Raw genomic sequence first — 288358 nt, forward strand, 5'->3', positions numbered from 1 at the left:
CCTTGCCTGTCTGGACAGGCTTGCCCCTCACTCTTCCCTGCCCTTTGAATGTTCTTCCTCAGATACTGCACAGCTCCCACCACGCCAGAGATATTTCCCAAACTCTTTTTTAAAAAAGGAAGAAAAATGAGAGAATCTTCAAATCTTACTTCATCAGGGAAAGTGCTCTCTCTCTTAGACAAAAAAGCAACCTCCCCCCACCCCTTTACTCTTTTCTATTATTCTGCTTTATGCGTATTTTTTCCTTCCGAGCATTTACCATCACCTGCATCCTATGTTTACTCATTGAGTTGTTTTTTAAATCTCTTTCCACTAGATCATAAGCTGCATGAATAGAAAGTTTCATTTGCCCCCCCCACCCACCTCCACACACACACCACTGTATTCCCAGTGCTTAGGTGGGCATGGTGCCTCATTCCTTTTTAAGCAAGAAAAATATACCTGAATATCCCCCACCCCCGAGAAAAGCCCTTCCAGGAATGCTCTCACCCTAGTTTTTCCTCAGGCATGTTGGTTCCTTTCCACCATGCAGGATTTACTTAGTTTCTTCTCAGAACACTGAAGTGGTTTGAACCTGCTAGCCCGAGTCTCTGTCACAGTACAGGTAGCCCCCTCTTTTAGAAAGTTCATTGTACATCACTTTGCTTTTACACATGACCTACATTAGTAGCTGTTTTTGCTAACAGAAAGAAATCCAAAGCGGTTACATTCACAAAAAAGAGATGACGTGAAAATAACATTCAGTGTTTGTCTTGCAACGAGCAGTGAGCACCCTGAGTAGGGAATGGGACCCCACCCAGCTCCTTCTCTGGGAACTACACTCAGCATCAAGCCGCTCTTTCTTCCAACTGTGTGAGCACCGGTGCTTTATCTAGATTTATTTTGTGGATCTGTTAGCAAGATTTGTCCTAAGGTATCGCAAAGGCCCAAGAGAGCTCAAAAGTGTGTTAACGCTTAGCCGAAAACTGGACATAATTACGTGGATTTGGTATGATTTGGTAGGTTATCTGGGGGTCTGGGAATGCTCAATATTTTTTTCATTTAAATTAATGGTAATTGTCTTTTCACTTTTCAACATTTCTTCTTGCAAACTTTTCATAGGAATATTCTACTTTTGGATAGTGGGGGAAACCTGTATCTGTTTCTTTCATTACAGTCCTTTATGATTGGCAATTTCTGTTTCATTGATCTGCTTACTCTTTCGTGTCTGTCTTCCCACTGGAATGTGAGTCCCACGAAGGATGGAGCTGTCTCAGGCCGCGCGGCTCTGACATAGTGGCATGCACACTGGAGACTCTCAAACGGCTGTTGGACCAATGGGTGAATGAAAGCATGAGAATGACGTGGGGAGGGGAAACTGCTGTTGCAAGCAGACAAAAGAAAATCTGGCTGTAGATGCTTCCAGCTTTTTAGGGGGTGGCATATTCCTTATTAAGGAAGAATAGACTTTAATACTGCTCCCTTCCAACTTAGAGACTGGTGTGCCGAAGAGTTTGGTCTCATTCAAGGAAAGATTAAATTTCCAGCTTCTACGGATTCTCTGTGCTACTAACGGGCGGATATCCTGGGAGAATGGCGTTTTCTTTAGAAGAGAGCAGTAATGAGGTGAAGGACTTACCAAGGGAGGCTTTCATGAGTTCAGAGCAGTGAACTGGAGAATAACACTGTTCTACATTAAAATGAGCAGTGTATTAGTTTGCTAGGGCTGTCATAACATAGTAAAACAGACCGGGGTGGCTTAAACAACAGAAATTCATCTTCTCACAGTTCTGGAGGTTAGGAGTCCAAGATCAAGTGTCGATTTCTTCTGCGGCCTCTCTCCCTGGCTTGTAGATGGCTGCCTTCTCCCTCTCTCGTCCCATGGTCTTTCCTTAATGGGTGTCTGTATCGTAATCACCTCTTCTTATAAGGACCATTCATATCGAATTAAGGCCCACGTTAATGAACTCATTTTCACTTAATTACCCCGTTAAGACTATCTTCTGTGTGACAGACTTATTTCACTTAGCATCATGTCCTCCAGGTTCATCCACATGAATCTGGATTTGGTTTTGCACATTGTAGGATTCCCTTCTTTTTCAAGGCTGAATAATTCCACTGTATGTATACACCACATTTGCTCTATTTATTTATCTGTCAGGGGACAGTTAGATTGTGTCTATATCTTGGCTGTTGTGAATAGTGCTGCAATGAACACGGGAGTGCAGGTATCTCTTTGAGATTCTGATACCAATTCTTTTGGATACATACCCAGAAGTGGGACTGCTGGGTCCTATGGTAGGTTTATGTCTAATTTTTTTGAGGAACCTCCATACTATTTTCCAAAACAACTACACCATTTTACATTCGCACCAACAACATACAAGGGTTTCCATTTCTTCATATCCTCACCAACACTTGTCTTTTGTCTTTATTTTTGACAATAGTCACCCTAACAGGTATGAGATGATATCTCATTATGATTCTACTTATATGAAGTATCTAAAATACACTCATACAAGCAGAAAGTAGAATGGTTGTTACCAGGGCCTGGGGGAGGCAGGAAATGGGATGTTCCCTGCCTTAAAGGGTATAAAGTTTCAGTTACACAAGATGAGTAAGCTGTGAAGATCTGCTGTACAACACGGTGCCTATAGTTAACAATACTGTGATGTACACTGAAAACTTTGTTAAGAGGGTAGATCTCAAGTTGCATATTCTTAGCCCTCCTGCCACCCTCCCCCCCCACACACACACAAACGGAGGGAGCAGGAGGAAACTTTTGGAGGAGATGGATAGTTTATTACCTTAATTGATGGTTTCATGTCTGTTTGTATATGTTCAAACCAATCAAATTTTTTATGTACATACAGTTTTATTTTTTGTATGTCAATAATACCTCAATAAAACTGTTAAAAAACCAAATACCCTATCTTCAAATACAGGCACATTGTAAGCTACTTGGATGCTATAACTTCAGCATATGAATTTTGGGGAGGGACACAATTCAGCCCACAACACTGAGGGATCACAAAGAGGTTGGGAAGTTGAGAATAAGAGATGGACGAGTGAACATGGAGGCCCCATCACATGGTTGGAGGCTAGGAATCCTGCGGAGGGAGACACACAGTGTGGTGGAGGCTGCCAGGTGTCTTCCTTTCTTCCAGAGTAATCACGTTTAGCTGGGCAGATGCTCACCTCACTAGAGGGTGCATTTCCTAGTCCCCCTTGTGGCTAGGTGTGGTCATGGACTGTGCACTGTGCAGAAAAGGGATGCATGGGATGTCGGTTCACTTGCTTAGAAAACATGTGCTCGCCTTGCTTTCCCACTCTGTGTTATCTGTGAATGCGAGCATGAGCTTGTCTGCAGCCCAGCTGGGACTGTGCAGTCCAGGACCAGGTCCTAGGGGGAGGCAGGGAAATGAATGGAAAGAATTTGGGTCCCTGAATGACCATGTGGAGTCATCCCATCCACCCGACTACACCCCTCAAGACCGGTATGTGAGAGTGAAACCAATTTCTGCATTGTTAGTCTCTGTATTTGGGAGACTCTTTTTTATGTTAGTTACCCTAACTAATATAGATAGCAAAATATCTCCTATGGTCTCATGATTAATGTATTTTTTAAGAGGTTTTAAGAAGAGGCATATTTTATTTTAAATTATTTACTATGCCGCTTGGCAGTATAAAACTATTGATTGTTTCAAACTTCAGTTAATGTCTACTACATGTGAACTTCTTGCATTGGTGAAAAAACATGTGCTGTTTTTTCCTTGTAAGATGACAATGGATGAAGGGAAGTGGAATTTGAGGTGGGTTGAGCATTTAATGGGACCAGGAAATCTGAGCAAGTAGTGAGCACAGCAATGGAAGCAGCTTGGGCTTGCAGAAATCTTGGGAAAGTCACTGAACACTCCACAGGATGTATGAGAGGGACCCAGCCATTTTTATTTAAACATGAAATATATAAACAATTACATAGAGGACTTAGGAACACCAAGATGAGAGCCAACACATGTTGAGGATGTACATGAATGAAGAGATGGATGAAAGAATGAACCTAGTATTGTACTACTGGGTACAATGCCAACTTTGGTATTTAAACCCAAGAGGGAGGGCTCTCTTTCCTCTTAGACCAAGAGGAAAGCAAAATAAATGGAGCACACCTGTATGACTCCTCTCAGTCTTCCGACCCTCAGTCTAGAATTTTAATGGGTGCTCCTTCACCTGGGCCTGTACTGAACCTTCATTGGGCTTTGCCTTTGCAATTATTGATGCTCAGCTTCTGTCTCCACCTCTCTCACAACTATGAGGAGGGATACTGTCTAAGAGGCTGATCTTCCACCTGCTTGTTCCATTTGTGAGGTGTTCAGTGTGCTTTATTTGACCTTTTTTTGTTTTTTCTCCCAGTAAGGAGTAATCCATCCACTGTGAGCTCTGAGGAGCAACCCCACCAGGCCATGTGTTTCTTGATCCTCTACAGAACCCAAAGTGTGCATCACGCTTCCTGATACAAAAAGTCAGCACGAAACATCCAAATGTAAATACTGTGTGTCCAGGAGGCAGGTTGGGGCCAGATAACAGGGGTGCTAGTTTAAAGTATTTTCTTCATGATTTTCAGGCTTTCCTAATTTGGGCTACAAGTCCATACTCAGATATTCTGTTTTGTCTGATTTTGAAATCTTGAACTTATTTCCCTCTGGCTTATTTATAGCCAAATTTCGATGGCTATTGTGTTGTCACAATGCCCATGAAGTGGATTTGGGGACTGTATGAAAATACTTTTAGTTTGGCAGCAATCCATAGTGTCATATTTGGCAGGAAATTTCTCAAATTCAGTTATTCAAATCTCACTTCTATTTTAGCTGGTCCGTAGAACCTGTGTAGAGGATCAGATTGTGCTGATGAAATTCTTGGCAGAATCCCTGGAGAAAGGACCTGTTCAAGACTATCTGATTCTACAGGGGTCTGTGTCTTTCATTGTCCTTGACTATTTTGCAAGTCTGGGGAAACTGAAGTTAACTGTGGGAGGCTGATGGTGATGCAACTAATTCCCATTCTTAGAAATGCAAATAAATTTTGTCCACTGAAAATGCATCAGTTTCCATTCTGTGGAAGAGGCCAGTTTTGCCAGGGTCAGCAAATTTAGTTCAGTGTTCCTGATTGCCTATAAATGTGTTTCTTCTTTGGATTCTCTTTTGAATCAGTTTTTACTTCTTCCTGGTTCTGTCATTAAATAGTGAGTGAAATAAAAAATCTTTTACACATTCATTTTATATTTGTATGAAATTACCTTTTGACACCCTGATCTCTAGCAACTTGGTTCATCCTCAAAGGTAGGGTTGGCAAGGGGCAAGGGGAGAACCCTGAGATTCTGACTGAGCATGTACCCCGAAGAGATTATTGAATGACTTACTTAAAAGGGCAAGAAATGTTTACCCTCATTCCTGGACATAGAGCCTCTAAATTTGGGTGCATTTCACTATAGAGTTATAAAAAACATTATATGTTTGCGCAGCTAAATTTGAGGACTGCTGTGATTCTCTATTTTTCATCCTACATTTTAACTAGTTCACTTATATAACAACAACAACAAACAAAAATGGTAATAACAGATGTGCTGGCCTTAGAGAAACGAAATGGAAAAATAAACCCTGTTGGATCTCTCTCTCTCCCTCCCTTCAGCACTTATCTCCTCACCTGTTCCCATGTTAATTTCATTCTCCCATGCTGCCTCCTCCACAAGGTTTGACCTACTGGCTGCTAGCATTTCAGCATCTCTTACTCATATCCTCTGTGGAAAAAAACAAGAGAACCATTAGCATAACTCTTTTTTCAAAACTGTCAGCATGAGGAGCATTCTAACTTGGGAAGGAGGGTGGAATTTTTTATAGGGCTTTAGCAGGCAGGGTCAGCTGAAGTTCAGATAGTTTCAAGAAAATTTGTTCAAAGATGGTTCTCAGGAAAGGGAGGACTAATTCTGACTAATTAGCAGCCATTGTGTGGACAATTTGGATTTACCAAGAGGAGAGGGAGAATGTGAGGGGCTGAGGTTATGTGCAAAGGGGGGTACAAGGACACGAAGGGCCACAGTGGCAACTTTTCAGTCCTCAGACCCTAGAGACCCTCTCCCCCCCATTCAGCTGGCTAAATCCTAGAAAAGGATTTTCGTTGATCTGAGTGGGAACATGTGCTTATCCCTGGACCACTCACTGTGGTCCAGGAATAGGATCAAGGACAAAGAGGCCTCTCTCTAGCCGTCCCAAAGGCTAGAGCAGGGGGAGGGGCAGCTCGTGAAAGGAGTGAGTAGCCTAGACCTGATCGCTGAGGGAATCACCGTGAGCAGGGTGATACCCTCAGCCCTTTTCTCCTTCGGTGTCCTTGAAACTCTTCTTTTCCTCCTTCCAGGTGAAGGTCTCCACTTTGCCTTTAGGGGACAAGCCTTAGTGGAGGGCCAGTCAGAGAACTTTTTGTCTAATGAATGTGAAGAGGTGAAAGCTTCTTCTGGAAGCAGCCCCCAACTAGAACTGCCGAAAGGCTGTACACAGCCCTCATGCCCAGAGTTCTTCTTCTGAAATCCTGAGTACTTTCTAAATTATCACCATGGTCATTTAGGGAAGAAAAACAAGTTTGATTTTCACAAACAACTCAACATTGGCTGTGCTCTGTGCCTCTTCATTCTTTTCTCTCTTGTTTTTGACAACAAAACCCCTTGCAAACATCCAGTGCCCATTAGCCCTTCTTTCCTATAAAAATGAGACAGACCTATCCTATGAACATAGTTACTGGTGAAAAAAAAAAATTAAGATTCAGGGGAAGAAAATAATTGTCCTTAACATTTGTATTTTGCTAGAAGAGTAAATTGCCTACATATTATGTACTCTACAGTCAAAATCCCCGGAATTGGAATCCTGACTTCCCACTTACTTGCTCCGTAACCTTTGGCAAATACTTAGCCTCAATAAGTCCCAGTTTTCTTATTTGAAAAATACAGATAACACCTACCTCAAAATTTACTTTCCCAAGTTAGAACGCTCCTCATGCTCAAAAAGATTATCGGTGTAAAGAACACACCATTGTATTGGAAATACATTAAAACCCAATAATTATCAATTTTTGTGATGAAAATGACAATGATAATTATGAAGGTACTAAACCCTGCTCTTCAACCCACAGACACACCCTGAAATTCTAGTAGAATTTCAGGATTAGAAGGGAACTCACAGAGGACATTAGCCAGTGGTCAAGCCTCCCTGAAGAGATCTCAATTGCTCCAGGGCCAAGAAGGAGGAGGACCAGGTGGGAATTTGTGGGGGAGCAGAGTAAACCTCTGCCCTGCAGAAGAAAGTCAGTTAGCTAGGGACAAAGGAATCCTCATTTTAGAGAGTTGGGTCCAGACTCACTCTTTGTTATTTAGTGTGTGTGTGTGTGTGTGTGTGTGTGTGTGTGTGTGTCCGGATCTGTGTATGTTCATGGGATGTGATGATTAAACAGAATGTGACATCAAGAAATTATTAACATTGACACTAATTACAGATCGGCATCTGTAATTAGCAATGTAGAAAGGGGAAATGAAATTTGGCTTAGCTGTGAAAAAGTAACACTAATTACAGTCGTTTATATGAGCCCCTTACCATTATGCTTAATTACCACGCAGCACAATCATAATCCTGTGTATCATTAAATATGTGCCCAGTTAACTTCCATGCACGTTGTCTTGATTAGAGTCATCATCGCTGCTTCACTCAGACACCTGCTCAGAGACACATTGCTTAAAGTCCGTCCTACTTCAGCAGCTATCAAGAGCAACCAGAGTCCCTGAAATTCCAGAGCTGACTGCCAGGTTGTACTGATTAATCTAATTTGCGAAATAGTCGTCTCAATCATATCCCAATGCAGGGGAACGCACAAAGGTTCTGAGGTCTTCCCCTTCTTCTTTTCCACCAGAAGGTCTTCAGAGAGCCCAGGGAACTCACCTGCCATAGCTGAGGGGACACACACAGCTAAGGGGGGGGGGGAGAGAGAGAGAGAGAGAGAGAGAGAGAACAAGAGATAGTGATAGAGACATACAGAGAGAATGGAGAAAGACATGCTGACCAAGAGACAAGGAGAGAATCAGAAAGAGACAGATTCAGAGAGGCACACAGAGGTGGAGACAGAGTCAAGTAGAGAGACGATATAAAAAGTTGGGTGGAGGCGCAGACACGGACGGTCGGTTCAGTAAGGAGAGTGTATTCAGAGGCCTTCATGGTGCTGGTTGTTTGTCTATGATATTTCATGAGACAAAAATATTTCCCACAAGCAGAACCAGACAATTGTAAGATCCCACATTGTCTTGGATGGTGAAGAAACAGGAAGGGGGGGTAGAAAGAAAAGGGGAGGTAGGGAGAAGAGAGGGAGATAGAGCAACAGAAAGAGAGACTGGGAAAGACAGACATGGAGGTGTCAGCGAAAGGTAAGAGGGGCTGGAGGGGGTTAATAAGTCTGCTGGACGCTGGGTCAGTACCCATCTGCTTAAAGGCTGTGGAGACAGAGAAACGGGAGACACATTCAGGTCTTCCTTTTGCTGTGATAAAAGTTCCAAGTCCCTAATGATCATTTATTGGGCACCTAAGGTGTACCCAGAATCAGGCTAAGTGCTTTTACCCATATTGACTCATCAGTCCTCAAAATGACACCACCTGGCAGATATTATCATGATGCCCATATTATGGAAAAGGCATGTAACTTGACCAAAGTCAGCCAGGTAGTAAGATTCAAACCTGCCATCTGGCTCCAGATCCTGTGTTCTCAACCACAGCATATCACCAGCAAAGCCACTTATATCATAAAGAATGGTTAAGGGATCCGCAGTTTAAAAGCATTCTTTGTGTGTGTGTGTGTTTTAATTTTCTTTATGGAAAAATGATGAAAATATATATAGGGAGAGGTATTTACCTGTGATAAACTGGCCCCATAGGGCCCTGCCTTGAAAGAAAAGAGCATTCTTGCTTAATTATAATTTATTTCTAATTAATTTAATATGTAAGTCAATCGACATTCCCAGAATAAAACATTTTCATTTCCATGAAGACTTCAATACTTTATCAGCTTAACAAGAGAAGCAGGGGTAGAGTTATAGAGTTGTGGTCGACAGAGAACTAGAAGCCTTGAGGAGTTTGGTTACTTCATGAATTCGCACAGTGAGTTGGACAGATTCCAGTGTCCCCCCTCTGTGGGCCCCACTCGCTACAGTGAGTCTGATTCTGTTGCTTTTCTGTGCAGAGACCTTAAAGGGATTGGAATTTGGCTCCTCAGTGACTCCAATTTCCCTTGTGGAAACTCGTGCAAAATATCTTCATCCGCTTTCTAATCTGTTAATAAATAATGATAATTTTTAAAATAAATCATTTGGTTATCATCCTTGGAGATTAATTGGGTAATTAATTTTAGCTAAGTGCTTCTGAAGTATAAAGTGCTTCATATGTCTTAAGGATTTATGCTCCTGTGTTCTCCGTAGGCCTGTAGGGCAGACATTCTCTGTGAAATGAGAAGCTGGTTTGAATAACCCTGATCAGCGCTGACTCTCACTAGATTACACCAACCCTCTTCAGAGAACTCACTGGGAAGGCGGATGATTGTCAGGATCATATCTACTCCCCAGACTGAAACTCTGAGCACTGAACTGAAAAGCTAAAGGGACTGGCTAGAAAGAATTCAGTCTCCTAGTTGCTCAGTGGCAGGTCATCCATGTACTGTATTAATTTTTCAGTAGGGGGAGTCGTTTTGGGGGGTGGTGGTGCTGCAAAGGGCTTCGTATGTCCATGGTACCCTCGCCAACCCAAGGACCTAGGGGATATTGGTGCCACTGAAGCCTGTGCTTCCTTTTTTATAGTTGCTGACTTTTGAACATATTGACAACTATTGACAACTATTAAAAAGGCAAGAAGGTGACAGTATTGACTAGTGATTAAAAATATAAACTTTGGAGTCACACAGCCTGGGTTTGAATCTGGCATAACTGTTCACTAGCTACACGTTCACCACTTTAACCACTACTTCTATGCAGATAATTTATATTTATAAGTTGAATTTGTTGTATAAAAATGACTATGCTAGAACCTTTAGAGAACTTGGTGACTAGAGTGGACTGAGCCAAAAAGATATGCCTACATTCTAATGCCAAGAACCTGTAAATATTACCTCATATAGCAAACACACATACACACACACACACACACACACACACTCACACACACTACCACCACCACCACCACCACCACCACGAATAACAACAAAAATACCCAACAACAAAACCCCAAAAAATTATATGGCAAATGAAATGGTTGCATTAAGGGCTTCTCGAGTGTTTATCCAGAAGTATCCATATGGGCTTTAAATCCAAAGACAAGTGTCCTTATAAGAATAAGTCAGAGGGAGGTTGGACAGATAGAAGAGGAGGACGTGATGTGACCACGGAGGCAAAGAGTGAAGTAACATGGCCACGAATGAGGGAACTCCCGGAGCCTACAGAAGCTGGAAGAGGCAAGAGACAGATTCTCCCCTACAGTCTTTGGAGGGATCACAGCTCTACGGACACCTTAATTTCAGACATCTGGCTTCCAGAACTGTGAGGGAATAAATTCCTGTTGTTTTAAGCCACCCAGTTTGTGGTAATTTGTTACAGCAGCCACAGGAGACTAATACAGTGGCTGCTTAGATTCGGGGAGTAAGTAACAGGGTGGGCCTGAGACAGTTGCTGGTTTCTGGTTTAGGTGATTGGGGTTGAAGGTGGTACCCTTCACCAAGACTGACAACAGACGTGCAGGTCTAAGGAATATGTTGGTGAGTTCCGGTTGGACATGCTGACTGTTGGAATAGACATTCTTCCCTGGGGCGCCTCCACGTCTTACTGAGTATGCCAAGGATGCAAGGCCCTGACTGTTCTCTACCTGGGCCATTTCTCAGGCTCAGGATTGCAGTGAGCAATCCTGAGGGACTCCTCGCAAGACAAGGAGCAGACTTGCTCACCGCTTGTAATAAAGCAGCAGGTTCCTAAAGCTCAGTGTCCTTTTCCTGTCATACAATCCAGTGTGTGTACAGGCATGTCATCTGGCCCTCCATTGCACTCTTGCAGGACTTGGGGTGCAAGGGACTGGCAGCAACATGCTGAGGCTCATGCTGTCTGCTGTGCTGCTTAAGGACCTTTGTCTCTGAACCAAGTCTCTTTTCTTTTGCCTGCATCCATAAAACAGTGATAGGCCAAGTCACTGGCTCAGAAGTAGAGTGAAATCAACCTCACCTGGACCCCGAGTTGAGGGTCTATATATGGGTCCTTCTGGAAACACTAAATAGGGAGTTGAACAAATTAGTCTGCAGGTCACCAGAGACATTTGGGCTAGAGATAACAGATTTGGAAATTGTCAGTTGAGAACTTATAGTCAAAGGTATGAATTTGAATCATGTCAGCCAGGAAAATTTTATGAAACAGGAAGGAAGGGAAAGGGAGGGGAAGGGAGGGAAGGGGAGTGGAAGGGAGGGGAGGAAACCCGAGAAACACTGATATTTGTGGGGGAAGGAGAAGAATGCAGAGTAGACAAAAATGGTGCAAATATTTTCCTACTTAGTCTTTATATCTCAGTAATCTTTCACTTACTATCTTCGACTCCTTCCTCTGCCATCTTCTCCTGCATCTAATTGGTTTTTCATTTCAGTTCATCTTTGAATCACACTTTGTCCCACATCCATCCTTTCTTTGCATTCCTAGCTGACATGCTAGCTCCACAACTACTGCATAAATTCTTTGCAATAGCCTCCTAATTGGTCTCCTTTCTTTCTGTTATTCCAAAACAATCCATCCTACACAGTGCTGCCAGATTAATTTTCTTAAAATGTCACTTGGATTGACTCATTCTCCCTGGTTAGAAAGAGTCCATAGTTCCCTAGTATGTCTAAGATTTCTATTCTTTCTGTGACCCTGATTTTTATCACAGAACAGGAATTGGCATCAGAAGGAATAATTTTTTTTTTTTTTAAGCTAGAAGGAATAAAATTTAATTGTGAAGAGAGAACCAGCAAAAGGATGGATGGGGGAGAAAAATGAAAAGGACACACTTAGGTTGTGAGGAAGAGTCATCTTTGTGGGGTATTGGACGGGTCTCATTTCAGGCTAAGCAAGCTATAACATACAGACCAAATTCAGCCTCCCCCCGTGATTGTAAATAAAGTTTTATTGGAACACAGCCACAGCCATCGTTTGCATATTGTCTAGGGCTGCTTTTGTGCTGCAACTTCAGAGTTCAGTAGTTGCGGCAGAGACTATGTGGCCTGCGAATGCCTAAGATATTTACTCTCTGGCCCGTTACAGAAAAAGTTTGCCAATCCCTGGTCTAATTACAGCTGCAATATGTGAGGTATTTGACCTCTTCAGAGTGTAGAAAAGGATATTTTAAGAAGTGATACTAAGGATTACCAATTGGGTGAGTCCCTGCAGACAGCCTCTGAAAGGTTCCAGTAAAGATATGAATTACTTTTAATGCTAGACAGTTTCTCTGAATATGTCTTCTCAGAGACTCAGCCACAAGGCCATCCCAATTAAGACCCCTTTGGGTATTGATCCTTCTGCGTCTTTGTTTACACTGGTAATCTCTCTTCTGAAATTTCTCTTCACATTTCCATGTCTACTTTATTCCTTTAAATTCCTTCCTTCAAATTCCAACTCAAGTTCCGCCGTCTTTGAGAAGCTTTCCCTGTCCTATCCTGAACAGAGTAGTTAACCTCGCATGCGAATAGCTGCATTTAATCAGAACTCCTCCCATTCAAATCTTATTTACTGCTCTGTATTTTGGGTCAATCTTTTTGTGGTGTGGAGCTCTCTTCCTATAGATCACAACCTTATTGAAGCCAAGGGCTGTGCCTTCTGTATCTTTTTATCCCCCCAAGTCCCTTGCAAAGGGACTTGAAGAAAACTGTTTGATACATCTGCTCGTAAATAGTGAAATCATGAGAAATACTAGAAAACAGATTTTTCAACTTCCAAGCCATACAGAAATGCTGTGCACAAAGATTGTCACACATTAACGTCTGGGTCAGTTTTTAAGCAACTGGATTTATTGCGTAAAGTTCCAAACCTGATAATGAGACAGTGAGGGTGGCTGGGCTCTGATATGTGTCACCTCGTTGATTGCTAGGCCGGATTTGCTGTCCCTTAGCTCTTTAACGCCTCCTGAGTGTTGCCTCCTACAGCCTCCTGCTCAAAAAGGGGTCTTAGACAGGAGGACAGTTCTGTGGTCACATGGGCAGTAGCCTTCCATCAGAGCGATCTGTGATCATGGTGAACGTGTGGGCTAATGTCCTAAGTTTCTGTTTTAGGACACATGTCTCCTGTAGGTGTTCCATATATATTTTTTTTATTTTTTAAACACTTTTTACTGAAAAATAACATACATATATAACAGTATACTTATCATAAATGTACAGCACAGTGAAAATCACACATGGAACACACGTGTGTAACCAGCTCTCAGATCAAGAAACATTATCCATACCAAGAAACCTGTATCACGCTCTTTCAGTGACTGGCTTCCCCAACCCTTCTGCAAGGGGACTGCTCTGCTGACTTGTAACAGCATTGACTAGTTTTGCCAGGTATTTTATATAAATGGAATCGTATGAGATACACATGTGTACGCGGCTTCTTTTGTTGTGTGTAGGTGTAGGCTATTCCTTCCTGTTGCTTTGTAATGAGTAAACAAGTAGTAGTGCATTTGTACAATGGGATACTATCCATTTTGTTTTCATTAACAGCATCTTATATTGGAAATCTCAAGAGCTCAGCTGTTGAAAGTGAAGCCCAATGCTGCAATGAACACAGTGTTATTCTCAAATTTTTAATTCACGAAAGCTTAACAGCATCAGTGTCTTGCCTAAGGATAATGTTACAGGCACTATATCAGCTTCTGAGCCAAGAAAACCTGTTTTGCTTCATATCTGTTATTGGTTTGTAACAAAATAATAGTCTCTTAAATTCCATTGTTAAGTATCATTGTTGATCTTAGAACTGTATTCATACGGCAACATTTTTTTCAGAATAAAAATAGAGCAACCAAAAAAGCCATCATGTACATTAAGTAACTTGATTCATTATCTCCGAAAAATTTCCCCATTCATGCTTCACATACTTATGAAAACATCTTACTTTTAATGACAAAACTACTGTATTTAGTTTACTTCGATGTGCGTTTATTCCTTTTACACACACGCACCCCTTCACTCTCACTGATCGCAGAGTTTTAACTACAGCCCCACTAGTGGCATTAAACTTCATTTTGACCGTCTTCTGTTGATACTGCAGGAATTAATACTGTTTGGAAGAAACCCAAAACCCATATTATAGGAAAAGTCACCATGTTATGGTAACTCTCCATAAGCGTGCCTGCAGAAAAGGTTTACTGAGGTATAATTTACATATAGTAAAATTTACCCTCTTTACAGTTCTTTGTGTTCCAACAGGCTTGTAACCTCTACTACAATCAATATACAGAATAGTCCATCATCTCCAAAAAGTTCTTTCTCGGCCCTTTGTAGTCAACTCCAACCCCCAGCTCTACTCCCTGGCAAACAGCAATCTCCTAAAACAACGTAAAATGGAGTTTCCCCTTCTTTGTCAGACAGAAGAGCAGAGCAGAGGCCGGCTCCTTGCTGCCTCTCCCACTGTGTCCCGCAGCGCTTCTCACAGTGGCCTCGTCCAGTGCTGCGTCCTCTCCATGTTTCCAACCCCTCAACCCCGAGTCTTACCCATCATCCCTCTTCCCTAGAATGCTCTTCTCTTCCCTCTGCACCTAGTCCACTCCAACTGATCTTTGAGATCTCAGGCCAACATTATTTTCTCAGAGAAACCTTTCCCGACTAGTTCTAATCCTTCTACGTTGCATTGTGCATGTGCAAAGCAGCGGTTTTACATTGGTTTATTTATTATCTGATTAATGTCTATCTTCCCATTACACTGGGAGCTTCATGAGGGCAGAACTCTGCTGGGTTTTCTCATGGTCGTATGCTGAGCATGCAGCACAGTAGTAGGTACTCAATAAAGACTAAGTAGATGAATATATACTTTGAAGCCAGCACTGTTCTATATGTTAACCTTCGGTTCTTTCGAGGGTGCAGTAAAATCAATATTATTATTTCTGTTTTACAAATGTGATGACCTTAAACCGTATATTTTTTTTGCCATTCCTCCCTCCACCAAAGGGTGGAGCCTAATTCCCCTTGCATTGAATATAAGCTGACTCAGTGACTCACTTCTTATGAATAAAAGAATACGGCAGAACAGAATCATAAAGGCGTTGGGCTTTCTTCTCGCTCTCTCCAGGGGAAGCCACCTGCCTTGCCCTGCAGACGCCTCAGCAGCCCTATGGAGAAGCCCACGTGGAGAGCAACTGAGTCCTCTTGCCAACAGCCATGTGAGTGAGGGAAGTGGGTTAACCCGTCAAGTCTTCAGATGATTGTGGCCCTGACCAACATCCTGACTGTAACCTTATGAAAGTCTCTGAGCCAGAACCACCCTGCTAAACCGCTCCAATTTCTGACTCACAAAAACCCTATGACAGAACAAACGTCTGCTGTTTGGAGCTACTAAGTCTGAGGATACTTTGTGCAATAGACAACGAAAAGAACTGATAAGGAAAGTAAAGCGGTTTAAGTAAGTTGTTCAATGTCACACAGCTAGTAAATGGCAGATCCAGGATCCAAACACAGGTCTGTGTAGCTCTAAAACCCATGTCTCTGTACCGTGCCATGCTACCTCCTAAATTTGATTAGTATGGGATAGAGGTCCAAGACGGCGGATTAGGTAAATGCTAAGCCTACTACATGCCAGGATCACACCAAAATTACAAATAAATTACAGCACACTCAACCTCAATAATCATCTGAAGACTAGCTGAACAGAAGCCCTATAACTAAGGATGAGGCCACATTGAGACTGGTAGAAGGGAGTGAGACATGAAGCAGGCTGACCCCAAGCCCGTGGATGGTGTTTGAATGCTGGGAGGGACACCTCAGTGGCAGAGGTACCCCGTGAAGAGGGAGGGTTCCCAGCCCCACTCTGGGCTCCCCAGCCCAGGGGTCCTGTGCCAGGAAGAGGAGGTCCCACGGCATCTGGCAGTGAAAATCAGCGAGGACTCTGTCAGCCAGTCTCGGTGGGGTGGCTGGAAACGCAGACACCTTTTTATAGAGCCGGCACACGGACTTGCTGGCTTGCAAACACTCACCTGGTCTCTGGTGGAGGGGCAGCAACTCAGGAGGCCCATTGATACGCGGGGAAGGACTGAGTTGTGTGGCTTCAGAGTAGGAGCTGGAGGGACAGGAGCCATTGCTGCCCCTGTGTGGAGCCTGACACACCTGCAGCCTATAGTAGGGCGCCATCTTTTCAGGTTTAAGCCCGCCCCCAAAGGGTCAAGTCTGGGACCACATTGGTCTGGTGGAATCCGCATGTGCGCACCGCCTTGGTGATGCCCTGGGTCTCCGCCCCCCACACAGCTGGTGCTATATCACCCAGGACACTCTTGGCGGCTGGGCTGCTGGCCCCACCCCACAGGCTGCTGAAGCCTTTTAGCCACAGCTGTGGGCCCTCGGCAGCCCAGGAAACGTTTGCTAGTGGGCAGTAACCCAAGAACTGCAACACAGCATTTGCTGGGCAGGTCTCGGGAACATGTGGGCCTGAGACAGTCTGTGGCTGGCAGCAGTGCTCTTGCGGGGTGGTCGTGGGCCCAGCATAGTTGCAGGAACTGACACTGCATTGACTTTGTAGAAACCACTGACCCTGACCACACCCCTTAGCTCCCTGGAACCCCTACCCATCCACCTAGGGCTGCACTGCCAGGGGCACTCTGGGCGCCTGGGTGACTGGCCCCACTTCACAAGCCGTGGAGGCCTTTTACAGCAGTGGACAGCACGTGACAGCCTGGGGAGATTTTGGTGGTGGACAGTGACCCAAAACCTTTGCCGTAGCCACTCTCAGGTAGCAAATCTCAGGGATTTGCAAACCTGAGGCAAGCTGTGGCTGATTGCGGTATTCCAAGGGCGTTTCACGAAGTGATCACAGGCCAGGCACTGCCCCCAGGCGAGCTATGGCTGGCTCTGGTTTCCTCAGGGCGCTGTGTGAAGTGGTCACAGTGGGGCACAGGCATAAGAACTGAATCTGCATTAACTTTGTGAAGACCACCTGCCACATTATGTGACTCCCTGGGACTCTGCCCTGCCCAGCTAGTGCTGTATCGCCAGGGACACTCAACACTGGGTCAACCAGCCCAGACTGCACACCAAAAGAGGCTCTTTCAACGGCTGGGCCTTATGGACAGTCGGTGGGTGGCAATAGGCCTAGGGGCCCCTGGGCTTTTTGCTAAGCTGCCTCAGGCCGACGACTGGTGGCAGCCAGCCTCGGTTCACAGGAAGGCCATCCCTACATGCCTCCAGGTCTAGCACAGGCAACAGCCAACAATATATACCTTTATGGCTCCTACCAGGTAGCTGCAGGCCGGTCACAGGCAAGGCTGAAAGTGGCCTGCACGGGAGCCCCCTCCCAAGAGACACCAGAAACAACACACCCAGAGGCTTGCTTCATATCACACCAGAGTACTGCCTGGTTAGCCCCACAAGTGGCACATCAAAAGGGAGTAGTCTCAACAGGCACCAGAGCCCAAGGAGGCGAATCCTCCTCTGAGGGGTCAGCCCCCACACAGCAGCTCATACACTGTGGGTATAGCCAATCCTCAGTCAGTCAGCCTGGGAGTCAATTCCACCCAGACGTGTCAAAAGCAATTAAGGCTCAACTACAATAGAACACACACAATACACTCAAGGGACACTCCTGGAACACATGCACAGATTAGGGAGGCTGCACCTGATATTAAAGCAGGTATACCTGAATGAAGTGAGGAAGTGAGCCATAAAATAGGAGGGGAACAGTGTTCTAAGCAGAGAGAACAGCAAGTGGAAAGCTCAGAGGCTAGGATGAACTTGTGTGTGTTCAAGGAGCAGAAAGACTATTTTTGTACTCATTAGTGCTGTTTGTCAAATGTTCTGGTTGTCTCTCCTTCTAGGCATAAAGTAAGATTTATTTTTATTTACTTCCTAGTTCTTCTTTGGATGGGTAGGCCATGTGATTAGCTCTGGACAATGAGTCCTGAGCAGAAATGACATAGACCATTTATGGAGTGAGCCAAAGAAAAGCCCTGTAGAGCTCCTTTGTTCTCTATGGCACGGTGATTAAAATGCTCTAGAGTGGCTTGCTCCATCAGCCTGAATCTGAGTGAGGAAGATTCACTCAGATTGGGGAAACAGAGTCACCAGCTGATCCCTAATCGACATGAATGTGGCAAGAAATAAATTTGTGTCCCAAGCCTCTGAGATTTGGAGGTGTTACCTCAGTATGGTGTAATTTATCCTGACTGATACAGTCCCTGTAACTGGTGGGGAGAAGGCTAGAGGAAAGGTGAAAGAAGATCTAAGGGACGAGCAGGGGACAGATTATGCAGAGCCTTGTATACAATAATAAATTTGGATTTCATTCTGTGTGAAGGAACAACCTTTGGGGGACTTTAAACAAGGGGAATGGCATGATTTGCATATTAAAAAAAACCATTCAGTCATGTCCAGGAAAGTCCTTTTTCATGGGAAATACATATTGATGTATTTAGAGATAAAGTATAACGTCTACAACTTCCTTTCAAGTGGTTCATAAAATGTGTGTGTGTGTACAAGCACAACGGGGTAAAATTGTAATTGTGGGTGAAAGGTGTATAGGTGTTCATTGTGCTCTTTTTCAACTTTTTTTGTGGGTTTAAAATTTTTTTAAATAAAAAATTGGGAAATCACTTTAGAGAATTACAAAGTAAGTCAGAAGCAAAGAAACCATTAGGAGGCTGCTGTGAAGTATGGTTTAGGCTGGAGTGGTCATGGTGAGAAATGGGTGCATTTGAAATCTATTTTGTATGTGGAGCCAGCAAGATTTGCTGAGACAGTAGCTGCGGGATGTGAAACAAAGGGAGGAGTCAAGGTGTCTCATATGTTTCTGTCCTGAGCAAGTGGAGCTAGGTGATGCTATTAACTGACATGGATGGCAGGGGACGCACTAGGTTTACGGGATGGCAAACAATTCCATTTTGGACACGCTGACAGTGAGCATCCAAGAGGAGCCTGCGCTGGCAGTTGGATAAATGAGTTGGGAGTTCAGAGCAGAGGTTGGCTAGAAATACAAAATGTGGAATTATCAGCACATAACAGCACATGGAACTGGACAGGCTCCCCTCGGAAGCAAATGTAGGTGGGGAAGAAGGCCAGGACTGAGCGCTGGGGAACTGGAGCATGGACACCCTGGGAGGACGACCATGAAGTTAATTTGATTTCTCCTGTTCTGATGCCACGATTACTGGGCAATCACCTGATTATTATTTGACTTCCCACCCACACAGTAAGTATTGGTCAGATGAACTTGGAACATTCTAATTCCTGGGACTGTTCTCATTGTAAATTGGTCATACCAGTTTGCAGTCAGCCCCTGAGACAGGTCTGTTCTCAATGTGCTGACAAAATCTGATGGCAAGTCTGCCTAAGAGGGAGGCAAATTCAGGACCGTGGAAATTTCCTAAGAAAATGAATGCCACACCGCTTGCTGGCACTCTTCCTTAGCTCACAGTGGCCTGCTAAGCAAAAATGTTTCCAGAACTGGTGAGAAAACCCCAAACTAGGTATAGCTAAGAGAATATTCCCTTTTTTGGTTATATCCCATTCTTTTGTCAAAGTTTTACTGATTTGTCACTGTGTCTCTCAAAGTTTTTCTTCTAAGTTGATCTTGCATTTTTTTTATTACTTATTATTATTACTTTATTCTTATTACTTTATTACTATTTGGGGAGTAATCTCTGTGTTTGCTGTATTTTTAAATTTTTATTTCATTTTTGGAAAGCATTCAAACAGTTCAAAACTCAAAATGATATAAAGTATACACTGAGAATTCACTTTCCCACCTCTTCCCTATGCGTGTTTCCCCCCAAATCACTGTCCTTACCCATTTTAGTTTGTGTATCCATCTAGAGTTTAGGTTATCAATCTCTTGCTATTACAAACTTGCAATGAATAACAATATATATGATTTATGAGCTGTAGCTTTTTGTGCTCTCTGCTGTGCTGTGATGGAAAAGATATATTCTATTCCTCTGAGAGGGGATGAGTAATTTCTGATAAAAGTTCAGCTCAAATTGCATTCCTCTTCCCCTTCTCTTTTAGTCTGAAACATGGATATCATGGCATTTCCAGTATAACATGACTAAATAGCTCCCCCTAGCTAAAGCTGTTCAGGGATGTTCAACTATTGCCTATTGTTTGGGGATAAAAATGGCTTGTACTGACCCAATAAGAAAAAAAAGAGGTTTATAAAGGTTATTGGAGAATATGTGTTTATGGGAGGCGAACTGACACGTAACTTCAGAGACCAATAATAAAACACTCAGCTAACTAGTTCATGCATATTTGTCCTCTTTTCCCTCCCATGGGTGTAGCAGGTTGTATTTTTCAAAGAGAGCTACCTCAATATATCTCATCCCATATGCTCTTCTTATAACATGACAGTGACACCCTTCCCATTGAGTGGTGGGGCCTGTGTTCCTCCCCTTGAACTTCAGCTGACCTTAGTGATTGCCTCAACCAATGGAATACAGTGGACGTCCCAGCTAAGTCCAGGCAACTCTCAGAACCATGAGAAGTATTAACAGTGATTCCAATCTAGTAAGTCTTAAGGTTATTCACTGTGCATCAACAGAAAACAGGAACATGGTCTTGACTTTTAATCAATCGTCTTTACATTTTCTTTGGTCTTGATTCTTTAATTTTTATTCAGATTTTACTATAATTTTGTCTTTTCTTATTGCATGTCACCTCAAATCCTTTGTTGAGGATGGTTTAAGTACAATGTAATTACACATTAAAAAGTGCTGTTCTAGCTAACCCAGTGGTGTAAACCCCCTGGAGTTCTGTAAATGGTAAGGTTAACCCATGAAGGCAAGACTGACCACCATTTTTGAGGGATTTTTCTAATTAAAAGAAAGATTGCTTTGTGTACACCTGTCTACATTTTCTGCTTCTCGCCCCAAAACAGATCCTTTGTCCATGAAAGTTTGATAGAAATAATTATGACCTCATCAATGAGGACCAAATGACTCATTCAACAAGCAGTTCCTCAACAAACATTTATTGGCTACTATTGTGTGCCAGATATTAGACCAGGTGCCAAACATACAGACTCAGTCCCAGCTTACAAAGGGACTCTTGACCCAGTGATAATTTATAGCCACAAAACACCTACAAGTCACTGGGCATGTCTGCAAAAGTCTTCAAATGCCTTCAGTGATGGAGGGGTATTTAAAAAAACAACAACAAAAATAAAGCAAAACTATCAAATGACCTGACAGGCAATTAAAAAAAAGTAAATGGAAAAAATTATACAGCAATTTTCCAGTAGGTTCACGTATCTATGAATTCATATTAGAATTCAATTCAGGTAATTATTTTCTCCATAGTCACAGAAATTAATGTTATCATATGACATAAACCTTACAAAAATAAAATTATCTGTGGGTAGATGCAAAGTACTATTTGCATTTATAAACCTTTAAAATAAAATACAAACATTTTGAAGTTCACATTCAAATTATTTGTTACTATTGAATTCTGGCTATGCACCAAATACAAGAATAAACCAGCAAATACATGAATTACTTTTACAAGCTCTTAGGGGCCAAGAGAAAATTGAAGTATGAATTTCATATCCTTTTTGGAATTAACTTTTAACTACAGAAATGAAAATAAGTTCACAATGCACCAAATCATATTTTTGGTAACATATCTTCAATAGAGTATGGATGCTGAGAATCCCTTCAGGTTTTTCCACATGAAATGGAAATAAGGGTCAGATAAAGTAAAAACCAATTTTATTTATATGCTTTTTGAGGGAAAAAAATTGACTTTTTACTCATTGCTTTAGAAATGATGAGTAGGGGAAATAAATTATTTTAAATGAAGCAAATAATATGTTTTGTATTATAGACAATTAATAGGATGGGATTTCCAGACCCCACCCAAATCTGAGATTAAATGATTCTATGAACTAAATACAGAAAGGTAAGGGAGTAAAGATGAAGAGAGTGAAAGGATACAGAAAAGTAAAAAAAAAGGATCTTTAAAGAAACACCCTACCACAAACACACACAGAGGTGAGACACAGGGACATTGAGGGGCACGAACACACTTAGTCAGATCTTGGCTTCCCTCATCGGGAAGGCTTCCTCCTCAGAACTGTTCCATAACACAGTCTAATACTTGTGTCGGAATGTCTGCGGCCTCTTAGTGTACTTCTTCTGATGACTTTTTAAATTAGGCTGTTTTCCTAACTACATTGAATGGACTTGAGAAGCAGCGGTCACATAACTGCTTTCCTTTATGTCTTGAGTTGGAGTGTAACTTAGATTAATAAAAATATTCCAATTTTATAGTTCCTCTTCTGAATCTAGATCATAAGTTTCCTGAGGTTGTCTCTTAATATTGATTACCAAATCAATGGTTAAAATTTTTGTCAAACACTGAAGAACTGAAGTCAGTAACTGGTACTTACCAGATACTGATTCCAAACCTGTCTGACTACTTACCATGGGTTGATTGGTTTGCAGTGAATGAAGAGCTCTTATATATATTTGTGGAAAGCTGTGAATTCCTTTCTTTGACTTATACAGGATTTTAGGAATGCCTAAAAGTGCATTAGCTATTATCATACCAACCATGGCTGCTTCTGACTGCTGGCATTTTTTGGCATAGATGAGAAGATAGTAATGTAACAAAATCTCAAAATTACCACCCACTGGCAAAACACAACCTGCTGGTATAGATGAGAAACAGTAATTCTGGGAAGGACCCATCTCCAGTGACTTATATCTCACTGGTAACATATCCCCGTTTCCAGCAATTTTTGTGGCCTGTAAATTTTCATAAGAAATTTCTATTCTAGAGTTTTCTCTTGTTGAATTAGTAGAATTACTCTCAATAAATGGATCATGGTCATCAATTACCCTGGTTTTCTTTGGAGATAAACATCTCAGTGTTTCATCTGTCTGGTGTGTATCTGTTGGTGTCACTTTTGGTGTTGAACACGGACCATGTGTTTCTAATTCTACACTTGGAACTACCAAATTGGAATATACTTTTACATATATTTGAATTTTTTCCAGTTCATCTTTGTTCTTTACAATAGTGCCCTGATATGGCCTTTGTATTGAGCCATTAACAATTTCTGGTAACTGACTACTTTCTGTTGTATTCTTGTAAATAGGACTAGATATAAAATTTTGGTCACTAACTTGTGTCATATAATTTAGATCAAGGTCTTTAAATAACTGCCGGAGCATTTTAAATGCTCCATGTAAAGCATCCTCATGTTGTTTAACAAGACCCTGCACTGGTCCACAAAGAACTAAACAGTGTGGTATAAACGGACATGTGCTAATCAAGCCAAGATGAACATACCTTTTAGATCTAAGGATAAGGGGCTCACAAAATTTCACCAAAGCAGTGTTCGAGATTTCACACTGTGAAGAGGCCTGTGGTAGCATAAAGGGAGAAAGACCAGTGATCCTCTGAATAAGAGAAATTTCATCGGATGATAAACACTCTACCACTGATATGCTATTCAGTCCTGCATAATAAACAACTAAGTCTGGTTGTTTCACACTAGATAGCAGCAATTTTATATTCTGACTCTGTAAATGTTTCATTATTGCTTTTGTCCTTTCCATAATCCAAAACTGAGATGTCTGAAACTGTGCCTCTGAATTTAGAATAAACTCTGTCCCAGAAGTTGAAAAGAGAGGCTGAATAGTTTCTGTTACTAGCACTATTCTTATGTCACCATCTGCTGGACAGTATACAGAAAAGTCTCTGTGAAGCACAAGCCCGGCAATGATCCTGGAATCTGAAACAGGAAGGCCAGTTACACCAACATTCAACTCTACAAAACAGTCATCCACTAATTCAAATACTTCTTCAAACTCACTTTCACAAGGCATACACTTGAAAAAGAAGTCACACATCAATTGTGAAATAAAGTTGTGATTATTTCTTCCCACTCTTCCACAAAAGTATGCCTCTAACAGCAACTCTAAAGAGCTCCTGCACAATGTTCTCTCTTTAGTGGATGAAGAAAAGATGGACAAAAAGTGTCTACTTAAGTGTTGGTCCATAACATAGTCTAATATTTGTGTCTGAAATGTTAGAAGAGCTTGGGAAATAAATTTCCACTGACAACAATTTTTCCAATGTCTTCCATGGGTTTGAATATTTTTGGAAACGAAAGAATCTTTTTCTTTGTGGGTGACAGCATTAAGTCCTCTGAGCAAATGGCAAAGAAAGATAATAAATGTCTTAGCACCATCTCCTGTTTTTCTTAGATGACTGGAAACACAGGCCACCATCATCCTAGACAAAAAAGAAATAAAGCAACTCAGATTTTCAGTGGACTGCCTTCCTAAATGCCCACAAAGTTGAAACCATGTTTTCACAGCTATAAGCATAAAATGAGAACACTGTCCCTTTGAAATGTCCTTAGTTTTAGTTTTTCCTTTTCCAAGTTACTTTGTTCTATCCCAAGGTTCTAGGGTTGGGTGGGTAGGGGAGGAGAGTTCTTGGGAGTTGGTAAGATTTGACGTACGGGATGTTCCCTTGGGCAGCGCTCTAACCCTGAGCGTACACTGGTCTCATCCAAGGGCAGTTTTCCCAGGAGCATAGCCTCAGGGACAATAAATTCAGAGAGATGACCTGGGGTGCCCGCCTATAGTATGCCCTAACGGCTGGAGTGCGGGACGGAGTACCTGGCTAAGGGATGCTCTAAGTGTAGCGCCTCCAGGAGGCGGCCTCCATCCCGGCTGAGCAGCACCTCACCGGTGGGCTTCGTACACAGAACTTGACGACCCTCGGGCCCCACACAGCAGCTCACGATGGTTTCCAGCACCTCCGCGACCTGTAACGCCGCCTTCACAGACCCGGCAGCAGCCATAGCCCTCCGGGTTCGGGCCGTTCTCAGAACATCAGGACAGCCAGGAGGGGCGGGGCGGGGCGCGGCATGGCCGGAAGCGGAAAACGCGGGGAGGCCGGAAATCCGGGCAGCTCAGCTTCTTGGTTGGGCGAGGGGGCTGTCCTTCTGCCCCCTCAGCTGAAAGCCCCGCTATTTTGACAGTTGGGGCTAGCGCGGTCCACTAGCTCGTGAAGATAGAAAACAGGTCAGGACTTTCCGGGAATTGTCGATGGAGCGCAAACCGCGAGCCCTTCCCCACGTCCCTCGGTAAATTCATTCCCCTCCAGTAGCTGCCGCTGAATCCCTCCGTCTCCTAGAAACTGCTTTCCGAAGTCGGCACGATTGTGGGGCCTATGTGAAGGAGGGAGTCGGCTTGATGCTTTCCTCAAGGGGGCTTTGCCACATTTCCTGGGCTCAGTTAGCACTGTGACGCCTCAGCCACCATAGTTCATTCTTTAGCAGAGGTGACAGATGTGAAGGCTTAGCCACATTGGTGGTAAATAGCATGCTTTAAAACCAGTGGCCTAACAGTGGATACAACAGCAGAAAAAAGAACACATACTGTTAGGCAGAAGGAACATACTGTTTTATATATTAAAATACACTCTTGTAAGGATGAAATGGTTAAGAGTGTGGGCTTACGATTCAGACTTGGATTTGCTCTGCCATTTATCTGTGACATTCAGCAAGTAGCTTCTTTTGTTTTATCTTTTAAAAAAATGGAGATAATAGATATGTAAATGAAAAATCTAATAAGGCTTTGGGAAGGGTGGGGATGTTTATAAAGCGCTTTATCTGCATGGTGCCAAGCATATACTAAGCACTCGACAGTCAAATATTGACAGCTCACCTACCAAATTACTGTGACATTTCACCACTGTATGGGCCCACTGTCTCTACAAGAAAGGGCAATTTTGTAAGGCGCGGAAGAGTCGAATAGCATAACATAACATAGCATAATAGCATAATTTCTTAAGAGTGTGATCAATATTAGTAAGAAAACTATCTTGTAGATGTTTCATTGAGCTTGAACAGTGAGGGGCTTATTCCTTATTCCTATGCACCGGGCAGGAGAAACGTGTAAGCCCTCCCTCTCCTCCCCCCAATTATTAATAAGACAGAACAAACTATTAGCCAGAAGCATTGGACCCTGAGGAGAGAGCAAGAAAGGGAGGGGAGGAGAATGGAGGAAAACCAGAGGAATAATTTGTTGGAACTCAACTGATGTTGACTCAGTATAAACTAATAGGTGATTTGAGGGGGAAAAAACTTTCATATGGGTTTTGTGTATATGCTTAAGAGTAAGGTTTTTATTTTTTTTCTGCTTCTACGCACCACAAAGGGATTACATTACTCAATATAGATTCGAGCAGCGGATTATTACAAACATTTAAAAGTGAAGTGCTGGGATCAGAGTTCTATTTAAGTGTACAGTAGTAAGAGAATGGACATTGAAGTCAGACATAGATTCAAATTTGGGCTCACTATCACTCTTACTATGAAGCTTTTGAAATCATTTAACTTCTCTGAGACTCAGATTCTTTATCTATAAAATCGGGCTAACTTCCACTTATTTTAAGGTTATTATGAGTACTCAAGAAGAATGAATAAAAAGCACCAAGTAAAGCATACATTAAGGGATTCTGTTAATCCCTTCCAAGTCCTGTACCACCCATCACAACTTCCCCCACACAAAATTTAATTTAAAAATTAGGACTAAGTAATTTAGTCACATGTTATATTCAAAGTCATTTGGTCACAATTTGTTCTTTTTTTAAATTTTTATTTAGAATGCCTACTTGTCGAAGTTAGCATAATTTTACAGATTTTTAGAAAAACTCTATTCTTTTGTCTGCAAACATTTATAATAGGTTAGGAATAATAGATTAGAAATGTAATACATTATAAAACAGTAGCCTATGACTATCTGTACATTTACAATGCACCTTAAGGAAAAGAATCTGACAGTGTGCTGTACTTAACACTGCAGATAACATACTTTTATTCTACTACACAAAACTGACCAGTGGTAGTATTTGAACTTAAAAATGGCCATCAATCAGGTTATTTATCTTAGATGTATATTTAGGCATGCTAAAAAAGTGGAAAATTTTTCAATTGAAGTTCTGTGGCTCATCAGTTCAAATATTTCGTGGCATTTTTCTTTAAATAAATTTCAATTTTGTAATACTAAAGTAATTTTACATGATAAATGCAGAAAAGAATTTTTCTAAATATTTTAGAAGGTATATTCACATTCATTTTGTCATGGGTTTCTTGTGGCTCTTCTAAATATGTTAATCATATTAAGGAGACACTGGTCCTATATAATTTTAACAGTCCATCTTCAATTAAAAACTAACAAAACAAACAGTATGTTAACAGTAACATAAAGTAAATATACTAAATTCACACTATAGGTAAACAAAATGAAACTACATTACATAATAGTGGCAGGTTATACATTTTTAAGCATCTCTTTTTCCATATAGTCAAATAAGATAGAAGTTGAAATGCAAAGTTAGTGATTTTTGTTGGGTGCCCCCCATTGGTTCAAATTAGAAAGTTTGGTATAAATGCTAATTTTAATATTTTATTTCTGTGTATTTAACATAATTCAAAATAATCTGCAGCATCACATATGGCTCATCAATAATGCCATCATCACCTTATGTCAAACAAACCCCCCCAAATATAGTCATTGCTCACTAGAAATGCTAAACATGGGAAAAAATGGAATTTTATACATTTGTTTTACTTAAATATGTGACTAAGATATTCTTTAAAAAGTTAAAACTGCCTTTAACAGAATTTTGTATGTATATGGCACAAGTTGACACCCAAAACAGTGTGAATTCCATCAAAAAGGCACTGTTTACAATACTCAGAGTAATCTGACAAATCTACTTCAATGATGTGATAAAGAATATATTTGAAATAAGTAAACAGACAAACCCTTGTAAAAGTACAGCATCACCAAGTTATATATACTTAACTATATAAAAGGAAATAAGGTGACACAGAGAAATGACCCTTTTATGACAAGTCTATAAACACTTTGAATCATATAATAGTTCTGTAACACAAAATGACAAAAAGTATTCTCTTAAAGGCACAAAAGCGTGAATACTAAATGAGGGCTGTATTTAACAAGGCCAACTTTTTCAATGGAATGGTGACAAAGATTACACTGTACCTTTACAAGTGGTACAAAAAAGTGCTGATATGGAATACAAGTAAAGTATCTATTGCTGAAACTAATTTCACATGCCCTATTTATCGTCTTTTCCTGGGTCAGCTACATCTGACTCAATAGTGAACAACTGAAGGCATAGCACATTTAACAACTAAAATAGAAATGCACATTTCAATAACTCTTACCTAAATTTTCCTGAGAAAAAAATAAATTTTTGATCAAATGAAAAAACAGGTCATATGGTTCTAGGTTAAATCCTAGAAACCATTATGAGGTTCTCAGACAACTAGAAACTGTTAATCACAATTTTTATGAATCCATGTGTGAAGGGAAGATTAATCTCAGGTAGAGATCATTCAAAGTCAATTACATATATGGCTAAATACAAAGTTAACTGTGAGTTTTAAAGGATTCACATAGTAAGCCTGGTATAAGCAGTGATCTAAAACTAAGCCACCAGTTCCTGAGTGTTTTCAGTTTGCAGAAAGGAACTCACACAACTAAAAGCATAATAAAACTACTAGATTAATGCTTTTAGAGTACAAGAAACAGTGATGAGTAACCCTGCTCTTTCTCATGAAATAGTTTTTGACTCCTTGGGTAGTAAGAACCTATAACATCTGCCCTAAAAAGAAAATTTAAAAAATAAAGAAAATAACTACCTTTCTAGTCTCAGAAGGTACTCATACAAATAAAACACTGTTTAGAGCAAATGAAAATAACCCACAAGTGGATTAGACTAAAAACCCCAAAGGGGGGATACCAACAAGAAATTTTAAGTTTTCAGGGTTTAATGATGAAATGACTTTTGTGATCAGCCAATCAAGTTATATATAATATAAATACTAATTTCAACCATAAAAAGATCAAATTGTACAATATTTACAAAATATATATCAGTGAATAGGCAGTTGAGCATAACATTGGAAACGAAAAGTGAGTACAAAAATTGTATTGACAAGTATGAAATACAAATGAAAAACCCCCACTTGTTCCAGTGTAGTCATATTATACCTATACTTATACTGGGTATAAGTATATCTTATTTATATTTTAATCAATTAAAAAAATGTTTTCACATGTACATATGGAATATAGCATAATTTTGCCAAAAAAAATATGAGAAATGGCTCTTCATAAAACCTAAGGATACTTAAAACAGCTACATTGGTTAGGCAGGAAAAAAGCTGGCTCTTTTTTATCAGTTTCAATTTTCATAATTTAGCAACCATTCTTTAGTTTTATATTTATCATGGCATTAAACAACTGATTATTATTTTACTAGTGTCTAACAGTCTCTTCTCAGTCAAAGGCAAATGTAGCCAGAGCAATTATTTTGACCTACATTTTCATTAATAACCATTTTAAAACTATACTTTCAAGGATTCTAAGATATATCTTAGAATAACATGTTCCTGACCTTAACTTACATTTGCAAAAATTGCTTTGAGGACTATAAATATTTATGTAAAAACATGAAGTAAAAATATTAAAATAAAATAAAAATTAGGAAAAAGTTTGCCTGAGCCTGAACAAAAGGAAATCTTGAATTGTGGTTTCTGCCACAGAATGAAGTTACTAAGAACCAAGGAGGATAATAAAAAATTAAACTTCAAAACCTGATGCTCTTCTTAGATGCTCAACTTATTGCACATTTTAAAGAAACCAATTTTAATGTACACGTAAATGCCACCACACAAAGCGTCTTATCGCCTCTCATATTTGGCTTTTGAAGTAAAATATTAGTTATAATTTCTTCTAGTCTACTTACTCACTGAACAACTACGGTCTAAATGAAAGTTAAAATAAGTTTTTCATAATGAAAAAAACAAGAGTTACCAGCATTTCATATGCCCTATAAACATCTCTAGAACTTGGCCTGTTTTATTGGACCAACTGAATTAAAAAACAAAAATAAGAAAAAAGGACAGCAACTAATTTTGATCACATTTTTTTAAGCAAGTGCTTAAGGTGGTATTATATAGGTATGATAAGATATAATCAATAGATTCAAGTAGCTGCATACCATTTTTTATGTTGATATACACATACGTGCATTTGTACCTGTATCTATAAATATTAAATTCTAGGCATTAAAAAAATCTGGTGTAAACTTTTAAAAAAGCAATTTGCCACTTTGTATCTCTCAACATATCAATTTTAACCACACTTTGTCTTGCTGTTTCTAAGAAAACAATTGAGCTGGGTGCTTTGGAAATGATCATCTTTTTTCTTAACAGTACAGTGTATTGAACTATTTATGATATGTCTATTATTCCATCATTTCCCATTTTGTAATTCCTTATTAATAAGTTTTGTGCCTGTTTTATGAAGAAAACAGATTATTATACATGTATTTATAATATTGATAGCTTTTTTGTTATGAATGTTAGTGCTGTACCTCAGAACATACTATAGAATACAAAGACTACTGTCAGGTATACATAAGACACAACTGTGTATACATGTGGATTTATTATACTCACATGTAGACACATTCTCACAAAAGCTAGAAATGTTCTGGCACTTAACACATAGTTCACTTTAATAACCAAACAGAATAGCTCTTGTTTCAGGTTAAAGATAAAAGGTATGAAAGGTCAACACTTCTACATTTAAATCTAAGATTTTGTTTCTGAAATATTGTGATGTATTAATAAAGACCAAACCAATTTGAACTTTGGTCCCAGGCCAAATCTGATCATTCCAGTTCATTGATTCAACTGTGAAGAACTTCTATTTAAAAATGAAGTTTATTATGACTTGTAGCAAGATCAGGAGGAAAATGATGAAGTAGTCTTTTTGTTGCAGAAAATCCGTGGCAGGTGTGCTTGAAACTAAATGATTTCGAAGAGCCATAATATTTCTATAAAAATAAGCAACAATAAATTTTATAATTATTTGTCAAAAATGTTAGCACAGAACCCATATTTGATATATGGTCACAGAGCACTTAATTATGTTAACAAGTACTTACCAGGATTATGCTATTATTAGGTCCTGTCAAAATCTATATTCCACATTGTACCAAATATATAAATTAATGATGCATCAAACATACTTATTAAGTTTGATAATGTAGAAATATATCACCTGCTCTGTTATCACAGTGGTTTTAAAACAAAATTTTTGCTTCTTACTGTGTTTCCCTAAAAATAAGACTTAACCAGAAAATAAGCCCTAGCATGATTTTTCAGGATGACATTCCTTGAACATAAGCCCTACTGTGTCTTTTGGAGCAAAAATTAATATAAGACCTGGTTTTCTTTTTGGGGAAACACGGCAGTTGGCCCACTAAGATTCCTTTATCTTTACGTTAGGGAGATAAAGGTGGAATTGGAGAAAAATCCTAACCTACCCAGGAAAAAAATAATACAACAGATTTTATGACATTCCTAACTTGAAGAATGCTCTATAGGCATTTCATATGCTAATAGAAATGTTAATTTAGTCTTGAAATGAGCTTAAATTATCCTCAAGCCACCCTAAATTGTTTTTGGCTAAGAAGAGCTCATCACTTAAGACCGTTTTTTTTCTGACTTCTTCTATTAAAGTGTCTTACTAGTACAGAGAAAGAAAAGGAGGAAAAACTAACAAGTAGGCCCATTAATTCATAAATATAATTAAATTAGGAAACGAGCACTTTATGTAAGAGCTAATGATACTGAGATGCAGAGGACACACTCCCTGCTCTAAAGGAGCTCGTAGGCCAATGGATGGTAAACACACACAACAACAACTCTGTAGTGTAGTCAGCACTCAAAAGGCGTATGTATAGGGAGCTGAACCAGTGACATGGGGCGATTATTAACGCTCCCAGGCAGGGTGAGTGATGAGAAATGTTACTAAAAGGGTGGCATTTGAGTTATGTTCCGAGGGATAAACAGATTTTCTTGACGGGCAGGGTAGGAGGAAGGGCAATCTAAGAAGTGGACTGAGTATGCGCAAAGATCCAAAGATAAGCGAGTGCAGTATATTCCTGAGATGTGAGGAGTTTCATATCTCAGGACTTGAGCATGGGATAGGTGTAGGGGAATGGCAGGTGAGGCTGTAGATGAAAATAGCAACTCACCATGAATCATAAGATCACCATGAACAGAGAAAACATCTTTAAAAAAAATGTTCCAGATCACCTAGCACTAGATGAATACACAAAAGCAGGCTGGCTAATATTTAAAAATGTAACATCTGATATAGCAATGAGAGGCAATCAATCTGAACTCATGATAGCCTTCGCAATGAAGCAGGATAAGGACCCTTTTCCCTCTAAGGAACCTTCCTAAGTGTTAATGACCTTTTATTTTAGTTGCTGGATCATGGGGAGGTGTGTGTGGGGAAGGTCTGGGACTGCAAGTGGAGCACTCGAAGGTCTCAGGGTAGTGGCTATTTACCCACTGTTTGGAAGTATTTCAATAACTGGTGCACAGCAGTTGAATATTAACCACATACAAAGGGGACTACAGAGGCCTTTGCTGACTCAGAAACCTCCCCACGTCCACAGCCAACCCAGCTACATTCCTAGTATGCTACTGCAATGACGTGATGAGATTCCAATTCTACCCTCACAAATGAGGAAAAACCTCCCCCTCTTCCCCAATATTTTAGTGCTGAAAGAATTTCATATGTTTCAGTCATCAGGTGACAAAAGTCAAGGTTCTATTTTAGCTTAGAAATGATATAAAAATGTAAAGTTTGCATATGATTTCCTACAGAACTACTCCTCTCGATTCAAATGAATAGTCACTTTCAGTATATATTACCTTTTAATTTCTTCTTGTGTTTGTTTTATAGATTCGATGGAATTCTGAATGTCTCCCAGCTCTATACCTTTCTTTCTTCTTGTGCTTGGTTTTACTGATTGAGCTAAAAGGACAATTTAGAATAAACTTGGTGAAAATAGTGAACATATTTAATTGTAAACAATCCTCAGTTTAATAATTCTCATGTAATAAAAATTTTCCTAGGCATTATTTTATAGCTTAGAGATTAACATAATAATACTAATACTCTGCATTTCTGAAGTTTTAATCATTATTTCAAAACTAGAACACTACAGGTATATTTAAAGTAACCACGAATTAATTTTGGATGGCATCAGTTTTATTTTTTAAAAAATATAAATAGACAAAAATAGTCATTAAAAAAACATATATTAATTTGGAGAAGGTATTGCTCTCTTCTGTCTCTTGTCCATTTGTCTCCATCTGAAGAAGTCAGCTTTTCTAGCCCCCTTTTCAGTTTTTTATTAATTGTTAATGTTATCTTTATTCCCCTAGTCTCCCAAACTTTAAACCTTTTCAATTGGTTTTAATATCTCTTCTAGAAATTTTTATTGTAATTCCCCTCTCACATATGTTCCTTCCTTTCCATTTTTCTTCTGATCTTAACCTCTTTCTCCCAATCTCAGTTTTGTCATTTGTAAAATAGGGATAATAACACTCAAACTTCATATGGTTGTAATAAGGTGTATTTAACATCCAGTTTGGCACACGTTAAGTACTCACTAAATGTCAGCTGATACATTATAGGTAGTATAGTAGTGGAGGGATAAGAGAGTAGCCAAAATATCTGCATATGCAACATATGTATGTATGTGGCCTTGGGCAGATTAATCTCAGTTTCCTTTTCTGTAAAATGTAAACAACAGTGTAATTCCCCATTGTAGCACACTGGTATCATGCCATTCCTGCTTTTAAACCTTTATTAATTTTATTCCTCTCCTATGCCAGTAGCCTGTACTCTACCGTGCATTCTCAAGCCTAGATTGCTGTAGTCCACTACAACTCACTAGGGTTGCTCTAAGAACATTCCCTCAGACTGAATTCAGCTACTTTTGCTTTCAACTCTTTACCATTTTCATCTACTAATTTCCTGATATTTATAATTTATTCACTTCTAGTGTTATCTCTGCAAAAATGAGCTCCTCAGCTCAGTGTAAGCTTAATGATTATGGCATTAAAAAAATTTATTTTTTCAGTGTCTCAGACAGTACCTTAACTTTTTCTTGATTATATCGCAATGTAGTTCAACACAGTTGACACATTATTTGACTTAAGAATGGCACACTAGTTAATTTAGTCCCTGATGTTGATACAGTTCTTTTTACTTGTCCGTGACGTCTAAACAATACAATAATTTTGAGAATGAAAAACTGTTTTGAAGTTTGGAACTGAGCTCAAAGCTCAAGAAATGCTTCCTGCATTGAATCTAGGAAGCTATTAACAATTTTTTCAGAAGCTAACAAGGCATAAGAGCCACACTACAATGTGGTTCTTGATTTTCCCTTTTTTTTCATTCCTCGTGCCCTTATCTGTGGCCTGGTCTTGAAATTTATCTATAATGTAAAATAGGGGTTTTTTTGTTTTGTTTTGGTTTTTTTTGCCTATCATCCCTGCCCCCTTCAAAACTCTTATATATCTTCTTAAGTTAATATGAAAACTATTTTGGTATATCAAACATAGCATAGTACTATCCTTTAAAAAATTTAGACCTATAGTGAATTAATCTGCAATAAATATTTTTACCTTCACTTCCTGATGAGTCCTGGATATCAGGTTCCGGGGAGGAATAGCCTTTTGCCACTTTCTTCTGTTGCCTGGTTGGCTTATGTTTCATTTTTGGGACGCTAACCTGAAAAATAAATCATGCTATGATGTGAATTTGCACTGAATTTTGTAATTAAAGGCCAATGTTGTAGAACTGTCAAAACTATTTGTTCATGGGCACAATACTTAGAGATACAAACAAAGATGAAATAGTCTAACTAAAACTTAACAAATAAGATGTGATACACTTATATAATCATATTGTTTAATTTTAACAGGAAATATTAATTTGGCACAAATATCAAAAAGCATAAAAAATATACAATGAAGAGTTTCCCTCTCACTCCTGATCCCTATCTACCCCATCTCCTCTCCACTAAATAGATACTTACTGCTATTTGTTTGTATATCTTTCAAGAGATATTTTTAAGCACACACAAATATGAATACAGACCCCCCCCACTGTTCTAACTCCATCAGTTAGTACCTCTAGTTCAATGTTAAACAATAGTGTTGTTTTTACTCATCTTATCTTGTTCCCAACATTAGAAACATTTCCACTGAATGATGTTGGGTTTCCAATGAAACTATTTAGATTATTTACTTTTTCTAGTATCTGCATAAGGTAGAAAGCATCTTATAATAAATGAAAATGATAGTATTTTGCAGAGCATGATTTAAACTTACTGAAAGCATCTGAGTGCATCCACAAGATTCAAAAGCATATTAAACCATCAACTAGGACTAAATTTTCCTTAGAGTAATAAACTTTAGACTTTATCCTATTAATAGGCTTGCAATTTTAGAAGTAAAATCTTAAATTTAAAAACTCCAATGCAAGAGAAGAAACTAGAATCAGAAGGGCAAGGTAAATTACTTAGAAAAACAGGGAACCAGTGGTCATATACCTTTAACCCTGTTTTTCCCTGTTTACTGTTTTAAATAGAAATGATCCCCAAATAATTTTGTAAATATTATTCATGTGCCTAAAATTGAAATAAAATTTCTATAATTTCATTATAGAAAATAATAAGGGAAGTTCTGTATTCAGATGACACTGTCCCTTCCTCTTCAAGTCATGGAGATTTAAAATTTTATAACATTTAGAATCCAAATCCACATTCTTAGAGTAGTCTCAAATTGGAGATTGATGAACAGTGATGAGAAGGAATTTAAAATGACAAAGGGAGTCAGCAATCCAATTTTTGGTACACAAAGACTTATTGTGATCAGTAAACTGTACCTTAGGAGGAAATACAGATGCCCTGTGTGTTTCTATCATGCTAGTGTTACAGAAGGAGACAAAATTTAATTTTTGAATTTCTATATTATGATAACATATTTGTGTGTGTGTATAAAATAAGTTTTGCTATTTTAATGTTTGTTTAATTTTTATTGGGGAATATTGGGGAACAGTGTGTTTCTCCAGGCCCATCAGCTACAAGTTGTTGTCCTTCAAAATAGTTGTGGAGGGCGCAGCTCAGCTCCAAGTCCAGTCGCTGTTTTCAATCTTTAGTTGCAGGGGGCACAGCCCACCATCCCATGTGGAAATTGAACCAGCAACCTATTATTGAGAGCTTATGTTCTAACCAACTGAGCCATCCGGCTGCCCTTCTGGAAGCTCAGGGGGAAGCTCATTGTCTTCAATCTAGTTGTGGAGGGCACAGCTCACTGACCCAGGTGGGAATCGAACTGGCAACCCTGTTGTTCAGAGCTCGCGCTCTAACCAACTGCGTCATCGGCCAAGCCGCTGTTTTAATTTTTAAGTGTACAATTCAGTAGTATTAAATACCTTCACAATATTCTTCTACTTCCAAAACATTTTGATCATCGCAAAGAGACTGTAACAATTAAACAACTTCACATTCTCTCCTTCCCTCAGTCCCTAGTAACCTCTAATCTTTCTATGAATTTTCCTATATTTTATATTATGAGTGGAATCATACAACATTTGTTCATTTGTGTTTCACTTATTTCACTTAGCATAATATTTTCAGAGTTTATCCATGTTGTAGCATGTAGCATAATTTCATTCTTTTTATGGCTGAATAATATTCCATTGTAAGTATATACCACATTTTGTTTATCCATCTATTGATGGACACCTGAATTGTTTTCACCTTTTGGCTAATGTGAATAATGATCTTCTATCCATTGATAGTGGTATACTTAAGTATCCATCTATTGTTATAGAATGGTCTTTTTCTCTCTTTATTCTGTCAATGTTTGAATCATATATTGGGGCTTCACTGATTTGTACATATGTTAATTGTTATATATTCTTGACAAATTGACTCTTTTAACAAAATACGATGTCCTTCTTTGTCTCTTAAAAGTTTTTGAATTAAAGTCTATTTTGTCTGATATTAGAATAGCCATCCTAGCTCTTCTTTGGTTATTATTTGTATGGAATAACTTGTTCCATCCTTTCATTTTACTCTGTTTGTGCCTTTGATCTAAAGTGAGTCTCTTGTAGATAGCACATAGTTGGATCTTGTTTGTCTTCATCTATTCTGCCAATCTGCCTTTTGATTAGAGAGCTTAAGCCATTTAAATGTAATGTAATTACTGACTACAAAGGACTTACTTCTGCCATTTCACTGTTTTCTGTATGTCTTACACATTTTTTGTTCCTCATTTCATCCATTACTCCTTTTGTGTTTAGCTGATTTTTTTGGGTAGTAAAATCGTCAATTCCCTTCTCATTTCCTTTTGTATACATGTTTTAGATATTTTCTTTATGGTTATATAGGGATGACATTTACATCTAAATTTATAACAATCTAGCTTGAAATGATACCAACTTAATTTCAGTAACACACAAAATCTTTGCTCCTATACAGCTCCATCCTCCCTCTTTAGGTTGTTGTCACAAATTACACCTTTATACACTGTGTGCCCAATAATAGATTTGTAATTATTGTTCATTCTGCTTTTAAATGCTGTAGAAAACAAAAACTGGAGTTATACTTGTAAATTAAAACTATAATAACATTGGGCTTTTATGTTTGCCCACCTATTTATTTTTACTGAAAATCTTTATTTTTCATATGGCTTTGAGTTTCATTTCAATCTGAACAACTCCCTTTAGCATTTCTTGGAGGGCAAGTCTAGGGGCAGTGAACTCCCTCATCTTTTATTTATCTGGAAATGTATCAATTTTCCCGCCATTTTTGAAGTACAGTTTTGAAAGACAGAATTCTTGGTTAACAAGTTTTTTCTTCCAACACTTCATGCCTTCTGGCCTCCATGGTTTTTGATGTGAAATTGACTGTTATGCTTATTGAGGATTCCCTCATACGTGACAAGTTGCTTCTCTCTTACTGCTTTCAAGGTTCTCTTTGGCTTTCGATAGTTTGTGTATAATGTCTCGGTATGGGTCTCTGCATTTATCCTACTTGGAATTTGTTGAAATTCTTGGATTTGTAGATACATGTCTTTCACTAAATTTGGGGATTTGGAGGACTTCTTTCTTCAAATATTCCTTTGCCTCTTTTTCTTTCTCTTCTATTTCTGTGACTCCCTTAATGCATATGATCCACTTGATGGTGCCTCAGAGGCCCCTTAGGCTCTGTTCACTTTCCTTCATTCTTTTCTTTGTTTCTCAGACTGAATAATTTCAACTGTCCTGTATCTAAATTTGCTGATTGTCTTCTGTCGGCCCAAATCTTAGTTTTAGTCATTGCATATTTAAGCTCCAGAATTTATTTGATTCCTTTGTATAATTTCTCTTTATTGATATTCTGATTTGATTTATATATCTTTTTCTTGATTTCCTTTGGTTCTCTGTCCCTGTTTCCTTTAACTCTTTGAGCATGTATTGAAGGCTTCATTTGTTAAGTCTGATATCTGCACTTCATCAGGGATAGTTTCTGTCAATTTATTTTATTCCTTTTAATGGGTCATACTTGTCTGTTCCTCTGTATGCTTATAATTCTTTGTTGAAAACTAAACATCTGAATATTATAATGTGGTGACTCTGGAAATAAGATTCTCCACCTTCCCCAGGGTTTGCTGTTTTCTGGATTGCTGAATTTGTTCAGTGAATTTCCCAAACTATTTTTGCAAAAACTGTATTCCCTGTTGTGCATGGTCACTGATGTCTCTGTTCCTTAGCTGTTCAGTTAGCATTTTGACAGAGATTTCCTTAAACACCAGTAGGTAAACAAATAAAAACAAAACAAAAACAAAACAAAAAAAATACTCTCCCAGTCTTAGCAGACTGGCTCTATGCAGGGGCACTCCTTCAATACTTAGCCAGGCTTGCAAAGAACCTTGGTATTAGCCTTAGGCAAAAGCTTAGGGTTTTCTTTTCTGAGCAAAAGCATCTTGCCTTGGACATTTTCATGGCTTTCTAAATTTCCCTGTACATACGGGGCTTTCCAATGCCCTAGTTTGCCAAAAAATCTCTCCCCAGCTTTTGTTTCTGTCTATTGTATGTTTCAATGGTAATCTTTTTTCCTGGGTGTCTGCAGTGTGTTAGTTTGGCTTATAGTACTTCCAAGCATTGCCTGCAGCCTTTCTAGCTGAGCTCTGAGTTAGATGAAACAGAGATGTGGGCCCTGCATATATCCTCAAGTAGCCCCCAGACAGGTTACAACAGATGTACAAAACAATTTGTGAGCTCTGCTCTGCTCCCTGTGGAACCATGTCTCAGCCTGTGAATCTGGGAACCCTTCGATGTCACTGCATCAGGGAGGGGTTGGGGCAAGGGCAGTAAAAATGCCATAATGCTTTCCTACTGCTTTGAAGTTATCTCTTTCTTGAGTCAATGTTCACTTATTGCTACAAACCTCGAACTGTTTTTCAGATTTCTGGGTAATTTGGTTCTGGCAGTCTGCTTGTTTTTTATGTTTCTTTTGGGGGGACAAGAGCTTGGAGCTGCCCACTCTGCTGACCTAAAATTTTAAACTTTGAAACCAAATTTTAAATGTTGGTGGCCAAATATACTAGTAAGGATGTAAAACTTTTATATGCTTAGCAGATCTAGTTAGTTTTTTTATCACATACCATTGGAGTGCGATGTTTCACTTTGGTCTGGATAACACCATCTTTCTCGAACTGTATCATATCATTAAGTGGGTCCCATGGTCTAGTACTATATAAGTAAAAAAAACACCACTTGTTTAATGACTAAATAAAACACTCAAAAATTTTCTCAAAGTTTAGATTAGATGAGATTTTCATTAGTAATTATAAACCCAGCTGTTAGATTAAGATTTTTTATATCTCATCTTCTGATTCTCAGCTTATTTTATAGGCTAACTATTATCATGGAGTCAAATTAATAATGAATGGAACATCAAATTTAAAATCTCACATTAATTTATATATCTATGACTTAATAAAAAACTACTCCAACTAACAATAAAAATTCTAGAAATGAAGGCAACAAGCTATGCTCATACAGTGTTTGTAACGTACTCTCTTTAAGTACTTACTCTGCAAACTTGTAATGCCATTCTCCTGTGAGTGGATCAAGTTCAAATAATTTGCAAGTCCACTCTTCATTTTTTGTTTTCCGATTTCTGGCAGCTTGTCTTTGAGCTTCTTCTAAAACACATTTCTCTTGTGTAGCTTCTGTTTGGTCTTTGGCATTTATGGCTCGAGTTACCCGCTGCCAGAGTCTAATACATGTGCAAAACAGTATTTAAAAAGCAACAGAAAATCAAATCTACATTGAGTAGGTTTGAATCCCCGTAAGAGAAAATGATGCCCATGTGGGTTTCTGGCTTTGACAAAGCTTATGCGTAGCTACTTGGAAATGAGTCAAGATATAGTAAGTGGTACCTGGAGTAGAGTAACACAGTGAAGACTAATTTTTTTTCTTGGCAAGAGAAATTTGTTACATGGATTCTTAAACATACGGCAATGAGTGGGCTGACCCAAGATGATAGGAATGTAATGAAGTCTAATAAGGTCCACTGGCCTCAAAGACCCAACAGTGTAATGCCATGCTTCCCAACCTCGAATGCAGGAATTATCAGGGAACTGTTAAAATCAGACTCTCTGGTAGGCCCAAGTATTGGGTTTTTAAAATGTTTCCCAGGTGATTTTAATGTTCAGTCAGTGTTGAGAACCACCAATTAAACAGAAAAGACTACTGAGCTGAAATTTTTTCCCCTACTAAAGTTTTAGCTTTTTTATCAGATAAATAAAAATATAATACCTATATTCCACCCATCTGGGAAGACAGTATGTTGGGACTGAAAGAACCAAAGGCTTTGGAATTAGACAGACCTGGGTTGAATCCTAGATCTGCAACTTCTTGCAGAGAATTTAGAGTTACTTATCCTGTCTATGACTCATTTTAAAAATATGTTAAATTATACCCACACCTCAAAAACTGTATGCCTTCGCAAAGCTTCACTCTGGATGAAGAGCATCATGTGATTATAGCTGAAACAGAATTTTTAGAACTGGTGCATACATATTCTTCCATCTTTGACAACCTCAATTTTGAGTGTAGAAGGAAAGTACACATAGACTTGAGTCCCATTAGACAGAACGATAAAGCATGTGGGAACATGTAGTGAGGACTAAACTGCATAATGTATATCCAGTACCCAGTATAGTGTCTTTTACACAGACGTGCCCCGCAAACCCCCGTTTCTCTAAACATAAAGAAATTATATAGTAAGAATAAAACTGGGCAATGTATATACAATATTTTTGGTTCAAAAGTATTACAGATCTAATAAGATCTAACAAAGAACAGAAACTATGGCCTTAATTATTACCCAGCCTATGTAAGTCCTCTAGAAGCCTGCATGTCCTGGGGCTTTTTTTTTTTTTTTTTTTTTTTTTTTTTGCATTATTCTTATATTTTAGAAAACGAAACAAAAATAGATTTTGTGCTACATCCTTCACCAAGAGTTTTATGTGACTCACCCAGGTTAGAAAACAGCTACTAGATAAAAAAAAACCAAGAATTATTAATTACTCCCATAATTTTATGAAAACAAACTACAAACGTAATTTAGTGGTTATCAGAGGGTAAGGGGGTTGGGGGGTGGGAGATGAGGGTAAGGGGGATCAAATATGTGGTGATGGAAGGAGAACTGACTCTGGATGGTGAACACATAATGTAATTTATAGATGATGTGATACAGAATTGCACACCTGAAATCTATGTAATTTTACTAACAATTGTCACCCCAATAAATTTAAAAAAACAAACTAGAAGTTCTTTTTTATTTTAATAGGCTCTGGAACACACGTGAAGAGAAAGGAAAAAAATGAGAAGTTTTAGTTTTGAACTGCAGGAAAGCAGTATGATTTGTATTATAGGTATTTATTTGACATTCACATAAACTAAAACAGAATCCCACAAATGTTAAACTATTTTGCTGAATTAAAATGACTGAAGACAGAGAAAAGTGCCCATGCTATTGAGGGATTAAAGAAAAAATACTCATTATCATCATGAAATTAGCTGAAAAATGCATACTTACTTCTCCGATTCAAAGTCTCCCTGTTCTTCAAATTTTACGGTGTGCCTTATTAATCTCCATTGCTTAATGTCTGGTGTCGGATTCCAGAAAACCTCTGAATTATCAGTCTTTTTGTCATTAATAAAAACTTCACTATCCTGTATTTTAAAAAATTAAAAATTAATGTAGAGAATTATCTTTATTTAAAAATTATTGAAAAGAGGATTATATAGCATAGTAGTGATACTTTCTTCCTGATACTTAATCCCACAGTTAAACACATTTTTAAAACAAATATAACTAGCACTTTTCCAAAAGCCCCAAATCTCTTATCATTTTAATAAAAACATTAAAATTAAATAGTTAATACTAGTCATTTTAAAATTTGATTGAATACACAGGAAATCATGAGATTTCACAAGTTTTACTTTAAAAAGCAAATTTCAAACAATTACATGCAAAGTCTCAACAACCATCTCTGAGCTGCCAGTGGGACCAGTATTTGCTGCAGCCATAAAGAGATACACACAATCTATGTAGAAAAACCTGACAGAGCCTTTCTCAGCGTTAAAAATTTGAGCACAATCTTAGAAATTCTATTAAAAAAACCCCACAAACTTTTATATTTTTTCCAAACGATATTCAGATAGAATTTTAAAAATTACAAAGCATATGTGGCCTCTTAGTTGAGTTTCTAGGGCGTTTCGTTTCATTCTCTTCTATTTCTTATCATTTTCTGCTTATTATAATGCAGAAAACAGTATACAGTGTTCACAGTGAGAGTGCATCCAGGCAGTAACATGATGGAATCCTTTTTATTCATTTAAGGTTGTCTTAACAAAATTACATAGTGTGAATTTAGGTTAGCAGAGAATAAAAGCCATTGCTCTCATTTACCACTGTACAATTTCCATGTTCCTCAGAAGGAAATATAACTCTAGTTGGAAATGGCCCTTCGTTCTAGGTGAGAGGCAGTATGCTGCTGTTCATAAAAGCACAGCCCTGGAGGCAAAGTACCTGGGCTACAATTCTCACTCCATCACTTACTTTGAGCAAATTATTTAAACTCTCCATGCCTTAGTAGTGTCCTCTGTAAAATGGGAACAATAACAGACCCACCTTATAGGATTATTATATTAAATATTAAATGAGTTAATATAAGGAACATTTTTAAATAGTGCAGTACATAGTAACTGATATCAGTGCTAGCTGGTTTTGTTGATTTAAAATTTTGGAAAGGTAAAATATCACATAAAACTAAGTATTATTGATAACAGATCAACACCAAAATATTTGTTAAGCTGAAGCTTATGTTAAATAGTGATGCTTTTATCAATGGAATAAGTGAGTTTATAAAATGTGATTATTTTTTCACAGAATAAAATTCTTTTGTTAAGTGAAAATAAAAAATACTTACCCAATGGCCTTCCAAAGTAGCTAGGACTTCTTTTCCCAGTTTAAGTCTCCCTGATATTTGATTAACATAGTCACTGCTACCTAGAAATGGCTTTTAAAAGAGAAAATGTGAAAGAAACATTTTGCTTTTAATTTGTATTTATATACAGTGTAAACAACAAAACAACAGAAAAAGTAACTATAGGTACAGTGATGTTGAAGGCACAAATGGTGAAACACAGACTCAAATTTTAGTCAGAAATGTTCAATAAAAAGAAATGTGAATTTGTTGCTGTGGAAAAGGAGGTTAAAAAGCACAAAATGTGAAGTCTAGATAAACATATTGAGAAAGATCACACTGACATAACTGACTCAAATCCTGCGCTCTGACTTAAGACTGTACTCTGTCATTGTTGCAATATATGAAGCAATAACAACTCGGTAAACTTAAGGGATTTAACTCATCTATTGAAAGAAATAACACCCCTTCCTTCAAAATAAAACAGTAAAACAATACTCAACCATACAAACAAAAATTTGCTAAAACGAAAAAAAAGCAAACAAAGGGTACTGTATCTAATAATATTTAAAAGAGAAAATACTTATTAGAGAAAACTTGCTGATAAGCTGGTTATCAACATAGGAGCTATTAATGAATATTAAACAGTTCATAATAGAAGTATTTTTATCTGAACACAATGTACAGTCTTACACCAACCACTGTGAAAAGGTCTTAAATTTCCCTTTCACTCTAAGCCAGACATTATTTTCCAAAGACGGTCTTAAGCATACTTACTCTGCCCCCTCTAGCCCACACGCTTTTCCCCAGTGAGACCTTGCCATCCTCCCACTCACTAAGAAGTGAGGTCTACATGCTTTCCCCCTTGAATGTGGATGGGTTTATAACTACTAGACGATGGTGGACGTGATATAATTTGATTTTTGAGGTTAGGTCCTGGACGGTGACGCAGCGTTCGCCTTGCTCACGAGGACACTCGCACTAGGAACCCTGCGCTGCCCAGTAAGACACCACACTGCGAGGAAGCCACGCTCCATGGACAGGCCGCGTGCATGGGCATTCACATCAGCAGTCCTCGTCTTTCAGTCATCCCAGCCAGGCGTGAGACATGTAACGGATGAGCCTTCTGTCCTCGTAGCCTGCAAGTCTTCCTGAGGCCCCAGACATTACACAGCAGAGACAAGTCACCTTCATGTGCCCTGCCCAAATTCCTGACCCACAGAACCCTTAAGGATCGGAACATGGTTGTGTTTAAGCTTGTGAGTTTGGGAGTAAATTCTTAGGCAGAAACAGTAACTAACACAACTCTGTCAGAGTGCTCACAGATATAGCTCAAGCTGATACACACTTTCTGGAATTTTGTAAAGCAATGCTTTGATTTACTGAAAAATTTCTATCCAGTATCTTTTAAAATCTCATCTCATATATAACACTAATCATTTTATTAATTAAAAATTAAAAAAATGATGGCTTTGTGTTGATTTGGAGCTTCCAAGGCTGCCCTTTCGTGAATTCTGTGTTCTTATCTTTAGTCTTTAATTAGGAACTAAACTGTACTCTTTGTTAGGTGAAAATTCCTATTAGGTGATACCTCCTATGATTCTCTACTAACCTTTAGTTTGAATTCAAGTATTGCACTGTATCCAGTTTTTTGACATGTAATATTGACTGTTCCACCAAGCTCCAGTGTCATTGTGCCATAAAGAATTCCTAAAGGAAAACACAACTTTGATAAAAGGCTGAAGAGATAGACAATGGTTAATAACAAGCATCTTTAATCTAAATTTGTTCTAGGAGAAACTAACAAGGAAAAGGTATTCTGTCCCACTCAATAATAATCTGTAATTAAACACATAAAGTTGGTTCCGTAGGATTTAAGTAGATAAGAGTTGATCCACATTATCTGCAGATTCCATATTTGTAAATTCACCTACTCACTATATTAGTAATCCCTAAACCAATACCTACAGCACTTCAGCAGTCAATCACGGACATGGGCAGAGTGGCGAAAATTTTGAGTTGTTCAATGTGCACATTCCCAGCTGCGGTGGAACAGGGTGACACTCTGCTTTCTTGTTTCAGCTCTCAGGTGGTAGGGAAATAGGTGTCTTTTTTTGCCGTATAGTTAGTGCCACAGTTTTGTGCTTTTTGTTCATGACTTTACTGTTTAAAATGGCCCCAAATGTAATACTGACATGCTGTCTAGTTTCCTAAGCACAGAAGGTTGTGATGTACCTTACGGAGAAAATATGTGTGCGAAAGCTTGGTTCTGACATGCATATATAGTACTGTGGGCTGTTAGTTCAATTTTAATGAGTCAACAGCATATATTAAAGTGTCTTTAAACAGAAACAAGGTTATGTATTGATTGGTTGATAAAAATGAGACAAGAGGCTCACAGAAGTGTTTCCCCTAGGAGCAGTGGTTCAATATTATTTCATTCAGTGTTCGTGGTTAATTTATAGAACAGAACTACTGCAAATAAGGAGAATCAACTGTATAAGACAAACAAAAATACCCCCAAATAGGTTCTGTAACTAAAAGCTGGGGAAATTCTGAGTTTAACAAAGTTTAACAAAAATTGTGCATATCTGTTGTTGGAATAAGCTGTTAAGACAGCCTTAATATACAAATACACAATGTTAATTTGTTGGGGAACAACTATGCAATGTTTCTCATATTTATTTGGCCATGGAACTCTTATTTTGTAAAACAATTTGTGAGACTAGTGATTTGGGGAACACATCCTAGAAAATACACAGGGTAGAAAATAATCATTTCCTATGCTCATTTATAAGGGGTTATAATCACTTCTTTTTTTCCATGCAATAAAAACAACGCTATGAAAAAATTTTCCCCTGTTGATAGTTGGGTATGGTACTGGGTATCTACATGAAATATTTTATTTACTTCAAGTGATATAAAATTTTAAAATATATTTCTTATCAATTCCTAATTTCAGGTATTTAACGTCATGCTTATTTCTAGAACCACATGTGAAACTCTAAGATTATCGAGCCTCAAGCCACAAGTTGGCCACGCTTGTACTCCATACTAGGTAGGTTCATGGTACAGTAAATAGGAGTCAACGAGCCCGGAGATTAGTCTAAGCATCCTTACCGACTAGCTGGTTTAGCCTTGGATAAGATTCTTAACCCCAGTTTTCTCATCTGTGAAATGAGGTCATACTATATTTCTGTTCCTAAAATAAAGGATGATTACCAAAAAAAGTTATTTTTAAGAAATGGGTTGGAAAGGAAGGTACAGACAATGAGCAACCTGAGTGTTTCAGCTGATGCTCTGTAGCACAGCAGTGCAGATGGCAGAGATCTTGGCGCTGCCACATCCTAGCGGTGCAATGTGGGGCATATTAACCTCATCGTACCTCCTTTTCCTTTTCCATAAAAGAGGGCTACTATATTGCCTACTGTACAGGGCTGCTGGAATGACTGGGTTTATAAATTGTAAAGCATACAGAATAGTTGGGAGGTCTGGACTGTTGTAAACGATAGTTATTATTTAATATCTTTACCTATATCCTAAATAATAGGGATAAAAAAGCATAATACATTAAATTTTAAGAAGTTGCCAAATGAGGATGAAAAAGTTTTTTAAAGAACTTGGTACAATGAAAAGCAGTAAATTAGAAATTTAAAAAGGGTGGTGGTGCAAGAAGATAAAAATCACTTTTAAGGATTCTGAAATAATAGGCAGTTTCATCAAATTTTAAAACTTGCCCTTAAGGCAAATGAAATTCCATTATTATAATCTGCCTCTTTCAACTAAAGTATGCGTCACAAAAAGTCCATTGTTGCTCAATTAATTCACCACAGAAATATTCAGAAGATGGTAGCAATGATCTGAGTATCTGTAAACCAAGGACACTGTCAATCAAAAGGCTGACTCCTATCATTCTCAAAACATAACAATTTACAGCCACATACGAGTATTCATTTATTTAAAAGGTTTAAGAAATATCTAACTCAAGTATGAAAAACATTTACCTTTACAATGAGCATATGGCATTGTCATTACATAATCTTCACCTCTATTCAAGAAAGTCAATCGTGCTTCTCCTTCTAATATTGCAGATAATGAGTTTCCTAAAATAAATAGTTCACTAAATTTTACAAAATGAATTCAACCAATTCAAAACGAGCAAGGTACACGTATATTTAGGACACCTACCACATATCTACAGTGGAATGTCTTAAAAATGTCTCAGTCTTAATGTGCCCAAACATGTGTTTGTTATTTTATATCCAAAACACATTTGATCCATATTCCCATTCTTATGAGTACTTTTAAAAGTATAGTTACATTATTATGTTATTTTACATGAGGCTCTCAAGAAAAATCTTAAACATGTAGTGCATGCAATAAAACACTGACAGTTTCACTGTATAGCTTAATTTGCCCATTTTTGAATAAAAACATTATTTCTTATCCACCATCAGTCACATTATTTAGTTAAGGCCCAAGCTTTAGGTACTTATACCTAGTATAATACTATAGATACTTTAGACAAATAAAAATATGCATAACCTATTACCCTGGCAATCAATGATAAAATTTCATGGTATTTTCTTCTAGCTTTTCTCCCATGAGTACTTTTCATTCCCCCATCACGAGTTTTACTGAAGTATAATTTACATATAAGTGACCTATTCTAAGTGTGTATTTTGATAGTCTTGGCAATTGTATATAGTCACGTAACTACCACCATCACAATCAAGATGCAAAATTTCCCATCATCCCAAAAAGTTTCTCTTCACTCCTTGGAAGTCAATGCTGTCCCCCAGCCCCAGGAAACCACTGATCTGGTTTCAATCACTGTAGTTTTATCTATTCTAGAGCTTTGTATAGATGGCATCATAAAATATGTAGTTTGTGTTTGACTTCTTTCACTTCGCAAAATGTGTTTTAGATTCATCCATCCCGTTGTGTTCACATTTCAGACTATTTTAACAATATTAAGAAATCTAATATATGAACATAGTGTAGTTTTCCATTGGTCTTCTTTAATTTTCCTCAACGTTTTGTAGTTTTCAGTGTACTCATATATCGTTCATTAAATTTATTGCTAAATATTTTATTTTCCAGACACTATTAGAATCAAAGTTATTTTTTAAAATTTCACTCTGCAAGTGTTCATTTCTAGCATATAGAAATAAAATTGATTTTTGTATTTTGACCTTGAATCTGGCAACCTTACTAAATTTACTTACTAGTTCTAAGTAGTTTTTTGGCATATTTTAAAAAATTTTCTATATAAATTCAGTATGTATATGGTTTAACTTCTTGCTAATCTGCTTTTTAACTTGCTTACTGCACTGGCTAGGACCTCTAATACAATTTAATACAGAAGTAGTGGGAATGAACATTCTTGCCTTGCTCCTGATTTTAGGAAAAATTATTCAATTTCCACCTTAGGAGTATGAAGTTGGCTATATATTTTTCATAAATACCTTTAATCTAGTCCTAATTTGTCAAGAGCTTTTATTGTGAATGGGTGTTGAATTTTGTAAAATCCTTCTCCCACATCTCTTAAAATGATACAGTTTTCCTTCATTCTATTAATATAAATTACACATTGGTTGATTTTCAGATGATATACCAACCCTATATTCCTGAGATAAACCCCACTTGATCATGATATATTGTCCTTTTAATATAACGATCATGATACTTACACTTTTATTATATCCTTTTACGTGTATTACCCTTTATATATATTGATTTGTTACTAAATTTTTTAAAGATTTTTCTTCAAGAGAGATTGATTTGCTGTTTTCTTGTAATGTCTAGTTTTTGGGCTTAGGGTAATGCTGGCCTTATAAAATAAGTTGAGAAGTGTATCCTCCTTTTCTATTTTCTGTAAGAAGTTGTATAAAATTGGTATTACTTCTTCCTTAAATGTTTAGAAGATCTCAAGACATCTGGGCCTGGAGTGTATCTTTGAAGGAAAATTTTTAATTAGTAATTCAATTTCTTTCACTGATTTAAGCCTATTAAATTTTTGTATTTCTTCTTGGGTCAGTTTTGGCAATTTGTGTTTTTCATTACAATTTAAGCTGTCAAATTTATTGGCATAAAATAGTCTATAATATTTCCTTATCATCCTTTCAGGGTCTGTAGGATCAGTAATGATACCTATTCCAGATGTGTATTCTCTTCATCAGTCTACAATCAACTCCTGGATTCTCTGATTTTCTGTATTGTTTGTCCACTTTCTACACTGATATCTGCTCTTATTATTTACTTTATTTTCTTTGACTTTATTTAGCCTTTTCTAATTTCATAGGGTATAAAGTCAGATCACTGATTTAGATCTTTCTCCTTTTCTAATTTAAAATCATAAATTTCTTCTAAGCACTGCTTTTGCTGCATGCCACACCTTTTGATATGTTACATTTTCATTATCATTTAGTTTAAAATATTTTCTAATTTCTCTTGTGATTTCTACTTTGGCCTATGAATTACTTAGAAGTGTGAAGTTTAATTTCCAAATATTTGGAATTTATCTTGGTATCTTATGTTTATTTTTAATTCTATTTCATTGAGGTTGCAGAACAATATACTTGATGATTTTCAGTCTTGAAATTTATGGAGAGTTGTTTTATGGTCAAACACATGCTCTATACCAGTGAAAACACCATACATATATCTGAAAAATAATGTATATTCTGCAATTGTCCATTGTAAAGTTCTAGAAATATCAATTAGGGTAAGGTGGCTGTTAGTGTTCTCCATGGTCTTAAGCCATTTACACTATAGTTAGAGTGTGGAGGGATGGAAGGTGTAGTAGGGAGGGAATAACCTAAATATATGTAACCTTCAGAAGAAAACAATCACACTCGGAAACAAACAAAACATGAAACTAGGCCAAAAAAATACAAAAACAAAAATAAAACCCAAACAAAATTAACATTAAGGGAAATAAAAGACATCTTGAAAAACAATAAAGGCATATATCATGTTCCTGGATCAAAAACTATCAGATTTTCCTGTCACAGACTTATCTATGGTTCTCTGCCCTCTCAGGTAACCAAACTTTAGATTTCTGTTGACACATTTTATTTTTCCTATTTTACCGTAATTATTTTTCTCCCAAGATTAAAATTCTTCAGTTGAAATTTAATTTGATTTTTTCTCCATTTAAAATTTAATTTTAAAATCCAAATAAAAGCATTTAATTCTCCCACCCCAGTGGTGTATAACTTTGGCCATTTGTTTCGACTGTCATAGTTTTTAGATTAAGTTTCCTACTGTACCCGTATTTCTCTATATCCCCTTATACTTAACAAAACCTTTTAATGGTGTGTTATTTATAAATGGGTAAAGACACTATAAAAGGCTATTATCCAAGTAAAAATGATACTTAAAATGACATACAAATTCCTTACTGAAAACAGCCAAAGACACTGTCTAAATAAAAACTCACTAGAAAATACTTCCTCCCAGAAAAGGGAGCCAACTGAGACAAGGGGAAACTCACCATAGAACTTGGACTTAGCCAGGATACTACCACTAAGGCAAAATCCATCCTTTCGGTTACTAACATAAAAGGCAGATATTGGTGGGTGATGAGACACCTATTAAACAGAAGAAAAAACATAGAATACAATTAGCATATCATTGTGCTAGTATCAAAAGTTCACTTCTTAAAAACATACTCTATTAATGAATAAGAAGAAACATTTGGTAAGTAGTAAAATCAAATACTGATGATTGTAGTAATCAGCCTCCAAGATGTCTCCTCAGGAAACTCACCTTCTGGTATTCACACCATGAGGTGGGCTCCTCTTACACTGTATCAAATCTGGTTTATGTGGAAGTGATAGTATGTCACTTCTGAAATTAGGTTATAATGCAGTCTCAGTCCCTCCCTCCCTCCCTCCTTTTTTCCCTCCCTCTCTCTCTCAGATTATTAGCTCTAAGAAGCCAGCTTCCACATTGTGAACAATCCTATGCAGAGGCCCAAGTGGTGAGGAACTAAGTCCCATTGTCAAATAGCTTGGAAGTAGAATCTTCCAGCCCAGTTAAGCCTTCAGAGGATTGCAAAACTGTCTGACATCTTGACCACAACCTCCTGAGAGATCCTGTGCCAGAACCACCCAGCTAAGGAGCTTCCAGATTCCCGAACCTCATATCAGATAATAAAGGTTGTTTTAAGTAATTCAGTTTTGGCAGTACTTTGTTATAAATATAACTAACACAGTGGCTATTCTTCATATAGATTACTGAATAGGCTGTAGGAAACTAATAAAAGCTTTGACAAACATGTTATTTTAATAATCGAACATTATAAATACATCTTGTGTTTTCTGAAATGACACAAAGCTAAAATTACACTCTTCCTCAAGCATCTCAATTTAGTGAAGCATTGTAACAAAGTAAAATGCAAGGTGTTACAATCACTAATTGAAAAAAATTAATACAAATAAGTGGTTTGAATCTGAGAATGATATTCAAATCTCTAAAGAAAAGGAAGATTTTTCAAATGCCTCATGGTCTACTCATCCTCCTTACACTCCCAGCGAGAATTATTATAATAAGGATCCATTGTTATGGAGAGAAAATGTCATATTCTTCAGGTTTGTTAGGATGAGGTGGGGGAAGATTAATATGAATACAGATGTATAAAAGTTTAAATTAATAAAATATTAAAACTAAGAAATATTTTATGACTGCCTACTATGTGTACAATAAAAAGAGATGTATTATGGGGAAGGTATACCTTCAAAGGGCTAACAATTCAATTGCGGAAATAAATGTTTTGTAAAAAGTTAATACAAGTGTTAAAATAACAGCTTAATACGTAATCACAAAAAATAATACAGAAGTTTGAGAAGTAAAACATCACTAGTCATCTGGATCATGAAAGATAAGCAGGTCAGGGTTTGTTTAAATGAAGAATTGCTGAGAAGAAACACTGGGGTGGGAGAATTAAATTTAAACATACTGAGGCAAAGCAGCACAGTGTCAGGTCACCTAACTGTGAATGCAGAGGTTTAACTGCAGTGGAAGGCTCAGAAAGACATGTAATTTGAGGTAAATTTAAAAGATATGGAGGACCTTGGATACCAGACAAATGGATGTGAATCTGATTTAGTAACTGGGGAGAAACACTGAAGAACTTGGCAAAAAAGGTGGGGCGGGGGCACGGGCACAGGATTCCATGACTTTCATAGGAATCCTTATGAGGACGGCATTCAGTATTACTCAATACTAAAAGGCAAAATGCTTACCAAATATTCCAAAGTAAAGGTTAATCAACAGTGAGTTTACTGAGTTAATATTTTCTATGAAAATATCCCAATAACTTCTGATTCAGTTTTGTTTCAGTAACACGCATTTCTAATACCTGTTCAGCAATATAAAAAGTTTTGCTGTTTGTTCTGGGATGAATCCACAAACAACGGAAAGTCTCACCAAGTATAGGATTATAAGGTTTCTTCAATCCCTAGTGAAAAACACAAGTTTCAAATTACAAATGTGGAAGATTCAAAACAGTTCAAACCAGTCAAGATGGGTTTAGCTGTATCACCTGGGAGCTTATCCTAATAAAATTTCACAGTAGTGACATGAAAAAAAGTTAAATGACTTTAATCATAATACAGGTCTAAATTATCAAGTATTTTGCCATTTTGCTAATTCAAAAATACCGTGCAAATGCAATTATTAATAAATAAATATAACATAAAAATACAGAACTCATATAAGGCTAAAGAAAGTAAAATACAAAAATTACCTTTGGCTTTTTATAGAATCCTGACAAATACCATTTCACTACTTTCTTCAAACGAAAATAAGGATTTTCTTCAAGAGCAGCCCTAAAAAACAAAATGGTAAACACAAAAACTTTATAGAATCTATCACAAATTCTCCCTCATATTTATCAAGTCAACAACTGAATATGAGATATGATTGGGAAACATCTTTAAAATAGATGGCAAAAACAAACACGTACATCAGTTCGTAAGAATCATTTTTCAAAATCTGGTTACTTTTCTCCCTGTTTTTACTATTCTTTGATGTGCTGCCCAGGTCTTTGCTCAAGCAGTTTTTGAAAACTCTCTGAACTAAGATTTAATGCATGACTGGGGCTCTGGAGAAACCTAGATGTTGCTAGGGGTTCTCTGAGAAATTGTGATTGAAAAAAATAAACAGACTTTGAGATTCATGCACTGTTTGATGCCTAGCATTTGCAATAAGGGGCAGTGGCCGAGAGGCTCATTAACAACTTTGTTAGAGGTCTTCAGCCCGTATGTCAGAGAGAGAAGGACCATGTGCACTTGATTTAGTCTCGTTTTGGTTGTTAATTACAGGAGATGAATGGTAACTGGTGAGTGCTGTAGCACACGGAGGGAGGACACCAGGATCACGTTAGCCTCTACTGCACAGATGGCCTCCCTAAGTGTATAGGACTAGATGCCTTTTCTGCCCCTTGTACACAACACAGATGTTTCAAACCACAAATACTGAAGTTTTAAAAAAATTTAAACCAATCAAAAGGTTTTAACCCATTTTTAGCCTTTAACCTCCCCTATGTGCTTTAAAATGATTTTCCAGAGTGAACAAACTACCAACATAATGGGTAATCAAAAAATAATTTTCATTTTAAAGAAGAAATTTTTAGAAGCCATGACTCAGCTGCCTCTTTGCCCTTTTGCTGTTGACATAAACATGGTAAAACACTGATTGTGTACATCAGAAGTGAATTTTACTGCAAAGTTAGTTGATCTGTTTATTGATTATTTATCTATTTTATTATACAATTTAACTATTACACTCCTGAAGCATGTCTGATGGTCCAGTGCGGTGAATTCTGAAGATGACGTGTAAGATGGAGGAGGCTAGGCCTAGGCTTACTGACAACTATGCCAAGTTGGAAGGCTGCACTTTTCGGCAATAACACCCTCTGACTGTTCTCTTCCTCTCCGGTTTAAATTCTCTTACTATGATATTTTATTTTAAATTTTACAAATATATAGACTATATAGTTAAAAACTCAGAGCAATATAAAAAAGTATAAAGCAATAAAACAGTACACATGTCCTGTATTGCCCCATCTCTCCATACTGTTAGGTTCTATAGGCAATATTTTTTAACTTCCTTTTTTTAATAAACAATTTTCTTTATGCATAAAGAATACAAATATGTAGTCTTTCTTTAAAAAGAAGGTAGCAAACTATACACATTCTTCTGTGCCTGGCTTGGTTCACACACACACATACTCCTGAGCGTCCCTGCATATCAACTTACAGAGTTCTCCCTATGTTAAATATACATGATTTAACCAGTCAACTGGGGCTGGATACTTGAGTTATCTAATTTTATACTATAACAAACCCTGCTGCAACAACCTTGTATATATGTCATTTTGTATATGTGGAACCATGTCTGTAGGGATTATTCCCAGAAGCAGGATTACTGGATCAAAGGATTGAATGCATCTGTAATTCTGGAAATACTGACAGATTCCTTCCAAAAGTGCTGTGGTAGTTTGTATCGCCCAGCAGCAGAGTATGAGTGCCTGTTGCACACAGCCTTGGCAATAAAATAGTGTGTGTTCCCAGAAAAGCGCATCTTTTCAATTTGGGAAAGTGGGCATATCTTAAGAAGGTCTTACTGTGATTCATACACTCTGAAAGAAATGAATTTCTAGACAGATAAAAGAAAGAGCTATAATAAGACATAGGCCGAACTGGGGTATGAAAGTTTTTGGACTTTTGGTTAACGTGATGGATGAAAAACAGTATCTTACTATAGTTTGAACCTGCATTTTTCTTATTTTGTGTGATGTTTACATGTTTAAGGACTGTTTCTATTTTTTCAATGTTAAACTGGTCTTATCCTCCTTTTTCTATTAGGTTTTTGATCATTTTCATTCACTTTCTAAGAGTTCTTTTTATTTCAGGGAGATTAACACTTTGTATATGATTTAATTTGCAAAAATCTCCCACAGTTTATCAATAGTCTTTTGATTCAGGTTATGATTTTTTTTTGCAATGTTCATTAATGTAACTGATAGACTAATAATGCAACTAATAAACTGAATACAGATATTGATGCAGCATCTGAAAATCATGTCGTAGGGTCAGAACGTGGTGTCTTAGAAAACAGTGCCTTAAAACACCACAGCTGCTAAAATGGGGATGGCTTGAAACTTGGAAAGGTATGCACAAAGTTGCTGCCTTTTATTGGTTCTCCAAGCAACTGTTGGGACAGAAGTGGACAGTTAGTTCCTCCTCTACCTCCTTTGTGCCTGCCTTTTTCCAAACTGTACCCAGGATCAGCTGGCAGGAAGAAAGATGAAAGTGGGGATTTATGCCGAGAGCCAGCACGTGACAGGGCATTCTGGTTCTGGTAAGCTGCATGTGCCTCACAAGCATGCAGAGAGGATAAGTATAAACAAAAGCACAAGTCCCAGGATGGGACCTGAACAAGGGCTGAGGTGGGAGAACAAACAATGCCTACCACCTGTCCCTGTGTTAGGTCAGGAAACAGTCAGGGAGCCTGTGACAGCAGTACTGTCGGGTGAGGGGTAAAATTCCCGTCCTCCTCAAGCTTGTGATCTCAGTTCAACTTCATAAGTGAAAACATTATACCAATGTATTAAATATGCTTCTTATTAAGGTCAACTGCATGAGTGGTGGAGAAGAGAGAGGGATAGCTCAGTAGGGCCCGATTTTGGTAAGCCATAACCATTAAATAGTACTCTAGGAAAAAAATCTAGAAAACCATGAGGTACCTTCTATTTTAAGAAATGAGAATCTACTTACTCAGATAGGAAATCTGCATGATAGTAATAATCTGAAAGTTTATCCAGGAAAGAACGAGGTTCCAAGATAAATGTAGGCAGAACCACCCTGGACAGGTCCATGCCAGGACGAACTTGTTTCAGCAGTGTCCAGATAAGGCTTTTGTTTTCTTCAGACACAGTTTCTGTTTGAGAAGCCTCACCTGCCTTCAGCAATTAACAAAAAATACTGAAATATTATATTTATTTTGGACACACAGATGCATAGAAAAGATAGCTAAGGTTGAAAACCAGAATTCTCTATTTGACTATTCCAAGCATCCTGAAAATGTGGAAATAACCCATTAGGTAATAAATAAAGTCTATAGCTATAAAAGTTATGTAAAAAGGGTAGTTGCAAGAGATATCAAAGTGAATGATATGTGCAAAGAATCCATTACAAAAAATATTGTACTCCATTATATTATTATCTTTACTTCTATGCACAAGCAATAACAAAGTTACAAACTCATGTTTCCTTGCAGTTTACTTTGTACCTGGCAATGACATTGAGTAGTATCATAGTTTAAAAGCAAACCTGAAGAAAATGTGAACTTTAAATTTAACAGAATAGAGTCCTATTTGTATGAGCACTATGTATGTTTAGCTGTTTATAAATCGTATTTCATATGTATGCAACTTTTAAAACACAATAGGTATCATAGAAATATTCTCTTTTAGGAAAAAATAAGCAACAGGTCAAACAAGTAATATATTCAATTACATTTAAAAATTTCCAAGAATTAGAAAACCCAAATCTTTGAAAATCACAGACTTTTACCTCTCCAAGTTCCTCATGACTCTGTTCAGTGTAGGTCGTCTCCTTTAAAGGCTCAACAGGCTCAGGTTCGATATACGAATCATCTTGCCTTTCGGATGTATCAGTGTCACTTTCTTCACTTTTCCCCATCACTTCATTGTCAGACTCATCGTGCTCTTGATCATTTTCTTTATCAGATTTATCAGAATACGTATCTTGGTCCTTAAAATGCTGTCGTTCAATTTCACTATCATTTAACCTTAGGGAAAGAATTATTAGAAGGAAGAATAAAAAGAGATTAAGAATATTTATTTTACAAATAAAGATGCTATCTAACATTCATTGAGAATTTACTATGTGCTGGGCACTGTTCTTAGTGCTTTATATAGTTTTACTCATTTAATTCTCAAAATAACCCTATGAAAGAAGTAGCTATTCTCACTTTACACATTAGTAAATGGCACAGATAAGTAAAAAAAATGGAGAAATGCTAAAAGATGACACACTGAACTCTTTGTCTCTACCACCTGGGGCTAAAATCTTCCAAAAGCAAAATTTTACACTATCTCTTGCTTATTTTCTTAGTTTTGTGATCATCATCTCTGGAACCAACCTCACTGTCACTTCTGGTCTGAAATTTCAACTCACGATCATCAGATTCTGAAGTGAATGCACATGAATTATGACTTTCCATCTGTAACGGTATCCAAAGTCACTCAAAATAAGTTCAAGAATGAGACAATAAAATATAAAAGATAACTAATGACATTATTTAATACTTGACCAATAGGCTTAATCTTGAGGGGAAAAAAATCCAGGGAGAACTGGAAATGGAAATTTCAGCTTAAGAAAATGAACCTATAGCCTAAAATTGACAAACTGCTATACTCAACTCTGTTTTTACTAATCCTAAAGTCATTAGGGTTGATAATAAGTACAAAAAGGAAGATTAAAAAGAACAAACTCATTGTCAGAATCAATTTTTTAAAAAGAAATTTCTTATTTAGGAAAGTATCTGTGGGTTTCATTTGCTACAATAAAACTTACAGGGATGAACACGAAAGTACTTTAAAAATGAATACACAGTGCCATTATATTTAGCTGATATTTTAACAATGCTGAGATAGTAACAGAGCAAAGACGTCCTATTTGAGTCCTATGTTAGTCTCTATTTTTCCAAAATCTTCATTTGATGGATTTTTTAAACAGAGAATTTCTAATAGAAATACATTTTTTATATATGTATTATTTTCTTTCTTTCCCTTTACAACCACATATTTTTATTTTGTTTTTTTTCTATGATAGCTGCATTACAACAGATTTTTACAAAGAATACTGTAAATTAAACTCCCTATGCAATTTTATAAGGTCATATTTCTTTTTTTTAAAAGATTTTTAAAATATAAAATATATTTTTTATTAAAATATAAAAAAGATATTTTATTAAAATATTACATTAAGTTCAGGTGTACATCATAGTTATTCAACAGTACCCTCCTGGCACGATACATAATTATTACATTATTGATTATATTCCGTATGCTAAAGAAGTGATCACCATGATAAACCCAGGAACCATCTGACACTGTACCATGCTAACACAGTATTATCAACCTTTCCCTCCCTTTTAAAATTTTCAATAATAGTTGACATTCAATATTATTTTGGATTAGTTTCAGGTGTATAGCACAGTGGTTAGACATTTATATAATTTAGGAAGTGATCCCCCTCACTAGTGCCACCTGGCACTACACATAGTTGTTACCATATTATTGATTGTATTCCCTATACTTTACATCCCCATGACTAGCATATATTTTTAAAAGGTAGTCTAAAATTGCTGTCTCTGCTTTCTTACCATCTGTTCTCTCCTTGACTACTCACGATCTGTCTTTCACTCCCCTAAATCCAGTGAATCTGTTCCCTAAAGGTCACTAAATGATGGCTTAGCTGACAAACCCAACGGCCTTGTCTAATCTTCGCCTCCTGTGACTTCTCTGCATCCCTGGATTTTGATGATGATTATTTTTCTTGAAATGGCCTTAGTGCTTGGGTTCCATGTAACCGTGGTTCTACTTTTTAAGCTCTCTGATCTCTCTTACTTCCTTCCGTCCTTAGATATTTTCATCTTCCTTGGCCCTTTTTTATTTTCTATATCCTCTCTCTCCTTTGCCAAGCTCCCCAATTTCAAGGCTTCATTATCATTTGTATGTGATTTCCAAACCCAGGCATGCAGGAAGAAGCTTTACACCCAGGTTTTTATTTTAAATGCTTGGCTGACATCATCTATTTGTCCTGGGACCACTGCAGCCTCGACATGTACAATATTTAATAAATTATTATTTCCCAAACATGGTCCTTTGTTTTATTTTACCATTATCTTCCCAGTTACTCAGGCTTAAAGCTTGGTGACCTTCTTTAACTTCCCACACTTCCTGTCCTTTATATCCCAGCAGACTACAAGTCTCGGAGACAGGCTCCCACCCCCTCACCTCTGCATCATCAGCTCCCTGCTCATTTTCTGTCATATAGCCAAATAAACATGTTGATATGTTGATTCTATTTTTGAAAAAAATCTGTTATATTGACCTCTCCGATTGCCTAGCTGGATGCTATGTTTTCAACTTGTAAATTTTCCTGATCTTATGTATATTACCCTGAAGCATCTCTCCTTTGGTTATTTACGTCCTTTTCTTCCTACTACTATTTATAGTTACCAGGTATTTATAGGTTTCAAACATAACAAAACAAAATAAAACATCTCTCCAGGATCACACAGCTAGTAAACTATGATGTATTCAAATTTAGGATCATCTCTGATTCATCTCCCTATTCACACTGTGATGAGTTATACAGAAAAATGTATGATATCTTCTACTAAAAAGAGGTTCAAAAATTTTAATGAATAAATATGTGAAGCAGATAAAGTTTTAAGATCCCCAAATTTACAAATTACCTGGTATTCAATAAAAACAATGAACAGTTTACAGCTGAAGAGTTTCAAGGGAAAAAATATCAGCAGAGGCCCCAACAAACATCTATTCCCACATAAACTGTGCCCCACCCCCCCAATCCAATCCCATTCAGGCTTTCGTATTGGGGATTAAGATAAAACTCCAGATTATAGGTCTGCAAGGAAATGATGTAAAAGCTCATGTAATAGAGGTTTTTAAAGAGAGTAGAGAGTCAAGCAAAAGGATAAGAAAAAACCCCAAAATGTTCAGCTCAGGTTACATGGGGAAGAGGAGAGTGGCAGTCTTACTTTGAGGAGAGTAACCCCAATGCTGATAGGCGTAAGTGGCTGTAGAGCAGAAGCTGAGCACGGGGGTAAGGGTGGAAAAAAGGAAGTCTACTGTTTTTCCTACAAAGCACCAAAAGAGACATGAACCTCAACAAACGACTGAATCTCAAACAAAGTACTTCTTAGTTTCTGTGGAGAAAATTTTTTTTTAATTATTATTAACTATAATAAATGCTGCAGGGACTAAAACCACAAATAAGATACAATTCCAACTCGAAACACTTACAATATACTAGAAGAATTCCACAAATACCAGGTAGAATAAGTCAGGCGCCATTATTAAAAAAAAAAAAATGCTATAGAACAGCAATAGAAGGGCATTTCATGGTTCCATTTCATGGTTATGAGGCAGTAAAGTCTTCACATATGATGTAATATTTGAGATTGGTCTTGAAGAATACATAGGTTTATAACGGGAGAAAAGAGCAAGGACTAGAAATCATTCTTAATGAAGGGAACACCATGCACAAAGACCAGGTACACAGCATGATTGTATTTGGGAAGTAAGTTATTCACATAGGCTGGAATCAAGGAAATAATTTTCTATACCTTACCATAGTCACTAAACAAATCTTAAACCAGGCCTTGGACATATAATGAGAAGAAGACAGCCAAGTTTCAATCCTAGAAACACTAAAAATTCTAGGCCTGTCTACTAACCTAGTGAACAACATGGTCTCTAAAATAATCAGCAAATTAGTGGCAATATCTACTTACTGGAAGTTGTCACCACTGTGGAGGTTGTTAGCACGTAATAAGCCATACAAAGTCACATGCGTGCTCTCTGACGAAATGCTCAGGTCATGTTCCTTTCCTTCCCTGATCATTGTACGTTTAAGAAGACTAGAACATTTCAAAGCCAACTCCAAAGCATCCATCCAGCACCTTCCTAGGAGAACATAGATTCATAAGGAGTATAATTCAAGAAACTAGAAAAACTAGCATCCATCTTAATTTAACACTGTTAGCCTTTAAGCATACTATTATTTCTTTGAGAAAGATGTACTGGAAAAGTTAATTTGAACATAAAATCTTGTAAAGGTTTTTCTTAAATGCAATTTTTTAGTTTAACAAGTGCTTTTTACATACTAAGCACATACAAACCACTGGTAAATGAATACAATGTAGCACGAATTAGAAAGTCGCCTAAATAAGTGTACTTAAAAAAAATAAAAATCTTAGAACATTAACATGTAGTATAATTTGAAGGTACCAAACAAGGTACATAAAATATACTACAGGGGTGATGTTTCTACTATAAACAAACGATTGTCTAAAATAATGTTTTGTTATTGATAGTAGTAGGTCTACCCCCAGGTTTAGCATCCATTCCACTTACATGTTTAAAAAATTTTAAGTCAAGGAAATGCTTGTATAATACTGTCATTAACTGCCACATTAGTTAGTAGAAACACTAGTAACTTTGATTTTTTAATTAAAATTTAGAACTGTAATTAGCAGAAAAAAAATGCTGGCTGCTCTTAAAATTCATATACATTTGCTTCAAGACCTGTTGGAAATATCAGCCAAGTTAAACACTTTTATAATGACAGCTTGTACCTATTTTAATTTTAAAAATAATCATCTGGCAAAAGTAAACTTGGAAGGTTACAAGATTCGTTAGGCTAAGCGAGTCTATAAAATATAAAAGTGAGGAACAAATCCACTGTCAATTATTAAGGTTGTAAAGTTACCATGCTTTCATATAAATAAGTTTTACTCTTCCTGTATTTGCTTCAGGAATTAAGTATTAACTGACTGAGCTTAGTCTGTACTTAAATGTCTTATGCAAAAAACGCAAAACAGTTTATATGTCTTATAAATGTCAATATTTAATGATAAAATATAAATAGTATTAAACATACCTCTACAGTGATAAAACAGTGAGTTACCATAGAGAACACCAACCAAGTCAAAAGGTAACATGTCAATGGAGCCTGAAGAAGAAAAGTCCAGGCTGCTAACTCATCACTCAATTACCCAATGCTTCTTTCCTATCAGATTTCCGTTTGTCTACCAAGTTAATGATAGAACTGTGTTCTAAGCAATTTATGATTACGATACCTCTGCTGTTAATACCATACTAAAGACAGATTTGCCCAAAGGAAAAATATACAGTGGTATATAAAATAAATCCTTAACAGTGAGGACCCAAATCCAATCCATCAAAACCTGTATTTACCATCTGACTCTGAAGTAGCTCGGATGATCAAATAACTGCTAGGTAAGGGCTGAGTTATGGATCCAACTGCTTCACCTTTTGGACCCTTAATGTAAACAAATAAAATAAAAATGAGCAAAATAAATGGTTTACAGTAAGTATTATGAGATCTCAACTTATATTATCCATTATTATTGGTAACAACCTAAATTAGGCATGGATTATAACTTAAAAGCAAACAAGCTTTAATTTCATGCTTGCTGACAAAGCAAATGTTAAGTATTAAGGAACATTTTCCTCTTCCAACAAATATACCTCCTTACTAAACAATTGAACTTATAGTTAATATTAGTTAAAAATTATCTCTGCGTATTAGTCACATATTAAAGAGAAATCTAAAATTTACTGTAAAAGACCAAATTTTAATTTAACAGAGAATTTCCATTTCATATATACTAGATGAAAAATACTTAGTTGCTAGAAACCTATAAAGACACAGCTGGAAATACAGTTCTAATTTATAAGAAAAAGAGAAAAAAATTCTGAGTAGGTCTAGGGAAAAATAAATCTCCACTTTATAACCAATGATATACTTGTTTCTAAATACCAACTATAAAACCTCATTTTATTTTTCCAGAAACAAGAAAGAAAAAGGAATTTTTTTGTTATTGGTTGGGGTTGTTTTAGAAGTATACAACACCAAGAGCTCTCTATATGATCAGCTTCACCAAGGATAATCTTACATGAACACAGGTCTTATCTGGAAAGAAAATCTGTTGACTGAATTTAGAGTATAATTGTAATAGAAAAATCATTAATTTTTAAGTTGTCAGATCAAAGAATAAAACGGACTTTTGAGAAACAAACATTAGAAAGATGCAGGTTCAAATGAAAAAAATTACAAAAGCAATATGATTTTAACAAATCCTATAATATCCTTTGGGTATTTTCAGATAGTTTTATAATTTCTGGGCGGTTCCTAGAACCAGTATAGAGTAGGATCTAGAGTCAGACTGCCTGGGTTTCAAATTTGGTTACATGCTAGAAAAATTATCTAAGTAATTCTCTAGGCTTCAATCTGTTTGTCTGGTCAATAGGGGAAAACTGTATCTTCCTTAAAAGTATGAGAATTAAAAAAAGATTCTATGTAAAATGCTCAAAAGAGTCCCTGACACAAAGTAAGAACTCATAAACATTACTTTTTCTTAAACATAGACACTGACTTTGAAGCTGTTTTTTTTTCTTTCTTTTTTTATTAAAGTTTATTGGGGTGACAATTGTTAGTAAAGTTACATAAATCTCAGGTATACAATTCTGTATTACACCCTTTATAAATCACATTGTGTGTTCATCACCCAGAGTCAGTTCTCCTTCCATCATCATATATTTGATCCCCTTTACCCACATCTACCACCTCCCAACCCCTTACCCTCTGGTAACCACTAAACTATTGTCCGTGTCTAGGAGTTTTTATTTCTCTTTTGCTTGTCGTGTTCTTTTGTTGTTTTTGGTTTATATACCACATATCAGTGAAATCATATGGTTCCCTACTTTTTCTGTCTGACTTATTTTGCTTAGCATTATAATCTCAAGATCCATCCATGTTGTCACAAATGGTCCTATTTCATCTTTTCTTACCGCTGAACAGTATTCCATTGTGTATATATATATACCACAACTTCTTTATCCATTCATCTATTGAAGGACATTTTGGTTGTTTCCATGTCTTGGCCACTGTAAACAAAGCTGCAGTGAACATTGGAGCACACGTGTCTTTATGGATAAATGTTTTCAGATTTTTTTGGTAGATACCCAGGAGAGGGATTGCTGGGTCATATGGTAATTCTATTTGTAATTTTTTGAGGAACCTCCACACTGCCTTCCATAGCGACTGCACCAATCTGCATTCCCACCTACAGTGTATGAGGATTCCCTTTTCTCCACAGCCTCTCCCACACCTTGTTACTATTTGTCTTGTTGATGATAGCCATTCTAACTGGGGTCAGGCTTTTATTTGCATTTCTCTGATGATTAGTGATGTTGAGTGAGCATTTTTTCATATGTCTATTTGCCATTTGTATGTCCTCTTTGGAGAAATGTCTCTTCAGATACTCTGCCCATTTTTCAACTGGGTTGTTTTTTTCGTTATTGAGTTGTATGAGTTCCTTGTATATTTTGGATATTAGCCCCTTATCGGAGGCACTGTTTGTAAAAATCTTCTCCCATTCAGCTGGTTGCCTCTTTATTTTGTCGATGGTTTCTTTTGCTGTGCAGAAGCTTTTAAGTTTGATATAGTCTCATTCATTTATTTTAGCTTTTACTTCCCTTGCCTTTGGAGTCAAATTCATGAAATGCTCTTTGAACCCAAGGTCCGTAGGTTTAGTACCTATGTTTTCTTCCATGCAGTTTATTGTTTCAGGTCTTATGCTTAAGTTTTTGATCCATTTTGAGTTAATTTTGGTACATGGTGACAGATAGCAGTCCAGTTTCATTCTTTTGCATGTGGCTTTCCAATTCTGCCAGCACCATTTCTTGAAGAGGCTGTCTTTTCTCCATTGTATGTTTTTTGCTTCTTTGTCAAAAATTATCTGTCCATATTTATGTGGGTTTATTTCTGGGTTCTCAATTCTATTCCATTGGTCTATTCCATTGGTTTTTCTGCCAATAACATGCTGTTTTGATTATTGTTGCCCTGGAGTACAAGCTAAAGTCAAGGAGTGTGATACCTCCAGTATTGTTCTTTTTTCTTAGGATTGCTTTGGCTATTCGGGGTCTTTTGTGGTTCCAAACAAATCTGATGATTTTTTGTTCTGTTTATTTAAAAAATGTCATTTGGATTTTGATGAGGATTGCATTAAATCTGTATATTGCTTTGGGTAATATGGCCATTTTGTCTATGTTGATTCTTCCAATCCAGGAGCACGGAATATCTTTCCATTTCTTTGTGTCTTCTTCAATTTCTTTTAAAAATGTCTTATAGTTTTCAGGATATAGGTCTTTCACATCCTTGGTTAAGTTTATCCCTAGGCATTTTATTCTTTTTGTTGCAATTGCAAAAGGAATTTTTTTTTTAAATTTCTTTTTCTGAGATTTCATTGTTAGTATATAGGAATGCAAAGGACTTTTGTACGTTGTAGCTGGCAACTTTACTTATTTGTTTTCTGTTTCTAATAGCTTTTTGGTGGAGTCTTTAGGGTTTTCTATATATAGCATCATGTCATCTGCAAAGAGTGACAATTTAACTTCTTCATTCCCAATTTGCATGCCTTATTATTTCTTTCTCTTGCCTGATTGCTCTGGCGAGGACTTCCAAAACTGTTGAAAAGCAGAGGTGACGGGACAGCCCTGTCGTGTTCCTGAACGTAGAGCAAAGGGCTTCAGTTTTTCATTGTTAATTATGAGATTAGCTGAGGGTTTGTCATATATGGCCTTTATTATGTTTGAAGCTGTTTAAACAATGTCCTAAGCAGGTTTTGCTTGTGTAGAATATTCTTATGTTCATATAATTGTACAAATTTCTTCCCCCAAAATATGGAATTAAAAAAATTTGACATTAAATATTTTCAGTTATTTAAAAATTCATTATGTGTTACAATTCCTAAGAGTAGTAGTAAAGAATAAATACTATACATAAAAGGCTTTGAAAGTAATTTTTTTTTTCACTTGAGAATCTCATGATATATAAATACCACAGGTTCTATGGGTTAAGGTTCTGTGGGTTAAATTCTTTCCCCTGTGGCAAGTATCTAATTCCAGCATGGAACTAACTTTGTAATCCTGAATTTATTCCTGCTATATCTCCAGACTACTGAAATAAAGAGGTCCAGGTTTTTTCCTAGGTGCATATGTATTGCCTAATTAAGCAATACTGAAAAAAGCTGGAGTTACTATTAATTAGCCCTAATCTCAAGTAGGTGGTTTTCCTTAAAGGAGGAATTCTAAACCCTTTATTCAAGTATAATTAACCTTCTTACAAACTAAAATCAAGAAACACTGTAAAAACTTTAAATAGACTCATTTATTTAGTTAGCGTGTATACTGCATGTCCATTTTTTTTATAGAATTCCTTGATGACTAATTAAATAAGGCACTGCTATTTTCCTGATTAAGTTTCCACTGTTATAATACAGAGGTGATCACAGTAATGCTTTTCAGTTACAAAGCACTAGAGCGCCATCTTCAAAGAAAGCTGCCTCTCAAGAGTGAATAGGACTGCATCTGCTTACAGTCTTCTTGCCACAGATTTACATCACTGCATGAAAACCACAAAAATAAATGGCAGCTTCTGTTCTAGGGGATCTCACAATTTCGATAAAGAAAAAAACACAGTAAACATGACACAATACTACAAAGCAAAATTAGTAATTGTAAATTAAAAAAAATGGTACAAACTGAATTCCCATCACAAAGAGATAATACGGTACAATATAAATCAGGCAAACATTTTCTGGAGAAATTTTAAAATTAGATCTTAAAGGTAAACATGGAGTTTTGGCGTGCATTTCACTGTGGGAAGAGACAGAAAGAGGAATAACGTGCTTGAAAACAAATTTGTAAGTCTTGCCAGAGAACAGCAATCATTAGATTAATGGATTTATCTCAGTACTGCTCACAGATTGTCATCTTTACCTTTTACCTATATAACAAGTGCTTACTTACCTTCACTGCCCAAATAGACTGTTCCAAAGGATGAAAAAGTTTGAAGCAAAATCCATCCTTTTTTGATGGACGCTCAATGATTTCACAGGCATTCAGAAGGACTGTTCCTACCCATTGACCATTTTTTTGGGTTTTATAGATCAGTAACACCCCGGGTTTCAGCACACACCACAACTTGGTCCAGCTCTTCAGAGTACCACGAATCTACAGAAAGATAATTTTTTTTTTTTAAGAAAGCTGTTTTTCTCCTTCTGCTCCACAAGATACAAACCGAATAATGGCAAATAGGATGCTTTAACCTAAAATTTCCAGAAAATGTGCATGTTAGACTCCATAGTTTTTTTTAAGCTACTAAATGGCAAGCACTGCTAATAAACATAAAAATAGCATGGCTCCCTGCTTCTGAGACACTTAATTTCTAGTGGGAGTCTGGGTCAACAGTTTCAAAATACTATATAAGTAGAATGGTTTTCCTAACCTTCCGGGCCAGGTCAGGGGCTATTAAAATATACTTTCTAGTACCAAGATTCTCATCCTCTTAGCATCCGTCACAGCTATAATTTTATTTGTGTGTGAGATTATTCTACTTTTTAATATTTTTCCCCTCTTTACCGCTGCATCAAGAGTGATGAAAACACTGCTAGCATACACCAGGCATTCCCTAAATGTTTGGTGAGTGTAGAAAGAACCTCCATCTAGCCCCTAAAATTACCTTCTCTAAATTACCTTGTTCTTAGCAATTACATAAAGTGTACCATGTAAATTTTGTAGGGAATTTAAAACACAAGTTACACAAATCTCTCTCTAGTCTCAAAAATCTTCCTCATCCTAGAGTTTAATGCTATGTCAAAAATAAGTCTATAACTAGCTTTTCCTATTCCATTTTTATAATCCATGAAAAGTGTTTATATGCAAAGTCACTGAATTCACAATACTGAAAAGGATGCTGATATAATATAGAGATTAAAAACTACAAATCATCCTCACTTTTATTACTGTTCTCGCAATGCACTTACAAGAATTATGAAATACTGGGATCCCTAACCCCTCAAATAGGCATACTACAGCAACTCTAAACAAGAAAAATTTAAAAAGGGGGAACTTCGAGCCAGGAATGAAGAGAAAATCTTTAGGAAAAAGTATTTGTGTATGTAAAAGAGATGAAAAGAGTTATCCTGAGATAACATTCTGAATCTTGGAGATGTGACAGTAGAAAATGGGTGGCAAATTATCAGAATGAAGGTAGGATTTAGAAAGCAAGTCAGGGGATGTGTTGGGGACTTTTGGGGAGTTAGAGAAAAACCCATGTCAAAAGACGAGAGTAGATTTAACTGTGAAAAACCCAAGTGAGATCTGGACCCAAATTAGTTAGAAAGTGTCTTCTGCACTACACTGACAAAGACCTAGCATTATTTGAACTACTAGGGAAACCATCACTAGAGTCGCGTATTAGTGAGAGAATTTCCATGACAGATCTCATAAATATGTTAGGCGGAGGCTGTACCAACTCTTTGGCAAAGTGGAGAGCTTTCAGGGTTGGAGTGAATTTCAGGTCACTGCCAAAAGCTTCCTAGAGGAAAGTGTCTCACAAAATCATTCTTAGTGTTAGCATTAGTTTGAAAGGTTACCACAAATGTCCTTCAGACAGGAAGGAGAAAGAGGACAGAGTGACTAGGGTGCTAGAAAAGGAAATGAAAATAAGTGGAAATAACCAGAGGCCAAAAGAAGAAGGTATGGAAATAGCAATGTATACATTTCTCTGAAAATTAATCCTTTTCAAATGATAACTTGTATTAACTTTGTCTCCGATCTTCTCAATAACGCATATACCAACTCTACAATATTAAATAATTTGAATAGCAAGCAAAATACTCCTTTACAGCATATTGATTACATAATGTCACACAAATCAAAAGCGTTTTTAAAAGAACTGTTATAAATATTTGATGTTGTTGTCAAGAGAGACAACATTAAGTCTCCTTCTCCCCATTAAGACTGGAACACAGACCTCTGGGATACAATTAACCATTTGTCAGTGAAAAACAATCATCTCAATACTTGTTTTTATCTTGTAAGCTTCAGTACAGTCTGGGTTTTCCTATTCCATTCCTAATCCTAATCCAGCAACATGAATTCAAACTTCAGTACAAACTGACCTTCAACCAATCAGCCATAACAATAACAGCAGGATCTGTGATTGTACTGAGTAACTCTTTTGTGGCTCTTTTCTTTTCTTCTCGGTAATTTTTCTTTTGTACCTATTTTACAGAAATAGAAAAATTAAAAATTTATCAGTAGTGGGGCAATTTCTTTTCAAATTTTGTAGAATTACAGAATGTAAAGTATAAAATTTTAAATCTCTTTTAGAATTCTAGCATCTTAAGATAAAAGAACTATTTTTTAAAATTTTGTTTTTGTTTTTAGAGCTGGTAGAAATTTTTAGAGAAGGTTAGAATCTATAATATTTTTTCTGATCACTAGTCCAGTTCTCTGTATCTTTTTAAAGAATTTTACCTTTTTTAAATTATAGAATAATACATGAATACAATCGGATGGTAAAAATTTAAATAAAGCTAAAAAGCCATCTTTATTTATACCCTATCCTATTTCAATCCCCAGAACCGACCACTGTTAACCTTTCAGAAAACCACAGGCCTTTTCTATATATAAAACCTATAGAAATATATAGCTTTTGTGTTTGTTTTGATTTTTCAAACACATAAAAAATGTTCTCCCATTCAATATTTTTTGGAGTGTTTCCATGTCTATCTCATTCTTTTAACTGCTCCACAGAACTCCTAGTATGAATAATAACAACTAACATTTATTGGGTACATTCTGTGTACCGATCACAGTTCTAAGCACTTCACATGTATTACCTCATTTAATCCTCACGATAACCTTAGGAAGTAGGGCTATTAGTATCCTTATTTTACACTTGAGAAAAATGAGACACAGAGAGTAACTTTCCCAGAACGACACAGCTAGTCAGTCATGGAGGCAGGATTCAAACAGAGGAAGACTGGCTCCAAAAGACATGCTCTTAACACCATGCTCTACTGTTTCTCTCATTTTTCTTAATATATTGCCTGATTGATGGAAATCTCTGTTACTGTTTTTTCATATTACAAACATGCTGCAATTGCTTGCAACTGACAATTTTGCTCTTTCCTGATAGTACTATGAAAAATATAATTAAGAAACCAAGACAATGAAATTAATTCATTCAAAATATTAAAGTTTTACCTTCATAAGTCACTTCTGAGATAATCTGGGAAAACAGCACTCAATTAATGCAGTCTTATTACTGCTGGGCTGTTATTATGTGGATAAGAGAGAATGGTAACAACTTATCGGCGATATATTTTTTAAACTGTAACACAAAATCTTCCTAGTTCCACTTAACGGTAAAGAGACTACATACAAATAACAAAATTTTAATACTTCTACAGCCAAAAAACTTTAGCTTTTGTCTGTATTATCATGCATATCTGAATTAACAGTAGATTTAATATACTACAAATGCATACAAGATCAAATGTGGGTAAAAGAGGTAAGGCAGATTACTCAGGGATCAGAATCCACTGGAAGGCACGTGTTACTTAGGCTCCACGATCCGTGGCCAATCTGGAAGTCAGGCCCAATATTGCATGTTTCTTAAGAGAATTTGGAAATCTGCACTTGTAATAGTTGGCTCAAATTTTACAAACATTGTGTAGGTCAAACAAAATACAGTAGGTCATCAAATAAGGTTGTTTCACTCTGGTTTATATCAATTAACCTATTGTCCTTACACGTATTGACAATGTTAAGTGAGGACTTACTGCATATCTACCCAGCGGCCAAATTCAGCCTATGACCTAGCAGTTAGTAAACTCGAATTTCCAAGGGCACCAGCGCTTCCCATCAGGTGTTCCACAACGCAGTGATGTGCCTGACTGGGGTACAACTCTGCAGAGATGTATCTAGTCCTCAGCCAGGAGTCACCAATGAGTCCTGAAAGAGCTGTGGGATAGCTATTAAGTAGCCGTTTCAGATGACTCCAGAATGCCATTCAAATATTAACATTTTTATGTGTGCCTGTCTGGATATTTTTTTCCTTCTTTTAAGAAAACATATTTATTATTTCTTTATCTAATTAGCTTACCTTCAAAACCACATGCAAAGCAGAATATTAGTTATGAAATGACTGTGGAACTAACCTTGAGAGATTCTTTTTTTGTGAGCTTGCTTGAAGTTGAACTATCCCTCTCCGAGCCATTATAAAGTTTAGATTCAGACTGAAATCACATAGGAATGAATAAAAAAGAAACAATAATTAAAATCTTCACTTATTCTACACACCTGGCATATAAAAATTAATGTTAAAACTATGCTTCCCATTTACTGCTGTGATTTAGGCAAATGTTGATTTTCAAATAACGATTTTCTATGTAGTACAGAAATATATTTGGGTTTAAATATATTTGGGTTTGAAAACTAATCCATGTTGAACCCACAAAACCATAAACACTAATCAATAAATTAACCTACAATGTGAGGTTAAATAAGATCATTTGTAAATTTCTGCATTCAATTTTCCAGAGAATTTCTAAGAAACATATGCAATTATTTATTCTTAGGACAAAAGTATCTAAAACAATATAATTTTTTAACAGATGACATATTCTAAATAAAAAACCAAACAATGTGCATTCTAGCCAGTTGCTGCGTACACTGATTGTCCTGTTGCTACTCCTCCTCTAATGGAAAAAAATACAAACATCTTCAGAAACTAGTATTAAAACACTCTAACTTGCACACTGTTTGAAAACCAAAATTCCTAGCATCTACTTCTTACTTATCCAGTCAGTGCCCTTAAATTATTATTAATGTCTTAAACTTGTTTCCAGACTTTGTTTATACTTCACATTTTCATTTGATGTACATAAGAATCTTGAGAAACAGGCATAAAAGTGGTTTTATCTCCATTTTACAAATCATGTCAGAGAGGCTTAGGGAGGTCGATTTTCTAAACTAACAATCAATAACATAGCAGGGATCAGAACTTGCATCTCTTAATCTAGTATTCTTTTAAGGAGACTACACTCTTTCATCAGATTAGAAGAGAATAAAACTAAAAGCTGCTTCTACAAATCCTGAAACAATAGAATTAAACATACTCTTTCAGTGTTCTATGATTTTCATTGTTACCTACTGTTCGACACAGAAGATATTTGAAGTTCTTAGCATTACTCCTAGTGCCAAGAAAGTATATGGGGCTTGATCCATATGGTGGCTTTCAAATGGTAAATGGCCAGATGTGCATAATATTACTACATGTGATCAAGGATGAAAAACTCTGGGTATACTCCATCACTCATTTTTAAGATCCACGCAGGCAGTGACTATATTTATTTACCAGTGATACCCTGGGGAAAAGGGCTCAAAATATATCCAATGAATTAATAAAATGGAAATGAAACTAGAATTTGCAGCTCATTTATCTCTTCTAATAACGTTTCTGTTAGTTGGTACAAAATATGGGTTATTACGGTGATGGTAATAAGTGGCTGAACTAGAAGGAAACTGCAAACTATGCTCCATGCAGAACGTGGGGATTAACCTAATTCAATTTTTGTTAAAGTTATTCCTTTAAGAAGCAGACTGGAAACATCACATTGCTTACTCCTATGATAAGGGTATAGATTGTGATACCCAAACAATTTCACAGAATTTCTCAGGCCAAAAAGGTCTCTTCAATGAGGAAAAACTGAGGGTTGCTAGATGGGCGGGAAGGGTGGGGGGTGGGGGGGGGAGGGTGAGGGGATTGGAGGGCAATCGGTGACCATAGGATGGCCACGGGCTTGAAAATTAATCTGGGGAACGTAATTTGGTGGTTACCAGAAGGTAAAGGGGTTGGGGGGTGGGGGATGAGGGTGAGGGGGATCAAATGTATGGTGATGGAAGGGGAGCTGACTCTGGGTGGTGAACACACAGTGTGATTTATGGATGATGTGATACAGAGTTGCGCACCTGAAATCTATGTAGTTTTGCTGACAATTGTCACCCCAATAAATTAAAAAAAAAAAAAAAAGGTCTCTCTTCTTCTCCTTGCCCTGTGAATTCAAAGAGGGCACAACCACTGTCAGAAGAACGCGACAGTTTCTAATTCTCCCAGCTTAATAGGAAAATTTGTATAATAATATACTTCTTAGATACTATTAAATGAAAAATACTAATAGTATTAGCTTAAAGGCTAATGAAAATTATTGTCTGTGTGCTCTTTACCAAGTGCTATGCTGAACACTATTGTATACCACCTCATTTAATCCTCAAAGCAACCGGATGAGACAGAAGTAGAACCCCACTTTTGCTAATGAGAAAAGGAAGACCAACTGATTAAATAACTTCCCGAAGTCTCCAAACTAGTAAGTAGACAAGATGGTATTTGTACTCAGGTCTAGCTAATTCCCAGTCTCATGTTCTTATTGATTTCTCACTATACTGATTTCTCACCTTTAAAACCATTCCTATGTAGTAAGACTCAAAATTAAGACTTATCTTCACAAATAATAGGAAATCTGTTGCCTGACGTGACAAGATCTGGCGTGGTGATTCCTAAAAGATTCCAGTACATAAGGGACCAGCAGGCCAGAAGGGTGTCACATGAGCTTAATTAGAGCACACATACTTTAAGAAATCCCTGCCATATTGTGTAGCTAACTCTGAAAACAATGATGATGCAGTGACCAAGTTCTACAGTCTTTTTTAATACATTACTCCCTAAGTTTTCTGAATCAACAGAAATACCAAAAATCATAAACTATTTTTGTTAGAAGTATTTTACTAAATTTTCTATTGTTTGTAAGCTGACTGACTACTGTCTTAAGAATGGCCTTAGGGTTTGATGCATAGTACTTATTGCTTGTCTCTTCGTTAAATGGACTCAGAATGGTCTCAGCATGTTACATACTGTTGTCCCTGTGGGTTGCACAACTCTGGGAAGATATTCAATCTCTTCCAGTCTTAGTCTCCTCATTAAATGAGGAGACTCCTACTAACTGACAGGGTTGCTCTGGGGATTAAACGAGGTAGTGTGCATGATGTGTTTAACATAGTATTGGTATATATTGTGTTTCAGGTTTGGGACTATCCTCTAGATTGCAAGTGCTGTCAAAAATCTGACCTTTAGATAAATGGGAACATAAACATATGAGAATACTTCTGACTTGCTTTGAAAACTGTGAAGTACTGAAGATATGAGGAATAATAACAAGTTACTACAACTATAACAATATTTTGATTTGGAAAGGTTTTTTAAATATCCAGGTAAATATATTTTTTACAGCAAGTAATAGATGACTTAGCAAACCTACAAGGAAGCAGACTGATGGCTGGAGAATCACAATCAAGAGATCAGGGCTCACAAACCCTTTAACCTTGTAATAGGACTCCTTTCCGCCCACCAGACACATTACTCATGCTAGCAATTCCTTTCGTTGAGATGGACAAATAAAAATTTATTTAAAAATGCTATGAGGAAGATGGGCTGATTTGATTAACTGACTTTTCCAATTCACACACACATAGGATGTGTGAGAAACAGGAACTGCAGTAAGGAGGGTATATTCCATTGTGTTTACTGATCTCAATTATGTATTTTAAGAAGTAACACTTAATCCCAAATCCTATGACCAAAATGACAGTATTGATACTTTTTGCACCAAGTTCATAAAGGATAAGTTTAAAATTATTTGATGGTCTGTAATTATGCAGATTGATCACAGAAGGAATAACAAAATTTTGTTTCCCAAGTTACTTAGGTCAGAATAAAATCTTCTGAATTCCACGAGAATGATGTTTAATGATAAATGTGTAAATTTTAGGACTGCTCTGAAAAACAACAGAGTGGGTTATTTGTTAAAATATTTAAGAATAAACTAGTGACTGCATCTCTTAAACTCACAGAATAAAACAAAATTAACTCTAAGATCGAATCAGTAAGTTTCAGCTCTTGGAAAATAATAATAGGATGAGTACAATTTTACATATACCAAATAATTACCATGTTAAGAATTCCACTCTTTCACTGTAATGGTTTATTCAAAGGAAGAAAATGAATTCTTATATACCTGTAATTAACCAGGTACTCTGTCAGGCGCTTGAAGCATCATTTTCTGGGAGGCAGATCTTAACGCCTTTGCACAGATAATAAAAAAACTGAAGCCACTTACCATTCTAGTTCTACCACTTTGACCTGTGGAGAGTTATTTAATTTCTCCAAGCTTCACTTTGTTTACTTATAAAATGGGGCCAATAATACCTGTCTTCTAGTATTGTTTTGAGAGTTAAAATGACACATAGCAAGCTTTTCATACAAAGTAGCTATAAATATTGTAATTAGCTTCTAAGAAGTCACAGGTAATGTATGAGACTCAAGATTCAAACACACTTTTTTGACTCTAAAGCAGTGCTGTCCAGTAGAACTTTCTGAATGGCGGAAATGTTCTATGTCTGACTTGTCCAATATGGTAGCCCCCACACATATGAGCACTTGAGTTGTGGATGGTGTAACTGAGGAACTGAATTTCTAATTCTATTTAATTATAATTAATTTAAACTTAAAGAGTCATGTACAACTAGGTGCTACTGTAATCAAAATACAGTTCTACAGCCTATGCTTATTGTTTTCATTAAGGCACACTACTTCATTAAGGTATGTAAACCCTTTTTTTAGGCTCATAGTGGCCATCTTCCCAATTTAAAGACTACAATTGGGGAGGTGGCTGTGATATGTAGGATTGGGGTTTAAGTGTTTAGACTTTTGAGTAGGAATACCATTAACCATACATCCACTAGTTCTGGTATTAACCGCTTGAAAATAAGTTTTTTAAATTCTATAAATTTCATTGTATTTGTAGCACAGCAAACCCAAGCTAATAATTTCCTTTTTCATTTTCTTTAATGACATATCTCATATAAAAGGATCAGGGCATTACTCATGTATATGTTATATACGTACAAAATACTATTAAACTTCCATCCTAAGAACTTTTACACATATAAGGTGGACCTTTATGTAATGAGTACTTAAAAAGTTAAGTGGAAATAAATTTTTTGTAAAATTAAACACTAAAGCATATCATGGAATCCTCTCAACCTGTCCCAAGAACAGGCACAAAAATGTAGTTTTAAATGCAAAACTCACTGCTGAGAATAGCAGAGAATTTACTAACTTAATAGGTTTTCTTACTTCAAGTCATTAAAGTTTAATTTCACAAACATAAAAGTTTCTCCTGCTACAGTACTAACTAAGCCTGATCAGAAATAACAAAGTTAAATCCCTTCACAAATTATGGAAATCTAGTGAATTACAAACCCATAGGAAAACCAATGCATCATATAGTGTTCCTCAGTTTCTCAAATATGTACCTTAAAAGAAAAAAATTCTCAAAATTATGTACAAGTATCCCAGTTTGAGAATTACTAATTAAGGCAACTATATTTTATTCCAAGAAAACGTCTTTGAATTGTGGGCTATTGCTGTAAGAGGTCTTTGGCCTACAACTGATAAAATGTACATATTTTGGTTGTCATTCAAATAAACCGAAAACACTTAAAATTTTTTGTTTTTTAAAACCACAAACCTGAGAATTTCTCTAAATGAAACTCTCAAACTTCAGTTTGAGAAGTGCTCTGTAGCAGCCATACCAAAAACAATGTAACTCTAGAGAGGACAGTGGTTACCAATAGGCTATATTTCCAAGTAAACAACAGCACTAAATCAGCCCCAGTGGAACTTCCCTTTTTTCATACACACTACATGGTTTAGATATACCAACATAAAAACATCTCATGAAAATCTGATTGGATTTTGGTGTTAGTTCCCTCATCCTCAATACTAGAAAAAGGTGATAATCATATATTTGGGGACAACAATATGCTTACCTTGCTCTTTGACATAGAAAGTGAAGATTCATCTTTATTTTGAGAAATATCTTCTTTTCCTCTTTCAAAACCTTTAAAAATATTGTATTATGTCAGTATTTCTACTCTTGAGCATATGTAGGCATTAAAAAGCATATATAGGCATTAAAAAGCAAACGCAAGGAAGTCATTCAATTTCAAATACACATTGTATGTGATGTACATCAGTATAAGAAGTCTAGACTGAACATACAGTTTTAAATTACTGTAAGTTTAAATCCTTCTAAGGGATCATCTCTAGTACAGTAATTATTTAGAATAAGTTAAGGCTTTCAGAGGCAACAGTCTTTCCTTGAATCCATCAACGTCCAGTTAAATACCTCTTTACTGTGCTCCTAGAGCACTTTGCAGGAATTCAGGCCTCATGGAGATTTTACTCTAGTGAGCTGTTTTCTAACAAAGAATCTGAACTGACAGAACCAATACCTCTTGCAAAACTGTAAAACAATTCCAGAATTGGTGATAAGAGAAGATTAGGGAAATAAATCTAGATTGAGGGACTTAAAAAAAAAATCCCATAATGTGCTTGCTTGCTTATTGTAAGCATTAAATGAAAATGCATAGAAAGCACTTAGCATAGTATTGTGTGCCATAGCATACATTCAATTAATGTTAATTCTTAATATTATCATTATCACTGACTACGGCTATGTAAATTCTAAAAGGATAAATCTACAATACATAAGTGCACAAGGCTAAACATGCACACATCCCTGCAATTGGTAACATATTAATATACAATACATGAAAAGCAAATTAATGTTATAATGTTATAATGTTATAATGTTATAATTAGAGAAATGTTAATACTGAGATTTATGTGGCGGGCATAAAAGAAACAGTACTCATTTTAATGTAGTTCTTACTACTTTTGAGGGCAAGCATTATTAACTCATCACTAAAATTATTTGTTCTGAGTCCCATAAAAGCCTACAATAAAAAAATACATACAATTATTCATAAAACATCACTTAAAAAATCATGAGTAGCAGCAGTGCTTGAAGCACTTAAAAATAATTTCTAGCACATCAATGATACTGTTTACTCTGTCTTTGGTTTATATTAGCTAAAAACAAATTCATTCCATTTTCCTAATCCAGAGATTTTTTTTTCTGTGATATAAAGACAGAATCTTTTTGCCCCCTCTCTGGAAAAAAAGGAAGATCACTCAATACCAGTATTAGGGGAAAGAACTGTTGCATAAATTCAACATGGAATGAAATGAAAATGAAAACTTACCAGAACTTGAAACTTTAGTATAAAGCAAACCAAAGTTACATAATTCAGTTTAAAAATTCTAAATATTTATTCAGAGTAATAAACACACTGTAATAAGTCATTCTCAATATTAATAAACTAATATAAATTACTTCAAAGAGTTTCTACATGTATGTACAAGAGAACAAAGATTTTCTAAAAGTATATATTATACATGAAAAAAAACCACGATGTCTTCTTTTATGCTCACAAAAACAGACCTCAGTTTCTCTAGTGAGTTTCAGCTGAATCTAGACCAATCAAACCATTTATTAGATTAAGAAAACCACCATTTCACTGTATCTACATTCATATATTATTTTAAAAACTGAACAGTAAATTAAAACAAAAGTAGAAATTCTAAGTATGAATAGACTTTAACATGAAAGTTACAAATGCTGTAAAATGACCCCCATAATCCTAGGTTGTATGTTACCTGTTAAACCCAGTACACGAATAGCATTATAAAAGATTCTCCATACTTTCAACTTGCAAATCAAATCATTATTTTAAACGTTGGCCCTGATGACAACCAAGTTACTTAAAATTATAGAGCGATAAAGCAAAATGCGTTCTAAGTTTGGTCAAATATTCTGAGTTTCAACTAAAGGAAAATAAGTAGATTATAGCATAAACTATAAAGAACATATAAAAATGTTCAAAAGCCTTAAAAAGAAAATATTGCCATATTGTACACTAAATTTTCAAAGGTAATTCCAAGGTAAGAAAAGCAAGAAATGTCATAATAGGGCCTCTTTCTTTAGATTGGATAAAGCTGGTTTCCTAAAAATGTGCAAAATAATCTTTATTTTAAAAAGTCAGTCACAAAAATATATTTATTAGAAGACAAAATGACTCCACCAAAATACTTCTTAGGCTTTTATTTATTTTCCACCATGTGTGGGAATTCAAAATTACTTTAAAATCACTCCTTTATTTAAAAAGTGGTTTTGTAGACATAATCCTGAATCCTACAACACATTATTGACATTATCAATAGTGCAGAATAGTTTCAGATCGTGACTTTTCACCAAGTTTGCTTGTTAATGATTTTAGGTAGTCAATTATTTTCCTACTATCCTCCACATTGCCACAATGAGATGGAAACCTACATCTCCATCAAAATGGATAAACTAAAAGGGTTAACACCATCCAATTACAGGTGAGAATGTGGATTAACTGAAACTATTCACTACTGGTGGGAGTATAAAGGGCACAACCACTTTGTACAACTACAGAGGGTGCCAAAAACATGTATGCACATTTGAAGCAAGGAAAAAAGTGTATTAAAATTGTAATAATATATACTGATCACAGAAGATGAATACAAGTCACATTTGACTTCTGCAATTACAAGAGGTGCTCCAAGTGGTTACCATCAGTGTCCAGACATTTCTGATTACGGGGAACTACTGCTTGAGCAACACTGAGCAAAGTATACACTTGTATATATTTCTTTGGTACCCTGGTATTTGATAGTATTTACTAAAGCTGAATGTGTGCATACTCTAACACTCAGCAATTCTGATTGTAGATATACCGAACAGAAATGAGTGTATATGTTCATCAAAAGACCGGTACAAAAATGTTCATAGCAGCTTTATTCATAATGGCCCAAATCTGGAGCCAATTTAAATGGTTATTAATGGTAGAATAAATTAATATATTGTAGCATATTTACACAATGGAATGTTACACAGAAATGGAACAGAACCAACTACTACACAAAGGACATAGCACTGAGTGAAAGAACCCACCTCGCCCCAACAAAAAAGGCACATACTGAATAATTCCATTCATATAAAATTCAGGAACTGGCCAACCTAATTTACGGTGTTAAAGGCTGCAACAGTGGTTTACCTTTGTTGAAAGAGGAACTGACTGGGAGAGGTATGAGAGAATGTTCTGGGGACCTGGGAAGTAGTTACATGTCTAAAAATTTGAACTAAAAATTTGAAAAGTGGTGCACTTAACTATATGTAGGTTATGCCTCAATAAAAAAGAAATAAAAACTCAGATATCCTTCTCTATTCTTCCAGTTTAATAGACCTGTCCTGTTTTGACATTCTTCCTCACTTAGTCTATATCCCTTTAATCGATTCTGCATATTCTGATTCATTCATGAACAATGATGATAATTAACATAACATTAATGAAAAGAACAATAAAGCAACCAACATCCATTTGTAGGAACACTTGTGATTATAAGATACTATGGTAGATACTTTACTTATTTTCTAATTTTTAAAACAATGCCACAAAAAACCCCAAATATTAACTAAATTTTATATAATTGAAAAAACTCAGGCTCACAGAAATTAAATAACTTGACTAATGTCAATAAGTGACCGTATCAGAGCTGATTCAAATAGGTCTAACTTTAAAATTCATGCTGTTTCTAGAATGCCAGGGAGCCTCTAAAGATGAAAGGCCGTATCTTCTGGGAGGTCTTGCTTTGTGTAGGCATAGTTAGCTGTCCTTTTCTCTGACACATGGAGCACTTCACATCTATTTGCACAACTGTAGTTATCACAATTACTTCAATTATTTGTTTTCAGGTAAATGTTCCATACTCGACTTGTGAGTTCCTGAAAAGAGGGGTCTAATCCTTATCCTCTCAAACACAAAAATTTAATAAATTGATCTAAAAGTTAATAGAAATATAAATGGACTCCTTTTACTTGTAATGATTTTTTAAATATGTGAAATATAGTATACCTTCAGAAAATGCATAAATATATATGTATAATTTAATGTATACAGTTAATATTTGCATAACCACCACTGAAATCAAGAAAGAGACGACTGTCAGCATTCCATAAGATCCCCATAGCAGATACAGCTAAGTAGATATAAACTAAAAAAATTTTTTTAAAAAATTGTACTATGGTGCCACTATGAGAACATGGGCAGGGGTACCATTTTTATATTATATAGTGTCTTATAAATAAAAAGGTCATACCAATATACTTAAGATAGAAGTGACAAAAAAAAAAAGATTTTCCTAAGGACAACAAATGGAAAAAGTTTTGTGCTCAAAGACAAAGTTATCTTTAAATATCAGTAATGTAGAGCCTCTCCTTTCTTAATGTGAGATAAAAACAAATGCATGTAAAAATTTTTTTCAGTACAATGAAATGACCAAGAAGAAATTTATTTTTTCACTTTTAACTTAAAAAAAAACCACCTATAAAAAGCCACTTCTTTGAAGTACCTAATTCCATTCTATTTCTTACCTGATAAAATAAAACATATTTTAAAGCGCTTTTATCATGGCTGGTTGTAATACAACTGCTGGCTATATTAAGTGGAATATGGAAGCATCCCTAAGAAAATGATTTTCTCTACTTCAAGAGTTAGAAAACAAAGCCAACCATTTACTTTTCCATTCAGATACACTGATCCAGGATTATCTTCAATATATTCTTTGGTAGGATAAATGGTCAATTCTGCCTTCAATAACCTAATTAAGTAAATACCAAACTTTTGAAAAGAGAAGCTTCCTATTTTTTATTAGGGTCACATGATTATTCTTTTTGTTCAGTAGATTCAAGGCATGAAGGTCAGCAAGCACGTGCTAGCGAGCTTGCTGGCTTAAAAAAAAGAACAAGGAGACAGAGACAAATACAGAAATGCAAGTCACACTGTAAAAGCAAATGGAGTATTTAACAGTATTAAAAATCATTTTCAGGATATTGTCTTTTTCAAAGCCACTTCTGAAAAGTGACAAATACTAAAATTTATACCATTTTGAGAACATAAGAAGAAGCATAATAGTAACCATGCTACACCAAGACGATTAAATATGGATTATGAATGCTGTTTGAAGCTTAAACTACTTAGGTGACAGTTCAGGACTATGGTTTCCAACTCTTTTCAGAAACACTGTTAGAAAAGAAAATGAAGTCAATGAATTTAAAATAATTTATTTAATTGCCCAGGTAACACCTTCTCTTTTTAAAACTATTTTACTAAATTTACTGGGGTGACAATGGTTAGCAAAATTACATAGATTTCAAGTGTACATTTCTATAATCCATCATCTATATATCACATTGTGTGTTCACCACCCAGAGTCAGTTCTCCTTCCATCACCTTATATTTGATCCCTTTTACCCTCATCTCCCACCCCACTCCACCTTCTGTAAGGTATTTCTCTATCACAAAAGAATGTATATACCACCTATCAGTATAAATATTCACAAAAAGCCAAGAATAAAGGTTAGTGTGAAAATAGAAAATATAATTCAAATTTAACAAAATACAAGTGTTAGAAAAATATATAAATGGTTAAAGCAAACACCAGTTTCAGGCAATATTTCTTTGTCATGAGTATTAAAAGATTTTTATTATAAAAGAAAAATATAACCTAGAGTAGATATAATTGTGTAGCAGTTTAAAATTTTGAAAAGAATACAAAAAAGATTGTTTATATTTTAAAATATATATCCATATATTTGCTAAAATCTTTTTTCAAACAAAAGATCAGTTTATATCTATCTCTCATTGACCAATTATTTAATGTCTAAATTACAATTGTCAAACACCTAATTTTATTTAATATTACCCTAAAAGTAACATTTTTAAGCAAAAACTAATCATATATAAACGTCTAAGAACAAGGAGTAAGGCATTTCAAAAATTATACTTAGGCAGAAAACTTCACTTTAGTCAGGACCTGAGTTATTAAAGCTTAAACTAAACATCAATTTTAATATAGTTACTATTCTATAGAAAATAGTCAAACAGATATCAATATTAAATATCTGGGTTTCATTTGCAAAAACCTCAGAGTAATTTTTTTATTTATAGAATTTTACATTTATCTCCAGTGCAGAAAAGGCTTTAATTTTATCAATGGGTCACACTATTTATATAATTAAAACAAAAATTCATGCTATAAGCACTGAAGATCCATACTTTACTGAATCATTAGTTCTCAAGTTTGAGCTTGAGAGACCCTAAGAAAAAATATGGAAAAGCCAAGCCACATAGCAGCAGTTACTAAAACCTAACCTTCCATATAGAATTGTTTTGTTTAAACCAAAGCAGTTTTAAGATGTTAAAACGTCTACTTTATTATAATGAAAACTGCAAGAAATTAAGAAAAGAATGTGAGACTGAACAGACAAACCTGGCAACGGAGAAAGTTCATTGTATCCTCCAAATGAAGCATTCCGGACAAGCTTTCGGCCATCAATTCGTGGAGGAAATAAAACAGGCGAAACCACAGTACAGGAAGAAAATCTACGTTGTTGTGAGTTCTCTTCTTTCATGGCTTAGAAGGTCTATTTAATGTATATGCTCACCCAGAAGCTAATTAGACCAGTACGGCAATGACAGGCTTTTCTCTCACATCCAAATGTAGCAAAACCCACCAGCACAAACAAAGGACACACACATTTAACAGCAAAGGAAAAGGACCAGAGACTGTCAAATCAGCAATAAACAGATAGAGAAAGAGACTGACAGAAAAGGCATTAAGCCATGCTGCTGAATTCTTTTCAATGAACTGATAAACAAGAAAGGCTATTCTACTAATGTTTTACCTTCCAATAATGCCCTGCACTGAACTGCTACTTCAGGAAAACAAAGCAAGATCAATAGAGTCAGGATGAAGTAATAGAATCAGTTTCTCTTCTTTACTCACAAATGCAACCCTTCTCTCATATCCATTATGTTTTTGTAGTACCCGCCCCACTACCCACCTCTTCCGATTCTTTCCTTTCCAGTTTTTGCTTACTTCAAAAATGGATATAAACATAACACTGTTTATCTTTCCTGAAGCCTCTAGATTTATATCTAACCCACTGCTTGCCTCAGCCATGATTAAAATTCATAAGGAAAGATACTCTTTCAAGTACAATTTTAATGGATTCCAACAGCTAAAGCAGAAAGCAAACATTTAAGTTTTATCTCTAGCAGGGATATGTGAGTCATTAAGACAAGATTAATTCAAACCAATCAACAGAAGATTAAAACCATACACCATAATAAAGCTGTATGCTCCAATACACATTCCCTTAAAACCGATACGAGCTGCTACAGTTCTTCATTACATTTAAATTTTCAAAATATATAATCTACCAATGAGTATTTTGCATTTAAAACTCCTATTTTAAAAAATGCACTTTTATCATCACAGTAACTAATGGAAGTCTCCTTCTTTACTAGATTGAAACTAGGTGACTGGTGTAAATCCCACATTATTTAAATCTAACAAGAAAGTACTTATAACCAAAATGATAACTACGTCATCTCTTTATACTTAATTTTAAAATTCCAAAAAATCTTTCTAGGTTATCTAAAACTTCTTTTACCCTTATGCCACTTTAATTGAAGTGAAAAAAGCTCTAGTCAATTGTTTTCTTTTCATGTTCTAGATTGATTTTTGCCATCACAGTTCTTGCCTTCAACCTGGAAGTACATCGACTTAGCCTGATAACAACTAATTCAGTTACAAGTGACTTAGTGGTTCATTTTCATAGGTACCTTCCTATAAGATCTCAGTTTCCTGTCTCATTATGCATATACTTCAAGGCTGGTTCTCCACTCATATAAATAAGCATTACATATAGTCTAAGGTTTTCTTTTTACCAGACAGGACACTTAAAAATAAACAAACTCTATTTCCTGTAAAGAACATTCTTTCTTGGGCAAGGGCATTTCAAAATCAATTAGTGATAAAAATAAGTTTATGGTTGATACCCAGAGCCACAACAGGTTTTTTTTTTTTTTTTTTTTTTTTGCTTATCTCCATGTCATGAAATATAAATTAGCATTAATTATAGATAACAGAGAAATAATTATAATTAATTCATGCAATGGTGTTTGCCTCTCAAGGCATAAAAGACACAATACCACAAAAGGCATAATAGTATAATGGTTAAGCAGGATTTGAAACTCAAACTGCCTGGGTTCAAATCCTACTTCTATCCTAGCTGGATGCATTTGAACAATTAACTTAATTTCTCTGGGTCTGGGTTTCCTCCTGTATAAAATGCTAATAATATTAACTCTATTATAGGGTTATTATTGTAAGGATCAAATTGGATAATAGGTAATATCTAGAAAGGTTCGGGTTAATATAGCAGAATGAAGACAAATGACCTACTGTGTTCCCTCCTAAAACTCGACTAAAATTATAAAAAGGAGTGTTTTTAAAAAAAATCATAAGCAAGTATGGGTATATATTTCACAAGTATGTGTCCAGGGGAGGTTACATCAACAACATAAATTTGACACTGGAAAGCATGAGATAAACAAGTAGTCACTGGCTTGCAGATCCAAGAAAGTGAAATTACAAATCAGCAGTGCTAAATATTGAGAACCAACCCTATTTATTCCAAACAACAATTTTGCATATAATTCACAGCACCAAGTTCTTCTAGACCAGGAATCAGATAAGTTACTGATATCAACAATAATAGTGGAATCAGGACAAAAATATTAATATAAGCAATGTCTTCAAAATTAGAAGTAAAATGACTTCCAATTTAGGATTCAATACCCAGCCAAACTATCAATTACATATTAGTGTAAAACAAAGGTATTTTTAGACATGCAAGATCTCAAAAATTTACTTGCCATGCACATTTTTAAAGAATTTGCTAGAGTAGCCCTTCTCACCTGTGTGGTTCTACAATGGAATTAGGCCTAATGCACTAAAACATCCACTCTTCAAAATAAATTAACTTTTTCTCCCATGCATCCATAATGGCGCTAACCATGTACCATATCCTTTGGAGAATTGAGAAAATATTCACTTAAATTATTTTCTATAGGCTTTACTTCCTGGGGTCCAACAGACCCCAGTTGACAAAGGCTGTACTAGAATATATACTCTATCAAAAATGATGGCAAATTAAGAATGCTTGGGATATAGAAAACTGGGCATTCAATACAAAATAGCTGTTATCACCAAACAGTCCCCTACTCCTGTACCATCGCTTTTTAACCCAAGGACATATTGCTTGGGTGAGCTTTGCCCAAATTACTTTCTGACCTTGGCTTGTCTTGACCGTTTCTTCTCTTTCTCCCATGCCCTGATGTTTGGATAAGCTGAGAATACTTCTAATACATTGAAGTGTTCTCTCTCTCTCTCTCTCTTTTTAAAAAGACTTTATTTTTAAGAGCAGTTTTAGGTTCATAGCAAAAGTGAGAGGAAGGTACAAAGAATTCCCATATGCCCCCTGCCTCCATACATGTATGCCTCCCCCATTATCAATTTCTCTCACCAGAGTGATACATTTGTTACAACTCATGAACCTACGACATATCATAATCACCCAAAATCCATAGCTAACCTTAGGGTTCATTTTTAGCATTGTACATTCTATGGGTTTAGACAAATGTATAATGACATGTATCCATCATTACAGTATCATACAGAGTATTTTCACTGTCCTAAAAATCTGTGTTCCCCCTATTCTTTCCTCCCTTCCTTCTAACTCCTGGAAACCGCTGATTTTTTACTGTCTCTATAGTTTTGCCTCTACCATAATGGCCATGTAGGTGGAATCATACAATATGAAGCTTTTTTTAGGTTGGCTTCCTTCACTTATTAGTATGCGTTTAAGGTTCCTCCGTGACTTTTCATGGCTTGATATCTCAATTCTTTTTAGCCCTGAATAACATTCCGTTGTCTGGATGTATCACAGTTTAATTATCCATTCAGATACTGAAGGATATCCTGGTTGATTCTAAGTTTTAGCAAAGACAAAATACTATACACATCCTTGTGCAGGTTTTCGTGTAGACTTAAGTTTTCAACTCCTTTGGGTAAATATCAAGGAGAGTGACTGCTGGATCGTATGGTAAGAATACTGGGTACTTTTGTAAGAAACCACCAAACTGTCTTCCAAAGTGGCTGTACCATGTGCGTTCCCATCAGCAATGAATGAGAGTTCCTGCCGCTCCACAGTGATGATGTCAGAGTTCTGGATTTTGGCCATTCTGGTATAATAGGTATGTAGTAGTACATTACGTCACTGTTACGTTATCTGCGTTTCTTTTCATATGCTTATTTTCCACCCAAATCTCTTTCTTAGAACTCTATCTTGCCTACCTCATCTGAATGGTGGTGAAATAAATATGAAATAAATAATATGGTACTCATATTTACACAAACTTCACAAAGCTTCCATTAACATTCTTTATATGAAAGATTTAAAAATACTTGGTAAACTCAAAATACTTGACGAAAATACCTGGCAAACTAAAAAAAGCATTACTTCAATTAGAACCACTGGAACCAACACTAGGAGCTAATATTTCTGGGTCCTAGATCTGGCTGAATTATTATTTATGACCTGCCTTGCCTCCACATCATATAATTACAAGGATAAATATAAATATACATGTGTATATATAATGTTTTGATCAATATAAAGTGTTTTGTAAATGTAAAATAGTAATAATAACTTACACTTTTCAAATTCAAAGAAAAGCAACATATTACAATGATCTTAGGAAAAGATATAACAAACTGATAGACATTAACTGCACAAAGGAAACACAAATACTCTCTTCTTCAATAACGGGGGAAAAAAACACTTTTAGAAAACAAATTTTGAAAGGCAGCTACTAATTTAACTCCAAAATCTAGGTTTATTAATCTAAGAACTAAAGATCTATTTTTAAAACATTTTATGTATCTCTTATAATTTCAAATTAATTTCAGAATTTCTTATAGTCACCAGAGATTTCATATCAATTATATGTCAGACTAAGGATCAAACTATATTCAAAGCCTGATTTACCTCTCTTAAAAACCTATAGTGTAATCACATTTACTGTGTTATGCTGGCTACATTCAACTACTGTAAAGTTTACGCAAGGCTGAACACTCAAAACATATCTGGGTTAACATCTGAATCTACCATTTCTTCCATTTTATATTCCATTATCTATATATGAATACCAGTAAAAATTACAGAGAAAGAATGTTCCCTGATCATTAAAATAGTTTTGAAAGTCATATGAGACATTTATATTAGAAACAGATTTTGATCTATGGATAAGCTTACTTATTTAAAAATACTTTTGAAAATTCAAATCATCACTTATTGGTAAATTGAAAAATCAATTTAGTAGGTCACATATAGCATTTCTAAAAATAAAATAGACTAGGCCAGGAGAGGAAACATTAGAGTGCATCATACTCTGATATTAAAAGGCAAGTTCTTTCAAGTCATTTATTTTAGGCTTTATATAAATATATGGATCATGGTCAAAATTGGAAAATATGATGTAAACAATAGTATTTCTTTTGAAATTCCCTAATATTAAAAATAACTAATTATAAAATTTTATTACCATCTTGCCACTGAAAAGACCAACTAAATATATTATCTCTGGTCTAGTGGCTCTTTCCATATTAAAGTGGCAGACATTTGAACAGAGGCAAAAACCACAAAAGACCATAATAAAAAGATTCTCTATGTTCCTGCTATATGTCCAAAGAAAATGCCCAGCCTTAATTTCTCTTTCTATAGAGCTAAAAGATTAAGACTGAAGGAGGCATCTCACTGTAATATTTCGAATTCTAATGAGTTCTCTGGACAAATTCCAGACCATCTCTATTTTAAAAACAGATGAATGGCAAACATAGCTAATATTTTGAAATAATCTAATTTGGCAGCCGGAAAATCCATTTAAATTCTACAAAGTTCCATATGCACACTCATAATTGGTTTAAATTGGGATGAAAGTATTATAAGACCTACATACTTTGTCTCCAATCCCAAGATAATAAAATTAGGCTTTAGGAGATTTTAAAATCCTTAAAGCAGCAAAAAGAGTTGGAAAAAGTCCAAAACACTGAGAACAAAATCAACCAGCAAGAGTTTTAAAAAGTACATCGAAACGTGAAGAGAACAACTATCCTATAAAATGAACTTAAATATCTGAAGATGGTACTATACAAATTCAACAGTAAGTTGCCATATAGAGCACGCAATTCAAATAAGAATATAGTTCACAAATTGGAGCAGCTCAGGCTTAGCAAACAAATCTATTAACCTTTCAAAGGATATATAAATTCAGATAGGTAGTAATAACCTTTGCTTTAAAGTAGAAAACACAACAATAAAGCTCTATGTCAATGTCCATCCTCCAATGCGGCAAAGTAGTTTCTTAGATGTAATTAGTAAAATCTCGTTGATGATTATATGGCTTGAAAATTATCCAAAGAAATCTTATTATCCTGCATTTCCTCATAAAATAACTGTAGATGCTCAACATCAAATGTGTTCTCAATACAAAAGCACATGCAAATGCACATATAAAATTTAAAGCATGACTTAAGATAATTTTAGACTGAATAGCACTCGTCTATATATTCATATTAATGGCAATCAGTATAAGATAGTACTTTTCTTTGGATGACAAGTTCTTTATATATGTATATTATATAATCATTCATTCAATAAAAATTTAGTGAGCACCTACTATGTGTTCAGAATTATGTTAAGTACAAGATAGCTATGAACATAATAGTCCCTAGTTTTTGCTCTTATTATAATGTTCAATATGTGTGTGAATACATGTTCATTAAAAGTTGATTAAAACTCAGAGTCTAATCCCATAAAGTAAATGTTAAATGAAGTGCTTAGGTTTATAAGACTGTTCATAAAAATCTATTTAACTGAAAATGTACTAAACTAACAATAATAATAATAATAATAATATAATAATACATATAATAATAATAATACCTATGAATGTAACTACCATAATACTACTACCTCATAATTACACAGTAATTACTATCTTTTCAAAAGTGTTTTCATATATGTTCTTCACAGATTCAAATAACAACAATATGACATATAAAAGGAGTATCCTGGTTTTATAGGTAAGATAATTAGGCTCTGAGAGACATATACCGAAAGTCACATAGTAAATGAGAATAGAGCCAAGATCAGAATCCAGCCACGGGAATGTTTACTTTCCCTGCTCCTCCTTCCCTAAGCCTGTCAACACAGATGCCAGCATCGAGTGGTTCTGGGTAAGGTGAGACTCCAAGAGCAGGGATAAAAAAAGATGGTCGCAGGCAACAATAGGATCTGTGGTAGGAAGGGAGAAAATGAGGGACATCTTGAGGTAAAGGAGAAAGAAGAGACCATAGGACATAGGCCACTCAACTAAATCATCCTTTACATAGAAGAACATCCTTTACAAAGAAGGACTCAACTCAAAACTTAAAAAAAAAAAAATCTGTTTCAATGATTCTTCCATTAGAAATCTGTGCAAGTATCATGTTAGAAAAAAAGCTATTACTCTTTCCTTCTATATAACTAAGTTCTGAAAACATAACAGATAAAGAAAATCCCATTCCCCACCTTACCCATATGAATCTCTTAGTGTTCCAAAAGTAAGTAGTCTTCCAGCCCTTCTCCACAAGCATGGGAACCAAGTTACAAGACAATATTGCTTGTTCCAGGATGAAGAAGCACGGATACTGATCTCTCCACTCCCTCTCCCAGCTGATATTCAAATATTGGTGCCAATGCTCCCATATTTTCACTTATCCACCAGAGACTCTATCCGACATTAGGAGCTTTGGACATAAATTAAATTACAGGCTGCCACACTCCAAAAACTTTCTAATGATGAGCCTAACAAGATCCTGAAGAAGGTATTTTGGTTCCATAGGTGTAACCACATATCTAACTTCATGTCCTATGACTTCACATCCAACACACAAAAATTTCCATCTTTATCCTATATCCACAATCTTGTCCCATAGGTAAGTGACATAAACCTATGGTTCCTAGATTTCACTTCCGTGGACCAGTAAAATATCCTCCCCAAATTGTGACACTGCTATTATGGTTTTCATCTTATAGAGACATTTTTAAGAAACATATAATGCACAACCTCCATCAATTCACAATGGAACACTAAATATCATATAGAAGGAAGACTATAATCTCATAATAAAAAAGTCAGTCCTTTACATTGAAGGAGTTTCATCTAATGACAAACTCATAATAGTGTACTTGTTTTCATTTACTTACAGAACTAAGAAAGAACCACAGGGACCAGCATCAGTCCACAGACTGTACTTTTAAAAAAATGATACATTTATTCTATATATCTATACACAAGAATATATACACGTATAACATGTATATTATTGCTAAAAATGGAAATCTAATGACCACCACCTTAAAAAAACCAAAAGATTACAAGTACTTTTGAAGGTTCCCATAGGTGCCTGATTGCACCTCCTTTCTAACCAGTTAACCATTATCCCAAATTCTGTTTTACTCATCCCATTGTTTTATCATGTATGTGTCTCTAAACAATGCATTCACTCATTTTACTTATTTTTAAACTTTATATAAATGTCATCATACTGAACAGATTTTAATTTGTTTCGTATATTCTTCCATTTTGTAGAATATGGATGCCTGTAGCTTTAAGTCAATCACTCCATTGTATGCTATTCTATTTACTGTATGAATATATTTTAATATTCATTCCACCGATGATGGACATTTGGGTTTTCTGAGATTCTTTCCTGGGAAAAGTTCTGCTGGTACACATCCTGTGAGAGTTTCACTAAGTCTAGGACATACTAAGGAGTATAAAAGCTAAGGATTAGGGTGTGCTCATCTTCAACTTGACTATGTTATGCCAAACTGTTTTCCAAAATGCTTCCAACGTATGCTTCCACCCGTAGCATACAAGAGTTTCTGTTGTTTCACATCCTCACTGACACTTGTAATGGTCAGTCTCTAAAATTATTTCAATCTGGTGGATGTGAAATGGCAATTCATTATAGTATTAATTTACCTTGGTCAGTTTCCTAACAATGTTAAACATCTTTTCACACTTACTAGCCATACGTGTTACCTCTTTTGTAAATAGCTATTCATGATTTTTGGACAGCTTTCTAGTGGGTTTTGGTCTTTTTGGTTGATTCATAGGAGTACTTCACTTTTCCTGGATATTAATTCTTTGTCAGTTATATGCACTGCAATCTGTTTCTTTACCATTTTTATGGTGTCTTTTCTTCTTCTTTTTTTTTATTTTAAGGAGGGCGCAGCTTACAGTGGCCCATGCGGGGATTGAACCGGCAACCTTGGTGCTACCAGCACCACGCTCTAATCAACTGAGCTAACCGGCCACCAGATATGGTATCTTTGATGAACAGATGTTCTTAATTCAACAAGGAAGAATGTAAGTCTTTTCAGTTTGTGTGTGTGTTTCTCATGCAACCCCTTCTTACCCCAAGGATATAAAAATATTTTTCTATATTTTGTAAAGTTTAAAAGCTTTATCTTTCACATTTAATCTGGAATTGATTTTGTAAATAGTGAGAGGGATCTATTTTTATTTTTTTCTCATATAGTTTAACTAATTTTCCCCAAACTATTTATTGAGTAATATGTCATAAATTGGATTTCAACTTATGCTTGGGTCTATTTCTAAATTTCTGTTGTGTTTCATTCATCTCTTTGTCTATTTCAGCACCAATACCTCCCATCTTATGTATTAGAGCATTATAGTAAAGCTAAGTAATCCCTGACCTTGCCTGACTCTGCTTCTTCAGGAGTGTCTTGACTCTTTTTTTTTTGCCCTCTGCTCTCCGTACAGAGTTAAGGATGACCCTATAGGGTACCATGAAAAAGTCCTGTTAAGCTATGGATTCAAAACACATCGAACAGATAAATTAATTTGAGAAATGACATGCTAATAATATTGAATTTCCCAATCAGAAACATAGTATGCCTCTCCATTTATTGAGAATATATACTGTTATACGTTTCTATGTAAAGAGATTTCACATCTCGTTAGATTTGTTGCTATTTATTTCCTGTTATTTGAAGTGGTATTTTTTGAATTGCATTATTCTAACCATTTGTTACTGGTACATAGAACTGCAGCTAACATATATCCAGTAACTTCTTAATAATTTAAATAATTTATCTGTGAATCTGTATAAACAATTTATACTAGCAGCAAGTAAACAAAATTTTTCTTCCTTTACTTTCATTTCTTTTTGCCTTATTCACTGGCTAAATTTCAAGTGCAATGCTGAAATGAAATGTAAATGGTACACACCTTTTTATTATTCTTAGTTCTAACTTTACAATGTTAAACTTCCCTTCTATTCTTATATTGCTAAGAGGTTTTTGTTGTTGTTTTGTTTTGTTTTTTAAATCATGAATGGACGTTAAAATTTTCATATAGGTTTTCTTTATTAGTAGGATGACAACATAGTTTTTCTTCTTTAATCTGTTAAAGTATTAAATGACAATCATAGCTTTTCCAATATTAAACCCATCCTGGAACAACCCCGATGTGATTATAATGTATTATTTTTTTTATGTTTTGCTTGATGCAGTTTGCTAACAATTTGTTTAGAATTACTGCATCTAGCTTCATGAGCAAGAATGTCTTGTAACTTTTCTCTCTTACAATGTCCTTGTCTGCTTTTCATGTATAAGCCTCATATAGGGACTATTTCTTTCTCCATTTTATCAATTCTAAGATGCCATCAACTATTAATTACATTCCTGACTTTCAGAGATGTCATAAAATACGAGGGAAGAGGAGGAGACTGATAGCAATTTTAACATGTGTAACACATATCCCAGATTCAGAGATGTTACAGTGTTTAACAATGGCCAACAGAGATTGTAAAACACTATCAATTAAAGATCCAAACCAATTTCAGGATGTTAATATGGGGGTGGGGGGAGAGAGGTGCCTTTTAGAAGTAATGAAATGCAGTATAAATGTAAAGTTGGAATTCTTTTTTCCCTAAATGTTTGGCAAAACTTGTTTGTAAACCTATCTGGGATTCATGCTGTCTTTGTAAAGGTAATCTATATTACTAATTAGATTACAAAATTCACTAAAATTTTCTATTACTGAGTCAATTTTGGGAAATAATATCTTTCTAGAAACTTGCTCATTTCATCTAATTTTTCAAATGTACTGGCTTTAAGTTTTTTATATTGTCTTTTAAACATCTGCTTACATTTTCAATTGTTAACCCTTTTTTCATTCTTGATGTCTATTTCTTTTTTCCCCTTAATCTTGGCAAAGGTTTGGTAATTCTTATTTGCCTTTTTGGACAACCAATTCTCTTTCCTGATACTCTCAAGTGGTTTGTTACCCCATGTGTATAACTGGTATTTCCACATCCTTGCCAGCATTTGGTATAGTCAGTGTTTTGAATTTTAGCCTTTTTAATAGGTGCATAACGGTATCTCATATTTTTGTTGTTTTGATTTTTAATTATGAGCTCATATTTAATTCTTTGAGGACTGTGTTTAAATATTCTCTAAAGAGGATCTGTGTCAACTCTCCTGAGCACCTGAGAATACTAATATAACACAAGATTATTTTAAACTAAACTGGGGGGTATTTTTGTTTTTGTCACAGAAATAGTATGAATTCTGGCCCCAAGTCTACATAAGTATGTATTTGTGCTTCTCAAGGAAGTGTCCCTCTCTCTACCCATTCTACCTTGAGACGAGACCAAGACAGGCAAATACATCACGACTTCCTCTGTGGGCGCGTTTTCCAGTTTGTTCCTTTGTTTTTAATTAAGAATACTGCCCTTTAGGACTCCTAATTTCATATGGAGAGATCTCCAAGCCAAATTTCTATTGTGAATGAGCCATAGGCTTTTACTCATTTCTCTTGTAAAAACCCAAGCTTTTGACCTTCACATTAGCAAGTGCCAGTCAGGACAAATGCTGGCTCCAGAGCTCATCAGCTCTCTGAATTTCTGCCTCCTCCTCACGCCATTACTTTATTGAGAGTTCAGCCACACTTCAAAAATAAATTTTTAAACATTGTAGTCAGCATTTTGATGTTCTTACTAGGAAGGCTTTCTCTGAACATCCAGTTTGCCATGTTATTGGAACTGAAAGTTCACTTAACATGTTTTCATGTTTCCTTATGTTTCGCTGTCTTGTCCCTAAATTTCCCAATTACAAATTAAGCTCTTGAAGGCAGCAGCTGAGAATACCATTTTTAGTTTGTTTTTGCTTTCTAGTACCGAACTATGTAGGCTAAATAAAGAGCAGCATGATAAAGGAGACCCTTAGAAAATCCTGTACTTCCCAGGGGGTATTTGCCCATCTGTCACAAACATCTTTCCTTCACCTAGAAAGAGATGAGTGTGCTAAACTTTCACTGTTTTTCATCCTGAAGTAAAAGCTACAACAACCAAAGGAAATGGAAACAACCAAAATACTCCCCAGTGTGCTTACTGTTTGTCTTCTGACAGAAAATGTGCAAATGTTACTTGGTCAATTAAATTGATATTATCTTGCAAGATACTTATCAAAAATACAGAAAGCTTGCCACTACACGCCTCAAATAAGAAAAGGAAAATTGTAGCAGTCAAATCTAAGGCTGAAACTCTTATCTTACCACTCTTGCTAAAGAGGTAACCTCTCAGACTTTGGAAACAAATTGGGGGAAATCACAATAGTAAAGAGATGAGAAACTAATGCATGTAATATTTGATAATCCTTTAATGTTATCTTAAGTAAAAAGAATACATCTATGACGTTTATAGGGCAAAAGTATCCTTTAGTGTTCTTAATGTTCATCTTACTGCTTTGTTAAAGAAGCAATTAATGAGGTTTGGCAAGGATAAGACAGATTTCTCTCATCTTTGTAAAGATGCTTAAAACAAAGCTGAATTATTCATTCTAACTTTTCAATAAATGCTTTCAAAGTATTTCAGTTTCCCCTGTAGAAGCATAGGAACAGTTGAAGAACACAGATGTAGAAGCATAGGAACAGTTGAAGAACACAGACATTGTAACATTTCAGAAGAGAAATTTAGAAAAATATTTTATTCTTATTTTCTTAATTTTCCAAATATTATATTCTCTTTTATTATTTAGTATGTACTTTCATAGCTCTGTGAAGCAACTACCCAAACACAAGGAAATTCAAAAGAGAAAACAACTGTGTCTTAAGAAACAACTTCAGAAATCTAACATATTGAGGATTAAAAAACTCAGAATAAAATTAATATGAACTCTGATTTATACTAATTCTAAAGAAAACAACCTATGGCTATAAACCAAAGCACAGCATTCAGGGGAAAAAAATAAAAATTAAAGACAGTGGGGTTGGGATGGGGGAGATAAATTCAAGTTCTCTTTCTGATAAAACAATTTTCATGAAATATAACACGTATATTCAAGAATACATGTTATGTGTTCCATACACATATGGTCTCACATCTGTTCAGAGTTGATCCTAGAGGTGTCGTATCAAGGCAGAAGGAACTGCCTTGGTTCATGAAGGAAACCGACTCCCAGGACTCCTTTTTTCTGTGAGCCACTTTAATAAAGCTACTCCCAGTTAGTCACCTGAGATTATACCAGCGATGTCTACCACTGTCACCCTGGGGAAGCTGGTACATCTGCATACCAGGTAAATCTCTATCAAAGAAAACCCTCCTTTACTTTGAAGTTTTCTATGAACTTGTAGATATAGATCTATCATGTCATGTTTAATGCTGGCAGAGCACTCAAGGTGAAGGGACTTTTCAGGTTCAAGAGAATTTACTAAAAGAGAAACAGAGTACTAAGTATATATATTTTAATTCAAGGCCAGATAAACCAAGCATGGTCTAAGTTAATTTTAATAAAACTGACTAAGCAGGTAAAACTTTTAGTTTCAAGTTTTTAATTTAAAAAAAAATTTTATTAAATATATTGAGGTGACATCGGTTAGTGAATTACATAGGTTTTAGGTGTACAATTCTATAATACATCATCTATATCTCACATTGTGTGCTCACCACCCAGAGTCAGTTCTCTTTCCATCACCATATATTTGACCCCTCTTCACTCTTCTGTCACCCACAAACGTGTAAAAATTAGTTTGAAATGGACTTGCTACGTTTTCTCAAAGCAACATTTCATATCCTTTCACAAATCACTATAATTTAAAAATGTTTTTTTTAATAAATAAAAGCACGTAAATTAGTTTTTTATGACCAAAGAATGAAAGGGTAGCTACAAAACTCATCAAGCTTTGATAACAATCTCAAACATGATCCAGAGGGAACAGACTACCTGTCCATGAGCTGAGCTATAATTTAATCCCCAGGCTCCCTTGTCCTTATTCACAAGTGGAGGGGAAAGGGAGACGACAACCTAACCAATCCACATGTCTTTCTTTCCTGAAAACACCTGGAATACATTAAGCTCAAACACGTCACCGCAACGCAAATACCATTCTATGTAAGCGACTGGAATCACACTTAAGTTAAAATTATTTTGAAGTAAACTGGTACTTAACCTTTGAATAAGGGGTAAAGTCTGGCAAACACACAATTTTTGGAATAATCTGATTTGTTGCCGTAATCTAGACACATAACAAATAAAAGATTATCTTGATGTGTGTGTGTGTTTTGGTGAGAAGAGTCAGAGTATCCCCAGTTCCTCCAAAAAAAAAAGAAAATTCTAAATTGATGGAAGGAAACCACACTGCAAAAAACAAACTTAAGAATTGCTTTTAAGGGATATAATGACCTCCATTAAACCGCTATGAATCAATGAGCATGAAGGAGACGCAGCCAGAAAATAGGAACCACGAGAATCCTTGACATTCCAAGGCACAAGCAAAACAGAAAATTCTAACACCTTGGCATTTGTATAAAAAAACAACAAAAAAGCTGACACTGTAATTCACTCCAGTGTAGTACAGTAGCTAAGACTATGGGCTTTGACAGTCCTGAGTTTGAAACCTGCCTCTGACATTTACTAGTTTTGTGAATTTGAACAATTTTTTTAACATGCCTAATCCTCATAGCTTTCTGTTATAAAGCAGATACAGTAACAGTGCCTATATCTTGTGGGGTTGTTTCAAGAGTTAAATATAATTTTGCACATACAACTTTCAGCAGGATAGCCAAACTCAGTAGATAGCTCAATAAATGGCAGCTAGTAGTACGAATCCAACAAATATCACCAAAACAAATACCAGTATTTTCCTGCTGCACCGTCATCCACTCGCTAGTAGGACTCTTTCTGTAGCCAACACAGGGACAATATTTCATGTGAGGCTCATGTTAGATAACAGGCTCCCAGCACATGAAGATCACCCCCAAACTGCATTTATTCATTAAAAAGTGAGACTGTAAGCTTCCCAAGAGCAGGGTCCAGGACATAACATGTGCTCAATAAAGACACTTATTCACCTACTAAATACAAAAGTATCTATTATGTTCCAGGTAAGCAGGGGATGTTTTTTTAAAAGAGAGAGACGTCTAACCACTATGCTGTACACCTGAAACTGACATAAATACTGAATGTCAATTGTAATTGAAAAGAAAAAAAATTTTTATAGAAAGAGAAATCTGCCCTGAAGAGCTTACGATCATATTTACTCCCTGCAACTTTCCTCCTTGTACACTAATCCCAAATTACTTCCAGCAGTTCAGTATTCATCTGTTGGGGTGCCCTTGCCGCAGCCCCCACAGCCACTTGCACAACGTTTGTAAACTGCCCACGGCCTCTGACATTTCCTTGTACAGATCCCACCTCCTCCACCACAGCAACTCACCAAACTCGCCCATGAAACCTCCGCTCTCTGGCCAGCATCCCACACTCACTCTGTCACTATTCTCTGCTTGTACTCACCTAGTAACGCCTAAGCTGACAGAAAAAAACCCCCACTATGGGAGACTGATGCCAACCTCCACGGAGGCCTGCTCGCTACCTGACAACCCCACCATGACGGTGCCTGCACTTTCCAGCCGATACCTAGGCCAGTCCATGCCTTCGCCCCCACACTGGATCCCATCGATGCTGCCTTCTCTGAGAACCTGACCTATCAACCCGCCCACCTTTTCCCTATATTTTGTATTTCTCTTTCTGACTCTATACTGTCATTTTTTATTTTTTGAAAATGTTCAAAAATCTCCTATCTTAAAATCTGCTTTTTGCCCTGTCTTTCTCGAGTTACCATACACTTTCTTCCCCTTCAAGGGCATAATTCCTAAGAGTTCGCTTTCTAATTGTCACCAGTTCCTCATCTTTCTCACTTCTTATTGCCATCTAGCTTCTGCCTTCATCACTATCTGCAAAACTTATTTCACAAATGTTAGCAATGATATCTTGTCAATGGGCAATTTTTCAGTTGTCTTAACTGGCTTGACTTTTGAGCTGTATATAAAACTATAGGTCACCACCCCTCCATCAAAAAACCCTCCGTTTCATTCTCTGGGATTCAACACTCCTTTAGAAATCTCCTTTGGCAATCCCTTCTCCATCAGGTCCTTAAAACTGGCATTTTTTAGGACTGTATTCCAGCTCTCTTCTTTTCTCAAGCTACAATTCTTCCCAAACTTTTCACAACTCACAATGAGAAATACATTCTACTTAAGATAGTGTGTGTGTGTGTGTGTGTGTGTGTATACACATATGAGTATCAGATAAAAATTCCACCGATCAGATAAGCTCTGATCTTTTGATCCCATTCTATTTCATTAAAAAACAAAAAGCAGTAACGTCTGGGAATTACTAAAGTGAGCTACATGATTCTTTTAACTCTGTCTTCAATTACTCTATTCATGCTGACGCTTCCAAATCTACATTTCCAGTGCAGATAGATGTGTCTGTTAAATCCTAAACCAATAAAACCAATTTCTCCTTAATAACTCCATGTGGATAACTCCAAAGTACTTCAAACTCACCATGTCCAAAATTGGAGTTCTCAGCATCTTTTTCCCAAACATGGTCTTCCTCCATACTTCCCTGTGTAAACTGCTGAACTAGTTTCCCAAGCAAAATATCTAGGAGTCACTGTTGATTGTTCCTTCTCTCTTTCCACTGTCACCCCCTACTCAGTCACTCATTAATCCTTAACACATTTTCCTCTAAATAGCTCTCCACGTTTTTTTTTTCCCACTGCTGTCACTCTCAGCCAGGCTGTATTCTCCTCAACTGGATAGTACAGACTAGTAATGAGTCTTCTCACATATACTGTCATTCTTCCAAATTTGTAAATGCAATTCTAATCATTTTTGTGTTACCTACTATTACAGTTATATAGTACTATACAATAAACCACGCAAAACTTAGTGGTTTAAAACACTAGAATTATTTGCTCACAATGCTGCAATTTAGTAACGTAAGGTGTGAGTGGGGAGTGGGGAGGCTTGCCCCTGATCCATACAGCATCTGCTGGGACACCCAACATGGCTTCCTCACTCCACATGGTCCTTCAGCTGAGAAGAACACAACAGCTAGAGGCTGGTCAATTTGAGCTTCAACACAGCACAGTAGTGTCTGGGCAGTGAGACTTTTTACGTGGAAGCTGGCTTCCTCCAATATGTAAAAGCAGAAGTTACCAGGTCTTTTTAATGCTTGGTCTCAAAAGTCCTAGGATGTCACTTCTGCCACATTCTATTTGTCATAGCAGTCACATGGGCAGTCTAGATTCAATAGGGGTAGAAGTGAAGGAAGAACAGACTCCATTTCTTGGTGGGCAAGTTGCAAGAACACAGAGAAAAAGAGCACACAAAATAAAAGGTAATGCTGCAGTGGTCTTTGAAAGTGAAATAGATCACAGTCCACCTAATTCACATTCCTTCCACATGTAAAATATACTCAGTGCCCTACTCTCGCCCTACCCACCCCCCCAAAAAAATATCCTATTACAGCCCTGCCTGTAAGGCCAGGACCATGTTAGCTTGAAATCAGCTGCGAGCGCAGATCATACTCCTGGGGTTTAGTTCCTCACATACAGCTCCTTAGATACAGCTTCTCTGAAGCCAAAATCCCATCACTTCAAAAGATAACATATGTGCCCTGCTGCAGTCAGCCAGGGATCGGATTGTAAGAGACACCTGAATTCAAAAGAGGGAGGGGACGGGGAGTTACACAGAGGGCACCCAGCAGTGCCACAGAAGTTGTGAAATCTGCTTGGTACACGTCATCAGCAACTTGATTAGAAAAGAGTTCTGCTCCCTGAAAATAGTCCTCAGTGGCTCTTGACTCTGCCCCTGGGCTCCTGGCTGCATCCTCTGAGTCATTCTTCCTATTTCAGAAGAAAGAGTCCATGTTTCCAACAGTGTAGCTCTCTCAGCCTGCTTCCTGCCCATCCAAGATTGGGACACCCCATTCACACAAAGGCTCTTTTTAGTCGAACTACGTCCATCCTTTTCTGTCTATACCAGTGGTGCCTTCATTAGAACCACACTTGTACAAAGTTGTGGGTTTCCTATGAATTTTACTGAAATTAACTCCTCTGGACAGATGCCACATCCACAAATCTCTGTGACAGGCCACTCTCTACTTCTATCGTGCTGTGGGACAGAGGACTTAAGAGACTTAGAAGCTTTTGTGTAGCTGAGACATTCTAAAAAGGTCTACATTTAAGACTCTTTGAAGCCCCTTTGTCTAGCTGAAAACCTCTGAGAGGCATTGTCTTAAATCTTTCTGGGGTCTCAACAAAAAATTTTACAGAAGCGTTCCTGATCTGATGCTTCCTCTGAGGTCATTTTTAACTGACAGCACCCTGGAATTTGAGAAGTATCAGATAAGCAAGGGGAAGAGAGAAGATATTCCATAGTGGAAGACCAGAATACATTGAAGCATAGTCTTACTGAGGCATAGTGAAGAAAACCATCTAGCTGGGTTCATGATTAGGGAACACAAAACGAAATGGGAACGGTAGAGTAAAATAAAACATATTAAGAGCTCTGACTACCAGATCATGCAATTTTCAATGTATACTCTCGACTATGGTACCAAATATTGCTAAATCAGATACACTTGGGGAGCTTTATAAATACACAGCCTCCCCCCAGAGATTTTAGAAGGATGGAGTAGAATCTGTATCTAAGCAAAGCTCCCAAGTGATTTTTCAGACACAGCCAGGCTTAGGAGCCACTGCTCCAGGCGACAGCCATTGCTGACTTTTTGAGAATGGGAATGACACAAATGCAGGCATCTAATGGAAGTTTTCACTTACAAACCTGAATAACAAAAAGTGGCATTTTCATTCACAATTTTCCATTTCTCTTTATTTGCATTATTTCTCTCAGAGACCCACTCACAGGACCCATGTATTCTCTGGCCATATAAGCGTTTACCGTGTTTCCCTGAACATAGGACCTAACCGGAAAATAAGCCCCAGCATGATTTTTCAGGAGGACCTACCCTGAACATAAGCCCTCATGCATTTTTTTGGAGCAAAATTTAATGTAAGACCTGGTCTTGTTTTCGGGGAAACGTGGTATGAGGCCAGATTTTATTCATATATAGTACTTTAATCAAATCATCACATCACAACATGACTACAGAAGCAGGTATGAAAATTTAGGTGTCTTTTTTTTAAGCTAGATATTAAAGAGATTTGCAAAAACTGTGAAACAGTTCTCAACCAAAGCCGATTTTGTCCCTCAGTGGACATTTGGCAATGTCTAGAGATAGTCCTGGTTGCCACAACTGGGGAAAGTGCTACTGGCATCTCGCGGGTAGAAGCCAGGGATGCTGCGAGACATCCTACAAGGAATACACCGGGCAGCCGCACACAACAGAAGATTATCCAGCCCAAGATGTTAATGGTGCCAAGGTTCAGAGACCCCGAGGGGAAAAATATACCACTCTTCTCACTCATTTTGGGGGTAGGGAGAGGGAATACAGTTGTTTTTCATAAAAAATATGTTATCCATAGTCTCATGTAATGGGTTTATTACTGTAACATTAAATGAATTAATAATAAACAACTTAAAAATTTCTAGTTTTAATTTATAATACAGTAAATATCAATAGGTTAACCTCCACACATAAACAAAAGCTCTTTGGGGTTGTCAATAATTTTTACCAGTGTAAAGGAGTTCTGAGTTCAAAAACTTTGAGAATCACTGAATTAGAAGAATGATATAACTAACTAAGTATGTAGGAGAATATGAGAGGAATTAAAGGACTCTAAAAAAAAATTTACTTATTTGAAGAGTATTTTGAGTGACCAAAACACACAAAAAACCCTGTACCATTAAATAGTTCAAAAGAAAAAATGTCATTCTCCCCTCAAAAAAACCAAAACAAAACAAAAACAAAAGAAGGAAACATTTAAACCACAACTTCTTACCCTGGTTATGAGGACTTGCTGGACTAAAAGATGCCTGACACAACTCTTTGGTAGGAGTTGGATAAGCTTCTTTCCCTTGGCGCTGACTCATCTTTCCTGGTGTCAGAAGTTGAGATTCGTCACTGTTTGCTACCACAGCTCAAGGAAAGAAGGGAAAAAGAATTAATACCTCAGCCCTACATTTACATAATGGCATAATTAATAACATGGACTAGAACTATGATTGAAATCACCTCAATGGTTATATTAATTTTACTCGTTCAATGCCTTAATATAATTGTTTTGTTTTCTTTTAACTTTAGTTGGCTATCAATACAAAAGAAATTGACAGGTATGCATGAGTAAAATAATACAAATTACAGACATTGTAAAAATGAAACTACATATTCAACTGATGATAAAAAGTACTCCATGGTTTATTGTGTTAACTCTATATTTGCTAATAGAACAATAAGCAAAGGACAAAGTCATTTCAATAAGAAATACAAATGGCCAATAAATATACGAAAAGATACTCAACCTCATTAGTGGTCAGAAAAATTACAAATTAGTAGCAGTATAAAATAATACCTTACATTCATTAGAATTTGTATTCTAATTTCTAATTTTTATAGATAATAGGCATAATTCTTGTTTTAGAAATGGGGAAACTTGAGGTTCAGAGATTGCCTTGCCTAAGATTAAGTAATAGAGTAAGATTCTAACTCAGGACCATTTGGTTCCAAAGTCTGGCTCTTAAAAACCTGCTGCCCCAATAATCAATTTAAACCATGTTTAAGGCTGCAGTTCACCCACTTGACCAAGCTATGAACAGAGGAAGGCGATGCCCAGTTCCAGAGAGGACAGAAGAGAGAAAAATACTCAATGAAGGAGTAAGGCAATTGTGAGCAAGCCCACACTGCCCTAGGATCGCCACATTCCTTCACTTTGTATACTTTGTACTTTCAGCTTACAAAAACCTTAGTTTTAGCTTGAGTAAGAATCATTGTGTCTTTACTCTAGACTTAATTTTTCACTTAACCAGAACTTCACGTTCACATTTTTATCACCATCTTTTAAATCAAAGTGCTTTAACATGTTTTCTATTGTGCTAAAGTTTTAAAATTATATTTTAGCTCCTTAAGTTTCAAAGTAAAAATTAAAAAACTCTTTATCTTCCAAGTAAAGACATAAAAAATGTATTTTCCCATCAAGGCCATTAAAAAAAAGAACCTATACACTGATGACTCCTAAATGTGTGTCTCCTAAACTCAAACCCATGTATCCAATAGCCTGCTTTATAATCACCTCTGGTATTTAACAGGTATCTCAAACGTATCCAGAACATAATTCTTGATTCTGCTTATCCTCCAAACCTTCCTCTCTCCCATCTCAGTGAGTGAAATCACTATACCCCTCCCCCACTTTCTCAGGCCAAAAACTTAGATGTATTCTTTGATTTTTCACATACAGTTTATCTGAGATCTTTATACTCTCCCTTCAAAATTTATCCAGAATCCTTCTACTTCTCCCCACTTCCACAACTACCACCCTGTTCTAAGCCACCACTCCCTTTTCATTGGATCACAGCAACAGATTTCTACCTAGTCTCCTTACTTATGTAGAGTCTTTTCTCACGTGGAGGCCCGAGCCATCTTTATAAATCATAAAGCAGATTTGCATCATGCAGAAATATCCTCAATGGCTCACCATTATACTTGCAATAAATTCCACGGCCTAAAGATTCAACAATGTCTGGCCCCTGCTCATCTCTCCAACCTCATCCTCTACCACTTTTGCTCACTTGGCTCCAGCCTTCTTGGCCTTGGTATTCCTCAAAACACACCATCTTGCCCCAGTCTCTGGGCCTTTGTATCTCTTGTTCGCTCCACCTGAAATACTCCTCCCCCAGATCTTATCAACCCCTCTCATCATTTGTTGTTTGTGTTCCTTGTCATCTCTTCAGAAAAGACCCTCATGGTGCCTTCTGATAAACAAGTTATTTTACTATAGTACAATTTAGCAGTTCTTTTGGATGTTTTCGGTTAGTGCCCACTCCACCACAGTTATACTCTATCACTTTACATGATTTTTTATGATAGCTCCTATCACTATCTGAAGTTATATCATTTATCTGTCTGTTATCTGCCTTCTCTATATATTCCATATATTATCTACCTTCTCTATAAATTCCATAAGAAAAGGGACTTCTGTCTGCCTTATTTTCTCATAAATCCTTGAGTCCTGATATGGCCCTACGGTTCTGGCATACTGAACGTGTTCAATAGAATTTTGTTGAATGAATCAATCAACAACTTTTATATTTTATGAAACTTCATTTCATAAAGTACATGGTGGTTCGTTCAGTTATTAAATCCAAGATCCATTTAACTCCTAAAAATTATTATTGAAATTAAAAATGTACTGATATAAAGAAGACAGGCTGACCTAAGGAACAGAGAGCTCTTAAAAACAAACCCATAATTATGTGGAGTCGAGATATATGATAGAGGTAGGGAAAGAAAAGGCCATTCAATTATTGATACTAAGAAAATTGGTTATGAAAAATAGGTCCCTACCCTCATACCACACACAAAGACTAGTTCTATGAAAGTCAAAGACAAAAAGAGCAAAATTTGAAAACTTTTAGAAGAAAGCATAAACTTGGGGTAAGGAATGATTCCTTTAAAAGACAAACAGGAGACAAGCGTTGGGCAGAATTGGTTCATGCCTCGTGTAGGGAAGACAGCGGGGCTCAGGCCTCCCAGAGAAGCGGTGTCTTACAAAATGGTAGAGGACGAACTGGCATTGTTAGATGAAAGCATAAATAAAATTCTGGGATACATTCAAAAGCAATGTCAGAGACACCTGTCAGATGGTGGGACTAAGAGATATCTACAAGGACATTAAAAGCATTTGCAGGAAAGCTGCCTGTGAAATTAAAGGAAGAAGAATGAATGGTTCAGATGTTTCTAGAATATCAAAATCACATCTGCAGGCAGAATAAATTCATTCAAGAAAAAAAGGAAAACTTGTTCAAGTTAATTGTTGAAGTACAAGGCCAAAAGTAGGAACTGAAGTACGTATTGCAAATGCCCAGAATCCTCAGGAAAATATGCCAGGAAGAAGGAAACTATTTCTGCTGCTGAAAAAACTAGTGAAGAGAGGTTGAAAAGGCTACAAAATCTGTATACTTGTATAAAGAATAATGTGGACTAGAAATTTGAAACATTTATGGTGATAAATTGCAGTTTATATTCACTAATATTGACCCTAAGCATCCTATTTATGTTTGGCCTACACTGAAATGTAGCAAGGGACTAGGAAGTGTCAGACAGTTTTCATTTGCGTGCCTTGAAGAATTTCAAGAGAATGGAAGGAAGACAAAAAATTTTTCAGCTTTTCTTGCCAATGCTCGGAAAGCTTTAAGTACAATGGTTTATGATTAACGTATATGTACTATAATTAAAATAGTAATAAAACTGTTTTTCTTCCTTACTGTGTATCTCTTTTAAAAAGAATTCTCATTATCCATTGTATGTCTATAATCCCTACGTATTTTTAAAATATTTCTGTATGGTGTATATCTTTAAAGTATTTTGATTAGGAAATAAAAAAATTAGGAAATAAAAAATTTTTTATTAGGAAATAAAAAAAAGACAAAAGAAAGCAATAAGCATAAAAGAATTGATAAATTCTACGAAAAAAAAAAAGGTAAACATTAATTTAATCAAAAGATACCATAAAGCAATTGGAAAGAAAAATACACACAGGAGAAGACACTAGCAACACATGTAATTAACGAAAGGTCAGTATCCAGAATATGTTTTTCATAAAAAAAAAAAACACCTCATAAATCAATTAGAAAAAGACTAACAATGCAATATAAAAATGGGGGCATGCATCAAAAAGAATAGAATACCAAGGAATAAATTTAACCAAGGAGGTAAAGGATCTGTAGAGTAGTCCCCCTTATCCACGGTTTTGCTTTCCATGGTTTCAGTTACCTGGTTTACCATGATGTGAAAATATTAAATGGAAAATTACAGAAATAAACATCTGTTTTAAATTGCATGTCATTTTGAGTAGCATGAGGAAATGTCACGCTGTCCCACTCTGTGTCACCTAGGATGTGAATCATCCCTTTGTCCAGTATATCCATGCTGTATATACAATAAAATATTTTGAGAGACCACATCCACATAAATTTTATTACAGTATATTGTTATAACTGTTCTATTTTATTATTAGTTATTTGTTGTTAATCTCTTATATGCCTAATTTATAAATTAAACTTTCTCATAGGTACTCGTATGTATGTACAGGAAAAAACATAGCACATACAGGGTTTAGTATTATCTGCGGTTTCAGGCACCCACCGGAGGTCTTGGAATGTATCCCCTGTGGGTAAGGGGGGACTACTGTCCACTAAAAACTATAAGACAATGACGAAAGAAATTGAAGACACAAATAAATGGAAAGATATTGCATACTGATGGATTAGAAAAATTAATATTGTTACAATGTCCACACTACCCAGAGCAATCTAGGGATTCAATGCAAATCCTATCAAAATTCCAACAGCATTTTTTACAAAAATAGAAAAAACAATCCGAAAATTTGTATAGAACCACATGAGACCCTGAATAGCAAAGCGATCTTGAGAAAGAACAAAGCTGGAATCATCATGCTCCAATTTCAAACTATATTACAAAGCTAAAGTTAAAAAACAAAAAATAAACAACAACAACAAAAAACCCAGTGTGGTATTGGTATAAAAATAAGACATACAAAACAATGAAATAAACCCAGAAATAGGCCCACACATATATGGTTAATTAATTTATGACAAAACAGCCAAGAATATACAATGGGGAAAAGGACAGCCTCTACAATAAATGGTGTTGGAAAAACTGGACAGCCACATGCAAAAGAATGAAACTGGACCACTAACTTACACCATACACAAAAGTTAATTCAAAATAGATTGAAGACTTGAATGTATGACCTGAAACTATATGACTGCTAGAAGAAAACATAAGCAGTAAGCTCCTTGAGATCAGATTTGGAGATATTTTTGGATCTGACACCAAAAAAACAAAGGCAATAAAAGCAAAATAAACAAGTGGGACTACATCAAACTAAAAAGCTTCTACACAGTGAAGGAAATCAAGAAAATGAAAAGGCAATCTACTGAATGAGAGAAAATATTTTCAAACCATATATCTGATAAGAGGTCAATAGCCAAAATATATAAAAAACTCACACAACTGAATAGCAAAAACCCCCCCAAACAATTCTATTTAAAAATGGACAGAGTATCTAAACAGACTTTTTTTCCCAAAAAAGACGTATAAATGGTCAACAGGTACATGAAAAGATGGTCAACATCACTAATCATCAGAGAAATGCAAATCAAAATCACAATGAGTTATCACCTCATATCTCCTAGAATGGCTATTATCAAAACAACAAGAAATAAAAAGCATTGGAGAGGATGTGGAGGAAAGGGACCCCTTGTACACTGATGGTGGGATTGTCTGGTGCAGCCACTATGGAAAACAGTATGGAAGCTACTCAAAAAATAAAAATAGAACGACCACATGATCCAGAAATTCCATTCCTGGATGTTTATCAAAAGAAAATGAAAACACTAAGTCAAAAAATATATGCACCCTCATGTTCACTGTAGCATTATTTACAACAGCCAAAATGGAAACAACCTAAGTGCCCATCATAGGGTGAATGGATAAAGAAAATGTGGTACATATGTACAGTGGAATATTATTCAGCCATAAAAAGACAAAAGCTTAACATCTGCAACAACACAAATGGACCCCAAGGGCATTATGCTAAGTGAAGTAAGTCAGACAAAGACAAAGAGGTATGATCAGACTTATATGTGGAATCTAAAAAACAAACAACAAAACGAGCTCACAGTCACAGAGAACAAATTGGTGACTGCCAAAGGTGGAGAGGTTGGGGGGTACAAAATGGGTGAAGGAGTCAAAAGGTACAAACTTCCAGTTATAAATGTCATGTGGATGCAATATACAGCATGGCGACTATAGTAATACTGCAAAGCATACTTGAAAGATGCTAAGAGAGTAAATCTTAAAAATTCTCATCACAATAAAAAAATATCTGTAACTAGGTATGGTGATGGATGTTAAGTAGACCTGCTATGGTGATCATTGGGCAATATATGCAAATGTCAAATCATTATGTTGTATTACCTGAAACTAATATAATGTTGTATGTCAATTATAATTCAATAAAAAATTTTAATACAAAAAAAATGGGGGAAATGTGAACGGTGATTTCTTGTAAGAAGAAATGCAAATGGTTAATAAATATACAAAAAGATGTTCACCCTCTTTAGTAATCAGAAAAATACAAGTCAACATCACAATGAAATAAATATTTCACACTCAGTAAAATTAACCGAAACTAATGTCTGATAATAGCAAATAGATAAACGGATCATTGGGACTTTTTAAGCACTGCCGGTGGAGTGCAACTTGATATAAGCACTTTGAAAAGCAATTTAGATCTGTCTTCTAAAATTGAATTTCAGCATACCCTATGGGTACGATTCCACTCTTAGCTTGAAAACTTATACGTGTGTACAAAGAGACAAGAATAAGAATGTTCATAGCAATACTGTTCATAGTAGCAGAAATCAAAGCAATTTAAATATTCATCAATTCAAAAAAATGGATTAATATATTGTGGTATATGCATATCACGGAATAGTATGGAGTATTGAGAAGGAATGATATACAGCTATAACCAATGAGGCTAAACCTTGGAAATAAGATGTTAACTACAAAGAACAAACCCTAGAAGAAGACATACAAGTATATCTTGATACCATTTTTATAAAATTAAAAAGCAAGCAAAACTTAGTGATACGTATGTAATTTAAAAACAAAAAAAAAAACCCCTCTTTTTTAAAAAAGCAAAGGATTATAAGCAAAAAATACAAAATACTCATCACCTCTGGGAGACAGACACAGGAAGAGAAGACAGAAGAAGCACACGGATGTGAGGTATTTTTAAGATTGAAGTTCTTAAGTGGTAAGTTCAACACGTACATACTGAATCATTATATTTTATAATTTACATATGCTATATTTTTGTAGTATCAGACAGTACATTTAACGCTAATTTAAAATACATTATGAGAAGGACTAATAGAATTAAAGTATGCTGTAGTATTCCATCAGTAAGACACAGGTATCTATGTCTTGAATAACTTTACTATATAAAAACGGAAATAGTGCAAAAAGTACAAATTTAGTTCTATTCACTCCTTTCTGTTTATGATTTTGATATCCTTAAAGTGAGAGGGTATGTAGAAATAGTAACATACAGAATATACTTGTTGGTTTTGTTTTCTCTTACCCCATTCACAAACATTAACAACTAAACTACACAGACAAGAAAGGATTTGCATTACATAAAAATCATTGTGACATCCTACATCATAGTCAGATGTAAGCTCAAGAAGGGCAGTGACTTTGTTTTCATTTGTATCACTTGGCATAAAACTGACAATAAATACTTGCTAAATGACTGATTAAATATTGGATGGAAGAATCCCTGCATGATTTAAGTGTAGTTTCTGACTTTACAATTAATTGCCTCACCCACTAATGATAGCACTACAGTGCCCTCTCCTGGTTGTACTTTGTACTGGAAGTAAAGTAACCAACTTTGTTATTCAGCGCTTTACTATCTCTTAGTAGAAACCAATCAACCTGGAATAATTAACAGCAATTATAATTAACATACCAGCTGCAACTTCCAAGGAGTATATGATTCTATATTACCACTCTTTACTTTCTGAATTCAGCTCAATATAAAATCTAAAGAATTTTATAAGCTTCAAAGTCTGTTGTTTGCCCTTGAAGTGAAAGCTAAGATAAATTATTTTAAAGTCATAAATAATCTCTACACAAATCCACAGTCTCCCTTTATAGGTGGTATTCCTTTTCTCAAATACTTAAAGAATTTAAATATGTTGGTATATATATTATAGCTTTCTCATTCAACAGTAGAGAGCCTAATAAAGTATTATACTATATGAAATTCATTTTCACTCTAAAAGGTACGTGGTCTCTAGGAAATTATTATGCAGTCTCCTTTTAACAGTAGCAGAGTGCAATATAAGCTCATATCTAATATGTGTTGTATATATTTATTTATATATGCTTAAAATATATAACCACAATAAATTTCTTTTATTCCAAGTAAAAATTAAAGACCTCCATTTATAAAACCTAGTTCCTAAAACAGAACCATTTCCATTGATATTAAAAATTAAATTCCATTTGTGACATTCATCAGTGCCAATCAGTCAATCAGTTCACCTCCGACATCTAAATATATGAAGTAAGTAAAATAACAGAAAAATCCATTGAAAACATCTACCAGGTATAAGTAAGGCTGAACACGAAAACATAAAAATGTTTTGGGATTTGCATGCTTTTTTTCTACTTTAAAAATTTCTACTCTATTCTGATAATGCTGGATGTATAATAAACAATATATTTAAAATACTATGAATTGTTGCAGTTAAAAAGGAATTTTAGCATATTACCTTAAACCATCTCTTTTTAGGAAAAAATTACACACATATTATCAACAGTATTAGAAACAAATAGTAACTGTTCTAAAGAAGTTTTCAACTAGAAGAAACATTGCCTTTGTCTTGCTCAGTTCCTTCCTTTAGCCAATGGGTAGTGGTGGGTGGGTGTGTTTGTGTGTGGAGCCCCAAATCAGTAAAATGACTTGCAACAGTCAGATAACTATTTAGGAATAAATACTAAAACTTTCTAAATCATTATAATTCCCATATTGCTCTTCAATACAATTAAAATCTTTGTCTGATTCACAATGCAATAATATTTTAATTATTCGGTTAAACTTGAATTCAGCAAACTTAGAGTTTCATTCTGATTTCTGAAAACCAGTAGAAGATACTCTGGGCTAATAACCAATTCTAACTCCTTGGATATTTCAGCTCTTAGCTTCAGGCTTTTCATCTATAAAATTGATGCTTTTTAAGATGACTTCCGAAATTCCTTTCACTTCAGTAATTCTATGATTTTTAATATAAAAGTTGCTCCTTTAACAATACTTTAAAATTACCTATTCTTGGCTCTAACTCCTTTGCTAGACTATAATGACCCTTATGTTTTATTCATTGTGTATCTCCCAGAGCTAGCACAGTGTCTGGTTAAAAAAAAAAAAAAAAAAAAAAAAGTTTTTGCAGGGGACATAAATTTAAAGGGTACATCTTCTAAATGACTAAGAGAAAACATGTTTCACTCATGAAATCCCCAAAGTATAAATAATTTTTTTCATAACCAAATTATCTGTTATGTAAAAATTCTGACAAAATAAAATAGTATTTCTTATTGTCATAGGGCAGTGAGTTTCTTACACAATGTCCAGCCTCAAAGTAGTTTGATCTATGCTTTAGGATGCATATAGGAAGGAATACTTTGAGAAAGAGGTCCTAAATTATGAATTAGATAATTGGCTAACAGAAATAATCTATCTTTAGATAATCAAGATGTAAATGTACAAATATTACCAATCCCAGATGGACACTGACAATAGATGGGCACTGAATGACTATTTATATTCTTTGCTTAGTATTTCAATGCCTGAAAAGAAAAGCAGAAGGCTTAATAATCAACACAGAAATACCATATGCCTTTTACAAGTACACATCAAAATATTATCATGTCTCTCAATGTGTCATTCAAACTTTAGCTACTTACTTGATGGCCCAAGGACATCTTTGCTATCACCAAGAAGCTTTTAATGCAGGTAATTGAGCAGCAAAGAAACACAATCCAAACCAGGAAGAAGCAAAATGCATCAGGATTGAAGCAGCAGTGAAACAAAAGGACAAGGAAAACAGTATTAGTTTATAAGTAGAAAGCACATGCACGTAAATCCTAATAATCACAATTCACAAGGAATTTCCTTTTCCACACATAAAAAGATCCTGGCTTAGGCATTATCAAATATTTGTTTTATTTTGGAACATGAAGGCAGAAAAAGGAAAATGAAGTCACCCACGTATTTTGTTTTTAAAATTACTCAAGTCAAAATTTACTTCCAATTAAAATTCAAGATATGGGTTAGGAGTGGTAAAAATTGTTTAGAAGTGTAAGGGACAGCCAAAAGTTATTCATTCTTTAAATTTAAGTGGTTTAAAAATATAGAATACCCATGCACTACTAAATATTAGTTCTGCATGCCATGAAAGCACTTAACACTACCATAGAAATTCAGTCTGCTTCTTCTACAAAAGGAAAGAAACATTTACTGGTTATTATGTGCCAAGCATTGAGCAAAAAGCTTTTACAAAGACATCAACAAAATAGGACAATTATATTTTCAAATGGCAAAAACAAAGAGAAATACGGATTAGAACAATATATTTTATTAAGTCAGACAATTTCCTTAGGACCTACTAAATATTAAGCATATCATCTGGAGCTACTGGTCTTTAGGAAGTTAGAAGACCCCATTCTTAAATGTAACTGTAATCAACTAAAAGAAACAGAAAACAGACTGCTGACCTTTTGTCTAGTACGTATTTAATGAACAGCACTATACTAAATGTTGCCTGTGGACAAGTGTTTTGGTTGCCCTTGGCAGGAGCAAGGTCTTCAGCTCTCCTTCATTTCCAATACCATCTATAGTAACATAATGTATCAAAACTAAAGTAACAGTGGGCCCCCAGTGGCTCAGGCGGTTGGAGATCTGTGCTCCTAACTCCCAAGGCTGCCGGTTCGATTCCCACATGGGCCAGTGGGCTCTCAACCACAAGGTTGCCAGTTCAGTTCCTCGAGTCCCGCAAGGGATGGTGGGCTCTGCCCCCTGCAACTAAGATTGAACACGGCACCTTGGCTGAGCTGCTTCCCGGATGGTTCAGTTGGTTGGAGCACAGGCTCTCAACCACAAGGTTGCCAGTTCAATTCCTTGACTCCCACAAGGGATGGTGGGCAGCGCAAACTGGACCTGGAGCTGAGCTGCGCCCTCCACAACTAAGACTGAAAGGACAACAACTTGAAGCTGAATGGCACCCTCCACAAGTAAGACTGAAAGGACAATAACTTGACTTGGAAAAAAGTCCTGGAAGTACACACTGTTCCCCAATAAAGTCCTGTTCCCCTTCCCCAATAAAAATCTTAAAAAAAAAACAAAAAACCGAGAAAAAAACTAAAGTAACAAAACATTCCCACTGAGCACATTATTGTTTGGTCTTACTTAAAGGGAATGAGAGAATCTCAATTGGCCATGACCAAAAAAAAAAAAAAAAGTTGCAGCTGTTTGCTTTGGGCTTCTGTTGTCTCCTAGAAAAATACGGTGGCCCTGTTACTTCCCTGAAGTGATGGTTATTTCACCGTGCTTTAAATTATGTTCTAATTATGTTCTAATGCCTTTTAAAGGCATTTGCTCAAAAAAAAGGAAAGGTATTTGCTCTATTCATTTTTCTGTTGTTGCCCATTTAAGCTCATTCTCCTATAAACTGATTTCAGTTTCACAGGATAAGCTTAAACAAAAATACAGGTTTAGTGACAATGAACTAATTGTGCTTATTACCATGTTAGAACAACTAGCAAGCATGCAGGGAGAGATTAAAGTATTGTGGCAGGCAACCTCTAAAATCGCCCAGTGATCCCCACTTCTTGGTATATAATCCCCTTTCTGAGCGTATGGTGGACTTGCTGAAATCATTTCTAATAAACTGAAGATGGCAGCAGGGAAGGGATGTCACTTCCAAGGTTAGATTGTAAAAAGACTATGATTTCCATCTCGTTTGCAGTCTCTCATTGTTACATCAAGGTGTGGGGGGGCAGGGGGGAGCAGCTGCCCCTGAGGCTGCTTTGTAGAGAGGCCCATGAGGTGAAGGGCCTGAGGTCTGTCAACAGCCAGGACTGAGCTCTGCTGTGCATCACCCACCTTGATTCACCCCAGCTCCTGCCCCATCCCCCTGGCCAAGCTTGCCGATAAGTTTGCAGCAGCTACCTCCCCAGTAGCCGCACTGCAACCACACAGAGATTCTGAGCCAGAGACAACTAGCAAAGCTGCTCTTGGATTCCTGACCCACAAAAATTGTAAAAGAATAAATGCTTGTTATTTTACATTTAATTTTAGGATGATCTGTTATCACCAATAAATAACTAATATAATAGTGGAAAACTGAAAAAAGTTAAGACACTGATAATTGTGACAAACTACAAATGATTCATAGGCATCTTCTTTAAAAATCTTCCTGCACTGATATGAATAATGACTAGTTTCCCCAGATTTACCAGGAACATCCTAAAGGAAAGCAATGGTTCTAACCATTTATACATGGTTGGCAGTATTTACTTTCACAGGGCCAGTCATTTTAAAGGGTTTTGAGTTGGTCTTCTATTTAGGATAAAAGATTAAGTTTGCTTTCATTGTACAGTTCTGTTACATTCTCAAGTTTTGCTGATTAACACAGCACTATGTCAACTTCTGTGCAGCTGTACTCCTTACCTGTTCTTATCTGTTTACTCGCAGGAAATAAGCCCTAGCATATGCAGCAACTTCTGAATACTTGTTTCAAATTATACTGGCTTTCAACGTTATATCCTTAAGCATGTTTGTGTCATATAAATCTGATTCTACTTAATTAATCCAATATTTTTTCGATTGAGGCACTGAATTATAATAAAAAAAAACAACACTGTCTATTCCTATCATTGATCCATCCACCCAAATATTTCCTGAGTACCTACTATATAGACAGATATCGTTTTGGGCCCGAAGCGATAAAGTAGTGACCAAAACAGACAAAAATCCTTCCTTTGTGGTAGTTATGTTCTAATGGGGGAGATGAACAATAACACAATAAACAAAAGTAAAATTCTGTTATATATTATACAGTATAAGTACTAAGGAAAAAATGAGGACATATAAAATGTTAGGGAAGAGGGAGTTAAAATTTTAGATAGGGTGGCTTAAGAAGGTTTCACTACAAAGCTGACTGAATAAAATGAGGTAACTTCATAAGGACATAAAGGGGAAGAGTATTCCAGGCAGAGGGAAAACAAGTGTAGAGCAGAGGAGTGATATGGGAGCAAGTTTGGAGTGTTCGGGAAATAGTTAAAAGGCCAAAGAGGCTGAAATACAACGCAAGTAGGAAAGCAGTAGGACACGAAGTCAAAGACGTAAATGGGTGTCAGACTGTGTAGGACTTCACACGACCTCGTCAGGACTTTGGTTTGATCCTGAATGAGCTGGGGGCCGCTGGATGGTTCTGAGAACAGGAGTGACATAATCCGATTCTGTGTTAAAGGATCGTTCTGGCTGCTGTGTTGAGAATAGACTAGAGGGACAAGGGTATACGCAGGAGGTCACTGCAATGACCTAGGGGAGAGATGAAGGAGACCTGAACCAAGGTGGTAACAGTGAGGGTGAGGAGAAACAGTCGAGTTCGGAATATATTTTTTAAGGTGGAACAGGATTTTTAGATAGACCAAGAAAAAGAAAAAGAAAAAGAAAAGGTAAAAGGTACCTCTTTTCAGATAAAAGAAAAGAGGAATCAAAATGACGTCAAGTGTTGAGGTCTGCGCACCTGGAAGGATGGAACTGCCATTATCTGAGGTGCAAGACAGTGAGGAGGAGCCAGTTTGCAGGGAGAGATATAAGCAGCTCAGTTTGAGACAAGTGAAGTTTGAAATGCCTGTCAGACATCCAAGTCAAATGTCAAGCAGGCAGCTGGACAGACAGACCTGTACAGGGAAAGGTTCAGGCTGGTAAGAAAGTAGTATAAACTATGACATGTGTGAGAGTTAGGATAGATGACCTGAATGACTTAATCACAGTAGGTTGAAAAATGCTGTAAGATAAAAGAACAGGCACCAGAAAACATGTATTACAATCAAAGAACAACTAAGAATCAAGCTGAAACACTCCAAATAAAAGCAGAAACACTATGGAAAAAATAAGCACAGCTTCAGAAACCTTTCCCAGAAGGATGTGGATACAAAGGCATTAAATTGGGATGCAAGTAAAATCATCCTCCCAGAGTTGCTTGCAAGTGACGTTACTGGGAAATGAGATATAAATAACTGAAGATTACACATTAATTTTACCGAGTACCTTACATCACTGAAGTCCTCTGCACATGGCTAAACTGCACACTACTGATTTCTTACTCTTACCACTTTTAGGACCTCGGTGTAATTTGTGCAGTTCCACGTTGTATAACACATAAATAAAGACAATGTGAAAGCACTCTACACAAGTAGCTTGTAAAATATTTTAAATAAACAAAAAGCTAGCCACTCTTCTTGGCTTTTGTTAGCGAACCAAAATACTACTAGAATTTCAAACAATCCAGGAATTTCTCATCTTGTTCAGAAAAAGACCATGAAGATATAACAGACACATTTTCCCTATTTGAGTAATTTATCATGTTTACCATTACCCCTTAGACAATGTCCACACAATCACCCCAATAATTTCTTTATCACATAAATAAATCCTCTATTTTGGCAGAAGGTATGGGCTGAAAATTGTAAAACAATAGTAACACGCCAGTATACTACCAATGTACTTTAATTAATAAAGCATGAAATATAGCCATTATCTAAATCTTTACTGATTTTAGTCTACAAATCTCAGGAAAAGAACATTATACAAAAAAATGTGATCTTATTTTAATGTACTTCTAAATATTTGCCATGACATGTACAATTAGCATAAAACTTGCAATCTTTAAGAAGTGTAAAGGAATAGGTGAAGATCCTAATCACACCCCTTGTCCTGGGAAACCCCTCAGTTGTGAGCAATCCAGGACAGATGGCCACCCTGTTCGTACAGAAACGATCCCACGAGATCTCTACAGAAGCTTGATCCCAGTGCCTTTACCACAGCACCTCCCCTCTGAACATACATATTGATTTGATTTAAGTCATCTTTTGAGCTTAGGCAAAGCACAAAGTGCTTATCAAGCACTAGTATGAGTATAATCTGAAAATCAAATTTCAGGCAGGTGTCTCCTCTTCCCCCAATAAAGTTGATCAAGTTGTACTTGCAGAAGCAATTCTACTGCAGCTGGCTCTTTGAAACCACAACTCAGAAGCAGGTTACATAAAACATCTCGGGTGCTAAGTATTATCTTTGGCCCTTCGATTTGTAATGCAGCTGAAATCTGTTCGTTCTTTCAACAGGAGTCATCACTCTACACTTAACTTTTTCATATTCCTGCAACTGTCTGCAAAACACGTATGTGTACATTTTAGTCTTGTGTTTTACAGGTCAGATTCTAAGGCAATACTTTCCTGGGAACTAGAGCTTATCAATGTTAGAGAGAGTATGATCTGGCCAGCCAGACAGTTATTTAAAAATAACCTAATCACATGTTTGCTCCCACTTTTGATTCCACTTCTAGGAATAATCATTCAAAATGTTCAAAAAGATGTGTCCATAGATATGTATCACATCATTTATAATAATCTAAATCGGTAATACATTTTTTTTTTTTGGTTCTTAAGGAATATTTAATCTTTTTCTGAATTTAATGCTTAATTCTTTTAAAGGGAACCCATTTTGATCTATACTATTATGTGATACTTAATGTAAATATGTAAAGACAATGTTCATCGGAAAAACATTTAAAAAGATTTTAAAAATAAACAATCAGAATGAACAACTCTAGTAACAGAGATAACAGGTGAGAGAAAATGAGTATTACTCCATGTAAAATTGAACTTTTGCCTACTATTTTCCAAGTTAAGGAAATCAACATAATGTGAAAGAGTATATTATATTCATGAGGCAAATTATTATTGACAAGTCTTAAATCCACGTACTTTAAGATAAAAATAATATCTAATGTGTAAATATAACATTAAAAAACCTTTTCTGTATGTTAGAAAAGTACCTTCACAAAAGTCATTTACCTACTGTGTGGTTTAGATTTAACGTAATTTTAGCATGGGAGGCTGTAAACTGCAGCTGTAAATCAGTAATACATTTAAAATCAGGTATTAAATAGATAATAATACATTTACACAATGAAATATTATGTAATCATTAAAGTTTTTTTTTCATTGACTGAAAACATCCATTATATATTGGCTTTTAAAAGCAGGTTATAAAAAATTTGTATGATATGACTTCACTTTTATAAAATTTCATGTGTAAGATGCACACATATGAACACACTTAAGAAAGATCCTACTAAAATATTAACAATGATAAGTTTTATAAGGTAGAATTTTATGTTTTGTGTGGTTTAAATATGCCACACTGGGATTCATTATTTGTAGGCAAAGATGAAACCTATTTACATTTTAGAAAAAAATATAAACAGTTTCTGAAACTGATCTTTTCAATCTACATTAGCTACTTCTTATAATGACAAACTCATCTATGATGAAATACAGTCAAAAATATATTTTAAGAATCCAACTTGAAATCCTGAAGAAAATATTAAATGTGAACATTTCAAACATAGCACCATATATTACTCACTGTCTCTTGAACTTCAGCAACTTCTGAATGTGGCAAGATCTAAAAAAAAAACAAATGTTCTCAGGCGAAATTTAAATCTTATATACCTGAACCTGAATCTAGAGAGCACGCACTGTTAATCCAGTGAAGCAAGTGGTGCAGTCATCTTTTAAGAAGTAGCAAGGAAAAAAAAGTTCAACAGTACATTTACACTGGAAACTAAATCCTTTTTCAAAAAAAAAAAAATCCTGCGGGTTCAGGAAATTACAGTCAATTCGCCAATCTGTGAAGTCCTCTGGAAAGTTCTGGGGCCTCTTCATGGTCCATATCCTCCCTGCATGACGTAATTCTATCAGCCTTTTCACCAAACAAGCCCTCTTCTCCCTTGGTTTCTAAAATGTTCCACTGCTCTGGCTTCCCTTCTCCTATTTCCCCGTCTCCACTTTGTTCTCCTATTCAAGTGAGTGAGTGGCCATCACCAACGCTCAGCCCTCAGATATTTGTTCTTCTTTCTGTAGCTGTTCTTTTCTTGAAGATTTCATTCCTACTCAATTTATTACCTTTATTCAAACAACTTCCAAGTTTTTGGATTTTTTTCCCTCCAGACATATCTTCATTTCAAAACTTCATTCCAAAACACTGCTACCTGAATGTTTGGATATTACTGCAGATTAACTTCTGGTTCTCAAATTCTATTAACAAAGGAAGGGCTTTAAGCTTGTTTTAGAAAAGATCTTTATGTGAAAAACAGCACGCAGTAGCTCCCCTCAGAAACCAGAGTCCATGCCAGTTTGCCTAATTCTTTCAGTGGTACCATCTTCCTTTCAATCACTCAGACCTAAGCCCTCGAGTCATCTGCAACTCTCTTTTTCCCCAACATCTGATCAAGTCATTAAGTACTGATGATTTTTAACTAGACCATGCCTATCTAACATCTAGTCCTTTCTTTCAGTTCCCAGTAATATCACCTAGGCCAGCTTCACATCACCTCATTTCTGAACTTTTGCATCTCCCTTTCAATAGATGTCCCTGCATTCAGTGCCACCTCACTCGTTCATTTACTATGCTAGGTACGAGAATTCACACACACCATGAACACATGGTCCCTACTGCCAAGAAGATCACCATATACTGAAGACTATATATATATGTATTGTATGGTAATTTATTTGACATTGAGGTAAGTTATCTCTAGTCTTCCCAATGTTACTCATTCTTCAAGCTAACCCGCTCATTAACAAGTCATGTAGCAGCTCTGAGGTTTATTTACTGTCTGTGACTACATAATAATAAAACCTTAAAACATTTCAGAATTGTATACTTTATAGGTTTTTTTAAAAAACAGTATATAGACATAAGGCAGAATTACTTAGTAGTATGACAAATGACAAAGGACCAAGAAGGGAATAATTATTTACCAAGTTGACTCCCTAAACTATCAGTTTGGCCATGCTGCTCCTCCACTTAAAAACATTTGCTATTGTTCATTCTTTAGAAAATAAGCTCCAAACCCCGATAATTAAATCTTCTACAATTTGGTCCAATTACTCATTCCACAGAAACGTTGTGATCTCCTATGATGCAACTTTGCACCTCCAAAACTCCATTTATCTAAATTCTGTCTAGTAAAATTGATTGCTCAGAGTGATCTGCAATTTAATTCCCACTTTCTTTTTGCTTCCTTGTTCAATAGCTCGAAAGATCCCTGACCCCGAAGGCTCAACTCAAATTGCCAATTCTGCTACCAAACTTCAAGGTGAAATGATCTTTCCCCAACTCTGACTTCCTAATATCAGTTCTTTAACAATGCAAAGTTATAGTACTTTCTCTATTGCTATCATAAATAAATTAAAAAATTAAACTGTTGTTTAACTTTTCCCTAATATCATAATGGTATAGTACAGTGCTGTCAAGTAGAACTTTCTGCAATGATGGGAAAAATCTATATCTCTACTGATCAATAAGGTAGCTACTAGCTACATATGGCCATTAAATTCTTGAAATGTGCTAGTGAGACTGAGGAACTCAAAATTTAATTTAATTTAATTACTTTAAATGTAAATTAGTCAAATGGCTACCCAGTTGGACATCTCAAGTCTAGCCAACCTTACCTTCCCTCAGCTCAACCTAACTGACCATTCTCTAGCATTTGCCACTGCTGGCCATTCCTTTTCTCAAAACTCTCTCCCATTCCTTAGTTTTCCAGCTATTTTTCTCTCCTTTCTCTTCTTCCTTCTCTCTGCTTGGCTCACACAATTTGGTCCAATTACTCATTCCACAGAAATGTTGTGATCGCCTATGATGCAACCTTGCACCTCTAAAACTCCATTTATGCCCTTTTGCCCCCTCAAGATAGTTATTTCCCAAGGATGCCTCCTAGAATCTCTTTTGTACCCATTCCACATGCTTTCCCTAGATGATTTCATTGACTTGATTTTTTAATGGGCTCTATTCACTGACAGCTCTCCCCAAATTAGTTTCCCACCTGACCTCTCCTGAGCTCCAGCCCCTTAAAACCACGTCAATCACCCTCCAGGTACAGTCATTCTTCTTAACCCAGAAAAAATATCACATCCTTGGTTAAGGGCTTTCCTGACCTCCCACTCCAGGCATAACAAAGGGATACTCCATCTGCATTGTCACTGTATCCTTCTATCAGGCAGAACCGCAGGGAAGAGCCTACAGAGCTCTACTGTTTCTAAGAACACTACCCGTGCACCTCCATCTTTCTGACTAAGGAGGTGAAAAGACCCCTCACTGACCTTCCCCCTAAACCTCACCACCTACAGCCTAACCACAGGTCTGCCTAACAGACCCGTGAGTTCCACATTTGGCCCTTATCTCTGCCTAGAAAAATACCTCGAGGACTGTTCAAAAGTCATTTCATCAGAGTACTTCCATGATATTCCCAGAAAATAGCAACACCCACCCTCTATTCTGGTACTCTCTGTCCTTCTTACCCTGCCTTATCTTTCATTATAACAATCATCACATAACAGTCTATATTTATGCACTGTTTTGTCTTCCCCCACTAGAATGTTAGCTCCACCGGAGTAGGAACTTTGCCTATTTTGCTCACTGTTGTAGTATTCCTTAAGATTAGAACAGAGCCGGACACATCGTAGACACCCAACAATATTGAATGAATAAATAAATACGTGAATGAAAAAAAAAAGGCTTAATCATCATAAGTCTAATACCTATCAAAGGATTTCTTATATGTAGTTCTCTGTTCATTAAACGAAGTAGTTTAAATTCTCTTATGGCAAAAGAACAAGTCGTGCTCATCTTTGTACTTTCCAAAACTTAACATTCTGCATACTTAATATAGATACATAAAGAACTAATATAGACTAGAATCATGAAATCTGGGTTCTTAGCTTAACTACAATATTCCCTGAGTAAACCTGAAAAATATCTTGAATTTAGTTTTCTTATTGGTTCAAGAGATCTGTTTGCTCTGTTATACAAACAGAGAAAATTACCTCAATACTAAGAACATCCTTAGTTGTGCTTAAAGCATATGCATATTTTCTTCCACTATTAGTCTTTGGCCATCATATGCCCAAATTCCATTGTTGGAAATTCCCCCATACTTTCTCTTAAATAATTTTGTCCTTCATAAATAACATTGGTACAGATTCACAACCAGTTTTTGGTAATGAAGCATTAGTTATATTTCTCCCAGTATTGGTGGTCTACTGCCATGATACACCAACTTCCTTCATTAAGGTCTTCACATACAAAGAAAGGTCGAAATCAATCAATATGATAATTGTAACTAATGTTATGCATCTGGTGAGACTGCTGGTGAAGTCTGTGATTATGAAATATGAAAAAAAGTTCACTGAATTACATCCATGACCTTGGCCTTTGACCTTGTTAACATTCTCCTTTACACCTGACCAAACCATCCAAAGCTACCTGAAAAGGTTACGCATAATAGCACAATAGAAACCATGTTATCACATGTAGTCATGCCAGGTTAGGTATACAGACAGCTTATGTGCACAAATAATTCAGTGTTTCATGCTTAATCGTATGACATGTTTAAATAATTTTGATTTTCAGTCTTAAATAACAGCTTATGTTACTTGGAATTTTATCTTGGCCAATTCTTCACACACATACATGAGCCTACATCCTATATTTAATCATGATCAGGATCTGAATTAAGACATAAGGACTATATAACAAATACTTTCTTTCCTTCTAGAGTTCTATTCTAACATATGACTGCTTAGTATATCATGTTGTTCAGCATCAAGCCACAGACTAGCCTGCCAATAATATTATGGAAACATCACCTCCATGACTCATAATATCTACCACACATAAAATGCAGTTAGCAATTGCTGGTAATGTCTCAGCAACTATGTGTTGCTTAAATGCCAAAATATTCTCCCCAGATAGAAAAGTCAAAATTAGTTACAGGAGAACAAAGCTTTGGGTTAAAGGAGATCAAGTATCACATACTTTTCAAAGTAGACATTAGGTAATGCATATAAAAGGAGGCTTAAAAAGGCTAGGTGTAATAGAGATTGGTTTATAATATAAACACATTAGCCTTTACATTCAATGAAAATAATAACAGAATTAGAGCACCTGTATTTAAATCCTAACATGGCCCACTGACTAGCTACGTGATCTTAGGAAAATTAATAACACTGAAACTGAATAACAGTTTCTTCATCTCTAAAAACAGAATAACATATACTTCATAGTATTATGGAGAGGACAAATGAGAAAGCATGGGAGACATTACGCCGAGATCAGAGCACATAGTAAATGTGCAAAAAATATATCTTTTCTCTCCACACAAATACAGTAACCCATACATGGAAAGTGAAGATTTTAGACACTTAAGGAGGAAAAGCAAAATCCAGAAGGGATATATTTTCTGCTCTACTACTACTACCCTACAGGTTTTAAATGCCTTTTACATAGATGACACAATCGCATGCTAACTTGTTCCCTGGGCTAATCGCCTCTTTTTTCTGTGGTTCTCGACCTTAGTTGCATAATGAAATCACCTAGGAGACTTTAAAAGTATTGATTCTGCGTCTCACCCTGTGGATTCTAATTCAGTTGAACAGGGATGCAGCCTGAGCATTGGGATTTTTCAAAACACCCCAAATAACTCTACTATTCAGTTAGTTGCCCCTCCAATACTCCATAATTCTACCAAGATAATTTTTCTAAGCCACAACTCTGAGCAGTTTGTTTCTCTGGGGGGATAAAAAAAAATCAATGGTTTGACATTAGGTTAAAAACAAAAATCCCAAACTATAAAATCTGTATAATCTGATTCTAACATAAATGAGGGCAGTCATTAGAAAAATGATTATATCTTGGCCTCTGGAGAAAAAAATGTATATTTTACATTACATATTTACTTATATACATATTATATATACCGTGTTTCCCCAAAAGTAAGACCTAGCCGGACAATCAGCTCTAATGTGTCTTTTGGAGCAAAAATTAATACAAGACCCAGTCTTATATTATATGTTATATTATATTATATATTATATAAGACCCGGTCTTATATTATAGTAAAATAAGACTGGGTCTTACATTAACTTTTGCTCCAAAAGACACATTAGAGCTGATTGTCGGGCTAGGTCTTATTTTAGGAGAAACACGGTAAGTGATCTGAGGTCTGGATGAAAATCCTCCATTGCTCTACTTCTCACTAGACAGTTGGGACAGATGAAGGAAGATTTTCTTGAACTTTTAATCGAATTTTACCTTCATGTATCTTCAATATGCTAAAATCCTAATCCTTCACATAAAACCTCTTTCTGAGGTTTTATGGGACTCCCATTTTGTTTTTTTAAACAGTAGGAAGAAATTTATTTTAAGATTCTTAATGCACCTAATTGTAATTCAGAGTTAAATGTAGAGCTGTGGGTGTCGGCTTTAATTATATCCTGCTTACAAGATGCACCTGCATGTCTTAAAACTAAGGCAAAAACAGCAAGCGATAATACTTATGAAAAATCTTTAATCTGTACTTTAAAAAACTGAATGATTGCATTACTTATGGACATGGAAAGATATAATAAATATTTAAAGCTGGTTTTCCTCCTCAAGTCTAGTTTAGCAAAACAAATACCTTTCTACCAGGCAAATGACCATCTATTTACTTGTGAATTCTCCTTCTGCTGTTTAAATTGTGGGCATGTCACAGCTGGCAAAGATCTTAATATGAATGAACTATCCAACAGTGCTTCTGTTCTTTTGAATCTCTGGTCCATTTTCAGCCACACCTCAGCCATTCCACACGCAGGGAACACAGAGCCCAAAAGAAAGTAACCAATTTCTTTTGCAAATGGGAACTGTTACTTATAGTGAAACAACTAGCACTTTCCCTTAAACCCATTCCTAGGAATGGAGGGATGGGGAGCAACTTGACAAGGGACAGTACAGTACCACAGATGGAGAAAACGTCAGGGGGCTGGGAGTGGGAGGGAGGGCTGCGAAGCATCTTCCTGTGACCTCTTCTCTTTCTAATACTGGACAGATCATTGCCCATCCTGTCTACTACCAGAGCAGAATCTGATTTAATACCAACCAGAGGCATTAAACACAGTTTGAAACACTTTTCTTTTTAACCTGTGCAAGGGTCCAGCTGCAGCATGCACATAACAAGCAAAGAGGCTCACTCCTACCCTCCACTGCCCTTTCCCCCAAATGAGCTAAGTGATTACAACTAAGAAAGCAGTTTGTGGAAAAGAACTATGGCTCAGAGCACAAATACAAAAAAGACCCCTTATAAACAGAACACATGAATTGAAGGGGCAAATGAGGAATGAAGAAGATATGGTCTTAACAAGAGATTCTCTCCCTGAGACATGTATTCCCTGGATTGACCAAGAGTCCCTGGTCTCTTATCTTTACATCTAGGACAATATGGGACAAGGCAGTTAATATTCCCAGCGGAATATTATTTCCAAGAAAGTGTAAGCTCACAAACAAAAACAATTAATATCTAAGGAGCCCAAGTACTAAGAAAGAAAACAAACTCAACAATCTTGGTAGAAGGGGTAAAAACTAGTGAACCAAATTTATAAAAAGCCTAAAATAACCATAATATGTGCAAAAAGATATGGGAGAATATTGTGAAAATGAAGCATGACCAAGCAATCATAAAGAAAACAGCTAGCAATAGTGGATATAAAAATATTATAGTGAAATAAAGTATACAGCAGGTTTGAACAGCATAGAAAAGTTAGGATACAATAATAAGTTAGTGAGCTGGAAGAATAACGAAGGAATTCAACAAGAACGTAAAAAAGGAAAAGATGGAAAATATAGAAGAAAAGTTAAGAGATGGAAAATAGAAGCAAAAGTGCCATATTCACAAAATAGAAACCCCAAAACAAGACAGGCTAGACTTAAAAAAAAAATTAAATCTTAAGTAAATTTGAAACCTACACAAAATTGATAAATTTCTGGAAAAATACGAAAAGCTGTAAAGACTCCCCCAACTCTCACCCCTAGACATACATATACAAAGCTGCAGGCTCAGCTGTATAAGGATTGAAAAGAAAGAAAGAAAACGATTATTGCAGATGATTGACTGAGATAAAATATTAAAACTAATAAAAACAAAGTAAGTTGGCATTCAACAGATATCTGTTAAATGTCAACATGTAAAAAGAAACAAAACAAAAACAAAAAAACTGCTTTAAGGTATAGATTATGTCTTAATTCTAGGTACAATTATAAAATAGGCAAATTTTATCTTGGTCATCATCAATCCCTCATTCCACCCCTATCGCCTTCTGGGTTCCTCTTTTCCCATCAGGTAGCTGTCAATTATGCTTCCTTAAAGTGTTAGTTACTGAAGGTTTAAAAGATCAATTCTCACACTTTTGCATCCCCAGATTCCTTTACATTCCTAGAAATTAATGAAGACTCCAAAAAGCTGTTGTTGATGTGGATTATATGTATCGGTATCTGCTGTATTAGAAATTAAAAGTGAGAAATTCACTATCTCAACCAGGTGATCAAGGTCAACATCAAAGGTGATAAGTCATGTTGATACTATACTAATATACCCTTGATAATGAGGTATGTGAAATGGCATTTTACCTTTGTGGTCTTCTCCAAGAAAACCCATAAGCCCAGGCTAATCATGAGACAAATCCCAACTGCGGGACACTGTGCAAAATGTCTGGTCAGTACTTCTCAGCACAATCAAGGTCATCAAAAACAAGGAGAGCCTGAAAAACTATCACAGCCGAGAGGACCCTAAGGAGACACGAAGACTAAATGTGATGTGCTATCCTAGATGGGATCCTACAACAGAAAAAGAACATTAGGTCACAACAACCAAGGCAAGCTGAATCAAGTATGGACTTCAGTTAATCATGTATTAACATGGATTCATTAATTTCATCAAATATACGATACTAATGTGCTAATGACAGGGAAAACTAGGGACAGGTACATGGTAATTCTGTATTATGTTCACAATTTTTCTGTACAGCAAGTTCTGGAATAATGTCGTTTGTTCAACACTGCTGTCTTATAACATTGAGGAGCTGGCTGAGGAACTTAATTCTTGTTTATGTCAATTAGCCTCTCGTAAAACGGGTTTTCTTACATGTCATTTCACTTAACCTCACAGAATCTATCTACAATATTAAGTGGGAACTTACTGTAAGCCTAAAACTATTCTTTAAAATAAAGTTTATTAAAAAAAAACACTGCTTAGGACAAAAAAATTAAACTAAGAAAATTTGAAAACAAGAATATATAAGCACACACTCCATTAGCCAGCAGAGCAATGATATCATATCATCACATCTCATGTAGTCTCTGGAAAGGTACACAGTACACTCATAAAAGAGAAAAAAGGCTAATAATATCAAATACCTTCATATTACTACAAAAATAATTTTGACCTCACGGATCCTCTACAAGGGTCTTTATGTGTCCCATAGTTCTGAGAACACAATTCGAGAAGATTGTCAAGCATAATGGAAACACAAAAGACTTTAAAGATTTCTGGCTTGCAATTCTGCTGATATACTGCGTAGACGACTGGCCATTTCTTTTACTTTTTCAAAATTAACTCTCTTCAACCTGGCTCCCTAAATTTATTAAACTGTCCATCATATACCAGCAAACTTTTTACACTATGTTATTCAAGGCTCTAATAAGAACAAACACCTCTAACAAATCCAAAAGAAAAAAAAAAAGGAGATATAGTAAGATAGAATCTAAGTACCCATACAATAGGAAATATTGAGTTTTATTTTCCCACTATGGTAGTTCAAACATTACAAATATCTAAGTACTACTAATTTGTAACAGTCAGAAATTTGTATAGCATGAAGTATACTATCAAATTGTTTTATGCTTTTTAAAAAAAGTCTCCCTTTAGAATAAGGTTCAATAAAGTTCTAGAATGGCAGAACGATTAATAGTCTAGAAGACAAACACCTAACAAACCGTAGGTTGGTTGGTTGACTTGTTTTAAGGTCATAGTCATTCTCCCCTGCCCCCATTTTTCTAAGCCAGTTAGGATATTTATTTATACCCCTCTTGAATTAATAGATCTAGGCAGTAGTCACAAAAAGAGAGAAAATCAGACTAATTACATGCCTTCTGATAGTATTACACAACATCATCAATGAAGCATTAATGTCAAAAAAAGAAAAACTGAACCTGAATCCGAGCAAGCCTCTAATTCTAATGACCAATTTGCAAGAAATGTAAGTGACTGAAGAATACATTAAGCAATTGCCATGGAGAAAAATCCACATTGTGGGAAACTCTACAGGACAAATTACATTATTTCTACAATACACTGAAAAGAAAATTTAAAAACTGAAAATTACGAACAGATGGTGGGAGACTGAAAAGATTAAAAAAGATTTAAGTGGAGTGGCTGGATGGCTTAGTTGGTTAGAGTGCGAGCTCTCAACAACAGGGTTGCCGGTTCGATTCCCGCATGGGATGGTGGGCTGCACCTCCTGCAACTAAGATTGCAAAAAGAGACAGGACTTAGAGCTGAGCTGCGTCCTCCACAACTAGATTGAAGGACAACTACTTGGAGCTGATGGGTCCTCGAGAAACTCACTGTTCCCCAATACCATCCCCCACCAAAAAAAGACTTAAGTGACTTATCAACCAAGTCCAACACAAGGACTATAAAAAGAATATTTATGAGGCAATCAGGGACGTTTAAACATTGGCTAGCTATTTAATTATATTAAAGAATTACTGATTTTTAGGATAAAAATGGTATTTATGGTTAAAGTTTTTTTTAAAGAAAAGTTTACATTTTAGAGATATATACTGAAATACTAGTGAAAAAAATGACAGAGCTGGGATTTGCTCCAAAATATATGGGGTCGGAGGGTGGGAGTACAAATGAAACAAGACTAACCTAAGTTGTTAATCGGTGAAGATGGGTACATGAGGATTCATTATACTAATCCATCTTTTCTTTGAATATATTTAAAATTTTTCATAATAAAAAGTTTAAGAAAGGTAACTTCTATTAACATTCTTGAATGTGTGGTTAATATAAACTGCTACAGTTAGTAGCTATTGGGAAGATGAAGCTATTTTAATATAAAGAGAATGAGTATGTAGGTAATAAATTGGTGACTGAAATTTCTAGTTATTTTATTATTTTATATCAGAAGATCTCTGCAACCTAAGACTTACATAATTGAGGACCTCACTTCTAACTGGTAACTCCCCTGGTGAGATGCCCCCCGCAACCACAGACGGGGTAATCCGGCAGTAGGACCCACTCCACTAGACTGGGATGCACCAGGGGTTAGCACTATGACTGCCACAGGCAGAATAACAGCCTCCCACAGATGCCCACATCTCAATCTCTGGAACCTGTGAGTGTTACTTTACATGATACAAGGGATTCTGAAGGTGTGATTCAGTTAAGGATCTTGAGATAGGGAGTTATCCTGGATTATGTGAGTGGACCCAACATAATCACAAGGGTCCTTATAAGAGGTAGGCAAGAAGGTCAAAGCGAGTAGTAGTATGAGACGTGACAACAAAAGCCAGAGGTTGAAGTGATGGGAGGAAGGGGCCATGAGACAATGAATGAACGCAAGGTCTAGACACTGATAAAAGAAAGGAAATGGATTCTCCCCTCAGAGCCTGCAGAAGGAGCACACACGTTGCTTTTAGATTTCTGGTATCTAGAACTGAAAGATAATAAAATTTGTGTTCTTTTAAGGACAAAACATGTGGTAACTTGTTACAGAAGCAATAGGAAACTAGCATAATGACTAATGGTGAAATTTAACAGAGAAACCTATTTCAGTACAAGTACAATGATTTCAGCTGCCTTTAGAGACAAGAGAGTTAGCTACAACTACTTATGTTCACGCCAAGGGTAGACGACCAGTTGTCGGGGAATACTGTAGACAGAATTCTTACCTCAGGCAGACCATCAGACTAAATAATCTTTAACTTCCCCACAAAGACTAAAGGGAAAGGCAGCCACAGGACTGAGAAGTTTGTAGAAGGCTCTGCTGATAGCATCATCATTGTTAAACGAGAAGAAAAGCAAACGGGCCTCTGCCGAGGTAATCCTGAAGTACTTAAGCATTAGCCAAACACTTAATAGGCAGGTCTCAAAGTATACTCAAATAATAAAAGAGCATATGCACCAAATTTGGTGGCCCTCCAACTTTGACTAAGGCCCTTTTATTATAGATGAGAAAAGAAACTTCACAGCCCTTCCTTTCCCTCATTCTCACTTTCTGGAGGGCAGAGGAAGAATAATTCTAATAAAGAAACCAAATGCCACTGTACAACAATACTTGAGGAAGACTGGTAATTAGCATATAGATAGTTTATAACTGACTTGAATGCATAAATGTCTTACAGTTCAGTTATTGAGAAATTGTACAGCAAAAATACTGTCATTACAAATATGCTATGACTAACAACATACAATATACTAAATCAATAATGATGATGAAGCTAAACTAACAGCATTTGTAACAAAAGTAGCAATATCTTAAAACTGTAACTCAAAATAACACTTGATGTTACCCAAAATTGGGGCAATTCCATTAGTTTGCATGCCCATATATAGCTGTACAATGTTGCCAAATGGTAAATATAGTAGCCACACTTCTTAAAATACATTTAAAGCTCTCAATAAATTCTAATAACATACTAATGTTTTATGAGCACCAAATCACAGTAATCATGGAAAACTTACCTTAGTAAGTATGTAAAAATCAAAGTTTCAAGAAGTTGGATCATCTCTAGGCCCTTCAGGAAGACATTTCTTAGTGGTTAATTTCTAAACTGATATAAACTTTGGACTTTCACAAAATATTTTAAGATATGTATTCAATGTACCCTTGTGTCCTGAAGTATATTAGTACCACATATAGAGGATTCAATCCACATTTTTCGGTATTTATACCTAAGACAATATTACCACAAAAATAGAATTATAGGCAGCTGGAATAATGAATGAGCAAATGAATTTTTTAAAAATGGAAAAAGTAATCTCATGTGGAAGAAGAAAATTAAATGGACGCTAAAGTCAGACTGAGTCCAAGCTTTCACAATGTCATGCCAAGACTACTATAATAGTATCTCGATTAATATCTTTATCTCTTACTCTTCCAAACCATTTTATAGCCCACTTCCTGATTCATCTTATCCAACTCCATAAAAGTATTCAATGATACACCATTGCCTAGAGAGCCATTCAAGAGTTTCCCATAAATTTGGTCTCTAGCTACCATGTTAATCAATATTCCTGTAAACACTACTCCCTTCCAATTTACCTTAATCAATTTTTCTACTCATTTTTCCCTGAATAAACTTTGAGGAATTCCCCATTTAGCCTTGCTTCTTGCTATCCTCTCTTCCTAGGATGTTCTTCCTGTTCATTTTCAATCCTAGTACCCGTGTTATTCAAAGTTTATGTTCTCTTAAGAAAGCTTCTCTGACTACCCCAGTGTACGACCGCCCAATTTTCACAACTTGTGAACTATGCTTTGTTTATGTCCCTCATTTAACACTTACTAAATGCTGTTATTACCTTAACTATCCGTCCCTCTATTTAATCTTCCCCAAAATACCGTAATTCAGACAGACTGCACTGTGTATCTCTCAGCATCTCCCTCACCTGTTCACAGTAACAGTACTCTGTACGAAGGCTGCATTCAAAAAAAGTTTACTAGTAATATTTTTAAAACTAGTGCCTGCAATCAGATTTTTAAAAACTTTACCACCTCATACTGACATACTGCTTTATATAGTCAAAAACTTTCTGGTTTCACTAGATCATTCTGTCCCCATCAAGTAGGCAGGATGAATATTCTTGCCTATATATTTTTTATTGAAATAGAATATTTGTTTCAATATTTTAGGTAGAAAAACTGAGAATCAGAGAAAGTGTAAAGCCAACACCAACACACAATAACACACAACACACATAAAAAAACACAAGACAACCACAACACACAATAGACATACCACACACAAAACAACACAACACACAAACAATACAAACGACATACAACACACACTGAATACACAACACGAACACAACAGTACACATGACACACAACACACAACATATCAACACACAAAAGACACAACACATAAGAACACAACACCACACAAAATGTAACATACAACACATCACACATAGAAATAAACATACAACACAAAACAAAAAATACAACATAACACACAATACAACTCATAACAACACAACACACAACACAACACGACAGTACAAAACAAAAACACAACACACAACAGAACACAGCACACAAAACCATGCAACACACAACACAATGGAACACAAAACACAACAAACACACAACACAACATACAACAAAAACACAAAACACAAAGACTGAACAGCTTCGGGCTTTTTTCAATGTTTTATTGCCTCTCCTGCCTTCTAATTATTTATCTTTTTAAAGAGAAGGTTCAATATTAATACTTGTATTAATAACAACAATAGTAGCTTTTATTTATTGGCTATTTACAATGTGCATAGCTTTGTAATAGGCACTTTATTATTACCGTATTTTCCAGAAAATAAGACCGGGTCTTACATTAATTTTTACTCCAAAAAACACATTAGGGCATATTTTCAGGGGATGTCTTATTTTTTCATGTACAACAATCTACATTTACTCAAATACAGTCATGTCATTTTCTTCTAGAACATCGTCATGACATACTAAATGCGTGTGTCTGGCTGACAATCTTAACTGGGGATAATTTTCAGGGTAGGTCTTATTTTCGGGGAAACACAGTACATTATCTCAATTAAAACTCAAAACAACCCTGGGAGGTAGATATTACTATTATCTTTATTCAATTGATGAGGAAACTGGAAACCTGGAGAATTTAATTAATTACCCAGGTCATACAACTAAGCGACAGGGCTCAGATTTTAACACATAATTAAATGTTCACAGAGCTCATGTTCGTATCCCACTTCCCCTAAATCTAAATGATAACTAGCTTAGGCTATACAGTTCAAAGGTGATAGTTTATAAACAAGTAACTCAAAAGTGGACCTCCAGATTAGTTTCAAATACAGAATATTTCAGTTTGCATTGAAATCATTGGTATTCTCTCTGAAATGAGGTATGTCATAGAAGAAACTTAATGATCAAGAAAAATAATTGCTCTGTTTTTAAAATAATTTGCTCCAACTCTCCATATTAACAGAATTTGGATAAAAAATGATTAAGACTTTATTAATACAGTACAGGTATTCTGGTATGAAATTTATCAAAATAAATAAAAGTAGATAAAATAAATATCTACTTAGATATTTATTTTAAAAGGTAACAAATTTTAAGCAATTCTATTCAGAAAGACAGGTACGGAGTCAACACCTTAGTGGCAAAGTAAAGTATTCAGAGACAGACAGACCTCAGTTCTACCACTTAAGCTGTGAGCTCTTAGAGAAGATAGTAAACCTTCCTGAGCCTATTTCCCTACCTATAAAAGTGAGGATAAACAAACATCTACCTTTAGTGGCTCTTATGAGGATAGTCTGACAAAGCATAAACTTAGAAAATAGCAATTATTGTTATTATTGGCATTTTATTATCAAATATTTCAGCTAAAAGAATTTAAGACTGTCCATTAGCATTAAATAAGAAGGTATTTATGGAAAAGTAAATATCATGTTCTAAGACAAGGTTTTAACATTTTCCCTGAAATTATAGTGAAAATAAAATAACCTAGCATCAGTTTTCCATTTATAATCACCATGAGAATAACCTTCACAAATCAAGTTATTTCCATGTCCATTTTATTCTGTATTAACAAGTTATCATTTTAAAGTTTAACTTTTTTTTTTTTTAACCATTTAAGAAACTAAAAGAAATTTGATCCAGAAATTCAAGAAAGGTTGGGACCAAGTTATGCAGGTAAGCAAAATGATATTTTGCTATCAATCATTGGACTGTTCCTACATCTGAGCCTGAACAGGACATTCAAGTTAAAATTTACAACCACCTCAATATAACAGTGACTCTCAACTTCATAGCAATATGAAAGATAGAAAGTTGGCGTCCACATTATCCCAACAACATAAATTTGTCAAAGAATCTTCTACATAACAAATCATAGAACTACCAGCTGACTACATTTTACACAGTAATACCCTTACTTAAGGTAACAGAAATATTCCTAATAAAGAGTGTATAACTCAAATAGTTAATGGAATCTCTCAAAATGCAAAAAGTGAAATTACCATGGAACAAAATTTTTTTGGTTAACAAATCATCATTTAATCTACCCAGTCAAAAGGTAGGAATGTTTATTACATCTTTATACTTTTAGAGACAGACTATATGTGGTAACTGCTCTCAATTCCTAACTATTTTAACTGTTTCATTCTCCCCCCACCTGCTCATAACTGCACATGATTTGAGATTTGGAGGCATTTAATTTCCTCAACTGTTAACATCCTCTTGATTTTACTAAGACAAAAAGTTTTTTGGGAAAAATAAACACAAACTATCGCATCAGTATGTCTCACACTATGTCTGGGAAGGTGTGGGAAGAGGAGGAGATGGAGTAAAAATATCAGAAAACTAGGTTATGCTCCAATGGACTTTAAACTATCTGTAATTTTCATATTATCTGAGGAGTTAAGGTATTATTTAAAATACTTTTTTTTCTCCCTTCTTCTGCGCACCCCCCCCCACTCTGGTTCAAGCCGTGTTTCTCAGTCCAGTTGTGTAGGACACAGGTCCCTGGTCCATGCTGGTATTAGGAGCCTTGCGCTCCCCGGGGCTGAGGCAGTCGCTCGGCGGTTGTCGGTCGCTCGGCGGTTGTCGGTCGGCCGCTCACAGCAGCTCACGGCAGCTCTCGCCGGCTGCTGGCCGCTCATGGCAGCACATGGTAACTAGCCCACAGCAGCTTAAAATGCGTTTTTAAAGTTTGTTTTAAATACATTTTTAAAATATAATCATGGCTTACATCATACACTTTATAGCTGTAGATGACAGTACCTTACTTACTATGCTGTATTTGAACCACTCACCAAAGTTCGGTCAGGTTCTCCATCTGCCAAACCGGCCTCCATAGTGAAAGAAGATAGGTTTATGCTTCTCTTTCCGTTAATGTTTAGTCATTCTGTAAATCTGGAAATCCTAGAAGAAGAAAATCATATGTATTAGGACTGGTATAAAATTGTGACAAGTGGAAAATAAAGCATTAAGTACATTAGGAGGGAGAAATCATTTTAGGCTAAGGTTACTGGGAAACCAATAAGGGAGAACAGGGTTTGACATGGCCTGAGGAATGATAAAAGTTCAGAGAAAAATGAAAGACGAAAATATTCCAAGTGAAGAGAAATAGAAAGAACAAGATTAAAGGCATGACATTGTGCAAAATGTAGGTATGTATGCATTCCTATACCTACATGTTCCAAAACACTACCTCTCTCCAAAAAACTCTTGTAAAAAAGCACCTTATTTCATAAATATTAAATAAATACACACTACTATGCCTATATGTATCTATTTCACAAAGTCATTCTACTCTAGTTAGCATTTATTTAATAATTACTTGACAACACATTAAATCTCAATAAATTACTTAAATTCTGTACTAGAAGGGCATCCAAATACCTTTTACATCTTCAGATTAGGCAAATTCATTAAATATTTAAGATAGACGCATTGTTAGATACATGTACGTATGTATCAATCATCCATCCAAGTGGCAAGGTTACTAATAGAAAACACAAAGAAAAATGTACTAAAGATTTTCTTGATTTGTTGCTTTATAAACAACACACTACTTATGTCGAGTCCATCCAAACAATATCATCAGCACTTTGCTCAGGGGAAAAACATCAGGTAACATAGTGTTAGCCTAAGTTCAGTGAAAAACAGGAAATCACTTCTACCAAACCTCTGGCAAGGCACAAAACAAATTCCATTTCCCATTATCTCTGGACCAAGGCACTAACACACATTATTCATAAAATTTATGGTTTATAAACCTTAATACATACTGTTGCTCCCCCATCAATTATATGTCCTTCATAGGGCTCAAAACACATTCATCAAATATTTATTTACACCTTGTCATGTAAAAGACACTGTTCTAGGTTCTGAATATAGAGAACAATAAACCTCATTCCTGTCCTAGCTGAGAGACAGTAAAGTATACTGGCCAGTATACTGCAACGCAACGAGCTTTATGACAGAGGTACAAACTACATGATGTTACCTACAGCAGCACTTAAGGATATTAAACCCAGACTTCTGGAGGTGGTAGATTGAGAAAACCAGACCTACCACACACACACACACACACACACACACACACACACAACTACACAAACCACAAAAACCCTTGCAAAGCCCCTTTTATATTAAATACAAACAAATTAACTATCAGAAGTAGATTATATAAATAAACCTAACTAGGATTAATTAATGCAGAACCTTTTATAAACATTTACAATCGAAGGGCTTTCTTATCTTATGCAGTCTATTTTGAACTCAGGTTTACATTTTTTTGAGATTCATCTATTTGGTTTTAGACTCAGTAACAAACGAAACTATCTTCCAATAGATACATAATGCTACAAAAGAATAAAGTAAGAAAGAACAACTAACACAATCTCAAATTATTACACAGCAGTTTATAATTTTTTAAAAAAAGAATGTGTGGAAAAGGAATAGATTAGAAAGATCATTTCCTAATTTGAAAATAAACTTTGGTTACAGAAAGATTCTATCATATATATAAATTACTGAACATTTTACAGAGTTGGATACAGAGAAAAAGTATTTATGATAGAGACTATAACTCACTTAAAGTAATATAAGTTTCCCTAAAGGTATCAAGCCAACCTACAGAAAGGTACATAAGACCCCTCTTACTGTACATTCATAATTCCCCATTGAAACCTCAAGGGAAGAAAAAAAATCATTGCAAAGTGAAATATAGACCTCTATGTGTTTTAAAAGAAATAGCAAAATAGCACAGGGAAATAACAATCAATCCAGTAGCAACCAGACCCCAGCACTAGTCTGTGGTCTCTAAATATCACTTCTCATTAAAAGACAGCAGGGCTTCTTGGAGAAATGGTACATTCCAGGTCTCAGACAACAAACGTACAAGGTGAGCCTAGAGTATCTTGCATTCCAGGAATTTTCATATCTAAGCAAAAAGTCTATCAAACACCACTGGAGTCATATAAAGAAGGCTCAGGAGTCAACCTGAAGGGGCTCCTAGTAGCCAAAGGTGGGACAACTTTGCAAAGAAAATTTATATCTATAAAAGGCATGTTTAAAATCAAAGAGCTCATCATTTATTTCAAAAAATTAGAAAGAAAAGCAAACTAAACCTAAAAAAAAGTAAAAGGAAGGAAATAAAGAGCAGAAATAAACGACAAAACAAAAATGCAAGAGAAAATCAACAAAGTCAAAGGTTTGTTCTTTGAAAACAATAAAATAGACAAATGCCAGGTAAGACTAAGCAAAGAAAACAAGGCAGCAGAAATAAACAATGACTAATAAAGGAGACATAACAACAAAGCCTCCAAATATTAAAAGTATCCTAAAAGGAAATTATAAATAACTCTATAGCAATAAATTTGAAAATTTACTATATACTAATTCCTAGAAAAATCCAGCTTACTGAAACTTCCACAAGAAACAGAAAATCAGAATAATCCTATTGTATCCATTATAAGAAACTTTCCAATAAAGACAAGTCTCACTGTGCATTACTTCACTAGTGAATTTTATCCAACACTGGGGGTTGGGGAGGGACAGAAATCTTATACGAATTTTCCCAGGAAAGCAAAGATGAAGCAGTATTACCCAATTAGTTTCATAAGGTCAACATAACCCTGATATAAAACTAGACAAGGACATTTGAAGACAGGAAAATTATGACTCAAGACATGGATCTCAAAATCCTAAACAGAATATATGAAAACCAAATCAATTATACGTAAAAAGGATCACCATTAAAATCAAGTTAATTTTACCTGATCAAAAAAAAATCAATCTATATAACCCGCTACATTATATGAAAGGAAAAAAGTCACATGTTCATTGTAATAGATGCTGAAAAAGAATGATGCAGTTTATACCTACTCACGATAAAATCTCTTACCAGACTATAAAGAGGAAAAAAAACCTGCCTGATCAAATAAAACTGACATAAAACATCACACTTAATGTGAAATGTTGAATGTTTTTAAAGGTAGAAAAGGATTTCTTAAATACAAAGCACTAACCATAAGTACAAAAACTGATCAACTACATAAAAAGGAACTTCTGTTCATCAAAAGACATCAAAAGCCAGTGAAAAGGCAAGCGGCACTGTACAAGAGAGTTGCCACACATGTGACAGACAAATGGTTCATAGTCCGACTAGTATGAAGAATTCCTATAAATCAATAAGACAAACATGTAACCCAATAGAAAAAATGAGGAAGAGACTTGAACAGGCATTCACAAAAGCAGACACTCAAGTGGCCAATAAACATATGATATGGAGCTCTAAAGCCATAGAGATGCAACTACAAACCCATAAGAATAACTGGAATTAAGAAGATTGACAAGACCAAGTATTGGTAAGACATGAAAGAATAAAAACTCACACACTGATGTTTGGGAGTAGTAAGTTAGTATAACCACTATGGAAAAACAGTTAGGCCTTACCTTCCCTCTAAAGTTGGAGATACGTAGCCCCAAAGATAACAGCAATTTACACTCTCAAGTACATATATACCAATATTTGAAAAAATGCATTCACCATTACACCAAGAAATATATTCAAAAATATTCATAGCAAAATAACAAACAAAGAAAACAAACAAACAAACAAACAAAACATTCACAGGAATATTATTTCTAATAGCCAAAATCTAGAGGGGGGCACATTCACCAACAGTAGAAGATACAAACAACTGATAAATTCAAACAATGGAATACAACAAAAGAAAACTACCATTATATGGATTGTTTTTCATAAAACGTTTTACATAACAGTATATATAATATATAATCCAATTTACACAGGGTTAAAAAATAAGACAAATTAATCAATGGCACAGAAATCCAAATCATGGTTTATCTTTGAGGAGGATGGAAGGGGTAACGATGAGGATGGGACCGGGTTTCTGAATGCTGTCAATGTTCCATTTCTTGACCTGGTCAGTGCCTACACAATTTTAACAATACACTGAACTCTACATTTATTGTATAAATGTATAAATGTGTTATCTTTACAATAAAAAAATTAATCATTCTAAGGCAAAAATAATTTAAATAAGAGGTAGGTGGGGAGTAGGGGATAAAAGCCCTTTTAGAGGTTTCGAACTCTAAATTTTTGATAAAATCAGTGGCCCACCAAATCTAATACACCATCATATATTATTAGGTTGGTTGGTGCAGAAGTAATTGTGGTTTTTGAAATTATTTTTAACCCTTTTAAACCACAATTATTTTTGCATCAACCTAACAGGCGACAGTTTAGCACTCTTACATCACAGTGAGGTGATACCCTAATTCTATCCATTGGATACAAGCAGAACTACTTTTTAAACACAATCACCTTATACCTCAGCTAAATAGCTTGAGTAAAAGATAACTTGGATCTTCCTCATACTCAATTGTACCACAGAATTGAAAGAATAAGGTGACAACATAAAAGCAGGCAACAGAAAAAAAAATTAAAGCTTAAAGGCTAATAAAATAACCATTTTCATGCTCTCTAGAATATGTTTCTGGAGAAAATTATAATTTTAAAATTTCAGGCGAGGTCTTGAAAATATTTTACGCTAATTACCTAATATAGATGAAATTTTAATTATAAAAATAGTTTTATCAAATATCAATGGCAAATATTAAGTATAAATAGTATCTATTAATGCATTCATTTATATTACTCCATCACCTGGTACTTAAATTGTTTTAAGAATGGTAATTAACAGCTCTATAACTGTATACACAATACAAACAAGTTATATTTGCTGAGCTAGATGACAATGGTAAATTTCAAACATTTGGCTTCAAGAACCTAAGAAATCAAAATGACATACAAAGAGCTTATTAGTTTAATAAAAACGACCAGAAACAAGAATCACAGTTTTCCCTTTCACTTGCCTCCCACACATGGTCTTATAAAACATCTCAGAGAAAACAACTAGAAACAAAAGGCTACAAGACAAAAAAATTGGGTCATTTAATTGTTTTGGAAAGTTTTGTTATGAACTTCTTGTCATAAACAGATATTCCAAATGTTTTTAAAAGAATGAATGAACTTGAAAAATGTATACTAATATCCTATTAGTCCTAAAAAAGGACCAGACAAGAGAAAATGGACTCCATTTCTCCTCTGCACAGTGCTGTTTCCTCCTCTGTGCACTCAAAGTGCTTCTAGCAGAACCCATCGCACTGTATTTCTAAATATTTGTTTATACATCTGCCTCTTCCATTTAGATCCAAAGATCCATGATGACAGTTTACACAAATTAATGAGTGCCTGATACGTGTGCCAAGCATTATGCTACCCTCCGGAGAACCAAAGTGCGCAAAATACACATGATCCATGACCTTTGCGTGAGGTCATGGGAAGCTTCTCATAGGAAGTGATGTTTTAATGTTTTAAGCTGAGACCAAAAGGACGAGCAGCAGTTAGCTAAAGAAAGGCAAGAAACACATCCCAAGCAAGAGAATGCATGAGCCCTCAGGCAGCAAGCCGCTCCTATATTCTTCTGTATTTCCAGTAGCACTACACATGGCACGACTATTACATTAGTGATAATGAGATGATGGGGCAGGAGGTGTGAGTGAATGGAAGGATGGAAGAGGAAAAAATTCAGTCAATGTAAGATCAGCCCTATTTCACCCAACCCTGGGTACTTGGAATTTGACAATTCACATTTCAACATACTATTTAATTAGACCATTTTAAGAAATAAAAACAAAGAACTGGCGAGGGCCCATTCAGTAGCTGCTTCTCTTAGTCACAATAAGCTAATGTGGAAAAGAAGCAATTACAGTGTGTAAAATTTTGATGTTCCTCTACTCTAGAACAAGAAAGTTCTCAAAAGAATAATGTGCTAAATAGAAAGAGCAAATTATTTTTTTCCATCACTTTACTTACCTGCTATTTTCTTCCTAAAAGCATTTCTTGTACTTTAAGAATCCAACAACAGGGTTCAAATCTGTCTCACACCCACTAAATCAGCACTTAACATAGTGTGAATATAATATCCTTAACTGTTCACAACACACACCTTGGGTTTTCACAGTAGCCAAAACTGAATTTCTAATTATGCAAACCTGTTGTGACTGTAAAGGAGTGTGAATAATAAGACAATGTTGCTGCCTACCAAAACGAGTTATTAAAAAGTGGTGCGTGACAAATGTGGAGAAATTGGAACCACTGTGTACTGTTGATATGAATGTAAAAGAGTGTGAGCACTGTGAAAAATAGCATGGTGGTTTTTCAAAATATTAAAAACAAATGACCACGTGATCCAGCAAACACACTCTGGGTACATACCCAAAAGAACTGAAAGCAGAGTCTTGAACAGATCCTTGTACACCCACGCTCACGGCAGCATTATTTATAATAGCTAAAATGTAGACATGTCCATTGATAGATGAAGGAATAAGCAAAATGTGGTATACAAGTACAGTGGAAATTACTTACCCTTTAAAAAAAAGGAAATTCTGACACATGCTACAACACGGATGGACCCTGAGGACATTATGCTAAGTGAAACAAGCAAGTCACAAAAAAAACATATACTATATAATTTCATTTATATGAGGTACCTAGAGTAGTCAAAATCAAAGAGACAAAGTAGAACGGTGGTTGCCAGGAGCTGAAAGAAGGGGAAATAGGGAGTTATTGTTTAATGGTATACAATTTCAGTTTTATAGAATAAAAAGAGTTCAGGAGATGAATGGGGGTGATGGTTACACAACAAGATGAATGTACTTAACTGCACTGAATTGTAGACTTAAAAGTGGATAAGATGGTAAGTTTTATGGCATGTGTGTTTTACCACAATTTCTTTTTATTTTGGGGAGGAAAAAGCGGTGTGGATTTTTCTTATTGAGAGATCAGATTCAAGACATACAAACTTTTCCTCAACAATGACAAATTTGTCTAGTTCTGTCTACAAATAAAGCAATTATGGTGGCACTGTGACCCCTTTCCCTGATGTACTAGTTATTCGCACTGAATTATTTAAACCTGATGATTTCTTGTTTCATTTGTGAGCAAATGACCCTGCCCTTCCTATAACAGGTTAAATCTTAAATCTCTCAAGTAAGCTAGACTATAACTTTGCCGCTTCTTAAGGACTGCCCATAAACTAAGTAGTTCTAGAACTCTTAAACTTTTTAAACAGAAAAAAATTACCTACATAAATCAACTATAACACCTGAAAAATAAAAGTTATACAGTTAAGGTACACACACATGGTCCTAAGCCAATACTTGATTTACTTGAACTTTAAATTGTCTACTTTAAAATTGGAGAAAAAAAAATAATTCAGGACCACAACGAAATTGCAGATCCAATAAGACAACTATTTTAGGTCAAATTATGAGGAGGGTATTAAAAATGAAGTATTTACTAATTCTTGAAGAAATACCTTTGAGGATGCATAACAAATATAGAAAAATGGCCAAATGTAATAACATTTTAAACATTTGAAGAAATAAAAATTATAAAGAAAAAAAGGCAAAATTGTAAAAGGAAAACTGCAAGATTAATAATTATAATGTACAAAGAACCCCTTAAAGCACATACGATCTTAAGACCTCATTCATTTACTAAACTAATATTTTTCGGCACATTCTATGTGCCAACCACTATTCTAGCTTAATAAGAATTAGAAATAAGTGATTATCCTTATTATCATAAGGGGAGTTACTGACCAGAAGAGGGCATGAGAGAGCTGGAAATGTACTAAATCTCGAGGAGTAGTGGTGACTTGGATACAGCATGTGAACCATTCATTAAGCTGCACATTGATGACTTTAGTCTATGTAAGCTGTACATCAATTTTTTTGTGAAAGCTCATTCACATTGCCTTCCATTGTTGCTAACTAGTCTTATATATATTACTTCAATTTTAATTCAAAGAACCTTAAAACAAATTTCTGGCATAGCCAAAGAGTATTACACGTCTCACTGTGATCACAGATGTTTTAAATAACCCAAAAGGAGAAAAGAGATGTATATATTTAAAAATATTACCATTAACAGTCAAATACAAAATTAAATCATTGGGTTCTATTCATCAACATATAGCTCGAAAGTATTAACTGAATTTTCCCCAAATGCTCTGTAAGCCACATAATGATGCTGCCAGATATGAACTTAACAAGTTTTCTCTGTATCAGTGTTTTTCAGTAGTGACTGGTGTACCAGCTTCACAAGTTTTGGCATGTACTACCAAGATATATGTATTTACTTAATTTTTTAAACCGCCTTTATCTTTAATTAGCCTTATCTAATAAATTTCAAGAATTTACTGGTTTGAGTCATAGGTTCCATTTTTTTCTAATACACATAATATACAACACTCATCAATAACACTCATCAATATATAACACTCAACAACAAAAATGTTCATCAATATACCAGTAAAAGTCATCTCACATCACCATACCAAATATTGGGAGACCTAGCCACAAATTGTTTCACCCCTTTGATCGTCCTCAAGGCATTCACTTTCTATGTCCTGACACAGCAACATGAGATATAAAGAGTATTAATGAACCTCATTTCAAGTCCACACCTGTACTGAAAACTAACAGTGGACCTTTAGGCAAACTATTTTATGTCTCTGGACCTCAGTTTCCTTATAAGTAAGATTATGAAACTAAAATGGTCATTACTGAGATTCCTTACAATTCTAATATTCTACAACGTAACAGCTAGCAACGTAACAGCTAACTATTAGACACTTGTCTAAATATTGCTGACATAATCACTGCAATGCAAATGAATATAAGTTGTATAAAGTACCATCTCAACTTCAGGTCCATGCTAGAACATGTCTTCAGAATAATACATTAAGGAAAAAAAACAATGTGAGGCAACTTACAATATTCACAGCAAATCAATAAAGCACATTATAGTTTTCTAAGTTTATTCAAATTCAGAGTAAAAGCTTTTTGCCTTACATGATGAGTATAGCTAGCTCCTCAAAAAACATCAATTCGAGTAGATAATCAAAGCAATATGTACATTTTAAATATTTTATTACAACTGAAATATACATACGCACACCCCTCCAATCTTTTGATGAAAGGCATTTTCACTGACTATCAATCTGCAAATTAAGAGTTGAGCATCATCTTTCTTGCTTAAACCACTGTTATGATCAATCATCTGAGATCTCTAGTCTTTAACATGAAGCAAAACTTAAAACCATCAACTTAGAAAATCCTCCTAAATGTTTACAATCAGTTTTCCTATCTTTCCTAGTTATCTACCATGTTTCCCCAAAAATAAGACCTAGCCGGGCCATCAGCTCTAATGCGTCTTTTGGAGGAAAAATTAATATAAGACCCGGAATTATATTTTTATTATATTATATTATTATTATATTATATAAAACCAGGTCTTATATTACATTAAAATAAGACCGGGTCTTATATTAATTTTTGCTCCAAATGACACATTAGAGCTGGTGGTCCAGCTAGGTCTTATTTTCGGGGAAACACGGTAGTTACTGTAGCCACACCAGGTCCCAAGGGAGCCATATGCACAGGCCCAGATGGATGCCTACAGAAGCAACAGGATGCCAAACCGAAGAGCTCCGAGCTTAAGAACCCCATTCGTTTTTGTAATGGGCAGTAAGCAAACCTGTCCTTTCCTCAGGAGGAAGACATTCCGTAGTTCTGCCTTCCAAAGCCAGTCCCTATACAAACATCCTTGAAAAGATAGTCCAGAACAAAGGGCAGTTAGTGTTTTACTTGAAAGATATGCAGAAACACAAGATACCAATAGAGAATTGTCTTACAACAGCCTGCTTATCCAACACCCTGTAACATTTCACCTTATACTATGTAAGTGTCATTGTTAATAATAGATCGAATCATCAGTGATTCATAAACCATTCCTAAGAGCATTTTTGCAAATGTCTACTGAGTTGTGTAATTAGCAAATTCTTTTTTATCAGCTTTTAAACAATTTGAAAACTCTTTTTATATAAATCACACTTTGTCAAGTCCAGTCTTAATTATCGAATGACTTCTGCATCAGTTAACCATCACCCAAAAGGATTCAGGAACCAACACAGTGCCATAGGAGCCCCCAGACTCCATTCTCCCACAAAGATAACAATTAGACAGTTATCCATGGAAAAAAAATAGTTTTGGGAGAGATGTGCGATCCACTTAAGAAACTTCAGCAACACAACTGAACGAAAACAAGGAGAACTGCTGCACAAAAAGAGAAAGAAAACAGCTCTACTTTGCCTGAGAGAGAGAGAGAGAGAGAGAGAGAGAGAGAGACAGAGAAGTGCTCAGCACCAAGAAGGAACTCCCTAGCAAAGTTCGCCATGCCGGGAAAGGGAGAGCAGAGTGAGCAACCAGCTTCCCCAGCTCTTACAGGAACTGCATGAAGGAACTACTTCCATTTCACCGCATGAAGAGAATGGCAAAGCTGAGACATATAGACAAAGCTAGGAACAAGGCAGAAAAGCAAGGGCTACTAAGAGCAGCCACGCAGTGGAAGCAACCAGTTCAGGGACCTGCTCTGCAGAGGACCCTAGCAACTCTCTACACTGGAAAACACAGCTACCACAAACTACCGGTAGATTTCTCCAGCTTTTGCCCCACAGGGATTTGCATTCACTGTCACCAGCTTCCTGAACCCCGCACCATTCCTTCCCCTCACCTGCCCCCACTGGAGCCTGGGGACCCACACAGGCAGCCAGTCCAGGCCTCTGCGATTGCACAAGTGCCAGCCTAGACCTCCACTGCTGTGTGTGCGCTCTGGAGTAGCCTCTCCAGTTGTGTACTTATATGGCAGTGGCCGGATGCCTGGCACCATCCTCCATGCTGTGTGCATGTTCAGGGGGAGAATGTGCAGCCACGGAAGAGCAAACCAACAGCCAGGGTACCCGGAGCTGCTTGGAGGCCCAGATCAGGCCCTGTCTTCTGTTACTGGCCTGTACCACTGAGCCACCTGCAGCTAGCCCCTCCAGCTGTGCACCTCCATGCCCCTGGTCTGACCCCCATCACTAGCCTCCACTGCCATGCACCCATGGTGAGATGCGGCAGTCATAGCAGCACACGCCGACAGCCAAGGCCCCCACAGCTATCTGTCTGCCTGATCCCCATCACATGTATGTTTGCAACCACACCTGCCACTACACAGGCACCTGCAACTGGCGCCCACAGCTGAGTGTATGCATACACCACCAGTTTCGGCCACCACTACTACGTACCCTGAACCCTACCTAGCTCCTGGACCTGGAGGTGCTACTGAGGACTCCGACAGCTCTGGAAGCCTCTGTGGATCCCCCACAGTGGTAACCAAACACTATATAGTTGTTGATGCTGTGGATTCCAATGGCGTGAGCCAGTGAGCCACCAGGTCCCCTAAAAAGCCAGTGCTGTCACACACCCCACACTTGGTACCCTACACACTAGCTAGATTCAGGGTCATAGCATGTTTCAGCATGCTCTCACTTGCAGGTGAAAGTCTCCCCTTACTGAAGCCAGTCCATAAAATCTGGAAGGGGTTTACTGTTTCTTCAAATGCACAGATACCTACCCAAGGTTATAAGGATCACAAAATATCAGGGAAATATAACTCAACCAAAGGAATACAGTAAATCTCCAGTTTCAGGCCCCAAAGAAATGGAGATCCCAGAATTGACCAACAAAGAATTTAATAATTCTAAAGATGTTCAGAGAACCATAAGTGAACAGATAAATGGTTTAACAATATCAGGAACACAATACAAGAAGAAGATGAGAAGTTCACCAAAAAGATGGAAAACAAAAAAGAGTCAAAATTTTGTGGCTGAAGAATACAGTAACTAAAACAAACAATTCAATAATGAGCATCAACAGCAGACCAGACCAAGCAGAATAAATAAATCAGTAAGCTCAAAGACGGATCTTTTGAAATAATCCAGTTAAAGGAGCAAAAAAGAGAAAAGAGTGAAAAGGAATGAAAATAATCGGTGGGTCTTATGAGACACCATTAAGAGAAATAAAGCAAATATCATTGGAGTCCCAGAAGGGGAAGTCAGGGAGAAAGTGATAGAAAGCTATTTAAAGAAATAATAGCTGAGAACTTCTCAAACCTGGAGAGAGATTTGGGTATTCAAGTACAAGAAGCTAATAGGTCACCCCAAATTTCAATCCAAAACAATCTTCTCCAAGACACATTATAATAAAGTGGTATAAAGTCAAAGAGATAATTTTAAATGCAGCAAGAGAAAAAACATTCTTGCATACAAGGGAACCCCCAAAAGTCTATCAGTGGATTTCTCAGCAGGGACCTTGCAGGTCAGGAGAGAATAGAATGATGATATATTCAAAGCACTGAAAGAAACTGCCAACCAAGAATATTTTACCCAGCAAAGCTGCCCATAAATGAAGGCAAGATAAAGACTTTCCCAAATAAAAGCCAGGGGTGTTCTTCACTACTAGACCTTGACAAGAAATGCTGAAAGGACTTCTTCAAACTGAAACTAAAGGATACTAACTAGTAACATCAAAACTTATGAGGCAAGTATATAGTCAGATTCAGAATATTCTTATACTGTAATGTGGTGTTGTGTTAACCACTTACTGCTAGCATAAAGGTTAAAGGACATATATTAAAAATAGCTATAGCTACAATAATTTGTAAATAGATACACAATATAAAAAGATGTAAAGTGTCATATCAAAAACATAAAATGTGGGAATGTGGGGGCAGACAGGTGGCTCAGTTGGTTAGAGCATGAGCTCTGGGTTACAGGGCTGCCAGTTCAATTCCCACATAGGCCAGCTCCCGGGTGGCCAGATGGCTCAGTTGATTGGAGTGAGGGCTCTCAACCACCAGGTTGCCAGTTTGACTCTCGCAAGGGATGGTGGGCTGTGCCCCCTGCAACTAACAACAGCAAGTGGACTTGGAGCTGAGCTGCGCCCTCCACAACTAAGATTGAAAGGAAAACAGCTTGACTTGGAAAAGTCCCAGAAGTACGCACGGTTCCCCACTAAAGTCCTGTTCCCTTTCCCCAATAAAATCTTAAAAACAAAACAAACAAAAAAACCCATAAAATGTGATGGAAGGGAATAAATAAGCAGAGTTTTTTATGAAACCAAAGTTAAGTTGCTGTCAGCATAAAGTAGACTGTTGCATCTATAAGATGTTTCAAGTAAGCCTAAAGGCAACCAGAAAACAAAAACCTACAGAAGGTACATACAAAATAAAGAGAATCAAAATATAGCATTATGGAAAATAATCAATTCACAAAGGATGAGAGCAAGAGAGGAAGAAAAGAACAAAGGAACTACAAAACTGGCAGAAAACAATGAACAAGATGGCAATACTAAGTCCTTACCTATCAATAATTACTTTAAATGTGAATGTATTAAATGCTCAATCAAAAGGCATAGAGTGGCTGAATGGATAAAACAAAAACAAAAACAAAGCCCAACTATATGTTGCCTACAAGAGACTCATTTCAGCTTCAAAAACACATGTAGGCTCCAAGTGAAGGGATGGAAAAAGATATTTCATGCAAATGGAAACCAAAAGAGTGCAAGGGTAGTAGCTATAGTTTTATCAGTCAAAATAGACTTGAAGTAAAAACTGTACCAACAGACAAAGAAGATCATTATATAACGATAAAGAGATATTTTATAATATTTTATAATTTAAGAGGATATAACAATTGTAAATATATATGCATCCAACATCAGAGCAACTAAATATACTAAGCAAATACTAACAAATCTGAAAGGAGAATTAGACAGCAATATAAAAGAGTAGGAGACTTCAATACGCCACTTATGATAAAGGATAGATCATCCAGACAGAAAATCAATAAGGAAGCAGTGGACTGAACTATACTTTTGAGAAAATGAACCTAACAGACATATACAAAACATTCAATCCAACAACATCAGAATACACATTCTCAAGAGCACATGGAACATTTTCCATGATAAATCATATGTTAGGTTACAAAACAAGTCTTAGCAACATTTAAAAGACTTAAATCATACCAAATATTTCTTCTAACCACAATGGCATAAAACTAGAAATTAATAACAGGAGGAAAACTGGAAAATGACAAATATGTAGAAATTAAACAATACTCCTGAATAACAAATGAGTCAAAGAAGAAATAAAAAAAATCTTGAAATAAATTAAAATGAAAATACAGCATACCAAAACTTCTGGGATGCAATAAAACCAGTGCTAGGAAGAAAGTTTATTTTGATGAATGCCTAAATTAAGACTAAGAAATAAATGTCTCAAATAAATAACCTAATTCTGAAGCTCAAGCAACTAGAAAAACCAGAACAAACTAAACCAAAACTTAACAGAAGAAAGAAGCTAAAGATCAGAATAGAAAGACATAAAACAGAGAAGAGAAAAACAATGCAAAAGAACAACAAAACTAATTGGTTTTCTGAAGATAAACAAAATTTACAAACCTTTAGCTAGACTTAGCAAGAAAAAGACAGAAGACTCAAATAAAATTCAAAATAAATAAGACATTGCACTGATACCACAGAAATACAAAGGCTCATAAGAAACTACAATGAAAAATTATACACAACTTAGACAACCCATAAGAAACAGATAAATTCCTTAAAAAAACATACAACCTACCAAGGCTGAATCATGAAGTAATACAAAATCTGGACAAATAAGAAGCTTGAATCAAATATCAAAAACCTCTAGCAAAGAAAAGCTTAGGACCAGACACTTTCATGAGTGAATTCTACCAAATATGTGAAGAATACCAATTCTTTTCAAGGTTTTTCAAAAAATTAAAGAGAGGGGAATACTCCCAAACTCATTTCCTGGGGCTAGCATTACCCTGATACTAAAAGCACATAAGGATACGTATGCACATAAGAAAACTACAGGCCAATATCGTTGATTAATTTAGGTGCAAAAATCCGTAACAAAAATATTAGGTTGGTGCAAAAGTAATTGCGGTTTAAAAGATTAAAAATAACTGCAAAACCTGCAATTATTTTTGCACCAACCTAATATTAGCAAACAAAATTCAATAGCACATTAAAAGGATTATACACCATAATCAAGTAAGATTTATCCCTGGGGTGCAAGGGTAGTTCAATATATGCAAACCAATAAATGTGATACACATTAATAAAATGAAAGACAAAAATTATATTGCCATCTCAACAGATACAAAAAATTCATCTGACAGAATTCAACATCCTTTCATGATAAAAAAAAAAAAACTCTCAACGAATTGGCTATAGAAAGTATATATCTTTTTTTCTTTTTAGTTAAAGTTTATTGGGGTGACAATGGTTAGTAAAGTTACACAGGTTTCAGGTGTACAATTCTGTAATACATCATCTATATAGCACATTGTATGTTCTCCACCCAGGGTCACTTCTCCTTCCATCATCTAGATTTGATCCCGTTTACCCTCATTTACCACCCCCCCTCCCAGAAGTTATAAATCTCAACATAAAGGCCATGTATGACAAACCCACAGCTAACACCACACTCAATAGTGAAAGGTTGAAAGTTTTCACTGCAAGACCAGAAACAAGAAAAGGATGCCCACTCTCACCACACCTATTCAACACATTACTGAAAGTCCTGGACAGAGAAATTAGGCATGAAAAAGAAATAGAAGGCATTCAAATAGGAAAGAAAAGGTAAAAAAGTGTCTCTGTTTGCTGATGACATAATCTTGTATGTAGAAAATCCTAAAAAAATAAATGAAAAACTATTAGACCTAATAAACAAATCCAGTTAAACTGCAGGATACAAAATCAATATACAAAAATCAGTTGTATTTCTATACATTAACAATGAGCTATCTAAAAAAAAAATAAAGAAAACAACCCCTTACAACAGCAGCAAAAAGAATAAAATACCTAGGAATAAATTTAATACCAAGAAATACCAAGAAAGTGGCAGATCTAGACACTGAAAATATAACACTGAAGAAAGAAATAGAAGACAACAAAAATAAATGAAAAGATATCCCATGTTCATAGATGGGAAGAGTTATATATAATATTATTAAATGTCCATACTATCCAAAGCCATCTATAGATTCAGTTCAACCCCCATCAAAAATTCAGAGGCATTTTTCACAGAAATAGAATATGGGACGACAAAAGACCCCAAATAGCCAAAGCAATCTTAAGAAAGAAGAACACAGCTGGAGGCATCACACTTCCTATTTTCAAACAACAGTGGTACCTCGGTTTTCCAACGTAATCCGTTCCTGAAGGCAGTTCGAGTTCTGAAACGTTCGAAAACCAAGGCACAGTTTCCCATAGAAAGTAATGCAAAATGGATTAATCCGTTCCAGAACTTTAAAATTAACCCCTAAAACAGCAATTTAACATGAATTTTACTATCTAATGATACTATACATCCATAAAATGATACACAATGAAAGCAATAAACACAATATACTGTAGTGTAAAAGCAAAAATAAGCACAATGTAAAAACAGTACTGTAGATGATAAAAATGAAAATGTAATTTTTTCTTACCTGCAATGATGATAGTCATGGTTTGGATGGGGGGGCGGTCCCCTTCAATAATCACAATAGGTGACTGTTCTTCAGGTATTCTGTAGCCCTCTTCCATAATCGAATAGGTGAGTGTTGTTCAGGTGTTCTGTAGCCCTCTTCCATAATCACTGTAGGTGACTCCTCTCTTGCCATTCCTTCCCTTGATTTTTTTACACCACTGACACCTGGTTTAGACTCACTGGATCTTTTCCTCACTAAAAATTTTTCTATCAACATTTGCTTTTTCCAATGTTTTAAAACTTGTCTAAAGTGAGACATAGCATCATCATCGGAAGTGTTAGTGGCATGACTTATAGCAGCTTTATCAGGGTGATATTTTCCAACAAAAATTTGCACTTCAACCCATTTTGCACACATTTCTTTGATCAGTGCAGTAGAAATACTTTCTCTTCCCTCCTCCTCCGAAGACAACTCCTCAGTTGCTGCCTGTTGCTCTGTCAGAATGTGCTGAAGTTCTTCTGTGGTGAGTTCAGCCTGGTGGTCCTCACTAACTCCTCCACATTCATCACTACTCACTTCCAGGCCCATGGACGTTCCCAGAGACACAACATCCTCAACAATAGGAGCAGCCTCTTCAACATCCTCAACTACACATTCAGGGACAGCGTCTGGCTACAATTTCTCCCATGCTGACTTCATTGTTCTGTGAGACACATCCCTCCATGCTTTGTCTATGAGATGTAAGCAATGTAGGATATTGAAATGATTATTCCAGAACTTTCTGAGGGCTAGTTCTGTGTCTGAGATCACCTCAAAGCACCTTTGGAACAGTGCTTTGGTGTAAAGCTTCTTAAAATTAGATATGACCTGCTGGTCCATAGGCTCGATGAGAGGAGTTGTGTTGGGGGGCAAAAACTTTACATTGATAAAACTGAACTCTTCCATCAACTCATCCTCCAAGCCTGGGGGGTGAGCTGGAGCATTCTCCATAACAAACAGGCACTTCACTGTTTGTCTTGGAGGTATTTTTTTACACTTGGCCCGAACACTTCATGAACCCACTCAATAAAAAATTGCCTGGTTACCCAAGCTTTGCTGTTTGCCCTCCACATCACATGCAATTTGCTTCTTATGACATTGTTTTTCTTAAATATCCTGGGGTTCTCAGAATGGTAGACTAGCAAAGGCTTCAACTTAAAATCCCCACTTGCATTCCCACAAAATAAAAGGGTTAGCCTGTCTTTTATGGGCTTGTATCCTGGCAATGATTTTGCCTCCTTTGTTTTGTAGGTCCTCTTTGGCATTTTCTCCCAAAAGAGGCCTGTCTCATCACAGTTGAAAACTTGGAGAAGAAAACCCTCTACCTCTACATGATGTTTAAATTCCGTAACAAATTGGTCGGCGTCTTCTTTGTTGGCACTGGCAGTTTCACTATATCTCACCACATTATGTATGCCACTTCTCCTCTTAAACTTTTCAAACCACCTTCTACTTGCCTTGAAAATAATCACTCTCAGCACTTGTTCCAGGGGTGTTTTTGATGAGGTCAGCATGCAAATGTAAAGCATTTTCGCAAATTATGTTCTCAGAAATGCTGTCACTGGCCAACTGTTTTTCATTTATCCATATGAAAAGCAATTTTTCCACTTCTTCAATTGTCTGCGTTCTTTGTCTTGTAAGTGTTTTAACACCTCTTACAACACTGGCTCCTTTAGTGGCTTGTTTATTTTTTAAGATGGTACAAATTGTAGATTTGGCAATACCAAACTGCGTTGCCATATCACATACACGGACATCACTTTCATGTTTGGAAATAATTTCCTTCTTCACCTCTATTGTTGTTCTGTTAATGATTCTCTTGGCTTTGCAGCTTTTATCCATCTCTCACAGCAAAGCAGGGATTGGCAGAGGGCTCCTGAGATGACATGAACATAGACTGATAGCACACAGTCACAAAAACAAATTGGTTGCAAGAGTGCTCCTGAAATGAGATGAGCACAGACTGATTGCACACAGTCACCAAATAAGCCCAAATATCATCTCTACATTGCGTGGGTGCTCAGAGCTCTACAGATGACAGCTAGACCTCAGGATCTTGTACTCAGTGGGAGCCACGTGACATGTTCGACTTCCGAGGTGTGTTCGAAAACTGAAACATTTACTTCCGGGTTTATGGCGTTCGTAAACCAAAATGTTCGTCAACAGAGACGTTCGAAAACCGAGGTTCTACTGTATATTACAAAGCTATAGTAAACTAAACAGTATGGTGCAGGCATAAAAACAGACACACAAGCCAATGGAACAGAACAGAGAGCCAAGCAATAAACCCACACATGTATGGTCAACTAGTATTTGGCAAGCGACTTAAGAATGCTCAGTGGGGAAAGAATAGTCTCTTCCATAAATGGTGTTGGGAAAACTGGACACATGAAAAAGAATGAAACTGGACCCCTATCTTACACCATACACAAAAATCAACTCAAAATTAAGGACTTAAATGTAAGATTTGAAACCATAAAATTCCTAGAAAAAAATATAGGGAAAAAAGCTCTTTGACATCAGTCTTGGCAATTTTTGGATGCGACACCAAAAGCACTAGCAACAAAAGCAAAAAATAAACAAGTGGAATATGTGAAAGTAAAAAGTTTCTGCACAGCAAAAGAAACAGTCAACAATATGAAAAGGAAACATGAAAAGGAATAGAAGAAAATATTTGCGAACCATACAACTGGTAAAGGATTAAGATCCAAAACATATCAGGAACTCATACAACTCGATAGCAAAAAAACAAAACAAAACAAACCTGATTTAAATATAGGCAGAGGACTTGAACAGATGTTTTTCCAAAGACATACAAATGGCCAAAAAGAACATGAAAATGTGCTCAACATCACTAATCACCAGGGAAATGCAAATCAAAACAACAATGAGATATCACCTCACAGCTGTTAGAATCAAAAAGACAAGAGCCAACAAAAGCTGGTGAGGGTGTGGAGAAAAAGGAGCACTTGTGCACTATTGGTGAGAATGTAAGCTGGTACAGCCACTATGGAAAACAGTATGGAGGTTCCTCAAAAAATGAGAAATAGAACTACCTTATGACCCAGCAATTCCACTCCTGGTTACTTATCTAAAGCAATGAAATCACTATCTTGAAGAGATATCTGCACCCGTGTTCACTGCAGAATTATTCACAAGAGTCAAGACATGGAAACAACCTAAATGTCCATCAGCAGATGAATGGGTAAAGAAAATGTGGAAAGTATACACAACAGAATATAATTTATAATAATATTATTACAAATAGAATTTATAATATACTATTATAAAAAGGAAATTATGCCATTTACAACAACATGTATGGAGCTTGAGGGCATTATGCTAAGTGAAATAAGTCAGACATTTACTGTCTGACTTCACTTGTATGTGGAATCTGAAAACATCAAACTCATAGAAACTGACTGTTGAATGGTGATTGCCAGGGGCTGAGAGGTGAGGGAAACAAGGAGATGATGGTCATGTGGTACAAATTTCTAGGTGTAAGACAAACAAGTTCTGGGGATATAATGTACAGCATGGTGACTATAGTTAACTATACTGCATTATATACTTCAAAGTTGCTAACAGTAGAGCTTTAATGTCCTAATAACAATAAAATAAGTAATAATGTGAGGAAGAATGTGTTAACTAACCTTATTGTGGTAAATATTTCAGAACATATGCATTTATAAATCATCACATCATAAACTTTAAATTTATACAATGTTATATGTTAATTATATCTCAATAAAGCTGGCAGGGATGCATGTTAGCTTTTATTATTGAAACCTCAGTTTCTTACATAGTACCTGGCACACAGCAAGCACCGAAAAAAAAATTCATTGAATGAATAAAGGAAATGAAGAAAATATTTCTTAAAAGTAATTATGACTAGATAGTTTAAGTCATTTATTCACTTAAGGGCATGAACAAAAGACGGGAAAAGTGACTGAAGTGTAAACCAGACCAGTTTTCACGGACATTTAATAAATTCTATATTATAATCATGGCAAACCTATAAAGGCTGGAAGGTTTGGGTTCAGCCAAGAAATAGTTAATACTATGTTATAAGATTAAAGAAATATTATGTCAGCCTGGAAACTATACTAGTAGTGGATTTTTATTTTTAACCTGTCCACATCCACTGCCCTTCCTGTGATAACATGCAGCTTGATCTTCCTTTGAGGAGAGCAAAGTTGCTCAAATGTCAGTTCTTTATAAAACTCAGTTTTTCAGCTTTTACCTTAAGAGTGTGAGCTTATTATTCTGGTACATTATTTGAGTTAAGTTAGCCAAAGCTTCCTATTGCTTAAAGTATCCTAAATGGACATAGATTCTATCTCAGACATTCATTTATAACCAAACTAAGTGACCTTTGAATATTAAACCAAAATGAAAGTTAACTTCAAAATATTTGTAAATGAATTTACAAAAGTGAAATCTGTCAGACCTAGAACATAAAACACCATATGCTATCATAAGAAAAAGAAAAAAAGAGTGTAATATTCACCCATGTGTGTCTAGCTAGATGTTTTAATTCCATTAAGATTTATCATATTAATATAAACATCACACAAGATCAAGTTTTGATCAGAATCATAAGGAATAAAAACCATGTTTAATCAGAAATGTGATCTCTACCTACTTTTAGTTTGGATCTTACTATCCAAGGTGCTTCCTCACTATCAAATGAAGGATTTGTGGTCAACTGCATGCTTAATACCATGTAAGAGAAGAGACATATCTAAAATTACCTATTTGAGCAGCTGACTGGCAGTTGTACTTGTCTCGCTGATCTTATAATCTACTGCAGTCTTTATAAAGCAAATACAGGAACAGAAACAAAGTGATGACCAATCTTTTAAAGGCCTGGACCATAATCAATTTACACTATTAACTTACAAAGGGGAAGCTATTTATCCACCTCTACCTCATCACCTACCTGGTTTCTAAAATTCCAAGTTGTGTCAAGTGCAAAGATTAGAAATGTCTTTCAAAAAAGAAATGTGATTTCAGTAGAAAGAAAAAAATGCATGTACATTTCTACCATAGCTTAGGACTTATTATTCACCAGAACAAGTTAATTAAAATGCATAATCAAGATCCATCTACATTTCTAGTATGTGAGAAGAAAAGGGATACAAAATAAACAGAAGATAAAACCCCTATCTAGGAAAGCACACAGTTTAATTGGAAGGACCAAGAATACACAGGAAAGAAAACACTGATAAATAAAAAGTAACATATAATTGAATACTTTTACATTTACCTTTTCTCCTATTATTTTTATCCTAAACTAAGGTAGTTTAAGAAAAGAAGAAAAATGAAAGCATCTGGGAGCCGTTTTGAAATCAAGAGTGGTATTCACTAATCCAGGATTTTTTACTTCCATTTACACATAGTCAGAAACTAAATAAATAAAATCTGTATCTACTAGTAATATTTTTCTTCAATTCAACATGTTCCCACTAAGCACACAGTATAGTTTTGGCAACTGCCATTATAGCTTCTCAAATATTCATGCAATAGACTGCTTTAGGCAAGGCTAGGATGGTTCTGATAAAGAGAGGAAGGAGAGGGAAAAATATGATTTTAACATAATTGAAAAATGTTTCAACTTCATTTCCTGTTAAGTTTCAGACTTGGGATTTAGACACTTAGATTCTAGTACACACTTTTGCTATTGCAGCCCCGATTTACTGACCTGCTCAAAAATCATGCTGATGAACCACTGGAACTGCGAGTCGCTTACTACCAATGATAGTGAGGCAAAGAAGAACATCAATTGCTAAGTCCTTTCAGCAGGCTGAAAGTGCTCAGCGTCTTCCTTAATACAAACAGTATGTGCCCTGGAAAAGACAATGCCCCTGTTGGTGGCAACATCTTTGAAAGCAGAAACAGAAACAAATGAAAAACAAAAATCAGCAACACGTACACAGACACAAACAATGAGGGCAAAGAGAAAACTATGCAAAGATTTATCTTCTATTTTCAAAATGATTTTGGGTTGAGGAATTTATACAACTTCCAAAAATCACTACAAAAATAAAGTAAAAGTGTGATATTGTCATGTCACATATCAATGAAACAGAATAGGGAGTCCAGAAATGGACCACCATATATATATGGTCAATTAATTTGCAACAAAAGCACCAAGGAAACCCAGTTGAAAAGAAAAATATTTTCAATACAAATGGATATCAAAAGAATAAAAAAACAACTCTTGACTCTTACACTAAACACAAAAATTAACTTGAAATGAATCATAGACCTAAATATAAAAGCCAACACTTACAAAACTTCTAAAATAAAACAGGAGAGAAAATCTTCAAAAAATTGGGCTGGGCAAAAATTTCTTAGGAGACTATGAGATTTACCCAAGAGAAATGGAAAATGTCCACTCAAAGACTTGTGCATAAGTTTTTCATAACAGATTTATTTGTAATAGCCAAAAACTAGAAATAAGTCAAATGTCTATCAACAGGTGAATGGATAAAGTGTAGTATATTCATTCATACAAAGGAACGATCTTTCCTTTTATTTACCAAACAATAGTACATATTCTACAATTTCATTTATATGAAATTCAAGAACAGACAAAAACAGTCTATAGTGGACAGAAACCAGATCATTTGTTGCCTGGGGAAGAGCTGGGAGAGTGGGAAAGAAGAAACACTAAGTGGAAAAGGGTACAAGGGATTTTGGAGACTGAAGAAAATGTTCTATATTTTGATTGTGGTGGTAGTTACCTGGGGTATACATTTGTCAACATGCACCAAATTATATAATTTAAATGGAAGCATTTTACTCTACGTAAATTATATCTGAATAAAGTAGTTCTTTTCTTAAGTGACATCAGTAGGTTACGTGGTAGAGAGCAAGAAAAGAAAGACTACAGAAATAGGGAAAGGCAGAATGACATAATAAAAGCAATGCTTTTAAAACTATGAAAAAAGTTCAAATTCTAGCGCAGCTAAAACTAGGATTGTAACAGGGTATTCATTTAATTCCATCTGTGAAATGGGAATAACTCACAGGATAGCTGTGAAAATTAAATGAGCTAGTTAACACTATGCCTGGTACATCAGAAACACCACTGCCATCAGTTAACTCTGTATCTATCCATGTTAAGTGTTAAGGTAAAACCAAAAAAATAAGCAACAGTTTACATAGAATAAATCACAAAAGAATTTCTACAGGGAATGATTTCAGATGCCAGTTTTAAAAGAAGAAAAGGAAATGGATGGAAAGGAAGATTACCGCAGGTGGAGGGAATGGTAATGTGCAGAAGAATGGAGGCGGAAAGGAGCGAGCAGTGTGTAGGAGATGGCAAAATTAGCAGGCCTGTGGCAGCAAGTCCATATACGGGAGTGACAAAGGACCAGGGTAATCTTCTCATCTGACGCAAATATTCATTTAAATTTTACAGTAGGATCCAAAATAGTAACTTCATCCAGTTGACGCTCTGACACAGGTATATACACTCAACTGTTTAAAGTAGGGACAAAGAAAAGTTCTGTCTTTCTGTAGGAAAAAAAAATGAATCCTTACAAATCATAAGCTTCCGTCTGTTGGAGATTAGCCATAGTTCTTTTCCTAAATAAAAAAAAAAATATTAAAATATAATTATAGCTAAGCAACATATGGACTTGCTGTGCAGCTGTCACTGCACTCTTGTAATTATGAAAGCCTTTATGTTTTCCAGAATCTGAATTCTATAAGTGACTGTTATTTTGGAAAGTAAAATATAATAAATCTCCTCAGAGAACTATTCAGCCACAACAAGAATTATTCATGGCATGCTACTTAAAAGGTATCAGAATGCTAAAACTATATTTCAGGAGACTTCCTGTGACCAAGATCAGGATACTTGAACGTCATAAGTTTGAAGTGTTTTTACATGTATACAGTTAAATGTGTTTAATAAGAGAATGCAGTTTAGCATTTCTATAGCATTCAAACTAACTTAAATCTTTATTAAGATGTTACATATTTGGCAGAATAATTCCTTTCTATATTTTATATATAGAACAGAAAAGTGCCATTTCAACATCTGTTCTCTGGGAAGAGATAGCCAATATAGCTAGTAATAACTGAAGCTAATTTAGTTCCCAGAATGAGAGAAATGTCGAGAAATGTAGAATGAGAATGAGATGCACAATGAGAGACGAAATATTAAAGGGCAATACTACTGACCTTTAAACAGTGTGGCAGCAGTGTGGCTGTGGTGAGGACAACAAAGCCACAGGATTAAATTCTCAAGTCTCTTATTAAGAAAAGATGTTACGTAGTGGCAGTCAGCTAACAAGGTTTCATCTGCTCCGTCTAACATCAGAGCAATATCCCAGTCAGAGGTGACTCAGAATAAAACATGCAGAGACTACAGAATGACCTTATCTACTTTTGCTTTCTTGGGCCCGATTGTTACACATTAATGTAACAGCTGAAATATTTATGGACACATAAAAAATTATTGATGTATTATATCATTTCGAATCATAAATGGTTTTCCATTTAAAAATGTCTTTTCACGATGACAGCATTTTATATTATAGAATACTTTTCAAAGTCTTTCCTATATACATACACTAAAAAGAAGTTTCTACTTTAAGATACATAAATTAGTAAAAAAGTTTTTAATATGATTAATAACATGATATTAGTTAAGACCCACCACTGTTTGGTTCTTTTTCTTGTTGTTTTATGTTGAAAGGAGATTTTAGGAGGCCAGTATTGCTAAAGATTATTTATTGTTTTTAAAATGAAGACTGGAAAACATTTTATATCAAACACTTTCGGGATGACAAACAACATGAATGGAATCCCTAAAAGTATAGTTCAAAGGCTTTATCACTATAAATAAACTTACTTTATTTAGAGGTGGGAACTTTGCCCGTGGTACACCTGCATTACTCAGACTAGAGCTTTGAGGATGAGGCTCAAAATGTAAAGGAATAAGAAAGTCTCTTATTGAGAAGCCCTAAGAGCTACTATTGGGTGAGTGGAGGGGGAGGAAAGTATTCTGAATCTCTTGTTGAGAGCTATTTTGGGCTCTCCACCTCAGAACCATGTCACCCAACAGCCATGGAAAGGAACACACACATATCAATGAAAAGTAAATTTAAATTAAAGCTCTCCCTGGGCAAGCCACTATTGAAATCATGTTTTCTCAATTATTCTCCTTTATACTTTTTTGTGTCTCTGCCTTAATAAAATCTTACCTGCAAAAAAAAAAAACACTACATTTTTAAAAAGTTTAAGCAAATAATCAAATGAAAAGGGCAGAGAAATTTAAAATATATAAAATGACAAGAAAATACTAGAAAAATAGAAGCTAAAGATTAGGAATAAGAAAAAAATACATAAATATTAGTGGGAAAAAAACATTATGGAAAAAGATGAAAATGACTAAAAACATAAAAATAAAAGGAAATCAGCAACTTAAGACACTGAAAACAAGGAAACAAAAACCATCTTTTAATCAATATACCATTAATAATAACATAGCAATGCTAATTCAAAAACTGAATACCTTCACTGAAAGATTCTTCAAACACTGCTTTGCCTTCTCAAGTATTTCATGAAAACTTAACTTAGCCAATAATCTCAGGGTGCAAAGCCAAAGAATAGAGACAGCACAGCTCCTGGATTCACACCAATGGCTCCTGTCACTAATGCCCTTGGCTTTTCTAAGACACTTATGTGAAGATGACACGTTTCTTAAAGAATGCTGAGTGGGCTGTAAATCCCATTTCTCTTACCTCCCATGAGCAGTCAATGAGTACAACCAAACACAGACCCATCCATATCTGATACCCCCCAAAAGAAGTGGTGTGAATTTTCAGTCAAAAAAGGTAATCAGCTCTAAGAAAGGTTTTGTTTTGTTTGTGTTTTTTTTCCAGTCAGTGATATTCTAAAAGTAGCAGGTAGGCCTACTTAGTACACTAGTAAATGATAGGAAATTTTTTGTTTGAATCTTGTTTCTAACATGCTTCCTCCTCCCACTATTGTGTTAACCTGGCAAGAACTTATCCCTGTAAGAGTTTGCCAGTGGGTTAAGATAATCACTTTCCAATAAAATTCAAGGAAATGAATGCCCTTTTAAATCCTAGCATTCCCGAATAAATTTTAGAGCTATTAGAAATCTTCACATGAACCATTCATCACCTCTAAATTTTCCAGATAAAGAAACTAAACATGAAGGGGTTAAGCAACTTGCCCAGTATCATGGGGCAAAAAGAGACCAGAACCCAAGTCTCTTAAGTCCCAGCCTAATGTTCTAAGAACTATAAAGTGAAGGGGAGAAATGATTAGCATTCAGCCTTTTAGATTTAAAATGTGTTAACTGGTGGAAAAAACTGCAAAACAGCATTGCTTTATAATCCCAGTTCTGCTTTTTAAAAAAGTATACATACAAATATCTATTTATCTATACATATATAGAGAAAGAAATATCTAGAGTACCAAACTGCTAATAAGTGGGCTGTTTTGGACATAAAGTGGAATCTAAGAGCAACAGAAAATAACTTTATGAGATTCTACAGCTGTTGAATTATACAGTGAGCAAATGTTGATATAAAAATGACATTTTTTTCTGATGAAATACTGCCATTTGCCACAACATGGATGATCTTGAGAGTATCATGCTAAATGAAGGAAAAGGACAAGAACCATATGATTTCACTCATATGTGGGATATAAAACAAAGCAACAAACGAACCAATAAGACAAACCCATAGAAACACACAACAGTATGGTAGCTACCGGAGGGGAAGGGAGGTGGGGAGTGGAGGAAGAGGATAAAGGGGGTCAAATATAGTGACAAAAGGAGGCTAGACTGAGTGGTGAGCATGTATGTAATACACAGATGGTGTAGAACTGTACACCATATGTTATAATACGTTATTAACTTAAATGTTATTAACCAATGTTACCCCAATAAACTTAAATAAGTAAAAGAAAAAAATTACATTTCTCTTATCAAAATTTAGACAAGCAAATATATATTTCACCTGGAAAAGAAAATGCATCTCAAAATGGCTTAAGTCTCAGTCTCCCTCTCTCCCCCTCCCCACTCGTGTTCGTGCCTGTGCATGACTGTCTACACACACACACACACACACACACACACACACACACACACACTGTTCCACAGATATTACTGTGTAATTGGGATTGACCTTGAAATTACCTTAATTTGTCTTCACGTTAAATGTGGTCTTCCCTTGAGAAGAGCATAACATTAACATGTTAGAATAATTCTAACAAATTAGGGTAATTTTAAAAAGCAAAAGTCTGAATTATAAAATGCATTTAAAGGCATTTTCATTCAGATACATAATAGTAATATAAAGTGAATTAATGTATTTGTAATGAATAAGAGTATTTATAATTTAAAAATTATTTTTATATAAATGCATATTGCTAACGTGGTTTTAATTATGTTACAACACCATTCTTAGTAGGCTAAACATCCCCCATCCTCCTCTCCATAAGTTTAACTAGTATTATATACAGCATTCCTTGCAAGATGGTAAAAACAATGCTAAACTTGAATTCTGTCCTCTAAGTAAATTATGAATTGCAGAAATCAATAGGTCCAAACAATGAGATTTTATTATAGTGTTCTCAATAGATTTTCATACTGGTTAGCTGCCCCTTAAGGTTATTTATTTTCATTTCTCATAATTTTTGAATATTAAATAGCGATCCAAAGAGTAAGGGATGTTCTAAATGAATAAATTATATTTCCTTCACTCTTTCTCTCACCATTTCCTTCTCAACCTGTTCAAAGCTGGTGCCCACCTCTGTAATTCCACTTCAAATATTCACACAAAGAAAATTCATTGCCAAATGTAATGCTTACTTTTCCACACTCTTACTCAAAGATTCTCCTGACCTGGTTCCTCTAACCCAGGGGTGTCCAAACATTTTTCAACGTTTTTCACCGAGGGCCATATGCAGTAAAATACACAAACAGCCGGGCCACTCACTCGAGGGGAAGTACGTATTGCCTCACCTGGTTTATTTAAGTAAACTAAATATATTTTTGGAATTTGCTGCGGGTCAATTAACAATGGATTGCGGGCCGCAGTTTGGACACCCCTGCGAGTCTAACCAATCCTTTGGGGATTCTTCCACTAGCTCCCCTCATTCTGTCCAGGGCTTTGATGCTAAAGTGTCTCAGGGTTCTTCTCTATGAGAGCCTCTTCTCTTCCTCTCACTTTCAACTACCACCTTCATGCAGTTACTGCCTGTCCATATCACCAGCCTAGAACTTTCGTCTACATTCAAAAACCATATATCCAATGAAAATGACCTGCAGCAGAGGTTCAAAAACTTTAGGAACATCAGAATCATCTGGAAGGTTTGTTCAAAATAGGATTTCTGAGCCCCACCCCCAAAGTTCTGATTCAGTAGGTCAGGACAGAACCCAAGAATCTGCACTTCTAATAAGTTCCTGGGTGACACACACTTTGAGAATCACTGGTCTACAAAATTCAAAATTCTCCCTTGGAAAAGCCACAGGTACCTTAATTTCAATACAACATAACGGATCTCCCAGCAGCTACCCTTGTCGCCTGCAAACCATTACTTCACACAGCATCCAGAATGATCATTCTAAACCTGATCATTTCATGATCTTCATTTAAAATATTCTAATGGTTTCCAAGGGCCCTTAAAACAAATTAAAATCCTTACAATGGTTTATCCAGCCTTGTACGACCCAGTCTTTGCCTACTGTACCACACTGCTATCTTTTTTTTTTTTTTTTAATACTCCAGCCACGGTGAACCCTTTCAGACAGATTCTAGCAAAAGCTACATTCCTTGCTGTTCCAGGATACTTAAACAAGATGTGCTACCAGAAATATTCTTTTTACCTCAGCTCAAGTCAGCTTCTCGCCTCCCCTCCCCACAAGTCAGCAAAGTCTTACTACCCCGTATTCCTTCTTCTTAGCACTTTCCACAATGGTGATTACACAACGAATTGTGCAATTAGCAGTTTACTCTCTGTTCCTCACCCTTCCCACACACACAAGCTCAGAGATCACATGTCTACCTAGTTCCCATTGAATTTTCAGCCCCTTGCATACTGACTTGCGCTCAAATTATCTGTTGAATTAACTATCTGTCTTGTTACATTAAATTATTTTGAAACCTCAATAAAAAGGTATTATTAAAAAGGGACTAGAAAAGTTTTTTAGTATTCTTTAATACTTACAAATGAGGAAGCTTTATTAAACTCTAATATCTGGGAGTTTAAATCAAGAAAAAACTAATACCTTAAAAAGATAAAATAAAATCTTCCTATCACAAGTTCCTCTGCAATTAGATATATAGGTACGTCATTGTCTAATATCTGTGCCAATAAAGCACAGCACTGATGTCCAAAAGCCATTTAGTAATAATAAGTGTATAAGGCAGCCTAAGATAATTTTTGCAAAGAAAAATGTTTACTTCTAAACCTGCATCAAAGAGTACATTCAGCTTAGCAACAGAAGTGGTTTTAGTTCATGTTAGGAAATGAGATGGGGTAGCTGTCTGGAATTAAACTTAAGCATGGATAACCACAAATTACATAATAAATACGAATTAACCAAGAATTAAATTATTATGTAAACGTATGCTCTACAGATTCATATCTCCACTAAAATGGAAAGAATACCTGTCGTCTATAATTCATTTAGCAACTCTTTCTCTAAAGTGCATGCTAAATCAGCATAGCACTGGTCTAGGTGTCAAATGGAACTAAAAGGTTTAAGTACCTTAAGATGTCATTTTAACTAATATAGCAGAATTTACATACAAATAATGGTTATCTTCATTCAGAGTAGTCATTTTTAGAGACCATTTCAAATTGCCACCACACAAAACAATTTCAGAACTCCTCTTTTCTAATCACTTTCTTTCTTAGCCACCTTATAAATCACACAAGAATAATGGGTTTCATCCCTTTGGTTATGGCTTATTTTTAACTAAAAACGGCATTCCTCATTTTGATTCTTAATTTTAAGTATGAAACTTAGTTCAGAATGACTTCATACCTTTTCCAAATATCAAATCCGTTCTCAAAAGATGTCATTTGCCACCACAGAATGTAGGTAGGTTACAAGAAGGAGGCTTAAGGCACTAAAGAAATGAAAAAGGAATCGTTCCAAGTGTTTTTTGAACAGTAGTAACATTACTGAAATAAATTCAAGATAATTTTGAGCACACCAATCATCTCTTAGACACTATGAGTTCTAGTATGTTTATTTAGAAACTGGTCTCATTTGTACTTTGAGCACAACTCGCAGGCCTGATCCCTGACTTCTGGTTTTCCTAAATAACAGATACTGCGATGCAAAAGCACATTTACTACAAACTACAGACTAAGAAGTAGAACAAGTTTTAAGAATGGCTTCTATCTTGAACATGAAAAGAAAAGAAGAAAATCTGGTGGTCTACTATAGCAACATGCTTGGAGAGGCAGTATACTAAAAAGAACTGGCTGTAAAATGAAATACCAAGGTTCAACTTCTTGCTTGGCCTCTTGGTAGCCATATAACTGAGCATGTTAAACAGGGGGTCTACTATACAGCATGAATAATTCCATCTGTAAAATGGGAATACCACCATCTATTTCGGAGCTGTTATAAGGATTATATTACAGAAGATATTCTGTTACTGCAATTCTAGTCCCTAGTATCTTCAAGGAATCCTCAAAAGAACCTAAGAGGCTATCTGTTCCAAACTCTCCATTTTACTGAGACCCACAGAGATTAAGTGGTTTGCCAAGGTCACACAGTTAGTTAATAGGAAAGACAATACTTCTGGCAGGTTCTTTATTTTCCCAGGACATCTGTTTACTAAATCAGTTGGTGCTTGCAATTCTAGGTTGCACAAGCGTGTGACAGAGGGTTTCAAAGAGGATTTCTGAGACAGTATTTAACCATGGACACTTAAGGACAGTGCTTGCATATATAATACTGGCAATCACTTAGTAATAATTTAGTCCTATGCATGTTAAATATCTCCTTTGGATGATAAGTCTTTCTTTTTAAAGTTAGATATTTTAATTTGCAGCTAAAACTGCCTGATTCTGCTTCAATTTTCAGTTTTCTTGAAAGATCCTTTTCCAAGGAAAATATGAACCTTGTTTTAAATCAAGATACTAGAAAAAAAGTGTTTCTCATTTATTAAGTATGATAACTGGTTACAATAAACCAAAAGGGTTACCCAGTTTCCTACAAGTAAAATTTATCCCCATACTTAAGCCAAAGGTTCTTTATTAAGCATCAAAACTTGAGATGCAAGATCTAAAGTTAATTCAAGACAATCTCAAGGAATTCTATTATTGATTTTCTTACTCAATCCCAAAAGCAATTTCTTCATATTTTGATACAGATTAAGAATGGCTTTCTATCTTGAACATGGAAAAAAAATGAGTATCTGAGTGCCTCACTCTGGCCTAGATGCTTCTGGGTTTTGAATTCTAGGTATAAATTACCACAACAAAGTCCTCATCATCTTTAATTTATCGGGTAAGTAACCAAGACACATAATTACACTTCTGCATACCAATTCAAAAAGGATCTATGAGAACCAACATAATTTTCTATACTTGAATTAAGAATAACTACCAAAGGGCCGGCCCGGTGGCTCAGGCGGTTGGAGCTCCACGCTACTAACGCAGAAGGCTGCCGGTTCCATTCCCACATGGGCCAGTGGGCTCTCAACCAAAACTTTGCAGGTTCGACTCCTCGACTTCCGCAAGGGATGATGGGCTGTGCCCCCTGCAACTAACAACGGCAACTGGACCTGGAGCTGAGCTGTGCCCTCCACAGCTAAGATTGAGAGGACAACAACTTGTCTTAGAAAAAGTCCTGGAAGTACACACTGTTCCCCAATAAAGTCCTGTTCCCCTTCCTCATATATTAAAAAAGAAAGAAAGAAAAGAAAAGAATGACTACCAAAAATGAGAAACTATGGAGGTAACCCTTATATTGAAAGCCTGTTCCTAAAAGAAAACTGATCAATATAACAATGAAAAAAATCTTAAGAGAATACCAAACAGCGTATGTTTTCTGAATTTAATTATAATCATAATTTGTTTCATAGCCATAAAATATGTCAATGATTAATTTCAACTTTTGAGTTTGAAGATGGTAATTACTACCACTGTGAATGAAAAAGCCCCAAAAGGTAAACAAGACTTTGCTAGTTAATATGCTGAATATGTTAAGTAATCAATCTCTGAAGTGAATCTCTGTTTTTACAGAGGAATCATTCGTTAATAATGACAGGGAATTGTTTTTGTTTTTTTTTAATTCCTACATCCTAATCATAAATTATTGGAAAAATAAAGAAATAAAAGCTATAGTTTTATAAATAATCAAAGCTTTGAAAATAGTCACAATATTATCTATAAACGCTGAAGATTCTATTTTAAAATTTCAAGAACAGTGAGAAAAAGTACCAAAAACTATAAACATAATAGAAACAATAAAAGATATTGCAATGAGCCAGTTGAGAAAGAAATTAACCATAACAGATATCTGAAAGGGAATATGCTTAGAATACATGAAAAAGGTAAACCAAGAGACATCTAACCACTATCTAATCCAATCTCTGGGTTCCAAAATCAAGAGTTTCACAGAATATAGAGAAAGTTCACAAAATAATCAGTACATAGATGTCAACCACATCAGGAAATATTTACAATTTTGACTTTACTATTTTAGGCATATGAAGAAATTGCACAAGAGCCAATGTATTTTCTAAGCTTCTTTATAAATTTCAAATAAGTATTTACTATGTAGGTTCTATAATATCTTATGTAATCAGGTCAAATCTGGGAGTTTAAGCCTTCCAAATCACAACCCTCTGACAAGATTTCAGCTTCAAAATAGTCAGTATTTTTAAAATATGGATTGTAAAAACTTCTCATTGCAGAAGAATTTATAACTCCAATCATAAAAGACACACATTCTAGCAGTTGAAACCATCCATAGCTGTAGAAGAAAGAACTACAAAGTCTCATGAGAGAAGAGCTGAACAAGATTGACAGGGAAATGTAGCAACATCATAGAAGAAAGGGGCAAGAAATAGATAAGTTTATTTGCCTAAGATAATTTATAGTCAACAAATATGGAGCCTGAATATTCAGGACAGGACACTGGGAAACAAAAGACAGAGTAAGTTAAAATTTAGAACAATGCTAGGAAATTTTTATGACTATAAAACAAAAGGAGATGAAAATTAAGGCCTTCAATGAACTAGCTAGACAATCCAAATTCAACATTTAAAGTGCCAAAAATTATAAGTCAGAAGAGAAAGAGAAGTAATAGAGAAAAATATCAATAATTAATTAACCAAAGTAGTTATAACATTTAAGGCAGAGAAGTAAATAAAAAGAGTAACACCTCACTTACCTGGCCACAGTTAAAAAACAGAAAATAAGTAATGATTGCTGAAAAATCAAAATGTCACAAGAGCCATGTGTTTAAAGGTGACATGCCATTCTGTAGAGCAAAGTCACTATTTTATGCTCAAATCTAAATGGTCTCACTCAGTTTCCAAGTAGCAAACAAAAAATAGCAAGAGAATCATAATGACGTACAAGTTGGGGTAGATGACAACAGGAGAGCAAGCAGAAAAACTACGAAGCAAACAAGAATTCAAAACAATACAAGTTTTGGGGCCAACTGGCATAAAGATACAAACATCTAGACAAATCACTGGTGAAAGAACATCACAGTATTTTAACACAGTATCACGATCACAATATCTATGAATAAACCTGCATTTAAAAAAAAGTTTGTTCTGTACCTTCTGTTTAAGAAGCTAGAAACAGATTCCAATAAAAGATGGTAGACTAAATATAAAATTTCCTGCCAGTTACTAAAATATCCCATGCAATAAAAACAATTTATAAAGAAATAAAACCATAAGAGCAAAGAAATTAAAATTAGGGATAGGAGTAGACAGGGTATTCAACAAATTTCTGAAAGATCAAAGTAGATGTGAGATTGATTGATACAACAAACAAAGAAAGCCACAACCTCATTATATTCTTCAAGATTGATGCAAAAGGGTGGGAACCCACAGGTCTGACAAAACCCCAGAGAAGCATGATTGCAAAGTAAATGGTAGAGCAAAGGCTGGGAATAGTGGGGCTAAAAATAGGAGAATTAAATATTACTTGACTAACTGTGTAAGATACAACTGCATTTCCCATCCCCCATCTCCAAACAGCACCAAAACAACTGACATTTACCCCAAGGCAAAAAGATATGTAGTTGGTTTTTCTCTAAAGATAGTGAATGACTACCTAGGGAAAGATAAGTAGGGATGCTGGGACAGAGTAATAAACCCTTCTCATCTGGCATTTAGAGGGCCCACAGCCTTGAATCTAGCTCTCCTCCCTCTTACCCTAAAATAATGCTTGCCAATACATAGGCCCTACCCTGTACAGTCCTGCCCCCTAGGTGTTTTGGCCAGAATTCCTACTCAAAGGAAAAACTTAATGGAGAAAACAGTTCAAGGAACAGGGTGGGAGGGGGGAAGAACCAGACCAGAAACCCGTCCTTCTTTGTGAAACATGAATGGAAAACCAAGAATCATGAGGCACATAAGAAAAACTCACCATGAAAATGAATGATCATATAAATAAACATAAAAACTGACCAGAGGAGAAAAGGAGATAATTGAGGAAACAAGATATCTTTTAAAAATCTACTTTATATATTCTGAGACTAAAGACAGTATTACAACATAAAACAAGAAAAGAATGGTAGGAAAATACTAAAAAACAAACAACAAAAAAAAACAACAAGAAAATTCACAGATTACTCCTTCCCCCCCACCCCCCCACCCCCAACTACCAAACACACACACAAAATCAGCCAAAAAACTAGGGGGGAAAAATCCCGAACACAGAAAAAATAAATAAATAAATAAATCACAAAATATGAAAGTAAAGATGAGGATCAATCCAAGAGAGAAAATATCAGCCTACTGAAGAGCAAACAAGCAAACAAGAAAGTGAAGGGAGGAACATATCAAAGATATAATAGAGGAGAAGAATTTCCTAGATGTAAAGAATCTGATTCAGACAATAAGAGCAACTGAGTGCCTAGAACAAATAAGCAAAACAAAAACAACCTATACACCTCTTTATGACTTTGTAGCAGAAAGATAAAACAGAAGATCCTAAAAAGCCTTCAGACAAAATAAAGAAAACATCTTAAAAGGATAGTGAATTAGACAACAGACAACTTCTAGTAAGCATCCATGGACACTAGAAGACAACCAAGCAATGCTTTCGGCATTCTAAAGAAAAATTATTTGCAGCCTACAATATTGTACCCAGCCAAACTATCAGTCTAATGTGAGAATAGAATGAAGACATTTCTGTACATAAATCAAAAAGTTTGCTTCTCACACACTTTTTTGAGGATGTACTCCAGAAAATAAGATCAAGAACATTTAAAAGACAAGGAAGCTCTGTAATAGAATGGATCCAATTCAAGGGTACAGTGAAAGGAAATTTCAGAAAGAGACCTAAAAGGCAACTAGTCCAAACTGAGGCAGAATTACAGGCAACTCCAGATAAATAGGGAACCCAGTGCAACAGGTACTATGCTGAAGAGTTGGGGGGTGGAGGAGGGAGTTGAGAGGCTATGATAAAGGCATACAGTATAGGAAAGGGGGGCAATTAGAAACATCAAGAAAACAGGAAGTCATGTCAAATTTTTTTTAATTCAATGGCTAGATTTTGAACAATTGATAAAATATATAAAATCCACTGGACCTTGATATTATCAACATTTTTCCTCGAGTGGCCCAAGGGCTGCTTAACATGATCTGTAGAAAAGAAATCACAATCTGAGCATACTCCCTGGCCCAGCATTAAATAACATTTACACACTCATAATATCAAAACTATTTACTGGTTTTCATCAGTTAGAAAGAATCTATGGGTATGACAGGTGGGATTATTTGGGCAGGGAGAGGTGGAAGGGATATGTTTATCTAGGCAATAAATATAGCTAGCAGTTCAGAAGGCAAAGAAAAAATGGAAAATTCTAATGTCTGAGTTGATAAATTAATAGAACTGTGGAGCAATATTTAATAGAAACTAATGTGTTTCATAAAAACAACATAGCTTTCTTTGTTGCATATTCATAAACAAACCTCCTCTATGAACTCCACCCATCTTCTAAGAGGAGAAAAAGTCCTTTAATTAAAGGTAACTTTCAGTTTAAAATCACTTATTTCAGGTTAACTCAGTTTTTAAGGCAATGGTTCTCTACTGGAGGTATTTTGTACCCCAGGGCACATCTGACAACGTCTGGAGACATTTTTGGCTGTATAACTCAGGGATGCGCTACTACCATCCAATGGGTAGAGGACGGGATGCTGCCATACATCCTACAATGCACAGGCCAGTCACTCACAACAAAGAATTACCTAGCCCTCAAGGTCAATAGTGCCACGCTGAGAAACCCTGCTTTAAGGGAACTCTTCAGACTTTTATATAAAAAAAATGTTGCAGTTTCTTTCTGTTTCTCATTCTTACCAGGGTATCTGGGCATAGAGAAAACTGGTCTGAATGCAGACCCATGGACTGCCCTCTGGGTCCTCACTGGCCTCTGACATTTGGCCATTGGTCCTCACAGAGTCATAATGGCATATGCCAATGTGTATGTTGGAACACTACCCAGTGGATCTCCTAAATTGGCCCAGCAGCTCTTCTTGGTATGGACATTCTTAGGGTCTCAACACCCTCCGCTATGCAGCCCATGCTTATAGTTAAGGCAACACCAGCTGCCTAACAAATAAACCCCAAATTTTCTGTAACTTCACACAGTTTCTTATTAAAATTATAGTCTGGTGTGGGTGCTCCTGTTTGGTGCACATGGTAATTTAAGGACTCTATATCCTTCCAATCTTATGGCTCTAACACTCAGTAAGAGCCCAGCCTCTGCATCTGGCCTTTGAATGGGAAAAGAGAAGGTTAATGAAGAACACCTGCTTTTCAGCCACCTCAACCCAGAAGTTACAACATATCATTTCCATTTGCATTCCACTGCTGAAAACCAGTTATATGGCCCCACCTCAATACAGGGAGGGAGGACAGGGGTAGAGGAGAACATGACTGAGAAATGTGTTCCCAGTTGCGCAGCCACTTCAGTGTTAACCACGCTACAACGAGAGGGAACACAAACTTTCGTGGGCATTGGGCTGCATCTGCCATAGCCGCCCTCCCAAAACCTCTATTGCATAGTCCCCTCTCTCAGTAGTGGCCGCATTCATGACAGGCTTTCTGGCTCTCACTCTGCTAACTTCTATCTCCCTCACTAGGATTGTGTGAGATCTTCCAGATCTCTTTTATACCACACAAGAGCCATGGAAAACTCACAGGGTGTATCTCTGGCCTCTCACTCTGCCCAAATCCCCCATTTCCTTCCCCTGAGACCACCTCATGTCAGCACAGGGCCAGTTGCAGGGCAATCAGCTGGTGTCTGTGCGGGTTCTGACCTTCAGCAGGCTAGTTTCAGAGCCTGTGCTCTTCTGTCTCTCTATATTTCTAAAATAATAGGTAGTAAGAGATTCCTTCCACGATCATCAATGAATATTTATAAAGCATCCACATCTTACACAAGAGCTGAGAAACTATGACCAACTCCCCACTATGATGCACAGCACAGTTTTTCTTTACTTCTGGATTGCTGACCTTAAATGTTATCATAGTCGAAACAAAAGGCAAAATTATACAGCGAGCAAAGCGAGTCTCCTCTCCAGCTGAACAGTGGGCCTGTGCTCTCACGTCCAAGGCACCCACCCCACCTCATTACTCTCACCCAGTAGTAACGGTGCTTACACTGACTGCTCTTTCTCCAGTAAGAGGACTGCTCTGCTCTTACCCTACTCCCATCCCATCAAAACATATCTACACAGATTGCGTAACTTCCACACAGGCCTGAGCCTTCTTTGTAAGAAACTATGTAATCTGATAAACTACTCCTGCTAACATGTGGCATTCAGCAACCAAAAAACAAGTTACTTGAATGGTGGAAATTTCAGCAGGAGGGGGCTTTAGTAAACTTACCTTAAACTGGTCTTGAAAAACAAAAAGGATAGATTTCAATTACATAGATTTCTATCCCTAAAATACACTACATGAAAACCATCCACACTGATTCTACGTATCAGTCTTATTCATAAAAGAGCTTTTTCGAGCTGGACCTGTGGCTCAGGTGGTTGGAGAGCCGTTCTCCTAATGCCGGTTCAATTCCCACATGGGCCAGTGAGCTGCGCTCTCTACAGCTAAGATTGTGAACGGCTCTCCCTGGAGCTGGGCTGCCGTGAGCAGCCGAAGTTGGCGTGAGCTGCCCTGGGCTGAGAAACAAAGGCTTGAACGAGGGGTGGGGAGGAGGGGTAAAAACCCAAATCTTTTAAGTACGAATTTAAAAAACTGTAACAAGTCACTTTAAAATACTGTATCTACCATGTTCTTCTATTTCCAGTAGAGTCTGGAATTGCCTAGAGAGAAAATGGCAACTGAATGAACAATAAATAATTTGCCTTACTGCAAGTATTTTTTTAAGATTTAAAAAAATGTCAGTCAAATACATATGAAATGAAACAAATTGAGGATATACACCATCTTATTACTAAATGAACTTTTCATCAAATCATAGTCAAAATAGATTCACAAAGATCATGAAGATCAAGGCTTGTCATAAGGTGCAACTGCACATAAACTATACAAAGCAGTATAGCAGTTCGGACACTTAAGTTCACGAACTCATCCTAGAAAAAGTGCTACACACCTCATTGCTGAATATCACTACACAGTCACCTTCGAAGTACTCCCCTTGGGAAGCTACGCACCAATGCCAGCACCTAGTCCATCCTCCAAAGCAATTTTGGAACTCTTTTTCTGGAATGGCCATCAGAGCTGTCGTATTACCCTTGATGTCCTGAATGTCATCAAAATGTCTTCCTTTCAATATTTCCTTTATCTTTGCATAAAGAAGTCATTGGGGGCCAGATCAGGTGAGTAGGGAGGGTGTTCCAATACAGTTATTGGTTTACTGGCTAAAAACTCCCTCACAGACAGTGCCGTGTGAGCTGGTGCATTGTCGTGATGCAAGAGCCATGAATTGTTGGTGAAAAGTTCAGGTCGTCTAACTTTTCACGCAGCCTTTTCAGCACTTCCAGATAGTAAACTTGGTTAACTGTCCAGTTGGTACAAATTCATAATGAATAATCCCTCTGATATCAAAAAAGGTTAGCAACATCGTCGCAACAAGTTCGCAAACTTAACCATCAGAACTCATACTTCAGTGGTTAAAAGGAGAGGCACTTAAACCAAAGGTCAAGTTAAACTTGAAATTTAAATCCTTTTGGTAGGCTCCACTAACTACTACTTAAGCTCTCAGTGTCTGAGGTTTAAAAAAGGACAAGAAAATAGTCTGATTTGGGAGGTCACTGTGAGGAATAAATAAGACATATGTCAAGTACTTTTAAAGCAGCACATAGTTAGCAGCCAAACATATTATGGCCAACCACTCCTAAGACACCTTTGGGAACTATAACAACATCCCTCTGAATCTATCACATTTTTAACAACCCCTACCCAAAACGTTTCTCCTTTCTTTCTGAAAAGAGTCTTCAAGCTCTAAAACCATTTCCTCTTTTTTTTTTTCAGTTCTTTGTGAATAAGGAAGATGGTAAGTGGCTTCTTTATCATTTGAAAACTTAAGATACATTTTAGTCTTTTTATAACAAAATTCCCTTTCAATTATTATACAAAGGACAGACTGCTCCACGAATTATAAACACTACAACTTCACAAAAATGAAATTTTAAGATTCATAGAAGAACAAAGAGTTATGGAACAAAAAGTTTAGTAAGAAATGATGCAGAAGTCTACTAGCCTGCTCAAAAAATACTGAGTTCTCAAATAAAGCACAGCAGGTAGAGAGATCCTTCATGGTTTATAATCACTCTGATCACTATTAAGCAAAGGATATTTTGGGAAATTTTCTCCTTAATAGCAGGAAAATCCCATTTCTTCACAACACCGAATAGATACATAGCATGATAGGTAAGGGCAATTTCTTCACAAACAAATTCTGTACAGAAGAAAAGCCTGAAGTCTCAGATTTTCAGATTTTAAAGCCTTACTTAAAGCTTTAAAAACTTGAGGCCTCCACCACTCCTTGAGGAAGTAACACAATGAAGCCTCATTTCTATCAAAAACCGTTATGCTTGATTGAAAGAAAACTAAGCATCTAAAATTTTGATACCGATAAATTTAAAGGTAATACCATGGGTCAATTCAAAGTTCAAATAGATATTAAAGTTCATGATAAATACACAAAAGTATTTTTTAAAGATCTAAAAACAAAGAAATGTTTTAAATAGTTTAATGTTCGTTGATTTCTCCTACATGTGAAATACTGAAGTAGGCACTTTCATATACATCATGTAATTTCATTTTCCCAACAACCATGTGGGATAAGTATTATCCTCCTTTTACAGATGAGAAAACTAAGGCCCAGTCATTTGCCCAAGGATGCTTGCTTGTATAAGATGCAATCAGAAATCCAATTTAAATTATCTCACCCCCAATTCAATGCTGTTGCTTTCACAGTACCATCGTCACCTCCAAAACTCCAGTATTCTAAGTCTTAGCTCTTATAAGCTATGCCAATCTTCTTATCTGGGAGATGCAACAGTTGTGAGAGGAAAAGAAAAATTCTTCATAATGTTACCAAAAAAGACTCACTGTGTTTATCTGACATAATTATCCAGTCTGATTTAAATGCTTTGGTTCATGCAGTCTACCCTGTTAGAAAACCTGTTTATCTTCAGATAAACAGCTTTCAGCAAGACCTAACTCAAGAGTCACCTGCTCCAAGAAAGTTTCCTAGATTAAATGACCTGCTCTCTGCCTCCCAAGCCAACATCCTTTGTTTATCACCTCACTGCTTGTATTTAATTTGCACTACATTATCACATACTACTCCTTGTTTTCCAGTCATATATCTGGAACTACATTTTTTCATTCAATAATTATTAAGCATTCGAAGGGTCAATGGTGAGCAAAACAGACAAGGTCCTTGCTATCATGGAGAGATTACATTGTTTGCAACTTTAGCAAAGGTAAAAAAAAGTATAATGTTCCAGGACAAGGATTCCTTCCCTACAAGATCTTTGAAGAAAGCCTGCAAACTTGATAACATTTTTAGGGAGGGAAAAATCCCTTCTATCATGTCTTCCAGATGACACCTTCAACTCTATACCTTTTTGAAGATATACGTATGAGGGGATAGGAACCAAGGTGGAAAGACAGATCTAAAATCTCTCAGTGGTTTCCCACACACTGACATGAAATCTTCACACATTAGTCCAGACATCTCTTCCTGGGTCTCATCCATAAGGGAACTATACTTCAGCCACAAACGCTACAATGAAGAACCTCCATTCACCTTCACAAATGAAGTATTCAGAGGCTTTTTAACTTAACTTGTATTTATGTATTATTTGTAGGTCATATTCATAAAAAGAAGGTAGAGTCTGTATCTTCTACCTTTGAATCCTCCAATGCTCCAAGACCATTGCTATAAATGTGTTCAGCTTTGGATATTATAATATAAATATTAAAATATAATACTTCCAGTATTGTCATCAGGATAAAATTTTCGAAATCAATATTAGAAGAATATTTGTAAGTACCCATTCTTCATTTTGTTGTTCATGCTTTAACACAAGTAACCTGCTCTTGAAGGTTATTTACAAACCAAACCAAGTTTAAATGTACTAAGAGCACTCACTAGTTAAAGAAATTTTGCAGTTTGTCCTTTAAAAACAAATGATCCTTTTGTAAGCAGATTTTGTTAATTCATAATTTTATCACTTCTTTCTGAAATCAAACTAAAACATAACTGCATTACACAGAAGTGTATATTTCTCCCCGAAGTATACTTTAAGGATTTTCAACTTGAAATGAACCAAGAAACTAGATGTTGTCAAATTTATCAGTGCTATCAATGTGTAGTAAGAAACATATTCGATTGCCTCTAAAATGTAGTAACATTCTAACTGAAACAAATATAGCAGCATCTTTCACAGGTCACAAATACAATGAATATTATGATACAGTGGAAAAGAACTAAACCATGATCATTTTTAATTAAACTGGCATTTCTAAACACCTGTACACAATGTATTGCGACTCAAACAGTTCACATGGAATTTGACCGCAAGGGCTTAATCTCCATAATTAAAGACCTAAAAGGCAGTTCTTACGTTTCACCTATTCGCTTTCCCAGTATTTTCAACAGGCATATTATAGTCATTCCACAAACAGCTGCTATCAAAAAAGAGGTAACAAATATTTGAAATTAGCTGTACTTTCACTTAGTGGACAATTTGCATGCCCTTACTTTTCCTTCCCCCACCTTAGTAATTTCAATGCAAAACAGGTTCTAGCAAGCACAGAAATTGACCATAGTCTATCAGCATGATAAGTTTAAATGACCCCTGATGAGATGGAGAAACCCTAAAAAGCAATTCACCCATGTCTCTCCACAATCCTTGCTCTCCTTGGAATCCTCAGGAGTCAAAACAGTTTTAAAAAAGATCTAAAGCCTTGCTAATTTGAGGCTAAGTTTCAGGGGAAGTGAATAAAAACTAATAACCCTATCCTACACAGGGCACTCTAATACTACGCAGGTGTCATGTAAAGTCCTCCAGCATCAGAAAAGCAAAAACTCCATTAAATTATGTATTTAGAACAGATATGCTTTATCATCAGTTAGGTAAGTTCACCCACCCATCTGTTTAAGTCGGAGCCCAAGTTACCTTTTATTTCAGACAGCATTTAGAGAAATTGAAATTAAGCATGTTCCCCGGGGCAGATGTCTCTCATCAAGAAGAGTGTTAAATGACTTTTGTGAATGGAAAATCTGCATATACAGTTGCTTCGCAGGTCTTAAGTGGGTGGTTCAATGAACCAAAAGCACGCTCCATCTGAAGCTCATTGGAACCTGAGTCCCCTCTTGAAAAGGGGCTTTGAAAGAAACATTAAATTGAAAAGTGGAGCAAAGGCTTCTCCTTTCTTCGACGCTACAAGGCCACAGGAACTGAGGTTTAGAGGAACAACACCGTGTCATTCGGCTCCGCAAGGGCGGGTGCGTTCTGCGGTGCGCTGCACAGCCTCGGAGCTGTCACAGGAAAACCCGAGCCTCGCCTAAACCGCACCAAGTGACAGCTCCAGCTCTCCCGGGCGCTGGGGCTTCCGGCGATCCCCCGCCTTCCGCCCCAACTTCGGAAGGAGGCACACATTCACGCGGCCAACATGCTATGACAGCCCCCCGCCCCTGCCGCGGCTTTGTAAGGTTGCAGACGCACCTACTGCGGGCCCCAAAACACTCCACACACGCCAGCCTTTGAACCCCCCACTCCAAAAGGGGACAAAGGCGCCTGAGGAACTCCCCGGCGCGGGGTGCCCGGAGTCCCCGCCCGCCAGAGCTCAGGATGTGGAGCTATGGAGGTGCAGTCGCCAGCAGGGGTGCGAACCCTCCGCCCCCAACTCAGGGACCCACACGCGCGACACTCACTGATGCGGGGCGCCGGGGGCCGGTTCCTCTGGGTCCCGGCACGCGTTCGGTCCGACCCTAACTTCTCTCCGCTCCTGTCGCCAGCGGCAGCTGGGGAGCGAGCACAGACCGAGGGCGCTGTCTCTCCGCCACGGAGGCGCTGCTGGCTCGGCCCGCGAGAGGGGCGGGAACTCCTGCCTCGCGGTCCACGGGCCAGGGCGGGCCCCCACCTTCCCTCAGTCTGCGGGGTATCGGTGGCGGCTGCTGCCGCGGCGAAAGCTAACGCTGCAGCCGCTCGGGCTGCCCCTACCACTACCGCCCAGCTCGGAGCGCGTCGCGGCCTAATGTTGTCATCCGCCGCGTCGCTGCCTCTGTGAGTATCTAGAGCCTCCAAGATCCTTCACATTCGAGCCCCCTCCCCCATCCCCTCCCGGCCCCGCCCACCAGCTCGCGGGCGCGGCCACACCCCCTCCCCGTCACGTGACGGCTCGCGGAGGCGTCAGCTGCGAGGCCTACAGGGCAGGCAGCTACCGCGCCCAAGCAAGTGGCAACACCTTGTTCTGCCAGAGTCTTATCGCCGCGGAGTCGCCTGCACACACCCAAGTGCGGCCGCGGGATGAGAGCCCACCGCCGCCTGCCCCACGCATGTGATCTGCTGAGGCAAGGCCTTCGGCACCGGTTGCTCTGGGCGCTGCCCAATCTGAGGACACTGACTGCACTATAGAGCTCCCTACTCAGGGCTCAAGATCCCGCGCCCTAGCGTGGGGACCCTTCCCCCCAGCATTGGGCTTGGCTGAAGTTTTAGCCAAGCAAAGGTGAAATAAAAAAAAAAAAAAGCTTCGTCGTGTCTGACTTGAAAAGCAGTAACTACTTGTTCCTATTTCTAGTAGCACGTTAATTGTGCCATTTGATTTACTCTCTTCTTCATTAGAGCTTTTTATTTTAAAGGAAAGGATGGTGCATTTCAGTCACGCTGGGATGAAAATAGCCCAGCAAATTTATTTTTGTTCCTAGTCATGTTCAGGATCTTTCGTGCCAGTTTTACAGTCATTAAGTTTTACAATGTGTTAGGTTGGTGGCAGTTTAAACAAATACGCAGAAATTTGGCATTTCGTTCCATTTAAAAAATAAAGCCTTATTTTTTTAAGTACCTTAACTTTTGGACATAACCTTTTGCGTCCTTTTCACCCATGGTCCGAGGAACTCTTTCCAACCGCCACACCCCCATCCTGTTGATGAGAGGGAAAGAGTAAAATGCTAATCACCAAAAGAAACAAAACACAAATAGGGGAGGTAGAAAAGCAGAAAGATCACAATCAAAGCCTGCTAACCAGGAAGGCACGTGAGAAAGCTTTCTGTAATAAACTCATTTTTCCTTCCAGCCCAAGAGTAAGGTTTTTTTTCCTAAGCAGTTCTCATCTCACTACATTTTCTAAACAAGACGTCAAAAAGCTTTCTGATTGGCTGGATACTCTGAAATTAATAAGCAATAGTATGGCCTATATAATTCTTATTAATATATTTCATAGAAACTAAGAAATCATGGATTTTAATGGTGAAATAACTCACCATTATTTCATATTATCTAAGAAAGAAGAAAAACACTGCCAAGTAAACTGTGCCATGCCACTGATTTTTTTTAAGACATCTGAAATTCAGATATGTTAAAATGTGAAAAACTGAGTCCTGGAATCCATGAGATACTGTAATGAACTGGTGTTCCAATGAGGAAAAGCTTTTACAGCTTCTGTTATGAAGTCTTGAAAGGTGGTACTTGCAGTTCAAGTAAATATGAGGGAAATTTATTCTGTCAATGACATTTCAGCAAAGCTAGTAACATTGTAGTTTGTCAACAGATTGAAACCATATTTTCTAGAGCAGTTTTTTTTTTCCATATGACTCAAAAATCCATTTTACTCTTTAATAAAATAGGCTAGAATGGAATAGAATCAGAGTGCATATCTAGTAAGGGCAAGAATTGCTTTCTGAAACTTCAGTTATGGGGGAAAATGAGAGTATGTCCTAATTTGTCATTTGAACTATTTCTTATTGTGAGTTACAATCAAATAGATTTGATAAAGAATGTCCCCAGAGCATAGATAACATACAGAATATACCATCTGGGTGGGCTCTGTTTCTCTAGTGCTTTTCCTTTATTTTGGAACTAAAATTTAAGATTGGAAAAAGGCAAATTGCCTTGCCTAATCTTCTCCTGCCTCAGCCCCACTTTCTTATATTGGCTGTTGAAAATAAGTGATCATTTATTGAAATGTGAAGTACTGTACTGGAAGCAAGGAGGCCTGGGTTATAGCAACTTAGCCAATTAGATGTGTGACTAGATAAATTACTCTCTACATTTCAAGTTCTGATAAAAGTAGGGAATTGGACTACATTCTTTAAGGAACGATACTCAACCTTTTTCTCCAATGGATGATATTCACATTTGAAACAAACAGTCACGGGATACCTAGGATTATGCAAATCGATATCAAACTAGTTGCAACTGCTTTCAGTCACACTCAAAAAACAAAACAAAGAATCAGAATGCAGGTAGATATTACAGGAAAACAGAAATAAATATATCTTTCACAATCCTCTGTATTTTAACTATTGCTAGTAATACTGTGTTTCCCCGAAAATAAGACTGGGTCTCATAATAATTTTTGCTCCAAAAGATGCATTAGGGCTTATGTTCAGGGGATGTTATCCTGAAAAATTATGCTAGGACTTATTTTCCGGTTAGGTCTTATTTTTGGGGAAACACGGTAGTTTCTTATCATGAATAACTAATGATTTTGACATACCTCACAACTGACTGCAACAAAATGATGTATCAGTACACTACAGTTGAAAAATATATGCTTTTGAGATCTTTTCAAATCGAATATTCTATGATTTTAGATCATTCAATCTAGAATTTTTAATGTAATCACAACATAAATGGAAACTGTAATATGTGATTCTGCATTATAACTGAAAAATATCAGATAACTCCCATTTGCTATATTAAGAGATACTTTGCAAGTTTGCTATTCTTAAAATGATTTTAAGACTGACATTTTTAAATGAAAGTTCTTATTATAACTATCAATTTCAACTGCAATGAAAATTCATCTCTTTTGTCTAGTGTTTAATTAATTATTCATCTCTAAGAAAGAGAAGGTTTTTTTTTTTTCAAATCAGTTTAAGCACTGACAGGTATGATAACCTTTCCCACAGAATATATTTCAATTCTGACCTCGAGTGAGAGAGATTTAGCTTGGGGTTGTTTTTTTTTTCTTTTCCACTTTAGCATGTCTAGACACTTACGCTGCCAAAGGTTGCTAATGAGGATTTTTCTCAAATGAGATTGAGAGCAACCTCAGACATAAATAAGGTATTCAACACAACTTTGAAGATTGTGGTAGATTGTATTATTACTCTTGGTCATGTTACTTGCTCTATTTAGCCAATGGTTTATGAGCATATGTGACATATGCTAACTGCTTTAAATCTTAGTGCAACGTTCAGGTCACTGTCAGCCTTGTGCTGCCTGCCCTGAGAAAGGCATGCTCCAAATAGGGTTTCTGAATGAGACAATATGTGGAGCGGACCTAAAACTGACGTTTATCCTGGAGCAGTTCTGCAGCAGTTGACCTGCAGTTACTAACGTGAAACAAGAGTAAAACATAAATATTTGATGTTCTAAATCACAGAAATTTTTAAAAATTGTTATATAGCATAATCTCGCAAATCACTAAAGTGAATTTGAGGCAGCAGATATGTGGTTCAAAAGCTAAATTTACTATAGAACAATATTTACTATAGAACAATATTTTTCTAAATTTACTATAGAACAATATTTAAATATTTAAATAATATTTAAACTTCTATTTAGTAAAATAAAATAATACGCATATACAAAATGATCAACCAAATATGTGGTAGACATCCAATTAATATTTATATTAAAAAGTCATGTAAGGACGGGCCGGTGGCCCAGGTGGTTGGAACACCGGCTCCTAACGCCGAGGTCTCGCAGGTTTGATTCCCACTTGGGCCAATGAGCTGCGCCTCACAATCTACAGTTTAGATTGTGAACAACAGCTCTCCATAGAGCTGGGCTGCTGTGAGTAGCTGGAGGTTGGCATGAGCTGCCATGTGTGGCCGGCGGCCAGTAGCCAGCATGAGTGGCCGGTAGCCGGCGAGAGCTGCCCTGAGCTGCTGTGAGTGGCCAACCGCCGACCAGGGACCGACTGCATCAGCCCCAGGGAGCGCAAGGCTCATAATACCAGCATGGGCCAGGGACCTGTGTCCTACACAACTAGACTGAGAACAGGCTTGAACTGGAGTTGGGCGGGTGAGGGCGGGCAGAAGAAAGGAGAGGGGAAAAAAGTCATGTATATATAAAATCTACAGATTTGCTTGCAAAATATTTGCATGTTGATTTTAAGTATTTCTGTTTAGTATTGTTTGTTTTAAAGAAATATACCTCAAGGAAAGTTTAGATAATAAACAAAATGTAAAGAAGAATCTAAGCTTCTGTTTCTGGCCATATCATGGACCCAAATCAGTGATCACACTGAAAACAAATAAAAGTTCTGGAAAAAAAATTTTTAAATCTTACTACATATATTGATTAACTAGAAATAAAGTAAGAAATTATTAAATCAGAAAATGAAACGAAAGCAGAAATCTAGAGAGTTGAGGAGAGCCTAAAAGCTGCCTTTATCCTAGAGGCGTTTACCACACCAAATTTGGTTTTCATTACCTTATAAGAGGCAAAACTCATGACCTGCCCCTGGACACACACACACAGAAAGCTGTGGTTCCAAGGATTATTCTTTCAGCTTAAAGATGTAATAAACTTGCCCCTTACTAGCTACACATCCTTCCCTACAAAGAAAATTAACTGTCCTAAACCTTGGCACCTAGTGGAGAGGGGAAAAAAACAAAATCACATCTGAGAACTTGGAATCATAATCCAGCTCTCACACAAAACTTGAATTCGTACTACCTGGGTGATTCCAAAACACCTGAAGCTGATAATTAAGAATGATTTTTGAATGATAGTGCTCTTTAATCTCTGTCAGAAGCAAATACAAATCCTCTCTTGAGGAACCCATTTTCATCTTAAGCCTTCCAGAACGATTGTAAATAAAATTCTGAGGAAAATTAGCAGTTCACATTTAAAAAAATAAGCACAGAAGAAAATAAGACACCATTAGTGAGAAACAGTATAAACCTAAGACAACAGAAACAGATTTAAAATGACTTCAGATAATGAAATTACCAGGCACAGGCTATAAAATAATTATATAAAATAGGAATAAAGGAATAAAAAGCAAGCTTGAAAATATATACAGAGAACAAGAAACTGTAAAGAATGATTAAAGATATTTGGAAAAAAAAGGACTTAAATAATTGAAAAACATAAATTATTTAAAATGTAAAACTCAGTGGGAAAGTTTAATAGTATATTTGACACAGCAGAAGTACAATCTAGTGAACTGGAAAGTAGAGATGAAGAAATTATCCCAAACACAACAGAAAAAGAAATTAAAAATATAAAAGAGTCTTTAAGTGACATCGAAGACATTGTGAAAAGATCTAATATAAATCTAATTATAGCTCCAAGGGACAGGAAAGAAAAAATGGGCAGAGGCAATATTTGACAAGGTAATGATTGAGAATTTTCCAGAACTGAAGAAAGACTCCAACCCACAGATTTAAGAAGTCTAAAGAATAATAAGTCCACACTTAGATACATCATAGTGAAACTATAGAACACCAAAAACGAAAAAATAAACCTTAAACGTAGCAGAGAAAAAAATACAGATTATCCTCAAAGTGTCTGGTAACTGACTTTCATCAGTAACAACAGAGACCAGAAACAGAATAATATCTCCAATGGGCTAAAAGAAAATGACTGTCAGCCTAGAATTTAATACTCAGTGAAAAGATCTTTCAAGAATGAGGGCAAAATAAAGGCATTTTCAAGCCAGCAAAAGCACAGTTTGCTGCTAATATATTCTCACTAATAGAGAGCCTAAAGAAATTTCTTTAGACAAACATAAAATGATCCCAAATGAAAGGTCTGAGAGTTGAGACTAGAAGGGCATTGAAAGTGGTAAATATTTGCATAAATCTAAAAACAATTGGCTGTGTAAAACATTAAGAATTATTAAAATTATTTTAATAATATGTTTAAAAGAAAAAAACAACAACACTCTTATGCCTGACATCAGAATAAATCCAACAAAATTCTCACTTTATCCCTACTGTTACACCAACCACATCAGACCAAGTATTATACCTATTTGTATTATTATCTCCATCTGGTATATGCCTTTAAAAGCAAAAACACTAAACATTTCCATTTGTTTTTTTTCCTTTTTTCTCATCCATATAGGCAAAGTTATATTAATATTTTATTGGTATTCTCTTTTTAAGTTAACTGTACTGGTATATCATTTTAAGTGTTTTTCTTCAAAATGACATTCCTATTTCAAATTTACATAGTGTACCAATGAAGATGATTTATTGATAATCATGAAATTAGCATATATTTAGGAGATCATGATGTAGAGTAATAAAAAGTAGAATATGTACTATTTTTTACATAACAATGAAGCGTTAATGATTTTCACCATAGAAGTCTAAAAATGAAAGTTCATCATAATGAATTATATAATTGAGTATTCACAGGGTAAGGACAATTAAGTCTTATTGAAAAGTTCTGCCTACTCTCTACCCACGTTGCCTGTTCAAAATTAGATGCATGCTATGACTTTTAACACCATCTCTGGAAATAGTTAGAAATTTATGCTCAGGGCATAAGAATTGACTCCTGTATTTTAATTCAGCTCAGAGGGCATCCTAAACTCCAAATAAATTTTAAAAAGAAGAACCTATTTTTAATAGCTACACAGATTACCCATTCCCAATTGTAAATATATTTTTTATTTCAATTTCATGACAGTATATAAAAATTTGTTTATTATAATTACGTAAACATGGGAAACATGGAACACATAATCCTTTAAATTTCCAAAGTTGTGACTATAATGCAAAGAAATTATACCTTACAGATACTTTACCAAGCGCTACTCTCTTTCTTTCCCTCAATCACATGACATTATTCAAAACATACTTTTGTAGTACTTTCTTGATAAAACTAAATCTATAATTTCACTGCGGAATGTCCAAGTGACTTTTTTGTCTTTATATCATTTAATATATAAAAACTTATATATTACTAGTATAGATTATTCCAGTTAGCTTTGTCTTACCCATATTTATACATCTATAAACTTTCTGAGAGATCACAAGTAATTCAGTTTATATAAACTAGATTGTACATTAATTCTTTCAATTTAATAAATTAATCAGTTTTTACTGGGTCTGAGGCCCATCCTGTTGGGAAAAAAAAAATTACCAAATATCTGTAGGTTACTCCACCTATTTCCTGAAATGTATACGAAAACCAGCAAGAGGACTCCCCCTATAAACTAACAATGTTTCAAAACTGTCATTTCTGCTGTTAGCTGCTGGGAGTGAAGGTACCATCTACACAGCATTATCAGGTAGCAGCCATCTACCACAATCCCAACAATGACGGTCCTACCTAGATGCTTTCTGCCAGAGCTCCTAGGTATTTAGTGTCTCTCTTACCCTTTCAGAACACTGGTGCCTAGAGGCAAACATTTGTTTGCTATGCTTTTGTCAAATTCATCCCTCTGTTGATATTCTCCCCTAGTTGTTTTAAGTCAATTTCTATGGGAGCCTTGCTTTTTTTTTGTTTTTGTCAATTATAGGTTACATTCACTATTAGTTTATATTAGTTTCAGATGTACAGCTTAGTGGTTAGACACTTATATAATTTATGAAGTGATCCCCTGATTAGTCTAGTACCCACCTGGCACTATACATAGTTATTTTAATATTATTGACTATATTCCCTATGCTGTACTTTACATCTGCGACTATTTTGTAACTACCAGTTTGTGCTTCTTAATCCCTTCACCTTTTTCACCCAGCCCCCCAACCCCGCTCCTCTCTGGTAACCATTAGTTTGTTCTCTGTATCTATGAGTGTATTTCTGTTTTGCTTTTGTTTTGTATTTTAAGTGAGCTCTGGCCAATTTTATCAAAGAAAAAATTTGCATGATTTATTATTACCAGTATGTTCTGGCATGCTTCTAATGATATCAGAATCTCCTGGATCACTGATAGCCAGTGTGCATACACTGTAGTATTTGCACACGCTGTGCCCAATTCAATATTATTGCCACTGTAGGGATGGACATCAGTCTTGGCCAACATAGCATGGTACTCTGTTTCAGATATCCTCAAGGCTGGGCAGTTGTTGGCAAGGATTACCAGTTTCACTTTGCCTTGTCTGATCATTTTCAGAGTCAGCTTGTACCCAGCACATACTTTCCACTTTCCATAACAAGTTGGAGCCTAGAGTTGAATGACTCCAGCCACTTTTTTGTCTTCTTAGCAGCCACCATCTACCTGCCTTAGGTGCGGGATGGCCCCCAATCAAGAGCAGCTTCCAAGATGGCTGGGGAACAAGAAAGGTATTTCTGGGTTTTCTGTTTGTTTATTTTGTTCTTTTGTTTATTTTGTCCACATATAAGTCAGATCGTATAGTATTTGTCTTTCTCTGTCTGACTTATTTCACTTAGCATAATACCCTCTGAGAACATCCAAGTTGTCACAAATTGTAAGATTTAATATGTTTATGGCTAAGTAATATTCATTATATATATGTACCACATCTTCTTTATCCACTTGTCTATTGATGGGCACTTAGGTTGCTTCCATATCTTGGTATTGTAAATAGCACTGCAGTAAACGTAGGGGTACATATATCTTTTTGAATTAGTATTTTGATTTCTTTGGATAAATACCCAGAAGAGGAATTGCTGGGTCATAAGGTAGTTCTATTTTTAACTTCTTGAGGAGCCTCCAAACCATTTTCCATAGTGGCTGCACCAACTTGCAATGGTACGTACAACAAGGGGTTAATATCCGAAATTTACAAAGAAGTCACACGACTCAACACACAAAAAAAAAACAATCCAATTAAAAAACTGGCAAAGGACCTGAGTAGACATTTCTCCAAAGGGGACATACAGATGGCCAATAGACATATGAAAAGATGTTCAACATCACTAATCATCAGAAGAAATGAAAATTAAAGGCACAATGGGAGCCTTGCTTTTGCCTGGTATTTGTACAGGCACAGGTGAGTCCAGACTCCCAATAGAATTCCTCCAATTATAGTCCCTAAAACACCCTCCCGGAAATAGATTGGAGTTGGCACACCTTTGTTTAAGACTTCGTCTTTGAACGTCAGCTCCTCTCCAGAGATGGCTAAAAACTTCACCCTGGTGGTCCCACATTGTTGATTACTTTTTATTGATTTCTGTTTTCTGTCAACCGATAGCCTTGGACCTGACATCATTTACATCCTAACAATCCTTCTTTAAATTATTACAAAAGTTATACACTGTGTGAATACAATGATCTAAACTAAGAACAGGGAAAATTCTAGAAGAAAATTACCTTTATTTAACAAATAAAGGCAAGGAAAAACAAAGGAGGGACTGTTGTAGATTGAAAGAGACTCATCAGACATAACCAAATGCAATGTGTGGACCTTTTTTAGATTCTGATTCAAACAATCCACTTCTATAAAATACATCAGTGAGGCACCAGGGATATTTTAATACTGACTGGCCGTTACATGACATTAAAGAATTATTGTTAATTGTCTTCGGTATGATAACATGTGATATGTTTTTTTTTCCCAATGTCTTATTTCTTAGAGACACATACTCTAAATTATAACTGTGCCTCTGCTTTAGGAAAAAAACTTCAAATTCGTTACTTTCTTTTCTCTACCTGTAGGTCAGGTCCACTGGACCAGGTCCAGTACTCTACAACTACTACTTGCTATTTGCTACCCTTAACCATGTATAGTAATAATTTTCTCCTTATCATGTCTATAGTGTTTTGGGTTTTTTTTAGCAAAAGTATTCAATTCAAAAGCAACTTATGCTGTTATTTACTCCAAACTTCCCTTAAGCCCCTATGAAAGGCTTACATCGCATGACCTGTGTTAAATACATCAGATGAAGCACATTAACTTTTCAAATTTATATAAAGCTTTCTGCAAATATAGATTACTCTGGAGATGCTAAGAAGCAGATGTACTGATCTCCTTGGCATTCACATGATTCAGTTACAAATAGAATTTGAACAGATTCCAAATGCACCACTGTCAAATTCATAAAAAGTGGCAAAAAATGTCAAGTAAAAGTTTAGGTTTTGCCTTGAATAGCACTGACTGTTATCTGAAAACAAAAATTGAAAGTATTCTGTTAATGTTTTATTTCTTCAGTGCTAATATTTGACAAGAGCTAAGTCCTTTCATTTCATGCATAGATGTCCCCGTTAGGTTAGCAGGGATTACTATTAGGTCCACAGAAAATCTCAAAATCACTTCGACCAATATTACAAAGTTCATTAATATAAATTTGACTCACTGAAAGTGTATTAAAAAAAAGGGATTGAGCTCCAACGATAAAGTCAGATAGATCTCAGTTTTAATCCTAGTCCTAGTATCATTTACTAGTTGTGTTACCTCACTGAGGCTCTTTCTCTCATCTGTAAAGTGGAATTAAAAAAAAAAATCTGTTTTGTGTTGTTATAAGAATTAAAGAACTCTTAAACAAACTGTTATAATTACTATTTGGGGGAATATTAAATTCTACATGATATTAATAACTGTATTTTTACTCGACTCAGTTATAAGAAAATGACACACAGACCATACACTCTACCAGTCTTCCATTGATACTAAGGCTTTTGCAGCAACTGTCCTAATTCTGAGAATTACAGAAGACATGGGCCTAACCTCAGGTCATGAAAACAGATTTAAGAATTTAAACAATTCAAATATCAGGATCTCACCTGTGATGTGAGAATGAAAGCCACTTCTTCAGCAGCCAGGAGCTAGACTCAATTTCAGACTTGTGTTTTCCATTTAAGCAAGATTCTTAACCAGACCTCCTCTTGCAATACATGGAGTCAACACTCTACGCCAATCCACTCTTGCCAAACTTACTAAGTACAATGAATCAGAGTAAAACAAAATTTATCTCTAAGCACAATACAGTAATGCATACATTTCCTTATTCTTCTGCCTTCACGGTGTTGCTTAGCAACCCAGAACATCTTATCTATGATTTTTTAATAAATGTAAAAATGGCTTTTTGAAAGCTAATATCTTTGAAAGAGATGTAAAGACTTAATGGATTCAAGTTAAACATTTTGGACTAGAATACTTACAGGTGATGAAGTATATTTTTATATAGCATCTTTCACGCTGTTTGATTGATGCACCATTATTGATGTTTAAACTGGTAATTGAATTAACGATAATGCAGTCTCATCCCGACTTTATAAATTTCTCACTAGGAAGTAATTTGTATGGCATTATTTTGATACTATACAGATGTCCAATTTCCCTTCAAATTTAAACCTCATTCTTTAACACTTGTTGAAAACCCGTACACAAGTCAATAATTTCTGAGAATTGAAAAATCATTCTAATTCCATAATTCCTTTTATATTCTGCAAACTGGAGCTTGCCTTTAAATGAAACTATTTGGTTACCTTAAAATATGGCTCCTACAGAAAAGGAAACATAATCTTTATTTTTAGTTACTAACTTGCACAGTAAAGATTAATGGGAAAATCTGAATTTGGGTTTTAGATAAAATGAAAATGTATTGACTTCAATGTAATTTTTTAAAAAGTAAACAGGTTACAAAAATGTACATTAAATATGATACCACTTTGGTTAAAAATGCATATTTATGTATATGTATGTGTATATGTATACACATACATATATGCATATATATGGAAAGATAAAGATACGGAAAAATATACAATAAGCTGTTAACAGTGGTAATCTCTGGATAAGAAATATGGTTGTTTTTATTTTTCCATTTTGCTTCTATATAGTTTCTGACTTTCTATCATGCATATACTGCTTTTATAATAACAAAAGCTTATTTTTTAAAAAATCACTATTTCCTACTGAGCCCACATCTAACTTCTGAATCATCACCATCACGAGCCTGTACATTCCCACATGGAAAGCACAAGGGCACCAGCCTAGCCGGTTAGTTCTTCAAAGCCTCTCATTGCCTGCTGATTTCTTTTGTCTACGCATCTTACCAAGGGCTACCTTAGCACTAAATCCACGTCAGTTATCACCAGTTGGCAACTTCTTTACGTGTTTCTTGTTTGCCTGTGGGCAGAAATTCTCTTTTCCTTTTGTTTTTCTGTCATCTATTCTCTCTGTTTTCTTCCTATCTTTCTGACTCCTCAGTCTCCTTTGCAAGTTTATCTTTCTCTGCTTTCTTTACTTGCCCCCAAGTTCCATACCCAGCACTCTTCTTTTTTCACTCTACATCTTCGTCCTAGAAAAAGGAGGAGAGAGTAAATCTTGTGTTCTTATTCTTTTCAGTCTATCATCTATATCTCTAGCCTTGCCCTCTTTCCTGCGCAACATAATTATATGCATAATCATTAATTTTTGTAATCTCCAGTTAGACATTTCACCACAAATATCTCTAAAACTTGTCATCATCTCTATTAATGCATTAATTTTTCATTAGTTATTGAATGCCTTCTGAGAATCAAATTATGCTAAGAACTGAATATATGCTGTGGTGAGTATAATAGGCATGGCTAGACATTAAACTGAAGAAGTAAATAGAGACCAGATCCTGTAGGAGGCGACATGGCATGGTTAGAATTTAAGATTTTATTCAGAGTGCAATGCGAAACCACTGGATTGTTTTTAGCAGATACATGACCTGACCAAACTTGCTTTTTAGAAAGATCACTGTAGCTTCTCTGTAGAGGCCTGGAGGAGGGCAAAGGAGGAAGAAGCAGAAAGAGAATATGAGGGCTAAAGTCCAGGCAAGAGCTAAATGTGGCCTAGAGTAGGATGGAGCTACGTTTTGGAGAAAGAATTAATAGATTTTGATGTTAGCTTGATTTTGGAGTTGAAGAAAAAGAGAAGGGATATATATATAGTTGTTTCTTTTTTTCTGGAGAACCCTGATTAATATTACAACCTTAAAATTAGTTTCTATAAAAGAAGATTAGGAAATGATACTTTATTAAATTTTAGGTTAAGAACAAGATCCTGTGCAAACCGTATTTACTTTGATCTTAGAATGTTGTGTAAAAAATAGCAGAATCCTGGAATAACCTACAGAAATAAGTTAATGTTTGTTATATTTTATATAAGTTTTTTTAAAAAACTCATTGGTTATAAAATGCATAGATTTTTGCAAAGAACCTTGTAGACTGAAAAAAGCAAAAACAACCCAAACAATCTGCTACATATAGGCCTTAGTCTGTGGTCTTATAATCTGTCTTCTTAGGGGAGTGTTATAATTACCCTCACAATTTCAGTGTTGTAAGAATGTGTGGCTAGGCATTAATTATCATTTCAGAAGGAATTCTGAAATGTTCTCCTACCTAGTTCTCTTACCCAAATGAGAATGCTAAGTTTCCAATTTTAATTTGTTCTCCTGTACACCATGCTATTTCTGAAGCATTTAGTTGCCCCCTGCTGGTCACACAATTTTAGAAAATATATAGTTCTCAGTAGATATGCATATGATGACAAACTTCTAAAAAGATGTTTTGAACCTCTTTATTAAATAAATTCATGATGGATTTCTAGTGCTCAATTGGCTTATGTAAGCTTACCCAGAATTCTTCTTAAACACAATCCTCTGTCATGTTTCATGTCTCTTCAGATTCTTTTGAAACCATGTGGGAATAACATCAAATTGAGAGGGGAAAAAAAAGGACTTGTTCAAAAATCTGAAAAATTGTATTTTTGTCCTGTCTCTGCTACCACCTCTCTGGCTAATCTTGGCCAAGACACTTGAACTTGTTGATACCTACTTCCTCATCTGTAATATGAAGTACAATTGACATTCAATAAACTACACATATTTAAAAGATAATTTGATACGTTTTTATATATGTATACAACTGTGAACCTATCGCTACAATCAAGATAGTGAAAATATTTATCACTCCCTAAAGTTTTTGCATGCCACTTTGTATTTCCGTCCTCCTCCTCCTGCCCTTCCCAACCCTCTCTTATCCTCAACAAACCATTCATGTGCTGTCACTGTAAATTAGTTTGCATTTTCCAGAGAAGAACATACATTTTTAAGCTCACTAGTTAAAGAGACTAAAATGAGATATGGAAAAAGTTAAATTCTTTTTAAACATCAAAAAAATTTTTTGAGATTCCGTATCTTGAAACTTGAGGCAGCCATGTGATACAATCGTCAAAGGCCTTAACTTGAAGTCAGCGGACAGGAGCTTGGGTCTTGGCTCTGGCATTTACTAGCTGTGTGACCTTGGGCAAGTTACTCAACATTCTAACTGAGGTGAACAGTTTCCTCATACTTAGGAGAAATGATAATAATAGCATCTATCCTCATAAAGATGTTGTGAAATTACATACAAAGCAATGAACTCAGCGCTGGACCTGTACATACCACACACTCAACAAAATGGTAACCACCTATCTTTAGACATTTCAAACAACACCAACCCAAAGAAAAAGAAATGAGGACTCTGACCATGTAGCCAGTTTAATGTCAAGACAATCATTTAAGAAATTTTATGTGAGGGTTATAATAATTCTCTGTGCTAGATGTCTGACTTAAGTCCGTCTTCCCAGCCAATTACAGTTTTCCTTATAACTCTTTTCCCATGTCATGGTTTTCCTTTCTTTGTGATTCCGTCCCTGTCCCCACCCCCAAATATGTGACCTGAACAGTCATTTCATTTCATCTTTCTGGTTTGACAGATACCTTGGCCAAAGTAGAGTGAATGATAGTCACTCAACCAGAGTAGAGTGAATGATAGTCACCACATGAGGTGACAGACGCCATGAAAATAGAGACAACTGAAGACACTGATATTTTGTGATACATGTTCTTTAATAGTTCTCTCCTTTATACTCAAATACTTCTGTTGCTCTTTTTGAGCTGTCAAGCTCTGGCAGGTTCATATTTGATAAAGTTCTCTCTACAACAGAAACTAATTGAGCTCACTTGCCAGCCTAGCCCCATCTAGTGTCCAGGGCGAGTTCTGGCTTTATGAAGGAGAGAATTCAGATACTGTATTTTGGAATCCTTTTGTGTGCTTTCTTACACGGAGTTTTGGCATTGCTTCATTAAAGATACTCTAGAGAAATTATATGGAGAAGAGGGGTGGGGCATAATTCTGTGGGGAGGAGAACCTTCTGCCTAACATCCCTCCTATTTCATAATGTACCATTTATATAGGTTTATTCGATCCTTCATCTTAACCTCCAAGAAATTAGAGTCTGAGACAATAATTTATGTGCGGGTACTTGATTTGGTGAAGGGATCCCAATGAATAAGAGTGGAGAATTGGGAAACTAAAACATGGAAGGAAGGAAAGCCAATGCAAGAGTACATTATCAATTTAGACATTGCTCTAGGCAACTAGGCCTTGTTTTTCCAGATCTTTTTTTTTTTTAAAAAAGATTTTATTGGGGAAGGGGAACAGTGTGTACTTCCAGGCCTTTTTTCCAAGTCAAGTTGTTGTCCTTTCAATCTTAGTTGTGGAGGGTGCCGTTCAGCTTCAAGTTGTTGTCCTTTTAGTCTTAGTTGTGTCGGGCGCAGCTCAGCTCCAGGTCCAGTTGCCATTGCTAGTTGCAGGGGGCATAGCCCACCATCCCTTGCGGGAGTTGAACCGACAACCTTGTTGTTGAGAGGATGCACTCCAACCAACTGAGCCATCCGGGAGCTCAGCGGCAGCTCAGTTCAAGGTGCTGTGTTCAATCTTAGTTGCAGGGGGCGGAGCCCACCATCCCTTGAGGGAGTCGAGGAATCGAACTGGCAACCTTGTGGTTGAGAGCCCACTGGCCCATGTGGGAATCGAACCGGCAGCCTTCGGAGTTAGGAGCATGGAGCTCTAACCGCCTGAACCACCGGGCCGGCCCAATCTAGATCTTTGATTAGTTGTTTACAATTCATCTCAAACTGGCTTCCTGAGTGAAGAAGAGGGGAGCATTTATCCATTTGTTTCCATCCCTCATTGTTCAAGGTGGCAGATAGATCCAAAGATAATTCTCAGGGATCCCTACGTTCTGGTATTAATGCTGTTCCTTAAGCTCCTGAATATAGGTAGAACCAATAGAATATGGCAAAGGTAATGAGACTGTTACTCCCGTAATTACATTACATTATATGGCGGATGGGCTAGGATACGTCACTTCTATCATTGTGTTATATTATCTAAGAGTCCATCCTGCTACTAGAATTGCTCTTTCTCACTTTCCTGCTGGCTTTGAAGAAACAAGCTGCTATGTTGTGAACTGCCTATGGAGAAAACCATGTGACAAGGAACTTAGATGGCCTCTAGAAGCTGGGGACAGCCTCTGGCTGACAGCCTGCAAAAACCTCTGATGCTCTCACTCCTATAACTGCAAGGAAATTAACTCTGCCAACAACCTGAGAGAGAGAGAGAGAGAGAGAGAGAGTTTGGAAGCAAATTCTTCTTTAGTCGAGCCTCCAGGTGGGAACTCAGTCCAACCAACACAGTTACTGCTGCCTGGAAAGACCCAAAAGTGGAAACCCCAATTAAGCTGTGTCTGGATTCTTGACTAACAGAAACAGAGATAAATGTGTATTGTTTTAAGCTGCTAAATATATGGGATTTGTTACACAAAAATAGAAAACTAATACAGATTTTGGTACCTAGAAGTGGGGTGCTATTGTAACACATTTTTAAAAATGTGTCTGTGGTTTTGGAACTGAACAACCAGTGGAGGCTAGAAGAACAGTGAAGAGCATCGTAGAGGAAGCCTAAATCACCATGACGAGACTATCAGTAGAAATGTGGACACTGAAGACATTTTTTGAGGGCCAGAAGGAAGTGAGGAACATGTTAGTGGAAACTAGTGAAAGGTTATATAGTGGCAGAAAACTTAGTCAAATTATCTCCTGCAATTATGTTGAAAGCGGAACTTGTAAGAGATGAACGTGGTTATATAGTTAAAGAAATTTCCAAGTGAAGTGTTGAGGTAACAACTTGTTTATTCTTCCTACTTATAGTAAAATGAAAGAAGAGAGAAAGAGTTTAAGGGAAGAATTGTTAAACAAATAAAGATCAGAACTTGATGATTTTGAAAATCTTTGTCTTCCCCAGATGCTAAAAAATACACTAGGATATGGTTTCTGAACACTGTCAGGAAAGCCTGCTCTAGAGAAAAGGCCCAGGGAATAACTCTATCTCCTTTTGTTAAAACCTCAAAGAGATCAAAAGGTCAGGATGTTTAGTCATACAAGGGGCCATTTCAAGAGATCAAGGGTATGCTTCAGATATTCTGACTCAAAGCACTGGGCCTCTAAGAAGTTTAAAGGTGCTGTTTCTCAGCTTTCTGCTCTCCGCAGGAGACAAAGATAGAGATGGGATTATTGTGAAACAATCTGTGGATTGTGTGGTTTTTGTCTAATGGAGTGAACCCCATTGAAATACACGAAGAGAAATTTATTTTGTAGAAACAATGCCAGTTTGGGATGAGAAGGATAGATAGAGAGAGTACAAAATAAAAGGAGGCTGTCAGACCACTAAATTTTACTGGCAAGACGTAGGCTGATAAACCTACTCACTTGCGAACACATGCTAACCTCCATGAAAAAGGAAGGATGACTCAGAGGGTTGAACTAATAACCCAGAGGGCAGAGCTAAAAGCAGTGAGGATGATTCTCAATCCAAAGAACCTAATCAAGGAACTCCCAGCATTCACCTAGTTGTATCTCAAAACTGCTGTGAACCCAGGGACTCCTCTTTATCTTCCATTTCCCCCCTTTTTGAACTGGAATATCTATAGCCGTTATACTGTATCTGTCCCACCATTGAATATTGGGTATGTTGGAAGCAGATAACTCCCATTCTAGTGAATGCTATAGATTGTGAGAGTTTAGACCACTTGGTCATCTACCTATAGTGAAGATAATTGGAGTCGTATTAACTGGGAAGGGTATGATTCAGCAGAACAAGTTTCACAGGTCCGTAGATAAATAGTAATTGTGCCCAGGAACTATCTCGTTTTCTGAGTCCACTCAAAACTGGCAGCCTTCCAAGTTACCCCAGTGTTGTATATGATGGTTCACCTTCCCTCCTTCTTAGTGGTGAGATGCTTCTCCCCTTATTCTTCCCTCCAATCTCCCACCAGAGCTTTCTATCGGCTTAACCTAACCAGAAGTCAATTGGCAAAGTATACTGAGAAATACAGTTTAAACTGGACATGTCCTGTGATTCAAAGTAGAGCAAGAGAAAGACTGGGAATGGTGGAATGAACTGGTGACCACCACAGGGTCTCAATTTAGAGTGTTTTTGACACTTACAAATTTGGTACAACTCAGCCTTAATTTGGTCTATTTCTCTTAAGAAAGAGTGATCCTTCCTTCCCATGTCCACCCTGTTTTTGTCAGTGTTTTTTCACCTTTTTGGTCAACATTTGTTTCTCCTGTATTAACTTTGTCTGATTGAGAGGACCATTGCCTACAATCGAGACAAATAATTTGACCATTTTTCCTTTTCATTATTGAATTCCCCTATAACAATAAAATAGCCCTCTACTTTTTAATGTCAAACCCTCCCTTTCACATAAACTATGTTTTCCATGTCCTTCATCTCGCTTACTATACTGTATCCATGCGCAACTAATTCAGGGAACTACAAGCCATTAAACTGACGTATAGATGCTCATTCATCAAACTGAAGCAGTCCCCAAGGTCTAATCCAACTTAGAGAAACTCTTTTAAACAAGAGACAAAAATAAACTTGGGGCTATTTATGAAATCTCATTCCTAAAACTCTCTAAACATTATCTGATCTCTTCTTGGGCCCCCTTCCCACTATCAAAATCATAAAACTGCATCTTCTTTCTGTGTTCTACATCTACCCCATATTTCACCAGTTTCTCCTCTTCTAAATCAAAATAAACACCCAAGTTCCTTGCGGCCCATACGCTCCACTCCCATTCTAGTGAATGATATAGATTGTGAGTTTAGACCACCTGATTATCTAACCATAGTGAAGCTAGCTGTAGTTTTATTAACTAGAAAAGGCAGGATTCAGAAGAACAAACCTAGGACCTCAGCACTCAAATCCACACATTGCAGCTAGTCTGGGGGGTTCAATTGCCATTAAGCCCAGGCCCTACTCTGTCTTCTAAAGGCCACCTTGAGGTGGGGGCATCAGAACTCTGAGTCACTAAAGCAAAAGTTTGGATCAGACATCAATAAACAGGAGAGGCAGGTAAACCTAACTTCATCTGACTCTCAGATTATCTGCTATTTAGGCCCAAAATAGATTTGAACAATTTCTGGACCAAGGAAACAGCCACTTATACAGGGTAACTACCCTCTGTTTCCCAATAGGCCTAAGAAGGCTGCCCTGGAGTGGGGCTGTTGAGGGCTGAAGTTCTTAAATGTTTGGTCTCATGAGAGAGAACAAACACATATTTCATGAGAATTAACTGTATTTTCCAGAATAATTTAGTGAGAAGAGTGGTATTGGTTTTACATTTTTGCTCATCTTTTTAATGTCTTGCTTAATAGAAGACTGCTCGATGCTTATATTTACTTCTGTACTCGGTTTGTTCTGATACGTTGTTTTGGTGGAAATAAATGTAGAAAACCCAGCCTTACACACATATGTAATTGGAAAAGGAAGTAGCATTTTTTAAAAGATAATTGTGAATATTGATCTTTGATATCATGCCACCAACACCTTACAAGTGATCGTTTCTTAAAGGTTAGTAGCAGGTGGAATCTGAAAACATATGGATGGACACATTTGTATTCTGTATTAAAATCTATTGGTATATTGTAGTGTATCTTGAACTTCGAATAGACCTTTTACCCATGCATTATTTTGTAATGTCATACATTGGTCACTTGGAAAATAGTAGCTCAGCGAGTTATGTGTATCTTCCAAATGCTGACACATTTCATTTTGAAAGATCCAAAACTCACGTTAATTAATATCACTGCTAATCTCATCACAAAAGTCCTTAAGAATTAGAAAATTGTCAAACTCAGGGGTAGATACAAGTTTTCCAAAATTCTAAATTTTTCTTGGAAGCTCAAATTTTATCCTTAACAACAAAAGCTGTAAGTTGTTTTCTTTGAAGTGATAGACTTACTTCATTAAGTTTTGAGATGATATCTGCCAAATATCCAAGTCTGAATAACTATAATTTATCATTCTTTCAAGTAAAAATAGTGTCCCATACAAAAAGTGGCTTGATCCACTCAAAACTCAATCACATAAATCCTTTTACTTGAGACAACCATTGTGCTTTGTATGTAGCAGGAATGTTTTATGCATTTTGTCTGACAGAATTTTTAAAAGACACGTAATCAAGGGTTCAGAGTCAATAAAATAAAAAATTATTACTATTTGATTGAGTATATTCATAAATGAAACTCTCTTTTATTTCCTCTGTGAGTATATGGCAATGAAGAATACAATGCCTACTGGTACAGTTTGGTATCACTGCCATGATTTCTGTTAAGGCACCAGCAATTTTACCCACCATTGCTTTTGTATCATAGTACAAATGTCTACACAGTGAAAAAGGCAAATAATGTCTTAGTATTATTGTGAAAATAGTGTTGACCATTGACCTTGCAGATATTTGAAAGGTTCTCAGAGACTCCATGGGGTCTGCAGACCACATTTTGAGAATCACTGGTCAAGAGCAGAGCTCAGTCCTAAGTGATAGTAATCCATTTTTTCACACAATTTTCCTCCGAGAAGCTGTGCTGTTAAACCAATCCTGGCCCCACTGCTCTTTCACTGACCTTTTCCACTTGCTGATAATCCTGACCCACTATATTCTGTTTCGGGTTCTAGCTCAGTTTTCCATTTCTAATCCTCCTTTCTTCCTGTCAAGGTAAGAATTCCTTGCTTCTATTTTTATCGACCTAATCAAACACCACACTAATCTTCTAATGATTCCATTTTAATTCTTGATGTTTTTGCCAGCAATCAACCTCAAGGCAGGGCAGAATTTTATTTCATTCATTTATAATTCTATTTATACATTCATTGAATGATTGATTTAATTAATGAGTTATATTCATTGGTTTCAAAATGAATTTTCTGCAAACCTACTATTTCATCTGCTAGAGAGATGACATTAGCTTTTGGCCTTAAAGGGTGATAGGATTTGAACAACTGAAATGAGAGTGTAGGCATTTCAAAATATAAGAAATAATAGATTTATGGAGGTAAAAAAACCCCAAAGTTAACTTCTTAGGGAAAGGCAAGGACAATGCAGATAATAGAGTAATTAAAGACAAAGCCAGAAAGGCAGTGTAGGGTCAGCTTGTGAAAGGTGTTGAATGACTGGAGTTCATTTGCTAAGCACTGGAGAGCTACCAGAGACATTTGAACAGAGAGAGAGGGCAAACAGGCTCAATAATCAAAGCATTATTTACTTAGGATTTATTTGACAACGATAGATGAAAATAATTTCGTGGAGAAAAGAGACTTGAGGCAAGAAAACCAGGTTGGAGGCGGGGACTTGGGTGGTGGCCCTAGAAATGGAGATGGTGAGATAGATTTTGAGAACAATGCGGAAGCAAGATCAGTAGGTGGTGGTGCTGGAGAAGTGGTTGTCAAAAATGATTAGTTTCAAGCATGAGTTACTGGGGAAAAGGTGATGCTAGGCAAAGAAATCAGGAAGTCAGAAAAAGGAAAGGTTTGCATGAGGCAAGATGATGACTTCAGTTCTCTACTTGTTAGTCATATAAGTGGCTATATGACTAATTAGTTCCCCCATCAAGGCGGGACTAATTTTATAGCACTTAAAAAACTGGAACCTAACAGATATTACAAGATTGTGGTTATATCTGGACTGGCTTTATATTCTCTCTGCAGTAAAATGTAAAGTGGTAAATGAAAAATACAGTCACTATTTTAATTACCTGTAGTTTCTCTCTAGACAAATCTAGCAGGAATCTGTAGCTTTTCTGTGTTCCATATATCACAAAGACAATTCTTATAAATTTATATATATGTAGATATCTATCTATCTATATATATTTACTGAATGATTTTTGTGTGTTATTTTTTATGCTAAATTTTATGTCAGTTAATCCTCACAACAGCCCTTAGATATTATTATTTGGTTTTCCATAAGAGAAATCAAAGTGCAAAGAGGTGAAGTAACTTTCCCCAAGGTCAAACAGGAAGTGATAGCATGACATTTGAAACCAGGCTCTGTCTGGTTTCAAAGTCCTTGTATTTATTTGCCTTCCACTCTTTTTCTTTTCACAAAATAAACAGGAAATAGTGCCTTTTAATAGGGTCTGTTGGTCTTTGCAATATGATTGTATCCAGAGTTTGATTTAATGCCTGCTTAGGAGACCTATCTTAGGAAAGGCTTGTGCTTGGGCACTCTCCTTTTTTATTCTTCGAGTTTTATTGAGATATGACCACTGTGTAAGTTTAAGGTGTACAGCATCATGGTTTGACTTACATATATTAAGTGATTACTGCAATAAGTTCAGTTAGCATTCATCATCTCATCAATAAAATAAAAAGAGAAAGCAAAAAAAGAAAAAAAATCATCTTCCTTATGATGAGAACTCGTAGGATTTCCTCCCTTAACTTTCCTATATATCGTGCAGCAGTGTTAACTATCATCATCATGCTGTACATTACATCCCTAGTATTTATTTATCTTGCAACTGGAAGTTTGTACCTTTGACCATCTTCCTCCAATTCCCCAATCCCACCCCTCACCTCTGGTAACTATAAATCTGATCTCTTTTTCCATGAGTTTTTTTTTTTTTGGTTTTGTTTTTTAAGATTCCACATATAAGTGAGATCATACAGTATTTGTCTTTCTTTTTTTTTTTTAAGATTCTATTTTCTTTATTTGATGGTAACAGCAAAGACTACAGTTTAGTACTTAAACCTGTAGTTAATGGTGACCCTTCTATCCAGGCAGTAACTACACACAGCTATGAGATCTGTAAAGAAAACTAGCGAGCGTGAGCCTGGGTACTGCAAGCTGGTATGGACTCAGCAAGGGGCAAGGCAAAATCACTGGCTGCTTTCCTTACTGACGTGAACAGTGTTTCTTCAGATAATCTTGTCAACAGTTGCATTCCATTGTATCTGGTTAAATACAAAATCAGCCCTCATAATAAAATCACATTTTCCAGAAGTATTGTACGCAATACCTTGAGAATCACCGACTGCTGTCTCTTCATCTTTTTTTCCTTGAATGTGTAGGTGTTTCAGTCTCTTGCTTCTTCTTTTATGCCAGATAAGGATTGTTTGAAAACTATTTCATTATCTTTATCATCATCTTTCATTTCAGCCACTTCAGATTTTCTTTTCTCCAAAAATGTTGGTGTACAAACTGGTGTGGGGCCCTGGCTGTCCACAGTCTTCTCAGGAGGTGTTAGGAGCAACTGAAACCACCTTCTTCTTCTTCTTCTTCTTCTTCTTCTTCTTCTTCCTCTTCCTCTTCCTCTTCCTCTTCCTCCTCCTCCTCCTCCTCCTCCTCCTCTTCTTCCTCTTCCTCTTCCTCTTCTTCTTCCCCTTCCCTTTTCCCCTCCTCCTCCTCCTCCTCCTTCTCCTCTTTCTCCTCCCTCCTCCCTCTCCTCCTCCTTCCCTTTCCCCTTCCCCTTCCCTTTCCCCTTCCTCTTCCTTTTCCTCTTTTTCTTCTTCCTGGCTTTTTTTAGATTTCCAAAGATCAGTGTTTGATGCATTGTTTTTTCTCCTCTTTATGTAAAATCAATGAAGGAAAATCATAATCAATGCCTTTCTTAGCTAACCTCTTCCTGAGTAATTTTTACTTCTTTTTAAATCACTGCTCCATCCCGAGCTTGTGAAGAAGTGTCCGGTTCTAATTATACTATTTCATTGCTGGATATGATGGCTTACATGGAACAGGCCACTCTCTAAAAAGTCCCTCAGTTACTTTCTCAGGTGGTATACCATGACACGTCTTGGCAACATCTTCAGATTCAAACTCCACGAAGGCATAGCTCCTGCTATTTCCAGTCCTTTTACTTCTGGACAGTCTGAATCTCATAATGGTGCTGAAATGGGAGAAATATGCTTGGATCTGGGTTTCATAAAGCACTGGAGGTAGGTGGCCCACATAGATTACTCCAGGAGTAAGGTTTTCTTTTCCTTGCTTCTGTTTCTTGCTTGCGCGCCGGCGAACCTGAGCCACCTCCTTGTGAAACCTGGCATCGTCCTGCGGGTTCAGGGCCAGGAGCGGCTTGGCCGGGCCTGCGAAGACCACCATGTTGAAAGGGTGCAAGCATAGGAGCTCCGTGCAGCAATTCCAGAAATCAGTATTTGTCTTTCTCTGTCTGACTTATTTCACTTAGCATAACACCCTCAAGTTTCATCCATGTTGTCTACAAATGGCAGGGTTCCTTTGTTTTGTTTTTTTATGGTTGAATAATATTTTATTACATATATCACAACTTCTTTATTCATTTGTAGATGGACACTTAAGTTTCCATATCTTGACTACTGTAAATAATGCTGCTATGAACACTGGGGTGCAGGTATCTTTTTGATTTAGTGTTTTTGTTTCCTTTGGCTATATTCCCAGAAGTAGAATTGCTGGATCATATTATTCTGTTTTTAAGTTTTTGAGGATCTTCCACACTGTTTTCCATAGTGATTTAACCAGTTTACAATCTCAATTATGGTGTACAAGTTTCCCTTTTCTCCATATCCTTGCCAGCATTTATTGATTGTTTTCTTGAAGATGACCATTCTAACAGGTGGGAGGTGATTTTGATTTGCTTTTCCCTAATGACTAGTGACATTGAACATCTTTTCATATACCTGTTAGCCTTTTGTATATCTTCTTTAGAAAAATATCTATTAAGGTTTTTTGCCCATTTTTAATAGCATTATTGATTTTTCCCCCACTATTGAATTGTGTGAGTTCTTTATATATTTTGCATATTGACCCCTTATCAGATATATGGTTTGCAAATATTTTTCCCATCCATCCCATAGGGTTTTTTTTTTTAACTTTGTTGATTGTTTTTTTGCTGTGCAGAAATAAGCTTTTTAGTTTAATATAGTTCCACTTTTTTCTCTCATTCTATTGCTTGTGCTTTAGGTGTCAGACCCAAAAAATTATTGCCAAAACCCATGTCCTATGTTTTCTTCTAGGAATTTCATAGTTTCAGTTCTTATGTTTAAGTCTTTAATCTATTTTGAATTAATTTTTGTGAGAGATGTAAAATAAAGGTCTAGTTTTATTCTTTTACATGTGAATATCCAATTTACCCAGCATCACTCATTGGACAGACTGTCTTTTCTCCATTGAGGGGCTCTCCTTCTTGGGGCAACTACTTTCCCCCATTGGAATGAGAATTCCTATCCCTTATTTAAGACTGAGAGAGAGATATTAAGTAATAAAATTAATTTAATTGAAATACCACAACTTAAGAAGAGTAGAAAAAACAGTTTTGAAATGTAGCCATAGTAAAGTCATTAAAAAAATAATAAAGAGCTAGGTAAGCTCCTATGTAACCACTTTAAATTTAGGAAAACAGCAGAGAATGCCCTTAATAGCAAGTCTGAGCATTCAAACGTGAATGTCTTCCTCTACATAAAGGAAGAGAGAGGGTGACGAACATTCCGGTTGGATGTTCCCACAGAGCGCAATGAGCAGAGATCCAAGAACATGCCTGTGCTATGTACTATATCTTTTACATGTGCCGCCCAGCACTTGGTGAGTGTTCAATGAATGCTACATCTCTTTCCCTTTTGCATTTTACAAAACATTTCCACACGTCTCATTTTATTTACCCCATGTATTAAAAAGAAAATCCCAAAGAATAAACTGTTATCATTCTCATAGTACTGGTACATCAGAACCTTTACTCGTTGAAGGTGAGAAGGACTGGCTAATTCTGCAGTTCAGTCACACTAACGTGAATGTTCTGGATTTCCATTCTCCCTATAGGAATGGATCATGTGTTCCTTTGCCATTCAGCTGTGATGATGAGAGGAAATAGTTCTAATACAAAACGTCTTCCTGTTTGGAGTCCAAACGGAGCAGGGGTCCCACATAAGTAAAAACCCATGACGCTTTTTGTATAACATCACTGAACTTCCCTCATGCAGTACATGAGGACACTACTGTTAATCCCTTTATCCCTATGGTTGAATGGGTGACATTTTGTATTGCAAAAATATGCCAGTTGGTTAATTTGACAGAGTTTTCAAAGACAGTTCTGTTCTAATTGTTATTATTTCCTTCCTTCTGATGACTTTGAGTTTCATTTGTTTTTCTTTTCCTAGTTCTTCAGGAACTATTATTAGGTTGTTTAGTTGGGATTTTTCATGTTTCTTGAGATACACCTGTAATGATATAAATTTCCCTCTGAGAATTGCTTTTGCTGCATCCCAGTAATTTTGATGCAATGTATTTTCATTCTCCTTTGTTGCTATGTATCTTTCGATCCCTCCTTTTGTTCCTCTTTGACCCAGTTGTTCTTTAATAGCATGTTGTTTAATCTCCACGTATTTGTGGTTTTTCCTGCTTTATGTTTGCAGTTGATCTCCAATTTCAAAGCCTTGATGTCAGAGAACATGCTTGGTATGATTTCAATCTTCTTAAATTTGCTGAGGCTAGTTTTGTGCCCAGCATATGGTCTATCCTTGAGAATGTTCCATGTGCACTAGAAAAGAATGTATAGTCTGGTGTTCTAGGATGGAGTGCTCCGTAAATGTCAATTATGTCCATTTGCTCTAATGTGTCATTTAAGGCTGATATTTCCTTACTGATTTTCTGTTTGGATGATCTATCCATAGCTGTCAATGGCATATTTAGATCCCCTACTATAATTGTGTTTTTGTCAGTTTTTCCCTTTAGTTCTGTTAGTAGTTGCTTTGTATATTTTGGTGCTCCCTGATTGTGGGCATATGTGTTGATAAGTATTATGTCTTCCTGTTGTATTGCCCTCTTTATCATTATGAAATGTCCATCTTTGTCTCTTGTCACGTTTTTTATCCTGAAGTCTGTTTCATCTGATACAAGTGTGGCTACACCCACTTTTCACTGGATGCTATTTGCTTGGAGTATCGTTTTCGTACCCTTTCACTTTGAGGCTGTATTTGTCCTTGTAGCTAAGATGTGTCTCCTGCAGGCAGCATATGGTTGGGTTTTGTGTTTTGTTCCAGTCTTCTACTCTGTGCCTTTTTAGTGGTGAGTTCAGTCCATTTACATTTACGGTGATTATTGATATATGAGGCTTTCCTATAGACATTTTATCTTTTGTTTTCTGATAGCTCGGTGTCTCCATTGTTTCTTTGCCTTTTTGTTTCTCTCTATTATATAAGTTGGTGGTATTATATGGTTTTTTCCTTCTGTTTCCTCTTTCTTATGTTATGTGTCTCAGTTCTGGATTTCTTTTTTTTTTTAATTAGTGGTTACCATTAAATTTATGTAAAACAAAGTTTCATATATACAGTAGTCCTTTTTCTTCAGCATGCTTCCTATCTTCTTTCCCTTTTGCAAATTCAGACCTTTGTTCCCTCCACTTTTATGTTTTTGTTGTCACAAATTATCCCTGTTTATGCTGTGAGTTGATTTCTGAGTTGCAGTAGCAACGTTTCTTCTTTTTCTTTTTTTTATGTTTTTATCTCATTTACCCTTTGTGTTGTGTTTAAGTGTATAGTGTCTTATTTTGTGTAGGGGTTGTCATTTCCTGCTTCTGTCTGTCTGTTAGTAATCTTACTCATAGTTTTGTATCCTTTTGTCTTTTTGTTTCAGGTAGAATAACCTCCTTCAGTATTTCCTGTAATGCAGGCTTTGTGGTTGAAAATTCCTTTCAGCTTCTGTGTATCTGGAAAGGTCTTTATTCCTCCTTCATATCTAAAGGATAACTTTACTGGATATATTATTCTTGGCAGCCAATTTTGCTTTTTCAGTAATTTGAATATTTGATTCCACCCCCTCCTGGCTTGTAGAGTTTCTGTTGAAAAATCTGATGATAAGCTGATGAGCTTTCCTTTGTAGGTTGCCATCTTCTTTTCCCTGGCTGCCTTGAGGATTCTTTCTTTGTCATTAATTTTAGACAGTTTCAATATAATGTGCCTTGGAGAAGGCCTTTTTGGATTGAGGTAATTAGGTGTTCTCTTTGCTTCTTGGATTCAAGGATCCAGTTCTTTCCATAGGTTTGGGAAGTACTCAACTATTTGTTTGAATAGGCTCTCTGTTCTCTTCTCCCTCTCTGCTCCTTCTGTTATACCCATTATTCTTATATTGCCCTGTCTGATGGAGTCAGATAGTTCTTGTAGAGTTCTTTCATTTTTTTTTTTTTAACTCTCAAGTCTCTTTGTTCTTTCATCAGTGTCATTTCCAGATTTCTGTCTTTGATATGACTAATTCTTTCCTTCCTCTGGTCGGGAGCTATTTCCTAAGCTCAACATTTCATTGTTTATCTCTTTCATTGAGTTCTTCAGTTCCAGAATTTGTATTTACTTTGAATTTCAGTGTCTTTGGTAAAATATTCATTTTGTTTGTTCATTTTTATTCTGAGTTCATTAAACTGTCTGTCTTAGATTTCTTGCGTCTTGTTGAGTTTCTTCAGAACTGCAATCTTGAATTCTCTGTCATTTAAGCCACATATTCCACATCTTTAAATTCATTTTCTGGAGATTTTTCTTTTTTTTTTCTGAGCTGTCTTGTTATCTCCGTTCTTCATGTAATTAATGGATTATTTCTTTTCCTGGGCATTACGGGAATGAATTCTGCAGCAGACTGATATGAAGAGGTCTTTCTTTTGTTTTTCAGTAGGTGGCACTGGAGCGATTTATTTTCTCTTCCCCTATTCTGGCTTCTCCCAGTGGAGGATTTCTGGGGGAGGTGGGCATCTCCTCTGTGACCAGGTCCCCTCATCTCATGGCACCACGGGGAGGACGTGGTGGGCGATGGGGTTCTGAGCCCCGGAAATCCTGGTGCTGCCCCTGCAGCAGATGCAGAGCTGTGCAGCTCAGCAGCCCTGGTTTCCCTCTCTGGGATCAGTCATGAAAGGTGGGAATGGGGTGCTGGTGTGTTTGTGTCTTCGTTCTCATCCGAGTAATGGCAACTGCCAGAACACAGCTGCCTCACCCCTTTAGCTCCTCCCTTGTCAGTGGAATTAGCCTCAGTATGTGCCTGCCACTCATGAACTCTCTCCAGTTCTCAGGGCTGTTGATATTCTGCTCTATAATCCAGCACTGGCACCATTTTTTCTGGGTCCTGCTGGTAGCACTGGAAGGGTGCGAGGGAGATGAGTTCTGGGATGTTGGGTGGAAGGCAGCTAGGCTCCATGGCTTTGTTTTCTGCCTGGCAGTGAGAGCTGTTAGACCTCAGTTGCACTTCTGCATTCAGTCTTTGCCCCAAGGCCTCTGCCCCGATTGATGAGCTCAGCCGTATAATATGCTGATCGGTCAGGCAGGATTGCTGGGGCCACGGAGAGTGCACCTGCAGCCTCAATTCTTCCGTCTCTGGGGACTTCAGGCTGTGTCCTGACGCCCATGTCTCTGTACTTTTCCCTTCCTCTTCCCTATTCACCCTGTTTCACCCACTTTCAAATATTTTGATGCACATATCTCTCAGACATGTTTGTGTGTCGTGTAGGGAATCCTTTGTTGAATTATAGCTGTTTAACTCGTAACTTCAAAGGGAGAGATCAAGGGGGACCCCTCACACTGCCATGTTTCTGATATCTCAGTTTTTAAGATTATAAATTTTGACCATAATGTATTTAAGAAATATTTGGTTATTGAAAAGGGAAGAAATTATTTACAAGTAAAGTCACATAACCTTGCTTAAGATATGTTCTTATGCCTATATTTCAGGCTCCTTCATTCTGTGAAAAGGAAAGGAGAGGAAATCATGATGGATGAGTAACTCAGGAGAACCATGGACCTCATGTTCTCTAAAAGAGAGTACGAAGAGTAACTCCCAAAACAGTACAGGTGAATTGTTCTTACTTTACTTAGTGTCTGACAAGAATCCTAGAAACTAGGAAATTTCCCTTACTATATTAAATTCAGACCCTTACAAAATCAGAACCCTATATGTCATGAGATGGTTGAATAAGGCCTTTTATAGGTGTATATAATCACCCATAAAAAATAGAATGGCATTCTGGGTAAGCCAGAATATATGCAAAACAGATTTAAAAGGACCTGTATTGGGTTTAATATCTGTATATAATACCTAATATCTATATTCTATTTGTTCATTCAATAAATATTTATGAATTCCCTACTCTATGCCAGGCACTGAGGATATAGTATTTATAAGACAGATACGACTCCTGACCTCCTGGTTAAGTAGGCGTTAAATAAATAATTACATCCATTTTTTACCTGTCTAACCTTGTAAAAATATGAACACATCTTCTGTGGTATGACGCTAATTATAGGAGATGTAAAACTAGCCATCCTCAAGGAAGTGAAAGTTGAATCTACGCGGCTGTGAATGGTTTACACTAGTACAACCTTTCCTGTTGTCGCCCTTAATGCCCAATAATGCTGTCTCCTTTACCCCCTGACGTGATCCCACTCAAATTTCCTTTCTGTTCAAATCCTCACCATAATCCACTTGCACCAATGATAGAATACTACCACTTCTTACCTCTGAAGGCTAATCGGAGGAGCCTATGAATTCTTCCACTAAATGGAATTTCTCTGCCATATTGAACCTCAGCCAACATGAAACAGGCCTATTCACTCCCGATTCAGAAAGCAGAGAGGTGCTTTTTCTTTGATTTGAAGGTTTATGGAACCCATCAAATCTGAAAGTCCTGTTTTAGAATACAGCACAGTGCAGAACTGAACATGAAGCCCCTGATCCAATACCTTTATGTCTAGGACTTGTCCTTAAGTGTTAACAAGAGATTTGGATTTTAAAAAATGAATTCCCTCACATCTATGGGTTAGGCCTCTTTAAGGCAATGTAACTAGAGGTACAGGTAAGCTGATCACACTGCCCTCAAAAAACATCAGAGGGATATTTCTGAGTTTTCAGACAAATACAATAAGAACTTACATCTCTTGAGTGCATCCCTCTAAAAATAGACTAGGAAAGTCTCAAAGCACATATTCCTGCATTGGTGTATCTATAAAGCTTTTAGATTTCTGAGTCCTAATTTTGGAGCTATACTTGTGTGGTTATTCATCACACCTATAGCTGACAATCATTATTACAAGAAATCCAAATGCCAAGACTGATAATGGTTCTAATAAGACTGTAACAATTTGAGATATGTTACTTTTGTGTAATAATTTTAAAATGAATACTCTTTGAAAAATTCACTTGGGCTCCTCCTACTAAAAGAAAACAAAAATATAAAACTCAAATAGCATTTCCTAAAAGCTTCCATGATCTCCAAAATTTAGAAATCTCTATTGAAGTGAAATAAGTTTTTTAAACAAGTGTTTCCTGGAATGCCTTCTTCTTCTTCTTCTTCTTCTTCTTCTTTTTTTTTTTTTGTAAATTGATGGAATCAAGAGAAAAGAGATATATGCATGGTGTACTGGTAAACTGGTTTTCTGGAAAACAGTTGTTGAAATTATACTTACGTTTGGTTTTATTACTTTATAAAACTAAAGATTCCTTTTTATAAACCTTTTTAATGCTGCACACTTTGATGTGATTTAATTTTAAACATGGCAATCAATTTTCCCTAACAAGGAATATAGATAAAGATGTAAGTGTTTGTTAGTAAGACAATGATATTAAAAAGATTTGTGTTCCTCATGTTGGCAGTAATGTTTCTACGCCATTGGATGAGGTAAATTTATAGTACTCTCCATGACTGGCCAGCAGATGGCAGCCATTTCCCAGCCACCTTACAAAATAAAGCATACCATTTCTGCAAGGGTGAACAATAATTTTTGAAGATGCTAAAGGAAATAAAAACACATTTGATTAAACAACAACAAATATGGAGCACATTTACAACTTGAATTTTACTCTTATTTTTATCCCCTTCAGCGCATTTGGGGTTCTTTGGGCATTATTGATTGCTCTAGCATTCATGGAAACCTCTGCATTTGAACATGGCTAAAACCTAACTTTTGATCTTTCTATCCCCTCCAATTTCACTCCCTTGTCAGCATTTTTCCAGCTGCTCATCCCAGAAACCTGTAAATCATCCTTGATAATTTCACTGTTCTTATCCTCCAGGTCTAATTCATCAACAAATCCTGTTGATTTTTATCTATCACCTTTCCTTGGGATTACTGCCATTGCTTCCTAACTCATCTCCCTTCTTCCATTTTCTGTACAACAGTAACAGCATTACTTTAAAAATATAAATTAGAACATGTTATTCTTTTTTTTTAAATCCTTCAATGGCTTCCATTAAAGAATTTTTTTTCTTTCACTTTTGACATTTTGTCTTTAAAGTAATTAACTTTTTACTTCATATAGCAATGTCTCAGAATAAACTAAAAAATGTGAGTAGATAAAACGAAAAGCAATAGACTACAATATTCCACTGGATACAGCTTCTTGGTTCTGTAGTGCAGTGCCCTTGCTCTCAACAGAAAATAAGTTGTTACTTTAGTGTCCTCAGGGTCATAATCTACATGCCACCTACCACAGGAAAATTATCTGCTTGTCTACCTTCGGGAGGTTACAGGTAAATCTTCAGATCTTATTTTAAAGGATATAAAGTTCTCTTGAGAGAAATTGTGAGGGGAACTTTGGGATGATGGTTCGATCTGAAGAAAATAATATGAAGTGCTTCTGACAAGAAAATATTGAGAGAAATCTGCCTCAGTCCCTTGGGAGGATTCTTCAGTGTTCCAGTTATCTATAGCTGTGTAACAAACCACCTCAACTCAGTAGCATAGAACAACATTTTTTATTCTCTCTCTTGGTTCTAGGGGCTGACAGGGCTCCATTCCGCCCAGGCCCTTGTGCTTTCAGTTAACACTGTGGCTAGAACTGCAGTCGTCTCGAGGCTTCCTCATCCACGTCTGTACAGGAAGATGTGGGCTGTTGCTTCGGATCTCCGTGGGGTTTTTGGATGGAACATGTATCCATGGCCTTCTGTGTGGTCTGAAATTCCTCAGAATAACTGCTCAGTGTGGGAGCACAAAGGTTAGCCATCTTGGCCCAACCTGGCACAACTCTGAAGGGCCATTCCAGCTCTAGAGATCCCTGTGGCATCATCCAGGGCTATCACTGCAACTGTATCGCAGCTTGACTTCTCTCTCTGTCCACTTCTGCGTCTTTCCCTTTCCTTCCCTTCCCTTCCACAGGTGCTTATCCCAAGGCACTCCTTAATAACGTTCATACACACTAACTCAGTCTTAGAGTTGGCTCCTAGGGAACCCAGCTTGCAACAACGTGAGAGCTGTAGATTCAGCAGGGAAGGCTCGCTAGCGAGAGCTACATGAGCTGTACACATGAGGCCCCGTCCATATTGGTGCCAGAATGTCCATTTGGGCACAGTGAGTGCAGCATTCTCTTGTGTGTATGTGTGAGGATATTGGGGAGTTGAAGGAATTCACTTTGGGGACTTTGAAGTTGCTAGTCTGCAAGTACACTATGACTTAGATTGTATGTTTATTGGTGGGGCTTGTGCGGGCACCTGATGTGGATATGGAGAATTAAAGTCCCTGCATGCACGTACACATACATCCTCTCCACACCCCCACACACACCATAGCCACTGTTAGGATGGACATCTAAGCTTGGCTGCAAGAGTTGTGCATTCTCCAGAAAGTCATGTAAAGAACTAAGGCACTTAGCATCGTGGTTGGTGCTTTGTGGCTGAAGGTGAGCAAGAGAGTAATCATGGGGGAAGAACCAGAGCCTGCAGTGGCAGGGCTGATGGAGGACACCGTGACTCGCTGCCTAAACTAAGAATCTTCCTGGAGGAAGATTCACTTAATGACTTGAAGAAGATTGTTGGAACCTATTTGGGAATCAACCAAAACTCAGACCTTCAAAACTCATTATCTCCCACATATTAGCATGGCTTACTCCTTTCATTGCCTTCAGAGTTTTGTCAAGTATCCCCTTTCCAAAAACACTTCCTTGACCATTTACTCTACTTAAACTAGCACCTTTTGCATTCTCTCCCTTTATACTGCTTTCATTTTTTTTTTAGATTGCTTATCACCACCTTACGTAATTTTACGTATTTACTTACTGTCTTGCCCACCAGAATGTAATCTCTGGAAGGGGAAGGAATTGCATTATGTTGATCACTGTATGCCAAGCACAGACAATAACAAAAACTTAATAGATATTAGTTGATTGAATTAGTGAATAGGCATTTTCTTGAGTAATCATAGTTTCTCCGATTCTCTACATTCTGGTAGAATTTCAAACTGTCCCAGAGATGGAACCACAGGCAACAGCAACTTTTTACTGAATGTTTCCCAAATGGCTTTTATTTCATATCTGTAAAATTAAGAAACCGGATTAAGAAGATATCATAGGTAAAAGAAAATAGATCCCTCTGGTAAAAATCAAACACCATGAGTACTCAAACTTTGGTAAACTGGAAAATGCCTCTTCTATCGCTTGATTCTCCTCATTAAACAAGATAAGGCCACTGTTTCTCGGTGCTTATTGACTTAAAAACACATTTTTCATTTTTTAATGGAGAGTTCATGTGGGTTAGAATTACACATTAGCAGATGAACTTGTTTGTTCCAAATAAATCAGTTGAAATGGGAACACTAATTTATTTGAGTGGGGCTTTCAGTGCTGCCCTAAAAACACCAACCATCACAAATAAGCACTGATAATAACCCTGAAATGTATTGATACAGAGACATTGTATTTCCAATGTAATAGGGTGACTTGACCCATGAAATATATTTTGCAAGAATTTGCCTATGAGTTGGAGAGACAACCACAGACTAACTGGTGTGCCCAATCATCCAGCTTCCTGGGAACTGCTTTCTTTCTCCATATTCTGGGAATTTGGGGCTCAACTTCTAAATGCATATAAAGATATATTCTTCCTAAACTGTGGTACTTTTCTCCTTTCTCAGGGATAGACTCGCAACCTGGGGACCAAGCTTTGCTAAGGACATCCCTCCCTTGGAGATTTGGAATTCGGGGACCAAAGATTTCAACAGTCTAGAACAGAGGACACAGGAAGTGGTGGATATTGTCTGGAGATTTCGTTAGTGGTGGATATTGTCTGGAGAACAGCGACAGCCAGTGTGCAGGGAGGCACAAGAATGGAGACGCGGAGAGGAAGTAGAGACCGGGGAAGGAGAGCCTCTCCTGATTTCCGAATGGTGCTTGGGGCCCCGGTTCCTGGTGACTACTGAGGTCCTGCTCCATCGCTGCCCTTCGGTTCAGTGAGAACCTCATTCCTCATAAGAGATGAGCCTTCCCCACCCCCCCGCTTCGTGTAGCTCATTTGGGTCTCTATCAATTGTAACCAAAGGTTCTAACAAACAGGCTTTAGTAAGTTTTCTTTTCTCTCTAACTGCCCCGGAACATTTTCAGAAAAGCAAAGAGAAGGAAGTTTTTCTTTCTCCTATAACAGGGAAGCAAATCGTGTTTAGCAGCATAAAGATATTTCTCATAAAGGGTTGAATATAAGATATTCACAAAAGTACCAGTCTCACTTTTCTGTTCAGTTTGGAACGCTGGTAGAAATATATTATCCTGTACTGTTTTCTGTTATTATAAAACTCTCTCTGAAAGATATTTGTACACCGGAGTCTTGAAGACAACCAGACTTGGGGAGAGATGCTGAGTCCCCTGCGACCTCTTAACAGTCTGCAATTCTAATTGGTTATCTTAATAATTTGCTTCCCTCCTAATTGTATTAAAACTGACAGCTCTACTATTTAAAAGGTGATTGAATGCTTGTGAGGTTTCTTTGTTAAACCCGAAGAAGAGTTTTAGAATGCCTTGTTCCCCCTTTGTGCACAAATGAATAGCACACAACCCCACTCTTTGTTTCCTTATTGAAACAAATAGGTGAGAGCTTTTGTCTCATTACCCTGGACCAGTCCGGGTTGCGACTATTTCTCATTTTAAACACACTCCTATCGCTATCACCCAATTTATTTTCATTAACTGACCCCCTCATCTTAGTAAAAGTATTCGAATTCCATGGGTCTTTACTTCCTATTATTTCACAAACAATATTAAAAGAAGAGGGTTTTCATTTCTGCGCTATCAACTTACTGCTTGTCAGGATCCAAGGAGGCTGAGCAGGAGTGCTACTGGAAGAAAAAATAATTTGATTCCTGTGGTCTCTTAGGGAAGCAGAAAACGCTCTGCAAGATCATTTTGTGAGAAAAGCAAACTCACTTTTGAGTGCATGTCCACCCAAATAATATTTATCTTATCTTATGTGCTTGAATGGTATCTCTTCGATTTTAGAGATCTGCTTGGTTCTATGGTTGTTTGATATATAGTCCAGGCCTGGGAAATGCAAAGGGAGGAAGGGGACTAACAAGTTGCTGATGATTTGGGGTCTTGTATCGTTGATGAAACTGGGCCAGGGAATCCCTTAAACTAAAGCTGCCTAGGGTTTCTCAAGTGCTTTTTTTTTTTTTTTTTTTTTGCCTGATTTGTCCAAAGAATGGGCTTTGCCTTCTCTCTTCTTCGTTACTCTTGGTCCATACTGGACGATTTACCTATCACGTTTCAGCCAGGCAATTAAGACACAAAGCTATTGTAATACATGTGGGGAAATCTTGGTGCACACATTATTATATACACAAAGGTAATTTGATTCACAGACTCCAATTTCTTCATTTTCGTCCAGCCCATATAGAGAACTCTCTTACTTTTCCTGATTTCTTTGCAAGTGAGATTTCTTTCCTTCTTTGTTCTCTAGGTTAACGGGTTCAGAACAAAACTTACTTTATGACAGCTTGTAACCTCCTGTATATTTATGCCGTTTCAGTTCCTCACCCATTGAAGCTTCTCTTAACCAGTTCCCCTTTTCCTGGACATGTAGACCTGGACAATTACCCTTACTTTTTCCTCTTTTAAAAAGAATTTCCCAATTGTTGGATTTTCAAGACCACATAGCTAGTAGATGAGGAAGCCAGAATTCAAAACCAGGCAGTCTCTTCCTAGAGCCTGGAATCTTAGTCACTGTGGTATATTTCTAATGAATGGACCTGGGGTCAGGATGAGGGGTAAGATGGTGGATAAGAGAGAGGTTCCAGTGCAGTTGTTTCAAACACCAGTTCAGGTTCCTTTTGAGAGAGGGCGGGGTAATAGAGTCAGGATGGCTTAAAAAAAAAAAAAATCATGGGCGGGGTGGATCACTGTCTTTTAAGAAGTATTGTCGTGGTACACTATGAACCTGAATATCAATCCCAAATCTTTTTCATACTTTCTTCCTTTAGGCCTTTGTGTCCTAGTGAAAATAGAATTCCTCAGTAACCTATTTTTCCAGAGTTTCCAAAGTAAGGCATGCAGATGAGTACCCCCTGTCCATCCCGGCACACACACTCGTGAGCACATACACAAACACACATACACACACACACACACACAGAAATCCATTTTCTATATGACACATACTATAATTAGCTCTGTAAAAACTATCAGTCTTCAACTGGCATCCTGAAATCTTTGCAAGGTGTTACATGCCACTCCAAAGACTTATAAATTCTATGGACTAAATGTTTGGTATCCCTCCAAAATTCCTATATTGAAGGCCTAATGTCCAATGGGATGATATTTGGAGATGGGGACTTTGGGAGATAATTAGGTTTAGATGAGATCAGGAGGTGGAGTTCTCATGATGGGATTAGTGCCCTTATAGGAAGAGACCAGAAAACTTCCCTTCCCCAACCCACATATGAGGATATAGCAAGAAAGCAACCACCTTCAAATCAGAGGGTCCTGACCAGACACCAAATCTGCTGGCACCTTGATCTTGGACTTCCCAGCCTCTAGAACTATGAGAAATAAATGTCTGTTGTTTAAGCCACCCAGACGATGGTATTTTAACGGTCCAAACTGACTAAGACAACAAGGAAATTGAATATTTGGATTTAGAAATGCATTTCCCATAGAAAACCTGACTTAAATAATAATTCACTTCTGAGGGGAATCCACTAACTGAATCCACAGTATAGTTGACATATCAAATATTTTTTAATTAAAGTATTTTTTAAACTGTTGCAACGTTGTTTTTAAAACAAAACAGGAAAAAATAAGGCATTCGTCTATGAAGCCCGAGCCCTGGTTTCAGGCCTCGGATGTGCCATGTGAATCTGACCAGATCATTCACTTCTCCGGCCCTCAATGTCTTCATTTGCAAAATGAAAGGGTACTAAAGGTTTCGGTAAAAGCATGTTGTTGTTTTTTTAAAAAAAATCTCCTTCCCATTCCTATACCCACTAAAAGGAACTGAAAGAAGCTAATTAGAGAAGGGACTATCGCTATTGAACTGAGAAAGGGGCTAACCTCATACAACAAACTGAGTAACACTATTGACCAAGAACATCGCTTGAGGTAAGCCAGCAGAGAAGCCAGGTTCTGATGCAGGGTTCCCTGGCCCCCAGACACACGCAAACTCGGGGGAGCAGGTTGAGGCACCTCCAATTCTATTCAGTTTAGAGGAATGAAGTCTTCAAAGGATAGGTGGGCTTCTGGAAAGATAGCAACCGCCCTGCTTTGAGTCATTTTCCTGCTAACGGTCTGCAGGAGGCAATGGTATGTCCAGATGTTCTATTCAGGATGGATTAGAAATGCAGACTGATTAGAAGAGAAGCCGTAAAGCTGATTTTGCAAAGCACTTTACATTAGACTGAGGGAGTGTCCAAGGTCAATGTCAAAGAATTGAGGAGGGGACACTGGTGAAATGATGGGACCGGAAACCCCTTGGTTCTGCCATTGCCAAAAAGAATGGGACAGGAGGAGGTTGCCCTCAATAAAGGAGAACTTTATTTTTCTCTTCTTAGAAACTACGTGGAGGGCAGTAGTGGGAAAACACTGAAGCCCCAAGCTCAGAGCACCTGAGAGCTGTGCCGTCCTTTCTGTCTTACTCAGTGTCCCTAGTGTGACAACAGGAGTGGGGAATTGGAGCCACGAAAGCCGAGCAGTTAACCGGTCTCATAGTTAGCTCCTGTCTAGTGGCTGGATGGGAGAGCTTCGCAGGTTTTGGCATCGCTCAACAGAATAATTGTTACTGGTCTGGCAAAGAGGAAAGCTGGAGTTCCAGCCCCATCAGAGCCACCCCTTTGGCAATCGGTATGAGCAACAGCGCAGCTGTTCCCCTATTTCTGGCTACAGCCGTGGCTTTGTAGTGAGTGGAAATGAGCACAACTTACTTTCTGCATGGCGGACCTCTGGACACCCAGCTGAAACTGGTTTTGCCTGAGGAAACCATAGCTCTGGCTGAAAACCAAGATGAAGACCCACGAGAGCTGTCCGGTGAGTGTGCAACCTAGGCTCGGGGGCCTATAAGAGCATTGCTGAAGGCTGTAGATTCACCGGGAGGGTCATCCTGGGCTTTGAGCAGAAAAACCAACATATCTGACAAGAACTTGCATGTGATTAAGAACTCTGGAGAAAGTAGAGTCTGAACAGCGATGTAACTGCACCACCATCCTTCAATTGTACTTAATAGCCAATTCAACTAATCCAGAGAGCAAAGTCTCTTACCTGAAAAAGGAGATTCCTTCTGATAACTTTGTTGCATAAGGTGATGATCAAAAACAAACTATAGATAATTCCCAAGGAGCTTCCCAAAAGGCATTTGATATAAACACTGAAGAGATGTAACCCACACACCCAATCAATCCACCTCAGACTGGCTCTTACTAGCTCTTCTCTACTTTACTATGAGATCCTTAGTAGCCCAGGGCTTGCATGCACACTGGCTAAAACCACTTTTGATGAAACCATTTATGGATGTCAATTCCTCGTGCTGGTCAACAGGAGGCATTCAAGTAATTTGGATGCCAACTGGAACAAAGGATGGAAGTAAACATTCAGGATAAAGGCAGTCTTTGGATGAATGTGTGGGGAGACAGTGCCACTGGCTGTTTATATTTGAACACGTCCTGTCTCTCTCAATTTTTCATTACTTGAAGTGAGGAACACTTCCCAAAAAGTTGTACTGAACCTTTCTGTGCCTTGGTTTCCCCCCTGTAAAATGAATATAATAGTGATGCCTACCTCATTTGGTCTTTGTGATCAATAAAGAGTCAATGCATGTAAATGCAACAGAGCAGGTTACAGAGTAAATGTTCAATCCATATCATTCATTAGGACGATGCACAGTGACCGTGAAGCATATATTAGGCACCTGTAATACCAACAGGTATTGCCGGATGCATAATTGGACAGGATGTTCACAAGCCTGATATTTATCTCTCAGAGATTACCCGGCACCAAAATATCCATAGAACAGATTGGTAAGACAATAATCATTTACACTGGTCATGTGACTCTTTGAAAAGAATATAACCTCAAGAGTTGATTGAAATGGGATCTCTCCGAGTGTCATTTAGGGTTTATGCACTTGTATACTTCACAGAGTCTTTCCAGAGAGGTGTTATACTCACATCAGTTATTTCAAAGCTAGCAAGTGTCAGTCCCTACCATGTTCAGCTCTGCCTAGACATAGCTAATAAAGGAAGACCTTCAGCTTTATGAGCTCAGTTCTGTCGTTACCTAGAAGGCCTTTACGATGAGCAGAATGCTAGAAGAAAGGGCCAGAATGAGTCTTCCTGTTCTAATAATCCGTGGATCAGAGGGGAATTCCAATCAGCCACCAAGCTGTATTTTGCCTTCTTAACTTTTTTGAGTCTGAAAGTTCACGTCTTACAGTAGGGCTTCTACCCACGCTCCTGGTTTCCACGTCATTTTTTCCTGAAACTGAAGCTCAATCCTGGACCCCCGCCAGGGCCTTGACAACCTGCCTATCCATTTCTCACCCTCTGATCCTAATACGCAGACTATGCTACTCTCCTCAGATGCTTCAAACCCTATTGATCCCTCTGGAACAACTATCACTGCCCCTCTGACAAATACTTCTATAGTCTGGGAAGAGGTAGTAATCATCACATCCCGTCTTGGATGTGGACCCCAGCCCAGATCAACCCTACGTTGCCCATACCACTTCAGACCCTATTATTGGAAGTACTGACCAGGCCAGCCAAATCTGGCCCAGCTGCTGGGTTATCCTTCCCTTCCCATGCCCGTTTCTACCTCCCTTTCCCTCTTTCATTACTGGCTCATTCATGGCTGACAGGAAGGGAAGATTGGAATGGAATAAGAGAAAAGCAGATATTACAAAGAAGAGGAGTAATCAAAATACTTTTAGCTCCAGAGATGTAAATGCAATGCATAGAAAATGGAAAATAAAGCAATTCTGAAATTTTAACATGAGGGGGCCAATATAATTTCATGGAGGCAATATGGAAATAAAATGAGATTTAGCCCTGAGTCGTGCCTCTTCCACTTGCTGGTTATATGTCTTAGTGCAAGTTCAAGCTCTCGGAGTCTCAGTTGCCTCATGTATAAAATGGGGTTATAAAAATGTTTTCTTTGTTGTGAGGATTAAATAAAGCATGCAAAAGTGCTCCATTTCTGGGTGGTGCCTGCACTGCCCAGGACCATTCTTAGATGAGAAGTTGAAAAGTAATACGCTGTGGGCTGGATTTGGCTCAAAGATAAGTTTGGTTTGGCCTCATGTCCCTAAGACTACCCCCAGGTTCACTAGAAGGAATTATAGGACAAAACATGTATTTATGGCTGTCATTTCTTACGGCAAAGGATACAAAGCCAAATCCACAAAGGAAAAAGCACATGGGGCAAAGGCCAGGGGTCTCATGGAATCACACTACACATGCTCAGTTGTCCCAGCAGTAAGTAGTAACAACACATGTGACACGCTGACAACCAAGAAGCTCGACAGACACTCAGTACCCAGGTTTTTATCAGGTGCTGGTCATGTGAACAGGCACACCCCAAAATTCCAGACTCCCAGGAGGAAAGCAGGTGCTTAGCATAAACTATGTTGTTCGTACAAATAGTTTAGGCCCAGTGGGTCACTCACACCAGTTCTGGGAACAGTGGGAACCCTCCCCAAATTCAAGTTCCTAGATGTCATCCAAGAGTCAACCTTGTAAGTAGGCCTTTCTGAGAATACGCCGTTAGGCCTGCTGTGTTAACCCTTTTTGCACAGGCCTGCACAGTGTTTGCCCAGGCAATTTTTTTTCCCTTTATTTTGTTTTGTTTAGTTGCTATACTTCAAAAATTAAGAAATTTCACGCAGGACTTCTAGCTTCGTGTGAAAAGTCAGATATTGAGACAAAAATAGAGCCATATTCCCACATGACAACAATTGATAATTCTCTTTAAATAAGACTTAAATCCACCCCAGTCTCCACCACTGTCAATAGTCTTTTCCCAAACTGAGTACCAATTGCAATTTAATGTCATGCTTTTGTGGCTTTGGCCATGGGCGGTTTGAACCAGGAGTGGCCAACTGATCAGAGGAAAAGAGAAAGAACCATGCATGTGGAATGCCACTGAGTCACGACAATTAACAATGGAAACGGGGGCCGGCACGGTGGCTCAGGCAGTTGGAGCTTCGTGCTCCTAATGCTGAAGGCTGCCGGTTCGATTCCCACATAGGCTGGTTCAACTCCACTCCCGCAAGGGATGGTGGGCTACGCCCCCTACAACTAACAAAGGCAACTGGGACTGGAGCTGAGCTGCGCCCTCCACAACTAAGATTGAAAGGACAACGACATGACCTGGAAAAAGACCTGGAAGTACACACTGTTCCCCAATAAAGTCCTGTTCCCCTTCCCCAATAAAATCTTAAAAAAAACAAAAAAAACCAATGGAAAAGGGTCATGTAATTGAACTCCTGCTGTTGAGGTTCCCAGAAATGACTTGAATCCAGAACTTTTCTCTGGCACTTCCTATTATAGCAATTACTCCTGGGTACTCTTGGATTGATATAACTTTTATTGCTATATACAAGTCCCTTTTATTTAAGTTAGCTTGAATCAGTCTTTGTTCCTATCCACCTAAAGATTGTTGACTGGAATAAAGATAATATAAATGAAACACTGCATGCATTGTCTGTTAGTATTTGTAAATCAAACTCATCATTATCATCACTGCTAAGACTTGTCAGAATGGGACTAAACTACATCAGCAGAAACGTAAATCTTGTGCAAAGGAAATAGATCCAATGAATAATCAAAGTGGTTCTGCACATCAAATAGGAAAGTATCGGGGAAGATGGGCAGAGATTATTACGGAGGAGGGGTAGTACAATTTTACATGGGGTTATTCGAGAAGGCCTTACTGAAAAGAGGAAATGTGAGCCTAAGCAGATGAGAATGAAGTCTGTAGATATCTGAGTAAAGAGGGACAGGAAACAGCAGTGTGTATGTGGGTTTGTACTTTGCACAGTGAGCCAGAGTAGAGTCAGAGATGAGATCAAAGATTGTAAAATGCCTTGTAAGCTATTGACTTTAATTTTATTCTGACTTCAGAAGCCACTGAAGAGCTCAAGCAGAGTAGTGACTTGACCTAGCTGACATTTAAAAATGGAGACTGAAGGGAAGAAACAGGATTAGGTAAGAAATTAGTGAGGTAATCCAGATTAGAGATGTTAATAGTAGAGACCAAAGTGATAACAATGGACTTGGTTAAAAGTGATCAGAATCTGGATACCTTTTGAAGATAGTGCCATCATTATTGAATTAGCTGAGATGGAGAAAACTGTGGGAGGAACCAGTTTGGGGGAAAAAAACAAGAGTTCCGTTTTAGACATATTAAATTTGTGATACCTATTATGACTCAAAGTGGAGATGTCATAGGCAGTTGAATATATGAGTCTGGAATTCAGGTGAGAGTTCTTGGCTGGAGAGTTATTAGTATGTAGATGGTATTCAAAACCATGAGACTGGGTGAGATCACTGAAGGAGAGTGTAGAAGATAAAGAGTTTCAAGAATGAGGTAGTTCAATGTTTACATGTCAGGGTGATGATACGGAATCAGCTAAAGAGACTCGAGGCTAAGAAGCAGCAGCCAGTGAGACAGGAGAACGTTTAAGAGAGTGAAATAGCTTGGAAGCAAAGAGAATACAGCACTTCAAGGGGCGGGGGCGGGGGGGGGCGTGATGGGGGAGGCGGATCACTCTGTGAAATGAAGAGAGGTCAAGTGAAAATAAACACTGACCCTTGGGTTTGACTATGTGACAGGACAGGAGCAGTTTAAATGGTGTAAAGGTGAAGAAAACCGCATTAGAGTCTTTAAGAGAGACTGAGAAGAAAGGAATTTGGAGACTACAAATATTGATTAACAACAACACAATTTATTTCTAGGTGTTTTGCAATAAAAGGGAGCAGAGAAATGGGGCAATAGCTAGATGAGGGATGTCAAAAGGAGATTTTATTTCAATGGGAGAAATTTACATGTTGCTAGAATGATCCAGTGGAGAGAGGCAACTGCTGGTGTAGGAGTGTGAAGACAGAATTGATGGAGCAGTGTTCTTGAGGAGACATGCAAAAACAACAGACGTTCATTACGAAACACGTGGGAGATTTTAGAAAAACGGATTTCTAAAAGCCCACAGTAAAGATAAGTGTGACCTTATGGCCAGATTATTTAAAATGGACAACAAATTAAGAAGGATGAGAGAGACTGCGGGGTGGGATTCTGGGGGAGTGGAGGACTCTGGCTTGAACCTAAATTTTAATCACCATTGGCATTCAGACATGTCTGCATGTGGTGTCAGCGCATAAGTCCTCCATTATTGTGCCTGAGGAAAGGAGTCTCCTGGGAAAGAATTCATTCTGAAGGAAGAGAAAGTAGGGCGCTTAAGTTTGGACCAATAAGTGGCTAGAGGAGAGGGGCAACTAGTACACCATGAAGTCTGTCTCTCAGATTTACCCTCTGGCTCAGCCGTGATAAACCCATGTTAGAGTCTTAGGGAGAGGGGAATACAAGAAATAAAAGCTCTTTTTCAATACACTATGTAAGATACTAGTATCTCTCAACAATCTTATTTTGTTACTCATCTATTGATTCTACCGTGTTTCCCCGAAAATAAGACCTAGCCTGACAATCAGTTCTAATGCATCATTTGGAGCAAAAATTAATATAAGACTCGGTCTTATTTTACTATAATATAAGACTGGGTCATATAATACAATATAATATAAAATATAATACCAGGTCTTATATTAATTTTGGCTCCAAAAGACGCATTAGAACTGATTGTCCAGCTAGGTCTCATTTTCGAGGAAACATGGTAACGCACAAAGGAGAAAAGTCTTGATCTCACTTTGGGGCAGCATGGCCTCAGTTCATTAATGACCCTAAAAATTGCCTCCCCTTACCTTTATTTTTTATTTGTTATAATTATTATTTTTTATTATTAGTTTCAGGTGTACAAAACAATGTAATAGACATTTCACCACTCACAAAATAATAACCCCTCTCCCCCCAATCTATTGCCCCTCTGGCATCGTATATAGCTGTTACAGTTCCACTGACTCTATTCCCTATGCTGAATTCCATATCCTATGATTATATATATTAAATTATAGTTGACATACAATATTATTCAACTTCAGCTTCAGGTGTCCAGTGCAGTGGTCAGGCATCTACACCATCCATGATGTGGTCTCCCTAATAAGACATGTGCCCATCTGATACCCTACAAAATCTTTATAACATTATTGATTATAGTCCCCAAACTGTCTTTCATTTCCCCTTGGCAATATTTAACTACAATACTGGCCCCCCTCAGCTTTAACATTCAATGAGTCTGCAATGGAGACCAGTCCTAATAGAAGTCAGCCCTCATCATCCTGCAGCAGTTGGAACCGGTTCCAAAAGTGGGAGGGATTTTAATAGTTTGTACCTTCTGGAGCCAACACCTTTGGCATGGACATCCCCTGCAGTAGTGGCAGTGGTTGGGCAATCTCAAGTGGCTTCATGGGAAGCAAAGGCTTGGGCGTCAGATATCACCAAAGGGGACCAGAGAGAATCATGGCAGACACAGGTGACAGCTGAGGTGATTCATTTACACGTATGAGAATCTGTGTCATATCACCTCAGAGCCTCTTAAAGACAATTGGATGAGACTTTGCAGGTTGCTAGAAGTCCCATGACAGAGGTTTGGGATGAAAATCAGAAAAAAAAAAGTACTATTATTGTTACTATGGTTCCATTTTATCCTTAGGTTGGTGTGGCTAGAAAACATGGGTTATAAGAAATTACAATCCCATAAAGTTAGTGAGGAAGAAAATACTAAAGAAACACATGTGGCTGAAGAGAACTGAGATATATGATGACGATCCAAAGCGCTGTGCACAACCGAGGACACACACGGAAGAGAAAGCTCAAGAAGGATACAGTGCAGAACCAGCTGACGCTGAGGATAACAAAACAAAACTATGTTTGGAGAAAGAAAATGATGTAATGCTGACAGACTGCTTCCTTTCTTTTCTTTTTTTAAATAAAGAGAATGGCCATCAAAATGAGAGTGAGAAAACATAACTAAGCAGGAACTGATCTGGACGATGTGATTATGAGAGATCCTCCACATTATTCCTATTTTTCTCTATTTTCTAAAAGTTTTAGAATGAGTAGTACTCAAAAATTATTATTTTATTTAAAACAAGGAATTAAAATTTGACATACATAAAAGATTCAGTAAGAGGTCAGCTCAGTACTTTAGATGATGCAAAGTCTACAGCCCTGATGAATTACTTCCTGAGGCACTAAGAGAACAGACGTGAAGGTAGGTCAACAGCTGATAGTCTTTAAGGCATGATGGAGATCAAGAAAGTTGCCAATAGAGTATATGTGATGATTTTTACAGTTTATACAGCAGCTTTATATGCCTGATATTAGCTACTATTATCTGCTACATGCTACATGCTACACGTTACGCCACACCAGGAGCCTGCACACTATGGCCCACAGGCTAGTTTAAGCCTGCTGCCTGTTTTCGTGCCAAGTATGAGAAGTGAGATGGTTTGGAAAAAATCAAAAGAAGTATATTTCATGACATGTGAACATTATATGAAAACCAAACTTCAGTGTCCATAAATAAAGTTTTATTAGAACACAGCCACGCCCATTTATTTATGTATTATCTGTTGCATTTGTGCAACAATGGCACAGTTGGGTAGTTGTGACAGAGAAGTATGGCCTGCAAAGCCTAGAATAGTTACTATTTAGCCTTTTACTACTACTACTACTACTACTACTACTACTACTACTACTACTACTGATAATAATTTACAATTCCTAGGCTAAATGCATATCTGAAGTTATCTGTAATCCATGGCAACTGTGAAAGTTTGTATTTCACCAGGTCCTCTCCAGATCCTGCCCAAAGGAGATGGGCTGGTCAGCCACTACTATCCCTGTCATAAAATGGAAGCTCTGTGCATCTAAGTGACTTGCTCGTGGTCACACAGATCACATGGGACTCGTGTTGGTCTTCTGTTTGCAAAGCCCACACTCTTTATGCCACGCCATACAGCTAGAAGACTAGTGCGGTAGCCTGATGTGTCACTGTCATGCAGAGCGGCCTGTGGGGTCTCTGCACCTGCTCCCCACATAAGAATTCAGGATATGGTGAGGCCAAAAAGGAACACCCACGGAGCCATAGATAGGGCAGTCATACCACTACAGTCTCGCTGGTGGCTGGATTGGAGACAGGAAGCAGGAGCCACATGATCCACAACCCTCACTCTGCCGCCTGCTGGCTCAGCCACCACCTTCTTGCTAGCCCCCATTTTCTGTTAGCGTAGCCACGGCAGTTATATTAGTGGCCAATGGCTCACTGGTTACAGCTGACGGCCAACTAGCCACAGCTGATGGCCATGCAATCACAGTTGATGGCCATTTACTACCTGAGCCAGCACCTTTCCATGTGAGGCCGAGAGCCTGGAAACTGCACTCCTGGCTCGGTCCCCACAGTCACATTTTTTTAATGGAGAAAACAGTACTCCAGAAATTTTAATCTAGTGAGTTTTACTTTAAATCTCAGGAAAAAAAATTAAAATAAATTGCTAAATGAGTGACTATAAAATGTAAAAAGGAAAGTTTTCATCAAGGATACTTCTGATCATGGTTCTGCTCTATATGCTCTGATCATGGTTCTATACTCTAAAACATATCATATAATATAAACGCATTAAGATGTAAGAGAATAAAATTACAGTGCTTTACAGATTTTCAAAGTACAATTGCATGTACTATTTTATTTGAGATCACAGCTCTGTTAGTTTGGCAAGGCAGGGATGGTGGGCACCCTTTTGCAGATGAAGCTCAGAAAGATAAAATGGCTCATCTAAAGTCATAAAATGAATTAGTAACAGAATCAGAACTTGAACCCAGATCTTCTGACTTTCAATTCAGTGTTCAGTGTATAATAAAAAAGCTAATGTTTATTGCACTTTTCATTTGTGCCAGGAGCAGTTCTAAATGCTTTACCCATATTAACTTATTTGAGTTTACAATGACACCGTGAAATATGTTTATTATTCTCTTTTTACAGGTGAGAAAACGAAGTCACAGAGTGATCCAATCAGTTGCTCCAGACCACAGAGCTCACAGTAGATGGTGGAGCCGGGATCTGAACTAGACTACATGGCTCTAGAGCGAGTGTTTAACCCCAGCAAACTGCTTGCTCCTGGAGCATCTGACAGTATCCCAAGATACCGTGCTGGACCAGCAGCAAACCTGTGTGCTGTATAAAATGCAGGTAGTTTACTACCTTGTACACAGAATAACCGTACTAAGAGTAGTGAATAAAGTTTTGCAGTAAACTGAGTGGATGTTCCTCAAAATGAGAGGATTGCCTGAAAGGACCCATACAAAGAAATGGTGTGTGGTGAGCAGTTCATAGTAATATATATATTTATATATATTATAAATATATATATATTTGCATATTCTAATAATGCAAGCACAATCAACAAGATGATAGCAGAGCCACTCCTTGTAAAGTGAGAAGGGATCCTTTGTGAGCCACAGTGAGATAAAGCAATTGATAATCTGATCAGATCTAACGTATGTTATCTCCTTGCTCTCTCTAGAAATAGCATTCATAATATACAGAATGAGAGAAAATCATTAATAAAAATAATTTTGCAATCAAAACAGTTGTAGCTAATGGACGTACATACACAAAGTAAAGCTGAATCCTTGGGCAATGAGCTGGAGCACTGAGTTCAGTAAATACCAGGAACATTCAGGTAAATGTTTGGGGCTTGTTCATGTGATGTGCACAATTTCTGTTTTCCTCTTGGTTTTGCAAATGTCACAGAATGTATAATTCAGGTATTGCAAGCATCTCCCTGGAAGTTGTTTGCAATCAGTCAAGTCAGTGGTTCAGAGTAGGGTCCCAGGACTAGCAGCGCGAGCCCTGCCTGGAAACTAGCTAGAAAGGCAAATTTTCGGCCCCCACCCCAGACTTACTAAGACAGAAGCTTTGCTGGGTGGGGCCCAACAGCCTGTATTTGAACCAGCTCTCCAGATGATTTTGTTTATAATTTGAGAACCACGTACTGCATATGTCTAGAACAGTTAAATTAGAAATAGCTGGAAGGATAGAGAGACATTTCTCAATACTTAAAGATAATTAGTATTGGACAAAGGACATTTAAAGTGCCTGCACTTAAACTAGTTTTACAGTCTTGTTCAAAGTCAGGTCCGGAGACTAACCACAGCAACATATGGGGGAGCTTGTCAGAAATGCAGAATATAGAGACCCTCCTGCAACCTGGGTGAATCATAATCAGCATTTTAACAAGATTTCCATGCACACTAAGATCTGAGAAGCTGTGTGATAGGAAATAGTTTTTAAAATGTTTGATTGGGAATTAACTTTTAAAATGCTGATATTTTGGCTTTTCCTTTTTGGACGAAATCATATGATAGTATAACAGTCTTCACCACTTTATGTTTGACTTTTGTAACAAAAATAATTTGAGGGCTTTGTTATTTTCCAAAGGGCTTCTTTTAATCTTTGATAATCAGACCATTCTCTTTTGAAGTGCTTCTCATCGTCCCTGTTTATTTTCTGTTAGTATATGCACATCATATTTAACTCTTGCTTTTCCACGGCTTTTATGTGACTCAACAGTTTTCCAACCTTATCTTTATTGACTTTATGAAAGATACCTTGTTTTTAAAAAATTCACAGTCCACTTTAGATTCAACTCTTGTATGTGTGAATGTTTACATCCAACGTTTGGGAAACAGCTGCCTGACAGGCACCTGCACAGGATGGGTGGAGATGGAAGCTGGCATTCAGCTGTAGGATGTTTGGGTGGAGACTGTTTTTATAAGCCGTCAAATCGCTAGTTGAATCAGTCCATATCATGATAACTACGGCTTTCTTGGGTAGCCTCATAACTGGAATAGCGGGATAATGGAAACCCAGAAAACAATGACCCAAATATTAAGGGTGATTATATCTGGGCCATAAAAGTCGGGTAATTTTTATTTCCTTTTTTTGAGCTTATCTGTATTTTCTAAACTTTCTAGACTGAGTGTGTGTTAGTTTTGCAATCATGAAAATACTCTGCTCCTTAATAACTTTTTAAATTGAAATATAATTTGCATTCAATACAATGCACAGAGATCTTAAATGTTCAGGTCACAGAGTTACGACAACTGTATACACCCCCATGGTAAACAAGATATGCAATATTTACATCACCCAAAGTTTCCTTTGCGCCATTTTCAAACCAGAAATTACCCTAATAGAGCACGCCTCCTGTAATATAAACACTGCCTCCAAGGCTTTCTAACCTCCTTGATGGTTCTAGTGTGTTGTACGGGAACAGCATACTACATGCAGAGTTTAGCAAACAACTTTTTGTTGGCCTCAAGCATAGAACCTGGGTATACAGAGGTGGTCAACGCTGCATTCTGCATTTCTTTTCATATATTCCCTCTGTGTATTTCTAGCTCATACTTTAAGTAGAAATTGAGAAACATGTTTTCCTCCCATAATTTCCCATCCCCCACAGCCATTCCTTTTTCTTTTTCCTTCCTGCTTTGAAACAGCTATTTACTGCACTGCCAGCAGAGGATTCTATTAAGATGAAAGCTTTGTCCTTGCCAAGGCAGACAAAGGGCTCTCAATAGAGCCTGCTTGCCGGGGTCTAGGAGAGAAAGAGCGGTGCTGCTCCCCTCTATCCTATGCTATGCCCCCATTGATGCCCACACCTGCGTCTCAAACGTCTCTTTCTTATTGCTTGGGTTTATGGTAACAGTAAAAGCAGTAAAAATAATGCTGATTGAAAGATAAAGTTTAAACACACACAGAGCACTTTCATAAAGGTTATCTCATTTTGTTAGGCTCCCCTGCAATACCCTTGAATTCTGTGGGGAAATGCTAGTATTCATTAATTCATTCCTTTGTTCATTCACACAGCACATTTATATGTTTAGATACTATGTGCGAAGCAAAACACTACCAGACAGTAAGTAACAATGGCAAAAAGAACAAAGAATAGTCCGTCACAGAGCTTATTGTCCAGTGGGGGAAACAGGGAGTAAATAGGCTATTATGACTCAGAGTATAACAATGTACGTAGTAGCATATTGAACCCAGGTTAGTTATAATATGGAAAAGTTGGGAACAACCTATCTTAACAATATACTGTGTTTCCCTGAAAATAAGACCTAGCTGGACCATCAGCTCTAATGCGTCTTTTGCAGCAAAAATTAATATAAAACCTGGTTTTATGTGATATTATATTATATGAAAATAATAATTATTATATTAATATAAGACCCAGTCTTATATTAATTTTTGGGTCTTATATTAATTTTTGCTCCACAAGACGCATTAGAACTGATGGTCCAGCTAGGTCTTATTTTCAGGGAAACACGGTATGTTACATTACTGCACAGCTGCTTAATGGAATGTTTTGTGGCCATTAAAAGTTAGGTTTTGGAAAGCAGATTTGAGGATATTGTAATTGGCACGTATGACTTTTGTAATCAGATACAAAAATTGTAAGGTGAAAAACATAATACTATAAGTGTGCCAAGGTACTAGCGAGCATCCAGTGATGGTTATATTTATCTTCCAATACACCTTAAGTTAAAATGTGTTTTATAATGAAATTTTAATTTTTGAATGTTCCCTTCTAACTTTTCTTTTAATAGACTATCTATATCTATAATTAGCTTTTTGGCTTTAAAAATCTAATACTTAAAGAAGAGTTTTAGGTCTATACCTAGAATGTTTATGTAGTATTTACAGTGCTTTCATACATTTCACTTTCTTGACACTAATCCTGTGAGGCCAGTGCCATTATCCCTCGTACAGAGGGAAACCATGCTCAGTGATGTTGAAGAATTTAGCCAATGTCAGAGTTAGTGGGAGGCACAGCCAGAACTCAAATCTAGTTTTTTTTTAATTTTTATTTTTAACTCCAACAGTATTTCTTACATTTCAAGTTGTTACCTCACTAGTATTATTTATATTCCAATGGATCCCAGACATTTTAATCAAGCAAGGGTGTTTGAACTAGCATAGTATATCTACTTGTGTTCTTAAATTTATTTTCCATGTTGCTTCTTAGAGTTAATTATTAAAATAATAACAAGTACTTACTAAGTGCCTAATATGTAGAAGAAATATATTAGAATATATTCCAGACAATCGAACTCATCTCTGCTTTATTTTTTTTTCAAAGTATTTTTAGTATGCATGTGTATTTTCCTGATTATAAAAGTAACAACTGTTTATGTGGAATTTGTTCGTAAAATTAGGATTATTCTGTCATACGGGTTTAAAAAAATTTCCCCCCTTAAGGTTGGTCTGCTATATAGTTTTTTTTCAAGTATAATGTTTAAATTTTTATTAAAATAATACACTTATGTAGATTAAAATAAAGTCTGCCTAAGCTTTCAGTGAAAAAGAGCCGTCCCTCTTCTATTGCTCCTTGTCCTGATTCCCATTCCCCAACGGATAACTTCTTTTGAAATGTTTAAGCTATTTGGGGGTATAAACCTTGATAATCTGAAATAACACGTGAGCACCACTATTTTCTGTTTTCTTTTTTTTTACTTTCAGTATTAGCTTTTATATGCTGATTTCTGTTGGGGCCCTGCATTTCCTGCCCTTACATTTCCTCGCAGAAGATGTTGGTTCACCCCAACACCATCGGCTCTCTCCCCTCATCCCTCCTCCAGGGAGGAGAGACTTACCTGGCTATCAAGAAGGCCGGCCTCAGCCCTTTCCTTTCTCTTGGAAGCACCTGCCTGAAGTAGGGTGCCTTCTGCTCTGCTCTTCCATCCCACGAGTGAATTGGGGCAGAGTCTGCCCTGCCCACGACGCCAGTGATGGAGCTGCGAAGTCTGCCAAAGTCATAGCTGAAATATTACAAAGCTCATCCCCCATGCTTCAGTTCAGCTTCTGTTTGACAGGAGCTGCTAACTAACGCCCCACTCCATACCCACAGCCACCTCTAAGCTCACCTGCCTGGGGTTGTAATGACAGCTCCCATCCAGCTGACAGTCCCTGCATCTGTTTGCTTCTCCACAGGAGGGATTTCTCTGGCCCCACAGGAGCTCTTAGTTGTACCCTTGGAATCAGAGCAGAAGCAACACCCATCTTCAACTAGTGGGACCAGCCTCCCCATTCTCTGGTGAGACAATTCTAAGGTGGGTTCCGTATGGTTTCTCAGAAGGTCTCCAAGGGAATAAGCTCATTGACTCAAACATCCTTTACTGGCATTTCTCTCTCCCCCGCCTCTCTTTCACACATCCTCACGCTACTCCCTAGGGTCATTTCCTCGAAAATCTTCCTGGACCCAAATCTTGTCTGTCAATATGGAAGTTGATATTTTGATCTTCGTGTGTCTGACTCTTACATCCATCTCTCGATCCTAAACAAACTCCTATTATAAAAGATGAGAATTGAATCCTATCTCACCACCCTCTCCTTCCTACTCACAGATACAGCTTTTCTAATTCCCATGCCCCAAATATAGTTTTATAACCTATCTTAGATTAAGTTAGTATTTATTAGCAATAACATTAGATCATTACGTTATTATGGCCATAAACATTAATCTTATCTGCTCCGTAGACATATTACATTACATTTCCTTCCTGCCACAACTTCTGTCTGTAAAACCCCTCTGACATGATCAAATACATCTGACAACCTATCAGTCCCCCTTTTCTTTCGTGACATTGCTCCTGCCTCCTGCTCCAGCCTGGACTGGTTGCTGTCTGACCCATGCAGACCTCAATTTCAATTTTCTCCAGTCTGCTAAGTCCATTACAACTCATACATATGATTTGTAACAGGTGGAAGATTTTATTCCATACAGGTGTAAGATTATTGACATTATTCCCAACTATCTCATTAATAATGACATGCTATTTGCATAGGGTGTTGTAGTTTATGGAGTACTTTCATATATGCCATCCCATGGTATCCTTCCATTACTTTGGTGAAAAGGGGTTTAGTATCCTCAATGTGCAGATTCATTTAATACAGTGTAAGATACTGCTTGCTGAGTGCCAAGCCCTGACAAGCCAGCTTTACAAATAATTCATATAACTCCATATGGTAGGAACTTACTCTCCCCGTTTCACAGACGAAAAAAGTGGGGCACAGAAGTTAGGAACTTACCTAAGTTCAATTATCTAGTAAATAGTAGAGTTGGGAATCAATACAGTCTGGCTCAAAAGTCCATGATCTTAAAGAGCATTTTATGCTGCAGATGAGAAAGTTAAATAACAGACTCAAAAAAATAATGTTCTAGAGTCAGCCAGTAGATAAGGGTCAGAGCAAAGACCTGATCCCAAGGTTTTTTTTAACTCCATGCCTAAAATGTTCTTCAGATTACTATGCAAGATGGCCAACAGATCGGAGTTTATAATAGAAACCTCAGGAACATGAGCTGCTGGGATCCTGCCTTTTCTGACATCGCCGTGATCAGTGCGTTGGTTAGAGAAATCCTTGATTCCATCTGCAACTGTTTTCTCAGAATGGATTTTTGGAAGCTATGTTATTGGCGGCCAGGTGAGACACAGGAAGTAGGATCCACACGATCCGCAATCTGCCGTCCACTGCTCTGCCAACCAACCAATCCCCTAGCGTAGCCATAGCAGTTATATTAGTGGCTAACGGCTAACTGGTAACAGCTGACGGTTACCCAGCTACAGTGGATGGCCACCTGATTACAGCTGATGGCCATCTAATAACCAAGCCAGCACCTTTCGACTTGAGGCCGAGAGCCTGGAAACTGCTCTCTGGGACTCTGTCCCCACAATCAGCCACTAGTACTTTTTTTTTCCAAAAATATCTTTCACAGTTTTTTTGTTTGTTTGTTTGGTTTTTGTGTTTTGTTTTGCAGGCAACAAATTAAAAAACAAATCAGAACAAATACTAAAATGGTCTTCTGGCTCACAGAAAGTTATCGTCTTAACTGTGTTTATCTAAAGACTTCTGATGCTTTGCAAACTGAAGTCAACATGATACAGTGAAATATAAAAACATGAAAATCCTGCAACTCAGCCAAACTAAGATTTCCCCTCTTCCTTCTAGCAGAGTCCAGCATTTAGAGTCTATATTTCTTTTACAGAAGATAATAAGTTCCAATGAAATGCTTCTTACAATAATTACTACCAAACGTCCTATAAAGTTTCTGGACTTGTGCACTGCCTGTAGAATTATTCCGTAGAGCCAGTGTTTACTGATGAAACACTTCATTAGCAAAGCGGCCACATTCAGCTTACATGAAAAGGAGAAAGTGCTTGACTTGAGTTAACAAAAATTACCTGAGTAACTTTTGGCAGCTCCATAAAGGGTTATTTTTGAATTGTGAAGATCTTACCAGATGGTCAAGAAACAGCTGAAGACACTAAAAGGATGTTTATAGGAGAGTCCTTAAGGAGAATATTGGCCACAGGTGAATGCCACATTTCTAGAACAGTGAGCAATCTGAATTTGGTTAGTGGGGTCCAAATCCCTACCCCCACCCCCCGCCCCCGCAGTGGTTGGCCTCGTGGTTTTCCTCCTCTTAGGAGATCCTAGAGCTGGACACTGTAGGGTGTGTCTTAAGTGTCACCAGACAGAGCCCCCAGTCAGCTCATTGCCCCAGCAACTTCAGCTAGTTTCAGCTGGATCCACCGGAGGGTGGCAGACGAGGCTGCATTTATGAAGCTGACTCCCAGAAAAGACTTTTCTTCTTGCTAAAAATAACCTCTTCTGCACTAACCAGCACATGGAGGGTGCTCGGTAAATATTAACAGAACTCTGAAAGGATTTCAAGGCACAGGGAACATCAGGAAAAACAGCTGGAGATACATTTTTTTTATAGGTGGACAGAGGACTTCAATATGTAGTTATAAACCAGGTATTTCAGCAGTATTTGCCGGTGGGTATTGCCTGCCCGGGGTATTGAGAAAGTTCCCTGATAATTGAAAATAGAAGGTTAAGAACTTGAACTCTGGAATCTGACAGATGTGGACTGAATTCCAGTTCTATCACTTCCCAAGGGACAGCCCTTTGGTAAATTGCTCTATCACTTTGTTTAGTTTGTTCATTCATATAAAATGGGGATCATAGATATTAATACCTCATAGAGTTTTTGTAAGGATCAAATGAGAGAATGCATGTGAATTTTAACACGCTGGTTTACAAATCACGGGCTCAATAAATGTTTGGCCAACTCTAACTCATTATGTCTTTTAGTCTAGACCCATTTGTGAGGATGGTCATATGATTACTCAACACTCCAGCTTTTGAAATACCAAGAGAGACATGTGAGTGAGTCAGATGACTTCTTCAGAGAAATGACAGAAATACAGAGTTTGCTTGTCTCTGTTGAACATAGCAAGCCATCAATCTCAACTTGTGAATCACCACCCTGGATTCCGCTGTGGAACAGAGAAACTCACTTAGCAATAATCAAAGCCGAGGTTTACAGAGCTTCCCTGAGAGTGGGTGGTTCTTGTTTTTTTCCTTGGAGCATATTGTCAATGACCAACCATAAGGAAAAATTCTCAGATTAAAAAATGTAACATGAATGATTAAAATAAACAGGCAACAGAGGTAGAACAAGTTGGTTCTGAGTGAAACTGACAGGGATGGATATTGAAAAGTCTTTTTCTATTATTTTATTATTTTGAAATTTGTACATTTTCACATTCTTTTCCAGTCTTCCTTGCTTTGCCCCTTAGATGGAGGTGAGGGGACAGAGAGAGATGGCAGGAGGGCAAAGGGGGAGAAGTCTACCAATTAAATTGTAAGATTCTTTGAAATGATTGCTTTTTGCTTTGCAGAGGGATTGAGGTAAAACTGACACATTGTCACTGATTTCCCTCAAAGACAGAGTCAGTGAGGAGGAGACCTACCCATTTTTGTCTGTTTGTTTGTTTGTGCTTTTCTTTGCTTTGGCACAGGGTCATTTGTTTTTGACTCATCCAATAGCCCTGACAGAATGAAGGAATAAGAATCAAGAAATGAGAAACTCTCTCTCTTCCTGGCTTAGATATTAGCATGTGACGTAAACATAGATTGGATGGTAATCAGAGATCTTCAATGCAGAACATTTATGGATGCAGGACATGCAGTGAGCAAAAAACCGTGGGTTTTGTTTGGATATATATGCCCCAAATGACCCTAGTTTTACTAACTAGGCAGTTCCATTTTTTTTACCCTTGAACGACTATAAGTGCCTTGGGGAGAGAAATCTTATATATACACAAAACAAATTGCTAGTATTATGTCTGGGTGCAGCATAGCACAGTGGTTACCAGCATGGACTCTGGGGTCAGACCATGGGGGTTCAAATCGAGTTGCTAGGTGTACAACTTTTGACAAGCTATTGAATATCATAATATCTCTGTGTTCTCATCAGTGAAATGGAGATGATATCATTTACCTCATAGAGTTGCTGTGAGGATGAAATGAGTTAATACATGTAAAGCACTTAGAATATTATTATCCTTGACAATTTGACATATTCACCTGGCATATATTATTTTTTGAAGTCTTCATAGCAACCCTATAAATAGGTATTGTTAACTCTATTTTACAGATGTAAAGTACTAACCTTTGGGGCCCAAAAGACCTTGATTTGAATTCTATCTCTTAGATGTTTGGCCTGGTCAAGATATTTTAAAATAACTGAGCTAATATTCAGGAGATAATGCCTACATCCCAGGATTCTGTTACAATGATAAGATGATAAATATAAAGCACTTTGTACTGAGCCTGACAAATGCTAGTAGGCCTGCTGCATTGCATATCTCTAAAAAACATTGTTCATGTTTTATTGTATGTAAATGCAACCCCAATTTCATTTCCAACACAGAAATCCTTAATCACATTTAACCTCTTTAGTGTGAAAAACTCATCACTTCACTATGTGGTCCATTATGTTTGAGGGTTTTTAATTATTAGGTTCTTCACTGTGATGAACGAAAATCTGTTTATGAACCCACAGAGCCTACTTCTGCCCTTTTGAATAGCATAGAGAGAGTCGGTTCTAGGGCCTTCATAGTCCTTACACAGGGTGGGTGAGGGGAAGGCATGGGCTAAGGATATCGAAGCGGAGATTTCAGGGGTCTGTGAACTTAGATGGGGAAAACGACATCTTAATTATCACTTATCTCTAACTAAATTTAGATATCCTTCAATTATGAATGGAGGCAACAAACCACAGTCATCTCAACAGCAGTCCCCATGATTTTATCAACAACAGAAATCACACATATTTTTCACGTCATACTCCAGTTGTTCCAGAATTCTTGAAATAACACTGACAGTGTAACTTTGCAATTTCAGAGGTTGCTACCTGTTGTTATTTTGGTGTTAATAAAAAAATATATATGCATTGCTACATCACAAATTTGTTTATAAAAATATTTTGGTAAGTGTATTTCAATGCAATTGGTTCCCTGTAATCCTATGTGTTATAATTTGTGTATTGAAAATAATTATTCTAAGAAAGCTTCCATAAACTTCACTGGACCACCGAAGGGCATAAAATGTTTAGAAATCTTGGTCTAATTCCTTGTTTATGACTCAGGTCTTCAAATATTCGAAAATAGCTCTGTTCCCGCACACTTCCTCTTATCCAGAGAAAGTTCCTAAAAGTTCCTAGCACCCTATTTCAGGACATAACTTGTCATCAGGAAACTGCAGCCTGGGAGGAGCCAGCATAGGAAATGAGATCCCCTCACTGGAGAGATGAAACAGACAACGCAGGAACAGAGCCAGCTCCCATGCAGGAAGCAACAGGCTTCTACAGCAGAGCATGGGCAGGGGAGAGAAGGCCAACAGAAAATGGGTGGGATTTCAAGAAACTAATCTATGTGCCTGGCTGTGCATGGGGGGGAAGGCGGTCGTAACACAAAAGAGCAGAAGTGTCCCTACTAGTGGACAGAGCTCAGAAGGGGAATGGGAATAACATGTATCAGGCATCATGCTAGCCAATGTGCAGACATTACTGGTTTTATCCTCAAGGCAAACTAGTATGGTAGATATCATTTCTCCTGTTTTGTATGTCAGCAAATCGAAATTCAGTAAAGATTAAGTAACTTACCCATGTTCACCCAGCTGTCCGGAAAACAAGGCAGAAAGGCAGGCAGCACTTGGGAAAGTCAGTTAACTGGTGAGCATGTTCTGGGGTGTGGGGCTGGATTTTAGCTACGTCGGGGTGAAACTTGGGCTGGCATGAGCCAAGCAAGATCCTTACTTCTAAAGTGACTTGGAGTATTAGGTCAGATACCAAGAAGCACTCAGGCACCGCAAACAAAACAGCAGCTATTTATCATAACTGGTATCCAAAATGGCACCTGGGACGCTAGAATACAGGGAAGTATAACTGACCTTTTCATCTCTGTGCCCTTGTTCATGCTCTTTGTTCTGGCTGATTCCTACGAGACTCTCCTCTGTGACATCCAAACCCCACCTTTTCTCTGCTAGATAGATCAAATGCCTGTCAAGTGAACATCTGTCTTCAGGGGCCTCATCCAATTTATAACACCTTGTCTTGCCTTTCACCCAGGTATTTTCCCTTCTCCACCTAAAAAAGGCATGCAGAAGCAAAGCATTCTTCTTCAGTTGAGATTGCCACTTTACCTATAGGATCACAATTAAATGACTAGCAACAGTGCCAGTGAATGTATTTCTAATTGAGTCATTCATTTCAAGAAAAGTATCATATTGATATTTAAAGCATTCCATGAAGGTTTTTAAAACGATGAATGTTTTCATTATGTACTTTTCCCTCAAGTATTTTGAAATCCCCTTTTGCGTGCTATTGTTTAAAAAACATAGCATTAGTTATTCTTTATGCAAAAGATTTATTGGATGCACATTAATGTGTCTGAAATGGTATGTAAAAGATAGGGTTCATCCTATTATTAGTGTTTGGATGCCCCATAATAGGGACAGAATTCATTTCAATTCAAGAAGCATTTACTGAGCAAATGTTAGTAACAAAAGATATCTACTCTGGGAGATAAGTGAGTGAACAAGATGTGCTCTCTTTCCTCAAAGTGCTTTTCATTTTATGGCAGAGACAGACATACAGAAAGCTTTATGGAGTCTTAAACAAAATTGAAATAGCCAAACTTTCTTTCTAGCTAGAAATAAGGTTTTGGAGGACAGGACTGTCTTTTCCTGTCCTTCCTCTTCTCCTTCCTCATTCATTTCATTAAATTTTAAAATCATTCATGGCATCTGATATACATGTTTCCTATAAGAGATTTATAATAAATTTCAGGTGGATATATTGAACGCAGGTATTTTCATTAAAGATTTTGAGATTGCAGGTCTTACAATTAGGCACTATATGGCATATGTCTACCTGAATACAAGGAGTAATTCTTTTTGCAAATTATTAATTGCTTTGTTTATTCAAACTAAATATTTTCCTTTTAACAATCTCTTGGATGACGATGATAACAGGCTTTACCTTTAGAGACAGTCTGAGTGTTATGTATAAATCAGGTTGATTTTCTTGAGCTTTAGTTTGTAAGTGACATTGCTGGGCTAAATGACATCCACGCTCACAAATGGCTCTAATATTTCTGTGCTTCATCGGACCTATCCAGAGATGCCCATTTTGCTTATGTGGCCCATCACTCAGTTTTATAATGGTCAATTTAGTTCTCTGATGGTCACGAGATCCATGTAAGAGAAATATCAAGAAGCTTTAAGTACAACCTTATTATAGCTTGATTCAGCATTAAGAAAAGTCTGGGGTCAGCCTAGTGGCTCAGGTAGTTAGAGCTCCGTGCTCCTAATGCCAAGGTCGTGGGTTCGATTCTGACATGGGCCGGTGTGAGTGCCCCACCGATGACTGGCGACCGATTGCCTCAGCCAGGGGGGAGCGCAAGACTCATAAAACCAGCGTGGGCCAGGGAGCTGTGTCCTGCACAACTAGACTGAGAAACAGCGGCTTGAACCAGAATGGGGGGGAGGCAGAAGAAGGGAGGAGGAGAAAATTCTGTATGTGTGTTTTATTAGTCAAACCAAAGGTTAAAATGCCCACATAAAATAAAAGCCCTCTATGACTTCATTGACTGATTATGCTGGTCAGTGTCTTTTTGTATAATACCAAAAATACTTCCATTGAATTAAAATTAATTCTCCTGCCTGTATTCGCATATGAACTTTCAACCACAGAAATGGAAATTAGTTCTATGTGTATTTTTCCACATTCGTGATGGAAAGAGATCCTTAATATTGAATTAGCCATGGCTTTCATCTTCAGAACATGTCAAAGTACGTTGTTAAAATGTAAATTATGAGTAGTTTGAAAACTTTTTTTTCCCTTAAAAATTAATTTCTTTGGATTAAAATATCGAGCACTTTAGAATAAAACAATATATACTGCACACTTAAAGAGATTTCTTCTTGAGTTTCACAGAGCTTTACAAGTGTGAAATAATGTACAAAAGCATTAATTCTGTTTATTTATGACAATGCTATAAGGAAAGGTAAAAGAATAGTCTTTAGGTTGTTTTCCTTTTAAAAGAATTAAAGTTTTTCAATTATTGATACTGAGAATTTCAGCTGAGTGTCATAGGTTTTGGTTCCACCTTCACCTGTCTTGTGATGCCAGTCAAGTTTAGAGGAACACGTAGACAAAAGAAGGGAGCTCAGTTGAGATGTGTGATAGTTACTGGGAAGCAGTAAGATGTGAAGGTAGCTGCAGAGGAAATGCTCAGGCAAATGAAGGCTTCCTCACTCCAATACCCAAGTTCCTCCAAGACTTAACTACCTTGTACCGAGGACAATCCTGATCCCTATGAAAACACACCTACCACCACTGGTGGCTTACGAGCTAAAGCCTGTGCCTCTTAAAGAGTGGTTATTAGAAGCTATAAAATATACAAATGGATGATGACAAGAAAGTGTAATTTACTGATGTGTGAATACGCCCTAGGCAATATAAAAACTTAACGAGCTATAATCTCCAGCAGAACAGTTCTTTAAGACTTGCACACTTTTGTACCATTTCGCCCCTTGTCGTTTTCCCAGGCACCCACCAGAAGAAAGAACCAAAAAAGAAATTGAAGTATTGTTCAAATAATATTAGTATTTAATCATCATTAGTAGAAGTAATAACTCTAAAATATCAGTATGTTGTTTGATATCCCAAAGGTACATGCCAATGCAGTGTAAATATCAAACTTGCTCAAAATTTGGAGTCCTTGTAATAACTCCATATACTGTATTGTCAATTGAAGTAGATAAAAATAGCACCAGAACCCCCATGCCTGTTTGTAGGTCAGTGCTCACTGCTGAGGATGCTGTAATTATGTAAATGAGCTACAGCTTGAGCTAATAATACCATACTGAGTACTAGAAAGCTGTAATTATACAACGACATGGTGTATGCTTGGCGAGATTTTCAGTATTGGGGAATCTACTGTCAAACAGCATCTGGCAGAGTTAAAAGTCCAACTTGGGGGTCAAAATAATTGGTCTAGACAGAACTAATTCAGGGCACTGTGGCTCAAACAGAACAAGTCATATGTCTATGAGACACACACACCCAATGTGTGCATCTAGAAATAGTGCAAAATCTTAAATTGCGTTACTTTAAAACACGAAGAATTTCCAAGATCGAATAACTGCTGCATATCTATGCACTGTGCTGGTGCAGGAGATTTAAAAGTAATAATAAAACAGGATAGGAAGAGAGACTTCCTGACTGCCAATTGCTTATGATTATGACATAAGGTAAAGTCTTGTTTTCATAGAGAAATGCACAAAGTACAATGAATTGACAATACCACTGACAGCTCTGCTGTCTTTCATGATGACCTATATTAATTCACTCCTCTACTGTTCAGTTCAAAAATATATTTCCCTTAAACTTCATGTTCTTCTCACATTTTCTGATAGAATTACACAGGATCGCCTTCGTAAAAATGTTTCTGTGATGATTTTCTTCCCACCTTGCTAAGTCGTTATATTTTACTTTGAGTCCTGCCTACTCTAAGGGCAGCTAAGATTATCCCATGGTTATAAATTTCTTTTTCTGTCTGTCACACAGAGAAGTCTGTTCTCTTTAATAATGGTTAATCTTAGTATTTCTTCTGTATGCCTTAGCGCTGAATTCCATTGAGCTTACAAAAAGTTTTATGTAGAAATCTATTTGGTGACAATTTAAAGTACACATGCTTAAATTTTGCCAAGTGTCACACTTCTGTTCTGGTAGAAATTATTTGTTGGCCAAGTGATTTCTTGGATTTTTTACGTGGTAAAGAAAATTTTCAATCCAAGTGATTTGATCATTTTCAGGAACTTCTTTCTAAAGGCATCTAGATTTCTTGTGAATATTTTGGGAAATTTCCAGCTTCTACAGGCATGTGTTTGCATGGAAACCTTGTCCAAGTTTTTTATGGTGGAGCATAATTTTACTCTGTATATATTGTTCAGGTTAGGACATGGTGTGCATTAATCTCTCGAAATTCTTATTAAGCAATAAATTTGGATCATCAGGGAAAAATTATCACTTTGAAATGACCACTTAGCCAATTATATAGGTTATCATTTAAGAAACTATTCAAGAGATTTTTTTTCCTTCTCTAATACATATGCTTACATTTCTTTTCATTGTGATTACCAGTGAGGGTGATCAGAGGTTATTAATATTAAATATGGCTATTCAAAGAAAGTCATAGAATATTGATTACCAACCTGCTCACTGAGATAAAATGTTTCTCAGTACAACTGTTTCCATCCTTTTGTAACATAATATATTCCCGAAATTCATAATTATGCAGCAAAAATAAAAAGGATTGAACAAATAAATAAGGAAGCCAAAGGTAATTATAGGTATTTATTAGGCAGAATTGAATAAGCCGATCATTGAAATGCGAAGCAGAAGTTACCTGTGCCATTAAATTAGACCAGCTGATTATCGTAATGTGCTCCATTCTAAAGGATACAAACCCGAATAACTAACATACGAAGTGATGTTCAACTTCACAAGTATTCAGAAAATAGAGTAGAGATTAAGATCCTTGGAGGAGAAGAAGTCATGGAACCAAAAGGCTATTGTAGTAAAAGGATAATCAACACACTGCTTTCTTCAGAAAAGGAAAGGGAGTAATGTAAGGTTTGTAGATGACTAGAACAAGAAAGGGTCATCTGATAGAATAAGCTTCATAGAGAGATATTTAGGGAGGAGAGAGAAAAAATGGCATGGGAGGTTGGGGATACTATCTCCAAGGATCTCACGGTTCTGCATGTCTTATGAGCAGACTGCCGTTGGTCCGGACTATCTTTTCGAGGATGTTTGTAGAGCAACGGCTTGGGAAGATAAAAAAAACAAAGGGCAGATGTGTTTACTGTCCGTTATAATGAAAATAATGTCCCCCTACATGGTAGAGATTAGGCAGACTTATTGCCTATTTTAAATATTTGTGTTCCCTACGCTCAGGATTCTTGTCCTGCAATGCATCCCCATGTGTGCATGTATCACCTGCCCTTTTTTGTGTCACCCTGAAAGAATTAGGCTTTGGGGAAACTGGTACGAGAAAAACGATGATACTCTGGCCACTGCTATTGCTGGGAGTAATAAACTGTCCTTTGTCTCTGACCCAGGAGTCCTGTATCTTCTGCCAGGATCCATGAACGTGCGGCAAGTTAATTTTTAGTTTGCAAGCCCGATAAAACTCAGTCTTCTCACGGTTCTTCACCTGAAGATTCTAAGGCATCTCCAAGCCCAGTGGTACAGATATGTGGGCCAGAAAACAAACAAACAAACAACAAACAAGCAAGCAAACAAAACCTGCAAGGTTTTTAGGATTAGCTCCATTGTTCTGTCTACAGGCAGCTGGTGGGGAATGAACGTGGGGAGGTAAGGACTGGGAATCTTTTCAGACGCCTACAGGGATCTGACAACTTCTCTTTATTCCTGGAACACAGGATGCTCTTTTCATTTTAACTTGTTTGCTATTGACAGAGAAACTGTAAAGGTCAGGGGAATGGGATTCTGTCGCACGGAACTCTGGGTCCTCTCTATTTACTTCTTTCACATCATTACTTTACACCATTTGGAATTTACAAATTACAAATACAGATAAAATGATACCACATGTTTTACAAGGATATAATCATATTCATGACGTGTATTGCTTATACACTAGGATGGGTCCTTATGATGGAGAGGGCAACAGGGCGGGGATCAAGGATGAAAGAGCAAAACCAAACAAAACGAAGTAAGAGAGGGCCGTTGCAAACCCTGACTATAGAAGCATGCCATGAGTATCTCAACTGTCCCCACCTTAGATCCCAAACCAAAAACAATACAACGTAGGTTACACTTTACCAAATTTCAGCAAACAGCCTGAAATAGTCTGGGGCATGTGAACCCCAAAGTAAACTAAGTCTGGTGACAGGCCTTCCTAAGTCTGACTAACTCCCAATTTGAACTCTGAATTCTGTATCCTTTTCCAAAGTTATAGATCTATCCAAGGATATGTATTGCTTATACATTAGAATGGGTTCCTATGAGGGAGATGGAAATGAGGGTGGGTATCAAAAATGAAAAATGAAAAGTAAAACAAAACCAAATAAAAGGGACCCCTTGCCCAGACTGATGATAGCAGTATGCCATGAGTAAATCAATTATCTCTACCTCAGATTTAAAACCCAAAACAACAAAATATAGATTTGGTCATATTACAGCAAACAACTGGCAATGCTCTGAGACGTGAACCCTGATTTCAACTCCAATCTGAATTGTTTTCATTCTTTTTCTTTTTCTTTTTTAATTCTTGAGCTCTGTTGCCTATTTATGATGTTGCTTTTGTCCTTAGAACTAGTCATTTGACTTTTTGTTCTCTCTAAAGGACTTTCTAGCAAACTCGTCCCCCATCTTTACACCTTTCTTCTTACCTCAGGATAGGGTCATCTTGGTCCTTCAGGGCCCAACATCTCCTTCTCAGCCCACTTGGCTGACACTGGCCAGGCTATACAGGACCTCTGGGTTCATCCACTCAGCACACGGAAAGTGTCTTGAGTAAGCAGGGGTCTCAGAATTGGTTCGGGACACAAAAGATTCTCAGGGCGATTGTGAACAATTCTTTCTGGCACAAGGCAATGGTGGTGGTAGTGGATAGTGGGTGGTGGGAAGTAATTGTATTGTGGGAGACAGAGGACAAAGGAGTAAGGAGAGGAGGATTAAATAATGAGAAAGGAGAAAAGGAGGTGACTATGAAAGAAACTAAGGTTTGTCTCTCAATACAGTTTATCAGCGTTCAGCATGTGATATGTAAGTTTCAGAGTGTGTTTGAGGTAGGAAAGCAGCCACACTAGAGTGATTTGAGGGCATCAGAAGGACAGGAAATAGAAAATTTGACTTTAGTCCTCTTAGAATTGGACCAATGGATATCTAGGTGGTAGACAAGCGGGCTGTGGAGGTGATAAATGCTAATATGAAAAGTTCTTCCTTCATCTCACAATTATGAACAAATGAAAATACTTAAAATATTAGAAATGTGATGATTTGTATAAGGGATCCTGCCAATTTCACATATCAACTACTGACTTAATGTGGCTATTTATTGTTTGCTATTAAACTTCTTCCCATTAATCTGTGCCCATAGCATTTGCAGGGTATAGTAAATAAGGAAAGAACACTGGCTGGTTCTGTGGAATAAATATTTTTATGTGTACCATAAACCAAACAAAGTAGTTATCCTCATGTATTCAATAATTCGAATGAGACAGAAGTTTGTTTCTCCCTCACATAATAGTTCAGGGGTGACCAGTTCAGGGCTATTATGATTCCTCCGTGGAATCAGGTCCTAGACTTTCAGTGATTTTTCTACCATATACAGAGGGTGCCCTCTGTCTTTAAGGGAGGAGATGATTCATCATTATATCCCTGATCCAAGTAACAAGATGCAGAATATAGAAGAAAGAAGGTACTCTTCTCTTTCCTGTGACAAACTGGGAGTGGCTCTCAACATTTAGTTCACATCCCAACAACTAAAACTTTATCACCCAACTACACCTAGCTGCAAGGGATCTGGGGAATGTAATTTTTACTGGGTTGCCCTATGCTCATCTAAGACTTTTATTACTCTTGAAAAAGAGTAAAATAGATGTTGGATGATAACTACCAGTCGTAGCTGTCCCAAAAAATTTTGATCTGAGATTTTTTTGGGGGGCTGGGGCGGGTAGTGATAAGAGTTTATTCTTACAATGATAAAGTCGATGAACAGTTCCGTTCAAATCATTTAAATGTCTGGCCGATCCCTGTTCTTGAGGAACTTACAGCCTCACTGAGCTCTTAGAGCTCACACTATGGGCATTTAACCACTTCCACTTCCACCACGCTTTCTTCCCAAGAAGGTATTCCATGGTTCATTTAGCTGGTATGGACAACTAGGATTCTTAGCTGAAAAGGAAGCAAACATGATTTAAATTATTTGTCTTATTCTTGGTGAGGAAGAAAAGCATTGTATTAGTGAATTCAGCATTTGGAGTGGAATACATAACTCCCTTCGTGGCAACAAAGAACAATGAAAGCAATTTTACCTCTTCTGAAGCTTTGCTTCCCCGCCCCCACCTCCCACTCCCTCCTCATAAGAGTAGAAAGTACTGTACTGGGTGCTTTACCAGAAGGGAGAAACTGAATCCTTTAGCTAGGCAGAAGAGTTAATGGTCTCTGAATTTCATCAATGATCTATATTCCTGAAATAGAATTAGAACTGTTTCCTATATAGAAAAATGTTTACTAAATGGAAATTTTATTGCCCAGGTATTGAATTCAGTGATACCAAGGGCATTCCTTTGTAGGCAAAGGTTCTTCTGCTCAGGTTTGATTTCCTTTCTTTCACTACCTTAAATGCAATTAAATGATGCCTTTGAAGAACTGTGCAGGTTTTTTTGGTGTGTTTGATAACTTAGTCTTTTTTTTTTTTAAAGCCAGTTGAACATTTCCTTTGGGGTGTCAGTTCTTTCATATGCACTTTCCCTTTTTACCCACTATTAAGCAGAGACTTACTAAGTATTCCTCACCAGAGAAAACAGGAATTACACAGATACTTGGAGGACACGTTGGTGTGCATAATAAAGCTCCTCCCTAGGACTCTTTTCTTTCTTAAAGGGGGTTGGACAATTAAGTTCAGGAACTTATCCTAGAAAAAGTTACATACCTCGCTGCTGAATATCACTATGGTCACCTCCTAAGTACACCCCTTGGGAAGCTATGCACCCTCACCAGCGCCTACTCTACCCTTCAGAGAAATTTTGGAACTCTTTTTCTGGAATGCCCATCAGAGCTGTCATCGTATTACCCTTGATGTCCTGAATGTCATTAAAATGTCTTCCTTTCAATATTTCTTTTATCTTTGGGTAAAGAAAGAAGTCATTGGGGGCCAGATCAGGTGAGTAAGGAGAGTGTTCCAATACAGTTATTGGTTTACTGGCTAAAAACGCCATCATAGACAGTGCCGTGTGAGCTAGTGCGTTGTTGTGATGGAAGAGCCATGAGTTGTTGTTGAAAAGTTCAGGTCATCTAACTTTTCACACAGCCTTTTCAGCACTTCCAAATAGTAAACTTGGTTAACTGTTTGTCCAGTTGGTCCAAATTCATAACGAGTAATCCCTCTGATATTAAACTTCCAACACTTCCAACACCGCTTTTTCCAACATTTATTTCCAATGATTTTTGGCACCTTAAGAACTAGTGCAAATAGGTCACCTTTGGAGAATGTGCTCAGGAGACACAAGTGCAATGACTGCTGTACCTTCTGATGCTTTCTGTCCTCTTTCCTCCCCTCCCCCCAGGCAACCAAACCCAAATATCCATCCTCTGTCCTTGTCTTGGTGGTGGTTTACTGACTAGATATGGTTGGCATGATTCACTCTGATTCAGATTTTGTTTTGTTTTGATAACATAATTTTTCCCTAAAGACTCGAACTATTTTGAACTGATGGGACTGAAGAGGGGGAAATAGTGCTCAAGAAATTAATATTTAGGGGCGGCTGGATGGCTCAGTTGGTTAGAGCGCGAGCTCTCAACAGCAAGGTTGCTGGTTCAATTCCCACATGGGATGGTGGGTTGTGTCCCCTGCAACTAAAGATTGAAAATGGCCACTGGACTTGGAGCTGAGCTGCACCCTCCACAACTAGATTGAAGGACAATGACTTGAATCTGATGGGCCCTGGAAAAACACACTGTTCCCCAATATTCCCCAATAAAAAAAATTTAAAAACAAAAACAAAAAGGGTGTTCCAAAAAAAAGAGAGAAATTAATATTTAATGTACATGCTGTGGATACATTTATATCCCGATTAACAAAACGTTTGAATTCATGTTCAACTAATAACAGATTTCTGACATTCCTTTAACTGGCCGTGACTTCTGTCCCTTTGGTCTTAATCAGTCATACCTGGAATCCGCTTCTTTCATGCCTCTCCTTGCTTTTGTTGGCTCAAGTAAGTGAAGTGGGTATTTTCTTCTATTGAGTCCTAATTATGCTAATTTCCAGGGTTTTTCAAAATTCCCTCCAAAGAGTTTGAAATCCAGTCATTTTCACCACCCCTAGTTTTTGTTGGCCCTGAGAAACTTGTTGTGTTTGCTTTGTCCTCTTTCTCCTTCTTCTGCATTTCTTCTGCTTCCTTTTTCCTTTGGGTCCCTCCGTCTCCCCTCTACTCTGTTCTCTGGGGATTGTAGACTGCTGCTACTTCCACCGTTTCTTGGCCCTGCACCTTCACTCCCCTCCTGTGTTTCCCTGAAAATAAGACCTAGCTGGACCATCAGCTCTAATGCATCTTTTGGAGCAAAAATCAATATAAGACCCGGTCTTATTTTACTATAATATAAGACCAGGTGTTATATAGTACAATATAATATAATATAATATAATACCGTGTCTTATATTAATTTTTGCTCTAAAAGGCGCGTTAGAGCTGATTGTCCAGCGAGGTATTATTTTCAGGGAAACAGGGTAGGTGCATTACTGACCCAGGTGGCACAATCCTGCTAGCTGGGTGGGGCTCTTTGCCATCTCAGGCGAGTGAGACTACATATTGCTTTGACTGGAGCCCTATGACTTGGATAGGAAATGATGGGAGTCCAAGCTCTGTCCCCCCAAACCAGACCCGGTATTCTTCTCATAACAAAAGCCTCCCATTTCTGTAGTTTGCTTGGGCAACGTGTAATTTTCAAAAATTTAAAATTTTTCTCATATATAGAATAGACATGTGTCAAGAATTTATTCATGGCATTAAGGAAGAAATCAGTCAAAGATGGTAAAGCTGATTCAAATAGCATTTGAGTAAATGGGTATTTAAAGGAAGAAAAAGGAATATTAGAACAAGATCGTTAGGTTAGATATAAAACTGGTTAATCGACTACAAGGCAAGAAAGGCACAAATATGGAACAACCCTTCTACTAGACGGAAATCATTTACATTTGTTCCACTGGGGAAAAAAATCTACAAGTTACGATAGAACTTCACAGAATCTGGGGTTTTGTTTGTTTGTTTGTTTGTTTTTGTGTGTGTGTAAACCCTGTTTGTCTGGGTTTTTAATCAATGTTAGATGTGGAGTCAAACAAAGGTGTATTCCCTTAGATACTTAAATCATCCTTGGGTGGCCCTATTACCATATTTACATAGAAAAGATGTGCTAACTTTCCTTTGTTTTATTTCTAAGTTTTGGGTATTTTTTTCTTAGCATGTCTTTCCTTAATTTTAAAATAGCCCAAATGCAGGAATTAAGCGTCCTAGACTGTGCAACTTAGCTGCAGGTGGTCCCTAATTTCTCAACACATCTGCTCTAAAGCTGTCATGACCTATTCATGAGACGGCCCATTGAGGCCACGGTATCATTTTACGTGTGGGGGAGGATGGGAGAATGACATAGAGGGGATCCCTTCATCATACCCACATTTTTTTACCTTTACAATTGCATTGTAAAGGAACCCCTTGTAGAGACGATGCTCAGGTAGAACAGATTTCCCACTGCACTCAGCCTAGTGGGCAGGGGGAGAAGTGTACAGGTATTATTCAGTCAAAAGGCACAGTGTGTTTCAGGTGCCATAGGAGCTTGAAAAGCAGAGATCATTTCTAGTTGTGATAATACAGAGAAGCCTTCACTGACACACAAAAAAATGAAATTAGAGACAATTTATAGAAGCTCTTAGTTCCTACTTAGAATGTTTACTGTATTAAAAACTCCAAATTATCTCACGTAAAAACAAATGAAAAAACAGTCTCTGTGTAGAACTTCAGGTCCCTCTCTCAGTGACAGCCTCTTATGACAACCCAAAACCGACTCCAGGGCACAAGATCACGAGGGAAGCCTGTGTGTTGGCCCCTTATTTTTATAGGATAGTTTCATTTTTATAGGATCTATAAAATCCAGATGATACACAAGCCTGCGTGCCACACCTAGCAGAGTGATTTCTTTGAACCAAATGTGCCTAAGGGCGCTTCCCTTAGTGACTTCCAGACCCGTAAAGCCGTCTGCCCTCTGGCAGTGGGAGAGACTGAACACAAACAGGAAACAAACTGTCTTCAGTGAACTCTCCTGTGGGGGCTTGGGATGAAGGAAGGAGGCAGGGCACAACAATCCCTCTTCTGGTTTTTGTGCTGGAACTTATGAGTCAAACTGTATGCACCACAGAGGTGAGGCCTGGTCCCAGAACTGGAAATACATGTGAGAAGCAGTTCTCTGGTACCACAGTCTGTTTCCAGAATGAGTCTTTGTCAAGTCTGTGCCAGAAGGGGGCTTCTTTTTGTGAGGCTCTGCAGTACCTGAGTTGGGATTGGTCTGGTCACAAAAAAAAACAAACAATAAAGCATGGAGAATTGTGATACTCTGGCTTCACATCACAACGCAGAGGTTAAGAATATGGTCTTTGGAGCCAGATAGCCCAAGTTCAAATTCCAGTTCCATTGTTAGAATCTGAAGCCAGAATGTCCAGATTAAAATCCTGGCTCTGCTACTTCGTATTAACCCTGTGACCTTGGGCTAGTTACTTAACTTCTCTGTGCCTCTATATGTCCACTTGTAAGATGGGTATAATCAGTGACTATGTCATTGGCTTGTTATTAAGAATTAAATGAGTTAATATACATGTAAGGCACATAGATGATGTAGGGCATGAAGTAAGTGCTGAAAAAATGTTCAGCTTCTCCTTTCTGGCAGCTTAACTTGAACACCTTTATTAGGTAGCAGAAACCACATACATCTAGCTGAAGCAAAACCAAAAAAGATGGTGGGGTTTATGATAAGAATAAAAGGGTGACTTGTGAAAACCTAAGGACAAGAATGCAGATGGGCCTCTGCTGACAAGACAGGGCCTAACCTGCGGTCAGAATATTCTTGTCCAATGCCCTGAACACTCTAAGATTTTGTCCTTTTCCCTCAAAGTTTATAATCTGTAATCAACTTGTATGTGTGGTATGATCCAAATATATTTGTTTCCATTTGGTTTACCAGTTGTCTGACTAGCTTATCCTTTTCCTACCACCCTTGTGATATGCCAAGAACATACACATGTGGGGGTCTACTTCTAGGTTCTTCATTATACGAGTATTCCATTGGGTGGCTGTTTGTATACCAGTATCACATAGTCTTAACTAATGGTTTTATAATTATATTGACATCTGATGATAAAAATTTCCCCAGTTATTATTATTTCTCCAAGAGTCTTAGCTACGCTCGCGTCCTTCTTCTTTGGGGTAGTTTAAAAACATAGCTGTAAATTCTTTAACACTTTCCATTGAGAGGCGGGGTCTATGTTTCTTCCCCATGTCCCATAGCATCTCTTCTGCTATACTCTATTGGTTGGAGCAGTTGCAAGCTTACCCATGCAATGTGTGATCCGGGACTAGAAAAAGAATATTCGTGAAACAACTGGTGAAAATTGAATAAAGTCTGTAAATTAGTTAATAGTATTGTATCGATGTTGATTTCTCAGTTTTGATCATTGTACTGTGATTATATAAAATGTTGACATTTGGGGAAATACAAGAACCGTAGAAAATCGTAACTCTGATCGCCTCCCTCCTGACTTTTATAATCTTTTGTCCATTATTTTGCCTTTTAAAAACACTGCAAATTAGATAATAATATTTTTTTACAGATAATGCTTAGACTTATCTAGCTGTTTACTAGTTTCTTTGTTTGTGATTTGTCTTGCATATCAGATTCTGGAATCATTTTCTTTTTTCTAAAGAACAACCTTTAAAAATTCCTTTGGTGTAGGTCTGTTGGAAATAAACTCTCTCCTAGTTATTATTAGCTTTGTCTTTATTTCATCCTCAAGATAGTTTTTCTGGGTGCACGTTTCTAAGTTAGTAGTCATTTTCTCAATATTTTAAAGATCTTAGTCTACTGTTCTGACTTTTGTTTTATTGTTGAGATGTCTGCTATCAATTTAAAATTGTCATTTATTTGTAGATTATCTATCTTTTGTCTCTGAGTGCTTTTAAGATTTTCTCGTCCTTGATGTTCTGTAGTTTTATTTCATATGGATTTTTAATTTATCCTTTTTAATTCACACCATCCTTTCTGTGTCTGTACAATTTTATCTTTCATTTTCTGGAAAAATTATCAGCCATTATCTCTTCAAATATCACCTCCCTTTATTCTCTTTATTCTCATCTACTGAAATTTTAATCAGACTTTCTTATTTTGTGTTGCATATTTCTTACGCTTTCTTTCATCTCCTATGCTGCATTTTTCAAATCTTTCAGTATACTAAATTATTTTTCTGCTATGTGTAATCTGCTAGTTAATTCATCCATTGAGTTTTTATTACAACAGTTGTGTGTTTCATGTCTACTTGGTTCTTATTTAAATAACTTATAGTCTTATTTCTTGCTCAATTTTGTGATTCCTCTCTTATTTCTTCTAACATTTAGTATATAGCTTTTACATTCTATGTCTGATGTTCATTATATATGTAGTTGTTGGGTCTAATGTATTTGTTGTTTCTGCTGACTACAACTTCTGCTGTGTGAATTTATGGTTTGATGAACTTTATTTTGAGTTCATTTGAAGGCATATGTTGAGGATGATATTATTCAGAAAGGATTTGTGATGTTCTGCTGGTATCCAAGGGTGTTACTGACCTGCTACCATACAAATTCCCTTTTGGGGTCTCAATTTAACCTAAAAGGCTCAGCCTGTCCTCCCCTACATTGCTGCTTGTCTGGGGCTTCTCTACCGCAATGCTGTTCTTGGCATTTATTGGCATAGGTTAGCCTTAAAACTTTTTGATAAATTCCAACCATTGGCAACAGAGTCTTTTGTTATCCATTTTCAAAATGGAAGGCAAAATGAATTTTTCAGGCAACCTGGCTCTGTTCTAAAAGCAATAGATCAAATCATCTATATATAGCTCTATAATCAGTATATGCACGTAAGAGAGCAAGTTAGGAGACATGTCAAGATGCTTCATCAAATCTCAGTTTCTTAAAACTTCATCCCTTATAATGAGAAGCACAGACATTACACACCAAAACAAAAACAACAAACAAACAAAACAAAAACACCCACTTTCATAGGACTATGACCATTTTGAATTTTTATGTTTACTGTATTTTCTATCAGTTATCTTTTATATTTTGGGCTAAAGATATTTGAATCCTAAAGTCTGACTGACACACTAACATTTTGATTAAAATATAATTAAAAATTCAAACAAAATTTAATTTAATTGAAACGTAAATTTTAAATCTTGACTTGTAATGGTTCATATAAAAACCTTATAGCTTTATTGAAGTAGAGATAAAGATAAATGTTTCTTCCTTCTCCCCTGTAGGTTTAGGGCCTGAACAGAAGTGAGGGTCACTTGGGGAAAGTGCTGACAGTGTTCCTAGGACCCAAGGGAATACTTACACTCATATTGAAAAGGAACAACAATGGCAAGTTCAAAAGCATTAAATTCCAAATCATTATTCATTCAACAGACATAGTGAATATATTGCCAGGCAATCTTCTCAGTGCTAGAAAATAGCAGTGAACAATACACCAGGTCCTTACTTATGAAGGTTTCTTTGCATGGAGTGTGTGTGTGTGTGTGTGTGTGTGTGTGTGTGTGTTAGATAATAAATAAATATAATGTAAATTTCATGTAGTAATAAGTACCAATATTATATATAATAGAACAGCATGATGTGATTGGAAGGGAGAATTGCAAGGCTAGAGGATGGCCACTTTTGGTTGTGGTCTGTCAGAGATCAGATTTACTCCAAAAGAAAACTGTTTTATCCACCGTATTTTAAATATTTTTAAATTAATTGCCAATCTTTAATATTTAGGAAATTTTACATAAAATCCAGATCTTTTACTTTCTCTTGAAAAATCAGAAGATATCATTATGCTGGGTGAGTATCTCTGATGGCAACAGAATTTCTTTCAATGGGGAATGTCTCTCCTCTTCTTCATAACACCCCTCTGCCCCCCCAACAGAGTTGCTCTTCTCATTTGCAGTACCTGCCTTCTTCTGAATTCCAAAGAATTTTCAATCCCTGAGCTAGTCAAAGGACAGGAGCCAGCATATGGTGTGGAATGGATCCAAGGCATCTAGAAAGCCATGAGCTGAGGAGCAGTGGGGAACAGGCCTAGACTCCTCTGTGGACATCTGAGATCACTTTATTGCCTGGTCCCAGTATAGGCTTGTAATGGTATATAGTGTCTGTCTTTAAAAATTGTGCAGAGAGGACCAGAGAGTTTAGTGTGATGGAAAAATGAACGAAGTGGTGGTCAGGTTCTGCTGCTATGTAGTAATACAATTTTACATGATCACATGTTTTCCATGATCATGTGTTTTTCTAAAATTGGCAAAAGTAAGACATTTAAAGCACTGTTTCTTTCCAGTCAGACTTCCCATCTGTTAGACTTTCCCTAATATCAGTAGGCATTGGAATGGCAATGGCTGTTTTTAGAATCCAGCTAAGGAAAGTTACGTTGGGAATATGTCACTGTAACTACAATTTGGAAAGACATTTGGGAATGTTTCAACAAAACTAGTTAGGAATAGTAAGGCTACCTTTTTTGGTTAGCTTTAAATTTATTAAAGAACTGAGAAAAATTCTGGTAGAAGTTTAATGAAATATGAAACAAAGGGGATAAAAAGTTCTCATCAGTTCTCATCAGTTTAAAAGGTATTTAAAATTAGTCATTGCTCAAGAAAAGTTAAATGCCCTGAGTAAAATCAATGGAAATTATTCTGACATTGAGGGGAAAATGGTAACAAAATTTTTTTCCGAGCATAACAAAAGTGGTAACTGAAAAAGAGAAAGAAGAGTCTTGGATCGTTTAATATTCTGTTTAACTAAAGCGGTCAATCACATGGAGAAAGATTTAAATTTCATACTGATTTGACATATGTCAAGTTGATATACTTGCCTCTTAGCTTTCAATCACCCTTTTTTGGCTGCTCTTTGAAAAATGGACCTGGGCCCTTTAAACAAATTTCTTTTCCCAGCTAGCACTGAGGCTTGGTCAATAGAGGGTGCCAGAGGAACATTGCAAGAGGAAAGAGTTTTGCTTCCCGATTGTGGTGTGCTTTGGCTGGTTCCTGCAACACGCAAGACTCCGGCTCACAGCTTCTCCAGTCACAGACTCCTGCAGTGTAGACAGTTCCTCCACCGTCTGGCTCCTACAGAGCTTGCAGCTTTTCCGTTGCCCAGATCCTGCAGTGCACAGTATCCTGTAGTCTCCCTGCAAGACTCTTGGGCAGTTTTGTAAAGGAGTGCCTCAGGTGAGACATTGCCCGGTGATCAGCTTTCACCAGCACTCTACAGATTTCCAGCAACTTCCACCAGTGGGCGCCATAGCAACTTCTCTGCCAGTCAGAGAGTCACAGCTATGCTACCGGTATGTCTGTATCTCAGTTCTGGTTGTGGGTGAGGGAGTTTGGGGCACTCTATCTCAGCCTGAAGGTAGTAGCCGTTCCTATTACCTGCTATTTCTATATTCTATATTCTTTTCAGTTTATTTTCTTTATGTCTTTTTATTCAACTTTTCCTATCAAATTACTGTGTGGTTTTTTCTCCTGATTGAAGCCAGACTGATGCAACATGAAACACTGATATCTATAAAAATAACACAGATCTCATTTCATACAACTACAATGAAAACATTGATGACAAACTGGTTAATAGTTCTCATCAGTATAAAAGGTATTTAAAATTAGTCATTGCTCAAGAAAACTTAAATGCCCTGAGAAGCTTACATTTCATACATGAAAGAAACTTGATAGAGCTTGTCCCAAATTTGGCAACGTTCCTAAAAATTTATACAGTCTTACTAATAAGAATTATAAAACTGAAAGAAACTTTTCTAAACTATAATAAAAAACAAACTTTGCTCAACCATGTTGAAGGAAAGATCAAATTACCTTTCAATTCTCTTCAATTAGAAAAGATAATGAAATTATCATACGAAGAAGTGATTAAAGAGTATGCAGTCAGAAACGGTAAGAAAAAAATGATAGAAGTTTGTCAAGTAGATAAGTAGATATTTTTGGATTTTGTAATGTTTGCATGATTTATCAGCTTTCTAAAATTTATAATGTGTTGTGATTTCTTTTCTCACTATAAGTAGACATTTACTTGTATATCTAATGTTTTATTCATAACTGTGAATTCTTTTTCTTAAAGAAGATCCCCTAGTGATGTAAGGTTGTCCACAAGCCTGGATCTGGTCCAGCTAGCTCTCTTTTCCTCATCTGTGTAACTGAGGAAGTTTGTTGGATCAGAGAATCTCCACCGAGGACACTTCTTCCCCTGACCTTGAGAGAGTGAATTGATAAAGTGATTTGTGCCTATGAATAGTATGGGGCAGGAGAAAAAAATTGACCACTAGTTCTGATGAATTTCAGTCTCCAAATTCTAAGATCCTAATGACTTATTCTTTGTAGAAATGTCCTCACCAAATATATGGGAGGAAATAAAAAAGTAAACTCCCCCAGGTGTTGGGGCCATTCGGCCTCTGCTCACCTGTTAGCCACAGGAGAGGTAGGCTGTGCTGGGCTACGTGTGTAGTGTAGTATCATATTGGGACCCCCTCCTACTCCCACCTCCACAGAGATCAGAACAACATTTGTAAAGTCTCACCATACAGACTTTTCCAATGCCTGGAGTTCGAGGCATCTGAAAATGTCATCATTAAAGAGACAAAGCTTTTATTTCTGCAATGAATAATAAAACTACAGATAATAAGACACAGATGCTCTCAGGGAAGGTAACCTGTTAACTTAAGTTCACACCAAAGTGCCACATGACTGCAATTATATCCTTTCCTCTACAGTTTTTTGAAACTTTATTGAGAAATAATTCACAAATATAATTGTGTATATTTCAAGTGTACAATGTGATTTGATCTACATCTACATATGCATTGTAGAATGGTTCCTAAGATCAAGATAATTAGCATATCCTTCATTAAAGTAGTTAACTCTGTTAACTACTGTTAACTCTGTGTGTGTGTGTAAGAATCTTTAAGATCTACTCTCAGCAGCTTGTAAGTATACAATGCTGTATTATTGACTATAGTCACCACCCTGTACTTCAGATCCTCAGAATTTGATTCTTATAACTGAAAATCTGTAGCTTTGATCTATATCACCTCATTTCCTCTTCCTTGCAGCCCCTGGCAACCACAATTCTATTGTTTGTTTTTATTAAATCATTTCCTTTGGATTGAGGCAAGGAAAAGGAAGAAAGGATTGTAGAGCAACTCCAGAGAGGAGACTTTTCTCTGTATAAAGGGGCAGTAAGGACAGGACATTGGAGATGAACAATTTCCACATCCAACTTCTGCCTGAAGCCTGGTTGGAGAAGCTGGCTAAACGACCGGGAACATTTTTTAATAAGAAAAATATGCACAAATGTATCAATTATGGATAAAAATAGACATGGATATGCAAAGGGAGAAAGAAACCCAGCAGGAAATACTCATTGCCAGGAACATGAGATGGAAAATTATAATGAGCTTACCACAAATCTTCCCTGACTCAAATACATGAGTTTTCTGAGTTCTTTCACATGTAATCATATCTCTGGTAATGTTTCAGGGGATATCATTACTCTATTCCTTATTTTTACTCACAGGGAGGTAAATTCGCTGCATTTGGGGGTGAGGGGGAAGAATGCAGTATTTTGGTTTCTATCATTTTTTGAGAAGAGGCATATAACACTTGCCACTTTTATATTTGACAAGTGTTTTTACATGGACAATGGGTTTTTATGGGAAAATTTCTAATGCTGGGATATCAAGTAAGGATCTCACGTTTATATAGAAAAATTCCAAGTTACGATATGTGTATCTTCTATTGCAACTGTACTTTCTGAGAGGATGTTGCACAGAAGTGATACAGACAGACGGGCCAATACTTCAATATTGGAGTTTTATCTGAATGTGAGTATTATTTTACAGCCAGAAAGCACTGCCGTAATCATCCAGTGTAAGTTCAAGGAAATTGAGACTCACAAAAGTTAAAATATTTAACCCCTGGTAGCAAAGCTGAAACTAGAATTTAAATTGGTTGATTTATAGCCCAGGGATCTTTTTACCACACCGAGTTCCTTCCTGGGTCGGCCTCATTGTTTAAATGAGCATGATAATCAGTTATTGCACATGATTCGTAATATTTGAGCAAATGCTCTCCTTAATATTGACCAGTATTCTCCCATTTTGCGAAATGTTCAGCCAATGTACACAGACAGAATAACACTAATCATCGCAGTTACCCTGAAGGGAGGGTCTGCTATTTGTCAGGAATATACGGTCTTTACTACTCTTCACAGTGACCTGGGAAGTACATGTTATTTCTATCTTACTAATGAGAAAGATGAAGGCAGAACTGGAAGTTGAACCTAGTTTTCTTTGACTCTCAAACCTGCCATTTTAAGGAAGCATGGCTATGAATCAATGTTATAACTAATTTTACTTGTCTTGTTTTCAGTATTTAGAATTTTTATTATTCGCTACTTTTTACTAACACTCAAAATAAGTGGTCAAATGAATACTTTCAAAATCCCAGCTCTCTCCCTATTTTCATATCATCAGTGAGACAACAAATTCATGAGGTTTTTGACTTAGAAAATCATTTCACTTTAAAAAGTAAATTAGGTCACGTCACGGCTCTGCTCAAAACCTTCCATGGTGATAAAAGCCAGGTATGAACTGGCTTACAAGCAAGGTATGAACCATTGCTTGTAAGGCCCTCATACTCTGGCCCCTCTCACTCCTGTCAGGCCATACTGGCCTCAGGACCTTTGCATTTGCTGTTTTCTTAAACTGTAATATTTTTCTCTCAGATATACACATGGCTAGTCTCTCGCTTCTAGGTTTCTGCTTAGGTGTCATTATAACAGAGGGGTTTTCTCACCGCCCATCTAAAATAGCAGCATTCTCTTTCTCTTAGCCATTGTACTTTATCTTCATATCCTACCATATTTGTATACATAGACTAATTTCACACCATGTGTTCTATAGACCTGTTATATGCTTATTTTGTTTATTTGTTTTTGTTGTCCCCCATTAGAATGTAAACTCCAAGAGGACATTGGACAAATGTTTTTTGAATGAATGACCAATGCAGAAATGTCCAGACTGGGTTGCTGGGCATCTTATATCTGTTTGGTGGGTCTTATGGTCTGTCTATATTAGAATCACCAGGGAACATCTTAAAGATACAGATTCCTGGGCCCCACACCTCGAGATTCTCTGGGTCTGGAAGCGAGGATCTATGAATATGCAGTTATTCTTTAAGGAGTACTTGCTAATAGTTTGTATGTTTCAATTGATTCCTTTACCAAAAATGCCTTCCTACTTAGTGTTATATAGAGGGCAACCAGAGATCCTGTTCAGTTGTTTGCATGATTTGGTAAGCCGACAAGTTGGATCAGATAGTTCTCCTAAGGTAAAAACTTCCCTTGGAGATAGTACCCTGTAGTCAGAGCTATGCCAAGAAAGCACCAGCATTCGACGTTATTGTTTTAAATTTGCACACAAACATGTAGTTATCAGCAGAGAGAAAAGGCCTCCAGCACTTACTATGTGATGTTTCTTCTAAGTTGCTTCATGCTGGAGAGTCTTATAACCATGAATATGTCCCAGTGCATGCTCCAGCAAGTAAAGTGGCCTACGGGCATTGGCTGATTACAGGAAGATCAGAAGCTTGAATTTTGTGTCTTGGGTCAGTGCAGCCCAGTTCACAAAAATGGTATTAACTATCTAGTGTTCCATATTCTGTTTTTACACAGCCACCTAATAATGCTAAAAAGTTTTTGAGGTCTTCTTTATCTTTAGTCAATGCCCACATGTCATTTTGTTGCTGTTGTTCTGGTTTTGGTTTTGGTCCTACACCCTTGAATCTAGACAGCAGGATTAGCATGGGAGACTAGAATATTACAGGGACAATATAAATCGTGGACTGAAAGCACTTATTTTAGAATGTTTCTGGATGGTAGTTTCTGTCTGTATTGGCATCGGCACTGCTCATTTTTTTAAATTTTATTTTATTTTTTATTAATTTGGGAGAGGTTGGGTTTTGCAAAGTCCTTCCTCATGAGCATGTCCAATAATGATTGGATTGGCTATGGTAAGTGGAAGTGGATGAAGCTCAAAGACCTTCTTCCCTGTATACTTGCAAGGAGGGCCTTGGAGGATGGATATGCAGGATGTGCCCTACACACGGACAACCAGGTCTAGCAGGATGCAAGTGGAGGCTGCCCTTAAACCTGTGCTCTGGTCATCAAGCTCTATGACTGCAATGCCATGGGCAACGGAAAGGATGCCAAAGCCTCTCCATAGTCCATATGAGACTTCAGTTTATTACATGATGTTCTTGTAGACTTCTGTGTAGGAGAGACTGGTTCTAGGACCAGGCCACCACAGTGAACAAACAAGACATCAAAGGAACCAAGAAACATATTGAATCACAATATGTATCCTTGGCAAACAATAACCCTCCAAAATGCCTCTTTCATTCTTTATTGATCCAAATGAGATATCAAAGAGTTTATATGGGACAGTAATTACATTCTTATAATGAGAGTGGAAAAACCTTTCAGTCTAAAATCAGATCTTAATTATGGAAATCATACAGGAGTAAAATATTATGATTTTAATAAGTATGGGTAAACCTTCGATTCTAGTTCATATTTTACATTACACCAGAGAATTCATGCTGGAAAGAAGAGAAAATGAATGGTCTAGATGTGGTAAGTCCTTAAGCTGCTGGTCAAATATCTTTCCTCACCAGAGAACTCATGCCAAATTAAATATGTGGGTATGCAATAAGTATGGAAACATGAGGATTTAGTTGAATGGGAGATTTTTCATTTGGATTCAAGATCCTATATTAGATTTTTAGCTCTGAGCCCTTCCCTCATACCTTGCCGTCTGTATCTCTTCCATCTGACTGGCTGTTCCTGTGTTTTATACACACACACACACAAACACACACACACACACATACATATATATGTGTATATATATATATACATATATACACACATATATATACATATATATATAATAAACAGGTAATCTAGTAAATAAAGTGTTTCTCTGAGTTCTGTGAGCCACTCCAGCAAATTAATTGAACCAAAGGAGGAGGTTGGAACCTCCAATTCATAGCTTGTTGGTCGGAAAGACAGGTCATAACCTGGACTTGCAAATTTAAGCCCAATCTAATGAGTATTTTTTATATAAGGATACCATTACTATGACCTTTGTGAATACCTAATCTTCATTGATATGTAAAATCACAGTAGGTGAAAATGGTGTTGGCATACACGTACCCATGTCAGAGCATTAAAATTTTAGGCATCAATAAATTAGACAGCATAACAAGATTGTAAATGTTTTATAAATTAAGGTTTAAGGGAGTGTTTATAAACATGAAAGCTTTACAACTTTCTGCAAGATGTAATGCCCCATTAAAGCAGTGAAGAAGGAAGTAATGGAAAAAGTTATGGACAACATTATCAAAGGAGAGCTATTTACTTCAAAAGATTCCAGAAATGAATGTATAACTTGTTCTCCATAAGCAAACTAAATGTGAAAGGAAAAGGCACGCAGCCTGTTTGACCTAAATGCAAATTTTACATGGGAAAGAAAACAAAGTTATCCCAAACTAACATTCCAGTTTCCTGTTGAGAGTAAAATTGAGAGAAACCACGTCGTGAATGAGATCAATGTGGCAGACAGGCTAGCTGGGCATTTAGCTTGACAGCAGTTCCCAGTTTCCTTTGCAGTTGCATACAGTGGGGTGGCTGAGGTGTAGCTAATAAAATGTGAGTTGAAGTGATGTATGCCTTTTCCAGAACTGGTCCGTAAGACCCTCCTGTGTTCTTTCCCCTTCTCTAGCTTAATAGAGATGAACATGACTGTCTTGGATGTCATGTGTTGAAGATGAAGGAGCCACAAGATGGTCTGGCACTTAGAGGAGAGCCACCTGCCATCAGGAACATTCATTTTGGATTTCAGGTAGGTGTGAAATAAATTTCTGTTGTGTTTGAGCTATTTTACATTTTAAGGTTTCTCATAGCAGCATTACCTTAACCAGTATAACAAGGGTCTGTAAATCATTTCTTAGTGACAGTGGCACACTTCAAACTAGGTTAACCTAAAGGCTCCCCTACAAAAACGACCGCTACATCCCACCTTTATCCAGTTCTCCCCAATAGTGATAAAAGCCTTAGCGAAGGGTGCAATTGGGTAAGATATATTTAATATCATGAAGTCTTGAATCAACTAGCCTGAGTGGAAGCCCATCTTTGCAACTTGTTAACAGTATGGCCTTAGCCATGCCACTTAACCTGTCTGTGCTTCAGTTCCCTCATCCATTAAATGAGGAGAATAACCCTTCCTCAGAATTTGTTACAAAGATTAAAAGAGGTGATAAATGAACATCTCTCGGAACAATATCCTGAGTGGTTAGTAATTAGGGTACCTATGATTAAGATCCTGTGGGGGGAAAAATGTCCTTACATTTGTATATTTTCCCCCTTTGGGTTCTCCTTTCCTCTTTGTATTTCTCTTTTTGGATTCCATATCAGAGTCTCTGTGAATGGTCTCTCATTGAACCCTATGTGGCTAGTGCCATAAACTGGACACGAGGGGCCCCATCCTCTCCTGCTGGTCCATGGGAAAGGAGACATCTCCCAAGCTATCTAGGCCTTCCTCCAATTCAGATAAAAGGAATAATCTTGGTTTAGTCTAAGCGCCAAATTCCAATGGAGCTGAGATCACCACCTTCAGAAAGGAATATTGAATAACTTGGGGACCTCATAGTAGCTGTGGTGGCCTTGGTAAGTAGCTGATTCAGGACACCAGATTTTGAGTGTCTTGCTGTCTCTTTCCACCTGGAAGACATGACTACTGTTCAGAAATATCCAGTTGCAGCCTTGGTGACTTCAGCTTCAGGGAGTTAGACAAAATGTTGTTTTAATGAAAGAGAATAGCCAGTCCCAATTGTACTAGCTACATTAAGAACTTTGAGGTATGCTTTATTGCTTGAGAGAAATGGGAGTGTTTTCTTCCCATAATCCATATCTTTCCCAGTGTTCTTTGTACATGTCTCCACTATTGACCTCGGTGTTCAGGTCAAAATCCTGAAGACATCCTAGATTCCTTACATTCATTACAACTTATATCCATCAGCAAATCCTAGAGGCTCTCCTACAAAATAAATAATGTCATCATTTCTTACTATTTCATGGTCAGCACTCTAGGGCTCTCTGTAGATCTCTTATCTAAGCTACTGCTGTAGCCCTTTAACTGTTACTGCTTCTTGTATTGACCCACTTGAGTGTATTCTTTACATAGCAGTGAGAGTGAGCCTGCCTTTTAGCAAATCCCACCACTCTCTTCCTCCTTACCCACCGAGTGGCCTCCAGCATGCATTCCCGTCTTATAATGTGCTTTCCCGTCCTGCAGGGACTGGAAAATGCAAAACCACATTTCTTCGACTCTGTTGCAGCTTTGGCTTGGACACATACGAGAGATTAGGAGAGTGGAAGAGGAGTGGAGGCCATGTCCTGGCTGCTCTGACTGCTGTAGCTGACATGATTGTAATGGCAGTAATGAGGGCTTCCTGTTCCTTGGGTCATTGCCACGGCATCTGTTCTCGAAATCACCAGTTCGTTTGCAACGTCTTGATTGGCCATCTTCCTGACTGTGGCCGAGGTCGCAGCTTTAGTGGCAGGCTAGTTTGGTGGGGGTGTTCTGCGTCTCATTCCTGAGGACCCGCTTAGAGCTTCCTCCTGTAACCTGTTCAATGGTTTTCTAAGCACCTAAATCTCTTTCTAACTAAATAACGAGAGTCTTTCCTGTTTCCTGTGACTGAAGTTTAACTGGTATACTTCTAATCACACTTACAATCAATCTGAAGTCCTAACAAAGCCTATGAGCCCAGATGACCTGGCCCTGAGCTACTCTCCCTGGGCTTTTGCCTGAACATGCTAAGCTTGCCCCCACTCAAGGCTTTTGGACCTGCTGTTCTAATTCCTCTAGATCTATGGCATGACTTATTTGCTTTTTTCCTCTCCCTGCTCAAATGTCACTTCCTTAGAGAGGCTTTTAAAAACGGCACTCCCTATCATTCTTATCCCTTTATCTTCCTTTATTTTTCTTCATTATACTTAAAACTTACTATTATAGTATATATTTGGTTAAAGTGTGTCTCCCCCATTGGAAAATAGGCTCTCTGTTCTGTTCATTGCTCTATCTTCAGAGGGTCAAACAATGTTTGGCACATAGTAGGTGCTTCATAAATATTTTTGAATGGGTTCCCATTTTACACATGGGGAGACTTGAGGCAAAGAATGATTAAGTGACTTGTCAAGCTCACACAGGCGTGGCAGCCTGATGTGGGAGCATTTGCTCTTAAGCCAGACACCTCTCTGCCTCCCCAGCCTAACTAGCCGCTAGTCAAGTACTCAGAGGACTTTGTCTAAAGAAAGATTGTTGGGAGGTGGGAGGTGGGAGGTGGGTGCAGTATGCAGGCTGAAAAAGAAAAGGAATAAAAATGCTTAGGCATTTGCCTGTTCAAGAGAGGGAAGTTCTGACCCACAAACAGTCGCCTGCTGGGGAGGAAGTGAGGAAATTACATCCCTGTGGTGGGGCCAGATGGCAAAATGGAAGAAGAGAAATGGCTCCGTGCCCCACCTGTGAGACCATTCCACTGACTCCCTCACTTAGCTTGATTCTAAAACCACCCATCCCTCTGCTTTCCAATCTCCAGATATACTGAAATGCCCTCACAATCACCCTCTTTTTACTCAACACCTGGACGTGCTCTAGGTTGTTGTGGATTTTCTTACATTTTACAAGGGCTGGGTTTTACTCTTCTTTATTCATTGCCCCCCACCCCCCGCCCCTTTGTACTTCTTCCTCTTCGTTCTTGTCTGTTCTCTCCTTACAGTTTAATAAATAAAAGCAGTCCAAAGCTAATTTATAAGATATTAATTTAAATTAAGAAATAACAAGGTGTTAACTCATTAACATTTCCACTTTGGGCCACCCGAGAGGGAGTTGGTGGTTTTGGATCAGGGGCTTCTTTTGTCACCAGCCTGGGGTCATTTTCTCTTATAAGGAGCCTTACTGTAGCTCTCTGGGAGTCACTGTAGCCTGATGGAATGAGTCAAACTCTGGAGTCAGACAAACCTTGGCTCAAATAATGGCCTATAAGTTTCTTACTCCTCTTAGCCTGATTCCTTATCTGCAAAATCGTAACCCAAAAATCTTCCTTGCTGAGGTTTGTGAGTGCTAGTGAAGTGCTCATCAAGAACCTGGCACAAGCATAAAACATAAGCAAACCACCAAAGTCAACCAGGCATTTTTTTCTTTTTCCCCCACATGAAAGCATAATAACATGAGATGATTGTTCTGTGATTACACAGAGAATTAATCTGCACAATTCGTTTCCTGAACATCCGTGCTTCCTAGAGGAGATTGTACGTACTTTTTAATATTTTTATTCAAGTGCCTGTTGCAAGACATTGTCTTTTACATATGATTTAAATTGACACTATTTCCTTCTGTATCTACATTTTCTAAAAGCTAAGAGTTTCTTATAGATAATATACATTTTTGGGGGGCTGAATTTAAATTTGACTGTATAACACTGCTGGGATAGCCCATTTCTACTGGGGGTGCCAAAAAATGTACACATTTTAAGAGATGTTATCTATGTATTACTTTTCAAAGTTGAATTGAATTACGGTAGCAATGTGTAGTATGGAATTCGCTCAAAAGACAGCGTTAATCTAATGAATGCTAGAGTCATTCATTGTATTATGATTTGAATATAGTTTGCTCCTTTCTTAAAATGTGTATACATTTTTTTGGCACCCTCAGTATTTAGGGTGAAAAGCTTCACTACTGTCTCCTCCCATAATGAAGGCAGTCTAGTCAGCGTAACATTGTATATGTTATGCTGATGATCTGAGCTGATTTTAGTGTCTTCTATAAATAATTTTTAATTGGTAATACTTGATATTTATTAAGGTGCAGGGCAATGGGTACTCTTAAACATTCGGATAGAAGTATAAATTAAAGCAACCTTAAGAGCTACTTGGCTTAAAAGAGTTCTTTAAAAGGTCTTACCCTTGATTTTACTAATTCCACTTATAGGAATCTATTTTACAAATATAATCAAGGTGTGGGCTTGTAGTTTTGAACACGGAGACTCATTAAAACATCACTTTACAGTAGAGATTTGTAAATATCCTAAGTGCTCCACAAAGAAGAATGATTAAGATAAATATTATATATCCGTTAAAAATCATTTTGGAAGAAATGATTTAATGTCACTGAAACATTTTAGAACGTAGTTATAAGTTTAAAAATTAGAACAATATATAATAATATACATATTATATATATATATATAAAATAACAATATAAAATAATATATCATATATACACTACAATCCCAATTTGTAAGGAAAAAGACTGTACATATAATGGATAAAAAGGTGAATGCACTCAAATTTATAAGTATTGCAGGTGACCTCTGATGGAGTTTCTTGGTTTGGCTTCTTAGCCTCTCTATAACCTTGCCATAGGACTAATTCTTGTCTATAGGCAAGCAAATAACTTCTGTCTGGTGGACAGACAACCCTTCTCTTTCCTACTACCCCAACCCCCCCCGATCCTCTCCTCTCCATGGAAAAAGCCAGTTTTGCAATCATTTGTTAAATTCATGTCAATATTATTTTACTCCATATAAATTTGTGGTGCTCTGACTTCAAATTACTTGTGACATCTTTACAATTTCTCATTAAAAATATAGAATAATAATCTTTGATGGGTCTTCACTTTACATGAGTTCTGATTTTACCTCTTTTGAAAACGATTCTTAACACTTAGATAAGCTTTTGGAAGATGATGTCTATATCTTCTACTTTTACTTTCTATTTTAGTTTTTGATTACCCCTCGAAACCTATCTTCTGCACCCTACCCCCTACCAAAATATATATGCGTATATATTTTACACTCGTCAACCTTATACTGAAACCATTCTGAAAAAGATCAGACAGAGTGAACACTTTCCAGTCTCATCGTGCTGTAACTTGCTGCATATGATACTGTTACATCAGAATAATATTTACTAGTGGGAAAGACAAACACTCCATCTCATGGCCCCATTTATGCAACCAAAACTGTTCCAGCAACAGAAGTTCCTGACCTTGGGTTCAGTATTTTATGTGAATTTCTCCTTTTTCTTTTAAATCCTGGAGAAGGAAGCTGGAATGAACCTATATAGGTGTCTATGTAATCGCAACTGTCCCTCTTTTTGTGCCTATAAATGTGCCTCACCCTGGTAGGGAGAACTCGCCCAGTTATGCAGCTGAACAACTCTGAAGCGTTATACCTGTGAAAATGAACGTGGTCTTTTCCCATAATATCATGCAGTATTGCTCTTTCTTTTTGACTCCCTTAGTTTTAATGTCCTCTTCCAGATGGAATACTCTACAGCTCGGTTCTCAGATCTCTTCTTTATACTTACTCTTAGGTGATTTCATTTAATCTCAAGGCTTTAAATATAGTTCCTATACTGAAGACTCTTAAATTTATTTTCTAGCCCAGACTACTCCCTTGAACTTCAGATTTGTATATCTAGCCATGTCCTTGATAGCTCCCCTTAGAAATCTAACCTGTCCAGAATGAGCTGCTGATTTTCCCCACCACCTTCTGAACCTATTCCTCCCACAGATTTACCCATCTCTGCAAAAGGTAACTTCATCTTTCTGGTTGCTCAGGTCAAAAACTAGAGTCATCCTTCATCTCCACCCCTACCCCTTTCTCTTATATTCAGTCTCTCAGCAAATTCTATTGGCTCAACTTTCAAAATGTGTCAAGACGCCCACGGCCCTTCTCATCACTGCCACTGCGATCACCCTGATTCAAGCTGCCGTTGTCTCTTCCCTGGATTGTGGCCTCCTAACTGATCTCTTTACTTTTGCCCTCAGCCCCTCCATTTTATTCTGAAGACAGCAGCCAGGACAATTTTTATAGAACACAAGTCAGATCACGTCACTCCTTTGCTCAAAGCCCTGCATTGACTGTCCATCTCTTTCAAAGTTAAAGCCAGGGCCCTTAGAGTGGATCTCGGGCCCCACGTGATCCCCCACCAGAATTTGGCTCTCATCTCCCCCTTCTACTTCCTTACCACTCCTGCCTCCTTGCTCATCCCGGAACCCAGTAAGCATGCTCTCCCCGGAGGTCTTTGCATTCCTGATCTCTCTGCCTGGAAGACTCTGCCCAGACCGCAGCAGGGCTTGCTCTCTCCCTTCTTTCAAGCCTTTGTTCAAACATCACTTTCAGGGTGAAGCCTTCCCTGAGTCCCTTCTGTGAGATTACAGCTGTCCCCAGGCCGACCCGCTGGCCCTCCCTGCCCTATCCTTTGCTCTTCATTTCTTGATAGCACTTGTCAGCATCACCAGACGTTCCATGTATTTGCCTTGATTTGTTTATTGTCTTTCTCCCCGAGGAAGGCTATCTATGATGCCAAGTTGACCATATTTCTCCTTATTGAAAAGCAGCATAATGTCATGTTTATGATCCCAGGTTATGGAGTCAGACTGCGTGGGTTTGAGCCCTGGTTCTATCATTTAACCTTTCTGTGCCTCAGTTTTCTTATCTTTAAAATGAGGACAGTAAGTGTACTTTTCTTACAGATTTGTAGTAAGGACTAAATAGGACAATGCATATAAAGTGCTTAGAACAGTGCCTGGCACATGGAAGATGAACAAATGATAATTCACTGCCTTGGTTTCAGGGCATGGGGGATAGGGTGAGTATTTGGTAGTGTTTCCTTCTCATTTTCTTTTTTCTCTCTCTTTTATTCTTTTTAGTTTCACCCACCCTTAATATTTGGGCTCAGAGAACATCCAAGCAAAAATATGGCCTCCTTTGCTCCATGGGGGCAAATGGCAGGACATAGCTAATGGCAACTCCTGAGTCTTATACATTTAGTATCCAGGCCCTGAGAGGCTGATTTAACTCTCTTGGTCCCCAGTCCATTGGCCCATCGGCCTAATACGGTCCAGGTGTCCACCTCTCGTCCAATCAACTATGGTAAGGGCATGGAGTCATTATGTGGCAGCTCCCACTGTCATAATATGAATATGGAGGAAGTCAGCAGAGAGAATTTCTGAATGAAAGGGATGAGAAGAGAATGCCATAGGGATCCACTGCATTGGTACAAAATTATTACAAAAAGTGTCAGGTTTTCCACAATGTTTACCAGATTTGAGTCAAAATGGGAAGATGTACCCATAACAAATTTGTGTATTTCAGTTTCTTCAAAGAGACTCATATCTTGAATATTCAAAGAAGCTCTAACTTCTTGAATATTTTACGTAGCAAATCCTGCCCTTTGAGAAGACATACAGTTGACTTAGAGAGTTAAGATGTTTTGTTTGTTTGTTTTTGTTCCTTTCTTCTATATTTAGGAGAAAATTGCAGCTACATCAGGCATTGTATGTTTTGGCAGCTGATGTTTCTATATCTTTCTGCTGATTAATAAACTTCCAACATCTGAATTTCTGATAAATGTGTCGTATATTTACTAAATTACTAAAATATTTTTTATGAATACATACACTTGGTGCCTAAGCCAGCCTGGCACGTAGTGCAAAGCATTACAAACACAAAGAAAAACAAAACAGCCAGGCTGCTTCCTGCCCTGCTAGGAAATTTATAGGTAATATAATAAAATCAAATCATTTATTTCATTTTGCTCCACATGAGCTTGTATGTTCTTCCATAAAGAGTGCCAGACTGGGGGTTACGTCGTCCAATCTAGTAAGCACTAGACGAGTCACAATTGCTCTGGCTTCAGTTTTCCAGTTTGTAAAATAAATTGATTAGAATAGATGTCTAAGGCACTCGAGATCTAATTGTGAACATTCACTGGATACTGGAGTGCTTCTGAGAATTTCAGAAGAAAGTTAGTCTGTGTTTTGTAGACTCTAATAAAGCCTTTGACTCCATGGATCATGAGAAGCTATGGGCTGCTGTGAAAGAAATGGCTGTGCCTCAGCTCTTGATTGTCCCGATGTGTCACCTGTACTGTGGACAGGAAGCTACTGTCAGGACAGAATATGGAGAGACAGAATGGTTTCCTATACGCAAAGGCGTCAGACAAGGGTGTGGTTTATCTCCCTGTTTGTTTAATCTGTACACAGAACCTATATGAAAAACTGAGCTAGACTCAGAGAAAGGAGGGGTGAAATTGGTGGAAGATTATTAACTTCAGCTATGTAGATGACACCATTTCACTTTCTGATGAAAATGAAAGAAGAAAGTGCCCAAGCAGGACTGCATTTGAACATCAAGACAAAAATCATGACTAAAGAAGAAATGCACAACCTTAACATAGACGATGGAGATATCAAAATTGTTAAAGATATTGCTTCCATTGGTTCAGTCATCAATTCAAATGGACATTGCAGCCAAGAAATCAAGAGAAGGCCGAGACTCAAAAGGGCAGCAATGGAAAAATTAGGAAAGATCACTCAGAGCAAAGAGATATCATTAGAGACCAAAGCTAAAATCACCCACACCCTTATATTCCCAATTACTATATATGGATGAGAAAGATGGAGTGCGAAGAAGGCTGAAAGGAAAAAATGTGATTCATTTGAAATATGGTGTTGGAGGAGAACTCTACAGATACCCTAGGCTACCAGAAAGACGAACAAGTAGATTCTAGAGCAAATTAAGCCTAAAACATTGCCGAAAGCAAAATTGACAAAACTGAAGTTGTCCTACTTCAGGCACATCATGAGAAGGCAGAGTTCTTTGGAAAAGACAATAATGCTGGGAAAAATAGAAGGCAGTAGGAAAAGAGGATGACCAAGTAGGAGATGGACTGACGCCATACAAAAAGCCATAGGCATGAGGCTACAGGGGCTGACTGAATACAGGAATTGTTGAGGACAGGACATGGTGGACATCACTGATTCATAGGGCTGCCAGAAGTTGGAGCTAACTCAATGATACAAAGCTCACTAAAGGTCCCCCCCAACTTCAAAAATCTCATTTTGCTAATTGTGAGTCTCAGAGAAGATAGGTAAACAGTTATCTATAGGACTCACACTTAACTATAAGGGCAGGATAGCAAAAATCGTAAAGAATCTTGAACTCCCCAAAATACAACCAGACGAACTGTATTAGCAAAGCAAAATTCAGTTTATTCAAAATCACCGCATTCAGGGAGAATAGTGCCTACACAGAATCAAGAGGGTGGAGTCAGAGAAGAATTATATAGGATTTGGCGGGAATCTGGGCTCAAGGAGTTTATGGCAGATATTTTAAAGTGGGGAATAGATTGGGACTGTGCAAGTTCATAATATAATAGTTGAGGGTTGGTGGACATAGTAAGGCGAGAATCTTGCAGTGAGTCTCAATACATAAGCCATGGTTTGATAAGGGAGACTGTTGTCTCAGATAAGCTGATTTGCAGGGATTTCCTAAAGCAAACAGTGAAGTTATTTATTGGCTGATGGTTTTGTCTTTCCTGGGCAGTTTTCTGGAACAAATAACTCAGTCATCCTGACACAGGTGGTTTCAGTTCTTAGGCCTTCGAGGTCTGTTATATTGATGCAGGTGGCCACAGCTTTTATGAACTTGAAATGGATGTGGAACAAAATAGTCTATAGCATAGACATGTTGGATGAAATCTCTTCTCCTGGCCTCTCTTCAGTTCCAGACCCATATATTCAATTTCCTACTTGATATTTCTTCTTGGACATAGTATATATTTCTCAAATTCCAAATAGGACAAATAACAAATTCCAAAGACAACTCTCCTTGATATTTTCCATTTCAGTGAATGGCACCACTATCCATCGAGTTATTTAAGTTAAAAAACCGAGGCACCTCTCTTTTCCTCATTCACCCACATGCCGTAACTAGTTTGTTGGTTGAACCTCCAAAATATATGCCAAATTTAACCACTTAACATCTTCGATATTAAAACTCTAGTTCAAGTCGCCATTCTCTCTTGCTCACACACAATGTCATTACAATAAAATGTCACACTGTCTTTCCTTTTTCTAGACTAGAAATGTTTATTCCTATGTCAGGTCTCTTGTTCTTGTCTCCTTGTATCTCTATGCCTCCAGGTTTCTCCATAGCTCCTTTTCATTGGTGAGATCTCATCATTGAGAGCCTTTATTTCTTCAGAGAGGACTTTCCTGTGTCATGCTAACTAAAGTTGGCCTCTCTCCGTGGCTTATCACTCTATCCCATTGCCATATTTTATTTATTTTACAGTAGTCAGCATTTTCTGAAACTCTATTATTCCATGCATTGTTTCCTTGTTTCCTGTCTGTCTCTACCCTGTAACTAGAAACATCATCCTACCTACTAGGTTTCAGATCCTGTATCCCCACTGCCTGGAACAGAACCTGGAACATAGTAGATTCTCAAGAAATAATTGTAAAATGATTCAAGAAGAAATTTTCAACAAAAAAATAGATGAATGGGCAGATGGAAATATGGATTAATATATTAATTATTTACAAAGTAATAACCATTTTGTGGTAATACAGTCAGAGATGCTAAGTATACAATCTCTCTATCCTCCTTAATGACTTAACATGCTTATTTCATCACTTAAAGTATGTTAATCACCACCTTTCATCTACTGAATCCCAATGTTAAGTAATGGAATTTGTTTTATGATGGAATGGAGTACTATCAGATTCATAATTGGTATTTTTATTGGACTATTTAAAGAGGCAGGAAAGGGAGAATGATTAGGGATGAGAAGTCGGTTCAGGAACATCTGAATGGTTAACTGAGTAGCTCAGAGCAAAAAACAAAATCACTAGGAAATCTTGGCTTAAATGTAAAAAACCTCCCCAACTTAATAGTATTTATTTATTTATGCAGAAGCTAAATGTTAAACTAACTTTCTGGGATTTTGAAAATATATTTAAAATGGTGTTCCTTTGTTTCAGAATAACAAAATTGAGTTTTAGTGATTAAAACCAAATACACTCATTTTTATATACACTCTACTCAGCACCTTAAAGAGTGTTGGTTTTTAGTTGATGATGGGGCAGGGCTCCCCCAGGCAGTTCTCTGGTCTGTGGTCTGTGGACAAAAAAAGGGGTTCTATGGAAAGTAACCTCACAGAGTGATCTGGTCATCAATTCCTAACTGGGCATTTTAAGGTGGATAGTCACGCTCCAGGCATATAACTTTTTAGTGAAAGGTTTATATTTGCCTTAAGCAAGCCTGATCCATTGTTTCAGTGCATCTCGGTCAACACAACTTTGAAAGAAATTGTAACCACCCTCAGGAAAGCACATAATCTTGTTAACTATCCTGTAATCCAGTTCCTGCCTTACTTTCTCCCACCTCCATGTAATCTTCTTTACATTCCCTCCTTAATTTCAAATGCATAAAAGAGCTGCAAAATTGTTACCATCCAGAGCATTTGAGATCTTGCTCCCCAGCAAGTGTCATTAGTTTGGCTCAAAGAAACTCTTATAAAAATTCTCTACAGCTTTGCACATTTCTTATGTCGACAGTTCTAATATCGTTGAGCTATATCAGTCAAAAATACTTAGTGCCGTAGTTCAAGGAAGCGAATGATACTGACAGTCTGGGAAACATAAAGATGAATCTAAAAGAACTGATGGAGAACACAGGAAACTTGTTCACTTCACTTAAGCATCGCTAGATGGAGAGCGTATTTTTTAAACCACAGAACTAGGCCCAAAACTCCTTAACAAATATCAATTGGGCTCTGAGCTGGCGATGAGAATATAAAGATAAAAAAAAAAAAAAGCTACAGTCCTTGCACTTCAAGGTTCTTACTGTTAAGTGAGTATACAGGTGGAGACCGAAGCAGCATCCAACCTTTGGATTGGTTGATCCCAACCTTTGGGGTTTCAACTTCGTTCTAAGGACAAAGAAAAGCTGTTGAAGGATTTAAGCGGCAGAGTGGCATGATTAGATTTTCATTTTACAAAAAATAAATTGGTCTGTTGGAATGTTAGAGGATGATTATGGATGGGAGGTTGGTAGTGGAGGTCAGAGGCAAAGACACTGAGAAACCACTTAGAAGGCTGCTGCAGGAAACCCAACAAAGAGAAGCCGGTGACCAGGATTAAGAGAGCTGAACTAGGGGTGGAAATACTAAGGAAATGGAATTGATGGGACCCAGTGAATAGTTTGATGAAAGGAAGTGGATAATTAGGAAAAAGGAGGAGTCAATGTTGAAAACTGGTTTGGCAGACAAAAGATGAAAAGTTCATGAAAAGGATTTTGGCTTTTATTTATTTAGTTTTTCAAGTTTTATACCCTGAAGATTTTTTATGTGACTTTTTTCCAAATAAGCATTTAAAAGAAATCTCTACTGTATTAATTTCTTCAAAAAAATAAATTTGCTATAGTATAAATTGTGTTTGTGCTTAAAAATCAGCAAAGAGTCAGGAGGAAATTTTAATTACAAATTTTCTTGTCATTCTACTTGAGATTTTGAAGTAAATAATTAATATATTTAGCAAAAAAAGACTGGTAAAGATACATCTGCTTTATGTGTGTACACTAAGTAAACTCTTCATGTTGTTGGCAAATGTAAGGTTCTCAAATTTTTAATTTGAATGCGAAGTCATGGGTGGTAGTGATAAGACCATTCACTCTGGTTTTATATGGATGAACTCTAAATTATCCATATTAGAAATGTTCTAACCACAATCTTTTCTAATTGTCATGTTCCAAAAAATTACCCTTCAATCAGTCAAATAATTACATTCTGTCAATTCTTATGTACATCAGCCATGAAGCAGTTTTAATAGTCTCTAAAACTAAAAAAAAAAATTTGTTTTTGTTTTACTTTTCTTAAAAAAAAAGCAAATGAAAGGAACTTGCCTTTGTATTTTATCCATAGGTGTAGAAAAGTGATCATTATGATTGTGTTAAATATTTCCCAGTGGAATTTCTGTACCAAGACATGGTGACTCAAAATAAACCTGTGGTTGCATCTATTTATGTTTTTAGCAGAGTTTCTATAGTTTATGAGTTATTTCAACTGGTGTTTTATAATGCAAAGACTTTATGTCTTTGCTCATTAAAAAGATTTTCTAAATAAGTGTATATTGACATAAATGTTCATTATGTGAATTAGGGCAATGGTGAGGCGAAGCACATAAACTTGGAAATAGAGTTCCATTTAATTATTAATTTATAACATCTATAAGAAATGGATGTACTTACAGGTATGCAAAATCATCTTAAAAGATGGATTCTTTGCCTGTGGAAGCCCTGGTTGGGGTCTAATTGATTCCATTAATATTTTTTAAAAATAGAAATTAGTAAACATACAAAAACATGACAGTAAAGGCAAGCCTGATCCCCAGTATATTTGGTTTGTCTCAATCCATGGAGAGTGGGAGCCTGTACGCAGGACTCAATCTGTGGGCAGATGGTTGGGGAGCTCCAGAATTTCAGATAGGAGGGACTTTGGATGGCAATCCCTCCACCATGAGAAACTGCATTCGCAAATAAGCACACTGTTTTCACTTCAATTTCACTGTTATTTAAGTTATTTAGAGGTGCTGAAGGAGATTAGGGAAGGATTAAGCGCTCCGAAGCCATCCTTTGGTGCTCTGTTGTAGAGCTGCATGTCTCAGGATATTTTGAGAACACTGAGATTTAGAGAAATCTGCTTTGATTTTCAATACCTATTGTATCAGTTCTTGGCATGGGACTTGCACAAATTTACTCGATCTTTTTGAATTTTGGTTTGCTTATCTATAAGTGGGAATAATAATATTTTGATCTCGGTTTGGTTATTCAGATCAAGATTGAATGGGTAAAAATGCCTAGTATATAGAAAGCAATGAATAAATGCTAGTCATCATTGTAATAGCTTAATCCATTAAATACTTGTCACTTTGTCACCCCCACCCCAGATTTCTTTACACCTGTGTTCCTTTCCTCTTGCTGCTGTAACAAATGATCACAAACACACTGACTTAAAACAACTTAAATGTATTATCTTATATTTATGGAGGTCAGAGGCAAAAATGGGTCTCACTGGGCTAAAATCAAGATGTTCATTCTGAAGTTCCAGGGAAGGATTGATTCCTTGTTTTTTCCAGCTTTTGTATACTGTCCTTGGTTTGTGGCCCCCAGCTAGCAATTGTGTCCTTTGGACCTCTGCTTTTGTCATTACATCTGCTTCTGTAACTCTGACACTTCTGCCTCTTTTATAAGGACACTTGTGATTACAGTGGGCCTACAGGATGATCCCAGATAATCTTACAATCTTTCTATCTCAAAATCCTTAATCACATCTGCAAATTCCCCTTTGCCATGTAAGGTAATATATACGCAAGTGTATTATTCAGGGTTCTTCAGAGAATTTTATATATATAGCTATATCTCTATATATATCTGTATATATAGATGTAGATATATAAATATATAAATATGGATATATATATATATATAATTATTAGCTCACGTGATTATAGAGGCTTGCATGTCCAAACTGTGCAGTGTAGATCAGCAGGCTCGAAACCCAGGAGAGTGGATGGTGCAGATGAAGTCCAAATGCAGTCTCCTGAAGAAATCTCTCTTGCTCAGGGAGGCTAGTCTTTTTGTTCTATTCAGGCCTTCAACTGATTGGATGAGGCCCACCCGCACGTGGAGGGCAATCTGTGTTCAACCATTTAAATGTTTATCTCATTCAAAAAACACTCTTATTTGACACAAAATCAACCATAACAACAGGTTTCAGAGTTTAGAATTTAGAAATCTTTTGAGTGCTGTGGGTGATTATTCTGCCTTTCCATATATTGAGAGCTGTGATAACCTCTAAATCTATAGAAACAAGTTAGCCCAGTGTCTACTTTTAAGGAACTCACATTTAGAAGAGAAGACACATAAATTGAGAAGTACAATACAGTAGAGTAGGTGTAATGATATAGTTTTGCACAGCATGCCATGATAATACAGAAGAGAGGCAAGTAATTCAGCTTGGGGTTGGGAAGTGCAGGTGGAGAAGGTGGGGGTGACAAAGAAAGCTTCTAGAGGGGATGATGCTTAAGCTGAATTTTAAAGGATATGTAGGAGTTAAAAAAGGGAAAAGGCATCGCAGTCAGAGGAATCAACCAGAGCACACAGAAATAACTACTCCAATATGTCTAATTCTGCATTCACCTAGTAGTGTTCTCATTTCTCATTTCTCTTAACTTCCCTTGAAGGATTTTTTTTTTCTTTTTGGTTTTATCAAGAAAGAATATATTGACCAGAGAACTCAAGTGCCCAGTTCTTTTCACAATAATATTTCTCAGTTTAAATGAATAACTTGGCATTCAGGTGTATGTATCAGTCTTTGGGGTATGGTAGATGCTATCGGTTTACTCACCAAACAATTCTCTTCCCCTTATCCTTCCAACAAGAAATCCAATTTTGTTCAGAGATTTGGTAGCAATTCATTCAGGGACAGTGAGTCCCTTCATAGACCCAGGGGACAAATTACGTGTTCTATTTCAATGGAAATATCCATTGAATTTTTTAAAAACTTTTTTTTATTACTGTTAAAGTACAGTTAGTATTGTGAGTCACTATTGTGCATCCTTGCATTATATATTGATATGTAGCACATTTAAGTAGCAATTATTCTCACTGCTGTGAAGTGCTGGTGCTTTGTTCACGTAACATGCAAACATTTCAAATTACAGTACATTAAGATGTCAGTGACAAAAGGGAACAGTCTAAAAATAAAGTGATTTTTTAATCATTTTATAAAATGACTAACTCCCTTTCATCACTGAGCATGTACTCTACATTCTTGCAAATACTTCTCAGAATTATAAAGCAAGAGACAAACTTCTAATTTTTCTTTTTTGGTGGGTTAGTTTCAAGAAATAATGTCTCCCTGATTCTTGAGCATTTCTTATCAGAGAATTAGACTTGCTTTTCAGGCAAGGATGAATTTTGCCATGCACAAAGACAAACTAATATACACTTTGTTTTGTTGCTCTTCTTTGTTACCTTTTCATTTCCATTTTTGGCTAAAGCAGTACATTGATCTGATATCTTCAGGCAAGACAAAATGATTCTCAGTTTTCATTCCTGAAATGAAGTAAATGTTCAAGAGTACTGCTTCTATGTGTCAATAAAATCAATTTTCCACCTCTTCGCCCCCATGATAGCCTTGAAAAAGGTCTCTGAAGTGCCTACGTATGAGTCAGGAATTTTTAGAGACTTCTGAGGTCTAATGGACTTGATAAAACACTCCCTCTTCTGCATGGCTTATGAAAATATTGTTTAAGGCACGTCTGATGCCTGGTGAGCCCCACTTTTTGGATTGGCTTTCTCAGAGAAGAGCTTTATTAATTTATTCTTTCAACAAATATTTATTGAATGCCTGTGATGGGATGGATACTAACGGTATATCACTGACCAAGATAAAATTGGATCTCTGTTCTGTGTTCAACCTGGAGGGAAGGGGATGGGGATGAGGGAGTGTGTGAAAGAAAACGGCTTCCATTAACTGAGGGGCTTCTATCTGCTACTTACTGTACTGATTACTGCCCAGGTGGGATCATATTTAAACCTCACACAAACCCGATGCAGAAGATATTTTTGGAATTATCCACATTTTACAGATGAGGAACTGGGTTGGAGGAATATCTAACTTGCTTAAGACTGAAGAGCTTATAATCAGCACAGCCAGGAATTCAACCTCACTTTGCCTGAATTCAAACTCTGTCCACTTCAACACTACGTCCAAATGCCACTCTTTTACCTCATGGAAATCACTACCAATAAAATAAAAAAGACTTTGTTTTTTTCCCTCATTTGAAAATAAGATGTTTTCCTTTATATTTGAGTTAAAGCATTTTCTCTATGTGTGTGGCTATTCAATGGATGTCTTTGGGCCTAAGTACTATCCTTTTGCCCTGGGCAAGTGGGTTGTTGTCTTAAAATAAGCCAAACAGAGAGGCCTCTGGTATACAGATTAGATTCATACATGCATTCATGCATGGATACCGTGTTTCCCCGAAAATAAGACCTAAGACTGAGTCTTATATTAATTTTTGCTCCAAAAGATGCTTTACAGCTGGTGGTCCGGCTAGGCCTTATTTTCGGGGAAACACGGTACATACATGATACAAGAGATATATGTGTATGTGTATAATTTTATATATACAGAGGGTGCCAAAAAACACATTTTAAGAAAGGAAAACTGTATTAAAATTGTTAATACTCAATACATACCAGTAACAAAAGATGAATACAGGTCACGTTTGACTTCTGCAATTACAAGAGGTGCTCAAAGTGGTTACTATCAGCGTCCAGACACTTCTGATTATGGCGAACTACTGCTTGAGCAACATTGACCAAACATTGCATACATTTTTTGGCACCCCTGGTATAGTGGAAAAGTCAACATGTGTAAATAAATGGAGAATTTCAGCAAAGATGGAAACTTTAAAAAATCAAATGAAATGCTGGAAATGAAAAATATATCATCTACAAAGAATTCATTTCCTATTCTTCAAAATGTCTGAAAACAGTGGAGAAAAATATCACTCACTAAACTTGAAGACATTTGGGTCAACAGATATCACCCAAACTGAAACACAAAGAGAAAAGGGAGATTAAAATAAAAACAGATTATAATATCTAAGACCTCTGAAACAATACCAGTGATCTAAAACATGTAATTGGAGCCCAAGAAGGAGAGATGAGAGAGTGGGGGAATTTTGAAACATTTTCCAAAAAAAAACCCCACTCATATGTATATTATTGTCAAACTACATCTTTGAAGTGCTGAAAGAAAAAAAATAGTCAACCTACAATATACCCAAATGATTCCTTAGCAATAAACACAAAAAAATTTTCAGACAGATAAATGAGAGAATTTGTTGGCCACTGACCTAAACTACAAGAAATGATGCAAGCAAAAAAGAAAAAAAAGAGAAATGCTAAAAGAAATTTTTTGTTTTAAAGGGAAATGACACCAGATAAAAGCCAGATCAGCAGGACAGAATAAAAAGCACCAAAGGCCTAATATATCTTTTTAATGTTCTTTATGTATGTATATAATATTATATATGTGTAATATATATTATACATGTAATATGTTACATATATTTTATATATGCTTAGATAGATAGATAGATACAGATATAGATTCCTGTAACCTGCGAAAACTGACAGGAAACTATTATGGAAAATAGGAGTTCCATTTATAAGGACAAGGAAAAACAAAAACTACAAAGTAATTTATAAAACGCTACTAAGAATGGTATGGAGTCATTATAAATACATTTAGGCATCAGCCGGAGTGCCCTCACCCTGGAATTTTGAATTCCAGATATGGTTGGCTCAAATCCCACATTTCTTCTCCTCTCTCTCAAGCCCGGAATTCTCGTTTTATTCTCTGCAAGTTTGTGTCTATTCCTTTATCTCTATCATCACATGAATGCAAGCTGGAGCCTAGCTCATGTGCTCTGTTCCCTTCTCCCACCCCAAAGTAACCTTGAATAAAAAGATTGTATCAAAAAGCAAAAATTTTACTGGAGATAGGTAGGAACTTACATATCCTACTTCAAACAACAGAAACTTGCTTGTAGAACATTCTTGTTCTAAAATGTCCCTTGTTCATCATCTCAGTGGTAAGGTTTTCTAGCTGGCCACTTCATCCACATACCACTTTTACGTACTTCCACCCTCACATAAGCTTCTCTTTTTGTCCTGCCACCTTTGTGATCCTTTTTATTCTTCTCTTCTCTCTCAAGAATGAAATCAAAATTTTCTCATATTCTCATGCAGAGAAATTTAACCACTCCTCTCATTGCGTTGGCTCCTGTCAACACCCCCACCTTCTTCCCAGAACTGTTTCATTGCATAACTCCAGGGGCCTCACTTACGTTGTAGTCCATGTAAAGGGGACTCCCGGGAGTTGTGCAGTGCACAGACTGAGCAGCAGTGTGGGGCAGTGCTACCTCTACTTTATTAAGGTAGTTTCTTAATCAAAGACTATTCTGGTGTCAACTGTTATGTTAATAATCTCCCACCTATATTACATAGAAGACCTACATAAACTATAGGAGATTGAAAAAAGACTAAATAAGTGGAAAGCTACACTACGTACTTGGATGGGAAGTCTAATGTAAAAATGTCTATTCTTTTCAAATTACTCCCAGGTGTCATCAATTCTAATTAAGATATCAACAGAGTCTTTTCTGGTGTATGATGATAAATTTTAATACGTTGAAAAACTGAACGTGATGAAATAACAAAAATTAATCTTTTCGGAAAAAATGAAAACAAATATTAGACCCTGTAATTATCACGAACATATGTAACTGTCATCTAAATAGTCATCTAATTAGCTAGTTTCCAATCTAGCTAGCTGTCTTTGATCTATCTTTTGTGGACATCTGAAGTATATCTTTTCTTTTAAAAACATCTTCCCCTTCTTCAGGAGTAAGGCATCACCCCCGCTATGCATCCCACATGGATTTTGTTGAGCTGCCAATCATAGGACCCCACTCCCTGGCCTAAAGGTGGACATGCAGTGTAGGCAGGAACACTCAGACAGTAGACTATCTTCTTGGCCACAATGATTGGTCCAAGGATAAATTAATGACTCAAGTCACTCAGAGTTTTCCCTGGAAATATTCAAAATAAAGCTGAGAAAACATATCCTCTTCTGGGAAAGATAACTGGGATGATGTAAGCCCAAGACTGCTGGCAGAGATGTTTTCTGCCAGTGGAAAAAGCCCATCTGTTCTAGGAGAGAATGAAGCCAAGCAGAAGTAAGTAAACATGAGAGATGGAATTAGCAAGAGAGAAAATCCTGGAGGTCTTGAGTCCCAGTTTGAATTTCTGAAGCTCTAGAACCTACCTGGTTCCTGAAGGTCTTCTGTCAAATCTCAAAGTTTTTCTGGTATATTGCTAATAACTTAGACATAGATATAGAGGTAGAGCTATAACTACAGGGAATATTTTGCCTTTCTTTGCCCACCACTCTGCTGGTTACCCCACCCAAAGGAGGAAGAGAAGAAGAGAGATGCCACCCTGATTACTCAGCTTCCCAGATATGTTTTAGGGTTATGATTTATTATTGGATGATTTCACTTTTAGATAATGATGGTGGTTATGGTGGTGATGGAAATGGTGGGTAAGAGTGTTAGTCTTTGTAATAATACCAGCAGCAGTAGCTCTGCTGTTGGGTGTGCCAGATGGTGCCTGCATATCCTGAAGTTTCTCCAGGTATTGTTTGCCCCTGGGGTTGAAGTGGGGCTCGGTGGCTTGGGAAAGTATAATAGATAACATAGAGGCCATAATTGGTATAGAAGAATAGAATCTGAGCAGACAGATGCATGAATTATTTTATACAAACTCTAAGGGATTTACCAAGGATGGAACTCTCTGAAGTTCTCTACTAAGAACACTGGAATTTCCCTTATTGGGGGGAAATCTGGACACATTTCATCTTAGCTTTAAGCCATCTCACTTCAATTGTTTATTTCTTTGGGTTATCCTAGGTTACCCAAGGATCGCAAGGCTTCCAAGTGTACCACACCATTGAGACAGCTCAAGACTTCATTTTAACTCTTTTTTGTTATTTTATTAAATTTATTGGAGTTACAATGGCTAGTAAAATTACATAGGTTTCAAGTGTACATTTTTACAATACATCATCTATATATTGCATTGTGTGTTCACCATCCAGAGTCAGTTCTCTTTCCTTCACCATATATTTGACCTCCTTTCCCTCTTTTACCACTCCCCTCCCCCCATACCCTCTGGTAACCGTTAATCTGTTATCTGTGTCTGTGAGCTTTTGTTTGTTTGTTTGTCTTGTTCCTTTGTTGTTTTCAGTTGTATATCCCACATATGAGTGAAATCATATGGTTCTTGACTTTTTCTGTCTGACTTATTTTGCTTAACATGATAATCTCAATATCCATGCATTTTATAGAAAAAAAAGATTCCCATTCTAACTCTTCCTGGCCTGCTTTTCCACTGTTACCTCTCATTCATGTCACATGGATGTTTTTTCTTCTGTCTTATTTAGGGAGTTTGTACAACTCTCTAATGAGTCTTCTGTCTTGGACATTCATTCATTGATCCATCTATTTATTCAAATCTATATTTAATGAATATCTGCCATGCGCCACTCATTGTGCTGGTTGTACCCCAGGAATTTTTAGCCTGGTAGGAAGACACACATGGACACACTTTAATAAACAATTGCCGAACCCAGCCCCGTTTCACAAGGCCTGGATATGGTTGATCTAACAACCTTTCCTCAGTACCTCAGTTTCCTGACCTTTCTTTTCTGTGTAATATATTCAGTCTCCTCCCGGAATGTGGCTGGGAACACTTAGTTCAACCTTCTAATATAGGCCAGTTCTAGCAATTCCTGCACTTCTGTGTTCTTGCTTACAAAGCAGGGGAAGGACTGCCCCAAATGCCCCTCCAGATGCCTTGCTCTGTAGGCAGGGCCGCTGGCCATAATTCTGAAGAACCTGGGTGTTTCTAGGCCAAGGATGTGAAGTGGGAAATTTTCACATCCCTGGTCCCGCAAAAACAGTTCCTGCTGCCCTACCAGAGACGTCAATGGGAGGACAATAGGAGGAGATAGGGACTGGAAGACAAGGGGTAGAAGTGGCTTCACTGTTGGCTATTGAAAAGATAATTCCTTGCAATAAACTTTCTCTCATGACATAAAATAGAATTCAGCGGTTCATTTATATTAGTAATTGTGTTATCTATGTAGATGAAAACGTGACTAACCTTTAAATATCACTTTTATACACTTTTGTTTACTCTGCTCTCATACTTCAGTTTATGACCATCTTAAACTACCACCTATCATGACAGTGACTTTAGTTACTGTTTCGTTTTATAGCAGAGTGTAATTGTGGTTTCTACTGTTTTATGGATTGTGTAGTGAGGCAAATTGTGACTGCATTCAAAAATACATTTTATTTGAAAAATAGTGTATGCTGCATAAATAGAAATAGTTGTGAAATAGAAAGAAATTATCTTGTTGTTTCCTCTCAAATTCCACTTCCCATAAGTCACATTCTTTTGTTTAAGAATATACAATTTTTTCCCCACAAATCCCATAAATGAGCTTATATCCACACAGACACACACACACACACACACACACACACACACACACACACGTTATACTTAGCTTTCTCCACTTAACAATTTATCCATGTCGTTATAAATATTTCATAATATGAATGTGCTGTAATACACTTAACTGTATATCTGTTAAAATACAATTAGAATGATTTTATATTTTTCACTATTACAAACACTACTATAATAGAAAAAAACCAAAACGTTGTAATATATATCCCTGCCTGCGTATGTACTGTATCTGCAAAGCAAATTTCTAGAAATGAAATTGCTGGGTCAAAAAAATAAATATATTTGAAATTTAGATTGACACTATGGAAATGCCATCCAAAAAGGTTGTACCAGCCTGTGCTCTTACCAGCAGCGTGTGCTTGAGAGCATCTGGTTTTAATGTTTGCCAATCTGGTAGCGAAACATGGCATGTAGCATTGTTATTTTAATATGCATTTCTTTCATCATGAAAGAGATCTAGTATTTTGTCATATATTTATGAACCATATGTATTACCTTTTCTCTATACTGTATTCTTTTTATGGCAGATTTTTTATATTTCAGATCATTTCCAGGAAAAAAGATATTTTTCAGTTTCACATTAAATGACTCTACAATTAAACCCTACAATTAAAATTAAAATTAGATTGGTGCCAGGGTCATATGTAATGAAATAATAATTTTTGGTATGAGTAAAATATATCCAGTCCATCTGGGTCCCCATGGAGCTTCCCCATCCTACAGTGCAAAGAAAGCAGCAGTCTTCTTGCATTTGCACTGTCAGTCTTGATACCCAGAAACGAAAGTCTCACATCCCCTTTCAAAAGCTGGACAATATGGCTTATTTTCACCTCTAAAATTGTAGATCAAAAATATAAAAAGCATGGAGGATGGGTTGGCTCCATGCCAACAGCACAGAACGCAGCTTTTCAAAGGTTATATAAAATGGAGGTAAGAAATGAAATGATTATGCCATGTGTAAAACTGAAAAGCTGGAATTGGCCCAGATCTCAAGTGCAGCTGTGAAAGAAACAGGAGGCAGTGGTCAAGTGCAGAGGAGAAAACCACTAGTAC

General features: G+C 37.0%; 2 protein-coding genes and 2 pseudogenes across 9 annotated transcripts; 1 reads left to right on the forward strand and 3 right to left on the reverse strand.

The window, feature by feature from the left end:
- Positions 1-21195: 21195 nt before the first annotated feature.
- BBS10 (Bardet-Biedl syndrome 10) lies at positions 21196-26701 on the reverse strand. The gene is made up of 2 exons (XM_033116582.1): positions 24870-26701; positions 21196-24477 (listed from the first exon to the last, which is right to left on the reverse strand). The coding sequence occupies exons 1-2, from the start codon at positions 25052-25054 to the stop codon at positions 22500-22502; spliced, it is 2163 nt and encodes a 720-aa protein (XP_032972473.1). The 5' UTR covers positions 25055-26701; the 3' UTR covers positions 21196-22499.
- A 141-nt stretch (positions 26702-26842) lies between these two features.
- On the reverse strand, positions 26843-181410 carry OSBPL8 (oxysterol binding protein like 8). Of its 8 annotated transcripts, XM_033116575.1 has the most exons (25): positions 181055-181410; positions 159137-159281; positions 136720-136828; positions 113444-113480; positions 103671-103808; positions 77277-77347; positions 71549-71626; positions 69503-69604; positions 67347-67550; positions 62709-62793; positions 61244-61415; positions 57247-57484; positions 56449-56633; positions 53415-53496; positions 53028-53126; positions 51159-51255; positions 47665-47763; positions 45273-45370; positions 43664-43753; positions 42268-42404; positions 40255-40440; positions 39824-39911; positions 34793-34898; positions 33029-33131; positions 26843-31134 (listed from the first exon to the last, which is right to left on the reverse strand). In XM_033116575.1, exons 3-25 carry the CDS (start codon positions 136759-136761, stop codon positions 31005-31007), a joined length of 2667 nt encoding a protein of 888 aa, XP_032972466.1. In that variant the 5' UTR covers positions 136762-136828; positions 159137-159281; positions 181055-181410; the 3' UTR covers positions 26843-31004. The 8 variants fall into 8 exon arrangements, with proteins under 8 accessions (XP_032972466.1, XP_032972465.1, XP_032972467.1 ...); XM_033116574.1 differs by lacking the exon at positions 159137-159281; XM_033116576.1 differs by lacking the exon at positions 159137-159281 and having other exon boundaries at positions 27404-31134; positions 103671-103799.
- On the forward strand, positions 106437-107098 carry LOC117028237 (kinetochore protein Spc25-like; annotated as a pseudogene).
- A 22975-nt stretch (positions 181411-204385) lies between the features above and the next one.
- Positions 204386-205456, reverse strand: LOC117029439 (MKI67 FHA domain-interacting nucleolar phosphoprotein-like; annotated as a pseudogene).
- Between the last annotated feature and the right edge of the window lie 82902 nt (positions 205457-288358).

Source organism: Rhinolophus ferrumequinum, chromosome 10, assembly GCF_004115265.2.
Source record: "Rhinolophus ferrumequinum isolate MPI-CBG mRhiFer1 chromosome 10, mRhiFer1_v1.p, whole genome shotgun sequence".
Lineage (NCBI taxonomy): Eukaryota > Metazoa > Chordata > Mammalia > Chiroptera > Rhinolophidae > Rhinolophus > Rhinolophus ferrumequinum.

Coding starts and splice junctions, on each gene's coding strand:
- OSBPL8 (XM_033116574.1), bottom strand. CDS start 136,761: ATGGAGGCCGGTTTGGCAGATGGAGAACCTGACCGAACTTTG. Junction 62,794..67,346: donor AGTCTATTTGGGCAGTGAAG/GTAAGTAAGCAC, acceptor GTTTACATTAAG/GGTCCAAAAGGTGAAGCAGT. Junction 45,371..47,664: donor GCCATATGCTCATTGTAAAG/GTAAATGTTTTT, acceptor GTTTTCCTTTAG/GAATTCTTTATGGCACAATG.
- BBS10 (XM_033116582.1), bottom strand. CDS start 25,054: ATGGCTGCTGCCGGGTCTGTGAAGGCGGCGTTACAGGTCGCGGAGGTG. Junction 24,478..24,869: donor TTAGAGCATCCCTTAGCCAG/GTACTCCGTCCC, acceptor TTTTTTGTCTAG/GATGATGGTGGCCTGTGTTT.